The sequence below is a fragment of the Sinohyriopsis cumingii genome, chromosome 7, assembly GCF_028554795.1.
Source record: "Sinohyriopsis cumingii isolate HCF-2022 chromosome 7, ASM2855479v2, whole genome shotgun sequence".
Lineage (NCBI taxonomy): Eukaryota > Metazoa > Mollusca > Bivalvia > Unionida > Unionidae > Sinohyriopsis > Sinohyriopsis cumingii.
Window position 1 is genome coordinate 12,102,979 of NC_142967.1, and position 241,973 is coordinate 12,344,951.

General features: G+C 37.1%; 2 protein-coding genes and 1 long non-coding RNA gene across 7 annotated transcripts; 1 reads left to right on the forward strand and 2 right to left on the reverse strand.

The window, feature by feature from the left end:
• Positions 1 to 28,800: 28,800 nt before the first annotated feature.
• LOC149794743 (uncharacterized) lies at positions 28,801 to 41,090 on the reverse strand. Of its 2 annotated transcripts, XM_089963970.1 has the most exons (6): positions 40,926 to 41,090; positions 37,148 to 37,322; positions 35,687 to 35,895; positions 35,069 to 35,353; positions 32,660 to 32,755; positions 28,801 to 30,783 (listed from the first exon to the last, which is right to left on the reverse strand). In XM_089963970.1, exons 1-6 carry the CDS (start codon positions 40,942 to 40,944, stop codon positions 30,467 to 30,469), a joined length of 1,101 nt encoding a protein of 366 aa, XP_089820096.1. In that variant the 5' UTR covers positions 40,945 to 41,090; the 3' UTR covers positions 28,801 to 30,466. The 2 variants fall into 2 exon arrangements, with proteins under 2 accessions (XP_089820096.1, XP_089820095.1); XM_089963969.1 differs by lacking the exon at positions 40,926 to 41,090 and having other exon boundaries at positions 37,148 to 37,925.
• Positions 41,091 to 49,600: 8,510 nt separating this feature from the next.
• On the reverse strand, positions 49,601 to 188,358 carry LOC149794744 (uncharacterized). Of its 4 annotated transcripts, XM_089964368.1 has the most exons (5): positions 188,224 to 188,343; positions 186,087 to 186,124; positions 124,527 to 128,349; positions 65,705 to 66,749; positions 49,601 to 55,105 (listed from the first exon to the last, which is right to left on the reverse strand). In XM_089964368.1, the coding sequence occupies exons 3-5, from the start codon at positions 128,323 to 128,325 to the stop codon at positions 53,650 to 53,652; spliced, it is 6,300 nt and encodes a 2,099-aa protein (XP_089820494.1). In that variant the 5' UTR covers positions 128,326 to 128,349; positions 186,087 to 186,124; positions 188,224 to 188,343; the 3' UTR covers positions 49,601 to 53,649. The 4 variants fall into 4 exon arrangements, with proteins under 4 accessions (XP_089820494.1, XP_089820492.1, XP_089820495.1 ...); XM_089964366.1 differs by lacking the exon at positions 186,087 to 186,124 and having other exon boundaries at positions 188,224 to 188,358; XM_089964369.1 differs by lacking the exons at positions 186,087 to 186,124; positions 188,224 to 188,343 and adding an exon at positions 187,722 to 187,814.
• Positions 188,359 to 222,157: 33,799 nt separating this feature from the next.
• On the forward strand, positions 222,158 to 227,731 carry LOC149794745 (uncharacterized). The gene is made up of 2 exons (XR_016422059.1): positions 222,158 to 222,445; positions 227,053 to 227,731. It is a non-coding gene; the product is annotated as an uncharacterized LOC149794745 (long non-coding RNA).
• Positions 227,732 to 241,973: the final 14,242 nt, after the last annotated feature.

Below are 241,973 nucleotides of genomic sequence, written 5' to 3' on the forward strand. Positions count from 1 at the left end.
CCCCACTCCCAACACTACAAAACCCATTTAACCCGTTATTTTATGGCATCAGTGTGTGATTTAGGAAACATCAAGACACAAAATAATGGAGGAATAGACTGACTATTGTTTACCGACTTGCATGCCTAAAGAGCGTGCGTGAAGGAAAACATCCTTCCGTTTCAATTCTAACTAAAACATGATCCAGAGGGATAGAGATAGGTGAAAGGGCACAATTTCATAAAGTGTGAGTAGAAAACAAAACACGCCATCCTTATTATACAATGTCAAGACCAAGAGACACGTATGTGTTCTTTCTGGTCTATTCTCTTTTAGAAGGTAGTATGAAATTTCACATCAGGGCCAACGCATCGGCTCACATTGTCAATTTTTCCATTTCCATGTCTTTACTGGCACAAGTTCTTCATCATCTTCAATTTCTTCTTCTTCTGAATCCCTCTTCTCTGTTTCGTCTTGTTTTTGTTTATTCTCTTTTCTCGTAGGGCACTCTGAATTCCAGTGTCCTTTCTCCTGACAACGATATTAGGTATCTTGACTTTTGTCTCTCTTTCTTAGACGAAGCAGGTATTCTGGAGACAAATACCCATTTACCTTTGCAGATATAGCAAACTTCATTAGCACTTACACACTTTCGTATGACTCTCATCAAATCAACGACCAAAAGAGTAAGTTTTGTTGCCACTTTCGCATGTGAATTATGCTTTCGTATGACTTTTAGCAAATATTTGACCAGCAGGTCGATCTGTGCTGACTCTTCCATCTTTGATCGTTTGAGAGCGGAATGAATACTCTGACGCTAAGACACTCTCCTTATATACAGAGACCTGCTGCGTATGAAACCTAGTCAAATGTAATTTTGCAATAAGATGAAACGATTTCATTGAGGAAGTAAAAGGCAATGATGTACCGTATCGCCTCACACAAAACCTGAAGTGTTAGTTCAAATCCGTGTCAGCGATTTCGAAGACGACATAACTGGGCTTTAATCAATGCTCTCCAATTATGCCACAAAACCACGAGTCCTGATTCACGCCAAAAGAAATTTCGTTCGGTCCATAAAAAATAGTATCACATCTGAGAAACGCAAAAACGAACTTCCAGAAAACTGAGAACGACGGCTTACACCTACAACGTAAATGTATGAGTTCAAGTAGTGCGTAAGACTTAGTCAAATTAAATTTTTATAGTCAAGACGAAACGATCTCTTTTCGAAGAAGAAAGCAGACACCAAACGACAATGGCGATCCGTGTCACACAACACTTTTCAAAATGTGTATGATCAGAGGTTTATTTAGCGATCTGCACGGTTAAATTAAATGTTGATGTATTTTGCAATAAGACGGACACAATTTCCATGGGATCGCCCATGGTACGATTGTTCGTGCATTAGTTTAATTTTTAAAAATATTTTTTTATATAAATCGCCTATAGGATAGACCCAGTAAAGCATGGCCATTCTCGTCACTGTCTGAATAGCTACTCAAGTCAATTCGAAGCGAACGCGGTAAGAAAATAAGTATAGCCAATGAAATGGCTTACAACGGGTGATGCATTGTTTTGTTCTAGGACTGTGTGGCATAATAATCCCTATGTTCTTGCGTTGTTACCATTACAGTGCAGACACTGAAATGTGAACTTACAAGCCCTCTTTGTGTGTGTGTGTGTGTGTGTTGTACCATTTCCTCTTACCACATCAAAATACTGAGCGTCACAGTATTGGTTCGCGTTTTCAAGCTGACCATTTTTTTATATCTCACTTAAACATTTCGACATAAACACTCACACTCACATCGGTAGAATCAGAACAGACGTGTTACAGTATTGAGGGGCATGTTATCTTTTTTTTTCAAACCAATAAATTTGGGGTTTGTATGAAGTAAAGAACCGAAAGTACAGTGAAACTCAAGGATGATGACCCAATCTGTCTGTCTATTGATGCATGTATTTACTTAAGAAGAAATATGACCTCTAAAACACAAAGAGATACGGCAAGCATGATTAGATTAAACACAACGATGTTTTTCCTTCACGCCTGTGTAATTTAGAGTTTCAATCGTCTTTGAACACAAACTTGGTCTCCTTTTGTAGGGCTTGAAATAATAAAAAAAGCTGAAAAATCTTAAGCACTTTGCTATAGATAATTTCATCAACAGACTAAACAACATAAATACCGTTACAACAATAGAAAGCCTTAAATCTTCTATCAAAAAGAAATGCATGAAAAAAATTAAAGATTAACGATAACTAACCAATGAAACCGAATTTAACAAAGGCAATGACATGTGAAGAAATGCCTCTCACTTTGGAAAGGTAGGCGAATGTACTCTGTCATGCACCATCAACTTGAAAAAAATTATAAACAGAGAGAAACCTGAATTCAAAATTCAGTTGTTTTTTTCTTCAAAATTATTTCGTTTCTTTTTTCTTTTTTTTGGAACAAATCTAAGCACTAATATAGAGTGGAAAAGGGAAAATGCACATACAAGCTTTGATATTTCTGAAAAAATGAGGGGATATTCCTAACGTTCATAACCACCTATATATGCTTGGACTTGTCTGTGACTTATCCACAAAACAAGATGTACATATTTCTGGTCAAGCTGCAAGTGTGTGCGTGTTTTTGAAAATGGTAAAAACTTGGATATACAATTTTCTCGTGACACTTATAAAGTGAAGAGTCTGTGCAAGTGTCAAAAGCCAAAGTCATATAAGTTTTGTATTTTGTACGGCTTGTAAAGATTTCCACTTTAGGAAATGTGAAGTATCACAAGTTATTATCACAAACAGAAGTGGAACATAGGGGCTTGCAAGAAAGAAAATAACCCAGACAGCTGGTGTCATCAAGAGTGCTAGAGACGGTACCCGAACTTGCTTGCTTGCTTGCTTACTTGAATTAAAGTGATTTTCGCTCTAATGGAGCATGTATCACTGGTTTAATAACGCACCGCGTGATTTTTAATTACTCCTGGGGAAGGAAAGAGAGCCTCATCCCCCAGGCTTTTATGTACTCACAGACTATTTTTAAATTTAGCCACTCAGGTGTAGGACTAACTAGTCCTTAACAACCTGACTGAAAGGCTTTACACATGAGTGGGAATTGTCTCACCACACACTCATTTTTCTGTCCGAGCGTGGTAAAGGAGGAAAAAGGTGCTCAGCAAGACAGCCATGGATGTTAAGTACTCACCAAAACGCTAGCCCGTACTTATTTCAAATCAAGTCGTGTCACCAAAAAAGACGACTTGTACGACATCAAAGGCATTGTCAAACGCAGAATGCCTCAATGCTAACTGGCTAGGTCTGCATTTCTTGCTCCCGCTGCTGTTGCGTATATTTCTTCCCTCCACACCGAGTTCTGGGCCTAATTATTTTAATTTCGTTGTACCCAAACTTACATTAACCATATTATCACCAACAAAAAAAAACAAAAAAAAAAACGCACAGACCTAAAAGAAACATTCACTCACTTTTTTACAGAATATTACTATTTTTAAAATTTTGATAATCGACGGAAACGAACAACTTAGAGTCACACTTTCTAACCAAGATAAAGAAATCATGTGCTGATAGACTCACTTCTGTATTTTTTCTTCTAACTGACTAACATATCATAGGCAATGGAATGTTATTTCTTTTCGAGAGTATGGGGTAGCCCTGAAATTTTTTGGGAACTTGAAGCTATGGCGATCGCTTAGGTTATAAGATGGCGGCCTCCTCTGACGACAGGCTTTCTCACAGGATAAGGTCTGCTTCTTCGGAAAAGAGAAGAAGAACTCTTTGGTGTCGATACGACAATCGACAAAGCCTCTGTCAGGTTCATGCTGCTGCTGTTGCTGCTCTCTCTCTGCCGTTTATGAAGTCTGTACTTCTCCATCCATTCTTCTTTCTCCTTCTTGAATTCCTCCTTGAAGAGCTCTTCTTTCAGGTCTTCAGTGACTTTCAACATTATGATATTGTCTATCTCTTCAGGTCTCGGTATCAGACTTGTCATGACCCTATGCAAATTCACATAGGCTTCGTTCAACTTGGCTAATCTTGAGCACATCTTCGTAGGAAGATAAGTTAACAATGGATGGGCAGACTGGAGACTTCACCGTTTGTATTGTCAAAGCGCGGACGTGAAGGAAAACATTGCTACACGGTTTTCGAGCCGGAACGTTCAAATAGTGTTATGGGAGGGATAGAAAGAAGTCAAAGAGCATCAATTCAACATTCCTATAGCCAAACAAACCACAAAGGCATTTTTTTTCTTCAAAACACAACATTTTTTATTCATGCTAACAAACAACTCTAACATTTTTTTAACAATAATCTAACACTATAACATCAAACATTTTTTTCAAATACCAAACGTTTTTTTAATTCACACTCTACTTTAAACAGGGCTGACAACGTTGTGAATGAAATTGTGATTTCCACTGTTGGAAATCATTAGGCCATTGATGGACACTACGTTTCCTAGCTTGAGACAAAAGATAAGCATAATGGTCACAAAACCATCGATCTACTTTCACATCGTTTCTAGCAGAAGAACGAGGATCGAAATGAGTCACTAAATGTTCTAAGGAATAGCCCAGGCTGCGATGATGCAGAAAATACACACAGTACTGTCCACACACCAAGGAATCTGTGCCTTGTAATTTCACATTATTGAATCGGGTGGTTTGAGCATTTCTTCTCATAAAGTCGATGATATCGTCTTCCAAAGGGGGCAATCCGTACGAATCGAATTATTTCACACATCCTTCTTGAGGAAAGTAGACGGCTACCCAGTGGGTTCCTGGGAGATGACTGTCGTCCGTGTTGATCACGTAAGCTTGATGGTCTTTAGGTTTGCGATGAGGGAGTTCATCTTTAGCACAGACGACAGGATTCCAAGAAGCCGTATACGAACTGTGGTTCAAAAGGTAATAAAGTTCTCAGGTATCCATTTTTTGTTTTTTTTTCTTAAGTCATCAATTCGATCCTGACTTTCTGCTTAAAAATGTCTGACAAGTAATCGTTTTCTTCGCCTTGTCTCCCAACTCTGATCCAACAGAACTTCGATGCGATGGATCTCTTGAGTTGTTAATGGAGGACAATAATGTTCACGCAAGCCTTTATACCACTGTTGTAACACGTCTTCTTCCGAGATGAGACTCCAAGCTTCGTCCAGATATTCGTCCAATTTTTCTTCTTGACTCAGCATTAGCATTTATCGTGTTGAATTTGACTGGGATGATCGTTATGACATCCATAGCAATCTTTCTTGATCAATTCCTTAATTTTTTTTCTGTCAAGACTATAGCATAACAGGAAACTATATGTGATTCTTGTTCTGGCCATCTAGACTTCATCATGATGACTTCTTCGTCTTTGTCTTGGGGTTCTCCTTCCTCAGGATCTTCACATTCCATGTCCAAAGAATCCCTACTATACAAACATTGATAAAAGTCTTCCATGACTTCTAATAGTGTAGAATGACTTCTCTCAAACTGTTGGCTTATATCGTATTGTCCAATTCAGCATACAGGAGGACGTTCACCGTATTATCTGCGCGTAGATTTTCTGCAAACTGAAATTCCACACGGATCTGGCCGGATTTTATAGGGTGAAAATGTCACTCGTCGCTGTCTTGACTTACAATTCGTTAGAGAACCGTTTTCGAAAATGGAGTTTCACTGTAACTTTCCCTTTGGAGAAGGGAATATTTTGTCCCAGATCTCCTTTTATAGCAATGTTGACAGTGTCTAAATACGACTTACTGACGGGTAAATAGTGAGGATGTACAAATTCACGGTGTACGTGATAGGTGTTTGCACCTTCCTGGTCATTGTTTGTGGTACTATCCACTTTGAAAGGAATGACACGCAGTAACGGCACAGAGGTGTGTCCCACCACGTTGTACTCCACCACATCGGAATACACAAAGATCAAATTAAGTCCTTGGTTCAGTTCTACCGGGTTTCCAAAAGCTCTGTAAAAATCCATATTACTTTTGATCTTGGGGCTCATATTGTTTGCGACCATTTCTGCATGTCCACCCAAAATTTCAAACAAACTACCATTGAACCTGAGGGACAATGTGTCCGTATCTTGAAATTTGATCACGAGACGATGAGCCACTTTATGGTACTCAATCTTCACACTTTTTTTGGCTCTGTTCAGTGCTTTGCCAAAGGCTAAGTTGAACCTGTCCGCAATAGTGTCCACCAAATGTTCACCACTAAAATAATAACCTGAAGGAATTTTCAAGGTGTAGATAATGAAGGCTGGATTGCTGGCTGCTCTTGTGTCCCCTAAAAACCCGATTTTGTTGATTTCTTCCTCCAATTGGGCATTCAGGATTTCCACCTCGAAAGTGTTTTGCTTTTCGGTGATGTTTTTGATTTGTGTTGGGTGAATGATTTCCACTAAAGCCACTTCCCAATGGGCTTCGTGATCTAAGGGGATGGCTTGAGGTAATTTGGCCGTGTAACAGCACAACGTGTTGTTGGGAAACACCTCCATGGAACTGTCACTGGGTAAGGTTAAGTAAAATTGGCTGTTATTGCTCATAATTCCAGAGTTTTGTGGCTCTCCGAGGCGATACTGGAAGTCAGAGGAGTGTCTCCGCCCAAAATGGAGTTGTTGTTGGAGTGGTGGCTGGCACTGACACTGGACACAAGGTTCCCGTGGTTCCCGTTCGAGGAGAATTTCAGGGAGGGATTGGGAAGCAGGTAATCGATGTAACTGCTCAATACAATGGTCCACAATTGTTTGTCTCCTTGTTGCAAACTCAAATTGGCGATGGTTGCCCCGATGACACAATACACCACGAAGATTTGGCAGAAAAGACGATCTGCGTTTTAGGCACACGTTCTCCACACTACACCCACAAGGGTTGTTTTTGTAAATCTTGCAGAGAAGAATTGGGTGAAGGAGTGATCGCAGTAGCTGAATCTGTGTGAAAGGGAATGATGGTCACTTCTTTTTATAGTCGATGACGTGCGAAGCGTCGATCCAAGAATGATAACTGGTCGGATATCCTTTCCAACGTACTTTGACTTCTTTGACGTCGTTTGCCTACTTTACGGTTTCTGCCAGTTAGCACTCCACCCACCTCGAGAACACAAATAACATCTAGTCAACAGCCGACTATACCTAACAAACAACCCGTCCCGGAAAGAGTGGTGGCAAAACAAAGGTCCAATTATCTTAGACAAACGGTATGGCAAACTCAAATGTAATTATCGGAGGCACTACGTTCTTTTCTCACTCCGATACTACAGGCAATCTCAGCTGAAATAACAACCACAACAACAATAACAGCGACAGACACCATAGCGGCGGATTTGAAACTATCTGAAGAATTAGTATCAGAACCAGAAAAAGAAATTGAGGCGGTTGAGGAGGAGGAGGGGGACGCTGACCCTCGTTGAAAAGTACACCGAAATGGGGCTAGATCAAGCATTGTATGACGTCAACATAGCAGGGCAGTTTATTAGAGCCATACAATACGTTGCCTACAGATCTCTAGACAACTTTAAACCAAGACCTTCTCAATGGGATTAGGGGTCAGAGTTCTTCCCCAATTCTACAGACAAACCTACACTGGATACCCCCCTCAGTCAACTGGTAGAAGCCGCTGCTTACATTACCGCCCATCATGGCTACGCATTTCCTGATATCAAGAATCATGTGACTAGGAGTGCGGGAAAGAACGTGAAAGCAAAAGAGAGACGTGTTACCTTCTAACAGAAAAAACAGACTTTTTTAGGGCTCCAAAAGATTGCTTTTTATTAAATAGGGAACCATATTTGGCTTGGTATCCCTCCTTGACTAAACTATTCTCGAAACAAACTTGACCCATTGGAACACTGCAACAAACTTAACTTTTTAAACCTAACAGTGACCAAACTGGTATATGTCGCTTAGACATAATAATTTAAATAAGATCAGTATGGCTATTTTTATGTACACTAAGAACTAATATTATACAGATATGTTAGGAAATTTAACAGACTCGTTAGATTTGAACTAATTGCACAGGTGGTTAACACATTATTGGTACTTATTATTGTCGATTAGCAAAAAACAGAACTTGATTTGAAATAAGTACGGGCTAGAGTTTTGGTGAGTACTTAACATCCATGGCTGTCTTGCTGAGCACCTTTTTCCTCCTTTACCACGCTCGGACAGAAAAATGAGTGTGTGGTGAGACAATTCCCATTCATGTGTAAAGCCTTTCAGTCAGGTTGTTAAGGACTAGTTAGTCCTACACCTGAGTGGCTAAATTTAAAAATAGTCTGTGAGTACATAAAAGCCTGGGGGATGAGGCTCTCTTTCCTTCCCCAGGAGTAATTAAAAATCACGCGGTGCGTTATTAAACCAGTGATACATGCTCCATTAGAGCGAAAATCACTTTAATTCAAGTAAGCAAGCAAGCAAGCAAGTTCGGGTACCGTCTCTAGCACTCTTGATGACACCAGCTGTCTGGGTTATTTTCTTTCTTGCAAGCCCCTATGTTCCACTTCTGTTTGTGATAATAGCTTGTGATACTTCACATTTCCTAAAGTGGAAATCTTTACAAGCCGTACAAAATACAAAACTTATATGACTTTGGCTTTTGACACTTGCACAGACTCTTCACTTTATAAGTGTCACGAGAAAATTGTATATCCAAGTTTTTACCATTTTCAAAAACACGCACACACTTGCAGCTTGACCAGAAATATGTACATCTTGTTTTGTGGATAAGTCACAGACAAGTCCAAGCATATATAGGTGGTTATGAACGTTAGGAATATCCCCTCATTTTTTCAGAAATATCAAAGCTTGTATGTGCATTTTCCCTTTTCCACTCTATATTAGTGCTTAGATTTGTTCCAAAAAAAAAGAAAAAAGAAACGAAATAATTTTGAAGAAAAAAACAACTGAATTTTGAATTCAGGTTTCTCTCTGTTTATAATTTTTTTCAAGTTGATGGTGCATGACAGAGTACATTCGCCTACCTTTCCAAAGTGAGAGGCATTTCTTCACATGTCATTGCCTTTGTTAAATTCGGTTTCATTGGTTAGTTATCGTTAATCTTTAATTTTTTTCATGCATTTCTTTTTGATAGAAGATTTAAGGCTTTCTATTGTTGTAACGGTATTTATGTTGTTTAGTCTGTTGATGAAATTATCTATAGCAAAGTGCTTAAGATTTTTCAGCTTTTTTTATTATTTCAAGCCCTACAAAAGGAGACCAAGTTTGTGTTCAAAGACGATTGAAACTCTAAATTACACAGGCGTGAAGGAAAAACATCGTTGTGTTTAATCTAATCATGCTTGCCGTATCTCTTTGTGTTTTAGAGGTCATATTTCTTCTTAAGTAAATACATGCATCAATAGACAGACAGATTGGGTCATCATCCTTGAGTTTCACTGTACTTTCGGTTCTTTACTTCATACAAACCCCAAATTTATTGGTTTGAGAAAAAAAGATAACATGCCCCTCAATACTGTAACACGTCTGTTCTGATTCTACCGATGTGAGTGTGAGTGTTTATGTCGAAATGTTTAAGTGAGATATAAAAAAATGGTCAGCTTGAAAACGCGAACCAATACTGTGACGCTCAGTATTTTGATGTGGTAAGAGGAAATGGTACAACACACACACACACACACACACAAAGAGGGCTTGTAAGTTCACATTTCAGTGTCTGCACTGTAATGGTAACAACGCAAGAACATAGGGATTATTATGCCACACAGTCCTAGAACAAAACAATGCATCACCCGTTGTAAGCCATTTCATTGGCTATACTTATTTTCTTACCGCGTTCGCTTCGAATTGACTTGAGTAGCTATTCAGACAGTGACGAGAATGGCCATGCTTTACTGGGTCTATCCTATAGGCGATTTATATAAAAAAAATATTTTTAAAAATTAAACTAATGCACGAACAATCGTACCATGGGCGATCCCATGGAAATTGTGTCCGTCTTATTGCAAAATACATCAACATTTAATTTAACCGTGCAGATCGCTAAATAAACCTCTGATCATACACATTTTGAAAAGTGTTGTGTGACACGGATCGCCATTGTCGTTTGGTGTCTGCTTTCTTCTTCGAAAAGAGATCGTTTCGTCTTGACTATAAAAATTTAATTTGACTAAGTCTTACGCACTACTTGAACTCATACATTTACGTTGTAGGTGTAAGCCGTCGTTCTCAGTTTTCTGGAAGTTCGTTTTTGCGTTTCTCAGATGTGATACTATTTTTTATGGACCGAACGAAATTTCTTTTGGCGTGAATCAGGACTCGTGGTTTTGTGGCATAATTGGAGAGCATTGATTAAAGCCCAGTTATGTCGTCTTCGAAATCGCTGACACGGATTTGAACTAACACTTCAGGTTTTGTGTGAGGCGATACGGTACATCATTGCCTTTTACTTCCTCAATGAAATCGTTTCATCTTATTGCAAAATTACATTTGACTAGGTTTCATACGCAGCAGGTCTCTGTATATAAGGAGAGTGTCTTAGCGTCAGAGTATTCATTCCGCTCTCAAACAATCAAAGATGGAAGAGTCAGCACAGATCGACCTGCTGGTCAAATATTTGCTAAAAGTCATACGAAAGCATAATTCACATGCGAAAGTGGCAACAAAACTTACTCTTTTGGTCGTTGATTTGATGAGAGTCATACGAAAGTGTGTAAGTGCTAATGAAGTTTGCTATATCTGCAAAGGTAAATGGGTATTTGTCTCCAGAATACCTGCTTCGTCTAAGAAAGAGAGACAAAAGTCAAGATACCTAATATCGTTGTCAGGAGAAAGGACACTGGAATTCAGAGTGCCCTACGAGAAAAGAGAATAAACAAAAACAAGACGAAACAGAGAAGAGGGATTCAGAAGAAGAAGAAATTGAAGATGATGAAGAACTTGTGCCAGTAAAGACATGGAAATGGAAAAATTGACAATGTGAGCCGATGCGTTGGCCCTGATGTGAAATTTCATACTACCTTCTAAAAGAGAATAGACCAGAAAGAACACATACGTGTCTCTTGGTCTTGACATTGTATAATAAGGATGGCGTGTTTTGTTTTCTACTCACACTTTATGAAATTGTGCCCTTTCACCTATCTCTATCCCTCTGGATCATGTTTTAGTTAGAATTGAAACGGAAGGATGTTTTCCTTCACGCACGCTCTTTAGGCATGCAAGTCGGTAAACAATAGTCAGTCTATTCCTCCATTATTTTGTGTCTTGATGTTTCCTAAATCACACACTGATGCCATAAAATAACGGGTTAAATGGGTTTTGTAGTGTTGGGAGTGGGGTGGGGTGGGGTGGGGTGGGGTGTAGGTGTTTGGCAGAGTTGGTCATTGCAGGTGAGGGCTTAGGTGCTTTCAAAAAACTTTTACTTCTTCACTCTGTGTTGATAGTATATTTGGGGTTTGTATTCGTTCGCGTACGTTTGTGTGGATAGTTTATTTGGGGTTTGTATCATCTCCCTTCTGTGTTGATAGTATATTTGGGGTTTGTATGCGTTCGCGTACGTTTGTGTGGATAGTTTATTTGGGGTTTGTATCATCTCCCTTCTGTGTTGATAGTATATTTGGGGTTTGTATGCGTTCGCGTACGTTTGTGTGGATAGTTTATTTGGGGTTTGTATCATCTCCCTTCTGTGTTGATAGTATATTTGGGGTTTGTTTTCTCCTCTTCCCTCTGTATGTGTGTGTGTGTGTGTGTATGTGTGTGTGTGTGTGTGTGTGTGTGTGTCTGCGCGCGTACGTTGTGTGGGTGTGTGTATTGGTCTCTGTTTGTCCGTATAAAACTCACTTTATCCCTATCAGATACACTCTACCTACCTACCTGCAGTAGCGTGCATTCAGGTCAGCCACTTGCAACACTGTTGATATTTATCCCTAGTGTTCAGTACAGTGACGTCACTGACGCTGGAAATTTCGAGACTATAAATATCGACTTGGTGATTTCCACATTTTGTAGCTATACATATATACTAGAATTCATAAACAGGAACGTCACTCAAGCTGAGGCTATAAAAAGATAGTGGGATTTTCCAAAGGAAAAACCCACAAGTTGGAGCTATAAATAGATAGTGGGATTTCATAGGAATTTCAGCTGATTATAGATACATAGGTATTTATCGACGATCGTCACAGAAGTTGATATTGTAAGTAGTTACTAATTTTATCTATTTTATAGTGTGTGTGTTTATGTGTGTGTGTGTGAGTATGTCTGCGCGCGTACGTTGTGTGTTTCTCTGTGTGTGTGTGTGTGTGTGTGAGAGAGAGAGTATGTGTGTGTGTGTGAGTATGTCGGCGCGCGTACGTTGTGTGTGTGTGTGTTTGTGTGTGTGTGTCTGCGCGCGTACGTTGTGTGTGTCTATTGGTCTCTGTTTGTCCGTATAAAACTCACTTTATCCCTATCAGATACACTCTACCTACCTACCTGCAGTAGCGCGTATTCAGGTCAGCCACTTGCAACACTGTTGATATTTTATCCCTAGTGTTCAGTACAGTGACGTCACTGACGCTGGAAATTTCGAGACTATAAATATCGACTTGGGGATTTCCACATTTTGTAGCTATACATATATACTAGAATTCATAAACAGGAACGTCACTCAAGCTGAGGCTATAAAAAGATAGTGGGATTTTCCAAAGGAAAAACCCACAAGTTGGAGCTATAAATAGATAGTGGGATTTCATAGGAATTTCAGCTGATTATAGATACATAAGTATTTATCGACGATCGTCACAGAAGTTGATATTGTAAGTAGTTACTAATTTTATCTATTTTATAGTGTGTGTTTATGTGTGTGTGTGTGAGTATGTCTGCGCGCGTACGTTGTGTGTTTCTGTGTGTGTATGTGTGTGTGTGTGTGTGTGAGAGAGTATGTGTGTGTGTGAGTATGTCGGCGCGCGTACGTTGTGTGTGTGTGTGTGTTTGTGTGTGTGTGTGTGTGTGTGTCTGCGCGCGTACGTTGTATGTGTCTATTGGTCTCTGTCCGTATAAAACTCACTTTATCCCTATCAGATACACTCTACCTACCTACCTACAGTAGCGCGTATTCAGGTCAGCCACTTGCAACACTGTTGATATTTTATCCCTAGTGTTCAGTACAGTGACGTCACTGACGCTGAAAATTTCGAGACTATAAATATCGACTTGGGGATTTCCACATTTTGTAGCTATACATATATACTAGAATTCATAAACAGGAACGTCACTCAAGCTGAGGCTATTAAAAGATAGTGGGATTTTCCAAAGGAAAAACCCACAAGTTGGAGCTATAAATAGATAGTGGGATTTCATAGGAATTTCAGCTGATTATAGATACATAGGTATTTATCGACGATCGTCATAGAAGTTGATATTGTAAGTAGTTACTAATTTTATCTATTTTATAGTGTGTGTGTTTATGTGTGTGTGTGAGTATGTCTGCGCGCGTACGTTGTGTGTTTCTGTGTGTGTGTGTGTGTGTGTGTGTGTGTGAGTATGTCGGCGCGCGTACGTTGTGTGTGTGTGTGTGTTTGTGTGTTTGTGTGTGTGTGTGTGTGTGTGTCTGCGCGCGTACGTTGTGTGTGTCTATTGGTCTCTGTTTGTCCGTATAAAACTCACTTTATCCCTATCAGATACACTCTACCTACCTACCTACAGTAGCGCGTATTCAGGTCAGCCACTTGCAACACTGTTGATATTTTATCCCTAGTGTTCAGTACAGTGACGTCACTGACGCTGAAAATTTCGAGACTATAAATATCGACTTGGGGATTTCCACATTTTGTAGCTATACATATACACTAGAATTCATAAACAGGAACGTCACTCAAGCTGAGGCTATTAAAAGATAGTGGGATTTTCCAAAGGAAAAACCCACAAGTTGGAGCTATAAATAGATAGTGGGATTTCATAGGAATTTCAGCTGATTATAGATACATAGGTATTTATCGACGATCGTCACAAAATGGAACGAAAAAATTGAAAAAGAAGAAAATGAGAAGAGGAAGAAAGAAGAGAAGGAGGAAGAGAAGAAAGAAGAGGAAGAGAAGAAAGAAGAGGAGGAGAAAAAAAGAAGAAAAAGAGTGTAGGAGATAAAATAAGAACTTGGTGGAGAAAAAGAAGAAATTAGAAGCAGAAGAAAACCCAAAGGCCCTTTTCAGGGCCCCCATATTTCTCGAAAAGAGATAGCCTTTCCATTGCCTACCCCTTTTTTAAAAAATTTAAAAAAAAAAAATCCCATGTTAAATTCCCCTTGTCCGTAGATTGTCCCACGATTTATTCCCATGTTAAATTCCCCTTGTCCGTAGAGTGTCCCACGATTTATTCCCATGTTAATTCCCCTTGTCCGTAAAGTGTCCCACGATTTTTCGCCATGTTAAATTTCCATTGTCCGTAAAGTGTCCCAAGGGGTTCTGTAATGCTGATTCCCATTGTCCGTAAAGTATCCCCCTTCACTACTCCTAGGTGTTACTCTGGACAGTACTCTCTCATTGCACCAACATGTCATGAAGATATGCAAGGCTGCATATCTTGAGCTGAGACGCATCAGCTCAATTCGGAAATATCTTTCAGGTGATGCCACTAAAACACTTGTGTGTTCATTAGTACATTCAAGACTGGACTATTGTAACTCAATTATGTCTGGTTCATCTCAATATCTGCTCCAAAAACTTAAAAAAGTTCAAAACACAGCTGCTCGAATCATACTTTGAGTACCACGATCAGAGCACATCTCCCCGCTGCACTGTACCCTACACTGGCTGTCCATTCGATCCAGAATCAAACACAAAATTTGTTCTATGTGCTACGTTTCACTGTCGGACTCTAGTCCAACATACCTATCTGACCTCAGCCATGTGTACACACCAGCAAGATACTTACGCTCCTCTTCTGACAATCATATACTCATTATTCCCACTATGAAAAAAAGTCATATGGACAGCGTTCTTTTACATACCAGGTCCCAGCAACGTGGAATGAATTGCCCACTGAACTTAGACACAGAGACACAGTGCTCTCAGAACTCACTTATTTCGACTGAAATAACAAACTTAAAGACCTAATAATGTCTCCTATCTTAAATATTCTCAGCATGATTTTTAAAAATGTTTTCTAATTTCATGGTGATTGTTTTTGTAATCATATCATTATATGTTTTTTTTATCTTATAGGTGTTGTCTAATGTTGTAAAGCGCTTAGAGCTTCTAACGAGTAGGTGCTAAACAAAGTCTTCATTATTATCATTATATATATAATTATTTTATGGAGTGTGTTTAGAAACTAATAAATCAACGCTGTAATTTTACTCAGTACTGTATAACAATCATCTGTAGCAATCCAGCGTAGGTAACTTTATAATAATTTCTGAAACACACACACAGATATATATATATATATATATATATATATATATATATATATATATATATATATATATATATATATATATATGATATGTACAGTGGTACAATGCTAGAATGGATTCTCATACTCGAGGTCCGGCGATCGTAACCCGTGACTGACAACTGACCCCAAACCTCGAACTTGAACAGAAAAAATCACTCTCCCCACCATGTCACCACGTGGTGTGTACTCTTTTGCACTCCCCCGGGGCTGATTATTGGAGGGTGAAAAATCTGTTGAACGTATATGTATTGTGCAATCCTTAGAATTAAGATTATATGTCATGACACTATGTGATATTCTTGACTGAACCAATGTCATGACTGAACCATTGTTAAGACACTGTGTGGTATTCCTGACTTAACCAATGTCATGACTGAACCATTTTCATAACTGAACCATTATCATGGCACTATGTGTTATTTCTGACTGAACCATTGTTATGACTGAACCATAACTGAACCATTGCCATGGCACTATATGGTATTCCTGACTGAACCATTGTCATGACAGAATCATTATCATAACTGAACCATTATCATAACACTATGTCGTATTCCTGACTGAACCATTGTCATGACAGAATCATTATCATAACTGAACCATTATCATAACACTATGTCGTATTCCTGACTGAACCATTGTCATGACAGAATCATTATCATAACTGAACCATTATCATAACACTATGTCGTATTCCTGACTGAACCATTGTCATGACAGAATCATTATCATAACTGAACCATTATCATAACACTATGTCGTATTCCTGACTGAACCATTGTCATGACAGAATCATTATCATAACTGAACCATTATCATAACACTATGTCGTATTCCTGACTGAACCATTGTCATGACAGAATCATTATCATAACTGAACCATTATCATAACACTATGTCGTATTCCTGACTGAACCATTGTCATGACAGAATCATTATCATAACTGAACCATTATCATAACACTATGTCGTATTCCTGACTGAATCATTGTCATGGCACTATGTGGTATTCCTGACTGAATCATTGTCATGGCACTATGTGGTATTCCTGACTGAATCATTGTCATGGTACTATGTGGTATTCCTGACTGAATCATTGTCATGGCACTATGTGGTATTCCTGACTGAATCATTGTCATGGCACTATGTGGTATTCCTGACTGAATCATTGTCATGGCACTATGTGGTATTCCTGACTGAATCATTGTCATGGCACTATGTGGTATTCCTGACTGAATCATTGTCATGGCACTATGTGGTATTCCTGACTGAATCATTGTCATGGCACTATGTGGTATTCCTGACTGAACCATTGTCATGGCACTATGTGGTATTCCTGACTGAATCATTGTCATGGCACTATGTGGTATTCCTGACTGAATCATTGTCATGGCACTATGTCGTATTCCTGACTGAACCATTATCATGGCACTATGTGGTATTCCTGACTGAATTAGATTGTATATAACTTAATACAATGCTGTAAATATGCTACTATATGTGTTGTGCCGTCCTTAAAATTAAGATTGTATATACGCTGTAAATAGCTTAATACAATATCTTTTTTTTATTTTAAATGTATATATACTATATTAATGAATTACGAAAATATTAATGATATTATTTCTGCCATACAAAAGTTAAAAAAGACGGCATAAAAATCCAACTTGATCCAGAAAAAATTATTTGTGATTTTGAATCATTGCAAACACGTAAATTTGAAGATAAATATACACTACCAGCTGAGTACAGATTCATAAGTTTATACCACAAGCTATGTTCCAATCTTTGGCTACTGTATTAGATACGGAAGTTAAAAAAACTCGTATCTCTCTCTAGCGCGATCGAAAAATTTGCTCAGAATTAGCTCACGAATACGAAACGAAGAAAATTATTAACACCCGTGTGAGGCAGTTAAAAAGTTGATGTCAGATTGTGAAAAAGAAGTTCTGAAAATAGTGACGAAAGTCAAAACAGTAAAGCGGATTTTGAAAATGAAAGTATTAATAACAACGTCACTGACGAAAATGAAAGTTACGGCAATGTCGTGGTTAATTATCCTCTGACTTTTATTCTACCTGAGAAATATATTTGTTTGTTATTTGCTTTGACTTTTTCAAGGATTATTATGTAATTTTGTATTTTTTCTGTTTTTGATGAGATTTGTATTATTTTAGTACCATTTACCCCATTAGAATTATAAAATCTAACTAATTTTCATTATTTTTGTACTATTTACCCCCTTAATTTAATGACATTGTTTGATAATCTGAAACATTATGGGTTATATACCCATCAATTTAATGAAATTGTTTGATAATCTGAAACATTATGGGTAATGTAACCCATCAAGTTAATGAAATCAGATCTTTTATTCAGAATTAGACAATATTTTTAAGCTGATCTAATTCAATACAAGAATGTGCATAATTCATAATCTCATCTCTATCACACGTAATCATAAGAATATGTTCTCGCTGCAGTTCATTTAATTGTTCCTGCGTCAACAAAAAGTTTTCATTGCCGTATTCGTCAATAATTATATTAACACTAAATTGTGCTGTATTGACTGAGGGCTGTGTCATTATTGTTCAGATGGCGTTTTCAAGTACCTCATTGTCGTGCATAAAAACTCTCACATGTTGATACATTATAAATACCTCTTGATTAAATAATTAATTGTAAAACACTCAACATGATCAAAAATCGTTAAGATCTTACATATAAATTTATATTGAAATTTTCATTTCTTAAATCAATTAAGTGTCCGAAATGGTCAGTAAATTTGAAATGTATTCTTGATAATAACGGATTATGACAAAGCAGGTAAACAGAATTAATAGGCCTTGTGCAATCAAATATCCAGGAGGTACTTGCGATGTAAATTTATATATCTATATCCTTGTTGAGCTTGATTTGATTTTTTCAAGATCTATTTGATAACTGCCATCAATTGCATCACATACAAGATTGACTGCGATCGTTGAGGTTATACTTACAATTCCTGGTGAAATTTGTCTGCCGCCACCGTATGGATCATTTTTATGCTTGAGAATATCTGCCGGTGGATTTATTTTTCTCCATGCTTCAAGTATTTTAGTACTCATCAATGTTGGGCAGTTTTTGTTCATTTCCTATGGGGGGGGGTCCATTTTCTCATCGGTTTATTTCCCTCACTTTTTTTCTAACTGTCTCTATCATTTGTTCAATTGCCTGTCCTATTTGTGTTTGTAGGGCTTCTTCCTCCTCCATATTTTGAATTTGAGGGGCGCTTGCAGCCATACTGGCATAGGTAGACGCCGTCGGGGGATTCTTGCCCCACTTTATTGCTTCTTGGGCATTTTCTGTCCCACTCACATCCCTTATAGCATGACCTCAGTAAAATAAACTCCATAACATAGAAAAATGTAGGGATTTTTTTAGCATCTTCTTTAAAGACTGTTATGACTCTTAATCCTGATTTAACTTCACGGAACCCCCAGACTGTGACCATTCTGTTTCCTCACAGTTTAGTTTTTATTTTGGTTTCTATTTTATCCACTATTTCTTTATTGTCAGCTTCGAGAGGGAGGCCGGAGATATAAACGTCGGTGACCTTGGCCTCTACCTCTCTAGCTATTGGCTCATCTTTGTTGACCTTTGCTGTTTGTCCTATGACTTATTTTGTGGCAGTTTTAATTAGTGGAGTGTCATTCTTTTTGGGGTACAACATAACTTTGTTCTTCCCTGCATTTTGAAGTCCATCAAAGGATTCATTTTCAATGTCCTGGGTTCTCAGAGCCATTAGTATTTCAGACTGTCTGGGGCAGTTTCAAATATCCCCGAAATTGATAGTCTGACACCCTGAGGGGCGGAAAGCCAGTAATTTTTGGTATCCTCCATTCCCATCTAATTGGGTGTGAACGTAAGTATTTATTTTTGGTTCCATTTAACTGTGCAGGCCCGTGGCCTACTATTGCTAATTCCTGTTCCATTCAGGGATATTGAGTGAAATTCACTATAGTTAATTTATGAACGTGGTGGTCTCACACCACTAATGAGAATAATGCAAAAACAAAAATGCAAAAAAAAAAAATTAAGAAAACAAGGCGGTAATGTATGTGAAACAAAACGTGCATCTTGCTGAAGGCAAACAGAACAAAGTATGAAAAATGGTTTTACACCAAAAAATGTCAAACGAAATTGCAAAAATATGAAAATGAAAAAAAGATATGAAAAAAGACAAATTATCACTAGAAAATACCTTTATAGGTTGTGTGTGTAGCACTCAATACAGCTCAGGTGGTTAATCCGTTTGCTTTGTACGTGCCATTGAAAAGAATAATGACAAAAGTAAAGTAAGACTTTGCTTTGTACGTGCCATTGCCGACGACAAAAGAACACACTTTACTTCTCAAGAAGGAGTATTAATTTTGTTTGCCATTCACGTATCTAAAACGTTGAACGTTGATCGGAATACTCATTATTTTGCACCGCTGAACACGGACAGCCTACACACACCAGTGACTTTCTCGGTATGTTTATAGTGTTATTTTGCTGTGACCATGTTGAAATTCCTGATGACACTGTGTATACCACGTTGATAATTTGCTTGTGGGGAATTTTAATCAAATTAAACTTTTTAACGATATCAGGATTTCCACTTATAACATCGTCTAGTTTTTTTTCTGATCGTTTCAATATCCTAAATTGCTGTTTTAATATCGCCCAGTTTTACGTCGGCAGTCATCGGACTTCCAAAGAAATCATCTGCGATTTTATTGAGTCTTTGAAAGTTTCTACGAAGATTTTAAAACATATTTATGTGAACGTCATATTCAGCTCGCAGCGTGGTTAATTTAGTATCTACTGTATTATAGTTATTGTCTACATTTTTTGTTGTTGCGGCGTCTTCATCTGATGTTGGATCTCTTAAAACAACTATTTTATTTTCATTCATGCTGAGTTCACCTGTCATTATATCACCGGTAGATTGTAAACGATTCGCATCACTTTTTGCAATTTAATTTCTAATAGTTGCTATTGATATACTTGAGTCCCTGATTTTTCCGTCATTGGTAAATATTGGAATGTTATCCTCAGTAGCACCGAGAACACTACGAACTATGTCATTCCATTTAATATTACTCGTCTTTAAAACACCACATTTATCCTGAGCAATAACAAGTTCATCTCGGTCAACTCCAGAGAGGTTCATAATACCGGCAAGTTCATCTTTATTCGCGTAATTTGACAAATCAATATCATCTTTTTTTTCTTGTCCTTGATAGAAGAAGATCTTCCGTAAATATCAACCATTATACTTTAAGATCTGTTTGAAACGATTAACGGCTACTTGTAGAATCGTGCACGACTTTGAGTACATTAATTACTTCACGGCCACATACTGGAGGATCAGTTAGTGTTTGTGTTGATAATGATGAATACCAAAATGGAATATTCTTGGCGTATTTTAAACATTCTATGGCGGAGGAAGCTCATATGAATCAAAATAAATAGACCGCGTGGATCAAATGTGTATGCAACCCAATGAGTACCAGGACCAGAATTATTATCAAGATTAATAATTCCTGTTTCAATATTATTTAGCCGTTCTGGTAATTGATCACGCATAAAAACTACTCTAAAATTCTTTATTTTCAGTTTAATAGCTAAATCAATTAAATCATAATTTGACATTGGAAAGATTATCGAAGTGTTCCTGGAAGTCTCAGACTTTTTCCATGTCGATAAGGAGTTCCTGGAAGTCTCTGGCTCCTTCCTCTTTTTTTAAAATTATTTTCCTGTTGCTTTTTTTAATGTCATTCCAGCAGCAGTTCCAACAGCATCAAGTGCAGCTGCTTTTTCTACAGCTGGAGGTTGTGGTTGTTGTTCTTGGGGAAGCTGTGATTTTTTTGTGGCCCAAGAATTCGTGATCTGGGAGATTGTTGTTGTCGTTCTATCTGTTGCAGCGGTGAAGGAAGTTGATAGGAAAGTTCTTGTTGGGGAGATTGTGGTTGTTGTTGTTGTAATTTCGAATAAAATTTATTTACGTCTTCAATATATTTAGTATATTTTAAATCATCATCTCTGGCCTGGACTTTGTTATAATACACACGATATATCCATTTAAGAAGAATGGCGATGTTTACGCTTTCATACTCAGGCTTTAAAAGTTCGGACTTTCGAAGAAAACTCATCGCTGCTACACGAGGCAAATCTTCCTCTTTAACGTCTTTAAGTTCTTCAACAATACCTGCTCTAAATTTTTTAATCAATTCAACCTTTTCTTTTCTTATTTTAGGTTTAGGTGCAAGATTTTTTTTTCACATCGGCTATTTCAGTACGAACTTCGCCAATACATTCAAGTATTTCTTCCTCCATGGGGGGGGGGGGGGGCTGAGCAGCAGCTATTTCAGTTGGAAGATCTCTTAAAATCTTTTTATTTGTTTAGTTCTTGTGGCTATCTTTTCAGTTTGCTCAGCAGTTTGTTTTACAGCTGGAATAAGAGCCTCAGTAGCCTGTCCAGTTCTTTCAGTGACCTATGTAATAGGTTTAAATAACGTTTCTGTACCTTCTGTAAATTCAACTTGTGATTTTTGACGTTCTTGAAGTTTTTGTCTAAGAGAATCACGAACAGACAAAAACTTTTTTATTTCTTCTAACCTTTCTCTAGCTAATCTCGCTGTATAAGATTCCATAGCTGGCGCCATTATTGATATAATAATGATTAAATTAGAGCAGCAGAGAGGGTGCAACCTCAATGAATCGTCCGGTGGGTAAACAAAAACGCGCATACATAATTTAGAAAAACACTAACGACAAAAATAAAGTAACAAAATAAACTAACCCAATTAGAGAAACTCTCGGCAAAGTTAGAGGCTTTGGTTTAGCGTTATTGCGCTTATATTTTTTATTTTTGTAGGAAGCTTTATTTTTCAAAATTACGTTTGAGCAAAAGGTCTGTTCACCTCTCTGCTGCTGTATTAAAGACGTATGAGCACAACCCATCCCCATACACATTATTGCATGCGGCGCTATCTGTCAACCGATGTTTATTGAAGATAGAATCCTGTTTTTGTGCATGACATTGACGAGGAATAGCATCTTGGGGTATACACGAATGAGGAGGCAAAGCAAATGGATATCGAGCACTGGGGCTGCACGGAGCATCCTAAACCAACCCGGGGTCAGTCAGGGATAATTGCGCTTTCGATGTCGGAACAACAGCCAAAAGTACTGCCTCGGGGCATCTTGGACGTGTTTGCTACAACAATATTGACGTGGTATTTGGCGCTATATTGTAAATGACTATACTAATTTAATATGTATACCTTTGCAACTACAAAGATAAAAGTATCACAAATATAAATAATATGGAGGGGGTGGGGCGGGAGTCCTGACATTTCAATACTACAAAACCAAGTACATTATGAGAAGTAGACCTCAAAATAAAAATACCCAAAATATTAAGAAGAGCAACATCTGGCAAGGTTACGGTGAGTCGAGCATCAAAGCGGTACCGAATAAGTGGACTTCTCCTCATGTTTATATGCACATGTTGATGAACATTATGGTGATGTGCCCTAATCAAAACAAAACATAACAGTAGACATTCTGTTCCTTTCCAACTGTAATTTAAATAAATTCATCCTTTTTTCAGACCAAGTATGCTGTTCTACCTGTTTCAAGGTGGTATCAGTCCTTATTGATCAAAAATTTAGGAGAACAAATCTCTCTCTCTCTCTCTCTCTCTCTCTCTCTCTCTCTCTCTCTCTCTCTCATAGTCTCACACGTAATATTGATCAGAAATATCTATTTCACCAGCATGAATTGAATGCTGCATGCGGGAATTTGATTTTCATTCGGGTAACTCGTGTTTACTTCTTTCTCTTTATTGTGTAAAGAATGCATCATTTATTTATATTGATCACAAACACTCTCTTGTGTGTCTTTTACAGAGGATTGTTATCGACTATTGAGCATGTTTTTCACTTGTCGCTTTGGTCTAAAAGGTCTTTCATCAATTGTAGTTGATGTTATTCCCCAATTTTGACAATGGTAAATATCGGAATACAAATTCAATCAATTCAATTAATTGGAATTATATAACACTTTAAACCATTTACGTACTAATTCACCATGGATTTAATTATGTTTAAATTGACATAATTATTCGACAGAGGTTGTAGGTCTGATGACTTCACCAATCAGGGGTAAATTTGTTCCAGGTTTCCAGTCTGATGACTTTACCAGTTAGGGGTAAATTTGTTCCAGGTTGCCAGGTTATTAAGAGCCCCTTTTTCTTATCTACTATAAACACTGCGCAAACTAGAGTATGATCCTCCTGACGGATTCGTACAGTTTGCACAGCGTTTGCATTCATACTTTATTGAATTAAAATAAATTAATCCAGATATATCGAACACATTTACCTCAATCACATTTCCTTGTTCTGACTAGTACCATTCATGGGGGGGGGGGGTGTAATGATAATATCAGACTTAAAGAAATATACACCAAAAGAACGAATGAAGGTAACAGGACTTACAAAGAGGAAGGACAGACGAATGAAGGTAACAGGACTTACAGAGAGGAAGGACAGACGAATGAAGGTAACAGGACTTACAAAGAGGAAGGACAGACAAGTGGGAGGTAACAGGACTTACAAAGAGGAAGGACAGACGAATGAAGGTAACAGGACTTACAAAGAGGAAGGACAGACAAGTGGGAGAAGAACAAATGGTATCAAATAAATATCAATCCAACTTGTTACAGATTTTTCAGTTATTTATCTCATCTATGTACACAATCATTCCGGATTTCTATGAAAGCACTCTACGGAGATTCGAACCCAAGTCTGTGCAGATAGATGACAATTAATTACTGGGTCGTCATGCTAGTGTGTCTGCTACACAGGAGTGCATATAACACCGATTAAGTAGCTTTATCTATTGGTGATGTGTGCTTAGTCGTGAGTGAATATGGGCTCGTGTGTGCAGGCAATGCGATGGATGCCGTTTACACGCGGAAATGGGTTCGAATCTCCGTAGAGTACGAATTAAAAATGGTCTAACCTGTATGATTGTATTATTATATATACAACAGTACCTTCCCGTTGGTCGGTGGTATTTATCAAGGTTTTCCTGAGTTCTTCCTCCACCAGTTATAGCCTATCTTCCGCTGAGAAATGACGTTAAAACAACAAACAACATGATGTCTCCATAATCATACGGCACATTGCACACCACCACTCAGCTTGATGGCGTAAATGATGTCTTAAATCATGTATTGTATTGAACACTGTTTGATATTTCCACAGAAATCACCAAAGAGGTTCATCACCGGTGTTTTTATTTAACAAAGACAAGAGAACAAGCCTTTTAGTTGTTTTAAATTTCTTGTACTATGTGTTCTTGTTGCACCCTAATTTTACTTAAGTTTTGCGACTAATTTATATAGGATTGCACTTGTTGCAGTAGCTATTTTAATTATCAATATTAATCAATATATATGGATTTTATTTACATAACACATTTTCCCCCAATATTTTCACCATGTCTTAGATCCCAGCTTGTCTTACAACTCTTTGTTATAACGTGTTCAAAGTTTAGCTTTGTATATACAGTAGTATTTACTCAACACTCTGTTGTTCAGTATTCTACCATAGTTTGATCTTTTATTGATTTATTTGTGCTAATCTACTATTTTTTTTTTATATTTGTAAACTTTATATAGTCGATCAATAGTTGTATTTAACTTATTGATATTAATAGCGGACTTAAAAGTTTATTAAATTTTTAGACCGCGCGGTAATACCACGCTACCTTGACATGTCATCGATAACTGTGAATCTGACGACAGCTGGATGTCATGGACACGAGTTGTGGATATCATGGACGGGAGTTCTGGATATCATAGACAGGAGTTATTGAAAGACCCCGAATACTCAAAGTCGATAAAAACAAACAATAAAAAAAAAAACGTGTATTGATTTCCATAATCCTGGTAAATACTGTCACAAAGTCTTATTGTTATAGATTTGACAACTTTTAGAAACGTGACAGACGTATATAATGACTTTCATGAATTTAGCATAAAAACAACAATCTCAATTTCAAAATATAACATGCATTTGTTTACAAATTTGATTGGAATAATAATGCAGATTTATTCGAAATATATTTCAACCTCATTTTAAGTGTATTAATGCTAGAGCGGTATACAGTGATTGAGATAGTCCGAGTTTCCTCTGACCCTTGCCACTCCATCTTTGATATCTGGACGTTTATGTTGGAGTGTAGGGTCAGAGTCCATTCCCTATCGAAAAGTTGCAGTTCGCCAAAACCATTTGGTGTCTGGATAGGGTAACCGCTTACTATCCGGCCTAGCAAACTATAACGACCGTTCATCGAGATATATCTGCATAAAATCGATAGGAATATGATTTATTTTCTCAGAAATAGCGAATATAGCTTTTGTTATGTCTTTAATCCACTGACAGACGAGATGTAACTGCTGCGTTGATGAAATTTGACCTGAAACTCGCCATTTGCATTCCGAGTCACATGACTACACAAATCTCGCAACCTACATGGCAATGACATAAGAGGTCCAATAATCACGTGATAAAAAATACGATTCTGAAAGTTGTACATAGAATTCGAAAATATTAATTAAAAGTCACGTAAGACTTGCACATAAATATAAACGCACACTTAATTCCCAACATATTTATTCTGAAAACAACGACTAGAAACCTGTCGGTATCGCCGCAAGGTGGATTAAACCAGATTCATCAAGTAGTAAGGTGGCGCTCTACAGTTTCGTATTTTGCTTAGGTTAGGATTTTAAAGAAAAAGAATTTCCCCGGCTTTCCTCACTGGTTATACTGGCTATTTAAAAAGACCTTGTATATCTTAGGTATAATGCAAAGAACCTTTAATTCCCTTTATTTTGGTGTATGATTGATGGGTGTACTATGGGTTATAGAGTATACAGCTTGGCCTTACTTCAGATGTGCACCTTTCAAAAAAGTGCTAGCTCTACTTGGTCATTTTCACTTCCTGAACTTCAGAGGTAAATTGTATAAAAAAGAGCCGATAACATTTTTTACATTTTATATATTTTGTAATTCATTCATTGCATTTTAATGAGCTGGTATTGTCTAGTCTGGATTTTCCCTGTTTTAATAGCTGCTATGTATAGTGTACTTTAGACTAATTCAGGCTGATTTTTTAAAACAAGGGAGCAGTCATTTTAGTTAGCAGTGTGCTTAAATCATGTAAAATTTCCAAAAGTACAATATCCAAAAGAAATATCATCCACATTACATTAATGTAGCATAGAGGTATGCCAACATTCTCTCCATTGTGCATGTTTTAAATGCGAACTACTTCACCTTACATACGTCACTCTCTCAAAAGTACATATTATCCGGTGAGCGCCCCCTAAGCACGTGTCGGCAATGTATTTTGTTGGTATCACGTGACTACCGCATTGACCTGAGCTCTCCGCTTATTAAATGTTTTTTTCTAAGTTGTTGCAACATTTACGGATTTCTCGTCGTTGTTTTCAGAATAAATATTTTTAGAAATTTATGTTCTTTCATTTTTCTGTAAATAGTACGTGACTTTCATGTATGTGTTCGATTTATTTTCCTGCAGCAACATGCTTTATTGTTGATGTCACGTGACTATTTGAACTCTGATGTCATTGACGTGTAGGTCTCGAGATTTGTGTAGTCATGTGACTCGGAATGCAAATGACGAGTTCCAGGTCAAATTTCATCAACGCTATTATTTCGGCTAGTCTGTCAGCGGATTAAAGATATAACAAATGCTCTACTCGCAATATCTGAGAAAATAAATCATATTCCTATCGATTTCATGCAGAAATATCCCGGTAAAAGTTCGTTAAAGTTTGCTAGGCCGGCTAATAAGCGGCTACATTACGCCTACATCAAATGGTGTCGGCGAATTCCAACTTTTCGATAGGGAATGGTCTCTGGCCCTACACCCCAACATAAACGTCCAAATATCAAAAATGGGGTGACAAGGGTCAGAGGAAACTCGGACTATGATTGAGACAGCTGTATAATCTCCCGTGGGAATTTGACAGCGCATAACACTCGACGCTACGCGTCTTGTATTTCAATTGGAGGCACTTTCTAGGTCTTCATGAAGGTAAAGAATTCTGACTTAGGCGAGATGTCTTTATCTGCAGTTCTGACTTTGATACGCTTGATTCGCTGGAAAATACAGTAGAACAGGTATTTCCTCGGCTACTTTAATTTTCTTAAATAAAAGAATTACCATAACATACAGCCTGTATTGTTAAATTTTATTTTAAAACTGCAACACGTTTTACATGCTAGGCGAAGGGTGATGCATTTAGAGAAAGCATTGACAATGGAAACTGTATATACATGAGTAAGATAAAATTGCAAAAATACATTGTTACAGAGTAAATATACACTGCCATCTGCTTATGAATATATAAAATATATATCTTCCTTCTAATGCAGTAAAAGAGATTAAGTATTTACCTTTCACAGAGCAAAGATTGTTTTGTTGTGTACAATGAAGTATTAAAAGAGGATACTTATCTTCAATAAAATATTAATTATAAATGAAGAATTTGTCCACCAATAAAATAAATAAAAAAACCTTTGATTGTAGAAACAAGTAATGAGAGCACTTCGGGCTTCCCTGTTGCATACCCGGCAAATTGATGAATAAGCCAACTCAACATAGATGTCACAAGCTAACAGTGAACGTATTACATATTCTAACAGACCGCTTATCAGTTTCGAGGCAGAATATACATGTATCCAAATCAAAGTCAAGTTGTTCAAATTGGAAGACATTGGAAGCATATACCTGGAATGGACTCATAAATAAGCAATTTTCCACTGCCGGTCCGTGTTAGCATAAATACATATTTTCCCTCAAATACTTCTCTGGAAAGTATTAATACTTTCAGTGTTAAAGTTACAAAATATTATTTTGAGGAAAGTTGCCTAAGCCATTTTTGGCCAGTGTATAAAGCACCGCCGTTACACTCTATTGGTTAGTTCGCATTACACACTAAGGAAAGCAGATCATCAACAGATGTCGCTTAGACAAAGCACTGAAATATCCGATCGATCCGACAAGGTGTAGATAGCTTAGCATATCGGAACCTTAACTTGCGAAGATGGGAGCTCTGCAGTATGGTCCATTCATGGTCGGACACTCAGGTTGGTCTTACCATATAACATAATTAAATTGTTGTAACTTTGCGACGTATCATCCAATTTTTATCCAATTTGCTTATCATTTAATCAATTTAACAAAACACACATAAGTGATACATTGATCCTTTCAGCCTTGTCTTTTGTATAATCGATATCATCAGACTACATATCGAGTAGATTGTCTATCGTAGGAAGTCGCAATTAAAAACATTGAAAACAAGTGAAAATGGAACCTAATCTGTGATATATATATATATATATATATATATATATATATATATATATATATATATATATATATATATATATATAGCAAATGAACGAATTATATAACATTTTAAAAAATGATTAATAAGATGTTATTTTTACGTAATTTCACGTATTCTCAGAGGTATCAGGATTTTTTTTTCTAATTTTGGTTTTGAAACAGCAATGAGTCCCTTATTCATTTTTAAGAATGGATTTTTTCTTTTAGACATCATACTCAGGGTGTCAAAAATGTTATGCATCGGCCATAAGCTGTTAATATATCCTTAGATACTCAAAACTACCAACGGAAAGGACTGTCGAAATCTATAATAACGTAACCTCACCTGTTTGCCTGCCACTGGAAAAGCATTGTTAAATATAAAGTTTTCTTTTCTTACTGCACTACAAAACCAACATTTGTTGGATTAAATAGCAATACAGTGCTACAGAAAATGTTAAGAGACGAGTAGATGTGTTGACGTCTGCTTCTGTGATTTCGCTATAAACAAGAACCAGAACCAAATAAAAGAAACCTTTAAAAATCATGACACTAACCCCATTTAGTATCAATCGGCTGTCACACTCAACAGGGGGGAAAAGGGGATGTGGCGGTTGAATATTATACGCAATTTAGTAAATGTAAAGTGTGCTCTGCAATCCTATAATGGATTTCTTTATCTCTGACTCACCCCTTCCGTAGAAAAGCTTTCCGATCAATAAAAGAGAGTATGAATACCTACTTGACTATATGACCAATAATAAAGCATATATGACTACGTCACTAATTAGATTCCTTTGTTCTAAGCACCTTCTGTTCACTTCAGATGAATTACAACAAGCAGCGCCATTCAACCTTGTTCTTTTTATTTGTTTTATGTATCTTTCTTGTAAATATAATCTATCCATAGCTAATTATCATGTAGATTCTATAAAGTAAAGACTTTTCTGTCTTTTGTTCTTGTCTCGTTTTATGCAATCGTTGTTTATAGTTTTGTGCACCTGAGGGGAAAAAATGTAGATGCCGAAAGCTCTTCGACTGGTTTCACGCATGTTTTTCACTACTATTTGTCTACTTATTGCTTCCATGGTTACGGTTCTTCCTGAGCAACTAGATCTTTATGATCCAGTGCAGCTTGAAAACACTATAGGTATGATTGGAATTGGGTGAATATTATTCGTTCCACTTAAGATTTCTAACTGAATGTCGAAAACCTATTCATATGGTGATTTTAACAACGACAGATCAGGGTCAATACAGTTAGTAGTTGGGTACACGTTATAACGGGAAACAGCAGTATTTCATACAGTTAGTAGTTGGGTACACGCTATAACGGGAAACAGCAGTATTTCATATTCTGTATAACAGAGTATTACGTCGTGATTACAGCGAAAGTGTCTAAGCTAAACAGCATAACTTGTTCTCCTGGCTCCATTGTCTGTAAAACGCTTCATTAAACAGGTGACATTTTTGTACGAAGTTAATGAGATTTCTTCTATCGTTCGTATTTACAATGTCTGGGATTTTTGTTTAAAACGTGTCAAAAATTCTATCTGCGCATTTCCAAAATCTAACCTACGACAAAACGTATACTTTTAAACCTTTAATTGCAACCAGCACCTTCACTCTTTATTTAGCAAAGCCGTTTCCTGGGTCCAGAAACCTTTGATTAAGTTCCTGAGATGTTCGTACAATAAATTCAGATCCAGAAGAAGAAGTCCTCCAAACACGGTAGATAGTAAAGCCACGCCAAGTAATCCCAAGCTTTGCGCACTGGGTCGATCATCCTGAGCGCTCACCAGCAACCGAGTGGCAGCAGATGTGTTCTTAGAGTCGATCGTCAACGCTTCCACGATCTTTACCATCTTTTCCTCCAAGGAAATAGGCTCAGGGATGGGAGGCTGGTCTGATGAACTGCAGTAGCAAAAGGAACTAGAGTCTGCAATTGAAAATAGGAGTAAAAAATCATGCAAACACTAATCATACATTCACTACGATGTGCCAAATTAAATAAATTTGTTAAAATCTGAATGTGGATACGTTTAATAGCGAGTAAATACAGTAAAGTGTTGATATTATTATTGGCGTCAAATAAAGCATTAACGTATTATCTGAGACATCAGAATGCACTTAGTGTTAGTTACAGCACTGGTATGCGGTTTTATTGAATTTAAATTAATTTTCGTCATGTGATAAATTGAATCATACATTCTCATTTCCAAAAACGCAATACATGAAGCCACCAGGGCTCGCACAAAACAGGAATTATTTAATTTGTGATACAAATTAAATTTGAAAACCTTACACATATAAGCTACTCAATATATGAGAGGTGTTTACAGTATGCGCATCATGTGATGACAGAAGAGCATTAGGCGTAGAAACGGTGTTCTTGAATTTCAAGACTAATAATGAAATTATAAGAACGTTTATCATTCTCCATATTGTATTATTTATGGTTGTCAGACAAGGCGCCCAGGCCATGTTTGAAAGTACCCATGAATTTTATGACGGCAACAAAAGTCATCTAACAGTCCATCTCGATACAGTGCGCTAATCTGTATGTTCTGCCACCACGTCGTGCTATTGCACCACAAAATGACGACGATATTGAAGTGTAATAATAAAATGTAATAATTTCTCTGTGTAGCAAAGTCCTAGTATAATGGGTTTGCAATATCTTTGCACGGTGTTTAACGTTTTTATTTCGGTTTGGATCGGGCATATCACACGCCGGTCGATGGAATCAATTCGTGCCTTAGCTCGAAACTCTTGCAAATTGTATGATTGCCACAGAAGGACAATAAGACCATTCAGGACAAGTATTACAACCACACCACTAGAGTCAACAAGAAGCACGCTGATTCTATTGATGCACCGAAAACGCTATAGTGTGTAGATATATGCAAATGATCTTAATCCACAGAGTAGTCATGCACATGACTCTTGTTCCGTATGCCAAAAAAAAAAACAAAAAAAACAAAAAAAAAACAGGGAATTCATTGTATAAATATAACAAATGTAACTCTATTTAAAATTTCAAGACATTTGACCTTCTATAACAAGGCTGGGAAAGATGTTCGATCATGACAAATTCGACATCAAGGCTGGGAAAGATGTTCCATCATGACAAGTTCGACATCAAGGCTGGGAAAGATGTTCGATCATGACAAATTCGACATCAAGGCTGGGAAAGATGTTCCATCATGACAAGTTTGACATCAACGATGGGAAAGATGTTCGAATATGACGAATTCGACATCATCACAATGTTTGAATCTTGATATACTTTTATTGTTTTGGTATTTTTTGCAATAATTTATATATACTCTTTGTGATTTATTGTGGTCCTTAATATCACTCTGGGCTGGAGAGGAGGAGTGGGCGTGTGGATGCTTGAGAACTGACATAAACGGGGTTATATTTTTCAACCGAAACTTTGGATAGGCTTTCATTTTCCTGTGTCTCTTTTGAAAGGTTATTATAACTCATAAACGAAAGATATGAGTTAAAAGAAGATAAGGCAAGTTTCCTTAATTCTTCTATTAACTTTCCAAGGCTCCATGCACGCTTTAATTAAACGGGTTAGTGCAAACATCTTGAAATGCCCCCTACTCCCACTCCATTTTTCCAAAGGTAGTCTGAGAATAAATCTTTGTGTGAGTTCATTTTCGCTTGCGCGTATATTCAATGACTAGGGTGCCTGTATGGACCATTTCAACTAAAGTTTCAATCTCGTCATCGCGTTGATGTCGGATTGTGACTTAATTAACAAGGTTCCTTCTTGCATATGCTAAATATGAAATATTGCCTACACGAGTCGTTTTGCTGGCTGGAGGAGGATGTGCACCCGGATAGCGCCTGGACACTTGTGTTCACCACGTCCGTATAAGAATTCTCGTCCAGAAGACCTGTAAAGCAAGTAATGTCGTGTCTCATAAAGTTCTTCATTCGTAGGACAAATGCAATGACTGTAAGTAATAAATATGTTATATTTAGTATGGTCTTAAATTTCCTCCTCGTGAAATTATTTTATTTTCTAAAGGGGAAATAAGCTGTATTCCCGAAATTTCATGTCATGGTCTATTCCAGGTACTTCATGACAAATGCGCCAATACATCACAGCATCACAGGCATGGTTCAAAAAGCAAAGAAGAACGTTGTTTAAAAAAAATTGTATTATTGTTGTGGGGGGGGGGGAGCGGATGAACTTGCAAAGACTCTAAACCTTGTACTAGCTCAAAAATAAATTAACACCGCGTGTCAAATAATCAGCATCGGAGAAATGAATACAATATCAGAAAAGAAAAACAAAAACTTATGTTAGCGTTAAAATTCAAGATCAAAGCATCTATAGTTTCAAGTACAAAACTATTCCACATTCTGAAGCTGAGATAGATATAGGAAAAATACCCGAGACCTGTAACCAAAACTATATTACCGACGGGCAAAACACAGTTTGAACATAATATGTGACATTACACATATAAATTTGAAGGCCATATAGAAATTAAGCATACGTTTGTTCCCAAATCAATGAATTTAGTCCATATTTATGTCTATGGCATTTTTGCAATTTTATATAGATATGCTATCACTACAATTATATGATTTATGTCTTGAAACCTACTTATTACGTTTACCAGAAAGAGAATAAATGCAAAATTATATAAAAAGTATTTTTGTCGCTTACCATATTTAGGAATTCAAGATATTCAGTTCCAAGATCTATGTCCATCAGATTTGACCATATTTAGGAATTCAAGATATTCAGTTTCAAGATCTATGTCCATCAGATTTTACCTAACAAGAGTTGAGTTAGGTGTGCATTCCAGTCAGTGGAATCCAATTTAAACCATAATTATTAGAATCAGTCACTTTTAATTACCTACCGTCTGCGAATTAACAGCCTGTACCGCGAAGGTATCTTCCATCATCAGATCCCTTTGTGGGGGTCTAAAAATCCCCATAACTCATTTTTGAAACGTTGATGGTTTGCATAGTTCTTGAGGCAATCTACTCTAATATTTAACCACAAGAAACAATTGTTGTTGCGGTCTTTTATCTAGAAATTCCTCCAAGTTCTCTCTTGTTTTGCCTCTTCTAATACATATTTCATACTGACTTTGTAAATACGTTGAATGTTATGCTTCATTTACACGCTGATGATACATGTCACAGAAAATCCTGCTGACTATGCAATATACTCTTGATATGTATAGCAGATATTGTGTTAACTGGAAACAATCAATTTAGAGAAAACAAACATTATCGTATTTGGTTCAAAAAGGAAACATGCATATAAATTTAAGATAAGCAATGCAGACGCTGATGTTGTAGATGAATACAAATACTTATGCTTTATATTTCAAAGGAAGGGGAAATTTTCAAATAGCCTGAATAATCTATTATCCATAGTGTTTTGTATATTTAATTTAATTATTTGTTTGTTAGTTAAATTTTTCTTTTAATTTCGTTGTATGTTATTGCAATGTAACATTGTATACAGGACTTGATCTTGTCCAAAACTGAATTCATTCCTGTTTGATCTGATTGACTTTTTTCTTATTTTTAAAATGTCATTTTATGTAAACAACTAATAATAGCTTCATTATTTTATATGTGTATGAACTTAATTTCATGCTCATTATTCAGGCAAACAAGAAGGAGTAGATATGTTGATCTGGGTCGGGGTTTTGGAGTTTCCTAATTGAATTTTACAGGTTATCTTGTTGTAAATAAACAAGGCTCATTAGATCGTCCCAGAAGGTCAATCTAAGTTAATTTTTTTTCAAATGGTTATGCAAAGCAAAAATGACAAGAGTGTGTTCGAGTCGGGTTTAGTGCGCTACTTACCTAATCGTATCTGTGTCCGTCTTTGCAGCTTTCAAAGAAAACATTCTAATAGTAGTGCGTCTTCTCACTATATGCTAGAACGTTGTTATTTTCCTTGTCACTATTTTTCCTTTTGCAATGTAGTATGCACTTTTCGGGTATGTTAATTTGTGATGGTTATTAGGCTATTACAAAACAAAAGAGACTAAGTTCCCCGTTATTGACTTTACTCAGAACATGTAAATACCTTATACCAACAGATCAATTCAGGGGACACCTATGTTGTTTTTCATCGGCAAGTTATACAAAGACGTAATTCAAAGGCAGTAAGCATAAGACAAAAGAGTCAGATGTTGAATTTGAGTAAGAGTGTGGGCTTATCTCCATACCTTCTACGCAACGTTTTACGTAAAGGACGTAATCGACGTCAGCAACGTGTTTTCCGGTGTCCAGATAGTAGACTGACGGTGATGTCACAGTGCCATTCAGTAGATACAGCTCACACCCTAACGTGACTTCGTTGTGCGCGAAGGCCCAACATTCTAATTCTGTAAGGGTCATCGAGATGTTATGACACTCAAGTGCGCAGTCCGTCGGCTCTACGTTAGAAAGAGACACTGTGGTAGTAGCCCCTGTGCCTTTTTTTTCTTGGATTGGTTCATACCAACACGCACCTGTGAAAAGAATTGATGACTTTAAACTAGGATGTTGCGGCAATAATGATTGGAATGATGACGACAGTTTTGAAAGCTATGACATCAACGATACAGTTAAGGACGAGGAAAGCAAATTTAGAAAAGAGAAGAAGGAAGAAATTATATTGCGATTGCCACATTTAATATAAGAATATAACTGATTAAGGCGACGTCGGTGTTGGTGGGTAATGATAACGGTTAAGACGACAATACCTTTTAAAATAGCGAGTCTAGCACGGCAATCACAGGGACACCACAACTATAAACATAAAGAACTACGACATCTATAACAACTACACATGGAAGACGTACCCTCGTATCTCTGACATACGAAAATATTTTTTATATTACAGGTTCTTTCGTGGAAGTTCAAGTCCCAGGCACTGGTGACGGTACAGTAGGAATTAGTAACATTAGTGGTGTTGATACTGGAAGAGACTGGAGAGCAGTCTTGGTACATGAACCCGTGCATCCCTGGAGGTTGGTGTAGACCCTGCCACAAGACCTGATTATTGGCAAATCTGCAGTGCAAAATGGGGGAGTTCTTTTAGTCTCACCAAGCTAAATATCTTGATACTAAATAACGCTGTTTCTGTTTGGTAGAAAACATAATACTACAGAGCGCTGTTACTGTCCGGTAGAAAACCATTGTGTAATGGCGTACAAACACATATTAGCTCAATATTTAATTAAACGTACGTTATATTATGAACTACTATTGCGTCTTTACAAAAGTGTGTTGCTTTCTAACACAGTGATCTTGCATTATTATGCAGTATTACACTTTTGCAATATTGCATAAACAGTTTCGCGTTGTACGCAATAAATAACGCATTACGTAAAACGACAATGTTATTGCGAAGAAATTAAATGGCTTTGTTTAATAATGACAACGTTAAGCATAATAATACAGTGTTTTTCCCTTTCTACGTAACGAATTGTTTTATTTCGTAAAAATCCCCAATGTTTTTTTGGTCTTGCTCGCGTGCCAACGTCAACTTTTAGTTCGCATTTTTATTCGTTAAAAAAGGGCCCGATCTGTTGTTTTAGAAAGTGGACAAGCAACAGATTTGGCCCACAAATGCATTAGTAGGAAATAGAGACCGAAGGCAATTGTTAAAATTGTCGTCAAGGAAATCAAAGATATTACCATGAAGTTTAAGTATCGACAGAAGTCAAAAGATCAAATGTTACGGTCACAGTGGTCAGTTTCTAAAAAGAATTTGGGGGGGGGGGGGGGCGGGGAGATTTGTATCATGCCTCCACAGGTAAGCATTCGTCTTTGAACCAGTTTCACGAGCATACATAGCGCACCCTTAAAGATGATGGATCAAGACGTCCAAAGTCAAGCTCACGGAGTGGATCGTAGTTTAGTTTATTTTAATTTTTGTAGAATGTTAAAAAGTGTACGAAGAGACTATATGTCCATTCTCCATAATGTATTGTTACCAGATTTATTACATAATAGCATATAAATGGGTCGGTTAAAAGGTCAGAGGTCAAGGACACTATATGTATATAGTGAGCCTTCGAGAGTGTTTACGTTGTAAGAGCCTGTTCTACAATCAACATCACATAAATACAGTTAAACTTAGCAATAATTTCACTGGTATGACAGCCCAATATTACCAAATTTAGTAATTGAGAACACAATTATTGCGAATGCTCACCCAAAGAATCTTTTCTCAGTGACTCAGTTCGCAAGATGGAAGTAAAATAATAAATTACATTTTAAACATTCAGTTTCGTGACTACAACAAAGGTTCAGCTTACGTTGCGTTGTTCCAGACAGCTTTGTCCAAGTATTTCAATCTGTCCACTATCTCTTGCTCTGTTAGCTTCAGCAGCTGGCCATGCTGTGTCTCACAGATCTGTCGGGCTTCGTTCCACGTCTTCGGCGTTGAGAACAGCGTATATATAATACGTTGCGACTCACTATTAATAAACACTGAGAATGGAAGAGAAGGGTGGATGTTAAAGTTGTATATTTTCAATTTCTGTCTCATGACACAGATTTGCAAAATAGGCGTGGTTTTTGTGTTAATTCTGCAACTGAGCAAAATCAAGGGTTTTTGTGTATATGTGTATGTGCCGCATTGTCTGCATAAATGTATTTGTTGTAAATCTTTAAATTTATGTAAGAAGTCAGGATATAGAATGAAAATTAAGATGGAAATTTCCCGTACACGGCAATCATGCGGTACTTGTTTGAAAATGTATGCTAATAACAAATATATGAAGAAAACACACACACCTTTTGCATTAATATAATTTAGCTTGAAATTCGGTCCGCCGTCCTTTCTTCAATCTCTCTTTCTAACTATATAGGACACACGGTACTAATTATATGGAAAAATGGGAAACAGCTTGGAAATGGGTGAACATAAAATAGATTATATATGGGTTTGGCTGACCAGGATTGGTTAATAATGTATGTTATATTTTAGGATAAAGAATCTTTTGAGAGCTTATCCAAGTCGTAACTTTTTTTTTAAAGTAGAGACATTGTTTATTCGATGGAATTTCAGTCCTTTAACAGTCTTGAGTTGGAACAAACATTACTAAAATTAGCACATGACTCTTTGGTGCGGAATGGAAAGCACATGGTTCAAACACATGCAGGTTCAGAAGATCCCGCGACTCATATCATTTCCTCTGCACAGAAGCTGACGTCCAGGTTTCATCTATACTGATAAATATAGGTTTGATCATGACCACTCAGAAATTTTAAGTTATCGAATTTTTAATATCATTGTGTTTCCATAGGTTTACTATGGGAATTGAATTAGTACCGGGAGCCCTTTAAGTATTTGGCTTCGTAAGCGTGTGCGTTTGTATATGTATGTGTTTGCGTGTAATCTAGATGAAACTGAGATTTTCGATAACGGGTACCTACTTATATTCAATAGGTGTGTGTGTGGAGAGAGAGAGAGAGACATACAGACAGACATGGACAGACAGAGACAGAGACAGACAGACAGACAGAAACAGAGACAGAGAAAAGGTCCGCTGATCCTGTTATGATCATGCCCTTACGCTAATTTAACAACTTCAGTCCAAAAAAAAATTCTTAAAAAGATTGTTTGAACCCATAATAAATTCGATATGATGGAAAGCTTGATGGACAAAAATAGTGTTTGTCGTGAGATTCAAAACGAAAAGAAAGAAAGAAAGAAAGAATCAGTTAATACTGATATAAAATTAAATAAATAAAAACACAAATAAAACCTTGACTTGCTTAGTAGTGTAAAAGAAAAAAACTTCTGAATCAATTTTCGCAAATTTGTTTTGAGTTACTCTTGAACTTACTAACAACCCGGATCTACTGTTATAAATTACGTCGTTTGCACTAACACTGAAAGTTAGAATGGAATCAGTAATGCTAATTGCCCCCCGTCCCGGAAACAAATTTGGCCGCTCTTATTATAAAGAAAGAAGATATGTATTCCATCTAAATAATATTGTTATTAAACATGATTTTTAAGCTGATATCTGGGTTTGAAAACAGAATGTAAAACTATGGAAACAAGTATGATTACATAATTCAGCACACAAAATGAAATAATCTGAACAAATTCATTACTGACGATTCATTGTCACCATTACGAACTAAGAAATATGAAGATCAACCATCCAATATATATATATATATATATATATATATATATATATATATATATATATATATATATATATATATATATATATATACACACACACACACACACACACACACAACATACAATGGGACATCAGCACAATCCAAGCTACATAGGACCAAATAAAAATAGTAGTCATCCACCAAAAAGACAAACAAAACAAATATAAAGGCAAAATCCTTACAATACAATGTCACACACACACACACACACACACACACACACACACACACCTTAAAACTTTAGGACTCTCTTAACATGAACATAATCACAGAGCTTATTCCTGGCTTAATGTGATGAATTTTTTTAAAATTTTTTTTAAATAAAAACTATATGAATAGCCATTGATTCGTATATTCCCAATTGGATTATATTTTTTTTGTTAGCCACATGCGTGACTAATCCCAGTCGTCTCCGGCTCCATCACACGTTTGCCAAAGCATCAAATAGCAGCAAAAATTATACTTACCAAAGGCATTTGTGAAGAACAAGACACAATATAACATCCACACATTCTGTAATAAGGGTGTAAACATCCATTAAAAGCTTTTCAGATTAGTTTTTTTCTTCAAAGAGAGACTATCTAAAAGTCTCAGATAAACAGCTGAGACGTGTAACGAAAATTCTGCATTCAAAAGGCAAGAAACTATATCAAACTTAAAATAGTTTATTGGAACCATTCATTGACTGTTAGCCTCAGAACTCAGTTTTAAAAAAACAAAACAACATAAGAGCTCTAATCAATGCGAAAATTGCACACATTTGAGAGAGTGGATTATACTAAAGCTAAATGCATGTATTCATGGATATGATCGATTTTAGATATTTGTTAAACTAGTAATTCAAAATATAAAATCACATTTTGTGACAAAATCCAATTTATTTTTTAAACAGTTGATATTAAAATATTGTAATGTACATGTAATGCTTCGAAGACTGCAGAGAAGTAGTCTTCAATAATAACTAGGTTTTAATTTCATTTAGATTTATTAGGAACAAGAAAAACCATGAAATTATGCCTAACTTAATATTTTCTGATTCTTAATTTCATTTAGATGTATTGGGAAGAAACAAAAACAAAAATGAAATTAACGTTAACTTACCATTTTCGGATTCCCTAACCTCACGTCAACAAGCTTGATAATAAGTTTTGTAAATATCCGAACAAGTATTTAAGTCCAACATTATAATTCAATCAAAGAACAAGGTATTCACCATTCTTATCAATATTTATTTATTACTCTACCTAAACTGGTCCTCTGACAAAATCGATGTTTGATCAATTGCTTACTTGGCCTTTATTTGATTATATGCTGAATTTTACAATGGTTTACCGGGGTTATTCGGGACTGATCAATTATATATGTCAACATTTCTCTGGCTACCATAAAAATAAAAATAAAAACTAATTATTACATATGTTATTTTAGGCCTTGCTCTAAAACAATAATTATAAAAATGAATAATTTTAATTAAATTTGTGCCTCAAGTAGTCGTCCTTGTTGACGGTTTGCATAGTAGCGTAGGACATTAAATGGAACTGAAATGCGACTGCAGTGGTAAAATATACATGCGTACATCAATGGGTTCATATGAGCTGCAAGAGTTACTTTTAAACTATTGAGAGTGTGTGTGCGTCTTGGGATGAAATCACGTACCTACTTCTGAATTTTTATTTTTATTGTACACATTTTGTAATCTTTATAAACTTGGACATTAAAAGAATGCAAATACCTGCAGCGTTGTGTGAAAGCTATACGAGGCAGACACATGAAAGTTGGTATCTGGCGTATCTGTATGTAAAATCTTACAACAATCTACTGATGCAGACAGAGACGGAGACAGGCAGAAAGAAAGGGGCCCCGCATGGCCGAGTAGTCTAAAGCGCTCACCGTTCCGGATCACTGCCATCTCACCTCTGTCTGCGTGGGTTCGAGTCCAAGGCTCGGCTAGCGTAAGTACGTGGGAGAGCCTGCCAGTAGCTTCTTATGGGTCGGTGGTTCTTCCCTGGGTTTTCCAGGGTTCTTCCTCCACCAGTTATACTGGCCGCCATGTATAGCCCATCATGTGCTGAAAAATGGTGTTAAACCCTAGAACAACAACAACAGGCAGAAAGAAAGAAGGGGGGGGGGAGTAACTAAACGTTTTTGCCAGACAACCACCTTGCTGATAAGATTTATGTATTTTGTAACTACTGGTCTGCTTCGTTTCTCCGTTGCATCACGTGATGATAGTGAATGGAAAACAAGGTGGGCTTTGAACACTTAACTGAAGGACACGTGTACCAAGTCTGGTTGAAAGACCATGAAAGGGCTGAGACACGGGTACAGATTCTTTTTGAAAGACCTTAAATGGGTCGAGACACGTGCTTGGTACATTTTCGTTTCTGGATCTTAAATCTCAAATTTACATACTTGGTGTATGTAAATTTGAGATTCAAGATCCAGAAACGAAAATGTTTACACACACACACACACACACACACGTCTCTCCGCTGTTTTCGTGAAAAAAAGTATTTTGTTGGCAATTAAATAGCCAATTAAATAGTTATATTTCGTAATCAAGTGATCTGTACGTCACGTCTTTTGTAGTGCATGAGAAATGTTCAACAAATTCTGGTTCGGTTCCCGATTGTAGTGTATAGCATTCAGGTTTACCTTTCAAGTTTCCTCGTTTTACCGTAGGCCCCAAATTATAATCAACAGAGGCAAAGGTAACTCAAGTAACCGTAGGAACACAAATTGTAATCGATAGAAGCGAATGGAACACAAGTTAGCGAAACACGAAATATAAATCAGTATATACGGCTTTTTTATTTTGATATATCTATCACAAATTTAATGAATTTAAAGTTAATGGTGCCTAAGAAATGAACTTTAAAATATAACCATGGCTTGTTAAACATGAAACAAAGATTCCATAAAATCAGTCTTGTACAGGGTGTAGTACTCAAAGAGATGAATCCGAACACTTACAAGGTTCGTACAGCAAGAGCTTTTGCAAAAATGTTTTCATTGACTTCCAAACGTTTTGAAGTAGCATATTTCTCTCTCATCGGAAAAAAAGATCAGAGTGTTTTGAAAGTCATTTGCAAATGAGAGATGCGTACCACTAAAGAAACAAAAATCATAATCCGATTATTTCTGGTGTTATTATGCGTCTGTTTGATCTGCCTAATATTATCCCCTTTCATTATTTTGGGGAAAATACATAAATAACAAGAATTATGAATTTAAAAAGTGTTATATTTTATTAAGTTTTAATGTATGGTATTCCTTCAGCACCCATCAAAGAGCTTTTTTTTTTGTTTCAAATTCAAGCTTTTCAATGAATTCAAGGATTTTCAAAGATAAAAATCATTTTTTTTTAGTACAGAAATTCAAGCAGTTTGCAAGACAGCGCCTCTAAGTTTTTTTTTCTTCAAGATTGTCTGAACCATGATTAAGCCTCATGGTTCAACCATCAAAGGAGCCAAAGCCTACAAGACAAAATGAACTAGTGTGTAAAGTACACAATACGCGTCAGGGGAATATTTTAGTTCAGTACTCAATGCATTCCAATACTTAATTTTATGACTTTACCGTCAAAAATCTCTAATATACAAAATTAGCTTTTGTCTTTGAAGAGCAAAATATGGCTCAAAATGACCTACTTTTGTAAAAGGAATGTACCCTCTCATTATCGTCTAAAATTGCTCTATAGACTTAATCCGAAGAAAATAAATCTAGAAAATCTAGTAGCGACCGATGCATCGCAAAAGACCCCCACCCTCTACAATTTACTTGGCAGGGCCTAAACAGAAGTTCTGATAGAAAACTAAAGTTTTGAGACAGGCATGCGTGGACCATAAATCTTCTAAGTGATGACGTAGAACGCTGATTATCGATCTCATTCGAGGTCTCATCAATATGAAGGCGCATAATAACCAGGGACGTCATGGGGGGGGGGGGGATGGGGTGAGGGCGGGGCATCACCCCACCCCCCGAATTTGCATGTACTGTCAAATTGCTGTAGCCTATATACGAAAATTAATAAGCCCGTCAAGTTTTACCCCCCCCCATCAAGTTTTGCCCCCACCCCCACCCCGAAAAAAAAAATTGAAATGACGTCCCTGATAATAACTTGGCTGAAATGCAATATTCCTTAGCAATATTTTGCTGCGGAATGCAAAGCTATAAGAAAGGACAGTCAAGGACCATAACACTCCTAAATGACAATCTACAAAACTTTTACTTAACTGATTCCAGATGTAATCAGCATAAATCAGCATGCCAAATTTGGTTAAAATGTTGCAAAGCTTAGTAATGATAGGCTGCAGAAACAAAGTCAGGAGGATGGGCAATCAAGGGACACAACTCCTTTAATTGATGTTTCAGAAGTCAAATTCACTCAAGGTCACACCAGCCCTCATTCACCTGGCAAATCTGTTGAAATATAAACAAATATTTCAGAATTTATCCAGCGTAAACCAATGTTTGAAGCATGATCTATCAAGGGGAATAACTCTTCTGAACAAGACTAAACTAGCGTAAGGCACATATAAGTCCGTGACACTGTTTATAACAAATCTGCATCAGAATATGTTAATGGTTTTTGTGAGCCGTGCCAATTACTAGCAACATCCCATGATAAGACAAGATAATTATCAAGGGATATAACTCTCATCGAAATGGAGTTAACGAAACGAAACCCATAAAAGACATATATAGGATTATGAAACGTTGTATACACAAATTGTATCATGTTAATTTGCACTGTTCTTGATCTATGATGGTTATGAAGATCTGGTGTAACGTCTCGGAATAATTTCTTCCAAAGTCTGACCTGAAAAGGCCAAGTCTTTAAAAGATACATCTACTTGTAAAAGGGAATTCGATACCAAAAACTCAAAAAATTATTGTAATGGTTCAGAGCTATGCTGGTTAAAATCAATATTCCATTTTGAATATATTAATATTAATTGTCGGGGACATTAACTCTCTCCACAATGGGGCTGATGAGACAAAACGCATAAAATGCACATATACTTCTATCAGATAACGTGCGTACCAACTTGAATCATAGTACGTAAATTGGTTCTTGATCTATGCTGATGATAGTGATCTGCCTTAACTGAACATGTCATTCTAATGCAAAATGGGAAATAACTCTGTTAAAATTGGACATGGAAGGATAAAACATTTAAAATGCACATGTACATCTAATAGTCGATTAACATATCAAATGGTAGGCATAACAAAGCCCAAAAGGAGATTACGTATTCAGTCCATAGTTCACTTCTAAAATGATTTTGACATGGATCTTTCTTTGACACTTTTTTGTTTCTTGGGATATTTTTCAGTCCCAAAAAATTGTACTGACGAAGTTTATCGAGAGCAATCGGTCTTTATGAATATCGGCATTCCTAATGCGTTACAGTCTTCGGACATATTAAAACCAAATTACAGCTTACAAATCGACGATTTCAACCCATGTTTCACAATTCCAAGGGATCTATTCCAACAGTCAACAAGGATAATAAACTATTTGTTGAGCTGATTTCAAGATATTGGTGGCTACATATATGTATGAGTAGGGTACATAACATGAAAGAAGATTTAATCTTACATATACACATGGGTCCTAACATTTCCTCTTTAAAGAGTTTTGATATGAACCATTTTTTAAAAATTTGTCTGTAGGGACGTTTTCAATCTCACAAATAAGGGACAACTTGTGGATACCGGTTATGAAAAACGGACATACCACAAAGTTCGGCTATGAGCTATCCAAAGACGGTAACAGTTTAATACCGTCGGCATCCGAAAAGACCTTCCTATTTCTCCGATTGCTCTCGACGACCTTTGTCAATATTTCTTTCGGGAGTGAAATATAGATTTAAAATCATCTTACAGCCCGTGTTGAACCCCTTCCACCGATTATCATATATTTATCCCACCAATATTTAGAAAATCACAAAGAAGTGTCCGTGTGAAAACACATAAGAATGGCCGTAGAGACCATTTGTATACGTAAGGTTTAATCCTCTTACGGCATGTTTAATTTGCCAATATACTTAGCTCCGTTGCAAGAATTGATTATCTTTAGCTAATGTTGAGGGTGTGTTCCCAAAGTATTTCTGTTCTCTATGTCAATGTTCCATGTGTATGCTTTTCATTGGCTCCCCCAGAGGCCATAACAAACTTGTGCTAATGGACGGATGACAGACAACAGAATATCCCAAAAACTCTTCTGGTCTTTGACCAGTAGAGCTGAACATGTGTGGAAGGTAGTTTTAAATTGGACTTTACAGTCCTACTTGTGTTCCTGCTTTAAAATTTTTCAATGGGGATCCATAGATCTTTCAGGATGTGGTGCTTCTCTCGCCCTTTCATCTGGGCCCAGTACTGGTGTTGTTGATTCCACGTCTTTGGAGGCCACTGTAGGGATTTTTCCCCAGATTAGTGACCCGCATCGAGCAGGGTGGCCCTCAAAAAGCTTTAGCTGTGATCTAAAGTGTCATCCTACAGGTGTGAAGGTCTTCATAGCGTGTCTCGACCTCTTGGCAATGGCTTCCAACTATCTCTGTAGAGCAGCTTCTACATTTCTTTAACAGATTGCAGGAAGCAGCCACAAAAAGAAATTTAAATAAGAGGCAGTTGGAATAAGTTAAAGGACCTATATTTCCAATGCTTGAGAGGGTGGAGACATGCAAATCCCTGTCCCTAAATCCCTACCTAGGAAGCACTCGAATCAATGTGAGGCTAATGGCCAGATGGGCAAAAGGACAAAAAACAAAGATCCAAAATGTGGACAGACCACCCCATCTTCTATCTGGCTGCCTCGTGGCCTTGAGACTACTTCCGAGTTAACCTCCTCACCATCAAAGAATGGGGGAGCAAAACAGTGGGTTTGATTTAGGCTGCACCCCGAAGAGCCTCTCAAAACTGGAGGGTCCTAGTGTCCAAACATCCTGATGGTGTAGGAAACAAATCTGGGGTAAGGAGGTAGTAAACCTCATTTATCGCTTTGTCCAAACTCAACACTTCTACTTCCTCCGTCACCTAGCCAGTTGGGTGGGACACAGATGGTGACCAAAAAAAGAGAACAGCCCAGTATAACATATTCTTTTGTGAACCATTCTCTATCAGTTATGACATCTTGCTTTTGCTTACTGGGCGATAGATGATTATTCCAGTTTATGTTACTTTATGATTGAGGGTTAGTTGTCCTATCCCTGCTCATAGGAGGCTGTAGTGGGACCAACGTATTTTTCTTTCTCTGGAGAAAAGAATGATTACCTCTTGACACAGGAGATGGGGGGGGGGGCACCCAGTTCATAGAGCCATGGCCAAGTCATCCAAGGTTTCATAGCCAATTCACCATCAGGTAGTAATAGTTCCCTACCTATTGCTGTGTATATCGTCTTTAGTTTGGGTGCATAACTGGCTAATTAAGTGGGTTCTGTTGTAACGTGATGTACGGTGAAATATGCAACATGGGAGGTACTGTGATATATACTGAGTAGGAAAATTGTGTGAAGTAGAGCCCTAGGAGACATACAAGGACAAAGAAGTGAACAATTCATTCCAAATTCATTTTACTAGTATCAATCTTGTTTGGCATCCGTCTGCGGAAATGTTTAATGTTGTGCTTAGATTTAATCGGAGTTAACATTTATTTAAATTATTTATTGGAATTACAAAGTGCTCACTGAATCTGAACTACATTTACACTTCGGGATTATTGTGAATTCAATAAAACGAGTTTTGGACAACACCACTGTGATACATCAAGACCACTGGCACTTTACCATATTGGTACGTCAGCTCATTCTGGGCCTGGAATTCACTGAGAACACTATTCTTTTGGATTTGTGATGGAACGTTTTAGTACTGATTTAAATTCATAATACTTTCATTTGATAACTTAAGAGTTATATTATTTGTAAAGTTTTATCAAACTTGTCGGCTCTGCTTCTTTCTGATACTTAGTTTAAGACCAAAGATTCATAAAACCGGGTTGAAAGGTAACAGAGAGAAATGTGGGGTATCAGTCTGATTACGTACCCAAAATGGGTCAACAAAACTCTGAGATTCTTTCCTATATGGATATAAAGTTGAGAGGGGGATGGGGGCACTTGATCCCTTTCCCTAGATTGGTAACCAAAACCCAGTGGCCAGTCCAAAGACTGGTGCCAAGCACTTGCTGACCAGATATGGAACCTCAAACATCAGTAGCAATTACCATACATGGTAAGTGATGCCTTTTGACTACTGAGGTACTTTGTGAATGTCACTCGATATATTGCCTGATGCTCAGTGACACATTAGCTGGTGACTGGTCAGATGGTATAAATTCAATTGAGGAGTCTCTGCTATATTAACTAGACTGATACACAAGATCCACACAGTTTAACAAGAGTCCCTTCAAGGAACACTCTAATACTGAAAATAATTTTGGGGAATTGGAGGAAAAAAAACCCAAATTTTTCTTTCTAAATATCTAGGTTTGAAGACAACTGCTATTTTAAAACAACTACAAACTTTTACATTAGCAGCTGTGGCAGCCATAATAGATGCAAGATTGGTACGATTTTCCTTGAGGACCAAGTAGACATCTTTTGGTGAAAGTCCCAGGTGAAAATGACCATACATTTTGATGGAGTACCAGTAATGATTTCCAGATGGATGATATGGTAAACAATGTGAGATCAGCACCATTTTCATTTAGGACCAACTAAACATAAAACCCATTTTAACTCATTCGGCCCCCGAGGTTTTTGTTGTTTTCGCCTGAAATGTGCGTAGGAAAGACATTTGGGGGGCTTTTTCTGAATACATCGTAACACATTGGCTTTCAACAGATTTTCCACGAGACTAATGCCTAGTTGTGTTAGAAATATCATTTTCCATTGGTTATTTTGCTTGCGCATAAGCAGAAGGGTAAAAGTTGATTTTTTTATTATTATTTTTTTTGCTGAATGGACCCATCATTTTAGTATGGAGACCACTCTTTATTCCAAATGCCCACCTTATCCTAGTTTTTGCAAAGGATCACCTGTCTGTGTGCAGTTCAGACCGGTCTGCCTTGGATCTGAGGCCAAAAGTTCTAAAATCCGGACACAAAATCGCATTCCGACCACGAGCGAATTTTGGGTGGAAAAAAAAAAACCGGGTCCAAAAAATGAGGTTTTTCCCTCTGTATTTTGTAGTGCAACTAGAACTTCCAGATGATTTAGTATCATTTTAGAGCTATATCTGTCTGCTTTTTTGTAATACCACCCACGTTGGTGTATCTTAAATGACCTCGATGCTGCATAGCTCGGAAATAGGGTACAGCCTCATCATGCCTACAGACGGGATCAGAGCCAAATCGGTTAATATTACCATCCCTCAGGTCCAGCAATAACAAGATTTCAAAATGGCCACCATTTTGGAGATCAAATCAGTACCATTTTAACCGAGAACCAGCTAGATATCATTAGAAGTCTTCTGGTGAAAACACCATTTCCACTGAGGAGTAGTATCACTTAAATTTCAAGATAGCCATGGTGATCATATTGGAAATCATCATGAATTTAATTTAGGTCCAACTAGATGTCATGTGAAGTCTTCATACCATCCATCTGGATGGAGTAGTGATAATATTGCAAAGACTACTGTTGAGGTGGCCATATTGGATGCCTGAATGGTACCAGTTTCATTTTGGACAAACCGGACATAATAAGAAGTCCTCCCATGAAAACCACATGATGATAAAACTTTCCATACATTACCATCCCTTCAAGTCCAGCCTTACCAAGATTTCAAGATGGCCACCATTTTTTAGATCAAATCTGTACCATTTTAATTCAGAACCAACTAGATACCGTAAAAAGTCTTTGGCGAAAACTCCATGTTGATATGACTTTCTTATGAAGAGTAGTATCACTAAGCTTTCAGGATAGCCATGGTGGTCATTTTGGATATCGTCATGAATTTAATTTAGGTCCAACTAGATGTCATCTGAAGTCTTCATACCATCCATCTGGATGGAGTAGTGATAATATTGCAAAGACTGCTGTTGTGATGGCCATATTGGATGCCTGAATGGCACCAGTTTCATTTTGGACCAACCAGACATCATATCTTGAAAACCACACGATGGTGTAAGTTTCCATTAAGGAGGAGAAGCAAAGCCAAGATTTTCAAAATGGTCATCTTGGATGCCAAAGTGGCACTATTTTGATATAGGTCCATCTAAATATCCTAAGAGGAGACCTAGTCAAAACCCAAAGAGAATATGACTTTCTGTTCATGAGTAGGAGCTTATAAATGTTTGGTATGGCCATATCAGCACCATTTACTACCAACTAGACATCATAGAAAGCAACAAAAAAAAAAAAAAAAAAAAAAAATTAATACAACTGACAGTATAAATGCCATAAGATCACTTAGACAGTGAAAACACTAATCAACCATTACACATGATCATTCACTGCTTTAGTGTGTCCTGATAATCATAATAAAATAAATCAAAGTATCCTCCAGCTCATGTTGTATATTGACTCAAAACAATGTGGGGAATTTATGTCAATAAACAAAGGTCTTACACCATATTTTATTCTTTTTTATATTCCATTTTTCATAAATATATGACAATATCAAATTGTGTAAATGTTCATATATTTTCCCAAAAAAGAAAGTTATGTGTAAATGAAACTTTGTAAACTTCAATAATGAAAGCATGAGCCCTAAGTAACATTTAAAATCAAAACATTATCAACAACTCCAATATGTACGAGCAATGCAAGAATTTTTATACAGTACTGTACAGCATGATCCAACTAATCACAGCTTCAACAAGAAGCTAAAATAAATATATATACAACAATAACTAGTATTATATATGGTGAGGACCCAATGAGGAATACAAGCATACAGATCTTAACAACTGTTCAGTCTACATAACAATCACATATCGCACAGTTAAAAAATTAAGTATGGAGTTTTCATCTTAATGTGACATCTTGATTGGTCTGTCTCAACATCCACCCCAACTGTCTGTGATATTTTGTCAACAAAAAATCTTCCACTCTGAACACAAAGTCAAAACCCTGAAATATTTTAACCCAAATTCCAAGTGTGAAGGCATCTTACAATATTTCTGTAGTCAGGTTTGCTTGGTTCGATAATGAAGAAAAACTGCAATTGACAACCTTTCTGCCACACATGGTCAAAGCTAACTTAAAACAGCAATTTTTCTGTTGAAAACAAAAATAAATGATCTTGAAACACCAGTCAAGACCCTATGTTACTCAATATCTTTAGAGAAAATGCATTATTTTTTTCATCTTTCATTGTATAAATCCTAGAGAAGTTGCCTCCCTTACATTGCACATGAATAAATAGGCTTCTCTGCTGTTGGGTTTGTGACTGATCTATATTTATAGGGTACATATTTATGCCCCATGTCATTTAACAAAAAAGGTTTCCAACTATATAAACATAAGAATCAAACCCCCAAAATGTGGCAGATGGTGAAAGAATTTTCTTATGTAGCAATTAAGTATCTGAAAATGTGCCTTGTATTGACGCTATTTCAGTCAATTCGTAACTATGCAAAGCTTAAAATGTAACCTGGAAAATGTTGATAAGCATGATAATCACATTAAATGTGTAATTTGAAGTTGTAACATGATGTATTACACAAATGCTTGTTCCACAACAATTTTCTTTGTGTTGCTACATTTCAATATAAAAGTAGTTTGCACTACCTAATGCAGACCACTACAAACTTTCCACAGACAATTTATACAAAAAATTGTTATGACAATACCATTAGGCCAATGTACAAAAGCCAAAGATAAAGAATGTAACTGTTTAACATCAAAGATAATTTTTAAGTCAGTGGTTCCCCTCTTATACGGCTACCCCTTCTGCATCAGGAAAGTGGCCTTTAAGACGGGTGGCCATTCCAGACCAGGACTACATTTTTTTGGAGAATTATATGTAATGTATTTAGTAAGAAAGCTACATACTTCAAAGCATTTAATATCGTCCTATAATATCTTTGTTTAAAATCAACTGAATATACATTAATAGTTCTTATTCTTGGCGTGTGATATTTGAGCAGGTATTATTGTCATACACATTGCAAAACCATTCAAAAATGTCATTTAAATATTGGTACATATGTAATTCTCTTTCCATTTGCTCCATTTTCCCACTGCTGCTGAATAACATCCTTATCAGTTACGACGTTGTTTATTCAAGTCTCTTCAACATAAAATTGTTTTATTCGATTCTTTTCTACATAAAATTGTTTGGCAAGTTCCCCCTCCCCACCTCATCCAATGTCGTCGAGTAGAATAACAGACTTTTTTCTCAAATAATACATCTCCGGTTACGAGATGACATGTTAATGTTTGTTATTGATTTATCTGGATGTTGCTAATTGTACGAGATTTAATGATGCAGATGAAATTTTTGTTGAGTGGATGAAATGCCTTCTTTGTAAAGGAAGTGATAAATGTGTTGTCACGTGATTTTTCAGTGTTTGTCTGGTACCCTGATTTGTTGAAGGTTAAGTTCTCTATCTCTCTCTGTAAATACAGTAAATCTATTTTAGTCTATGCTGACCATGTATGATCTTGACAATTACATCTGGCTATAATAATCAAAGAGAAGAACTCGACAGATGTGTGAAGCCCTATCATAACACTGTTCAGCCCATTTCCTGTAAACATCGACTTTTATAGGCAATGATATAATATTAATCTTAGTGTTACGTGTACTTTAGTCAACATTTCTTTCAGTAACGGAAACTTGACATTGAGAGACATATATCAACGATAGAGATAATCTGATTACTTACCTTATGTCACAATATGAATTAATTATTGGTTCTGGATACATTTGAAAAAAGAAGTGGCTGCTCACAAGAGAATACATTTTCAATTTTCGTACTAATATACTGGCCGCTGGTTGCGTCAGAGGAGTGGCCGTTATTGAGGGGTACTTTTGAATACAAACTTGTTGGTGCAAAAGGAATCTGGCTGTAAGAAGCAAGTGGCCGCTGGTCAGGCGGGCCATTCAAGGGGGGACTACTGTACTCTTAAATCTTCATGGTTAGTTTCAAACTCTTGATTTTGTAAACAGTGATCACTGAAAATCTGTCTTTTTGTGAATAAAAATTAGAATGTAAAGCAAAAAGTGATTTTTTTTAAAAAAATGGTGGGAGGAAAAATGAAAGATTTCTTTCTTCAACAGAGTTTCATGATTATTCTAAGTTAACAAGTTGAAAAATAAGAATTTACAAATATCCTTTAAAATATTCTAAAATAATTTAGGCCTTCAAGTTAACATTGTTCTAATATCTGCATTGGTCTATTTACCATTAGGTTAGTAAATGAAATGAAATACTTATATGACTACAACTCGAATTTTTCAAAATTACCACAAGAAAACAAATACATATAATCTATTAAACAATATAGCTTTCCTCCTTATGACTAGCCTACCGTTATTTTAGCTAGCAGACGTAAATAAAACAAACTTCAATATTGTGGTTGACCATGAGGCTGAATAGTCAGTCAAATGGATGGATAAGTAAGCTTGAAATAAATCCTGGAGAATCAATTTATTTTGCAGGCTACAGTATGAACTGAAAAGAAAAAAATTAAATAATCAAAACTCTGGAAAGAATAATGACTGAAATAGTGATGCTTAATTTTGATACTAGGTAAGATTTTTAAGCACGGTACACTTCCAGTCTATTTAGACTCCTAACATTTTCTACATGCAATAACAGAAAGAAAGAAAAAAAGAGAATAAGGATAATTGTGAATAAAGTTTTATGTCCTTTTCAACTGTAAAAGCTTTAAGTATCTTTAAGTTACATATGTATATTAGCAGAAAATAAAAACATTTAAACCAGAATTTTAACATTTTTTTAATATTGTTTTCTTTTTCTCTTTTTTTTGGTAATGATACTAATATATAGTGCTGTAATCCCACCCAAACCCCACCCTTACAAAAGAAAGTGCACAAGAGATACCATGTTGAAAATAAAATGTACATTCTGAATCACCATCATGTGTATTAAGAAAAATATTATACTGACATGATGCAGCATTTTTTGTTTGATTCATTTTATAGCAAGCAAGACACAAACAGTATTTGGCCAAACATGAAGATTTCCAGGTCAAGCTTGACAGTAATGGAAAGTCATTTCCCTTCAACAAAAATTTTCATAATGTGAATTAAATATGCTAATGCTTCAACTGTTGAGAAAATCAAAGCATAATGTGAATGCAAACCATTAGCTAGATAAAACATCTGGAAAAATATCATCCCCAAAGGGCAAGAACACATTTTTCCTTTAGGTTTTAAAGGAATGACATCTGTAGTAATATTCTTTTTCTAAATGCAATGTTCTACTTGTTGCTAACACGTCTATCCTCATGACAGATTCACCGTCTCCATCACTGGAGCAGAGTAGTTTTCCTCTGGATTAATCTTTGTTTTGTGGCCTGTGCAAACTGTGCTCTGACATTTTGTTCCTGAAACCCAAACCTATTCGGTTTAATACAAAATACCCAATCACTGGTCAAGGTTCACCATAATCATCTCGAAGCATTCTACTGATCTATCCTCAAACTACATCCAAGTGATCCTCTTGTAAGGCAGTAAAAGTTGTCAATTCTGGTCCATTTGCAATAGTCACTACACTCTCTCCTGTCCGTTTTGTATCAATCACACTGGTACCCAATGGGGCCTCTGTTTTCATTGGTCTCTCCCACTGTGTATCCACATTAACATCTTGCTCCTCTTCCGTGTCAACAGACAATCGTGGAAGTTTTCTGACAAATGTGTAATTTTCAAATGGATATAGCTGCTTCTCCTTCCTCTTCCTAGAACTTACTCTTACACCAGATGTTCGATCTCTTGATGCTGGATGAATGCCTGGTATGTAAGGTTTTTTTATGGGCACCTTTTTAATATTGTTTCCAAACAATAAAGCCTTTTTCTCAGGTTCCAGTTTAACTTTGTGCAACGTTTCATTTTCCTTCATCCCATATGGAGATGGTAGCTGGTTGTTGTCGTACAATTCCTTTTTCCTTTGAAATGAATCCCACAATTTTTTCTCATTCTCTGAAAGTTCTGAATCACGAGGTTCTAATATCTGTGGCTGAGTGACAGCTAGAAGATGACCATTATTTGACAGGTCATGAAGATGACAAAGAAAATTTTCCACTGACATGAACTTTTGACAGGTGTAACATCGAATGCAAATGGACTTTTTATTTTCATACTTATCTACAAAGGCCTCTCCAAGTTGGGACTTTCTGTGGCCATTTTTTGAGGTAGAATCTTTATGACGAATAAAAAGGATATTTTCATGATCTTTAATATCAACACCTACTCCTTTTGGAGTAAAAGCAGAAAAGAAAGTTTTTCCATTTCTTAGATTTGCTGATGAAGGTGTCTGCAATCTCTTGCTGGATCCCAAAGTCCATCGAATTTTAAGGGAACCAGACTTGGGTGTTGGCCTGGACGGCTTGACAACAGACTTCTTGCCAACCATCTCCTGCTTAGTCCTTGGTAATTTTTTCTTTGCAATGACATTTTGAACACTGTCCGAATAACCTGACTCACTAAATCTGGAGTTATCTGAAGAAAAATCATCATCTGTTTCACTCTCAGAAGACTCATCTGTGTCCTCTCCCTCAGATTTAGGGACTTTTCTATTTTGCTTCACACTACAACCACTGTTTGACAGCAGTCTTTTTGCAGGCTCTGAAGACTCGGTGGAGGTCTGACTCCTTTTTAATGGTCGTGGATGCTTCACAACATCCTCTGTTTTATCAGCTTCACAGTATTCATCTTGATTACTTCCTACAGAGTCACCACGTAAAAGTTCGAGAAAGTTAATTTTCTTGTTCCTGGTGGATCTTACTGGATGCCCCAATCGCGTTTGCGGTGTACTGGATGCCAAAGGTTCTGCTGATTCAACTACTCTTGTTGCTGGTGCATTGGGCATTGTGTTTTGTCCTGTTGACACCACCACCTTTCTTTCTGAAGTCTGAGCCTTTGCTGGTTGTACAGAACTGAAGAAAACAAAAAAAGGAAAACCCTGTCAATACTATGACCACCAAACACGCAGGAAAATTCATAACATCATAATTCTTCATAGCAAAATAAACAATTTCAAACAAAACCATTCTTTCTTTTCCAAGTATTTCCAGTGTCTTGTATTAAAAAACTTGTACTTGAGTTTCAAGTCATTTTTCAAGGTACACCAGTCCTTATTTTAGCAGACCTGAATGTAAATGGTCGGGATGACCCAAATATTCAGATCAAAGACCCTGTACCGATTCACTATGGCAGATCTATGATGAAATCTACAATATACAACCGAACTTTAACCACTTTTGACCATATATAGTATTTTAAAAAATCTGACCACATATAATGCTTAACAAGTCAGAAACAGCATATAGCCAGATCAGGTTCAACTAATCCACTCGCACATAAACTAACCACAGCTAGTTATGGGTGCAAATTAAAGACAGGTAACAACAGTACATTGCATACCTGAGTGCAAGCTGCATCCAAATGCAAACAAAACATAACCGGATCTGCTACAGAATATTACGCCAGTAAATTAAAGTTTACATTGTTCCGCCGTTTGGCCCTAGAAAACTGTAATGGCCAAGATCAACTAGAACATTATGTGACAGCACATCTGGATCTATCTTGTTTGCAAACGGGTCAAACCTGATCAGCATATACAGTACTTCAAGTTACTCTTAACTGGGGGGTGGGGTGGGGGGACTAGCTAAAATATTAAAATATTTACACAAGTCTGATCCTGATGTAAAATATTATGCCCTAAATCAACCTCCTTGCTAATGGCCTTTGTGTTTAACATGTTTGCTATATCAACCTCCTTACTATGGCCTTTGTGTTTAACATCAGTTACAAGACAGATCCACGTAAGATGTTTTCAATGTTCTATGATGAATCATGTCAGTATAGTAATGCACTTAATATGGAAAACCAAGGTAAGGCACCCAAAATCCTCCTTCAATATGTACAAGAGCCAGTAGTGATGGGTGCAACACAAAGGACTCTGCTCTCTACAATCAGCTTGGCAGGGCCTTAAACAGAAGAACTTCTATATAAAAAACAAAGTTTGTAGACAACAGGCATTCAGAGTCACAACATGGAATGCTGGAAATCCAGGTTCTTCGAGGTCTCATCAATATAAAGTACACAATAATTTTGGCTGAAATGCAATATTCATCAGAAAGGTTATGCTGTGAAAAGCAAAGCGAGGAAGAATGGCAATCTGTGGCCTGAACTCTAAATGAGCAATAACGGAAAACTTGAAATTAAAATCCTTCAAGGTCTTATAAATATAGAGCTGCATGCCAAATTTGGTTAAAAAACAATAATGCTTAGTTAAGTCATGTCTGGATGGGCAACCACTTACTGTAACTCCTGTATTTGATCAAGTAAAACAATGGACAAAAAAAAAACTCACTTAAGGTTACATCAATCTTGGTTTAAATCCATCAAATTTATGTTAAGTTCTCATGCAGAAACCAAAATCAAGGTTATGAGCAATCAAGGGTAATAACTCTTTTAAATGATACTAAACCTATAGAGTGTCTGATTTGGATTTTTAACATAGCTTTAACAATTTTTCAGTCAATTTGCTAGGATGTCTTCAGGGTGGCAGTTTATAGTGATGCCAAGCACTGGGGCATCATGTTGCAGGCATGTAGCATGACGTCCCACCCAGTCACATTATCATGATACCAGGCTGACCAGTCCTAACACTAACCTCTTAATGATGAGCGCCAAGTAAGGCAGCTGTTAGTACCATTTTTTTTATAGGTCTTTGGTATGACTTGGCTGGGGATCGAACCCACAACCTCCCGCATCTGAGGCAGATGCTCTAACCACTAGGCCACTGGAGCAGTCAAAACCTATAGAAGGCAGATGCAAGTTTAAGATAGTATTAATACCTAATTGCATCAAATATGCTGAATGGTTCTTGAGGTATTCTGATCAATATCAAGATGCAAATCGTCACAGGTCACAACTCTATCCAATATGATCCTGACAAGACGAAACCCATAAAAGGCAAATATAGGTCATGAGACAATGTACACACAAAACTGCCCCAGAATATGTTAAATGCTCCTGATGGTCACAAAGATCTGCTGTAGTGGAGATTTGACATTGATGGAGAAAGGGCAATAACTCCATTAAAATAAGACATTCATGGATGAAACCTTAACAGGTCTAAGTTAACTCATTCAGCCCCAATCCCTCCTGTAGTCGTGGTGAGGTTGTACCCTAAGTTCAACCTCTGTAGCATCAAGGTCATTTAAGATACACCAAAGTGGGTTGTTGTTGTTGTTTTAGGGTTTAACGCCATTTTTCAGCACAAGATAGGCTATACATGGCAGCCAGTATTAATGGTGGAGGAAGAACCCGGGAAAACCCCATAAAGAACCACTGACCCACGAGAAGCTACGGGCAAGCTTATCCACATTGGCCGTGCCCTAGACTCGAACCCACGCAGACAGAGGTGAGATGGCAGCGATCTGTGACAGAGAGCGCTTTAGACCACTCTGCCACTTGGGCCTCACCAAAGTGGGTGGTATTACAACAAAGCAGACAGATGTATTTCTATGATGACACCAAATAATCTGGACTTTCTACTCACATTACAAAATGCAGAGGGGAAAACATCTTTTGAGACCCGATATTTATTACACCAAAAATTTGCCATTGTTGGACTCTGATTTTGTGTCCAGATTTTAGATTTTTTTTGTCCTGTGATCTAAGGCAGACTGGTCTGAACTGCACACATACAGATGAACCTTTGCAAAGAGTAGGATAAGCTGGGGACTGGGCGTAATAAGTGGCCAGGAGTAAAAAATGATAGGTCCAATAAATAAATAAAAAAACAAAAAAACAAAAGCATGTGCAAGTCGAATAGCCAATGAAGAACGTTTCTAGCACAATTAGGCATCAGTCGAAGCGAAAAACTATTTGAAGCAGATGTATTTGAATGTATTCAGAATTAACCTCCAAAATGCATATCCTACCACCATTTCTGGCAAAAATGCCAAAAGTCTCTAGGGCGGAATGAGTCAAACATTTTACAAGTACTTGTCCCTGGGACAGACAGTTGGAAAAGTAACTTGTCCTGTTCTCCTTATACTCAATACAGCACACTTTTCTACTACACTGCTGAAGAACCACTTGCAAGCTTGATACTAAAATGGGTCAAAACCATGAAAACAGTGTGTTCTAATATATGGCTCCTTTTAATACAAGATAATGTTTTTAACTCAAGAAGTTTTTCTTACACAGATAGCCAAGATTTTTTTAGTGGCATTTGCATTTACAATGAAACCTTTCAATAATTTGTCATTGGGTGATAATTTTCTTTTCAACAAGCTATTATACATCTTTACATGCTAGATACGGTTGACATTAAGAAACTAAGAATGTAAACATTTTAGAATTTTCATCTAGTCAAAGACTAGTACGCTTGTCCCAGATTGCCAGTATTTTCAAGACTTTGCATAATTATTAGGACAATGTCATGCCAAAGTAAAGACACCAGCAGGTATAAAAATATGTAATTACTTTTCACAAGATAAATGGCAGCAACTTGCATATGAAAGAATTCTAACTATCTCAACTTTCATACTAAATTATCCATTCTGGTGAAGCTGCACACTGGACCAAAAAAAGGAAGATTGCTAATTGGCCAAACAAACTGGAACAGTTCAAGGTCATTACTTAAACTAGATTTTTACCAATTAGCTGTTGCTTTGACATTATCTGCTTTGTAAAAAGATTACAACATACATTGTGCCAAAGTTGGGAAGGAATCTAATGAAACATTTAAAATGCTGATTTCTAATGAAGAGTTTGCAACAGTTTCTTGTGAAAAGTATGTGATTTCAGCTCAAGAATTTTGTGTTAATCCCATTTCATATTAATTTCTTTAATTCATTTTTTTTTTAAAGTAGGGCTAAGAAGTAAACAATTTGTCTAAAACCAAAATATTAAGGTTTGTAAACAGTTAAAATAAATGGCAGTGAAAACAAACATTTTGAATTACGCAATTTAGAGTTATGTGACCACTCTTGTGAATGCAACTATAGTCTAATTTAGGGGTTACCTGTACTTAATGGCATCTTCCCTTTGGCACAACAATGTACCAATAAAGCTTCAGTCTTGGAAATCCTGGTTACCTGAGGCAAGAGTAATATTGCCTGACCAGATGAAAACTCACAAACATTTTGGCGTTCTCAGAGGTCTGGCTCATAAAGATGTGATAGCTACTTGAAAAGGAAATTATCTCCACATCAAAATGAAGCCCAAATTACTTTCGAGTGTCACTGAAAAATGTGAACACCATAAGAAATTATTTTAGGTGTGAAAATGCAGTATAATATAATGCTAAAAAAAATCAGATATCCCTATGCCCAGGACACCTATAATTTCAGGTCAGGTCCCTCTTGTAGTCCAAAGTGAAGCATGTGACTTGTAAATGAGGAACAGAATGCATGGGTTACCTGTAATTAGTGCTTAGCTGGCTTTAATATCCTGTGATAATACCAGATGTATGACAAAATACCATTTTGGATATTTATGTGTATTACAGAAACCAGCCAGAATCAGAAGAGTAGATGTTGAACTATTCCAGAAGTCTTCCCAACGGATGCAATGATGCATGGTCAAACAACATGATCAAGGTTAGCATGTATACACAACAAGCCTGTAATTTATTATTTGATGTTGTAATCTGGAGAATTTAGGCCAAATAAATGACATTTTTAAGATATTTTAAGTATGAAATGGATCAAAAGAGGTACATGGTGGAGCTAGAATTTGTTTTAATTGAAAATTGGCTGTCCTTTGGTGAAGATGATACAAAAGAAAGACTGCGTAAAAAACGATTTTGGCAGCAACACTGGAGTAATTTGATTTTTGATGTTTATGGTCTTGATTATAACTACTATTGCACTGTTCAACTTGATGTTTCTAGTTAAAGTTTAATGAATAAGTGAGCAGTCCCTTGCTCACGCTTATGCTAGTGTAAAGCAACTAAGGTTAAAATAATTAAGCAGCACCTATCCCAAGCATCAAAAGTGTAAAGAGAAACTGTATAAAGCAAGGTACACTTCAGATGAGCAGAAACATGCAGTAAGGATGAGTGCGGACAACTTTGATTACATAATGGCTGAACATGGAGGCAGATAGTGCTTTACATGAAATATTTTGAGATCTGAATAAATAAATAAGTCAATTTAATACGACTTTGTTTTGTACCTTTTCATATTTAAAGTACAACAATGCAACATTGTGTGACAAATAATAGTAAAAACAAACAAACAAAAAATAAAGGGGGGGGGGCAATTTTGGGCATATGGAAAATGAGAGTCAGGGCTTGTGGATTTTATTGTCACCAGCCTGTCTCAAACTATTTCTTGAGTACTGTAATAATGGGCCTGTCTCAAACTATTTCTTTTGAGTACTGTAATACTGGGCCTGTCTCAAACTATTTCTTTTGAGTACTGTACTATGTTCATAATATTTATTCATTCTGATATCAAGCATACATTAGGTGAACATGTTTCATTCCCGACACATTCTTGACCGATAACAAGTAGGAAAATTTGGCTAAAGTTGTTCATAATTGACCAACGCCAAATATGAAGTGAGGCTAAACTCTGATGCTTGTTAAGGGTAGAAAATGAATTATTCTCAAGGTGTGACTCTGCATCTGCTTGGCCCAACCATCTTCAACTGGTGAGGACAAGCAGACAATTGGTTTTCCTGTGCAATGCCTTAAAAGAGGCATCTGGAAGCAATAGGCAATTCACCTACCAAATAGCATTTCATTATGTGAGAAGCTTGCTGAGCTATGCTGGTTACAATTAACATCCAATGCAACAAATGTCATTTACTTTCAAGGGCCATAACTCTTACGCAAAACAGAGTTGATGAAACAATGTGTGCATGTCATTTGGATTTTTAACACAGCTTTAAACAAATTTCAGTCATATCACTACAATGTCTGCAGTGTATCAGTTTATAGTAATGTCTAGCACTGGGGCATCATGCTGCAGATATATAGCATCATGTTCCACCCAGTCATGTTATTCTGACACCAGGCCAACCAGTCCCAACACTAACCTCTTAATGTTGAGTGCCATGCAAGGCAGCTGCTAGCATCATTTTTATAAGACTTCGGTATGACTTGGCCCGGGATCAAACCAGCAACCTCCCACATCTAAGGCGGATGCTCTAACCACTAGGCCACTGGCACGGTTGATTGATGAAGCAAACCAAACCCCAGCAAAGGCAAAACTAGGCCAACAAGACAATGTGCACAAAAAATCTTGGGTTATGAGACAAAGTACAAGCTAAACTGCATAAAAGTTAAATTGAATGGATCGTAAAATATGATGATTATAAAAGTAAGCTGTAAACTGGGCATAACATTTGTCAAGACTGGACCTGAAGGTAAAACACATTTAAAAGGTATATCTAGATGTATTGGGCAAATTCATCATCCAAAAAAGTGTGAACAAAGCAACAAATAAACAGATAAGGCGATTACTATGGTGCTCCCACATCTTGATGCAGGGCCCCAATTATTCTCACTGTGTGTACCGATAGAGGAGAGAGAAAAATAACTAAGTAAATAAAGTTTTTGACTGGACAACCCTTCATGTTATCATCATGGGTACAACCGAAACATGTGAATGGCCTCATCTGTCACATGCATACCAAACGTAGGACCTGATCCATGGGCATGAATCCCAAACCAGATCTGACCAGTAATTGGGATAAATAGTAACACTTTTAGGTCTGTATGTTATAGGAAAATTAGTTCATTCCAATGCCAAGATCAATTTTCTTTCAATGGATTTTCTTAGAATCACCTGTGTTTTAAGCGAAAGTGCACGTGTGTAAATTTGATACATTTTCAAACTGTGTTAAACCAATCAAGGGGAGGTAAACATGGCTGCACTTTATTGACACAACATTTGGATAGAGACTTACAAAAGTATTTTGCAATTACATGCAAAACTAATAAAATGAAGACCTGTCTTTAAAAGAAATCCTGCGAAAATCAATCAATGTATTAACCTGTGACTTGAGAACATATTTTCAGAACCATAGCAAGATCAAATTGAGTGCTGACATTTAAACTCAATGGTCACAGAATCTTACACATGCAGTGATTTGTGCTCGACAAATCTCACCTATGTCTACAATGTTATTATGTTGCTATCATATCATATTGCTATTTAGTAATACAAAAATACGCGATCTTAGATAAAACAGTTTTGCATGTAAACTCCAGAGTTGAGGAAGAACTTAGTCACACTGATTAGAAACTTCTTGATGCTAAATACAGTTCATAATACATCTTTTTGTTACCATCACAAGGGTATTGTCTGCAAACACCAAATTATGTATTGTACAAGTATATGCACACACTATCTGTCTATTGTCAGTATAAAAATATTTACATAATTGTTGTAATCCTTTCAACTGAAGCCTCATAAATTCAAGGTCATTCTAATCAGTGTCTTCATAGTTGCAATGTATTCAATAGTTTATGTCAACAGCATTTCGACTTCTCAATTTGATTTGCTGTAACATTTGCATATAAAAGGAGGTAAAGGTTCATTTTTTAACAGAACATCAAAACCTATAGACACATCTTCTGATTTAACTTGGTCAACTCGGATTCTTTAACAGTGCTAATCATAACTGAACCAATTTTCTATTTCTTGTTTTGCTTTGTGCATGTATGGTACATGCAAATTTATGCAGGCCCTATGAATAATAAAATGCACACAGCACTATTTGTGAATTGCAAGGACATGATGTCATACAATTATCTCTTCATCTACATTCCTTAAACTTATATCCCTGTTTCAAACAATTTAAGTGTCGAAAATCCAAATTCTGCTTCCTTGTAGCTTGTGTACATGTTTGGTGATCATACAAAAATGTTTTGTAACACATGGGGTGACACAAAATGATACCTGAATGCAACAACATCACATTATCAGCCAATTCAGTTGTAGAGATTATGAGATTGAGATTCATATTAAAATTAAACTTTTTATATACTTTTTGACCCATGATAAAGTCTTTTTCAGTGTTCTCAACGAAATGTGACATCAATTGGCAGGTTCTAACAGGTGTTTGAGTGTAAACTATGTCCCTTCACTAACAGAAGCACATCTGGAGTAGACAACAATATGGACGCAAAAGCAGATGTCACTAGATCATGACAATCAAAATGACCAGACTGATCGATTTTAGTTACTCCCCTATGATATTTCCACATACCAATTCTCAAGAATATAGGGTCAGATGTAATAAACAAAGTCCTCAAAATGCAAGTCATTCAAGCCTAAAAACAATTCATATACATAACATTACAGGTGAAACAGGATCCAGGATATGGAGGGCTTAATAAATAAATAAATGAAGGAATGACAAACAGACCTGAATTTAAGAACATGTGTGCAAATATGCCAAACATTATATCCCCTTCCAATTTTACTGACCAGGTGATGAGAAGCCCAACTATTGATGGATATTTAATTCACTCATGTGTAATGATTCAGTACGATGTTTGTTAAGCCAAGGCAGAGTACAGATTACTTGAATGGGCACTGTAAACTTGATAATCCCTTCTGAGGACATCTTTATATGTAATGAGAAGGCATTTTTATGCATTCCAATGGTGCACGTAGCATGATGTTTGCAATGCAGGTGAAAAATTGAGGTAAATGATGAAAAGCTGATGCTTAATATACACAATGCTGAAAACAATAATCTGCAATGTATTAAATCTCTGGAGATTAAAGACAGGGCAGCCACAAGGAAGGCCAAGTGCACTCCATGAAAAGGCAAGTTATCACTAAGATAGGCAAGGACAACACTGCACCTGCAGACAACAACCTATAAAACATTTAAACTGGATAGCAGATTGTCTTTCACTGGGTCAAAAGATTTCAGTTCAACTGTACTTATGAATATATTAGTTCTTGCTGAAAGGTGAACATTTAAAACCTACTGTGACAAAATTACTGTATTTATCCAAGTAATATGTATATCCAACAACAGTGATGACCCAGATCTGCTGTTTCAAGAGTAAAGAAACAGTGTTGACCCAGAACTGCTCAATCACATGCAAAATGACCAGAGTGGACCCAGATCTGCTGTCCCATGAGTAGAATGAACAATGTAGGCACAGACCTGTGGTGGCATGATCTGAATGAACAGTTGAACCCAGATTTGCTATCTCATAATTAGAATGAACAGTCAGCAATCTCACAACTATAATAACAATTGGGACCCAAACCTGATGAACAGTGCAAACCCAGACCAGTTGTCTCAAAAATAGGGAAAGTGTGGACCCAGACCTACTATCTCGAAAGTAGAATAACAGTGGGGACCCAAGCCTGCTGTCTCAAAAGAATGAACAGTGTGGAGCCAAACCTAGTTTAAAGCGTAAACCCAGACTGGTTGTTTCAAAAGCAGAATAAGCCATGTTGACCCAGGCTTGAAATCTCATAGGTAGAACTAATGGTTTGGACACAGAACTGATATTGCATTTGTAGTGACCAATGTGGACCCTGATTTACAATCGCATAAGCAGAATTAACTGTGTGGACCCAGACCTTGAATCTTACAAGTACAATGAACTGTCGAAAGATCAGCCAACACATGTAATGACATCATAAGGTATATATCATTCCCACTTGGGTGCAAATTACACATAAGCTTATATGATAAATATTCATTCAAAATAAAAACTCTCGGTTTTTGATGGTTCACTAGGTTTGCAATCTTTAATGAATAACAAAAGACACAGATTGAGCACTAATTTCGCTATCTTTTTGTCTGCTTCTGCAATTCAAATGCACTGCAAATCAGTCATATCTATAGTTGACCAATACTGATGACATCCCCCTTTGTTGATCGTATCAGAGTCTATTCCATAGATTGTTGACGTCATTGGGATCTTTGAAAACAATTTCAATGAATACTCAAGACAAGGATAGATTTTGAGTTATTAAATGCAAGTATTCTGTTTGATATGTCAATCCTCTAGACCATGACCATTAAAGTTGCTGCTGAATCGTTTAATTTCATTTTGGGGGTGTTGGTTAAGAACAGTCTATATATGGTGTTCAGATATAATTTATTTTATGCACTGAAGTTTTGTCATCATATTTGCTTCTGATAAGCCTACTATAGCCTATGAAGTACAAAAAAGTTCTTTTGTGAAACATCTAAATTAATGACAACATGTCTGTGAGGTATCTGAATGCAAGACCTCCCTTGCATTTATTTTCCCCCAAAAGAACTTCAAGGCAAGCCAGGACTTACTACTGTACTCATTTCAATCTTGTATGTGCAAGTTGAGATAGGAATTTCATGATTCACAAATATTATAATGTATTCTTCGATGCAAAAACTGCCTTTGTATCAGTATTTTACATTCTGCATACAGCTGCAAGACAATATGAGAAAGTATGCAACTACTCCAAATTGAGAAAGAGTAGCAGTCAATTTCATGAATGTGAAATGAAGAATTTTTCAACTTGCATTTCAGAAAACAATGTATATACCTGTCTGCTTTTTCAGACTGGTTTGTTGTCTTTTTATCAAAAGGAATGACAGGTACACTAGTTGATGCAGATGAGGAAATGGCTGCTGAAATTATCGGACGCTCTCTATTCAAGGATGTTAATCTTCCAAGAATCTCCTTTCTTTGTTCCATTCCTTCTGTTTTTTGCATTTTAGGGGGAGGATTTACATAATACCCAATTAATACTTTCGCATCATCTTTTGACACAATTAGTGTGCTTTTAGAGTTGAAAGCCTTCCCGTATTGAACTAAAAAGTAGCGCTGCATTTCTGTACAATTTAACACAGGTATCTTCAACAGCTGACATCGTTTTTTGAGAATTCCAGTATCTTTTGCTGGCAATATTTGTTTATGGATGTCAACCAATCGGATATATGGCAGGTTGTTTATCATGATGGCTGGCAGGTCGTTCCAGAACATGCTGACTGTAACAATCCATGGTGAGTCGTAATCGACAGCACCATTAGTTGGCATTGCTATGGAAGTTGCCACAGTTGGAACACCACCTGCAACTGTAGATGTCTCTGGAAAAAGATCTGTCTTATCAAATTTAAAATCATTTCCAAGCATCTCCAGTGATGATCTGTCTAGATGTGGCAGAGTAAGATCGGATGATACACTGCTTGCTGGTAACGTTGGGGTGGAAGTCAAGTGAGACTCGAGCAGTTTTTTAATTGGACTTCCGTTTGTACCACCTTTATTACTGTCAGTTGTCTTGAATGGAGATTCTGACTCTGTTGCTGATGTTTTTGTTGTGGAAGAAACTACTGCAGCCTTACTAACACTAGTTCGAATGTTACTGTTGACATCATCCTTAACACTAACTTGGATGATTCTGTCTGTTGTCTCAATGGCTGGCAGGTTCCTGTCAATTGTCTCATTGGCTGTGATCACTTTGTTGGTTGTCCCACTGACTGAGAGCATTTTGCCAGTTGTCTCACTGGCTGGGAGCATTTTGTCAGTTGTTTTCGTGATCAACTTATTCTGTGATATGACTGCATGGTCAGTATTTGTCACAGGTGCACCTGCAACAACAAAAGAAAAAGGATTTATTTTTGAAAATAGAATTTTAAAAATGCATTTTCTCCCTAAGACTTTGTTGAAAAAAAAGAATGTATTCCAAAACAATTCTCAACAAGAACTTCAACGGCTAGATATCACAACCCACACCTTTTTTTCATGCTGCATCAAATAGTTTGGTCTTAGACTCACATCACCCCTGTAAGATAGGAGTCATACTCCAAAGTCTGTTACATACATGTCTCCCTGTAATGATTGCATACAGTGGTCAATCAATGCTTACAAATGTCACCATCCTCATTTTTTACATCAGATCCATGACCACCCCAGCCATGCCTACCCAAGAATCAATGAAAACTACATTTAGCAAATTTACACATAGCATTTTGAAAGGAGCTTATGGACAGAAGGCTAGTCAGGCTGACAGAAAGACTGAGGTATTACAACATCTCTATTGGTAAAGCATAAGGATAGAACGTAACTTCAAGTAATTGAAACTCTAATAATTATGACCCACCCCCCTTTTCCAGAAAGTAACCATGTGAATACTGTAGTTTGTATTTTCTATTGACAAGAGAAGGTAATGTCTTTATCACATAATTCATGGTGATATTAATTTCTCCTTGAGATGCTCACTTGGCAGATATCTTAACATCAACTACATGAGCCAACAGTATAATGTGGATCAGAAAGGGCTTTAATATCACTGCCAATCACCAGGACTACAGGCACGCACGCACATATGCATGTCTGTGTGCTTAGTAAAGAAAAGTTCAATACATGTAAAGGTGAAAATATTTTGGTAGATAAGCCCTTTTAAATCAAGGCAAATATGTATTTCTAACAGAAAAAAAAATAAATACCCGGTAATGGGCAAAAATGTTCAAATAATTTTAAAAGGTAAATGAAATAAAAGATTAAAAATCCTTCAAAAATAGAGTCCAGTTTTTAAAAGATCTACCACATTCTTTCAACAAGTTCAAAATTTCCTCTGGTGGTACATCAACAAAAAGCTTCTGCACTGAGTTCATAAAAAACCCCAACAAATTCTGTCTAATTAGGTTCAAGTTGATAAACTTGATAAGAATGCGTTATATCTTAAGTGGACATTGGCAAGGTATGGACCTGTCAGATTTGCATGGGTAAAGAGAGCATGTCGAGTACAAGAAAGGCACAATACCACCTCATCTCTAATTTATTCTTTAAGGAAGGTGTCTCTCCAATTATGGGCTTGATGTTCCAAGTTTGTTTATATAGTTTCATTCAATATATTTTGCCAGTATACAGAACATGTCAAATTATAGAAAATCTGAAATCATAAAATTAAATTTTCGATTCTGAAATGCATGACTGTAGGTCAGATTTGGTTGCTTTATCTGTTGTTCAACTACACTTAATACTTGTGTGAGTGGGCCAAAAGTACAGAATACACATTTCACGAGAAAATCATGTTTCTGTTTGATGGCATATTAATGGCTTGTCAAATTTAAGTTTTTGCAAGGTTTTGAGTGTGGAAAGGGAATCTGAATATCGATGACATTTCCTTTCTGAGCACATCTGATGCATTTAAAATATCTGAGGTTGACTGTAAAGTGGTAGGTATTGTAATGGTCAATATCAGTCTTTTATCAGCTCCAGATGGAACCTGTATCAATAAAAGATGCCCCTATCTCTTCCACACACACACTTATTAGTTTTATCCAGAAGAGCTTTCAAGAGAAGAAGCAACCATTAAATAACCAACAGCTTTCTTCGTTGTAGTGGTACTTGTATTCGCAGATTATAGATACATTGGCTAAAACGTTCCTGTCACACATATTGCTGCAAGACGCACATCCTAGATTTTCATTTGTACGCAATGAGTACAAGTCAACGATAAGACTAAAAAAAAATTTTTGTTCTGCAATATTGTTTAAATCATGTCTCTTCACTAGATACGCTTATTATATCTGACACCTATTTTCATTTTCATTAAAAGCATCTTGCTCATATTTATGTTTAGCACAGTTTTGCTGTCAAAAATCTTGCCATAATTGCCACAGAAAAGACAGTTTATGTAATCATATTTGTTACAATATCATACAGGGTTCCTGCACCAAAATGATCTTTATTTTCCAGATTTTAAGGAAAAAATGAATTTCAGGAATCATTTTTTCAAGTCTGATACTTAATTAAAGACACAATACTGCAGCTGAAGGCATAAGTGCAAAAATCTGCCCCTAACAGACTCAACCAATGGCTTTTGATGTAATATGAAGAACATTGCAAAATCACTCACTATGAAGTTACAGTTGGAAAACAATGTATCTTCTCTAACAAAACTTTTATTTAGGCTTTTTAATTTCAAATTCCAGGACACTACATAAAAAAATTTAATTTTCAAGAAGGTTTCCGTATACTTTTTGTTGAATTCAAATTCCAGTAGGATTCCTGGATCTCCTTGAAAATTAGGTGCAGGAACCCTTATCATATGTATGGATTCTACATTAATACACATGTAAAACATTTTTGATAATTTTTGTTCTTGAAATTAAGTTAATTTTCCAGTTTAATTGTTCAATCTTACATTTATAACATCTTTTAAAGGTTTAGTTCTGTGTTTTACATGCTTACGAGAAGACAAATGTTACCTTTTTATCTTGAAATTCAGTGACGTACGACCTTGTTTATTTAAAGTACAAGAGAATAGGAATACAAACTACATGCTATAATGAGAAATTGCTGGACATTTATATTCAGGTGAGAAAACTGTCAAAAATGCTTTATGTGTGCATTAATATGGAGTCCATACATAACAAGAATTTATGCACATTCATGCATGGAGGTACATGCCTGAGCATGATCGTGAATACACAAAGTCCTGGGACATGAGGACTTTTTAAAAGAGGCTGTTTACTCAAGGATCAAGAGAACTCTCTACTAGAAGTGAGGTCAGCAATCAAACTTTGTCTATAACATGACTTTTATAAAAAATTGGAACTGGTGGTGTGGTCAACCATCTTGATCATTTTGGATGATCCTCACATACAAATACAAGACATATATGCACATTTTAAGTTAAAATACAAAAGAAAGTATGTATATCGCATTATTTCACATTTGTGAATTCACAGAAGTATAAAATATAGTCTAAATATGATTTAAAATTAAAACAAATGTTATTTATAATAATCAAGAATACAAATGATGGCTGACATTAAATGTCAGTTGTTTTAAAGGCATAGAGGGGAAAAATGACCTTTTGTGCTATTGTGTAATTTCTCTTAGGCCGTTACAACAATTGACACAGTGGTGAGCAAAGAACACAGTTTGTCTCCATTTTCTTTTCCCTAAGGAGAAGAGTAAATGGGAATATGTATAAAATTTTGTATTTGTATTACATTAAAAAACAATCTTCTGTCTAAAGCTCAAAACTTGTTCTTGATTGCACTGGTATTTTTTGAGGTTTTGACAATACAGAAATATTGCAAAATTTTAGATTTTTGATGAACATACCATGTGTCCATTTAGGAACAACTCCCAATACTGTATATGTTACAATGGACATATATCAACCATTACAAACACTGTTACAAACATTTAAATTTATTGCTAATTTGGAGGCCATGATTGGCCCTTGATATTTTGATGACATAATTGTAAAACAAGTTGTTTACATACATTTCTTAAACATGTCATGGAAATAGCTTTTGTATAACAAGTCCTTCATTTATTAATGCTAGTTATTTCTTAAGATTGCCTGTTTTATGTCATTTTTTTGTGTTATTTTAGCAGAAGTGCCTGTTCAGATGCAACTAATACATGATATCATTACAGAGATGCAAAAGTATCAATGAACGTTGACAAATTAACATTTTCTCATTTTTCACATGCATTTTCTCATTTATCACATGGAAAAAATGTGAAATCATATTGATATTCTAGTAATAGGTTATTACTGCATACCGTTATTTTTACTGAACTTTCCATACTCAAAGGGATCCCATGTGATGACACACAGGTCATGTGACTGGTTAGTATGCAAGTCAAAAGTGATCGTGTTTTTTGTTGTTGCAACTAATGAAGTTTTTATATTCTGAACAAACATCAGTGTTTACTGCACGTGGATCAAATGAATTTTCTATAAATAGCTAAAACTGAAGCATAAAATGACTATTTTGGATCCGACTTTGTGTCTCTGGATTTTAGACTTTTTGGTCCCAGATCTAAGGCAAACCGGTATGAACTGCAAACAGACAGTTGAGCCTTTGCAAAAAGTAGGATAAGATGGGCATTTGGAATAAAGAGTGGTCTCCATACAAAAATAATGGCTCCATTTAGCAAAAAAAAAAAAAATAAAAAATCCAACTTTTACCCTTCTGCTCATGCATTAGTCAAATAGCCAATGAAAATGAAAAATGATGTTTCGAACACAACTAGACTGTATGTTATTGAAAGATCACTGGGGATTTGGTGTTTTTGGATCTATTCAGAAATAGCTTTCAAAATGTGTTTCCTACTCAATTTTCAGGCGAAAATGACAAAACCTCCAGGGGTTAATGTGTTAAAGAAATATGTAGCCTAGACATTTGTTTGTTTGCTCTACAAGCTAATTCCTCAATGTAGCTGCCACCTATCCTACACAGCTACAACACTACCATAAACCACAGAATATGATGTGCTACACTCCGGAAAGCACGATCCCCGAGTTGGCTTGGGGAAAGCAGAATAGCCTCGATGCCTGCCCTCACATGTAAGAGGTGAAGTGAGATGTGTCCCAAGATGATGCTTATGTTGAGGTCTTGGAATTTTATAAAAGCGTTAAGGTTTGTATAAAAAAATCTGACCATGCATTTTAAGGATTTTACCATTTTTGCCTTTATGTTTGTCCTGTATACCTTCTTTTTGGAATGCTTACACATACTTGGCACTATATAGCCAAGATTGTGCTTATGTGACATTATACATACATATACACCAATTTCATGGAAAGGCTCATGTAGTTTAGGTGATTCATTTGCCAGTGGACTAAATCCCTGTATTCAAGCTTTTCTCCCTGATGGATGATCAATATAAACAGGATAGCTCAGTCAATCTGTGTGGCAGTCATCATGCATTTTCCCTCATTTAAAGCCAAGGAAAGGGAAACCAAGAATTAGACCAATAAATAGTGTCACATATTTCTGGTAATATGTATTAAATTTGGTGTATATATATATATATATATATATATATATATATATATATATATATATATATATATATATATATATATATAAAAATATATATATATATATATATATATATATATATATATATATATATATATATATATATATATATATATATATATATGTATGTCTGTGTGTGTCTGTGTGTGTGGAAATTGTTACATATTCAAATAACTGAAAATACTGAATCCAAATTACCTCCTAACTGAATGCCAGCTTTTAAAATCTTTTGAAAATACAATATGAATCATTAAAATGAATTAGTTTAAAAATTTCTTAAGTCATCTTTCATGTAGTTTGAGGGATCCCTTTGTCTTGTCGCTAGTTGTCATCTACCTCCTTGACCATCATTCCAATGGTCATTAGAAATGTACAAGTAATAAAGAAACCAGTCAAATAAGATAAGAAACCTGAAACTTTGGCATTTCATGTTTCTCACATTAGGCTGAAATGGGTCTAATATTACCTTTACAATGATGATTAGGTAAGTTCTGGTAATTCACACATTATAATTAGTGTGGTATTTTATCATACAGCAACACAAACATGTGGGATCAGTGATTAGGATGCCTGTCTTATGACCGAATGGGAGCAGGTTCAAATCCCATAACTGGACCAGCCTAGTCAACTACTGTGGTGTGTTCTTGGGCAAGGCACTTTACTCTAATTGGCAGTAAATAATCCATGTATGGTGCTTGCCATAACCCATCAAAGCAACCAACCAAACAAAAGTAGCTTATTTAGTAGACATGTATCAGCAAACTGATTTACTGCTGTATTTTTTTATAGTGGCATGTCACCACAATTCTTTTTCATTGTACCAGTACTTTGATAGTTTCTGCCAAAAAAGAATGTACATAAATTCCTGAGTAAGCTAGTCAAGAATATAATGACATTTTTCAGTATCTTTTCATTTTTCTGGGAATAATACTGATATTTTTCACAAATTAATTTCTTGTGTCACAAATACAGTTATATCTATCAACCTTGAATCAAATGAATGGCACATGTCATGTATACCATCATGGTATCAAAAAGCGAATCTGTGAAACATATTCAGACCAAATCTAACTTGAAAAAAAAAAAATGATTTTAAAAAGGAGAAAAAAAATGTCATTTTTTAAAAGTTTTTTGTTATTGTATGTTAATAAATTCCTTTGTAAGACCGAGATTCATCCAAAGATTTTCAGGCATGCTGTTGTTTTTTGCAGGACATTTACCTGACTGCTCCAGTGGCCTAGTGGTTAGAGCATCTGCCTCGGATGCAGGAGGTTGTGGGTTTGATCCCTGGACGAGTCATACCTAAGACTTACAAAAATGGTACTAACAGCTGCCTTGCTTGGCGCTCAGCATTAAGAGGTAAGTGTTAGGATTGGTCGGCCTGGTGTCAGGATATCGTGACTGGGTGGGACATCATGCTACATGTCTGCGGCATGATGCCCCAGTGCTAGACATCACTAAAAACTGCCACATTGTAGACATCGTAGCAATATGACTGAAAAATTGTTAAAACTATGCTAAAATTCCAAATCACACACACACAGACTTCTACCTAATTTTTTTATTTAAATTTTTTGTTTGTTGAATCAGGGTGTTACTAGCCCACTCTGATAAATATCTTCACCGGGTCTTGACGTCTTACTCGAAGTACCCCTTTCTATTACATTAATAGCATTATTAGTAAATAAGGTTTCAGCACCAATACTTATTTTTATTTACAAAGCCTCTAATATCAACAAGTTTCACAGGCTATCTGCTATAGTATAAACATACTCATCCCACTTTAGTAACAGTTTTTAGAAGAAACTTTTACAGTAATTAACAAACACATGACAAATTCATCTACTATTAGGTCCTGACCATTTAATGAAAGGGGGGGGGGGAGCAGTTTAAATATTTTATTTTCGTTTATCTCCATTTTTTTGTGTGGTTCAAATAATGAATACATACAACATGGAGTTATTTTACTATAAATTAGAGCAAAATATTTTTTCCAATTATGTGAGAGCTGGAAATTAAACAAAACTCTTAAGCCCTCTGCTCTAGCAAATTAAATTGTTGCCCCTAATGTAATGTGGTACTGTGTGGTACACAATGTAATGTGGTACAGTGTGGCCCCTAATGTAATATGGTACAGTGTGGTACACAATGTAGTGTTCAGAAAAACCAATATGCAAAAAGGTTTTCATGGTAGTTGTACTACTATTTAGTACTTGGGCAAGAGTTACCTAAGTGCTTTGACCAAATACCACCAGGTTGGCCAACCTTGGTCAATTCAATGATAAGATTCAAACCAGCACCTTTTTTGATGTTTACTCTAGCTTGCTAATTATTGATCTGGGAGTACATCATGCCTATTTATATAAGCCTGCTAGGGATCTCACATGTTACAAGAAGAGAAATATAAGGTCTTTAATACCTGTCCATGAAGAATCTGGAAAAGTGGAAACTTTTTTTGCATTTCTATTCTGATACGACTGTAAGTGGGCCTGTATTCTATATAGGTCTATTGGATATGGTATGTGTGTCCATGTGCCACAACACCAGCTATAACGCACCTGGAATTAGACCAACCAAACAATGCCAGCCTGGTGTGAACCTTTAAATGCCAAAATACTTCATTTACAAGCCCAATGTACATAAACTGTAATTCAAGTAATATTAGTCTGAGTTTCCCCTGACCCTTGCCATCCCTTTTTTGATATATGGACATTTATGTTGGAGTGTAGGGTCAGAGTACATTCCCTATCAAAAAGTTGGAATTCACCGACACCATTTGGTGTTGGTATAGGATAGCCGCTTACTAGCCAGCCTAGAAAACTATAACAACCATTCATCGAGATATACCTGCATGAAATTGATAGGAATATGATTTATTTTCTCAGAAATAGCGAATATAGCATTCGTTATATCTTTATTCGGCTGACAGACGAGATGTAAATACCATATTGATGAAATCTGACCTGGAACTTGCCATTTGCATTCCAAGTCACATGACTACACAAATCTCACAACCTACATGTCAGTGACAACAGAGGCCCAATAATCACGTGATTAAAGTAATATCAGCACATGTGAGCAAAAACCCAACAGAACATCCAACAAAATACTAATAATACTATCTTCTGTATACCTGTACACACCAAAGTAACCTGATAACCAGCTATAATTGCTCAACATTTGATTCACATTTTCTCTGTAAAACTGAGATTTCAGTCAGAGTCCATATTTTCTCATTCAAATGCTTTCATACTCACCGAACCAGATATCTGTGTCATTACTTGAATATAAAATTGTTCTGTATTTTATTGTTGAAAGACATTATTAAATGCGAATTTGTGTTCAACACTGACATATAAGCAAAATTACACCAGTAAATAAATGTACATTTAAGCAGCATTTCAGTCAATACCATTTTAATATTAGTAACATAAAATTGATGAAATGCCATTGGAAGCACGTAGCTTGGTAACTGAGAAGGATGATATGTCCCCAATAATTATCGATTATCCAGAATATATGTGCAGACCTTTACTAAATACTATGTTACAGGCCTCATTTTAAAGTATTCCATATAATGTGATCTAACTTTGTACTCTAATTATAAATCAGCATAATTAGAAGGCGACAACAGTGTAAGAAACATCAATTTCTTTAATACTGGTAGTTCTACAATGATCGTATAGTTGAAACGGATGGTTTGAAAAGGTGGATCAAGGTCTTGTGAGACAGGGTGGGGTGGGCAAGCAGTATACCCCATACATAAGCTTGAGCTAGAGATTGGGTATGTTATGCACGTGCAGAAAAAACAGGCCCATATTATCAATGTTAACGAAGTTTGAAAAACAGGTCGAGTCAAGAAGACACAAGCTGTTGGATTTGTATGGTACTGGGTCATGGCAATGTCATGCCTATTCGATGCCAATAAAAGCAATACTGACTGGAACACACTGATTGTAATGCTATTGTCTGGTTTTCTACAGATGCATGAGATTAGGGGCAGATCCAGATATCTTTTTTACATAGAGGTTCGATACTGAGAAATCAGACAGAGTGGGTCATCTGAAGTGGATTTTAGCAAACACAATCCCCACCCTCACTTCCCAAACACCCTCTGGATCTGCCACTGACACTGGTGAGAATTTGTTCAAGTTTCAGGTATCTCTTCCCCTTGTCCCCCTACCCTACCCCCAAAAAGTCTCAAATTCAATGACCATATTCAAATTGTCTAGCAAAATAAGAAAAGCCACTGTCTCGCATCGTGGTATAGGCAAGAAACAATTTTTATCAGGCAAATAAAAATTCATTTCACCTGCCCAGAAACTTTCATTGCGTATTTAGTTTAGTATACATGGTTGCAACATTAAGGGTATCTTTAACCACCCTCTCCCAATTTTACCCGTTTCATGAATCAAAAAAGTGACTTTCCTATTAGGAAATAATGGAATCTGAAAATGGCTATTAAGCAACAGTTTCAAGAAACTGCTATCATTCCCGCCAAGTAACCCCACATCACATTAAAAAACATACTTGAAACTACCAGTCATTAAAAACACAATTTTGACTTGCAGAATCATAAAATTCCCAAATACCCAACCAAGACAAATGGAGGGGTAGGAAAGGGTAGGGTTGGTTATCAAATACTATTAAAATAGTCTCCTTTGAAAGAATACCCGGAATTGGCAACGTATACTGATGCTTTCATCAAGGTACAAGCAAGCAATTGTGTTTTTTTCTTCCAGTCGAATGTACATATATGGTAGTAGCTGTCTTCGCATGCAAAGAGTTACAGTTGTGTTATCATTGTAATTATGTTAGGCCAGTAATTTTTTTTATCTCAACACTGCCATCGGTTATTAATATTTATTATCTTGCACCCCCTACATATGAAATTGCTGCAAATTAAAGAACCCAACAATTTTGCATTTATTGTGGCATGCTATTTACCTTGGTCATGGATATAGACCCTGAACCCCCTTAGTTCTTATTTTATTCATTATAAATTATCTAGGCCTTACATTATGCAACTCCCTCCTCTTTCGCAAAGAGAATGCACAAATAATCTGAGAAAACACCAATATTATCTAGCATAAGTATCATACATTATATGCAACACACAAGCATAGTTAGGATGACTGACCACAATATATTAGCCAGTTTCAATGACCTTGGCCTTTGGTTAAGGTATGTGGCCTTGAAGTAAACCTGATGTGCACAAACCAGTGTATTCTTATCTGACTTTGAATATCTATGACATTTGACCTTTAGATCCCTCAAGACCTACATTTCTTTATCACTCAAAAATTAAGCCATTTACAAAGTTTGGTCAATGAATTTATTCTAGAATAAAATTTATTCTATAAAACCCATTTTTCTTCAAGTCAAAATGACACTGAGCTCTGGTCTTTTGAATCCAAAAATTAAGAAGCTTCCATACCATACATGAAAGTCCACCACTAACATTGGCCAAGGTAGTGGTCCAGAAGAAACGTTTTTATGCAAACCCCAATTTTTCTTTGTTCAATCACAGTGAGTTTGACATTTGACATTTTATTCAAAACTCCAAAGGCTTCCTCCTAACTCTAGTGCAAGCCACCTACACAGTGTGATGTACAAATACTACAAATTGATGTTATTCTTTTTTCTTTATGTTTCTTTTGATTCCTGTATTCTCTTTTTTGAGACCACTTTCATTTGCTGGATATGCATCTCTGAGGTGAAGTGACTCCTACAACCATATAGGACAGTTCAAGCAGCTTGGGATGCAAATTACAACAATAATTTTCTGCATTTTCTGGGCATTATTTTAAATATGCAAAAATTACTAAGGCTGAGAATTTAAACATGCAACATTGAATAAAATCTAAATATCTTCACTGTTTTTAATAAAATGGAAATAATTTGCAAAACTCACATATCTGAGTTGGTAGTTGTTTTTAATAGTTAGAAAACCTGATAATCCTACTCTGTTTATTGTTTTTTTATAGATTATTTTTTTTTCAAATTTCATTGTTTGATAAAGTCACAAAAGTCTGAAAATAATACCCAACTGAGGACCCACTACAGCATGAAAGATAATACCCTATGGAGGACCCCTAAGCATGAAAGGACTGACAACTGAACTAAACAATGTATTCAAGCCCTTGTTCCTTGGCAGAATTTTGTCAATGCCCTGGTGTAAAGTGGATCAGTGCATAAACTATACCAGGCCCTCCTATAAAACAACTATTCCAGTACCATTTTTACCTATGGGAACATATATCATGACCAGGCCTGGCCTTACTACTACCTAGTTTCCTGCGAATATTATACATACACACTAGGCTAGGCCACTTCACTACCACCATAACTACCAGATATGCTGTCACATATTGTTATAATGTATGCACAAGTATGAGCTGACAGATCTGGTTTTCTTTATGTTGACTGAAAATCGTAATTCCAGTGTAGAAACAAATAGTACAAGTCGTCAATTTTGTATATTCCAGTATAGTAAGAACATATCCATATTTAGAGCCAGTTCTTTCTGTGAAATTAACGAAATGTAAACAATGTTTTTTCTCCATAAATTTCAGAAAAATGTCCACCAGTTATAACACTAACGTCTGATTTATGTGGTTGTCCCAGTAGGTGACATAACTAAGAAAAACCCTTGAAATCCAACACAGATGAGATCTGTCATGTTTTTCTTGTAGTGTAGTCCTACCAAACCTTGCTATTTCAAGGTTTTAATTTGCAAACAGACTCCCTAACTGATGTTACATAAGGTACATTATGTTTGTTAGCTTTTCAAGGTCATAAGCTTTTCAAGATATCATAAAAAGGCTTGTATTAGATTTCCTGTCATCTATAGATGATGATAAGGCTCTACAAATCTGCTTGAAAGCATAAATAGTTCAGCAGTAAAAACAATGACTTCATCATCATATTTTCTCAGCATAAAAAGTCTGAAATTTTAATTTTATATACCTCCTCTTGCAATAAAAATGGAAACACAAACATTCTGGCATTACTTATATTATTTTTTTCTCTAATATATATGCCAAATTTCATTGTTATCAAGACTTCAAGTCTCAGGTCATGTCTTACCTGCATGTTTTGTTTTATATACCTGTTATCTTTAGCCTTTTCATCTTTTATATTCAATCTTGTTGTACATTATATTTACATTTATTCTGGATGGGTTTATCTTTCTAGGGTTGTTGTGCAATGATTCATTTTTACCATTTTCTGATTTTACTTTTATAAGGCACCATACAGCCACTATTGTGCTGATATGCAGTTAAAACTCCTATATACATGTACATCAATTTCTGTGCTGGGACAGTTTCATAACAGCAGTTAGATCTACTGACAGAGAATGGAAGAGAAGACTTGATTCTTCAGTGTACACACAACTGGGACAGTTTCATGAGAGCAGAGCTAGATCTACTGACAGAATGGAAGAGAAGACTTGATTCTTCACAGTGTACACACAACTGGGACAGATTCATGAGAGCAGAGCTAGATCTACTGACAGAGAATGGAAGAGAAGACTGGATTCTTCACCGTGTACACACAACTGGGACAGTTTCATGACAGCAGAGCTAGATCTACTGACAGAATGGTTGTTGTTGTTGTTGTTGTAGGGTTTAATGCCATTTTTTAGCACACGATAGGCTATACATGGCGGCCAGTATTAATGGTGGAGGAATAACCCAGGAAAACCCCGGAAAGAACCACCGACCCATGAGAAGTTACTGGCAAGCTTTCTCACATACCCACATTGGCTGAATCCGAGACTCGAACCCACTCATTGACAGAATGGAAGAGACGACTTATTCTTCACAGTGTATACACAACTGGACATGGATAAGGCACATGCAAATATAGTATATCTATGTCTTTAAAGAAATCTCTCTTTTCCTTTTGTGTATGTTTACAATCACTGCAAGAATCTAATGTGCTTGTGTCTCCTCTTTTCAAGTCTGCACAATAATGTATGGGTCATTACAGGTTCTTGTTTTATTCTGGTGTAATTTACAACACTATATAAACAGAGACACAATGTATCCACTAACTGGACCTAAATGTAATTCATGGTTCCCACGCTTTTTTAAAGATAAATTTCCAGGTCATTACCAGGGTTTTTCCAGGATGAAATTACTTTTTCCAAGGTTCACATATGACCATTACTGAATGGAATTAAAGAACATTTTAGATTATAAAACATGCATTTTCTAAATCTAAAGATGTTTCTCTTTCAAGGCTCTCAAAAAACATCGAAGTTAGAAAAGATGATCATGTACAAAAACACAAATTGTATCACACAAAACATGTTTGATTATTATTCCTATCAACTGGCATGTAAAGTCATCTTAATGTACAGATTAAAAATAATAACTTTATTTTGCTGCATTATATTGCTAAGTGGGGACAACATAATGAACATAAATTATGTTTTGTTTCCTTTTAAACCTTTAATTCTAAAGAATTCTATACCAATATATATATATATATATATATATATATATATATATATATATATATATATATATATAACCAGTAAATGCAAATAATTAGAATCTTGTCTTGTAACGAAGAGTTTAACCCTGTGCCAATAAAATCCCAAACAAGATTTTTCAAACAACTTAATCTCCTTAAGATGATCTAGTTAAAAATCCATCATTTAAAAACATTTTCAAAGGGTTGATTTCAATTTTGACAAAAGACCTTCAAACCTATATACTCTATATACTGTTGTATAAACAAGGACTGAATTTTCTGTAAAATCAGCTTGTAATTCGTTAAACCAGTGCCCAAACCTGTATTGATACAGGGGCTCATATCATGTTTTAATATATAATACAAAGGACAACAATTTCTCATTTCAGCTCAGAGATTCAATAATCTGGACTACAAATTTGGCTTAAAACGAATAGCAGTCTGTTTTCTAATCCGAGTTTCCTCTGAATATTCCCACCCCATTTTTCAGATTTGGACATTTATGTTGGGGTGTGTGGTCTATGCAACTGCATATCGACAATTTGGAATTTGCTGCCACCGTGGGGTACCGACATATAGCAGGCCTAAAAAATTTAAACTTACGCTACATCAACTCATACCTGCATGAAATCGATAGGAAAATAATTTATTTTCTCAGAAATGGCAAGTATTATAATCATTATGTCATTAATCCGCTGACAGACAAGACGAAACTACGGCGTAGATGATGTCTGACCCAGTACTCGCCATTTGCATTACTAGTCACATGACTTCACAAATCTTAAATGACATGATCGGAAGTCCAATAGTCCTGTGATATCAACAACAAACTCCTTTATAATGTTGTTGTACAGAAATTCAATTATATTTAATAAAAGATACTTTTTGTAAAAACCAGCAATCTGGCCAGTATGATTTATCAAGCAAAGAGCAGAGTTCAATGTGGTAGTCATGTGATAAAACAAAACTCCAGAAGTTGTTCTCGGAATATATAAATATGGATAATTTTGTGTTCTTTCGTTTTTGCATTTTTATTACAACCAGTATAAGACTTTTATTTAATATTTTTTTTTCTCTACAACATTTAAAAATGTGGGTTGTTATATTTGTGTACTCATGCGACTAGCAATGTAAATCACGAGTACCAGGTCAAATTTCATCAACGATGTAGTTTTATCTTGTCTTTCAGCAGATTAAAGACATAATAATGTTAATACTCACAATATCTGACAAAATAAGTACTTTTCACATCGATTTTATGCATGTATCACTTGATCTAACACCGTTTAAAGTTTGCTAGGCCGTCCGGTAAGTGGCTATGCTTTGCCAGCACTATGTTGGCCTCATGTGATGCTAGACTGGTTTTCATACCTTCCATGTAAGGAAAGACATGGATACTGAGCTGACTTTGAAAATGAAAGTCGACTAGACAAATCTAATCCACTGGGCATTTGAATTGACTATGCATATATGTTTATTGCAAGCAACCAAATGGTCCATACTGCACCCTCCAAATATTCTGGTTTGAACTTGATAAATTAAACCCACAATAAATTTAGTTATTAGTCAATTACATGATTGTTTCGGGCATCAAGTTGTGGTGGAAAATTCCCGGGTTTTTCCCCAACTTTCATCAATATTAGCAGCAGGGAGGGCGAACAGACCAACTTATTTTTTAAAAATAACACTTCCACGAAATAATAAATAAAATAAACCCTTATTGTGATAAAATAACCCTTATTTTTAGTAAATAAAGACCCGCTGACGGGTTCACCGCGAGAAACGCTCTGCGTTTCCAAAAATGCTTCGCATTTCCATCGTCGAACTGTAATTGAAAAAAATTAAATGGTGGAAATGCTTCGCATTTCTCTGGTGAAAAATCCGTGGGCGGAATCTCCGATTCCCGAGAAGAGTTCAGAAACTCGAAGAGTTTTCAAGTTGAGCGCGTTAACGCGCCAGGAAATTAAATCGTGGACAAATAAATAATGGCAAATATTGGCGAATCTCGTACAACTAGACTAGCACGAGAACGACTCGAAGCAATTAAAAAATTTCTTCCCGTTCGTGATTCCGTCAGAGAAAAATTAAAAGCAAGGCAAGAATCGCGAGTTGAGTTTGCAACATCTGCGGAGGAATTATTTAAGCCTATTACAGCAGCTACTGGTGAAGTTAAAACTGCAATTGTAGGAAAAACTGATCCTGCTGACCCTACCAAAACAAAACGAGGGTTACTTCAAGCAATAGAAGAACTTAAACAGCAACAGGCAGATGCAGGTGTTGTAGTTGATCCAGGTGCCGCCGGAGTAGTGACAGTTGCTAAGGAAACATTTATTAATAAATTTACCGAAGATGGTATTACTGAAATAAAAAATATTCCGCTTACTAACGTGGATGAACTTAAGGAGTTTTCTACTTGGATTGTCTTAAATTATCCTAACCGGCAGGATTTTTTAAAACCAGGAGCTGCCTCGGGTATGACCCAGGCTGATTGGAGGGATTATGTTTACAAAGTAAACCGAGGTATTTCTCGAATATCTAGCACTGATGATACCTATAATTTTATAAAAACTGGCGTAATTGGGGTTAATAAGGAAATAAGAGACCAACAAATGAAGGCAAAGGAAAAGGAAAGGCAGGCAAAAATACAGGAAATGGAAATGAAAAAACAGGAAAGGGAGGAAGAAAAGAAGAAAAAAATACAGGAAAAGGAAATGAAAAAACAGTCGAAACTGCAGGAGAAGAAACCACCAGCTCTAAAAATAGACCCCGCAATGACACTGCCTGATCCAGTGCCTGAAATTTTATCGCGTGAACAAATGGGGGCTAGCGCTCCCGATGATGATGATACCACTCCTGTTTCGTCGCCCACCCCTCCCGATATATCAGAAGAGAAAATACTGAAAGAGAAACTAAAAGAATTAAAAAATGAATTAAAAAATTTAATGGAGGAAAAAGAAAAATTACAAAAAGGAACACAGAAAAAGGGTACCTACTTTAAGGTAGAAAAGATAGAAAAGAGGGAAAGATCTGTAACTGATGAAATTGTTAAAACATCAGCAAAACTAAGGAAAAAAATGGGAAAAGGTTACACCGGTCGCGGATATAATAACCACATCTGTCCTGATAATATCATCAATGATGTATCACGGCTAGAAGTTCTCATCGGAGGAAGACGTGCCGGAAACAACTCTCCGGAAATTATAAATGAAGCCGCAGATATCTGTCAGAGACTATTTCAGCGTGGCATTATGGATATTGGCATTTACCGGGGGCTCATTGATGAACTCGCGGATGGTTACTACAGCGACTAGTAAATTTAGAAACAATAATTAAATAAAATGATCGTGCACAATTCTCAACCCGGACACGCTAGCGTGTTACCAGTCCGCGTAGTGAACTCGTGATTACCTATCTACAGAACAACCTACGGAGATGGTCTCGGTGATACAATTACTGGTTTGTTTTCAAGAATAGCCCCTAAAGCGATTCCAATTGCAAAACAATTGTCGATGAAAGCTATTGATGTTGTCAAGGATAAAGCCCTTGGCGGTGTTGGTGATCTCGCCGGGAAGGCATTCGCGTCAATCAAGGATAGACTGTTACGGTTAACTCGTAGATCAAAAAAACCGCCACCGGTGAAACTGGCCAGTACTGAACTTATGCCCGCGGACGTCAGTAAAGTAATAAATCAGGCTGCCAATCAAAAACTTGCAGAGCTTGTAACCCAAATACCCGAACAAATAAATACGAGCCTGATATCAGGAAGCGGATTTCGTTTTAGAAGACGATAATTTTATATAAAATGTTTAAACCTATATCTGATCCAGCGTTCGATATGGATGCACCAACACTAAAAGATGAGTCCGTGCGCGATTATCAGTATTATTCTTATGAGGCAACAGTACCTAATCAACGCGGACGAATTGAATTACGAGTCCAGGATACAAGTAGATATTTCCTGCCCGCTGAAGCATTTCTTGAAGTCACGGGTGAACTTGTAACAGATGTTGTCGCTAATACAGAATACGGAGCTAATGTTCGAGTTGGTTTTGTTAACAACGGTATCATGGCGCTGTTCAAAAGTGCTTCATACAGCATTGACGGAAAAGAAATTGAAATAATTCAGGATAATGTTGACGTTGCTACAACAATCCTGGGATTAGCGAGATACTCAGATGATTACACTAGATCAGCTGGTCCGACTATGATGTTCGCTAAGGATAATTCTGATCATCCGGATCATAGATCTAGCATTTTTAGACAAGCAGTAAATCGTGCTGCTCCTCCTGTTGCTATTGATACAATAGAGAATTTACCATTTCCCAACCCTAATTACAATCTTGGTTTTGCTACGCGTAAATTAATGTTATCAGGTGACCGTAGGAGATTTTCATGCGCAATTCCACTATCTCACATCTTTGGATTTTGCAGAAATGTCAGAAAGGTTATTTTTGGAGCCAATCACACAGTTGTACTTAACCGAAAAAGTGATGACGTTGACGCTATCTGGCGAGAAGACGGTGTTGCTGGCGGTAAAGTAATATTATTCAAGCTTGCGTTGTGGATGCCAGTAATGTCCCCATCAATCACTGAAGAGCAACGGCTACTCTCTTTCATGGACACAGGCGGTAAATCATTGATATCATGGTTGACAACAACAACAGATTCCATTCAAGGTGCCGGTGCTGGGCAGTTCACGTGGCACATAGCATCACAACAGGGAATATCAGCGCCGCGACATATTTTTGTTGCACTCCAGCAAAATGCGAGGTTGACTTCCCAACTACAGAGTAATATGATATTTGACAAACTTGGTGTCTCTGAGGTTTCGCTGCGAATAAACGGGCATCAGGAACCATCCGAGGATATATTAATAAATTATGAGCGAAATGAAGTTGCACGGGCGTATCATCGCTTGATGACATTTATGGGACGTGATCAGAATATTGATACCGGGTTGCAGATATCACAACTGGATTTTACAACGCTGTATCCGATTTATTACTTTTCGCTGGAACATTTGGATCTAAGAAAACAATCTGTCGTTGATATACACTTCAAAGCTAGTGTAGGTGAGTTTCCCCTCGGCCCGCCTGCTGGTTTTAGAGCGATCGCTGTCATACTCTCCGATAAAGCAATGCTGCTTGAAGGTGTTGGCGGACGAATGAGAGTTATTGACGCTCCAATCGAGAATATGTAACGCAATTAAAATCAAACTTAGGATATAATGTCATACAGTCACGTTAATGTCACCTTGACTTCCGGTCAAACAAAGAAATTGCAATCGAAGAAAGCAAGCACGTGTGGGACATCAATAACGTTAAAACGAGATCAACTTGTTGGTGGTCCAAACAAATTGTCATTGACGGCCACTCAGCTTAAACATTTTAATAAGGCACTAACAGCAAAAACCGGTATCCGCCTTAATTTCTCTGCTGCAGCTATCAAAGACATGACTAAAACCGGTGGAATATTTCCGCTCATCCCAATACTCGCCGCTGCAATTCCAGGATTACTCGGCGCAGCGGCAAAAGCTGCAGCGTTAGGTGCAGTTGGAACCGCAGCTGGAATGGCACTAAAGAAAGCAACCGGACACGGGTATAAGAAAAAAAAGGGAAGCGGACTAAGACTACCGGGAACTCCCGCATCATGGTATCCAAAAAAAATCTAACACCGTTGGTACTTCCAGCGTTGACGCTTCCAGCGTCCAATTTTGATTTACTCGATGCTGTTAAAAAATTGCGTATAAAACATTTCCGGGGGGTATTTATGCGAGATCAATTACCGACGCGGCCGCGGAATCCAGAAACTGGCATTATCAATCTCGACAACAAAGATGGTCCTGGAACTCACTGGGTTGCTTACGCGATCGATCCACGAGGAATTATTTATTTCGATTCGTACGGTTTAGCACCGCCAGTTGAATTCCTCGATTACGTTTCCAGATTTTCTAAGAAATCCGAAGGATTTTCAATTCCAGTGTGGCAGTCGACGCTACCAACACAAACATTAATTGATCCACCCATTTGTGGAAACGAGGTTCTGAATGTTCTTGATGCAATCTCAAGAAATCCAGCAACGTCTCCTCATCGAGTGGTGCACGAATACACCGCATCAAGAAATGATTAGCATTTTTAGAAGTCAAGGGACTCGCATTTGAAAAACAGTAATAAGAATAATGGTTGATATTTACGGAAGATCTTTCGCGCGAAGAGGTAAACCAAGCACAGATGTTGATCTCTCAAAATATGCGACCCGAGATGAAATCGATAATCTTTTTGATCCAGCCGGAGTTGAACAAGATGAAGTTGCTGTTTTTCAGGACCGGCAAGGAAAACTAAAAACGAGCAACATTAAATTCAATGACATAATTCGCAGAATTCTTGGAGCTACCAAGGATAACTTCGTTGCATTTAGTGATGGCGGCCATATCAAGGACTCGAATATATCAATCGTAAGCATCAAAGACAATATTGATAGCGGCGTTGATAAATGTGTGAAAAAAACCGGTGACGCAATGACCGGAGAACTCAGCCTCGGCGGCAACAAAATAACTGCGTTGGCGAATCCCGAATCCGACCAAGATGCGTCAAACAAACAGTATGTGGACATCATCAACGGTAAACTAAATACGCTGCGGTCAGAGTATGATGTTCACATAAGCGGGTTTAAAAGACTCCAAAAAAACTTTCAAAAAACTAGTGAATCCGCGGATAAGTTCTTTGGGTCTCCTCCAGTCGTCGATGGGAAACTTGCTGATATCAAGACCGACATTAACACGATTAAACAAAGACAGAACGATATAGTATCGGGAATTCCTGAGATCGTTAACAAAATCAGTTTGATTAAAGTCCCCGCTGAAGTTACTCCCGGGCGTATCACCAACATCGTATTTACGGTATTATCAGGATTCAAAACGTGGTCACAGCGTGACAAGACTATTACGTATACTGCAACAGTCACTGGAATATACAGACTGACAATAATCTCTGCTGTAGAATTTAAGATATCTACCAGGCATGATTTAACTAACAAGTTTTCCCGAGTTGCGTCTGTGATGATAAACAAAACAACCGAAGAAACTTTTACGTTGGAACCTGAAAATCCGGGATTAGACACAGTCAATTACTGGTTTTGTTTGGAATTCGTCGCTGCAATACCTCCCCCTCCGTAATTGAAAATTACCAGCGATTTTAAATAATGTCAACGTGGGAAGGATTTCCAAAATGTGAAGGATTTCCAATGTCAACATTTCCAATGTCAACATTTCCAATGTCAGCGTTGAAATCCGAAGGATTTCCAAATGCTCAACAATATCGATATAATCAAGTCCGTGAGTGGCAATCTGAGTTAAAAACTGTCATTGAAATAACCAGTTCCAAGGTAAAAAAATACAAACGACGCATAACAGTGTTAGACGCTATGGTTTATTCAGTATCTGCCGTTGTTGCATCCGCGGGAGTAATACTATCAGCGGTCGCTCCGGTGGCAGCCGCGGTTACGATTTCTGTTTGTGCGACCACTACCACGGCAGGAGTTTTCAGCATCATAGCAAAAAAAATATCTTCGTGCTCGGTCACAAAATTACACGATTACATGATAAAATTAAATGCAGCCGCGACCGCATATCAGAAATTATCATCGCTGATATCATCATCGTTAAACGCACAATCCAGCGATGCCGCGTCAATATCAGATTCTGAATTTCAACTAATGTCAGATGCGTACAATGATTATTTGAAAACTAAACAAATAAATAATGACAACGCCACAGGAATTGCTTCAACAAATAGTCACAAACACAACACCGACAAGGACCACAATGATCTCAGTGTGTTCGACGAAACCAGAATTCGGTATTAATTTTCGAACTCCAATTGCCGTGAATGAAATCGCGTTGGCGAAGCTCAGTGTGTATCACAGCTGGCCCAATATCAGGTCGACACCATTTTCTGGTCAGCAGCCGAATAATTCACTTGTGTTTTCGTGGAAAAACAAACCTAATGATGTTCCCCAATGAGATAAAATTAAGCTACCCACTGGGAGTTATCAAATCGAAGAAATCAACGCTGAGATACAACACCAAATAAAACGAATCACCGGCAAGGAATCCAAAATATCTATAACCGCTCACGAACCAACACTGTCTACGATCATCGAAATCTCAACACCGGGATACTCCGTTGATATTTATAACAGCTCTCTTCGAACAGTATTAGGGTGGCCACAAAAACCCCCCAAAGTCATACCGATTCTACCACCATCAAAGTCGGATTTCATGACCGATAAACAAGAACTGCGCGACCTCGAGTACAATTATTATTTACTCCTTGCAGATCAATTACTAGCGGGAAAAGGTACCTTAATACCCGATACTTGGAGTATAGAAGCTCCGCGTGCGGGGCAACAGTTCAGTTACCGTCTAGATGATATAGAATCTGAATTATTTATTCCGATCACGCAAGCACATAAACAACAAGTAGAACTGTTGCGAGAACACTTTCGAGATTATATTTATAATTTAACTGGAAACGCTAGCGCGCGCACGGAAATGCAAAGCGCGTCAAAGACTTTCATCGATAAAATTATCGCGACTGTAGAAAAACTAAACAAACTTGCATCCGCGACAGAAACTATAAATCAAAAAATAATTCAGCTTGTGCTGGATTACAAGGATGATGCCGTTGGTGGTGGTCCCAGACAGATAATCACAGCAGATTTTGCAATTAAGTATAACATTGAAGACATTAATAAGATTTCAGATTTTAAGTTTCCCGGATATAACGCACCCGAGTTACGAAAATCAGTCCAGGATCTCATCGAGGAATCTTTCAAAGATATTCTTGCCGCGTACGCGCAAATAAAACCAGAACCTGTTATTTTAAGACACGATAACAGCAGAGCATCCGATGGCCGGCATATCTCACCCGGGATCGTAAATATCACTGATGTCGTCGCGGTAAATCTCGTCTGCGACGTCATCGACGGCAGTTACAGCGCATCAGATAATACTGCGGCGACACAAGGGTTTATCCTGTATACGTTCACACCAAAAGATCCGCCGGGTTTTCTGATTGTGCAAGAACCAATCAATCCGGTCTATCTGCGGTGTAATAATCCGTGGTTGTCAACGATAAATTTCAAACTTGCTGACCAACGGGGAAATTTGTTGGACCTGCGCGGTGAGACAATCTCGGTGCACCTATTAGTGAAATCGTGAACGATTTTCAAGTTGGAAACTCTTCGTAGAAATGTTTTACATTTCCGAGGAAACGCTGGTGTGAGAAGTCCCTGACGCACAAATGTGCGCACTTCCAATTGGGTAAGTAAAAAATATATAATGTATTATCACAAACGAGTATTTATTTACGATAAAGAGATTCTCGAACAAGCAATCAGACAGGCTTTTAAACACCCTGGAACCCAAGGGGGTTCTCACGTTGAAATCCCTCGGATTTCCATCCGAATAGGCCGGGATGGTAATGAAGATTTTTTACTGACAGAAAGTCAATTACAGCAACTGTCGCGGACGCCTATTACCGGTATTGTGTGTGATCGGTGTCAGATTCTTAATTACGCTCACTCGTGTCTGACACGGGCGCGATTACACGATTTACTTCAGGTTGACCCGTGACAGTATCTCGTTGACGGTTTTGCTACTCGCGAGTTTGGACAGTCTTTGGATTTCTTGGTACAATCTTTGATTGTCTTGAGAAAATTTCTGATTATCTTGGTGTAATCTTTGATTTTTCGCGACGAGTTTTTGATTTTTCTCCGTAATCTTTTTTTTTGCTGCTTCCCATTTCGCTAAGGTCTCTTTTGATCGATTTAACAATTTTTGACTGTCCAGAGACATCCTTTGATTATCTTGAGACAGTCTCTGATTGTCTTGAGACAGTCTTTGAATTTCCACGGTAAGTTTCTGATTATCTTGAGACAGTCTTTGACTGTCCAGGGACAATCTTTGATTGTCTTGAGACAGTCTTTGATTGTCTTCAGCGATGTCTTTCGGAATCGCATCAAGTCTCTCTTGTAGATGGCGAATTATGAGATCCTTGGATGAAACTTTGTTTCGAACCGAGGTGGGATCATCCCGTCGCCAAATATCATAAATTCTACCATACCCAATATGATACTGCCGTGCAATATCGCGAATCGGGGTTATTTCTCGCGCGAGTTTTATTTTTTGTATTTGGTCCTCAGTGAGAGTAATTTTTACCATAATAATAATAACCCCGCAGAAAAAATCCGGCAAAAAAAAATAAAATAAAAATCTTTGATTTTTATCTCAGATTTTTTATTTCGGAAATTGTTATCGCGGTTACGGTAACAATTATTCGGTAATTATGATAACGATTACGGTGACAATTACTGACAATTACTGGTAATTATCCCCGACAGTCAGAAACTCCTTGGAAATCGGAGATTTCCCGAGGACAAATTTACAAAGTTAATTCTTCGAGTAGTTTATCAAGTTGCGATGAAAGACATTTTCCGGTCTTCTCCTTTTCGAACACTTTTCCTATTTCCGCGAGAATAAATTTAATTTTTTTTGCTACCGCGATAAACAATTTTAAATCGCGACCAATAATAATATCAGATCGCAACTGAACATCAAGTGTTTTTATTATTCGGTACTCATTTTTATGAGTTTTAAATCCTTGTTGGCGGGAATCTACTACATCATCGTACTGTTCGCGCAACCAAACCGAGTTGAAAATTTCATTTGAGTGAAGTTTAGCAACTGCATCAAGTTCGACGCAAAGTTCATCAACGCGGTTATCGTTCATTATATACTAGTATTTTTTTTTGTTTAAATTAAGTATATCACTGAAGTATAATCCTTAAAATCTTATTCTGAGTCTTCGTCGGACTCCGATTCGGACTCAGACTCAGGTTCACGAAAAGTTACTCGTGTGCGATATTTTGGTGAGTAAACAGTTTTTGTTACTCCGGTAATATTTCTGTGAACCGAGGCGTGATGTATATCAAAATATTTAGCCGCGGAACTCATTGATGAAAATTCTATTTCGTCGTCGTCGGTGACAGCGATTACCGGTCGAGGGATTTTGGGAGTCTGTGGTGGTTTATTATTATTATTTTCTTGCTGAGTAACAATTCGCAAGTTTGTTACACGGTTATCTGTTTTATTTCGGTTAATATGATCTATAACCTTTCCCGCAGGAATTAATCCGTGATGACACTCAACAACAAACCTGTGAGCGTAATAAGTTTTTTGTTTACCGTCTTTGCGGACTGTTAACCTATAATACCCGGTGTTGGACACAGTCCCAAGTGGCTTGCCTCGGACGCAGTGTCTGATTGTTCCATCGGCGGAGGATTCGTAGCTGTCGTACAAGGGATGTTTTCTGAATTCCATGCTATATAAAAGGTAATTTGTTTGTCTAAATGATTGATTTGTCTGTTTGCTATATATTGTTGTACTGTGAGTACGCGATTGTGTTTACGCAAGTAATATCTTGCAAGTTCTCGAAAACTTCTCCCTCCGTGACTCAAACACAATTCCGTTTTTCCTCTGACTGCAACACCGCAAATTGCGCATGATACGCAACCCGGGGATCCTCTTTTGATGCTTTGATTGTGATTCGCACAAAACTCCCCCCGGCACTTTTTTTTACAGATTTGATTTGTTTTTAGTATTCTCCAACTACAATAGTTTTCAGGCATTATACAATTACGATAATTTTTAATTAGATGCTATTTTGGCCTTAAATATATAGAATGAATAACGCACAGCGACTTTTTGATTTTGACTGGTTGCGGACATTAATTCGTATGCGACCAAGACCCAATCGGGTGTTAAATAATCAAATTAGAACAGCTAAGAGAGAGTTTCGTGAAGAAGGGGCATCCCACGTTTGGTCTACGCACCGATTTATCTCTACTCGCGGTGTTGTTAACGGCGTTATGACAGATGCTATCGCAAGAATTATCATTGGGCGTCTCGGTACGGTGCGGTATATCATACAAATAAAATTTATCACCAAGATTATTGATGAATCCGGTGAAACACAGTGGATTATTCGCGACAAGAGGGAGCCTGTACTTGACGCCAGGGGAAGAATTGTTTTGCTAAGCGGGAATTCTAGACCGGGAATATTAACGGGAATCGATACGCCGTATTACGCTCGGTCCTACCCAGCGTCGGCGGTCGTTTACGGAATATATCCCGTCACAGCCGGAGATATAAACAGACTACCCCCGATGAGAACATCAACGGTATTAAATTGTGTGGCCGAGCGGGTAACGGAACATTTTAAAAACGCAGCGCGGGGAAATGGTCTAACAACGATCAGACAAAAAAAAATAACCGAATGGGGTAATCGAGTCAAAGATACAGGCGCGTCAATTAATGACGTTGCCGAGTTGGAAAAATCATTAAAATTTCCTATAACGGTATTATCACTAACCGGTGAACAATTATATAAAAGTAAATACAATTCCCGTGGAGCTTCGATAACAATTATTGACCATAACAGCCACGCTTGGACGGACTCAGTTAAAATATTTCCACGAGATCGCGTCGTAAGGTATTATTCCGGAGATATGTTTGATTGTATTTATCAAATGAGTAAAACCGATCCTGTGTCTGTGTGGTTATTTAAAAGTTCTGAAATTGGTAATTATGACCAGTTCGTGAAACCAAACGGAGAAATATATAGAACCGCGGAGTTACACGCGGAGATGAGCGCGCTCGCGGAAAGATATCCAACCGATGACGCCGACAAAAAATTGCTAACTTGCTGTTTTACTATTCCAAGTGTTGTCGCACACACGGCACGACAAAAAAATAATTGGAAACCAACTCCGACTTCGTTTCGTGAAGATGTCCAACTGAGTTGCGTTGAATACGGGCACGGAGGTTTGTGGAATAAGCCGTTTAACGTCGACGATATGGTATCAGTGGATATGATCGCGTGTTATCCCGGAAGTTTTCTTGGCGGTGGTGAATGCGCTGAATACTTTAAGCGATTTGGACACCCCACAAATTTAATGACGCGGGTAGCTATTAACGGACCATTACCTGACTTCGACTTGACCGGATTTGCTCGCGTGGAATCATTCGAATTTGCAGCACAGCTACATCCTATTAATTACGTTTGGTTTGGCAGACATTTTTCTGAAAAGAAATGGGTGCCGTTCCCGTTGTTACGGTTTATGGTTGACAAAAAAATCTTAATATCCGTTGTTGTCAGTGAAGCCATTATTTGCTACGCGAAACAAACTTCGGTTTGGCTACCAACTCCACAGCGGGGGCCGATTCCCGATGACTTAAAATTAACTTACGAAGATGCGTCCGAAGAAGAATTGCACAAACTAGCGTGGAAACGCGATGAGCGCATCTGTAAAGATCTCGGCCGAAGATTAATAGGTAAATTTACTCAAGGAGGAGCGTTTGATCACAAACGACATCATAGCCGCTTGATTATGAACGAGGAAGAATTAAAATTCATTATCGCTGATACTGTTGCGAAGGATACGTTCTGTTTTCGCGAAGATATAATACTGTCCGGGGAAATGTCGGCGCGATTAGGGACAGTTGTTACTTATCTCGACGGTGATTCAGCCCAATACACCCATTTGAGATCTTCTATGTTAGCTTATGTTTCCATAAATTTATTGTCGATGGTCAACAGAGTTCCTAACGCGGTGAGGGTTGCGACTGATTCGTTTTATATTACCCGGGAAGAATTAACCGCGTTAGATTTACCAATATCGGATGAATGGGCAACCTGGCGAGTAAAAAAGGAAGAATTACACGAGTACTGTGATTCAGCTGATGTTGAAATCAAAGATGAATATCGTAAATCTTTTACCGCACCTTTGTTAACTCCGTCGTTGCCTTCTGTGTATGATCCAATTGCTAGACACAGAACAGTTTATCTAAACGGGCCGGGAGGCTGCGGTAAGACAACTCGTGCAATCGAATTATTTCGCGGCGTTGACATGATTGTGCTAACACCAACACACAGACTTGCCAGAGAAATGACACAACGCGGTGTAAAGGCCTGCACGTATCACGGCTTTTTCAAATACAGTGGCGGTGCGTGGACTCCTACGCGAATGGGAACGAAGTATATCCCCGGGGTGGTCATATGGGATGAAATAGACACTGTGTCATTGGATATATTACAACCATTCTTGGATTGGTTGTTAACGAAAAATACCGCAATTGTGATGTGCGGCGATCACGGTCAACCACCACCATTTGTCGGCGAATCTCCTCACGAATGGTTGAGAACATTTGTTGATTATTACGAAGAAATGTCTGATGACATCAGAGCGACCGACGACACGTTAAAAAAATTTAAAAAGTTGATTAGACTGCAAACCAATGAAGTCCAGTGTGGAATAATGCGCAAAGTAATTCCTAGGACTTCGTTCAATAAATTTTTAACCGAGTGGAAACCAGATGATTTAATTGTCGCAAGTAGAAAATCAGTCAGGGATACACTTCAGCGGCGACTATTTCAGTTACATCGGCAGAAATTTCCAACGCGGGAAGTGCCGTTGTGTTATAGACCAGATGACACACGATTGCAAAATATCGAAGTTAATATTCCAACACGTGGGACTCAGTCATCAGAGAAACAAAATTTAGTATTGAATGATATAGTAACAGTTAACGTTGATGCGGTCGAAGATGCATTAGCGATGAACAAATCACCGTGGACACTAGGATATGCTATGACGATTCATTCTGCACAAGGATTAACTATTTCTGATACAACTGTTTGGATTGTTGATGACCGCATCGAATGGTCAAATTTAGTTTACTTAGCCGTGTCCAGGGTAAGAAAGATGGCTCAGTTGCGAAGAATTGTATTAGATACGTCAACGAAGTCAGCCGTTGTTACGTTGACGCAAAAAGATCAAATAGGAAAAAAATTAAACAGTTACCGACAAAGCGACAAAAAAAATAATAGAGAATTTAACCTGGATACTGAATTTGTGTTGTCGTTACGTGAGCGTCAGAATAATCACTGCGCGAGTTGTAATTGTTTATTATTATGGCAGTATCCGAAAAACGACCCAAGACAATTTACTGTAGATAGAATAGATAGCAGTCGTGGTCACACACGTAAAAATGTAATGTTGACCTGTCTTGAGTGTAACCGACGCAGAGGTGCTGCTGCAGTTATTTAAGTGCGGATCACTTTCGCGGATCACTTTCGCGGATCACTTTAGTGATCGGGGTGGTAATTGTGTATCCGCAGGAATCACCTGAAGTTGCTCGCGTGTAAATCCACGCTGAGGAGCTGTCGAATCTAATCTGTAGATTGCGTTTCTCCCAGTTGATCTGGTCACGCTGGATATCTTATGTGTAGTAACACTCCACGTGGGATCGGTTGCTCTTTTTTTTCCTCCTTCTAGTTCACCGGGTTCATATAAATACCTAACGGTAACATTACCCATCAGTGGTTGAACTGAAACATTCTGCTGCTGTTGTCCGCGTGTACTGACGCGGGGTATATATTTTTTTGTAATTGCATTTACAGGTTTCATATTGATTGCTCTGGTAATTTCATTATTCAGTGCAGCTATCACGTTTGGCAGTCTTGCAACCCATTCACGAGATCTCGTATCGTAAATGAATTCCCTCGCGTACTGGTATCCGAATAATCTCTCAGCGAGTGTTCTATTAAATCGCTCAACAATTGCCTGATCGTGATGAATTTCAGTGTGTCCTCGTCGCACGGTAACGTTATGCTGCCTTGTCAACGATGATACCGCGCCCTGAAATTCCTTGCCAGGATCAACTTGTAATAATCGTGGCCAGCTTAGAGGTCCTCGTTGATAAATTCGTTTAAACGCAGAGGCGACTTCGGACGCTGTTTTAGTCGCTAACGGTTCTGCTTCCTTGTATCTACTAGCAACATCAACTACTGTTAGCGCATATTTGTATGTTTTTCCGCGGACAGTATCATGAGGCAGAAATAGTATGTCAGCCTGATGAACTTCATTGGGAGTACTAACATCAAAATGTGCAAAGTTGATTTGTCGAGGTGGCGGTAGGTAGATTTGCCATACTGCTTGTTTTGACAGCCAATTTTTGGCAACCTCGCGTGTTACTGATGCCGCGTTGGCGAGTTTATTAATTGCTGAGTTACCTCTCCAGTATCCGGCCGGGGAATAATAAATCGCTTGCATTTTTATTTAATTATCCAGCGCCTAATGCTAATTTAGATTTCATCGCTGATCTTATTAACCAATTAGCGAGTGACTCCTTAAATGATTTATTTTTTATGGCGCTTAGTGCGTGAATTAATTTCACATCCGCGATATGCCTGTCTTGCAGATCTTTACTTCGATAAGCAATATCATGCATGTGACACGCTGCGTCAATAGCGTTTATCGGATACTCTCCAGGTTTTGGTTTAGATTGTTCATCAAGTCTAATATCTAGTCGGGTCCCTGGACCACAGTAATTGTATCCTGGGAGATGTTTTTCTCCGGGATATTTACTCCAAGGGGTACCTGGAAGTCGTCCGAGGGTGGCTGCAATGTCACCTCCGCTGACTTTGTCAGGCTTTTTTTTTGAAATCTAAATTTTTTTGTACTACATCGCGTGCAAGTACCAGAAAGTGCTTGCCTGTTATTTTTTGTTGTAATGGTTGTTATATCGTTTGTGGGGGTTCGTGCCTTACACTTCACACAATATAGATCCATAATTATTATTCCTTATATACAAATGGAAATTACAGATTTTTCTGCGACGCGAAGAAAGGAGCCAGTTAAGCATAATTCAGTGCTACCAAATTCTATCCGGATGATTATCATTGGACCATCTGGATCAGGTAAAACACAGCTGTTGTTGAACTTAATAATGAAGTGGATGAAGTGGGATAAGCTGTATTTGGTAGCACCATCTGTAGATGATCAGCGATGCTATGATGTTATAAAAGATTTTAATGAAAGTGCAAAAGCGCTGAGTGAAGACGGCGACGAAATAGTTGAATTTATCACTGATATCGAAGAAGCTCCCAGCGTTGAAGACCTCGACGGGGAAATAAATAACCTAGTAGTGTACGATGATGTGATGCTGGACAAGCAAAAAAATCCTGCAAGAATATTTTCCCGGGGTCGTCATAAAAACACTGATGTGATTTATGTTATGCAGCGTTACACACAAATACCAAAGGTAATCAGGGATAACTGTAATCTTCTTGCTGTGTTTAATGGAGTTGATGTTCACACGCTGAGAAATATTCATCAAACCTGGTGTAGCGGCGATATGGATATTAATAAGTTTAAGAATTTCTTTAGTTGCGCTCAAAGAATCCCGCACGGATTTGTGACAATAAATTTACACGATCCCAGAACAAGATACCGTATCGGCCTTGATACATTGTATGGTTAACATAAAAATGTTTTCTTGGCGGCGAAGCATTTTCGCTGGCGCGTTAACGCGCTCAACTTGAAAACTCTTCGAGTTTCTGAACTCTTCTCGGGAATCGGAGATTCCGCCCACGGATTTTTCACCAGAGAAATGCGAAGCATTTCCACCATTTAATTTTTTTCAATTACAGTTCGACGATGGAAATGCGAAGCATTTTTGGAAACGCAGAGCGTTTCTCGCGGTGAACCCGTCAGCGGGTCTTTATTTACTAAAAATAAGGGTTATTTTATCACAATAAGGGTTTATTTTATTTATTATTTCGTGGAAGTGTTATTTTTAAAAAATAAGTTGGTCTGTTCGCCCCCCCTGCTGCTATATTTGTGAAATTCAAGAACTTTTTTATGGTTGGGAAAACAATTGTCAATTCTCCCGACTTTTTCCAGATTTCTGGTAGCGTGGGAACCCTGTGTAATTTCAACATCAGTTTTTAAAAACTTCTGTGTTTTTCGGAAAAGTACAAAATGTAGAAAAGTGACCTTATCCTGAGTCTAAAGTTGTAATGCGATGTCACTTTTGTACAGCACTGTTGTGATAAAATGAAGTTGTTTGTTTATTGCTACCAATGAGGTATTCTCCACAACGTACATCCAAGACATGTCTGGCCCATTAGAAACTTCTCAGTCAATCCAACAGATCATATCTGAATGTATGGTAATGAGACAAGGTAAGTGACAGAAAGATTAGGGATTAGAGGGGTGAAAGACACCCACCCTAAAATAAGAACCACCATATATATATTATATACATTTCAAATCCCTAGTTGTTTGAAGATTTAAATGCCTCAGCAAACGAACCCCGATGTACCTTTTTCCTGTGGTATGGTCCAATAAAATATGAAAGGAATTAGAGAACCTGTAAAATAAAAAAAACCCAGGTAGTTTAAAAACCAAGGGGGACAATAAAATTGTTCAAAAACATATGCTGGTTTGTGTCACCTGGAAAGATAAGAAAATTGTTAACATCTTAAATAACGTGGATATGGATGATTTATTCTAAGAAAACAAAGGTAGGGGTATATTGCAGACCAAAACTAAATTCAGTACAGCTTTTGGTGTAAAGAAAAGAAATGGCAGAAGTACCTTTTTTTAAGCTTTTTAAATGGTACAGATATATGTAATATCCTAATCTTTAAAAAAAAAATTACCGAAATCACCAGATCAAAACAAAGTCTGAAAAAGAAACAAAAAGAACCCAGTTGAAATTTAGAATGAACTTGGCCAATCAGATGGTTGCTGCCTTTCTGGGGATTAGGAAAAGAAAACCTGTCTAATACAATGGCCAGGATGGTTCAAGAAATGTGGGAGATTAAGATGTGTGCAAGGGAAAGGAGAAGACATGAAGTTTTCACTGGATACAAACAGTAGCAAGTACATTTACATGTGGATATTGACTGTTTTTAGAATTTTCAGGATGATCAATTAAACATCATTGGGATTTCTACTAATAATAGGAGGATTTGTCACTGCCAGCCATAGTGGACAACAGATCAGCACCAACTAGACAGCAAAAAAGTCATCTGGTGAAAACTGCATGTCAATATGACTTTCCATTCTGTAAGATTAACCATAAAAAAAATATTCAAGATGGCCATTCTTGTGGCCATATTGGGCATCAGATTGGCCCCATTATCATTTCGGACCAACTAGGTATCAGAGTAATGCTTTTAGGAGAACCCCATCTTTATATGACCATTGACTGAGGAGGCTGTTTGGGAGAGGAATGCATGGTAGGAGAAGGTTTAAGTCCCTAGGGTCTCACCCTCACCTCCTTACACACAAACATTAGAAAAGGAAGGTAAGTTAGAGAACTTCTTTCTTGAGCTCTTAGGTGACCATACCACGGACCCAAAGGGTGAGAAGGTTTAAATTAATCCAGGTCTCAACATAGAGGGAGGAAACAGACCACCGTTTACATTTCCTGTAGAACACCACAATGAATTTCCTCAATTGAGGAGGAATGAAAAAGCAGGAGATCTGGTTGTGTTTGAGCCCCAGATTTCTTTTTAAAAGTTGAAATAAACTTCTTTGTGATTTTGGACACAAGTCTGAAGTAAGAAATGGTTAACTTTCTTTACTGACTTATCAAAGAACCAGTTCTAATCACCCAACTGTGAGGAACTAATGGATTCGATCGGAGGCACCAATAGAGCTGTTTCCACATCAAACTCAATAAAGTCATGAAGGACAGATAGGGCATTGATATTCATCTAATATGCTCTTTACAAGGGAATGGCTGGGTATCACTATGTCTTGCAGGGGTGGATGTGATATAGGAGCATTCATTGCCATTGCCTGTAAATCATCACAGTGAGAAGGGGCTTTGTGTGTATTAAATTTTTTTCCTAGTTGGTGTAGATGATGTTGCCTCCAGGCTTCCTGGTTGATATCACCTGACAATCTGATTGCAGTACATGAGCTGTATCATTAGCTCTATACTGGGTCTAAGGTCTAGCAGTCCATGGAGGCATAAGGGACTAACACCCTTGAGGTGGAGGGTCCCACATCCCTTAAAGACTCGTAGGGATAACAGGGAAGGGGAAGGGAAATACCAATCCCCTTCCCTAGTCTAAACCTGGTGGGCAGACTCCCGTTCCTACACAAGATGTGACAGTAGACTGGGGAGAGAAGTGAACTCAGTCCAATCACTATCTGAACGGCATGAGAAGACCCATGGAAAGTACAATCAGACCAGTGACTGGTGACCAGTAACCAAACTGGTTATCACACATGGACTGTTCAGGTGAAGGATATGTCAGAACATCGTCTGTCTGATTCATCACTATAAAGGGTGAGGTGCCTTTCCTCTTGCTCAGGAGATTGCAACATGTTACCCGAGATGTGCTACTCTGAATGCGAGATGTGCTCCTCAAATGTTCAGTGCCTCTTTCTGGAGGGGCCTGACCTGCCTCCAAAAAGACTGGTACATTAATCTCTTGGTACTAGAGTTATCTTCTGATCTGAAAAACTAATGATCATGCAGGGAGACCCAATGGGCTCTGCAAGAAACAAAATGAAAATTCTTAAGAGGGGAGGGATGTTCCTCTGCCCTTTATATGCATTTCTGGAATTGGCAATAGTCCAGATTTTAGTTGTTCATATATTACAAAATGCACAATGATTTTTAGTCTGTATTTTGACTAGGTGAGGCAGTCTGGGTGAATGTACCAAAGGCCCTTTCTGTGGCCACACTTCCAAACAGACTGTCCCAACATTGTTCTCTGAAATAAAAATGATCTGTGAAAGCAATGAATAATGACAATATGTTATAATATGTCACATGTCACATTTACTCTCTTACACAAAGTTACCATGACCAGAGAGAAGATCTGGCATCCTGGATCAGAACAGGTGTTAGATTGAGTGACTTCCCACCTATGTGTTACAGCTTTGTCCTAAGATCAGAGAAACCACGAGCGGGAAACAGGCGTGTTCTAAATCCATCCCCATATGGACAAACAGCAAGGACATTGTCTGCTAAGTTTGACTGGATCGGGTCAAAGCAACATCCAATCAGAATTGAGACAGAGGGTGTGGTAACAATTTAGATCCAAATTATAATTTCTAACTAGCAAGCAAAAATTTAGTCTCACCTAGGAAGATTGCTGAGCAATATAGGGTTACTCCAAGAGAGCCATTTGTAATTTGCTAGTAAAAATTAGAGAGAGATTCGAAGGAAAGACAAAGTTTTGTAAAAGGTCAGTTAAGTTATTTGCTCGATTTTTGCAGAATATTATGGCATTGTCGTTGTAGTTACGTGTAGTATGTACACTTAATATGGTCATTTAGTACGAAAAGAATTACCTTTGTAGTGTTTAATTTACATGTGCATTTGAGAAATGAGCTTGAGTAATATGTAGAGAATTATGTAGATCGTCACCTTGTGGTCAGAATTAATTTTGTCATTCACTATTAGGTTACTCTGTAGTAAACTAGTGCATTTATTCATGTCATATGGACATTTGAATATTTGTCTACTTTGTATGAGTTGTAATGTACAGAAATGTAATGTAAAGAAATGCGCTTGATTGCTGTGATATTGTTTAGTAAATGGGATTAGGAATATGTACTGATGTGACACAATTATTGATGTATCCATGAGAACTGATACCTTGCTTTTATTACGTTTTACCATACAAGAATGTACGAGTTTTCGAAGTGAATGAATGCGTGACTAAAGAAATTTAATGGCCATTATCTGATGTTAGGCTGGGTGTAGTGTGAGATGAGAGGGCTAAGAAAAATATGTACCATCCTTGTGTTTTCACAGGAAGCTATTTTGGGGTACAGAACTTCCTGTTCAGTGAAGTCCCGAGTCTCTAAGATGGGAGACGGAAGTGAAACCAGCAGAGCAGTTGGAGTCGACAAGTCTAGTCGGTGGAGAGTGAAGGAGGAGGAAAAAGAGTCAAGGAGGAGAAAGTGGAGAAGGAGGAAGAGTATAGAGAAGTCAAGGAGGAGAAGGAATTTGGAGAAAGTTGGGAGGAAGAGAAGGAACTGGCGGAATAGGAGAAAAGAATACACAGATGAGTAGAATACAAGGACAGGTGTAAAGCTATCTCACACTATTAAACAAATATGCAATAGGCTACCACAGGGTCGAGCGGAAGGAGAGTACTTGGGAAATTTTAATAATTTGATTACTGAATTGTCATTAAATTGTTATTCGTTGAATTTAATTTTTTTTGTATATTTAACCATGTAACCGTCTGCATTGCTGACTGGGGGCTCTGAGTTTTGCATTTATCTTTCACTAATTTAACTTCCAACCTGAATTGAGCCAGGGTGGGAGTTTTGTAATAATTTAAATAGAATATTGGGAGCACCCCACCCCACACCTACCAGTGATGGCATAACAAAACCTGTCATGCCACATCACACATAAACTCATCTGTTGCTTATATAGTGTGTGCTATATACAACCTATGGATGCACAAGGTAAACAATAAGAACTTACCATATTTACTTATATATTGGGACACAATAAAAACAGTTAATTTTTTTCCCTGACCCAGAACTTAAGGTGAAACTTCTTTTCACCTAGGTCATGTGTTCCAAGACTTAACTAAATTCGTGTTGAATTTGCAAACCCCGCCCCCCATGGTGCCTTAAAGTGTTTTATCGCAAGTACACAGTTTATTATTGTTTTTAATCAAATTTAAGTTTGAGTGCATTTTTTGGACAAATAATTCTCGAATGTTTTAAGAGACGTCCACAACTTATGACTTAAAAAACAATGTGTCCCAGAGCATACAGTACACACAAAATATTACTTCACAAAAAATTTATGGTGTTCCAACAAATATGGTGTTATGATACATATGGTAAATACTGTACCAGTCTTTTCTTTAAAGTGAAGTAAAACGTTCAATTATTAAATCTTTATCAAGGATCAATAGCAAACACACCCCAATAACAATGCAACATGAGTCAACAGAACAAACAAACAAACAAAGATGAAAACACACTGAACCTGGTGTTTTGAGAATTAAGAAAGGAATATGCAATTCCTATTATGTTAGGAAAGGATCTCTGCTGCATATTGCTTGACATAAAAGTCTTACCCATAACCAATTGTACTGATTCTGAATGAGTATACCCAAACCCCTGGGCTGGGATACAGCATGGTAACCTAATAGGTCCCTTAAAAATCAATTTTCTACCAGCAAGTAAAATGAAAATAACAGGATAAATGCATTACTGGGATATATTTGCTGAAGAAAGAGTGCAATGCAGTGAAGCGCCTTTTTCTGTCAAATTTGACACTTCCATTCAAACAGTGTCTTTGAAAAAGATGACTGTTTGTGCATAGTCATGCAAGGTGTACAATTTTGCACTCTCGGGGAGGATATCATATTCATATCACAAGAATGAGGTTTTTAAGTATAAAAAATGACTAAGCTATGCAGTAGCAACAGGTGATGTATTACTCCTATTTAATAGTATTAATGCTATGCAGTAGCAACAGGTGATGTATTACTGCTATTTAATAGCAGTAATACTATGCAATAGCAACAGGTGATATATTACTGCTATTTAATAATATTAATGATATGCAGTAGCAACAGGTGATGTATTACTGCTATTTAATAGTACTAATGCTATGCAATAGCAACAGGTGATGTATGACTGCTATTTAATAGTATTAATGCTATGCAGTAGCAACAGATGATGTATTACTGCTATTTAGTAGTACTAATTCTATGCAGTAGTAACAGGTGATGTATTATGGCTATTTAATAGTACTAATTCTATGCAGTAGCAACAGGTGATGTATTACTGCTATTTAATAGTACTAATGCTATGTATTAGCAACAGGTGATGTATTACTGCTATTTAATAGTACTAATGTTATGCAGTAGCAACAGGTGATGTATTACGGCTATTTAATAGTACTAATTATATGCAGTAGCAACAGGTGATGTATTACTGCTATTTAATAGTATTAATGCTATGCAGTAGCAACAGGTAATCAGTGTATCCCCTAGGGGTCTAAAATTGAGGGTTAAAAAAACCTTGGTGTCAGAACTGGGGGTCAAATAAAAAATGTGGGGATCAAAAATGTACTGACAAATTTTCATATGACATACTTTTTCAGCTTGAAATAGGATATTGCAATTTGCGTAACATACTCTCTCTCTCTAAACATACAAATAAACCAACATGCACAATTAACAAACAAATGCATTGTCCATTCACAGAATAATTTTATTAGCTCATTTTTCTTTTAAAGTCGTTCTTTTAACAGTCTCCTTTTAGTCAATATGAAGCAATATTATAGACCAACACATTACATACAAGCCAATACAAAAAGCCAAATAAATCTTTTTAACCAAATGGCAGTTAATTTACTGCCTTTCAAAATGTGTACTATCATCGGTTTCATTGTACTTCGTCCTAAAACACATTTATCCAAATATCAAGGAGGATAATGATTCATCTTCTTTCTAATAAGTTACACTTGAACTTTAAGATCTTTCTTTTATGGCAGCAAAGTTAAAAACCAACAAAATCTTCAATGACCCACTGACTATGTAATCCAAATAACGCATTTGTCTCTGCAAGTTTAATGATTTCTTTGTTGTGAAAGAATGTATTGGGTTATAATGTGTTCTCCAGATATCTTGTGGCGAATGTGGGCAGATTTTTTAAAATTCTAAATCCCTGTCATGAAAGGGTTATTCACTTTTGCAGTCACACTGGTAATCCTAATGGAGGTGTCATATTCCAGTCAAGGGAATTATTTTCTCCATTTTTCATTAAAGTTAGATCCATAGTTACTCTTTTGTGTTCTGCTTCTTTCACTTTCTTCGCTAATGATTTTTAGTGCACGACGTTTTATACTGGAGATCACTTTCTTGTGCAAAAAGCATTGAGGTTAAAAATCTAGATGACAGCTTGCGGAGCTCGATGGAAATCGTGTGAGAGCTTGCAAGATTAGGGGAAGCTACTCCATCATAACATTGCCTATGCTAGTCTGGTTCATTATTTTGTATGTTCCCTGCGGTGTACTCTGCTATAAGAATAGAGGAGCGCACAGCAGGAGCAAACAAAGCGGGGAACCAGTCAATGCCTATGATCGAAGTATATATGATGCCATCCATCGTCCAATGCACTGGGTATTAAATAAATCCTGATCACATTATGAAAATCCTTTGCGTCAAAAAAACGCATGGCAACAAAAAGTGTGCGTCAATTTTCTCCAGCGTGCGTCCCTGACGCACAAATGTGCGTAAAGGGAAACACTGAGGTAACGTATTACTGCTATTTATTAGTACTAATGCTATGCAGTAGCAACATGTGATGTATTACTGCTATTTAATAGTACTAATTCTATGCAGTAGTAACAGGTGATGTATTATGGCTATGTAATAGTACTAATTCTATCCAGTAGCAAAAGGTGATGTATTACTGCTATTTAATAGTACTAATGCTATGCAGTAGCAACAGGTGATGTATTACGGCTATTTAATAGTACTAATTCTATGCAGTAACAACAGGTGATGTACTACTGCTATGTATTACTGCTATTTAATGGTACTAATGCTATGCAGTAGCAACAGGTGATGTATTACTGCTATTTAATAATTCTAATGCTATGCAACAGCAACAGGTCATGTATTACTGCTATTTAATAGTACTAATGCTGGGGACATGGCTCATTATGGTAAACATCCTACTTTGTATTACAGCTTATTGCTGTGAACTGAAAAGGGTTTTTACATTGGCAGATGGGCATCTCAAATCTATACAACATTGCTAATTTCTTTTTTGCCAATATTATACTGCTGAATCTAATGGTAATACATGATAACAACACTAACATACAATGTCTTCTTTTTAAATGTGCATCACCATAACTTCCTAAGCTGCAACTATGGTTATCATAATCAAAATAAAAACCACCAAATCCAAAATTTAACTAAAGCACCTGCCATTAATTTTCAGGGGCATGGGTGTGGTAGGTAGGTCTGAATAAAAAGTTCTGGATCCCCAAATAACTTGAAAAAATATTGTCTTGAGGCAAAAAGAAGAAAAAAAAATTCTGGATCAAAAGACTCTTCCAAAATTAAATGGTTTGTCCCTTAGATAATTTGGAAAGTTCCAGTCTGTCTTGAGTAAAACTACAGACTGCTTTTGTGCAGCATGAAGAGGCTGTACCTAAGCTGTTAGTATATATTAATGTAAACAATTATATGCCTTACTGCTTCCATTAAAACTAATATAATTCAAGCTGGTCAGTAACCTCCACTATGAAGTGCAGTTATATCTCACATTTCCAAAGAACTAAAACTGGCAAATGTTTCTACTTTATTAAAAGCTATAGAGTACCAACTTGGACTGGGGTTCTCATACTGGAGAAAGATGACTATAGTTCAAACAGATGATACTTTAAAGTTGCTACCAGTTGTAATATGTAAATAATGAGCATCTGTAATCAAGAGGTGGCACACATGTACAATTTCAACACAAAGATTTACCAAATCAATAAAGAATGGTTCGTAGTAAGATCTTCCTTGATTTGCTGACAATACAATATCCTCTGTGGCTTCTGATAAGTACACTTTATATTTACTGCAAATATATTTAAGAAAAAAACATTATATGCATGTATATAAATTATCCTATCATTTTTCCTGATACTCAAGTAGGCTATGGACAGCCTAAACACCCATGGAACCTTGCACCTTAAACTGATCTGTAGTTCGAGTCAAAACAAAAAACCATCAAAACAATGGCTGATCCCCTACCCCACTAACCACAGCATTAATAATGTGCTAATTTAACAAGGTGTAACAGCGACCTTGACTTTGGAACCATTGATTTCAGACAATGTGAAGCTGCCCTTCATAAAATGTAATGCACTTGTAAAGCTGAGGAAAACTGAATGTGGAAAACTTGTGGAAAGTGGACTTATATGGTATACAAATTATCAATTTCAGATCCAGTGACCCTGACCTTTGTGCCAGAGAATAAACTGGAAGTTGCTGCTAACCCAGCGTATGCTGCCTACATACAGACACCAGAAACGTGGCTTTCAAATGAAAACTGAAACAAGTGATCCAAGTTACGGCCTGAGATCATGCACCTATCATCTGCCAAACAGTCAAACTGAAGAGCGAGTTGGTGAAACAAAAATGAGCAGGATATTCCTGAAAAATGTCTTCCAACATAGCTGATCAAAACTATAAAGAAAACAGTTGCTTTGAGGATGCTTTTATTGATAAAATTCTGTTAAGCAGCTCTTCTGAATACTGCCTTCACTAACCAATGTAATCAATACTTTGCTCTCATCAGGGGAATTCCCATCATTTTTCAAAACTGCAATTGTTAAGCTTCTGTTGAAGAAACCAACACTTGATACAAACAATTTAAAGAACTACCAACCTATTTCTAATCTCTCATTCATTTGAAGAATCTTGGAAAAAGTTGTTCTATCCTAACTTGTATCTCATCTGAATTCAAATAGTCTTTTTTAGCAATGTACAGTCTGCATACCACCTCGCCAAAGTACACCACTTCCTCGATAAGTCACACCCTGATAACTTGTGCGCTAGCTTGTAATGAAAGGTTGGGCGTGGATCCCATTTTCTTAAACAAAAAATACCCAAAAATGTATCCCTATTTGTTGAACTTGAAGAAATTTGCAATCAAAATTTATAAATGAAATTCTGATATATTGCTTTTTTGTTGTTGAAAATGGTAGATAGGATCTGGAAATTTTAATCAACATTATGAAATTATGAACTTTTAATAAGTAGTAATATATTTTTGTTACATTTTCTTTTCAAACAAAATTTCTAGTATGCCATAAATAATGATATTCAACGACATTTCAATCAATGAAAATGTCACTTATGTTTAGTGAAGGACATACTTTAATAAATTAATACCTGTTAGATAAGCTTTTTGATCATGTAGAATTTGTGATTTAATTCTATCTTTTATTTCAGTTTAAGTGTAATCATCATAAAGAAAATGTGCCCTCTTGTATTTAAACATAAAATGTGTCAATCTACCGGTACTAACACCTATGTCTGCAAATTTACTCTGAGAACCAGATGAAGTGCTGACCATGTTTTGATATCTGACTTGCAGAAATATTTGTGCTATTCTTGCTCTGAATTATTAGCTTTGTACTATCACATTAGTTGCGCCTTTTGTATCAAATAAAGGGGGTAGAATAAAACAAAAGTTAAAAGGCATACGGGTCCAGATGGAATAATGTTAACGACTTTTCAGATGTCGAGCATCTTGAAAATAAATGTATTTTATACAGAATAACGAACTTAGTTAGAAAAAGTGCTTTACTGACAATTATTCTCAATGCAATTATAAAACAAGTATTCAGTCATTAAACTGCCCAGTCCCCCGCCCCCCATGTCCCTTGTTAACTAGCATCCTCGCTTATAGTAAGGTCTATGTTTCTGGCCCCCACTGTGCACATGTTAGCATATTATCGTGGGAGAGGTGTACTGAAACAACTGCCCTTCTCAGAATAGTCAATGAGCTCTGCTTTGGATAGGGAAAGATTACAGACCTCACCATCCCCTTGGTTTGTCTGCAGCAATAGACAACAGAACATAATATATATTACTTCACCATCTCCAGCATATGTTTGGCATTTATGATATAGCCTTACTATGGTTCAAGTTCTGCCTTGTCAACAGGACAGACTGTACTCATAAATGGAAAACTTTCCAGCCCTGTTGAACTTGTTTTGGTTTTACACAAGGCTCTGTTCTCTGCCCAGTGTTCTCTTCATTCTATGGTGTCTCACCAATTGTACACTGACAACACTCAAATATACAAAAATCTAGCTGCCCAGCTGAATCTGAGGTTACCATCCAGGGTGCAGAGAGATGCGTTTCCAATTTGAAGTCATGGATGATATGTAGCAAGCTGCAGATGAATAGTGATAAACCTGAAGCCATCCTGATCACAACACAAAGATTTTCTCATTCACATTCTTTACCTCAAACAATAAGTCTCAGCAATACCAACATTAAATTCAAACAGTACGATACCTAGGTGTCACATCAGTTCCATTTGCAATTTTCTTTCAGCTGATGCCATTGAAACACTTGTGTATTTCTTAGTACTTGTAAGACTGGACTATTAAAATTCACTTCTATCTGGTGTGTCTTAGTATCTACAGGACTCATGGTACTAATTCAACTCCAATAGTAAACATATGGAAACACTATCATATTCAAAATTCAATAACTTAAAATTTATGGGTGCTGATGATGAGACCTATAATTCTCCATGCACATCTAACCTTGGTGCAAGCTTATGTGTGGAGAACACCATATGAGCCACTGCATTTTGTTTATCTACATGTGCATGAAACACGTTATTGATTCTGCACCAAATGAATCAGGTGCTACTTTCATTATTGAGTACTCCTGAGTCAAGCCTGTAAAAATACTTAAATTGCATCAATATAATTTTGTCTATATTTTTTTAAAATTACATATAGGATAAGCTCTCAAAAGATATTTTTACTAAAATTTTAATTTTCATTATTAACCAATTATGGACCTCCAAACCTGTAAATACTCTATTATTTGTTCACCCATTTCTAGACTGGTTCACAGTTCTTCCGTATAATTAGTACCGTGTGTCCTACAACAGAAACTTCAAAGAGATCAGAACAAGCCTGCTCAGATCACCCTTAGAGTTTGAAGAACCAAGCACATGTCACCTTACTCTGTAACCTTTACTGTCATCCTGTTCAAACCAGAATCAAACAAACTTTGTTCACTGTGTTACATTTCATTGAACTGGCTCCTATCCAATATACCTGTGTACACCAAATCTTGGGTGCCTCTTCCAGCACTTGTATTCTCATTGTTCCCACTGTTAAAAGTAAGTCATATGGACAATGTTCATTTACATACCAAGGCTCAGCCCATAGATCTTGGACACAAGAATACTGTGATCTCATTTATGAGTGCTCTTAAAACTCTAATATTTTTAAACTACAAAAACAGGCATAAAGACTTACAATATTTACTTCCTTAATTATTGTCAGTGTGTGTGTGTGTGTGTGATTTAAATTTTTTAACATAGCTTTAGCAATTTTTCAGTCACATCGCTATGATGTCTGCAGTGTGACAGTTTATAGTGATGTTTAGCACTGGGGCATCATGCCGCAGATATGTAGCATGATGTTCCCACCCAGTCACATTATCTAGACACCAGGCTGACCAGTTCTAACACTAACCTCTTAATGCTGAGCGCCAAGCGAGGCAGCTGTTAGTACCATTTTTTAAAGTCTTTGATATGACTTGATCTGGGTTCGAACCCACAACCTTCCGCATCCAAGGTGGAAGCTCTACCACTTGGCCACCAAAATGGTCAATTATTGTCAGCATGTTTTTGTTTTGTAATTTCATGGTGTTTGTTGTTGTGATCAAGTTGTTATGTATATTTTTATGTGTAATCTAATACTGTAAAGCAATTAAAACTTCAAAAGATCAGGTGCTTTATCAAGTTATTATCATTATTATTATTATTTAAATGTCTGTTTTACTAAAGGCATATATATATTTGTTGGTGGACAGGCATCACTTCTACAGATTTTAAGGTCCTTTTTGCCATGGTATTTTCTTCCAAATTTGAGCAAATTCTCTTGACTCATGTTTCTACAAAGAAATGTTGCAAGGTTCTAATATTTAAAAAAAAAGCTGCACCCATATGTCACGGATCAGCATGGCTTGCATACATTTGAAAGCCCTCTATGCCAGGATGCTTTTTATCAAATTCTCTCGGTCACTTACTGAAAAGTCATTTAATGGTTTTTCTAGTTTTAATAACAGCAGAAATAACTGACATTGGATATGCATCTTTTGTATAAATGTTTATTCCAGGATTCTTTCCATTAAGTGGGGTCAAATTATATTCAACAGATTTAAATGTTCTCCAAATTTTAATTACTGCTAACAGCTGATACATTTGGCAGTGCATCATCATTTTTGTACAAATATGAAAGGACTTCATGCAAGGATGCTTTCTATTAAATTTTTCTTCAAAAATTCTATCCAGTGGTTTAATAGAAAAAGGCAAACAAAAGTTTTTTATTTTTTATTTGACAGCCATATTTGAGTGCTGAACTGCATTGTCCATTTAAATGTGAGTTCTTCGTGCCTGTATGCTTTCTACCAAGTTTCAAATTCTACTTGTGAATCTGAACGTTTTAATATTTTGAATAATGGCAGCCATATTTGGTGGCTGACTGGCATCTTTTGCATCAATTTAAAACATCTTCCTATCAGGAAGCTTTAAGTTTGGTCCAATACATTCAACAGTTTTGGAGAATCTGTTTCAAGTTCTCATAGTTGATGGTGGATCAGCACCAGTGTAAAAGTTTTGTCAAATTCTATTTAACAGCTATATTTGACAGAAACAGTAAGTGTGTAAACCACACCCGTCACCAACTGAAGTGGAAAAAAGCACTATAAACACTATGATGTACCCTACAATGTCAAGTCATTTTCTGGAAACCATTTTTCTTCTTTCAGTTTCAGTGACCTTGATCTTTGATCTATTGAACCCAAAATGACGAAGTGCCTTTCTTGTCTCCAATGCAAGCTGTCCACTAAGTCTGGTCATGATTTGTGTCATACATGTTGGATTCAAATTGTGCTGTAATTTTTCATCTTGGAGTCCCTCTGACCCTAACCTTTGACCTATTAACAATAAAATCAATGTTTTTCTCAAATGCAGTACCTAATCAAGGCAAGTGGTACAGGAGGTCAACTATTTTTTTTTTTAAACTGTATTTCCTCCTTTCAATACACATGTTGACCCTAAACTGAATAGATACCTACCTACTCTCAGATACAAGCAATCCACAAAATTATGGTCAATGTTGGTGAAAAGAAACATGCAATATGGTATGGAAATCATTATTTACGTAAAAGATACACTCTGACATTGACCTTTGGCCTTCAGATCCCAAAATCAATCTTTAGATCGCAGATGCAAACAGTTACAGTGTTTGGTTATGGTATCTGGCATACAAGAGTTACTGCATGGAAACTTTTAATTCTTTCAGTTCCTGTGATTTAACATTTGACCTTTGAGCCTGAATCAACAGGTTCCTTCTTTGCCCCATGGCAGATGGTGAAAAACTTGTATCATTGTGTAGAAATGAAACAGGGAATAGATGGATGGACAAACATCACAACATAAAACACTGCAACTTTTAGTGGAAACATAAAAGTAATAGAATGAGCTCTTTGTCAATTACCTTTTTCTGAGAAAAATGCCAGACAGTTACCATACTTTCATACAACAGTGGCAATACAATGTAAAAAGTTTATTTTTGGCAAGCCCTAAACTCCCAAAATAACTGAAAAAGGCATAATACATTCTATGGATTAATTTAGTTTGGCATTTCATGGCATTAGCAGCACAACAGATCAAAGACGCACTACAGTAACCCATCCCAGCTGATCAGATAGCAAGATTCAAACCTGCACATTTCAGTTGCAAATCCAACCAAATCCAATCATTCAGCAACTACCTCTTAATGCCTCCATTAGTTGCCTCTAAGACACACAAGAGCACATCCAGCTCTTTCTACATCTCCAAACATGCAAGGGTTTATACTGCATGGAAACCTTGCTACTCAATTACATGTGACAAGGTTTCTTGTGAGAATATTATCATACAAAGAAAACATAAAGTGAGGATTTACTCACCTGAATGTCACATGCTCTTTGGTCTTTGTTGAAGATTTCTAAAGAGTGGTGCCATATTAATGGAATAAAGATTTAATGAACAACTTTTTTCTTATCACAATGTTTACAAAATGTGATTTGTGCTTCTGATTACTACAACGTACATGAATTCAGTTGTATGTCACAGAGTAAAACAAGTTACTGTTGTTATGTATATTAATTTATATTGTGTGCTTGGTTTTTGTCTGTGACTGAAGGTTTTGGATCGAGTTTTTGCATACCTGAATTTTGTTATGATGATAAATAGTAAACAAGATGTTCACTGGAATTAGAGTTCAAGGATTAGCAGTATTTTCCATGGAAATGATTAGTTGTACAGAACATTCCATTGTGACTTAGGTCAAGTGTGCTTGCATATAAAAGGGGCTTTCATTTTTTTGTATCAGTCCATGGAATCATTTAAAGTTTTGTTCAGATATAATTTAACAGAAAATATTTTTAAAAATTTCGTCAGAATTACAAAGTGCTAATTGACTTTTTGGACTAAAAAAGCTACTTTTGGATTATTAAGAACTCATTCTATGACATCCTGCATTATATCATTGTGATACGCCAGTACATTAAAGAGATTGGTACATCAGGACATTCAAGATAATTGGAATTCATTCCGAACATTCTAAACTTCAGAACTTGTGGTAGGGCATATAGGCCAAAATAAATTTAAAACAATGTTTCCTATTGCACTGGTTTCAAATTTATGGTAGTACATGTAGGTAGTTTTTGTTGTTTGTTTTTTAAATTAAAAAAAACATTCAATATATCATAATGATTACCACATATAATATACCAAGTGCTAAGTACTGGGCAAAACTGGCTCAATCAGATGCAAAATAAATTTTGGCAATTTTTTAAATAATAAAAAGTAAACGTTTTACTTTGGAGAAAAAAGTTCTAGGGTCGGAAATGAAAAACATGAACAAAGAGCTGACTGGAAACACATGGGGGGGGGGCCTTATGATTATTTGGGATTAATTAGTTTCTCTTATATTTTCTCTAACTTAGAGAAATAATTTGCTGATTTTACTAAATGTGTTGGTCTCACTTAAGACCTAGAGTTGTAACACTGCTTTAAAAAAAATAAATAAAGAAAGCACTGCAATCAGGTCTGAAGTCAAATATAGATATATTGTATCAGTGTATTAACAATACAGATACGTGTATTAACAATACAGATACTGGGTACTAGTTACAGACTTGATTTTAAATACCTTAAATGTGCAACATTTTTTAAAATCTAATTTATATTCTAAATCAATTTGAGAAATTGGCAGCAAGACAAAATCCGTGTTGAGAAACTGGCATTAGTCATCCAGAACAAACTTTTACTGGCAATTTTCGATTGGACTACAAGTAAAAACATATATGTCAAAAATCATCTGCATACATATTTCTGGACAAAGTTTAGTAGCTTCAAGAAAGAGCTGAGTAATACAAAGTACTGATTCCAAACTGCTGGAGCATTCCAACTTTGTGCTCCCATTTTGTGATCTCCAGGAAGTTTCTTTTAATGAAATGTTTACAAGTCATTTGCTTTCCCCCTCTCTGTACAATCTTCAATTACCATCAACTTTTAAAATGGGTCAAGACCAAAATAACCATGAGCACATCCATAACAAAATTTATATGTCAACCATTCCTAGAGCTCCAAAAATGTATCTGTAACAGCTTAAAGGACGATAACATTTACATACAAAGGTCAGCTATTCTCAGGTATACCACACCCCCAAAATTCTGACCTACTATGCACACATCTGCAGACTGCATCTAATTACACTACAAAATGTAAAGTCTCCATCTTGCATGGAGTGTTGCAACACTACACACATGCAGACACACTCACAATCAGGAGAGGCCAAATCTTTTCATCTGGAAGTGTAAGGATAAAAAAAGGTTACTCCTGCATGTAGATTAAGACGTTTCTTAGAAAACCATGAGTAAACAATGTTCAACAGGACAAGTCACTGTACCAGTTTGAAAGTAGTAAAGTGAAAGAAGATAATAAACAGTGACATGTATTACACCTCTTGACTTTTTGTCAACTAGCCTCAAGTATCATTTATATGCTCATGTATTTGTATGGCTCAGCTAAATACATTTTGATACTGAACGTAATATCTATAGCAACACTACATCCATGTACAATCCAGCCACTGTAGCTTCTTGTGTGTGGTTAAAAATCTTCATCTAAAACACTGTAATGAAGCATTAGCACATTAACCCCTGTAAGTTTTTGTAATCTGTCACCAGGAGTTAATGTGTTAAAGCCATGAAGTTTTTTTCTCGTTAGGCAATGCCACCTCCACATGACTCCTATTCTACATGTAAACATCCAAGTCTTATTACAACCACATACCCTATTGTTGGTGACTTTGTGATTTGTACAAACTGGGACTTGAAACTCCCTCCCATAAATATCAGGGACTTGTACATACAGCAGTGTTAGAAGTGAAAGTGAATTAAAAAATTTTAGGTTTTTTTTTGTTTTTCTTTTTCTTTTAGGGGAGGTGTTCTTTTTCTTCAAGGTTTTAAAATATTTTGCCAGTTTAAAGACACAACAGTTACAAGATTATCTCCAGTGTGAGCATACCTTTTATTAAAAATCTGATCAAGTATGTTTTGGGTTTGTTCCTAAATATAATGAAAATTATGCAAAAGTGAAAATTAATAAATAATTAAAATAACTGGATGTCTTTAATTTACATAATTCATCCACTTTCAGGACTGTTAGGCTGACAAAAAAAAAACTTTTGGGGGTCAAAGTTGAGCTGTTCACCATTTTTTTAAAAATGGTTTGGTTTTATTTATTTAGGCTTCCTTTGGGTTTTTTAAATCCTTTTTTTAGGTTTCTAAGGTCCACTTCTAAGCCTGTGCACTGTTTAATTACTGCGATAGGCAGGTATTTTTTGGGGGGAGGGGGGTGTATAATGATTAGTGGACATATAGTGATATAAACGTAGTACGCATTTCAAGCACTTAGCTAAACCAGCAAAATTAAATGCACAAATCAATTTTGGGAATATTTATAAATTTTTGTTTTAAAACATTAAATATATTATAGCGATTACCGTATTTATCATATATGTTGGGACACCCTATTTGTTGGGACACCATAAATTAATTTTACAAGTTATTTTTTTGTGCACTGTATGCTCTGGGACACATCTTTTTTTGGTGGGTCAGTTGTGGGACACCTTTTAAATAATTCGAAAATTACGTCCGAAAATGCACTAAAATATAAATTTTATTAAAGAAAACTTTAAAAAAAAAAATGCTGTGAGTGCGGTTTGTTTACACTTTTTTCCTAGATGCAAATTTGCTAAGAACTTTTTCTGTTCTAATTTATGGTTCAACAAAGTTTTTTAAAAATTAAATGTCAAGGTTTTTTTGCCGTTCATGCTCATTACACAACGTATTTTGGCAAAATAAATACTGATGAGCGCAGTATAAACTATTCACTGTAATTACATAAAAATATATTCAGAGAGAGAGAAAGAGAAAGAGAGAGAGAGGTACTGGTAGATAGTGACGGTACAGAGTGATTAATAAATATACTAATTCCGAAACCGAACATCTTCTATTTACACAGCAGTGATATCTGACATAATCCAAGTACTGCTGAACAAACCTGAATGCTGCTAATATATTTAATTTAAATCCTTCAATCTGTCCACATTCTTAATTGCCCACTCAACCTCTTCAGGCTCAAATCCATCAAATTCATCCTCTTCACTGTCACTGCCATCACATTCAGTATCTCTTAAGATATTGTCCTCACATCCATTCAAGTTATTGTTAATACCACAAACTTTAAATGATTTTCGGATCAGATATGGCTTGTCCCAAAGTGATTAGACTGCTTTCACAATGCAGTCCACAACTTTTTGTTTATCTGCACTCTTTATACAAGATTTCTTGTCATTTTCCTTGGAAAGGCCCTCTGCTGCTTTACGAACAAAATTTGTCCAGCGTTTCCTCATGTCAAACTTGAAATGTCTGCTTTTACTTGAATTCTATGTAATTTTGATAAATTTACAACTTCATCTTTTTGCTTTAACGTAAAACGCTTGTAATGCCTCGCCTGGTATCATCATTTTTGTAGGCATCATCTCTCTCCTGACTGGGGTCTCCAATTTCGTGTCTTTTTGCAGCTGATTCATTTTCTTTTACATTACACTCCTCCTCTCTAGCATGCTTTTTTGGTCGACTTACTGGCTTCTTAGGTGAAGCTTTAGGCAACGCATTTTCTTTCCATGCAAGGCATCTTCACTACTTGAGTATCGCACTACAAACTTATCCATAATAGCGGACATCTATAATGTGGTTTATTTTCTTGTGTGTAAATGTGTGAGAAGTTATCTTTTCAAAGTGTTCAATTGTTTCTATTTATTTTCAAAATCAAAGTGAAAACCAGTAGAAAGAAATCAAAGTTGGCTTCCCCATGTCGGCTGACTTTGTATACATATATATAGTTTTTTTTTAAAAATCTACACGCTAAAAGGAATCCAAAGTCTGCTTCCGGGGTCAGCTTGCAATATAATAAATTAACCTTTGAATTTGATATCCTACTGGCAAGTTCAAACAATGAGTTTATGGCTGTTAGAAGGTGTGTTAATTCAACACCTGGGCTTTCATTTATATGCCATCTTTAGTCATAACTGACACCAATGGGTTTCGAGTTCTTCAGTGTAAATAGTATACACAGCATTAACTTGCTTTAATAATACTTTCTGTAAGCCATGGAATAAAAAAGATTGTCACTTGTACTCACAGTGAATGTATTTCTAAAAATGATTTTAGTTTGTGAGATAATGTCATATTGTTACCCTGGATATAATACACTCTGGTTATTTTGTACCTTACACCATGTCACGCATGAATGGCAGGTGCTTTTAAGCAATGGGGTTAATAATTCTCTCTCTCTCTCTCTCTCATTCGTATGTGATTTTTGCAGGATCCAGTTTTCATTCTCATGACATTCAAACCTTTGAGGACAACCAAGCATGAATCGTTTCTCAATATTCACATCAATGACCAATGTGTTGTGTGACAAAAGCAATAACACTATGGATGCATGCCCTACTTATACAGAGTTCATGGATATATTTTTCCTTTAATAAAATGTTAATGTCGACCCAAAAAGTGAAATGATAATTGCAAAAGGTTAGTTTATTTCATTTTAATATCAAATATGCATTTTTTATTAATCTATTTTATTGTAACATGTGGTGTGGCCAGTTGCGGCGAAGGGGGGGGGGGGGCACAAATTGAACACAATTTATTTCATTTACTGTCTTGGGGCACATGATGTAGGTTTTCAAAAATTCACCGTAAGTTCTGGGACACGAAAAAAAAAGAAAATTTTGTGTCCCAACATGCGGTAAATACGATAGTATAGTGCTAAGCACCTCAAGTACTAGGCTAAACCTGCTCACTCGGATACACAAATCAATTTTGGAATTGTTTTTACAAGTGGGGTGGGGTTGGGGGTGGATGGTGCTACAGTTGGCAATGCAAAACTGGGTTGGTTGGCAGACCAGAAACACTTTTTTCCTGCCTAATGACAAACTGTGATTTTCATGTGCTTTCTCATTTTTCAGATGAGATTCATTAAATTTTGAAGATTAGCAAAATAGTGTGCATTGCAGAAAACACTTGTGTTAAGATTAATTATCATAAAATTGACATCTATAAGTGCAGATTGTGAAAACTGAACAATAACTCTGGATAATAGCATCAATTTGCTAGCTTAACCGTGCACAACCTATTTCATCCGTTTTATTAGCACACGTTTTCTTTTTTTTTTAAAGAAAAATACTTATGGCAGGACTTGTCTTGTTTTGATTGATCCATGTCAAAATGATAAAACATGCATTCTCCCAATGCTAGAGAAAAAAGCACTGCCTAAGAAACATTACAAGTTCAGCAATACATATACTTGGAAATCAAGAGTTTAAATGTGTGCTTGTGAGTAGTAAATGTGAAGAGTTTGCATTGTACTTTTTCTGCAAAGCGGATTCTAATATATGGGGGGAAAAAAATTATATCATGAAGCATATGCAGACCCCATCATCACATAATAATAACTGACTTTATTAGGAAATGGTAACTTACTAATCTACCTTGGGGCCATCTCATTTGTACAATATACAGCACAATGTGACAAGAGGAACAATGTTTCTTCTTAACAAACAGCCATTTCAAAGACCTTACTGGATCAAAAGTGGATGCAAGGGTGGAAAGTTTTGTGGAATAGTTCTGTAGATAATTTCATAATACATTCTTTTGTGGTCAGCGTGAAATATACCCATTCAGACTCAAGTACTGGCTAGTGTCGCAATAAATTGTTGACAAATTGGACAGAATCTGGGGCATGAATTGAATTTTAATTAGGGTTCACTTGTTTAGCATTTAAGAACAGACAGGAGTGCAATGTTAACATGAGGTCATAGCGGTAGAGATGTCTAGGGTTGCTACGTAAAATGGGAAAATATTTGGAAATTTTAGTCAATCTGAAATGGTTGTCATAAAATGATAATTTACAGAATTGTTGTTAGTAAAGATGGACCAGATAGTACTTTCTACCTTTGATGGGAGAGAACAAATTTTGGTGGGTAACGTAGTGACTCTGATTGGCTAAGCTAAATGAGGGGGAGTGTTCCAAGACAGAATTCAGGATTTTAAAATAATTCCACTCGTAAAATTAATCAGTTCAAGTCTTTCCGCCAAGAATGAAAGTCTGAGGAACTAAGAGAAATTAATAAGTAATTTTTCTTGTTAAATAACCCTTTGCCTCAAGCAAGCATCTTTTGACGCCTCTACTCCATTTGCATGGAAGCGCCTTTTGACGCCTCTACAAGATTCGCATGGAAGCGCCTTTTGACGCCTGCTGTAAACATCAGCCATTCTGAGCTGGTTTTCGTAGTGCCACCTTCAGGGAAAAAAACTCCTGTTAGATACTACATTCATTTCTGCGAATGACAATTACGTCAGATCAAGTGGTCGCTATTTATGCACTGGTCGATATCTGCTATTTAAAGTAACTGGGTTGTAATCTCCACTCTCCAAAATGGCGGCAGTGGATTTCATTCAGTATGTACGAAGTTTTCACGATTTGAATCACAACCACGAAAGATTCAATAAATTAGGTAAAGTCTCTGATATTGATGTAGGCAGCAATTAGTTTTTATAAATTATCAAATTCTGATGACTTAGTAATGTAGACACACACGAAAACCTTGTAAATTTCGAGTATCGGAAATTGCAGCTACGGTTGGTCATGTGGCCTCATTGACATGACGGTGAATGAGTTCTCTCAAGATTTTAATGCACATGAAAAATTCTTCCGTGAAAAATGATTACACAGCTATAACAATCGGACTTTACTCTTAAATTTTTCCACATATATGTGTACCAAAAATGTAAAATGGGCAAAATTGCTGTTAAACGTAACATACACTACATTGCTTAACAGTTCACAGGCAGGATTTCATTCAGTACTTACGAAGTTTTCACGATTAGAATCACAACTATGAATGATTCAATAACTTAAGTAAAGGCTCTGATATTGATGTTGGCAGCAATTAGTTTTTATTGATTATCAAATTCTGATGACTTAGTGATGTAGACGCAGACAAAAAAACATGTAAATTTCGAGTATGGGAAATGGCAGCTACGGTTGGTCACGCGGCCTCACTGACATGACGGTGAATGAGTTCTCCCTCAATTTTAAAGCACATAAAAAATTCTTCCATGAAAAATAATTACACAGCTATAACAATCGGACTTTACTCTTAAATTTTTCCACATATAATAGATGTGTACCAAAAATGTAAAATGGTTAAAACTGCTGTTAAACGTAACATACACTACATTGCTTAACAGTTCACAGGCAGGCCTATGCGTATGCTGTCAACTAGGTACAACTAGGTAACAGGTGTTCTATTTATAGCGTGCTGCACTTTGTCACTATGCTCTATGAGGTAAAAGGATAAATTGACAAAGGACAAAAGGGGGTCTGAGACTTTAGAGACCCACATCCAAGGGACAAAGGAAATTCTCTGACAATAAGTAAGCGAGGGCTCGAATAAAGCAGAAGGCTAGTCTCAATTGCATGCAGCATATATTCATTGATGCAAGTTTTTAATTGTTCCATTTATATTCATTTTAATTTCATACTGTAATTTTTCCTTGTGTTCCGAAATAATTGTACATGTTATATGATTGATATATTGCAATAATTTCATACAATATTTCGTTATATGAATGAACTTGGATTAAGTTGTTTTGTAGGTAATAAATTATCTGTCTTGAATTTTTTTGTATTATCAAGATTTTATGTTTTGCATGAAGTATGCTGAGAATTGAATTTTTCTATGTCTGGAAACACATGTCAATGAATCATTCTCATGCTATGTTCAATTTCATTTTGTTCATGTAATTGATTAAATTGTTATTAAGTACGGGGGCTCGTGTTGTTCTGTTTTATTTCTCTGCTCAGTTCTGTTATTCCAATCATTAATTTTATATTTTATTTTATTGTTTACTCAATCCAGGCAATAACACCATGGTCGATCTCCAAGATTTCGATAACCAAAAACCCTAAAGAATGGAGGAGAGCTCCAACATCATCAACTACCCTCATAATAATGGTTCAAGTGGCACTTGCTAATACTCTGCAAAATTTGTGGCAGAGCACAAATTACCATTCCCCATTGCTAATTATCTAAGTAAACTGGTTAAAAATATGTCCCAGACTTGTAGAGTTTGCAGAAATTTTCTTGCCCAAATACAAAGACAACATATCAGTTAAAAATATATTTAGGAGTCTGATGTTCAAAATCATGGCCGAGAATACATACACTGTATTATGGCAAAAAATGCACTTGTTTTGTTTTCAATTCAATTTAAACAAGTGTAATTTATGCTGATAAAAAAATCCACTGGCTTAGAAGTCAATCTACCAATTTAAATTTTGAAATCTGATATGATCTTCTAGTTCTGTCACATGTACAATAATATATCATGCAATTGTGAACTATTATGAATACTGTCATGTACAATAGTATATCATGCAATTGTGAACTATTACTGATACTGTCATGCCACTGCTGACTGAGGACAAATTATAACAGCTTATATGGTCTGTAAGCCAGACAAAAAAGTTCCAAGTCATGGGGAAAAAAAAGCATCCAAAGCCAGTTTTGGAAAAAACCCTGACTGTGTCATTTTTTCATGCTTTCTGTACATTATGTACATATTAAAAATATGTTTCTAAAGAAACACTGACTCAAAAAGAGTTCTTGCAATTTAATTAATGAAGTTTTAGGGTATTCAAAATTATCCAAAGTATTGACGAAAGAACAAACTTATCTGCCACGAATTAACAAGTATATGGACTGCAGTCATTTCAAGCCAACACGACAGATTTTCTGCAGTGTACCAGGCATTTGTGACCTGGTTTTATCTGGTTACATTTACATCTTACAGGTAGATTAAAAAATCACTATCTGACCCACTTGATGGAGGTAGTTGCATACACCTGAAGTATATAGTCACAAACCAGAAAAGTGGCTGTTATTTTTCAAAATGATGAGATGCAAAATTTGAATCATTATACAGAGTCAAACTGAGAAGTGTTAAGTACACAAAAAAGATTTTGCTTTAGAAAAAAAGGTAGGAAAAAAAGGCTCTTTTTTTTAAAGTATGCCATATTTATATGGGATGGGGTTGGTAAGCTTTCTGAGTAGGGCTTATTGCTCATACCGATTTTTTTCTAAGCATATTACAAGGGATCAAATCATCACAGATGGCTCTAAACTTTGAGAGAAAAAAAGGGTTAGATACACCATTTAGATAGTCTTCAGGGTAAAATGAAAGATAGGGAGAGAAGAATGTAAGTCATCCGACTTCATACATTACTGAAATCTGAACTGTAAACATGTATCTTCGTTAAACATTTGCTTTATAGATTTACAATAGAAAATCAGTTGCAAATATCAAAAACAGGTTAAACTATTTTGTCAGGAGTTTATTTTCAGACTTAATTGCTAAAATTTAGACTACAAAATTGGGATCTGATGTATTTATTTTCTCAATGTGACCTATAGAATATGAAATTCAGAAAATAGGCCGGAGACAATACTTTTATATTTGAATACACAGCACAAGTATTTTCATAATTCTTTCCAATAAAACTATTTTCTTTCTTTGTTCTCTTGACCTTTGATGGCTGAACCGATGAAAGGAGCCATTTCAGTATTTTATATTTCCACAGGATCAATGCTCTTTTCAAAACCCCTCGCATATTGCCTAAACTATAATCTCTACATTAACGAGTTCTTTGTTCTTGTTATATGCCACCTCTGCATGCACACAGAGGTAGGTAATACTTGCTCCAACTTTGATTAAAAGTTTCCACAGGATCAATGCTCTTTTCAAAACCCCTCGCATATTGCCTAAACTATAATCTCTACATTAACAAGTTCTTTGTTCTTGTTATATGCCACCTCTGCATGCACCAGAGGTAGGTAATACCTGCTCCAACTTTGATCACACTTTTAATTGTTTTTAAATGTAAACAATTAAATAAAACATAAATATGGGGTTTCAGTATGGAAGGTTAAATGGTGTTTTACAAAGACACCCAGCTCCATAACTGACTTTTTCTTTAAATAACATACCAGTTTTCTATGGAATACCCTGTCTTTGTGGTTTGGTAAGCTGAGAAATGCTATGAAACCTTATTTGCAATGCTCTCTCTCTTTCAGAAAAAAAAACGATCTGCACTGATTCTCAAAAGAAAAATTTATCATAGCAGGGCATTACATTCATTAACGGTAGTTTTAAAAGGTAATTTACCTATATCCATAGTGTTTTACAGTGTTAGCACTAAAGAACATGTAAGGCACTTTTGACCTATCAGTGACCGTATGTAAAACAAGCATTCTTATAAGTGACAATTGTTTCTTCATTTTTTCTGCTACAGATCACTGGGAGAAGAAAAAAACCCAAACACTTTTAAATCTTGTTTTTATTTTAAAATCTGCTAACTACTTATTGAAATTCTTCTATTCAGTAAGTTGCCAAAGGCATGTTTATACTCATAACATGCCAAGTCAATCAATGGAATTAATGATTTAAGATGTTTCTGCTTGAGATAATGTTTCTAGCTAAATGACGTACTGAAATCAAGACACTACCAAGGTGGTAGGCATCAGAAAAGCAATTCAGTGTGTACACTATTTGTGCTTTTCTCTCTCTCTGTGAGACATACACAAGCACACATACAAGTAAAAAAAAAAAAACCTTTTTGGACACCATCATGATGTACTTGATTCATTTTTCTCTTTTTCAGAAAATGTAACACATGCACCTTTAGACCTATTCTTTATCAGTCTGAATGACTGATGCAAATTTTACTTACCTGCAGTGCAAGATGACTGTTGGTTCAAAGCTTCTTGAGGCTTCTTCAACTTCTCAGCCACTTCAGATGCCCTTGTTGAAACTGGCTCCAAGCTAGCTTCTAGATTTCTGCCTTTTGGAGTCACCTGAGACACTGAGGAACTGCTTGGAAAATTTGCTGGGTCTGCAGAAGATCCTGGTAGTTCAATCTTCTGAGAAGGTTCCACAAGCCCTGGTGAGGAGTTCTGTACTTCTTCCACAGCACTGTACAATATTTCCATCTGTTCTGGGGTCAGATTCATCTGATTTAACAAGTCATTGCTTTGACCATACAAGCAAAGTCCTTCATTATTGTATCCCTGGTCAAAGTTGGCCATGGCACTTTGTGGCTGCTGTTGTAAGCTTTCCGACTCCAAGCTTAGGATAGTGTTGATAATTTTACTTTCTTCATCCACTGCATTCTCTGACTGAACACCGGATATACTGCCAGCTCCACAACCAGTTGATGAAGAAACTGGACATAAAGATGATAGAATACCATACTTTTGCCTTGATCTTTGCTTAAGAACTTCAATGTCAGCATCTGTAAGATGTGGCACTACTATATCACCAGGTTTTGGTGGCTGAATAACTTTATCTGCTGGAAGAGGCACTGGCGAGTCTCTGCTCTCTCTGCGCCTACTGCGTGTTTTTGTATTCATGAAATAAACAAACTGATCCTTGAAACTACTACTTCCAGTTATTTTAACTTTGGGCTCGACACTTTTCTGTTCTATGTATTTCTCAGCACGACTCTTGGGTCTTGTAAGAGTTGTTGGAGATAAGGATTCATATCCTCTTGTATCTGAATTTAGGAGTTCTGGGAGAAATAAATCCTCCTCTTTTCCTGCTGACAAAGACATACTTCTCCTGTTATAGGATCTTTTGTATCTCTCTCCTCTTTGATTTTCCAGTTCTTGTTTTCTTAATTTTCCAAAATGCCCCCCTCTACTTCGAGCTGGAACCTCCTTTATCATTTTCCCTTCAAGCATACTTGTGACTGTTACAGGCATGAGATTTTTAGTGCAGTAGTCATGATCATGAGTTATATGACTAATAAATGTACCCATTTCATTATGAATTTTAAGATCTGGGGTATCATATTTTTCAGAGAGTAGCCTGCTTGGTCCATCAACCAATAAAGACACAACTTGTGGTGACGTGGAGGCTATCCCTGCTGGAGACAAAACCATCTTAGGTGGTGTTTTCTGTGTTGATATAGTCATATCTTTTTCATCCAGCTGACCAAAACCAGTATTGCTGAATGAAGCATATGTCCCAATTTTGAACTTGCCAAACTTGGATGGTGTCATACTAGTATTCAATAATGGAGACATTCCAACACCATATTCTGTTGGAGTTGTTGGTCTCTCTTTTAAATCACTTCTTGATCCAAATGTTTGGGATTCTAAGCCTACCAGTCCTGGTACTTCTTCGGGTTTCATTAATAAAGCTTCTTGTAAAAAAGTATTGGGATCCCTTAATGTCATCTCTTGTGTCTGACCTTGTTCAGATACAATGGTTGCTGATGGTAACAATTTAGATACATTCATTGCTGGGAAAGAGTCTTTCACAACAATTTTTGTGGAAAGAAACTGAGATAGTGAACCAACCCCAGAATCCAAGTCCATCACACGTTTAGAATCTGGTGATAGTGTTGTGTCCCCATAACCACTATCTTGCGATAATTCCCCTGATGTGCTTGGTGTTGGGACAGATGCATCTTCCAGAGTATCTATATCTCCCTCTCCTTGCAACCTACAGCCCCTTGAATCACCAACAATTTCTTTTTCTTCATCAAAATGACTCTCTTGCAACTTATTTACAGAGTCATATGACTCCTTGTCAACACAAGGTCCATTATACCTATAACTGCTGCCTTTTCCAGGTATCTCTGCATAACAATGGTCTGCTGTAAAAGCGCAGTGCAAACTGGCTGAAAAGATGTTGTTGTCACTAACAACTGACAGCTTGCCATCATCACAACCAGTAACTACAGTAGATGCATCATTATTACTTGACTGGCTCTCCAAAGATAGGTCACTTAACTTAGTATTGATGCAACTACCACTTTCTAGTGGACTTTTGTTCTCAGGGTTTATGAAGTTTTTCCCAGATTCTGGAATATTAGGACTATCCTCTGTTTTATCTAAAGAACACAATTCCTGCTCAGATTTAGTCTCTTTATTTGTTGCACAATTTACACAAATGTCACTTGACACAAATTCATGTTCATCTGAACTGTTTTTGTGAATGATGGTGGCATAACTCTGCTTCTCTGAGTCCACCTTTTCTGACTTTCTCTCTACCGAAACATTTCTTTCATCACTTACATCTGTACTATCAGCTTGTCCCTGATTTGAATTAGGACTCATGGATTCCAATTCTGTTGACTCGTCTATAAAGTTCTGACCTTTCTCTTGCTCCACATCTGTGGACTCTGCACATTCAGTTGTGATGTCTGAGTGTACAGCCTGATCTGATAAATCAGACTTGTTTTCCTTCAAATTTATTGTACCCTCTTTAACCGCTACATTATCACTAGTAAGAAGGGTATGAATAATATTTAGTGCATTTTTGGTCGGTGTTGTCACTGATTTTTCCAAGTTGGAACAACTGAGGTGATTTGAGTCACAAACAATCAGCTCTGATGATGACTGCGAGTTGGACTCTAGTTCATTTGAACAGCAGGGTGATATCTGTGAGAATGCAGATAAAACATTGCTATCTTTCTTGGAGATATTGATTATAAGTGTTTGTGCTTGTTCCAACTCTGCACTCTGCTCAGTCTCAGCAGCCAATGATATAGAAGCAGACACTACACGTACCAGTGTTTTCTCTTTCATATTTAATGAATTCTCAGTACAAATATCATTTTCCTCATGATTTTTTATCAAAGGCACACTGTCCGATCCAGATGAATCACCATCCCTGAGCTCTGAATCTGCTGACAGCCCACACTTTTCATTCCTTAATTCTGTCCTCTGCTTCACATCCACACTATTGCCATTATCGTCCTTTTCTTCCAACTTTGACAAACACATGGCTGTGTGTGAACTAGTCTCCTTTGGACTATTTATCTGTAGTTCATCAGGGCCTGGGTTATTTGTCCTACAGAAACCTGATAAAGAACCATTATCAACTGCCTGCTCAGCTGTGGCACACTCTATCACTCTATCTTCTTTACCTGGCTGAGTTGTTGGCCTCTGGCAATCAGAAGTAGCAATATCAATAGTTGATACATAGTCCCTGGAGTTATAGGTTGATAAACTTGGTTGACTGTCACTAACGATGGGCCCATCGGAACCCTCTGGGCTTATATTATCATCTGAATCTTCACTTGACACAGAATGAGTTAAATCCCTACTTTGAATTGCAGTATCCACTGACACAGACCTGCTCCTCTCTGTGCAAATTATTTCACCTGACACTAGGTCCAAACCCCGTTCATGCTTATTACCTTTTTTTGCATTGCCATAATTGTGCTCGTCAAGCATTTTCTCTAACTCTGAAGGGGCTACTACATGCAATTTTCTAAGTCCATTGCTTTTCACTCCAGGTGCAACAGAATCTTTGTTACTGTTTACTTTCTGGGATGAAATCCCTGCTGTTTTATTGAATGAAAATGAATTGGGTCGCTTTAGCTTTGTTTTTACACTTGAAGGGTCCCCACTATTATCAGAACTATGCTGCTGTTGAAGTTCTGCTGCTTTCGCCAGCAAGTCAAGAGGATTAAACTCCATTATCCGGCTTCTGCCTTGAATGAATGCCTCTTTTGTCATGCCTCAAGTAAAGTGTTCTTAAACCTACAAAAAGAGAAAGATTTGTTTTAACACAGATAGAGTATTCTGACAGTTAAGAATTTTCTGTTAATATCTTAGTCTTTCAGGCAAAGTATGAACACTTGGCACTGAGAAGCATGGAAGTTAAATGCAACTTGCATTACACCCTCTAAACAGCTTGGCTAGAATACAATTAACATAATCAATGTGTGCTTATTCATCCATATACTGTACCAACTATGAAACCTGACCACAATACACAAGATGAGGACCAACATTAATTGTTCAATCCTGAAAACTCGAGCCACTGAAACTAAATCACTTTTTTTTTAAATGCAGAGGATTCCTGGCAGTATTGCTAGAGAATCTGAAATATGTACAACTATGAAACTTTGAACTAAATATTACATTCTAAACCAAGCACTGATCAATTTCATCTGCATATAGCTTGAGCTGCTGTTGAATCAAGTAACTGTTAAACTTGACAGCTGTGGGAGGTTATGTCTTTATTACAGTGGAACCTGTCTTGAAAGACCACCCCTTCTGCCAAAACTTAATGGTCTCTCATGACAGGTGGTCTCTCATAACAGGTCATGACACTTATATAATCAATAAATCTGTACATGGAGAACCTGGTGTCTGAAGACAGCTGGTCTCTCATAGCAGTGGTCTCTCAAGACAGGTTCTGCTGTAACACATTAACCCATGGTGACGAGTTTACATGGCAGGAGGCAGTAGCCTACTGGCCGAGCTCTGTAGCATCAAGGTCATGTACGATACACTAAAGTAGGTGGTATTATAGAAAGGTATACAGATGTAGCTCTACAATGATACCAAATAATCTGGAAGTTCTAGTTGCACTACAAAATACAGAGGGAAAAACCATATTTTTTGGACCCAATTATTTTCCACCCAAAATTCGCCTGTGGTCAGAATCCGATTTTGTGTCCGGATTTTAGACTTTTTGGTCTCAGACCTAAGGCAGACTGGTATGAACTACAGACAGACAGATGAACCTTTCCAAATGTAGGATAAGATGGGCATTTAGAATAAAGAGTTGTCTCGATATAAAAATAATGGGTCTGTTAAGCAAAAAAAACCCACAAAAAACAACAAACTTTCACCCTTCTTCTCATGCGGGAGCCAAATAGCCAATGAAAAATGATGTTTCTAACACTACTAGGCATTATGTTATTGGAAAATCACCTGGAAGTTGATTTATTAGGATTTATTCAGAAATAGCTTTCAAAATGTGTTTCCTACTCAAATTTCTGACAAAAACTACAAAACCCTCCAGGGTTTAATGTGTTAATAAGACGTACACAGTAAGCTACAAGTGAACCTGACAGCTACTTCATTTGCCATCCTTGCCCAGTTTAAAACCATTTTATTCAAATGAATCAAGAATTCTGTTAAGAAAGTTATTACAATGCTATTGTGATCAAGAATCAATAAACTGGGCTTGAAAAATCCCTTGTCCAGCAACCCTGTACATGGTTGAATATTTGTTGTGCAAGTTAAATTTCACTCCGTTTTCCCTTCAATAGAACCTTTCTTATTGATAAACTTCTGGTGATTTCTGAGATTAGAAGAAATTATTAGCACATTTAAATAAAAATAAACACAATTACTTAAGTTGTATTGTAATAGTACTATCCTCACCCTAGTCACTGCACTATCCTAATTCATAGTACTATCCAAATCCCATTTATCCTGCATGTATTGATCCAATCTCTATATCTATACACAGGAATGGAGATTATAAATTGACAAGTTCTGAAAAGTGAAAACAACTCTGATATAAGGTTTTCCAGCATTATAGGGCTAATAATAAAGTTATTTCAGGTGGTAAGGTATTTATATAGGCTTTTGAAGATAAAATACATTTGTATATAAATTTTCTAAATTCTCTTGATAAATTTAATAACTGTATATCAGAAATAATGGCAAATAATGGAACATCTTGTGCCATTGGTTTTCCATAATATGATTAACCATGGTGTATTAATCATAAATCATGAAGTAATTTTCTTTTTCATATCGTAAAGACAGACTGATAGACATATTATGTTGATTTCATAACACAAACAGTGTTTGTGTTTATATATAAACACAAATCCATAAATGTGTAAAGTATTTCCAAATCTTTAACACCATGGTCTGTTCTTTAATATACAACTGTGAAATTCATGCAAACTATTACAAAAATCATACAATAAAATCGACCAAATGTGCAAAGATTACATCATATTTTCTAGCCTTGCCCATGGACCAAATACCTGATATGTTAAAAATTCTGCTCTTTTTCTAGATAAAGAGTGTTTATCCCCACCCCCCCAATATTTACAGTTCAATAACAAACCATGGATGACTATTAAAATGTTAACAGTTTTGGACAGCATTTCTTTTAAGATACCTAGATGCGAACCATGACAACTTAAAATTCATTTCATACATACCCAACCATTCATAATTTTTACCCAGAATACCTGATATCATTACTGTAATACCAGAAAAGAAATCTATACATCTTTCAATTCATACATCCTTATGCTAAAAAGTTTCTTCCTACCATATCACTCCCTTGTCCCCACTGTTGTTACCGTATCATCTGCTTACAAGTCCATCCGACTGCAAACAACATAGACTCATGTGTGCCACTGCATGTTCTTTGTTTTATTCATTAATTTTACCAAACTGCACAGACCATGATATATTGGTGCACTGTGATGACAGATCGTGACTACATGGCTTGAATGTACCTTATGTACCCATATTAAAGACAAAACTGTTCTCACTGTCAATCCTTTAATTTTTACCCATGTCAACCTCATGTGTAATAATATAATGCCAGGGAATGCATTATTTGTTCTACTTTTCAAGTAAACAGTAGGGTTGGGGGGGGGGGGCCACTTCATAATGATACATATTAATGTACATCAGGGGTCTCGAACATGTGGCCCACCAAGCAGTAACATGTGATCCACAAAATGATCAACATCACAAGTTGTCATGAGAAATAACAAAAGTGATGCAGCCCTAAGGCCATCGAAAATGCCCTCATGCGGCCCTCCGAGTGGTTTGAGTTTTGAGTCCTCTAATGTACATGATACATTCTGATGATACACCTCTAATGCAATTCATTCAATTCAAGCATATTTACCTGTAAAATGCTGTGCCTGTCTAACATTAGCCACAGTGCAATAAGATGTTCCAGATTTAAAGGAAAAGAATACAAAATGATGTGCTTAGTTTTACAGCTGCAGCATTAGTTGTGCAGACAGATGTGAAACTAAGACAATCTGCTCAGCATAATTCAGTCATTTACTTCCCTCATGAGTGACTGCCTGATTGAAACAGAATACACAGCTGTTTTCTTTATTGATTTACTTGAGGATGCTAGAGTGTCTTCTTTATTAGACTGGTTTTTGGCATCAGGGTATTTTGGTGATCTTTTTATTTTTTAAGTAGAAGAGATCTTTGTTGGACTGCCCACCTGATACTTGCACAAAAGATGTAGTGATTAAATACTGTACCCAGATGCCCCATAAATTGAACAGAGTAGCCTACAGATATATAATAGTTCATCTCACAAAGTGCGGAACAGGATTACCTTTAACTTTCTTCATGAATTGTGAACTGCTGAGCATGTGCAGCACTGGTGAGCTGACGTATTTGAAGTTTAAAGTAAAACTAGAACCTCAAACAGAAGTGGTGTAGGTAGATAAAAGTTCATTCTTTACTTGTACAACATATACAAAGAATTAAGAGTTTTATTTCCCTCAAACAGTATAACTGATGAAATAATAATTTATCAATCAGGATTATAAATAATCTTATAATCGGAACTTTTCAGATATATCTAACAGTATCCGGATGGTAAATCCAAATATCTCCTTTAACAGATGTTCCATTTCAGAATTAAAATTGAATTGTGCCCCTCTGTACATTTGCTGAATGAATTTTTTAAGAGTAATTTTAAAATAAATATATTAGGTTCTAAAAAGAATTAGTCCAAAAGAAGTGACAATAATTGCATATTTTTAAATTTCATAAGACTTGGAGTTTTCTACAGATAATGTCTAAAAATTTGATTTCTATTATTAGGGTAAGGCAACTTTATATCTACATAACTATATGAAAAGAAAGACACAGGCTGCTGTATGTATAAAGAAAGTTGCTGCTGAGAAATAAAAATGACCAAAAGCCTTGTAGACAAAATTCTTTTTAATAAGCTGGGCCTAACCATAGAAGATTTTGTTCATTTGCTCCTGGCACACCTAAAAAATGCTAGTTTTGTATTTAACCCTTTACCTCATAGAGCATAGTGACAAAGAGCAGCACACTATAAATAGAACACCTGTTACCTAGTCTACAGCATGCGCATAGACCTGCCTGTGTACTGTTAAGCAATGTAGTGTATGTAACGTTTAACAGCAGTTTTAACCATTTTACATTTTTGGTACACATCTATTATATGTGGAAAAATTTAAGAGTAAAGTCCCATTGTTATGGCTGTGTAATTTTTTTTTACGGAAGAATATTTTATGTGCTTTAAAATCTTGAGAGAACTCATTCACCGTCATGTCAGTGAGGCCGCGTGACCAACCGTAGCTGCCATTTCCCATATTCGAAGTTTAGTTTTTTTGTCTGCGTCTACATCACAAAGTGATCTGAATTTGATAATTTATAAAAACTAATTGCCGCCTACATCAATATCAGAGCCTTTACCTAAGTTATTGAATCTTTCATGGTTGTGATTATAATCATGAAAACTTTGTACGTACTGAATGAAATCCGCGACCGCCATTTTGGAGAGTGGAGATTACGACCAAGTTACTTTAAATAGCAGATACTTTAAATAGCAGATATCAACCAGTGCATAAATAGCGACCACGTGATCTGACGTAATTGTCAATCGCAGAAATGAATGTAGTATCTAATAGGGGGGTTTTCCCCGAAGGTGGCACTACGAAAACCAGCTTAAAATGGCTGATGTTTACTGCAGGTGTCAAAGAGCGCTTCCATGCGAATGGAGTAGAGGGGTCAAAAGGCGTTTCCTTGCAAATGGAGTAGAGGTGTCAAAAGACATTTGCATGAGGTAAAGGGTTAATCATATATTATGTGTAAAGTGTCAAATTTTGAATTGTATTGAACCTTAAAGTTGAATATATTGAGCATTACAATTTTTTCATATTTAAGCCAGAAAAGTCTTCGTGAAGAGTCACTTCGACCTTTCTTCTTACCCCACAAAAGTCAGTGTTAAAGGCTAGAATTTATGACTCGGGGAGATTGATCTAGGCATTGCTACACTGTCCTGAGAAAGTAAACATTTGCGCTACCAACCACAACTGCTTGAAAGGAACCCATGTCAAATTATCGTTTTCAAACGGAAATTGATATGCCCAAACTTCACAGATTCTATGCTGTCAGAGATCTGATGGGAGAAATTATTATCTTGGGATAATTTAGGAACCGCTGCTTATGACTGGCCAGAGTAAATTAAGGCATACACTTTGAAAATAACGTGAATTTATAAGTGACAACCTTAGTCAAGCATCTTCAGTCTTAAAATTTCTGTGAGAGGAAGTGGCCCTGAGGATGACTAAAAAGAATAGTGCTTTCCTCGTTAAACAAGAAAAGGGGACCAGGTGGCTGTCTTGTAAGAAACGACAGGGTTTCGTGCTAGGATGCACCGTTTCTGAAAGAGAACAGCATTAAGGAACAGCTTTCTGGAGAGAGGCAGGACAGTCCGAAGACAGTTGTTGTTGTAGGATTTAACACCATTTTTCAGCTCACGATAGGCTATACCTGGCAGCCAGTATTAATGGTGAAGGAAGAACCTGGGAAAACCCCGGAAAAACCACCAACCCACAAGAAGCTAGTGGCAAGCTTTGTCACATACCCACATTAGCCGAATCCGAGACTCGAACCCACGCAGAAAGAGGTGTGATGGCAGTGATCCGTAATGGAGAGCACTTTAGACCACTTGGCCACTCAAGTCCAAAGAAGAAAAAAAGAGTAACAAGTTCAGAATAAAGGACTAGGAAATCCAGGAAGGGGTGAAACATAGAGACTAGGAAGACTCAATGAAACAGTTGTGGACATTGCACTCTTTTCACCACTTATTATGATGACGAAAAAAATCCAAATTAGACACTGCTATTAAATTCTGTTGACATAATTTAGATTGAATTGGAACTGCCGCTATTAATTTGTTTTGATTAAGTTTGTTATTTTTTTCTTGCCTAAGGGGGCTCGTATTGTATTATTTCTTCTCAATATTCTTGCTCAGTTCTCTTTTGAAATTCTATCATCCACTCCCACCGGGCTATAATATCGAGGGAGGTCATCCTCTAGATAACACCAGCCATAATTCAATTAACCAACCCTCTCACTAAGTGGGCAATGTTACATTACTTATACTTTTTTGTGGTAACATTTTAATCATATAAATACGACAATGAAACTATGAAGAAGAAAAAAACACTGAGAAGTAGAAATAACCCAAAACAATGTTGGCAAAGTACTTTAAAAGTGGGTTCTACCCATCCAAATCAGCTAATGAGAAAGTTTCTGACCCAAGCCAACAAGAACAGAAGTAACCAAATCAAATTAATTGTTTACTCAAGATCATATAAACTGTAGAATAAACCCATTTGATAGATAGTATCAAGGTCTTACAATGTTATTCATAATTGGGAATGCTTTATTCAGTGGTAAATACTGTATGCGTACACTACTTCACACACACACACACACACATGTCAGATCCAACTGCAATAACCCAGATCTACTGTCACATAATGCACTGGCAGACCTGGGTCCAGAACACTTGCCTGAACTTATTTGTAGAACAAAGAGTACAGACTGCCTGTTGACACATGATGCATAGGTGGATCCGGGTCTATGTTTCCAGTTGGATGTCACTTGAATAAATGGTATTTACTTTACAAATAACAAATCTACAGTCACAGCCCAATAGTGTGTGTGCATGACTGTTCTCTTAGTGGCACACATTCCTTGATCATCCCAAGTAACTCAATCCAAAATGAATCGACTGGTTGGATAGGATTTTATATTTTTTTGTGGTCTTAAACATACTCTTTATACTATTTAAGCATTGTTTTTTTTCTCAACCATATTAAGTCAATACTGTGGAGTCTTTATCAAGACAACTCAAACAAAACTGGTAAACCAATTCAATCAAATAATTAGCAAATAGGAAACATAAATAAATTGATCAAATGTCAAAATGAGTGTGCAATGTATACAGTTTAACTGCATGTCAATACAATAATGGTAATATAGTGGCAAATAAGATGAAGCAATCAAACCTAAAGTGTAATCAATGATTACATACCTCATCTCTACGAAGCTCACCTTTATGAAGCTTTCAGTAGTTTCCAGTCGAATTTGTAAACATTATTAACACACAGAAAGTAGGTTCTGACTAAAGGATTTGCGGTACTAATGATACTGAAGGATGGGAACTAATATTAAAACTAGAAAAATTAACATAGTGTATATTTGGGTTTGGTTGGCTATAATTACCTGAAAGCAAAGTAAGATTGAAAGTTGTTAAATTTTGAGTATCATGATGTTTCCATTGGCTTGATATAGGAGCTGATTTAGTACTGCAAGTCCTATAGAGAACAATTACCTTACAATGGTTCCAAACATGCACGTACAATCAATTTTACTATAGGTGCAAGATTATGGTTCTATTTGTCGATAACAATGAATGCCTTTTTGTCTACTTCAGGATGATTTTCAGTAAGATATTAAACCCATTCAGATACTGCAACAAATTCCATGAAAAGGAGGTGTGGCACTGCGTAGATTTTTCTATGCTGAATGGGGTGTACTGCACATTGGTTAATATCAATGAAATCCAATATATGAAATAAAGAAAACTGACCAATTAAAGAATAATTATGCTCACCATTCTATTTCCTCCTTGTGTTTTGAAACACTGTGTTTCAGATCACTTCGGTCTCTACCACCATTCTTAATGCCAATTAACCCCTCAAGATTTGTTGTCCTACCAATTTAATGCAGTGAATGTTTTGAACTTCAAATTTTGTAATTTATTTAGCTTATATCTACCTTATGTTAAAAATTATATTTGTTTTAAAGGAATTTTTAAGTTATTCATCATTTAAATCTTCTTTTCTCACCTAATACATGCACATATTGATGTCACAACGACCTCAACAAGGCTGATAATAAATTTCAATCTGGTAGAGAGAAAAATGTGAGAGCAACAAGATAACTCTTGATTAGATGGATTTTTTTTGTTGATTTTTTACAACCAGAAACTCAAAGACTTAAATGTTGTCTGCAATACACCATTGCTATTGGTACACTGTATGTGTACATGAACATAAATCAAGGGTAGATATGTGTGTGTGAGATTTGGATTTTTAATGTGGCTTGCAATTAGTTTATGTGGCAGGAGGTAGTAGCCTACTGCCAAGCTGTAGCATCAAGATCATGTATGATACACTAAAGAGGGTGCTATTATAGAAAGGTATACAGATGAAGCTCTACAGTGATACCAAATAATCTAGAAGTTACAGTTGCACTACAAAATAAAGACAGAAAAACCTCACTTTTTGGACCTGATTTTTTTTCCACCCAAAATTTGCCTGTGGTCAGAATCTGATTTTGTGTCCGGATTTTAGTCTTTTTGGACTCAGATCTAAGGCAGACCCAGGTATGAACTGCAAACTGACAGATGAACCGTTGCAAAAAGTAGGATAAGATGGTCATTTAGAATAAAGAGTGATGTCGATACAAAAACCTCCAGGGGTTATTGTGTTAAAACCACAATTAAAGTTCCAATATTTAAAAACAATAGATATTTAGCTGTCAAGTTAAATGAAGGAGGGGCATCTCCAGAAGAATGTTCAACTTTTTAATTTGTTCACATATTTTCATTTCTCTACGAATAGCCTCATCCTGCTGGTAACCTCGGCATCATGGTAGTTGTCTCTGGCTGAACAAAATCTAGGCCTATTTAAGTACATGTATATGTAGCATATAACCACTATACAGCCACCTGCTACTAGGATAACAAAATATCAAGAGTGAATTGTTTTTCGGAAACATGCTTGTTAACAATGGGATATCGATCAAACGAGGACCTACACTTTTTTAAGGCTATGTTTTAGTTGTACTTTCTAACAGGATTTGATACATGAATTTTCTTACATATGATCAAATGCCTACTGATATCACTATGATGTCTGCAATGTGGCAGTTTATATAGTTATGTCTAGCACTGGCGCATCATACCGCAGACATTAAGCATGATGTCCCACCTAGTCACATTATCCTGACACCAGGCCAGCCAGTCCTAACACTAACCTCATAATGCTGAGCGCCGAGTGAGGCAGCTATTAGTACCTGTTTTATAAGTCTTTGGTATGACTCAGCGGGAGATCGAAACCATGACCTCCCATATCCAAGGCAGTTGCTCTAACCACCAGGCCACCGGAGTGGTGAGTGAGGATGTACTTGTATATATATTTTTATATATGCAGACGTGATGCTAGGCATAGAAAAATAGCTCTCCTCTACTCCACATAGGTGGGTTAAAAAAGGCCATACAAACCAAAGATAAAGGCAAAAAATTGTAAAATCCCAAGTGAATATATATATCATGGCCCCATGTAATGGAGACAAGAAGTGAAGGTTGTTCTCATACAAACAGATCCTCAAGTAAATGATGAAGCTGAAGACAATGCTGTAGTAGTAGGAGCAAGAAGAATACAGTGACACCTGCCATAAGACACCATCTCTTCTGTAAACAAAAGCTGGTCTCTCACTAAAGGTTATCACATTATACTGTATACAGAAACATGTAGAGTTTCAGTGACCAATAGAGCTAAACACAAGTGAGAAAGAACACTGGTGCTGGAAGCTAATCCATATAATGAAATTCTGCTCTACAATTTTCACAAATGACTTAACATTTTTGCAGATATGCCTCTAGTCACTTGCTAGATGTCACCACCTTCTAAAGGTAACCTAATCATGATGGTCAAATCACTCCACCATGTCAAAGTTACATAACTTAAGTTACCATGGCATGTAGTTGTCATGTGACCACTGAACTTTCTGCATGGTCACCATAAACAGTACTCAGTACATATGGACAAGTTTAAATCAGTTTCAAATGAAATGAATTGTACTGCTCTTGGTTAAAAAACATGCACAAAAAAACAAACACAGAAAACATACATATGGTCTATTCTCTTTACTCTGAATTTGAAATACCTTTTAGCTTTCTCTTGTTAATATTTGTTTTCTTCACAATCTTTATTCCCTGGGTTGTCCAGATAGGTGACCCTCTACATAGCCATCTGTCTACGAAAGTCAATTTTGACCATACCTTATAGTGACAACTATGTACAAGCTTGACTGTACATGTCATTATTCACCATTTACTCTTGCACACAAACATGCTAATATTTGCTTTCCTTACACTCTTCATCCCCCAGATAAGTGACCCTCTATATAGCCATTTGCAAATGAAAGTCAATTTTGACCTGACCTTAAGATGACAACTATACATAAGTCTGACTGTACATTAACACATGAACCCCCTGTTGAAGAGTTTACATGGCAGAAGGTAGTAGCCTACTGCCGATCTCTGCAGCATCAAGGTCATGTATGATACACTAAAGTGGGTGGTATTGTAGAAAGGTAGACAGATGTAGCTCTACAATGATACCAAATAATCTTAAAGTTCTATTGGCACTACAAAATACAGAGGGAAAAACCTCATTTTTTGGACCGAATATTTTTCTACCCAAAATTCGTCCATGGTCAAAATCCGACTTTGTGTCCAGATTTTAGACTTTTTGGTCTCAGATCTAAGGCAGACCAGTATGAACTGCAAACTGACAGATGAACCTTTGCAAAAAGTAGGATAAGATGGGCATTTGGAATAAAGAGTGGTCTCAATATGGGTCCATTAAGCACAACAACAAAAAAAGAAAGAACTCCAACTTTTACCCTTCTGCTCATGCGCGAGTCAAATAGCCAATGAAAAACGAAGTTTCTAACACAACTAGGCAGTATGTTATTGGAAGATCACCTGGAAGTTGGTGTTTCAGGATGTATTTAGAAATAGCTTTCAAAACATGTTTCCTACTCAAATTTCAGGCGAAAATGGCAAAAAGATCCTGGATGTCAGATTGGCACCATTTTCATTTACGTCAAAACCCCATGTCAAAATGACTTTCCCTTTAACAGCAATAACTAAAACAAGATTTTCAAAATGCCACAATTTTAATTTAAGACCAACAAAGCATTTTGTGAGAACCCTGTGATGATATGATCGTTCATTTATAAGTAATGACGAGAAGATTTTCAAGCTTGCCAGTGTGATGCTCTATAATACCCCAGATCTGAACCATTTTCATTTAGGACCAATTAGAAATCGTAAGAAATACTTTGGTGAAAACCTCATGTCAATACAACTCTTAGGGAGAGTAGCAGTGTTTCCCTTAACTCATTCGGCCCCAGAGGTTTTTGTCATTTTTGTCTGAAATGTGCGTAGGAACGAGATTTGGGGTGCTATTTCTGAACACATCGTAATACAGCGGTTTTCAACAGATTATCCATGAGAATAATGCCTAGTTGTATTAGAAACATCAATTTCCATTGGTTATTTTGCTTGCGCATGAGCAGAAGGGTAAAAGTTGGAGTTCTTTTTTTTTTTTGCCTAATAGACCCATCATTTTCGTATGGAGACCGCAATTTATTCCAAATGCCCACCTTATCCTAGTTTTTGCAAAGGTTCACCTGTCTGTGTTCAGTTAAGACCGGTATGCCTTAGATCTGAGGCCAAAAGGTCTAAAATCCGGACACAAAATCGCATTCCGATCTCGAGCGAATTTTGGGTGAAAAAAAACTGGGTCCATAATATGAGCTTTTTCTCTCTGTATTTTGTAGTGCAACTAGAACTTCCAGATTATTTGATACCATTTTAGAGCTATATCTGTCTGCTTTTTTTTAATACCACCCACGTTGGTCTATCTTAAATGGCCTCGATGCTGCAGGGCTTTGAAGTAGGGTACAGCCTCATCACGCCTACAGATGGGATTGGGGCTGAATCGGTTAATCCTCATTTGCGCTTCAGAGACTCCAGTTTTGAATACCAAAGTTTGTTTTTTTACTCAGTCTGACCCCCAGTTTTGACACCACAGAAAATTTTGACTCTCAGTCTTGCACCCCTAAGGGATACAGTGGAGCAGTGATAAAATGATTTTATAGATGGCTGCTGTGGTGGCCATATTGGATTTCAGATTGGCACCAATTTCATTTAGGACCAAGCAGAAGTCAAAAGAAGTCTTTTAGCAACACCACATGTTCAGTGGATTACAACCTTTTTGGGCTGCAATCCTAAAACATTTATAAGCCTCACTATCCCCATTTCCACATTTTGTTAAGTTTTTCCACACTTGAAAACAAATCCTGGTGAACCTCAGTATGTCTTTGTGACCCTGATTTGTGTCACAACCCAGATTTTGGAAGTCACTGCTCATGTTAATAATTTTGTTCAGAAGGAGTAACAATACCAAGATTTTCATGATGGCCACTGTGTGGCAGTGATACAGGATGTCAGACTGGCACCATGTCCATATCAGACCACATGTCCATCACAAATCTTAAGGTGAAAACCCAATGTCAATGCAACTTCCTGTTCAGGAGGAGTTTCTTACAAGATTTTCAATATGACTGCCATTATGGTTATATTGAACTCCAGATCAGCACCATTATTATTTAAGACCAACTAAACATCATAATAAGTCTTTTAGTGAAACTCCAATGCTGATATGGCCATCCACTGATGAGAAGTAGCATTAACAAGACAGCCATTGTGGAAGCCTTACTGAATGTACAAGAAGCACCAATTTTTCTGGGACAAAATAGACAATAGGAAGAATGTGTGTATAAAGTTTGATGGCAGTCCTGCAAGTAGTTTAGCAGAAGTACCAAGAACAATCCTGTGCTAAAGGACACATCGAGGTCAGACAATGGAAAAAAAAACTGACAACAGACCATTCCATTAGCTCTTCTGTTGCTAACCAGCAGAGCTAGAAAACAGTAATTAGTTTTAATTTCATCACAATGTTCCTAAGGAATTTCTGGAGGCAAAAAAGAACGCGTAAACAAGCAATATATTTTTGAATTACCAAGACTTCCTTTTTTGAAGTTATCTGGTCTTTTTTTATTTCAACAGAAATTGATCAAATTTTAATCTTTTTGCTTTAAGAATCACAAATTATGCCAGATGTGACTGGCAAATAAGGGTTCCTTTTTTGAAGTAACCTGTGTCTTTTTTTTATTTCAACAGAAATTGATCAAATTTTAATCTTTTTTGCTTTAAGAATCACAAATTAAGCCAGATGTGACTGGTTAATAAAAGGCATGTGCAGCTTCCCCCAGAGATCAGATTGGATAAACTAACTTTAGTCATATCCTACAACGTAAATAAGAGGATAAAACCAGGCCATAGGCTGCATATGATTGTTTTAGCCCAATCAACATAAGGTATCCATCGGATTCAAATATAATTTTCTAATACTCTAAATTCTTTCAGTACAATTAACAGCAAGACAGATAAAATTGGTTCAGGTCCCATCAGCAACTATGCATGTTGTCTTCCATCCTTTCATATTTGGCAGCTCATCTGTCATTTGCTGGTGGCCCAGTTAAGATATTAGAGTAATTTGACAGGAGATTCTGGGCGGAAGCATTATAAGGTATATCAGACCACTTACTCACCAGCCTAGCTGGTCCTGACCCTTTAGCCATTTGGTACAATGAAACAAATGATCTGGGTTTCATTCCTGATGGTGACACCTGCATTGTGTGTTCCTCTCATTATTATACAAGGCCTAAGAAAATTGCTTCAAGAGTATTGCTATAGAATAATGGGTAAATTTTCCAGACTTGGGCTATAATAGAAGGGCCCGGTGGTGGAATAGTGGGGCTCTATGTATGTTTTCTATAGATATAACCTAGGGTATAAGATTGAGAATAAATAAAATCCACTTGGTGTCAGACTGAGTAAAAAAACACAACTTTGGTATAAAAACTTGGGGAATCAAATTAAATATTTAGGGGTCTCTGAAGCACAAATGAAACACAAATGAGGGTAAAGGGAAACACTACCTCCTACCCTCCACTCTACAAACAAAGCACTCCCACTATAATCAAACTTATGAATAGAGCCACCCTCAACCACCATACTGTAACAATGAATTATGACCCAAACTGCTTTGATTCCCCAACTCCAATTTACCAAAGCACAATTACCTCCATCTGTCCATCCATTCACCTGTTTATATAACTCTCTACTAAACCAATGAGTGGAAATTCCAACTTGGTACATAGGTTGTCTATGTAATAACTATCTGCAAGAGGATTATAATCATTTGGTCCATTCTACTAGGGTCCCTGGAATGGATTCAAAGATTAAATATACAATACTGACTACTGCACACACAACTTGATATGGCCAACCCATATGTAATATTAATCTATGCTGATAAAATCATTTTTTTATCTAGAAATACTTTTCCTCTCTCTGCTACAGTGACCTTGACCTTTGACACCCCCACCCCCACCCTGATATCTGATGGGCTTCTTCCTTACCCTAAGTATAAGCTATCCACAAACTTTGATCTAGGACTGTGATGTAGAACTAAGATGGTACTGTGTGGAAACCAGTTTCCATCTTTTAGCCAGTGACCTTGGTCTTTGACCTTTTGACCCCCAAATTCACAGGCTTCATAATACCAAGTGCAAGCAATCAACAAAGTTTGGTCCCTGTATGTGAATTATAACTAATGTTGCTGTGCAAAAATGGTTTTTCTTCCTGCAGTTGGTGACCTTGACCTGACATTTTGACCATTTCTTCTTAAACTGCTTGGAACAAATTTATGAGGACCACTCCGGTAGCCTAGTGGTTAGAGTGTCCACCTTGGATATGGGAGGTTGAGGATTTGAAACCCTCGCAGAGTCATACCAGAGACTTATAAAAATGGTACTAACAAGCTACCTGGCTAGGCACTCAGCATTAAGAGGTTAGTGTTAGGACTGGTTGGCCTGGTGTCAGAATAATGTGACTGGCTGGGGATAGCATGCTAATTGTTAAAGTTACATTAAAAATCCAAAACACACACACACACATTAAAAATCCAAAACACACACACACACACACACAAATTTACGAACTATTTTCTTTAAAATAAGGTTATTTTGTCCTAAGGGTAACCATCTGCGTGACTGTGCGGGGGCTGGGCATCCGCTGCCCAACCCCTCAGACCCCCAGAAGCAGGTCAAGGGTCAAATTAATAAACATTTCAGATATAATCACATTTTCATATATTTTCTGAACAGCTTTTCTATATGCAGTCATAGAAACAAAACATGTATTTTGCATTCTGACCCAAGGGTAACTGTCTGGGGATTTCTACATTTTGTATTTGCATTGGTAAGCAAATGCTGTTGCTCTAGTTTGTTTCAAATTACTTTTGATTTCCTGGAATTTTCTCTTGAAAACCTTTTGTTTACATGGCAAACGTTTCAAGAGAAATTATAGTCTGCCCCTGAGCTTTTCATACTTCATGTTTATTATGCTACTGCATAACCCAAGTTAATTTGTTATGTATGATTACATACAGAAAATTGGAAGAAACATTGTTCTTTGTGTACTTGTTCAATTATTCAAACACTGTTCTATTCCAGCCCATCAATTCATTGAAAGCCCTTTCTTCACACTGGTTTAGGGTGCCACTGCAGAGCAATGGACACCCATAATCCAATGGTTACTGCTTCAATACTAACCCAGGCCAGCTGCCTTGGTGTGCCCTTGGGAAAGTTACTTGGCTCCTGGGGGGGGGGGGGGGGGGCATGATTCTGCCAGTTTGTTAAAAGTGCCATTCAACTCCACTCCACCCCAAATCACTTTATGGTTTCAGTTGTCAAATGAGTGAACAATACCAACATTCTTATTTTGTCATCTGGTTAAGCTGAATAGTTAGCTGTGAATATATCTTCAACAAGTTCAGTGAGCATATAGATCGTTAGTGTTATGACCTGCCATTAACCCTGTAAAGTATAACCTTGGCCAGTCCAATGAACCAATACACAAGCATATTTTGCAACTGCTGTCTTCATAGTCAATAGGTTCTTCTCCCACTGCCTTAAATATGCAAAGTCCTTATATATATATATATACACACACACACACACACACGTATATATGTAACTGCTACTGAATTCTCAAAGAAAATGACAAATGACAGAGTAAGACAGTTTATGAGCTGTTAAAGTCTTTGATGTAACCTTATTCTCTTCTTTTTTCTCACCAGGGCTAAGTCTAAGTAGGATTTGTGGTTTAATTTCAGTAATTTTTCACACTTTTTTTCTTAAATATATTTTGCTCTCATGCTAGCCCTGAATTTAAGCTTGACTGTTGTCTCTCAATCAAGCATAAATAAATTTATGTATTAACTTGATAATCTCTATTGTAAATAAAAGTGCTTTGAGACAGGAAACCTAGAAATTCAATTCATCTCATCTGTGCGTGTGTGTGTAGACAAAGAGTGTTGCAACTTTATTCTTTTCTTTTATCAGAGTTATAGACCAAAAGTGGTGGATGTAATGGACTCGCTGTACTAATTCAGTTCCTATCGTAAACTTATGCAAGCACCATAATAATAAAAACTCAGTAACTTGAAATTTCAGAGCGTTCATGATCAAACCTATATTTATCAGTATAGAGGCATCATAGATGACAGCATCTGTGTAGAGAAAAGGATACAAGCCCCTGCATTTTCTGGCCCTACATGTGTTTGAAACATATGCTTTCAAGTCTGCACCAAAGAGTCAGGAGCTAATTTCAGTAATGAGTGTTCAAAACTCAAGACTGTTAATGGCCTAAAATTCCATCAATAAAACAATGTCTCTATTTTTTTCAGTTACAACTAGGATAAGCTCTTGAAAGATTTGTTCTACTAAAATCCAACCAATCCCAGTCAGCCAAACCCATATATATATATATATATATATATATATATATATATATATATATATATAAAATCTTCACCCATTTCCAGACTGGTTCCCATTTTTCCGTACAATTACAACGATGCGTCCTAATGGTTTATTACACTGTTGCTATAAATTATAAATCTTCACAAAAAGAAGCCTCTAGATTTCCTTTGCAATCATTATTCTTACAACCATCCCAACATAATAAAGCGAATTAAAAAAGATAAATTCTTAGTCAATGTTTTGTACATGCTGGTGTGCAGTTTGTATCCTGCCTAGGAAACATCTGTTGCATTCATCTGCTGTACAACTACTGTATGATGCATAACAGTTATACAGGAAAGTTTTTCAAGGTGTTTGTAGTGCAAGAGTTTAACAGTGGAAGGGCAATGGATCTTGTCAGACCTGAAGGTCCAATGTCCTTCCAGCTATATAACAAAAACTATGATACAAGCACCCTGATTAAGTTAATGAACTGATGATATTTTTGTTATAACACTAGTTTTAAGAGTTCGTGCTTCTTTCATGCAACCATTTTTAGGTGGCTATCCTTCACAGCAAGGAATCTAAATCAGTATCAGATGCAGGTAAAAGTAGCCTTTAAGCACTAGTTGTATAATGATGGGTAAATAATAAATAAAATATACACAACTTCTATAAAATGTTATTTCAAACAGCCCCATCACTCTATATGGTAGGCAATGGTGATGATTTTCTGAGCTTTGAAGAACTTTAATGGATAATCGATATGGCAGGCAATAACAAATCAATATCAAACACTAAGGATCCTACCCAACTGGCATATCTAATCTATCCTTATCATTTTCTTAAAACTAGGTTCAAGTATATCAATACCAGTTGAATACTCTCAAAGTTTCATGCCACACAAGTTACTCAAGTTTGTTATTTTTCTTTGCAGGAGGGACGTATGAGTGAGAGGGGGAGGAATGGTAACAAGTTTCATTACATCACAGCATCTAATTCCAAGGTACAGGAAATACAGGTTGAGCAAGTCTCCCATTTTAATCTCTATTTGAGGTTGACTTGATGCACTTTTCTGCCCAAATACTTTGTAAAGAAAGAACAGAAAATGACAATACACTGAAGAAGATTTAAAAATTGTTTCAGAATTTATCATTAACCATTCTTAAAGAGAAATCATTATTTAAACCATACATGCCAACCCCTGGCAAGGAAGAAGTGTAATCCAAGTGGACAAAAAGAGTAATCCAAGCAGAAAAAAAAAAGAGTAATCCACATATAACATGATAAAATTCGATAAGCATATGTACAAAATCATTTATTTACCCCTCTGATCTTTTAACATCAATTAGTCAAGTTTTCATATGTAGCATTTTCAGCCTTAAAAAGCAAGAGACTCTCAAAACACTTTGTACAAGCTGAGACTACGAATGTTACACAAGTAGAGCACAAAGTGCTGGGTTACTGAGCCTGCATCTGAATTCAGTTTTAATTTTGTCAGCAATACTGAACAACCTCTCACAGCCTGCATCAGAATGGTAAAGAACCACTATTCATTTCATAACCTGACAAAGATGAGGAAATTTATATCTTCCAGTTATTGGGTCTTTTAGCTGGGAAATAAGGTGCCATTGCTCATTAACTGTGTCTGCATGAAGTACATTGTCAGGTAGAATGCCAACTTGATACTTCAGGAGTTCTTCTAATTTATCGGCAGCCTTTCCTGCAGCAAGGTGCATTAAATGACAGGGACAATATGATCTGTACACTGATGGAGACATTTAAAAAAATATAGAATGCAACTCCTTTATGAATTCCAGTCATTACTGACGCATTATCAGCTGAACACCTCGTATAGTTCTGCCAACAGATGTTTATTCAAAGCATTATCAAGCAAACTGAAAATATTTTCTCCAGTGGAATCTACTGTTAATTTTGGTAATGAAAGAAGTGCACTCTGACTTTGCCCTTTTTGTTGTCACAGTCTCTTACACAGACTGAGTACAACTTTTTGTCATCATAATCATTACTCCTGTCCTGTCTGTGGCAATACTAAACGACATAATTTTCACAGCTTCTGCAATTTTAAGTAAAGTATCTTCTGCTAAACACCAAACAATATTAGATGATTTTGTTCTTGCACATGCACATTTTCTGCGATTTTGGAATCAAGAAACGTTCATTTGAACAAAGGACCAATGTAGTCTTCTACATCTATGGTGCTAGTAGTAGTCCCTTCTCTACCAAGAACTGGGTAAATAACACCTCTGCATTTATAAAATTCATGTCCACAATTGAGCTCTGCTGTAAAATAAAAAAAGAAATTACCTCAATATTGGAGTTAGTAAAAAGAACTCATTCAAGGTTTCTTTGTTTTACCACCATGACCAATACTAAAATCCTTTCCACACAGCCTGCAACGGGTGTGAAGCTGCCCTATATCGGAACGCTGTATTATGTAAAAGCTGTATTCATCTTTGAATTGGTTTTTTGCCTTTTTCTAATCTATCTGTGAAATTATTTGAAAAACATTTTTGCTCTAACACATGTATTGACTACAATAAATCTGACTACTTTTAGAGCCAAATACCTCCAGACTGGTTCTATACCAGCTGTGAATTAGAACAAAGAATCTGCAACCATATATTAAAATTTAGAAAATCAGTCTGTTCTCTCCCAACTAAGCCATACAGCTGCTATAAATAGCATCCACAGTCAAAAGCTGGAAAGTAGAAACCAGCATGTTTCTTGGAGATAGGGCAGCTGCTATAAATAATATACTGTTAAAAAAGTGCATGAAAGTCAATGGACAAGTGTACTCTTATGTCGTAGTTACGTAGAAGCAGTGTTTTCTAGAACAGTCTGTGGGATTAATAGGATGTTAAAAATTGAGAACAAATGATTAATTCTTTTGGGAAGGGGATATGCCGAAAACGCATAGTCCAAATATGTTTACGCGTAATGCATAATTTTGTGGAAAAAACATAACGATTATGCCAAAAGCATAATGGTTGGCATATATGTTTAAACATATGCACCCCCTCTACAGTGTCCTTTTGAATGAGGGCAATGAGGTTTCATTTAGTGTGTGTGATTTGGACTTTTAACATAACTTTAACAACTTTTCAGTCATACTGCTATGATGTCTGCAGTGAGACAGTTTATAGTGCTGTCTAGCAATGGGACTTCATGCCACAGACATGTAGAATCATGTCCCACCCAGTCACATTATTCTGACACCAGGCTGACCAGCCCCAACACTAATGCCTTAATGCTCACCGCCAAGCGAGGCAGCTGCTAGTACCATTGTTTTTTACAAGTCTTTGGTATAACTCAGCTGAGGTTCAAACCCGAGACCAACCACATACGTTACATTTTGTTAACTTCAGCTCTGGCTCACAACTATAAATGAGTATAACAATTATAACTTGCAATAGCAGAGTTCAAAATCAGACTGCAACACGTGAGAATGTGAGGTACCGCTTAAAAATTAAGAAAGGGATAGAGGTCAACAGAGACGAGGAGGGGGTAAATGCTTTAATACTTGTGTAATAATCACATTGGAAATAACTGTCAATTAATACGTTTGTAAAATGAAGCTGCTTGCTTTTGTTTATAAATGTCTTCTATTTTCAAGAAAACCAACTTTTGAAAGATCATTAAAAACAGTACTACATAAGGTATCAGAACACATGTGTAACAGTAAACCATTGTGTATTTTGTCACAGCTTTTTGCATGTGAATGTGGATACATTCTAGAGTTACTGTTGATTCAGAACAGAGCTAGATTACTTTTTCTTTTATTAACAAAATACGCCCATTTATTTCCAAATTTTCTTTCTTTTAGTCAGTAAAATACTACGGTAATACTATGATGTCACTACAAACAAATTAAATTTCTGCTCATCCCTAAGTAAACCTGACAGCCAACTTAGGAATTTCAAGTTCACTACAAACTTTGCAGCTCACTTTTCTATAATGAACACTCCTTATGATACCAAGCTTTATTCAGACACAGAGTATGCTTCTGGCTTGGTTTCCTTCCTATCCTTGATGATTCGGATAAACTACTAATTACTGTCATATTTTTAAATGTTACTCACATAACAGTGTTCGACTTGTCACATGAAAAACTCTGACTACAAAAAATCTTGTCTAGTTCTACACAGGTAGGATTTCCATGCATTTTAAAAAAATTTTACTTGATTTTATACAGAAGATGTAATTTATGTGATATTATAAAGCAGGTCTACTTTTAAATGATTGTAACAATGCAAAAAGAACTTTTGCATTTTGCAGATCAAACAGCACAAAATGCTTCTCATGAAAACAACTGCAGGCATCAATATTAAAACTGATTTAACATTTTCATAGAAGGGAATATATCACATTTATGATGATTACACTGAAACAAATCAAAAGATAAACACTGAAATACTGATTTCACTTGATAAGACATTCACAATAAGTATTAATTTCTTGAAATGTTGCCACCAGAATGCATTAGCAGCTAACAGTTTCATTAAACATTATCTGGTTTATGTTGTTACTACTTACTGTCATATATTTAAATGTTACAGTATGTAAGGGTGCAAATTTCTGTCGATCTATAAAACGCACATTAAGCAAGAGAACATTTAATTTTATTTATGGGGACAGGTACATGTTAAATCGCTATACTACAATGACTTTTAATGTCTGTGTCATGAGTTAACTTTGATCTTTGGATTGAAAATGTCAGAGTTGAGATTGTCCAGAATCAGTTATCTGGAAATCTAGAAGTCAGGCTAACGGCAATTTTGGCATCTAGTTATAAAAAGGAGTAGATATATTTAATCCTGATTGGTTATGCTAAATAAGGGACTTGTTCCCCCACACTAAATGTCTTGGTTTTAATATGCCCCATCGCAAAATTTAGTCTGTCTAAGTTTTCCTGCAAAGAGGAAAAAGTATAGGAGACTCTAAGATTGAATTTAGAAGAAATTCTCTCATAAAATATTTATCTGAGGGACCCAATGTCTGGAAAGTCGATGGACACAATTCTCGTGGTACAAGCAAGCAAAGCCTGAAAGCACAAGGTATTTGCATCAATCTCATGTAATTTGTTGATACTAATATAATGATTTGCTTGAAAAAAATTTATCAGTAGATTAATTTTTTTTATATGAGTATAACTGTGTTTGAGTTCCTCTGAATTCATATAATAATCTTCTATATATAACTTGACGAATTGTTTGAATTTGTCGTCTTGTTATTGGAATCAGGTATCCTAAGAATTTCATGCATTACTTTACTTAATATGATTTATGAGAATCCATGAGAATTCTCCGATCTTAGATGATTTCACGTATGTTAAAGACTTGAGTGCGTATTGACTGAACATAACGTTATAAGCCATGAAGTGAGATTTCATATATGCTGAAGACTTGAATGTGTGTATTCACTGATAATAACACAGAAAAGCCATGTAATGAATTTCATTCATTCGTGTAATTGAGACAAGAGCGGAACTGTTATGCCTCATGTGACATTAATGCAAGTCAGTGATGAAATAGCCATTGGGAAGCACGTTAATCTTATGAAACTAGGTTTGTTTATCGTCTGCAGTGTTTGGTTTGACCAGATAGTGGTATCTGTTTGAATTCCAATAGGACGATATCTGACATAACAAAAGGGGAGCAATGATCTATTCCCAGTAGAATATCTGACAGAAGATTTAGGCTGCTTCTCTATTTATTTTGAAAGAGGAAATAGCTCCACTGACGTATCCATTTACCTACTTATCCAAGTATCTATGTACTTATATATCCACCTACCCACACAAAGACTGAGGGATGAAAGAGGCGAGACAATAGAGTTTGAAGAAGAAGAAAAAAATGAAAGGACCAAAAAGAACAGCCACTGTGAAGTTAGAGTGAACCGGAAATAAGCAGGTTATGAAGTTGTACAAGGCAATGACTTGGATTGTTCACTTGATTCTTTGATGAACCAATTCTATCATTTAACTCATTCAGCCCTAGCACTGTTATCAGTATCTCTGCTACTATGCCCCAGAAACACTAAGCTGTGTCTAGCTGCTTGTGCCCCAGAGGTTTTACCTGTTTGAAAATTTTTGAAAACATCATGCACATGCATTCACTTTTACCCTAATTTCTCTTCCAATTAAAATCCCCCAAATTTTCACCAATTATTCCAAATGAATTTGTCTACATAGTGATGTATTTTTTTTCCTATTTGTCCAAGTCTTACAACTTATTTATACACTCTATCATCATATCATCATCGCTGTCGGCATCCTCATCTTCTGATGATTCAATCTCAGAAACTTTTAAGTCAGAATCTAAATCTCGCAAAAAATCTAACTGCCGAACATATCTTTCCTCAGCTTGCTCAATATTTTCAAGATCAAACCTGAGAAACTCCTCAATTTTGCTCTCATCAAAAATCACTCTTACGTCCTCCATCATTTATGATTTTTCATGAAGAGAACACGTGTAGTGAAACTGCTCTCAAACAGTAACCCTTGGCTTTTGAACAATTCAAATGTCCACAAACAAAAGTAAAATCTTTTCTGACTGGTTTCATATTTAGTTCTTGAAGAAAAAAAAAACATTTGTAACCAATCAGAGACATTGCATCTAACACACATTCATCACAACTGGAGACGGGATCGGACACTGAATGCAGTAAACAAACCACGACTACAGGTGGGATCGGCCACTGAACGCAGAAACCGGAACACACCTACAGACAGGATCAGGGCCGAATGAGTTAAAAGAGATTGGTTATTTACATAGGCATATTTGTGTTTGAAATTCGGTGAATGATCTATTTCAAAAGAGAAGTGTATCTTCGTAATGTAATGTATTATCACATTTGTTTATGTAATTGATTAAATTGTGGTATTTCATGTAAGGGGGCTCGTGTCATTCTGTTCTGTGTATCTGCTCTGATCTCTATTTACTCCATCTGTAAGTTTCACACCTTATATTAACCCTTAAAGTGCTAGTCGTGACCACAGTCGTGCTGTTGGTCGAGGTTTTGTAGTGCTTGTCGCGACTTAAGTCGTTTTCCAGGTAGGCAACAATGTACACATCCTGTTACTTCAACTTGCCATGACTGCTTGTAAAACTATATTTGATTGATTTATAGAGGCCCTGAACAAGCATTCTGTTGTACTTTACTAAGCATTTAGCAAAGAAGTTTTACAAATACTTGCTTTTGAACACATGGTACCTGGAAAAAATTTAAATGGCTGATGCTGAATATGATGGTGATTTCTTGCAACAAATACTGCATTCTGATAGTGATAACGACAATGGTTTTGAAGGATTTGAGGAGGATGAAATTAATGACGCTGGTGAAGTGTTGATGGAAATACCCATGAGTGATTTTGAGCCTGGAATCGATGTGGAAATGGAGTTGGATGTACATGCTGGCTGGACAAGAAAAGATGGCATGCCTGTCACTGGTACTTCATAATTAAATGTTGAGATGGCGAATACTGAACCTATCGACTATTCAAGACTTTTCTTTTTATGACAAGTTATTGCATCTGATACTAGATCAAACAAATCTTTATGCAGATCAGAGAGTTCATGGAGCAGACTTGAAGGAGAACAGTCGCATGAAAAAAATGGCAGCCCGTCACACCTGAGCAGAAAAACTCTTTTTCACATTGATTGTAGCAATGGGTTTGGTACATAAATCTGATCCCTACTGGGCTACTGATGATGTGATATCAACCCCATACTTCAGCAAAAAAATGAGTAGGGATAGATTTCTAACTATTTAAAGCAATTTACACCTGGCAGACAAGAACAATCAAGGTGCCACTTTACACAAAATTCATCCAATGATTGAAAAAAATGGAGCATTTGCTGAGGTTTATTAACCAGATATGGACCTCAGTTTTGATGAGGCTACCTGACATTGGAAAGGTTGTCTGAAAGTTTGGCATAAAGTTGTTCCAGGTGTGCGAGGCAAGCAGTAGATATTGTATTGGCTACCACATTTATGCTGGTAAAACAGGTGCAGACCTTACAATTATTGTGAAGGACTAGAACTAAACATTGATGAGCTGAGTAAAAGAACAAAAGTTGTGATTGGTTTGCTTTGCAAGTCTAGTCTTTTGAATAAAAGACACAGCAGAGTATATATGGATAACTATTATTCATCACCTGAACTTTTTAATGAACTTGAGTTGCTAAATACCTCTGCGTGTGGAACCTTGCGAACAAATAGAGTAGGTGTTGCAGAGGCAATAAACGTTTAAAAAAACTAAACCAGGGCGAGTGTATTTTTCGCAGAAAGGACAATGTGCTACTGGTGAAACATCATGACAAATGAGTCATGAAGTTTTCATGAAGCTAAGGTAGCAGTGATTAATAAAACAAATTTTGCAACAAACACACCTGTAATGAAACCCACCAGTATTGTGGATTATGTGAAAAAAATGGGAGGAGTAGATTTAACTGACCAATTTAATCAATACAATCCTGTAAGAAAATCCAAGAAATGGTGGAGAAAATTATTTTATCATCTACTGAATGTATGTATGTATTGTAAATGCCTATCAGTTATACCTAAAATCCTCACCTGTGCATTAGAAACTAAGTCACCACGATTTCCGTGTTTCAGTAGTGAAGTCATTGGTTCAGGAAGCAGGAGATGTGTCTGAACCTGCTAGGAGACGACAAAAATTTGCTGGTGAGCAACCTGAACGCCTCGCTGGGAGTCATTTTCCTGAATTTATTCCAGTTACACCTGGAGCTAAATGAGCCCACCCTGCACATGATTGTGTTGCTTGTAATAAGAGAAGAAAGGACCAAGAGGGATTCAGAAGAAAGCAAACATCTTTCAGATGTGAGACATGCCAAGTGGCACTTTGTGTACCTGATTGTTTCAGATTATTCCACACGTGTAAATTACAGAGTGAATGTAGTAGTTCAGATGAGTTAGAATAACACATGAACATGTAATAAACACAATAGGTGACTCTGTAAGCTCACAAGTTGACATGAGATAATGCAAATATATTAGAATAAATAACAAGTGAAAAATTTTCATCAACATTTACTACTAATCTGGGGGTCTAAACTTACCTCTGACATTCATGGAGTGAATGTTTACAAAACTGTTACCTTTCTTTACCTGTGATGTTTGCAATTAAGATATAACATTGTGACAGACATAACATGTACATGGTTGAACTACTGAAGAATATAATATTTCTTAGATATATTTAAACTTTTCCATTAAAAAACAAACAAAAATAAAGATGAAATACAATCATAACTTGTCATTTTACCTGTATTTGCACATGTACATGAAAATATGTTAATCTTACACATGTGCCTTGATGCCAATCTTAACATTTAGACATCTACCATCATTTTTCATATAGGGTTTATTTATCTATTGTGTATATTTATTGAAATGCATGCAATTTAAAAACTGTACAGTTTTCTTCTTTTTTTTCCTCAAACAATTCAGCAGAGGGATCTTGTACCGCAAAACAATATAGCACTTTAAGGGTTAATATTGAGTCGATCCAGGCAATAACGTCAAGGGCGATCACCCTCTAGATAATGATAACCAAATAAAGCAGACACCTTGTAAGGGGGGTGCTCACCAGATAATATGTGCTTTTGAAAGAGTGACGTATGTAAGGTGAAGTAGTTCAGATTTAAAACATGCACAATGGAGAGAATGTTGGCATACCTCTATGCTACATTAATGTAATGTGGATGATATTTCTTTTGGATACTGTACTTTTGGAAATTTTACATGATTTAAGCACACTGCTAACTAAAATGACTGCTCCCTTGTGTTAAAAAATCAGCCTGAATTAGTCTGAAGTACACTTTACATAGCAGCTATTAAAATAGGGAAAATGAATTTTGCAAGACTAGACAATACCAGCTTCTGAAAGTGCAATGAATGAATTACCAAATATATAAAATGTAAAAAAAGTTATTGGCTCTTTTTTATACAATTCACCTCTGAAGTTCAGGAAGTGAAAATGACCAAGTAGAGCTAGCACTTTTTTGAAAGGTGCACATCTGAAGTAAGGCCAAGCTGTATACTCTATAACCCACAGTACACCCATCAATCATACACCAAAATAAAGGGAATTAAAGGTTCTTTGCAGTATACCTAAGATAAACAAGGTCTTTTTTAAATAGCCAGTATAACCAGTGAGGAAAGCCCGGGAAATTCTTTTTCTTTAAAATCCTAACCCTATGCAAAATACAGAACTGTTGAGCGCCACCAAGAAGATACAATTTGTCAATCAACACCATTAAGACCTCCAGCCCCACACTGTAGTGTCAACATTATATTAAAATTAGAAGAAAAAATTTAAAGTGGTGATTTCTTATTAAAAATTATGAACTTCATGATGATGAATCAAAATTTCCATGCACTAACTGCAATTTTAGGTTATAAGCAGGTTCCCAAGTTATCCAGGCATTCTAAATATGGGATTTGTGTAGGTGGTTACAGCTTGAGCTTAGAAGAAATCTTTCTCAAATCACAGTCAAAACACTAACATGTGCTTGAAAGAGGAAAATTTCAGTCACCAGATATTGGTCATGGGTCAATTCCAACACAGAAGGAAAAATGGAAATGGACCAGTAACATTACTGATGTCATGACAAGAGCTGCTGATAGATAAATGCCCACATCATCATATTTCAATAGTTATCTAATCTTAAACTAGTGTCACTTGTAACAATGAATGCCCCTGTCCCTCCTGCCGAGTGTGCTGATATCCAATATTTTAAATAAATTTACATGTTCTGAAAAGATAAGGAAAAAATATAAAATGTTTTACTCTATATCGTTTTCTTCCTGTTCACTTTTTGTTCATATGCAGGACTTAATTTCCACTGGGATGTTCTGACTAATGAATACAACTCAATACATTGTATCAATTTACCAGGTAATGTTATGGTCCAGATGTCTCACCTATCAACAGTCATGTATAGCTGTCCCTAGAATATATATCACTAGGCAGTGCCAACCACACATGTAAACAACTTCACCTTATCTACTGTAACAACTCCACTACTTCAGGCATGCAACATTGATGTGCTGTAAAGAACCTTCTATACCTGTGAAAGCCTTAGGTTTCAAAAATTGTATCTACATGTATTTTTTAAAATGTTAAAGGTTCTATCAACTTTTAAAAATCCTTATTAAATCGTTTACAATAGCTATGGACATAGAGATAAAAAGGAAATATGTAAATCCCTCAATATTTTTACAGTTCGTCCACTGCATATAAATTTCATCCCATTTGGCATTATAAAATAGGTAGCCTCAACTGATCAGACAAAATGGTTAAAAATATACTACAGTAAAGGCTGTTCATAATGGACTGAAATTTGTTACAACGCCGTAACTGAGAATGTTATATCCAAATTCATCATTTATTTTTCAAAGTGTTTATGTCTATGTCCATGTCCATGCTGACGATATTGGGCATGTATGTTGTAAACAATTCAACCAGGTTATCATAAAAAGTCTATTGGTGATAACCCCAAAACATAAAAGCTACAAAGCATGTTTTTTCATTTAGGATAAAGCAGGCACCATAAGAACTCTTCTGATGAAAATCCCATGTCAAAATTACTTTCAGCAGTAGTAAAAACAAGCTTTTCAAGATTGCCCCATATTGGACATCAGATCAGCGCAATCTTAAGATTAACAATACATTGTAAGAAGCCTTTTAGTGAAAACCCTATGCTGATATGACCCTTCATTCAGGAAAAGAAATGACAATCTTTTTCAATCTGGCCAATATGGCAGCTACGTTATAGCTCAGATCAGAACCAATTTCGTTCAATACCAATTACATACCAAGTGAAGTTTTTGGTGAAAACCCCATTTCAATATGACTTTTCATCCAGAAGAAGTTACAATAAGATTCTCAAGATGGCTGCTTGGGAGGCCATAATGGACTTCAAATCAACACCATTTTCATTTAGAACCAAGTAGACATAAAAAGCCTTTCTGTGAAATCCCCGAGTTGATCTGACCATCAATACTGAAGTGCACTGTAGCTATAACAAGATTATTATGATGGCCACTGTGGCAGCCATATTGGTACCCAATTCAGGACCATTTTCATAAAGGCTAAATAGACATCATACCTCTTTACCTCATCAAGTCTGTTGAGACAAATGATATTGGTCCCCAAGCCTCACAGTGCAGTGTGCTATAAACAGAACATGTTACATGATGCAATATGTGTGGGCTTGCCTGTTAAATTTATAGCAGTCTACTGGTATGTCAAGTTTAACATCAATCTGAACCATTTAACTTTTTTTGTACAAATCTATTATCTATAGGAAGGTTAAGGTTAAAATCTGATCTTTTAAATTTATTATTATTCACAGAATAATTTTTATAATCTTTAAAATCTTGAGAACTCCCTCAGTGTCAAGTCAGTGAATGTGACCAACTGTAGCTGACATTTCTCAACCTCAAAATCTACTGTTTGCTGTCTATGTCTATACTGTTATATCATCCAAATCTGACAAATTATAAAAAATCAGTGTTGCCTACATCATCTGAGCCTACATCTAACTCGTTGAAGCCTTCATAATCATATTTTTATCATCCAAACATAGAAAGTGCTAAATGAAATCCATAATCTCTATTTTAGAAAGCAGATAATCCAAACCAGTTTCTTTATATAGCAGATTACAACATGATCTTAAATAGCAATCACGTTATGTGACATAATGGTCATTTACCGCAATGGTGTAGCATCTTGTTGTTATGGCATTAACATCATTTTTCAGAAATGGATATGCTGTAACAACATAATAAATCACTGACCCACAGGAAGCCACTGGCAAGCTTTCATACGTATCAGCATTGGCCAAAACCAAGAACTGAACCCACGCAGAGAGGTGAAATGGCAGTGATCCATAACAGTGATCACTTAATATCACTCTGCCACTTGGGGCCAGTTTTAGTATTTAACAGGGTGTTTTCTCCGAAGGAGGCACTACATAAACCAGCTGAAAATGACTGATGTTTGCTTTAGGCATCATAACATGCTTACGTGCCCATGGTGCAGGGGCATCTAAACACGCTTGAATGTGAATCAGGTAGAGGCATCCACTAGTACTTCCATGAAAATGGGGTAAAGGCATCCAAGGGATAAGGTTGTTTGTGAACACTCCATGTTGATATCGCCATCTATTCAGCAGGAGTATCAATCATAATTTTCAAAATGACTCGCATGGTAGCTATATTGGACATCAGATCAGCACCATTTTCATTTCAGACTGCATAGACGTAAGTATTTTGGTGAAAACCCCATGCTGATATGATATCCAATCAGAAGTAGCACTTAAAAGATTTCTAAGATGGCTGCCATGGTGGTCATATTAGATGTCTCAATGGCACCAATTTCATTTAGGACCATCTAAACATAATAAAATATATTTTAATAAAAACCCCATGTGGCCATATAGGGTGTGCAAGCAATACCATTTTCACTGAGGACAAACTAGACTGTGGGACGGATGTGCATACATTTTTTCATGGCTATTCCTCCAAGTACTTTAGGAGTAGGAATAACAAATGTACTAATGGATGAACAAATATCAGACATCTGATGACAATGGATGGACAACAGATCATCCCATAAACTCTTCTGATCTATGACCTGCAGAGCTAATAATAAAAACAACAACAAAGCAAATTTATTGGATTTGTTCTCTAGCATTGCAAGGTCACAAAAGGTCACTGTAACCTTGACCAATGTGATATGCAACATCCCTTTTAGTGATGATACACAGATATACTAAGCTTCATCTCTGATCTCAAATGACTTCAAACTTTGAGCACATAAAAAAAGTTTTAAATTTTTTTTTAAAAATACCACAGTACAGACACCTACTAATAATAATATAAACATATACCAAATTACCTTCCTCAATCAACAAATAGGTCTAAAGTGATACTGGAAATGAATATGTGATGGAAAGTTCAACAGAAAATATAAAAGACTGAGTCATGGCTTTTCAAACTGTGATGAAAGACTCCATGATGTAGTAAAACATTTTCCAGTAAAGTCTATAACATCTAACCTTATGACTCTTGAGTTCAATGCCTGTAAACATTTACAAACTGATAACCATACATCCAAGTAGCTTTAAGTGACACAGTAACTACCTGTTCCAGTTAAATGATACACTTTAATATCCATGCAAAAGATGCCTGTTCTCAGTATGGTTTTATTTGTTAATTCTTTCATTAAGGTATGCATGATTTTCACGGTAATCAAGTTTCCCAACACAGAAAGGTAAAGGCAAGCAAACTACAATCTTTTTGCTTATAGCACCATTAAAAGTGGTTTATGCTATAGTGATTTAGGTAACAGGTGTTCTAGTACTGTGTGGGTTGGGCACTGTTTATCTATGGCCTACAAAGCAACAGAAGATGAGGTAAAGGATTAAGGTACACATCAATCCTATGAATAACCTTGACCTTTACAGCATAAAGGAGAGTTAATTCATTGACCAGTGTTGCCCTTGGCTGAGCTGTTAGGAAGGCATTTTATATACCTCTGTCCCCTATAATGATCAATATAAGGGGACTTGTTAAATAAAGGGGGACAATGGCAGTCTGAGGTGGGGAAAATATCCGGTGGGCTCATTCTAGGTGCAACAAAGAGTGATTTATGCAAACATGTCTGTATTATCACCTGTGGCAACTGTGGAAGAAACTGTTCAATTCAAATTAGTCATTGGCAACTGCCAAGCATTACAGGTTTTATAGCAATGATTTAAACTACCTTGGAAAATTTACAAAGCAACTTTTGACTTAAAACTAACTGCTTCCAGGCACTCACTCCAGCATGCTCCCATTATATACTACCAGCTGCAACCACTTACTACTTCAACATCAAACGAAAACACCAGGCATGTACAGACAATACTAAGAAATGTTATCATAATGATTTATCCACAAAAATATGCAGAATGCTAGAAGTATATACTGAACAACATTGCTGATGTTGGTTGGTTGCTTTTTAACAGTATGTGTTCTTTTAGCACTTTATTTGGCTATTATAATGCCCACAAAATAGGTGGCAAATAATACCTTTCTCAAGGACAAAGACTAAACCATCTTAGGCTGACTTGGGTTGGTATCAAAACTGTGACCCTTGGATTATGAGTTCAATCCAAAATGCTATTAACTAAGCTACAACTGTTGAATATATGGAATTACAAGACAACAATAAACTGTAAAATATGTCACTAGGTCTTATAGGGCATTAACACCCATCCAAAAGTTTGGAAATAACAACCAATAACAACTTTCAAAAAGACCAAAAGATAATTAACAGAACTCAAGATCTAATAATAATAATAATAATAATAATAATAATAATGATAATGACTTTATTTAAAGAGGGTAACACAATTAGCCTACCTTGAGGCCCTCATACAAAAAGAAATTTATTTCTTTTAGCTGAATCTCTGAACCCACTGGATATATTGGGTTTGGAAGATGGAAATAGAGCAGGTATTTCTAATCTCGGCTGGAATAGTATTCCAGAGCAAAGTTCCACAGTATTGGAAACTTAAAAAAAAAAAAAATTCCTTATCTGGTTTGGGAATTTTATACTGTTTGGTAGACATGGATCGCAGGTAGGGACTATTGACAGTAGCCTATACTGGAATAGTGATTGTAAATATTCAGGAGCACTATTATGGGATATTAATTTAGCTTTTCTCAAATGGATTCAGTCTTTAAAAGGTAATATTTTTAACTTGCCAGCTAAATTTTCCTTGCCTTCTTTCTGGATTGATTAGCCCAAATGCTCTTTTTCTGAAGATGTGCCAGCCGTGCTATATTTTATCATCCGAATTACCCCATACTGTATTAACGTAGTCTAAATAGGGTTGTAAGTGTTATAAAATGTCTTATCCTACAATGAAGCCATAAACTTGAATTTAGTTTTTTTTTTACTGATATGTTTGAAATGTTCAGTCCATGATAGGTTATTATCTACCAAAACACCAAGTAGTCTAGGTTATTATCCACCAAAACACCAAGTAGTCTATCATGACAGACCATTTGCAAATTTTTATCCTTCCATGTCAGACACAGTTCATCACTATCAAGATTAGTGCTTTTTGCCACAATGAGATAAGTAATATTTTAGTTTTACCAGTATTTACCACTATGCCACTGCAATGTGCACCAGTTGTCCAGTTTGTTTGTCTGACATAGCTTTTATGAGTGTGTGTGTGTGATTTGAATTCTTAATGTAGCTTTAACAATTTTTCAGTCATACTACTACGATGTCTGCATTGTGGCAGTTTATAGTGATGTATAGCACTGGGGCATCATGCCACAGACATGTAGCATGATGTACCACCCAGTCACATTATCCTGACACCAGGCCAACTAGTCCTAACACTAACCTCTAAATACTGAACGCCAAGTGAGGCAGCTGTTAGTACCTTTTTTATAAGTCTTTGGCATGACTACTGGAATTCGAACCTGCGACCTCCCACACTGAGGCAGACACTCTAACCACTAGGCCACTGAAGCAGTGCTATTATGGGGGGCAAACTTTCTTACAAACAATAATGTTTTACAAAAATTTTTCTTATGAAGCGGCCAAGTACTAGCAAAATGTCAAAGATATCATTATCACACTGAATGTCAAACAAAAGCATAAATTAAATACCATTTCATACACTTACTAATTTTTTTTAATGCAAGTTTATGTATTTTTTTCTTCTTCTAATTTTTTAAAATAAGAGACTTCTGAAGGTGCCAAAATAAAAGATCTTATGTGCCAGATATGTAATGGTTGTGCTACTACTTTTCACAATTAAAATGTTTTAGATGATTGCCAATTTACATCAAACAAGAGTATAGCAAACAGCATATGATAAGCTGGTCCTGTGACCTCTTTCTTAAGAGGGAGATATGGCTGTGGTACACAATATGAAAACCTCTCCAACCATTTTAAGGGGCCCTGAGTGGCCGAGTGGTCTAAAGCGCTCTCCGTCAACGATCACTGCCATCTCACCTCTGCCTGCGTGGGTTCAAGTGTCGGGCTCGGCCAATGTGGATATGTGAGAAAGCTTGCCGGTAGCTTCTCATGGGTCAGTGGTTCTTTCTGGGGTTTTCCCGGGTTCTTCCTCCACCATTAATACTGGCCACCATACACAGCCTATCTTGTGCTGAAAAATGGCATTAAACCCTATAACAACAAGAAGCAACCATTTTAAGTCTTTTTACCTGATTCCCATGAGGGAGGTATGGCTGTGGTACACACTATGAAAACCTCTCAAGCATTAAGTTTTATGACCTCTTTCCTATTAGGGAGGTATGGCTATGTTACGCAATATTAAAATCTCTAACCATTGTGACCCAGACAAGCAAATGGTAAAGGATGGACTGACAAACAGACAACACAAAGAAAATACACCTGACTTGAGGTAGGTGTATAACAAGAGTCCCATGATTGACAGTCTTTTTTTTCGTAGGCACTAAACTTGATGTGCAGAAACCATTATTTTCCTACAAGACATGCCATGACCATGATTGTCTGTTTAGATGCCAGAATCAAGAGGGTGCAAAGCCAATTTTTCTTCCAGTCACAATAACCTTTACCTTTGACACTGCAACCCCCAAATAAAAAACCTTGTCCATAGGTCAAGTTTATGCATGCCACTAACTGGTCCATGGTTGATAACTGAAATTGTTATATAGAAACATTTCACTTCGTGCAGTTTCCTTGACCTTAAATCTTTTGATCCCAAAATCGATAGGCTTTGTCCTTAATCCAAGTGCAAGCCATATCCACCAAGTTTGGTCCTGGCTTGTGATGTAAAACTAATGTTTCATAGAAGGCATATGAAGAAAACAAAGAAGGGTTATAAATATAGGTGGGATCTAGTGAAGAAATAAAGGTCAGGCTTGAAAAAGTAATACACAAATTTTATGCATTCAGCTGATTTCTCAGTGCACTTTTTTAAAAGTGGTGTCAATCCTGCAGCTGCATGTCATTTGACAGACCCTGATAACTGAATGCACACCCTAAATTAGTCTTGGCAACCTAAAATTTTATATGTACACTAATATTTTCAAACTGGTTGTCCCATTGATAATAAAGACCCTCTGGCCTTCCCAACTCTTAATCTTTCAACTAGATGAATGAGCTAAAGACTAGTAGGTATTAGAGAGGACAATATTTCAGGAAACTTCAAATGGGGTACCCATCAATCCTGATGATCAGTTATCATTGTACCTGATCAAAGGGAAATTGTATTAAATGTGAACCTGAACTGCTTTCTGCTTTGTTGTAAGTTCACACATGCCAACCCCCAAGAATAAGCACAATTATTACCAATATAAGTGGCAAAAAAGCATAATATTTGCATAAAAAATGCAATCTATATATTACATGCCATAATTACAGAAAACTATGAAAAACGTTCGTTTATAAATCAACTAAATGCATGTGGATTAGTAGTTAGTACAAGAGTAAAGACACAACAAATTTATAAATTATTTATGCATAACACTCACTTTAACTAGTCTACATGTCTAACTTTTAAGTCCACAAATGATAAATATTGTATTACATCAATGTCAAATTCTTCTTTCACAATTTGTAAAGTGCTAAAGAATTGTCCTTTACCAGATGCTAAATGTTTTTAAGTTTAACAAAATCCCTCTTCTTTAATATTTTTCAGTTGTATAACATCCAAAAGTCACATTGATAAAGTTTGTTTCTCTTAATACCTGATGCCTTTTATTTCAATTTAGACTCATCTTAGCAGGTATCCAAATTCAAGATATTTTTATGGCAACACATTATGAAATAAATACCAACTGACAAAGTCTTGCCATGTGAAATTTATGTTTTCATTTTATTTTATTTTTTAATTCGGTTGAAAGGTTTCATGGTAATCATTATAAATTTGTAACAGTGTGAATTTTGATTGTCTCATTGTGATACATGGCAACATTAATATATATGATCTGGCCCAAAATTAAATCGGCATATTTGAGGATGCCCATTCTTTAATACACCTATCTGATAACTGTGTCAGGCAAAACTGGATGAGTAAAGCTCTGGTTATGTTTATCAAAATGCTTGGGTTGAAATGTTGCAGAAACAGTAATTGTACTTGCTTAAGTATTTGCTTTAAGTTTTCCAACTCTGGAGCAGCAAGTGTTAATAATGGTGGTTAGATAAATCTCAATTCCAATTGGTCTAGTCACTCAACTGGGGTGGGTTTTCCTGGCAATGTCTTTTGTGCTATAAATGTCTTACACTGCAATGGCAATCAAAATGTTTGCATTAGGTGAAAGGATCTTGGCTCTGGGGGTATTAAGGAGTACTTGTAACAATTGTTGAAGGAACATGAGTAACCAGGTGTGTAAAGAGACAATTCTGTACAGCGGAAAAGAGATCAAATATCAGAATGAAGGACAGTCCTAATTTCATAGATTATTTTTCATTGATATGAGTCTTAAGATAATTTGTTGAATCCATGTAAGTGCCATATGAATCATGTATGGCCAGAATTGATTATTATTACATCTGTTGGACGCTCATGCTGATGAAATGTTAGTTAGCAAATAATGCAGTTAAGACAAGAAATTAATTTTTTAAAATCTATTTGTATAACTAAGATGCGAATTCTTTTAACCTATGAATCGCTTGTATTAAAGTTATATAGGAAGTTATGTTGAGCAAAATGGATTTATCTTATTTTTAAAAAGGAAACAGCTTCCACTGCTGAACGTAAAAGAGTGTGTTTGTGATTTGGATTTTTAATGTAGCTTTAAACAAATTTCAGTCATCTTCCTACTATGTCTGCAGTGTGGCAGTTTATAGTGATGTCTAGCACTGGAGCTTCATACTGCAGACATGTAGCATGATGTCCCACCCAGTCACATTATCCTGATACCAGGCTGACCAGTCCTAACACTAATGTCTTTATGCTGAGTGCCTAGCGAAGCAGCTGTTAGTACAATTTTACAAGTCTCTGGTATGGCTCAGCCAGAGTTTGAACCCGCAACCTAGGCGGAGGCTCTAACCACTAGGCCACCGGAGTAAAGTATAAGAGAGACATTTGGAATAACAGTGGATGACTAGTAAGAAGGCTGGACACAGAGAGAGGCCATTATAGGCTAGTAGCTGAGTTGAATCTGGAGAGTGACCCGCAATCAGGTTATGCAGACATTCTGGACAATTAAGTACAACATACTCAATTTCATGATGAAATTTACCATATCTATGTAGATGGAACAGTTACTTGCATTCTTAGAACTTGTGTTAATTTAAATTTCTAGTAGAAGTATATCCTACAATAGGTCTTGTACAATTTTATTTTGTTTCTCTAATTGTTATATTTTGCAAATAGGGGCTCCCATTATTCTATTCTATGTATCTGCTAAGATCTTGTTTATTCCATCCATTAATTTCACATTTTAATATTCGCTTGATCAGGGCTGTAATGATGAGGTCTATCATCCCTTATACACTGATAACCACCAATTCAAGGCAATAAACCACTCCACAAATGTGAAATGCCCCATTTTTATTCAAACGTGATAAAAGGCATATGAGTCGATTTATTGTATGAACTACTGAAAACAGTCTTTCAGCTTTATAACACGAGCTAATAACAAATAGTTCATAATTAATTAATGTGTTACAAGCAGATTATATTGTACAGAAAAGATATTTCAGACCTATTTCTACAATGATATGCAGCAATTCTGGTATCAAATAAGAGGACTATTTAATTTCTTTCAGTATGTGGCAGTAGGCGAAAAAGTGCCACCTGTGAATCATATAAGCTACAACACTAAGATAAGCATTAAAAAAAGTACTACTGTGAAATTTCATTGCAAAAGTTAAAGAAATTGTATGATAATACTAATAAAAATTATGATGTAATTAGCAAGTCATAAGATTACTGGCATTAATGAAATAAGAATAAAACTGGCCCCCTGAAAGTGTCAAGTTCCCCATAAACCCAATATAGCTGGAGAAGACACTGTACAATAGATAGTCTACTAAATCAACCCCCCAAAATTGATGAACGATATATGGATTCATTGTCACCTTTTCATTAAAATGTGCAATTTTGCTGTTTGCAAATTTTTCCAGAAGAAACAATGCATACACTTTACACACATTCTGGTAATTGGTAACAGCCATATCAAGCATGAAATTCAAAATGGCCACAGAACAGAAGGTTGTGCTATTCAATGTGGATTTACAAGTCACCAAATAACTCATCAGCCAATGATAGCTCCACAGCTGCGAGAAAGTACCGGTAAGTGTATATAATGTACACTGATGTGTGCAGCCAAAACTTTCTGCAGAATGTTTGATTTTTTAATGAATAGGTGATATCAGTCCCATAACCGCCAATCATTATCATCATGGGTGAGGGGCTGATTTATTGGCCTACACAGCAGATAGGGCTCTCAATATTTTATCACTCTGTCCACCCTCTCAAGACCCCTGAATGTATTGTGCTTGTACATAATGATCATGAAGAAGTTATTGATACCGTTAGCCTTCTAAGTGATGTGGTACCTTGATGTGGACCACTCCGGTGACCTAGTGGTTAGAGCGTCCGCCTCAGATGCGGGAGGTAGTGGGTTCGAACCCCGACCAAGTCATACCAACGACTTTTTAAAAAAATGGTACAAACAGATGCCTCGCTAGGCACTCAGCATTAAGAGGTTAGTGTTAGGACTGGTTGACCTGGTATCAAGATAATGTGACTGGGTGGGACATCATGCTACATGTCTGCGGCATGATGCCCCAGTGCTAGACATCACTATAAACTATAAACAGCGATATGACTGAAAAAATGTTAAAGCTATGTTAAAAATCCTAATCACACACACAAGCACCTTAATGGGTTGGGGCCCCACATACAGAACAGCTCACAACTCAATCATGATGGCCTAGTAATTATCAATATTTAATCAAAGCCAGGGAAATTCTATGTTAAAGAAAACATTAGTGTCAACCATGCAAGATAAGAACTATGATACTGGATACTATCACTATTACACTGAAACCTGTTGCTGAATACTAATGTGCCAGCTCAATACATAAGGCTTAGTCACTAACACAGGGTACACTCACTGTGACTATCCATTGTTTCTCCTTATTTTTATTTTTCTGCACAATAGCTTAATGTAAATTTTCCAAAAAAAAGTCAACTTACTGCTTGACTCTGGCTTTCATGCCAAATGTTTCCCATGTCAGGGTTCATACTGAACTCTGAATATTAAATTCAAAGACTTTTCCAAAACTGTCAAAGACCACAAACAGAGATTTCCAAGTCCTATTTTCACTAACATTTTGTATTCAGGTTATATGAGCAAACAACAAATGCAAAATACTACAGTATTTTATAATAAAATTCAATCTATAATTAATTTCCTAAAATTGCTTTATAATAATCTGGAAGATGGGTCAACATTCATTGTTATTTCAGAACTATGTAACTTATGCATCAGATTTAATACAAAATAAATTGTTCTCTAAACAGACATCAGAACTGCTTTAACACATTATTATAGTTGCTGTTTTTTTCCTCTCTTCAATCATTTTGGAAAGAGAAGCCACCGCTGTAATCTTGTCCTCTGGTCTTCTCTTCTCCTAAGAGCATTTGACTCTGTGACAAGCACAACGAGTCCTTTTAACTCATTAACCCCTGCAGGATTTTATCTGAAATGTGAGTAGGAAACACATTTTGGTTGCTATTTCTGAATACATCCTAATACATCGACTTTCAAGAGATTTTCCATTAGCCTAATGCCTAGCTGTGTTAGAAACATCATTTGTCAGTGGTTATTTTGAACAGAAGGGTAAAAGTTCATTTTTTTGGGTGCTTAACAGACCCATCCTTTTGTGTATTGACCACTCTTTATTCCAAATGCCCACCGTATGCTACTTTTTGCAAAGGTTCACCTTTCTGTGTGCAGTTCAGACCAGTCTGCCTTATATATGAGGCCAAAAAGTCTCAAATTCGGGGGGAAAAATTGGATTCTGGTTATGGACGAATTTTGGGTGGAAAAAAATGGTTCCAAAATACTAGGTTTTTTCCTCTGTATTTTGTAGTGCAACTAGAATATCCAGATTATTTGGTATCATTGTAGAACTACATGTACATCTGTCTACCTTTCTATAATACCACCCTCTTTAGTTTATCATATATGACCTTGATGCTACAGAGCTCAGAAGTAGGCTACTAACCCCTGACATGTAAACATGGTGCCAGGGTTTAATGAGTTAACTCTGCTTCTTCTGCCTTCTGAACAGAGGAAGCATGTAGGCTGGCAATGTCAGCTTCAGGACACAGCCTTATGGCTTTAAGTTCTTCCACTTCATCCATGGCTAACTCCTGTTTTCTTTCCTTTCCTGATTTTCTCCTCATGCTCCTCCTCTGCTTTCTTCATACCCAGATAGGCATGGTACTTATGTCTTGCAGAGGAGGCAGATGTCATCATTTCATTGCTAATGATGAGTTCCAAAGGTCCACCTGCTTTTTTCATTGTGTCAATGATTAGCCTTTGAGCTCTGAGGCTTCTCTGCTGAGGTTCTCAATAGATACCTGTTTGTTAACCGAAAATTCTCTCTCCACATTTGCCTGCCCATGTGACAACATTTTTTGAAGAACATTCCAAAGTTCAATATTTTCCTTTCTTTGGAAAGGACGGAATAAAATACTTCATCAAGGCCATCATCTGTTCTATTGAAGCATTTCAAGGGATGATTGTCTGATTGGATAACTTCATCCATCAATTTTCCATACTGCATCAATATTAAATCACATCAGGACTCTACTTCTCTTCCTGTCTCACAAATAATTCTGAGGACCCTATGGAGTTTTGCTTCTCCATTTTCCTTATCTGACAATGTACAAAACGCCTTTTGTTTAGATGTTTTATCCTTTTTCAGCCATTCCTTGCATTTCTCTTGTTCAAGCCAGATATCATTAAAAGAGCAAAGACCTGCCATTTTTAAACATGTGGTGAAACGAAATAGAAGACGTAAATCAACTGAACAAATTTTGAAACCTCGAGCGTGTTACTTTCGCGCACTTTCTACACAGAGTGAGCACTTATTCAATGTAACCAAAATTCAATTGGCTGAACAGTCTTGTTCAAAAAAAAAATAATCATGAATTAGTGTAATTAACATTCTGACTGGCCAAAGCTGATGGACTTGTCCAATCAAACTGAACAATTGATCAAAAGAAAGAAGCCAGGAAAACCGACTACATCCGAATCTAAAGAACTTTGGCAATTTTATTTGTGATAATAATATTAATAGTAATAATAATAATAATGAGGACTTTGTATAGCACCTAATCTTTAGAAGCTCTAAGTGCTTTACAACATTAGATAACACCTAAAAACATATATAATGATATGATTATGAAAAACAAACACCATGAAATTAGAAGAAAAAAAACTTGCTGAAAATAGTTGTGGTGCTGACTTCCTTTGATGAAGGGTATAGCCAGCTTGCTTTGATGAAGAGTGCATGTGTTATTGAAGTTGCCGCCAAGGCCAACTTTGGATGACCAAACAAATGCTCGTTTGTTATTGCGGCGGCAATGAAACTGAATGGGTCATCAAAAGAAAGAAACCAGGAAAACTCGACTATAGTCTGACTATATATCCCCGTTTGTTTGTATCCCCCTACCGATTTCAATAACGAAAATGTTTAATGTGATAAAATGTGCACAGAACTAAGTCAACTGAATCACTGATTTATAATTTTTAACCTGACTGTGACAGAAAGGCACTAATAATGGCATCCCCAGCACCTTTTATGCTTAACGGACTTTACATACTAACACGGTGCCATATTGCATACACTATGAGCTACTTTATTTCCATCAAACAACATAATGATGTAGTTCATCCTATTTGGTAACTGCCTTATAATTCCGTAAATTACCATAACATTGAGAGTTTGGAACTATATCCCTTTGCACACATAAGCATAGAAATTAAACCGCTTGTTAAATCCACGTGAAAGGCAAATTTGTTGCTGTCATTCATCTTTTTTTTGCTTGATTAAACATTATAAATATCAGCAGCAGACAACATATGTAGGTATATCTGTAATTGTGTACACACCCCTTTGCTGAAAACGGACTTGTCCAGGAACTGAAAATGGATCTTGAGCATGTCCGTCTATTATCTTGAAAACTTTCGTCAAGCATGAAACGTGCAGATGATGACGGACGGTGTTAGGGCCACTACTCACAGTCAGGTCAGAAATTATATATCATTGAATGAATTGACTATGTTCCTTGCACTTTTTATCACATTAAGATTTCCATTATTGAAATCGGTAGGGGGTACAGACTATACATCCGAATCTAACCTCATTTTTCCCAAACTCTCAAAGACCAAACGAACCCTGCATTTTCTAACATTGGCTAACCCACAGCTATGTGGTCGGGTATCTGTAACTGGTATTCTACAAATGTATGCTAAAAAGTAGAATACTGATTAATGACCTCTAATGGTCCTGGGTAAAATAACATCAGAGGTAAAACCACCTCCACTAATAAATACAATTTGTGTGTGTGTGTGTGTGCATGGGAGAGTGGGGGGAAAACACATAACTGTCAGGTGAATAAAAGTAAAAAATTTCTTTCAACAAACTTCATTTTTAAGAAACCTCTAATGTAAATATCAAATTTCAGAAGACCAGGCAATGAGAAAGTGAGGCTGATTGAGAAAAAGCCTTGTTAAGAATCACTCAATAGAACATAATCCTGAAATTACAGTGACATTCTGCAACACCTGCCAATTTTAACATTTCAACACAATTTGTCTGTTTGTTATGTAGATTAATAATGAATTCTTTCAATGTCACATTTTCAAGGCAGTTTTCCTTTAGTAGCAGAGTTTTTTTTATCCAGATGGCTGGTTTTTTTACCTTAAATGAGCTGAGATTTTCCTCACCATGGTTGAAAATGTTGGAATTCTCCAGCAGCATTTTATGTGACTTTTATCCATTTACGAACACCAGCCATTTATTCATGCCCAGTTCTAGCTACATGTCATAGTGTCACTTTGGAGCACATATCCCTCTTAACCGCTCTAGTGGCCTAGTGTTTAGAGCCTCCGTATCATATCGGATACAGGAGGTCACAAGTTCAAATCCAGACAGAGTCATACAAAAGACTTTAAAAAGTGTACTAACAGCTGCCTCGCTTGGCGTTCAGCATTAAGAGGTTGGGACTGGTCGGCCTTGTGTCAGGATAATGTGACTGGGTGGGACATCATGCTACATGTCTGCAGAACCATGCCTCAGTGCTAGACATCACTATAAACTCACACGCTGCAGACATCATAGCAATATGACTGAAAAATTGTTAAAACTGTGTTAAAAATCCAAATCACACACATACACACCCTCTTTAAAGTTGTGGGGTTTAACGCCATTTTTCAGCACATGACAGGCTATGTATGGCGGCCAGTATTAATGGTGGAGGAAGAACCCGGGAATCCTCCGGGAAGAACCACCAACCCACGAGAAACTACTGGCAAGCTTTCTCACATACCCACATTGGCCGAATCCTAGACTCAAAACCACGCAGACAGAGGTGAGATGGCAGTGATCCATAACGGAGAGCGCTTTAGACCACTCAGCCACTCGGGGCCCCCCCTCTTGAAAGAAGTTTGTTAATATCAAACACCTATTAAATCCAACACAAATTTTGTCCCCCCTAAATCACCTTTGCAAAATTGATATATTTCCATAATACCATAATACTGCATCAAATATTTCATAAATCACTCTCTTCAAAAAGATCCATAACAAGTGACAATATCATGTCATTCTTGACCTTTCCTTAAAGAAGTTCCAAAAAGTTTTAAAAAATGAGGCTAATGTCTTACGATAAAATGTCGGCACTGGCCAATTAAAATGTGCAAAAAAATTTGATGGAAGATTTAAAGGCCAGGCAATTCTACATGCTTGAAGCAGAGACCAGTGAGACTAATGCAGAATGGATTGGCCAGATCTCCCCCTATACTGCCTAATGAACTTGGGGACCTTACCAAGGCAAAGTGGGGAGCAAGAGGTCTGTGCAGGAGGCCGCACTAGAAAGTCTCTCAGTGTAAAGAATTATTGTATCATCTGAGCCTGAAGGCTTGGAACACACACCAGGATAAATGATGGCAAATTTCATGACTGCCTTGTTAAGAAAACAAAACAAATCTTCACTGCCAGCAATAATGGGGAAAGAGGGAATGGGACCAGAAGGGAAAGTACCACATAAGCCTGACAGGACATCAGATGTTTTCTCACTCCTTGGAGGCAGTACGTTTGGTCCAGTCTCATCTGTTCTGGTGAAGACATGGAGGTATGGGGAACCTCATACCCTTACCCCTCACACACAAAGGGACTGTTCCTGGTGGCATAATTGGAAGGAAGGCAACACCACCCCTAGAACTTCCTGGGTCATTTGGAAGTGTTTTGGGCCAAAAAAGGACATGTTGTTTTATCAAACAAGCAAACTGAAGAAAGAAAAATCTGAGCTGTATTCTGAATAACAAGTGATTCAAAACTTACACTGCCTGAAAAGTTAATATTGATTGCAGAAGTTAATAAAACCATAACGCAAATGTCTTAGCTTATGTGTATTTCAGGTTCTCAGATAAACAAAAACAAAAAATAAGTTAAGAATATGTAACCCGTTTTTTTTACTGAATGAATGACCGATTTTTTACTGCATGACATCCTTTTTTCTCCAATGTAGTTTACCTATCTGAAGTACTTCTACCTCTTGTTTGGCACATTATTCTCAATCCTAATAACAAAGATATTAGCTTCAATGGTAAAATATTTGGATAAGTTTTTAAATGACATGACCTCTCATGGTAGCAAGCAGTGTTACGGTTAAAATGTGGTGTCTGCCAGATTCAGAGGATGGACGACAATGTCCTTTTCTATGGCTCCTAGGTGTTTTCCTTTGACACATATTAGCATTATAATTGTTTTGTCAGGCGATCAAAAAACCAATAAAAGCATTTACATGCTTGAATATCTGGTTCACCTGGAATAAGCTGCAATACACAATTTTTCCATTTCTGTTATTACTGTCATTTCACTTTAGTCTCCACTTATTATCTGCCCAAGTTTATTAGAAAACTTTTCTGAATTCCCTTAAGTACCAATCATTTGCCTCATAGCACCTTTAACTGTTTAGGCTGTTGATATGAATGTACCAAAGCCAAAAAAGAACACACATTTACTCACTGTATATACTTGCTTACAAGCTGCATCCAACTGCAAACTGCACAGACCCAGATTTTCTGTCATATAATGCTCTGGAAGATCTGGGTCTGTGCAGTTTGATAGCAGATCATGGATCTCTGTGGTCTGCACTTTGACTTGATTTATAAGTTAATATATATGCTAAATGGCTGGACAAGCCTGCCTGTAAAATTTACAGCAGTATACTATGTCAAGTGCAACATATATTTTATATTTACATTTTTTTTAAAAATTTGTCTATTAATAGATTTAAGACTAAAATTTCACCTTTATAGTTCAATAATTATTTTTCACAAATGACTATATATGCTTTAAAATCCTCAACTAATTCACCATCAAGTCATTGAAGCTGTGTGACTAATCATTACTGACCTTTCTCAACTTTGAAATCTGTTTGTTGTTTGCATCTGTATCACTATATCTGTATCCCCCAAATCTGATAAATTGTCAAAATTCTGTGTTGCCTAAATCAACATCAGAGCCTTTATCTGACTTACTAAACTGTAATTTTGATAATTCTAATCATCCAAACTAAAGAAAAATATGAACGAAATCAGCGGCCTCCCTTTGGGCTTGTTGAAATAACAAAATCACAGAACATATTTTCAAAATGTTGACATACCTGCCATAACACAGCTCATCTCTGATTTAAATCAGATTACCAATGTCATATGCAAAGTGGAGACATGATTTTAATCCAATTGTAACACCACGTCATACTAAAACACGATTTTGTATTCTCAAACTCCCTGACATGGCAGTGTTTTGAGAAAACAATTTTCAGTAATTGTCTAAACACGAAAGAAACAGAACAACCACTTAAAGTATATGCCTATTACATGTAGCATGAATAAATAGTAAACAGTTATGATTGGAACTGATGTAAAACTATTCTTTGGGCAATTAAAAGGCAACCAGGTCAGGTATACACCACCATTTCCCATATCAACTGGCTGATAATCGATAGTGAGATGTGTTTGAAGACTGCAGTGAGCAAGTCCATTGAGCTAATTTGCATAGGTACTATCAGAACATGGAACAACCCAATAGAAGTAAATCAAAGAGATGCTGGATGCGTTTAGGAGAACAAAAGTTTTCCATATCACTGCTATGAATAAGAATGGTAAAGCCATATGTATTATAGCCTTTTGACAAGTTAACAGTGGCCACTTTTCTCTAAGTCGGATTATACTGAATATATAAAACGCAAAGCATGAGCATTTAAATTGTCAAAAATAGCATTCAAGTGTGATTCATATTTTAATCCAGTTTAGGAAGCAATTAGCTATCAGCAAAGCCCAACATAATAAGTTTTAGAACTCTTGGTTGATGGAGTTTTACATTGTGAAGCACGCCAACACAAAAAAACTGCTTGGAAACATGGGAATGTTTTCCAGTCTGCGAAAAATGTTGCACACTAATGGAAAATGAATCAGTTGCTACTCATACAGCTTCCATTGAAAATCGAATAATGATCGAGGACAAATTGATACTAATGTATATAAACATATGTAAGCATGGAAGATCTCAACTAAGTATTTTCAGGTTGTTCTCCATTCTTGCAGTTGACAATATCCCAGAGAAATGTATGTTCCTGGCAATTTAACTGCATTTACTGACACAAAAGTACCTTTGCATATATAATCCCAGATGAGAAAATCTAATTCAGCTGTACAAATAACCAGTCTGCAACAATCGCAAGATGCCCATGGTAAATATATAATCTTTCTGCAAATAACTTATTTGTGTGAAATTTTGTCTGCTGTTGAATCCAGAGATGGTTCAGGAAGTCAAATCTGTTCTTTTGGTTTATAAGGTATGATGGATTCCATGATGGTGACAGGATGATTAAAATAATTTGCATACTGTAGGTATTGTTTTGTATCAATTTTCCTCCTCTTGCATCGATATCTGTATCGTTACAGAAAACTGATATATATCGATGAACTGTTTTGCCCAATGATTTATACATCTCATCTTCCCTAAGTAAGTTTAATTCGTGTTCCATCGCAAGATGAGACTAAAAGTTGATACACTGAACAGAGATAATTTTCAGCAGCAAAGAAGTTTCCTGCAGGCTTTACAGCTGTATACACTATTAAAGGCAAAATCAGTTGCAGGATAAATTAGCATATAATAATATAATTTTATTTACAAACAAATATTATTTTGAGATAATAGCATTTTTTTTTTAAATTCCATACATTAACATATTTATTTGAGTACATGTACCATATACAAAAAGTTTGATTTTATACTTCATGAATATAAACCTGACTCTGCAAGAAAGACACCATATACAACTACTAAATGCACTCTAGATACTAAAAACTGACTCGGAAGTTGATATACAACAGAAAAACATTTGAAAACAGAATAATTTCTGCTTTACATTATCTTTATATCTTGTATGTTAGACAGTTACTCTTGGCAGATGAAAATCATCTGTACCTCATATTGGTGTTTGCTTCTAGCTATGAAATGATAAAATTATTCATGGACATGTACAAGCAGCAAACACACATGTTCATCTGTTAAGAGTAATTTTTCCATGTACAAGAATCATAAATGCTACACACATGTATTTTTCCCTATAATGTATTAGAATTAAAAATTTTACACATAAAAATTTGTCTGATTCATCACACCTTGTTTATCAAAATCAGTAAATTTGAATTAAATATTTAAAAGATATACTTGCTAAGATCTGTTGTATATTAATGACTCATGAAACTTGTCACATAAATATCAATATGTACTAGTACAGTATTTTATGGTACTAGAAGCAAAAAGAAACTAATTTTTAACTTCATTATAAATTTTCTGATGAAACCATTTTGAACAACAATATTATCAGAATCTGTAAATTAAGACTGGAGTTTACTTTTTTTACTTTCCACAAGATCTTTGGACAAGTTTTATCCTCAACATTCCACACATGTTCACAAAACTGTATTATTATACTGCTTTCTATGATCTGACTCGGGTCACTGTATCCTCAATTCCACAATAGGCACAGAGGTCATTCCTGCCTAAGCCTGAAACATAATACAGTATTTCTACTGACATCTCACACAGAATAGTGGATATCAACACTATGAGTGTAATGGATGTGGATAGTGGAAATAAGTATATCCACATGATTATTTCAATACACTTAAAGCAATGGCCATCACGACTTTACGTCTGTTACCAAGTTTATGTTGCTAAACTCTGGAAAGCCACTCCATTCCTACCCATGTCCAAGCATTTATTTCAAATTGTTAAGGGTCAAAAGTGCCATGTTCGTATTCAAACACTCTGAACAATGTCAGTTTGGTAGGAAACAATGTAAACTTTCTTAGAAGATGATGGCATGTTTCCAAAGGAATGCACATCATCCTTGCCAGGATGGACATCTTGGTCTTGGATCTTGCTGAGAACATGCAAGACATCATTCATGCCAATGCTAGAAATGCACATGACTAGGTGTGAAAATCTTGTCTATTTACACACATGGGACAATAAGATATATCTTTGCATGTATTGCTTGGACATTAAATAAAAGCAGGTATTATAAAAATAATTATTATCAACGATATAACATGCACACCATCTGTGAAACTAGGAATACATACATACCAGCTAACGACCAGGTGGTTGCTGATATTTATTTTCTTTTCACTCAGGACAGTTTACTTTTTTCAACTAACATAACTGATAAAAAATTAGTTCTTTTTTTCCCCCCAGCTAATCTGAGCATGATTTTTTTTTAAAGCTACATTAAAATAGGATATGTTGGGTTACAAGAATCATACACATTTATTGTCTTGGACCAAGATCAAAGCTGGGAAGAGAACCATGATAGCCAAACGTTACTTCATGCAAATGATGACCAAATTGCTCAAAGAAATGTATACACTCAACCTACCCAAATGTCAACACTAACTACGTCATCATCATTATAATTAGTATTCCAAAGACCTTCATTACCGTACTCTACGCATTGATGGACATCTTTGCGAAAACGTTTTGCAGCAGGTTTCCAGTTCGTGTTCTGCTGTGCAAAGTATGAAGCCATTGACAAAACTTAAAGTCTAGTTGATGATTTCATCAACTTCAGAAAAATATTTCTGTGCTGCCATTTGCAGCTCTTCATGAAGATGTCGAGTATGATAATACTCTCCACACAGCGTTACAAACTTATCAATCAAGTGAATCCGAACGAATATCTCTGCAAAACAAACTGACACAGGTTAACTTTTCGTAGAATCTGCAATAGCATATCACTTTCATAAAATCTGATTGTACAATGTGCAGGAAAGTGCAATTCAGGTGACCCCATGTACAGTATTATCTTAAGTTCAATGATTTTATTGGCATATTTATATTAACCTGATTCAAACAGAATATTTCCAGTCATCAAAACTATTGAACTCTTGAATGCACTTTCCAACATCATGTCTGAGTCTTGCACCATCTGTGACTGATTGCTGAATTTTTTAATGCTGATGTTCACTTAATCCATTTCTTCAAGATGCATTGATAAAATGCTCACATGCTCAGTTACAAAATTTACCACACCATCATGGATTGGTAGAGGACATCATGGACATTTATCTTATTTATTGAATAAACATCATACAACACCATGGTAATGTTCCTGGATAAGACCCAACAAAAAACTGTTTCTGGTTACACTGGTTTTAAAATCAGGATAAACTGGTTGTTTTTTTAAACAAAGATTATAGATATTTAATGTGATTGTTTTTTTTTTTTGGGGGGGGGTACCATGGGGAGAAAAAAATGATTGGGTCAGCAATAAAAAACAGGAAGAGTCATCCAACCAGATACACATATTTTTTTTCTTTCTGCCTAACATGACATGCTGTCCTTGGATTCATTCTAGTTTTGGTTCCTTTTTATCCTGGAGCACCATGTGTCTCTTGCAGTGTCGTATATCATAATTTGATATGGTGATGACAATTTTTGTCAGACAACAAGAAGATTCCATATGTGTCGTACATCATATACATGTCATCTTATCCTATGATAAGGAGTTATATGTCTAACTGCTGCTGTTTGTTCAGTTGTTTAAATTGCCATGTCAAAAAATGTAAAACGTGGCAATCACGAAATTCATCCTTGACATCTTTAATGTATTTAATTACAACAATATTTAAATTTTTGTCTGGTGATTCGTGTTGTTCCAATTATTGATTATGACTGTTTGGTTGGTTGAGCAAACCAATAAGATAATTAATTTTGAAACTCCATGATCAATTGTGGAAAGGGAGACTACTTTTTAGGTGCATGCAAAATACAATGGTTTGTAAAACTGTGTAAATGGTAAGCTATAAAGGACTTTTAAACCATTACAGTCAATCTGAATTATTTGTTCCCTTTGTAACTTACAAATATAAAACCATACCATACTGCATGGGTGCAAACATTGATATTTAGAAACATATAGCCATTATTGCATGATTTTGCTATTAAATTGTAGAGTTAGTAAATTTAAACAAGTTTTGATGATTTGTTTCAGTTTAAATGTAAAATCCATTGTAGTATTTGTAAATAATGACAAACAAGAAAACCATCTTCCTCCATACTTTAAAATCATAGACACATCATGTATGACTTAAAGGGTTTGGGGCATTGCAAGAGTTTTTCAGTTACATAAAACTGATCAGCCATTAAAAAGTTGCATTAATTTAATGAAGTTGAATAACTAAAGCAACACAAATTTTTTTAAAATATTTTTATGAGGTAAAAGGATGCATGTCATTAAAAGTAATAACTTCAGTACATTTATTAACATTTTGAACTCTTGAGCAAAGATATACCACTGTAGCAAACAAAAATTACAATTTGCTCCTAGTAACCGATTATCATTTGGTTAAGTAGAACCAATTATCGATTGTGAAATTCTTAAAGATTCCCATCACTACTGGCGATTCATTATTGTCACATAGTGTTGCACACAGAACGCTGGCTCACAAATTCTTGCAATTTTTGTCACATCCACAAATTTAGAACCTGTGTGTGCCTTTCATCAAGATAAAAATCAAACAACATGCCTACAATTGCTCATAACTGGATGTCAACCTGTGCCTGTTGGTGCTAACAACGTCCCAAGTCACAACAGTTGATAAAACTCAAACATGACAATCAATATCTATTTTAAAACAAGGTATCTAGCAATGAAAACATTCAAAGTCTGTGATAACAGGTGAAGCTGCACTGTACAACGTTTGACGGCCATCAATGTAGAACATTTTGGAGGCTGTAACTAACCATACAGCAAGGAAGGTTTATTTTATTCTGAAGTTTTAAAAAAGTGACCAATTTTATGGAAACATACAATTTGACATGTAATTATTTGTTGGTTTGGAAAGAAAAACTTTTCAGAAAAAACATGTTTTTATTATAATAAATGCTTGTAGATATAAAAACAAAGACTATAGTTAAGAGAACAAGATTTAAATAAATGGAAAATTCCATTTTGAATTTCAAGTTAACCATGTGTTTTCATGAGTTACTAGAGCACATGAAAATACTTTTATTGCTATAATTTAAGTGTTCAAGGAAAACACTGCAAGTACCCACAAAGGTACCAAAACGGTTCAAGCAAAATGTAAGATTAACACATTTTTTATAGCACTAGGAATGCATTATATACTATTATTTTCATTTATCCCTCTAACATGGTGTGTCCCCCTCCACCATATCTGGAAGGATAGTTTCCCTGCCCTTGTGAGCCTAGATGCAACTCAAGTGTCTTAGTCTTGGTGTAGCTGAACTAATGCAGTAAGTTGCATACAAATCTTGAAATAAAAAGGAAATGTACATGTTACTCAACTTTTACAACACCCCCCATCTGAGCCCCATTTAGCCCTAAGCCAAGCACAAAGTCAAGAACAACAAACTGGGATTTCTATGCCGCACCAGACAGTAACACTACTACCACTAGTACTAAGGTATTGATTATGTTGATTAGGCTCAAAGTAGTCAACTAGAAAAGCTGTCTAAGCAAGAGAAGATAAAATGGTCAACACAGCAACCAACAAAGCCTAGACAGAACACAACTGATCCAATAACCAATAATCAATACTTCACCAGCTGCAAATATCCCTGGTGAACCACAGGAAGTGAAATTTTCACCTATAAACCTAGGAGTACTACTAACAATCAAGGACTGTATTTACTCATAAATAAGCTGGTCTAGATGCAATGAACACAGACCCTGATCTGTGGTTGCATGATACACCAATACATACAGGTCTACATAGAACAAACAATATAGACTTTGATCTGCATGTGTGCTGTGTAATAAAATATATCAGGGCCTATGCTACCTTGAGTTCCTTGTTCAGGGGAAGAATACTGTAGAAATAGTAATCCAGAACAAACTTTTGTTATGGAAGTTTCCAAGACATTGAATTAGGATTCTACTTTACCTACTTCCAATTACCTTACAGGAAAGGGCGTTTTCCTTCTTTTAATTGACACTATATTCATTTGTTAATTTTCAAAATAAAGACTGAATACCAGGGTCTACCCTAAAAAGTACTTACTGTGGGATCTGTGCCAATTTCTTTAAAAAAAAACATGCTGAAAAATCAACAATAACTGTGATAACTGCACTTTGTATTCTAAAGATCTACCATTATCTCTTCATTAAATTGCCATATGTTCTGACAATTTCTCCTTTTTGGCAAAAGTTGGTGGGAATTTCCAACCTAAATTTTAGGTTCTAGAAAAGATCCTGAAGATGCCATTTCCATTGAAACAACCTTCCAGTCTCATTTCTTTTGAAATTCTATGAAGCAGACCTATGAGTTCATATGGATGAAAAGAGAGTTATATATTGTCTTTACATGCAAAATTAAGGAATGCATCTGTCACTACTGATCGTTATTTTAGCATGTGTGTGTGTGTGTGTGTGTGTGTGATATTTTTAACGTAGCTTTAAAAAATTTCCAGTCATCACTACAATGTCTGCAGTGTGGGAGTTTAAAGTGATGTCTAGCACTGGGGCATCGTGTAGTCCCGAGTTTCCTCTGACCCTTGCCACCCCATTGTTTGATATTTGGACATTTATGTTGGGGTGTAGGGTCAGAATGCATTCCCTATCGAAAAGTTGGAATTCGCCGACACCATTTGGTGTCGGCATGGGGTAGCCGCTTTCTTGCCGACCCAGCACACTTGAACGACCTTTCATCGAGATACACCTGCATGAAATCTATAGGAATATGATTTATTTTCTCAAAAATCGTGAGCATAGCATTCGTCATGTCTTTAATCCTCTGACAGACGAGACGAAAGTACATCGTTGCTGAAATTTGCCCTGGATCTGGCAATTTGCATTCCGAGTCACATGACTTTACAAATCTTCGAACCTACATGTCAATGACATCAGAGGTCATACAGTCACGTGATATCGACAATAAACAAATTTCCCAAGTTGTTGTACATATAATTTGGACATATTATATAGAAGTCACTTAATGTTTGTAAATAAATATAATGCACACTTAATTCTCAACATATTTATTCTGAGAACAACGAACAGAGACGTGTTGGTGTCGCAGCAGGGTGGAGAAAACCATTTTCAAGCAGTACCCAGCACATGTCAGTGATGTTTTTTGATTGGTGTCACGTGACTACCACAATGACACGTGCTCTTCGTAGTGAATCTGGTTTTCTTCAAATTTCTGCAACATTTACAGATTTCAGTCGTTGTTTTCACAATAAATATTTTGAGAAGTTTGTTTTTTCATTTTTCAATAAAAAATTGCATGACTTTTATTTATATGTTCGATTTGTTTTCCTACAGCAACACTAGAATTGGTCTGTTGTTGATATCATGTGACTGTATGACCTCTGATGTCACTGAGATGTAGCTTACGAGAGTTGTGTAGTCACGTGACTAGGAATACAAATGGCCAGATCCAGGTCAAATGTTAGCAACGATGTACTTTCGTCTCGTGTGTCAGCGGATTAAAGACATAACGAATGCTATTATCGCAATTTCTGAGAAAATGAATCATATTCCTATCGATTTCATGCAGGTATATGTTGATGAAAGGTCGTTCAAGTTTGCTGGGCTGGCTAATAAGTGGCTACCCCATGCCGACACCAAATGGTGTCAACGAATTCCAACTTTTTGATAGGGAATGCGCTCTGAGCCTACACTCCAACATAACTGTCCAAATATCAAAAATGAGGTGGCAAGGGTCAGAGGAAACTCGGACTAGGGCATCGTGCTGCAGACATGTAGCATGATGTCCCACCCAGTCACATTATCCTGACACCAGGCCAACCAGTCCTAACACTAACCTCTTAATGCTGAGCACCTAGCGAGGTAGCTGTTAGTACCATATTTAGAAGTCTTTGGTACGACTCAACTGGGGTTCAAACCCATGACATCCAGCAAATGGGGCAGACACTCTAACCACTAGGTCACCGGACTGGTTTATTTCAACATACTATTAACGTTAACCAACCCAAAATGAAGACTCAAAAATTTCAGTGTCTGATTCATTTAAAAAACAGAAGAAAGAAAACCATTTTAGATTTTGTTTTCATTCTTCATTAAGAAGAACTTGACTTCAAGGCGGCACTAGTATTATGTTAAACATCCAACATGAAGACAGAAAATAACTATCCTTGGTATTCCGGCTAATTATGGTGGAATGGAAAATTAAACTTTAGCTTTTGCTGGTTTATTTCAAACAGGGTTACATAAAGATGCTGACATTACAGCAAAGAAATTTAGAACATGGAAATTATATTTCTCATCAACAATTATTGTCTAAACTCTATCCATGGCCACTTCTGCTATGATCACAAACATCGAGAACCTTCCAGACTGAGCATCCATAGCAATTCTCAAACATGAACATGTACCATAAAAATATATCACAAGGTGAGGCCTTTGGTAGTCCTAACATTCAGACATTACAGTCTTGATGGCAGTTACAAATATATAAATAAAAAAGAAAATTAAAAAAAAACCCACAATAAATGACCTAAAATTAATACCTGATATCTGAGGGCAAAAAAAAAATGAAAACTGCAACATATTTTTGTTTACAGCATTCTTCTTCTATGGTACAGGTCATGTATGTGCATTTACTCATTTTAAATTAAATAGAACTTTTTCTTTTAAAATTTAACACTAATTTTCTTTAACCAAAGTCTATTCAATCCTGATTATTGAATACTTTGCATCTTAACTGTCACCAAGAATCTTCTGGGCGAAAATTATCGATTGCTATAGCTTTTACAATGGTGGCCTTGTATTAAACTTGTGTCAAAATAAAAGCGTGTTGAGTGGAATCGTCACAATCAAGGGTAGTGCAAATTTTTTGGTCAATATATGTGGCTTTCATTGTGATGTCACAGCACATGACATCCAATCCAGATTGTACTGATCACACCTTTCGGTTCATTTCGTCCAAAATGTCTATGTAATTTAACATGCTGTATGCATCTCTAGGGGCATATAAATAATGACCTTCCAAAGGAATATGGATGTATATGAATCCAAATGAAGTGAATACTTGCCACTTAAAGGTATGTAGAATCAAATCCTACAAAATGATACCCATTACTGAAATAGTGCTGAATGAATGCCTACATGACCTGTGTGTCTTGTAATATAATCTGATCTTTCCAGTGTTCTAATTTCTGGTTTGGCTTGGTTTTAGTTTAAACCATCTTTATTTTAGAAACTTTGTCATGTGCAATTACAAACATATGATTTGGGGATTGATAAAAAAAGAATAAGCTCCTAACAGTAACAAGAAAGAAAATATAACATCAAAGATCTCAATGCGCTACCAATGGTTTTGCAGAAAATATGCATACACTTACATACAAAGCATAACAATAAATAAAAACTAATTAATTCAAATGGTCCAGTTCAGTCAATTAATTAAACCTCTAGGTCATCCAAATATGATCATGGACAGTAAAAAATACTGTTTGGTTTCAAGAGATTTAACACTATTTTCAGACAGTATATTTGACTGAGAAGAACCTCATCCCAAGGAGAGCTAATGGCAGGCTTTATCACATACACACACTGGTCAAGCTGAGACTACAAATCACAGAGAGGTGAGATGTGCCAGTGATCTGTAAATGCTTGTACCATAGGCCACTTGTCCTCCTGGCCCCCTCTACATTCTGGTAACACACAGCTATGACATACGCTAAGATCACACTGTATTCCACAAGTGGGCATAACCAAGTACAATATTGATTAATGACACCAGACAGTTTCCAGTTAGATCAATATATATTACTATGAGAAAAAGAGCTTCAGAGAAAGTAAATTTATAAAATATAATAACTTGGCAAATAAGGCCCAAAACAAGAAAAAAGATAAGGGTAGGAAGGGGTCAGTATTAATGTGTGTGTGTGTGATTTTGATTTTTAATGTAACTTAAACAATTTTTCAGTCATATTGCTACGATGTCTGCAGTGTTACAGTTTATAGTGATGTCTAGCACCGGGGCATCATGCCGCAGTCATGTAGCGTGATGTCCCACCCAGTTACATTATCATGACACCAGGCCGACCAGTCCTAACACTAACCTCTTAATGCTGAGCGCCCAGCGAGGCAGCTGTTAGTACCATTTTGGTATGTCTTTGGTATGACTCAACCAGGGATCGAACCCACGACCTCCCGCATCCAAGGTGGACGCTCTAACCACTAGGCCACCGGAGTAGTCAGTATTAATGTTACCCAGCTCATGCTACTTCATGTCACAGTTTCAGATTTAATCTTACCAGTTCCAGAAGAAAATCTGGGTAAGGCTGATACCTATTTAATTTTGTGAAGAACTTAAAAAGTTGAAATAGAGTAGGCTGGGTTACCAGAACTCCACATATGGGGGTGGAGGGGGGGGGGTGAGGAAGGGGGAAGAGGGCAGAATAAAATGAAATGATAGACAATACAAATTCCTAACACACACCCATATGAGTTTCCTACTGCACTGGTTTTAAAATTAAGGTAGACAGGTTTCTTTTAACAATATATTTAATGTGATGGTTTTTTACATTATTTTTTTAATCATGGGGAAAAAGTGCTAGGACCATCAATGAGAAATAAGGATAGCTGGCCGACCAGGAACATATTTTTCTGCCTAATATATATCCTACCCCCACCCCAAACAATGAGATCAAATTAAAAGATGAAAATGAATCAAAATATGAAGAAAAATCAACGCAAGGATCAATCAGGAGAACTCATTTTCAAAACTGATCCAAAACAACATGAAGGTTATTGAACATTTATTGTGACATCCTGCAAAAGAAGAAGTAAGGAAAACATCAAATTGCAAAAAGAACAAATTAAGAGAGAACATACCCATTAACCTTCTAAACCATTGCTCCACATATGAAATCCTGAAAAATAGTACATTACTGACTCCACACTGAGTTTAACATATTTTGGCAATATTCTGCAAAACATTATTTCAACAAAAACGAATTCAACACAATAAGACTATGTACTAGAAAATAAAACAATTTAAAATATTTCCTAGTAAATATATGTTAGACTGTTAGAAATTGTGCACTTGCTAATAAAAAAATTTCAGCAAATGAATGAAGACTATTCCGCTGGGGTTATCAAAAAACAATCAAATGTACATGTCAAAGATTCTTAAATAAAGATAGGTCTTCACATCTGTGTCACAAGATGATGAAGAATAGACATGATCCAATAATGTAAGAGGTTATCTACATGTGAAAATGAAAATGCTGGTGATTTTGGACTTAAGATAACATTCATAGATGATGAAGATTTAACAGGAGAAAAAATGGTTCCATCAATGAGGTGCATATGGCAAATCTTGTCCAGTTTCAGTTGATTTTTCACATCCCATTTTAGATATTTAGATGGGACCAATAGGATGCATGTGTGACTTGGGTGAAACAGAAAACTGATCATAACAAAAAACCATAAGCATTAAAATACCAATGCTATTTTCATCGCCACATACAACAATGGTATCCCACTCAAGAATACTACTAATATACAGAACATATGCCAGCTTTTAGAGCCATACGTACATTTATTAAAAAACATCAGTGAACAGTGAATGGTGAACGGATATTTCACCCCATCACTGAGTCAATCAACATCAAAGTTGCAGCATGTGAGACCTGGTCCATACAAATTTAAAATCATTTCTGTTATGGTCTACCCATACTTTCAAACAATGAAATAAACTTTTCTTTTTCTTAAATTGTTTTTTCTGTGAATCTTATTTATAATCTTGTATGTCTTTGCAATACTAGTTACTGAACAATAAATATTAATTATAAACTTGTCATTTACTGACTAATTGGATATTCATTAATAATTACACAAACTTAATAAAATAAACAATACTATAGAATGTGTTTTGTTTGTTGAATGATTCGACAAAAGACTGCTATAAAATGAAAATATGAGAAAAATAGTGATCTTTTGTAGCAGTATTTGAGAAGAAAAAGAGAAACTAATTTTGATCGTTGCATCAACTGATATATAAGCTGGCCACTGTTTGGAGTGTTCCAGATTCATAACTTCAAAGCAGCAAGCACGCCCTCGTTACTCCTGTAATTTACGTCAACAACGGATTCGCAATTTAGGTTGTTGGTACCTGAATCTCATTCATAATGACAAGTTTCAATATCTTCTGGTCAATGAGGAATTTATTTTTTAAATTAACGTGTAGACAAACTTTTAAATCCAAGTTCAAATTCAGCCTTTGATGAAACAGAATTCAATATTGTTTCAAAACATTAAGTCAACATAAACGCTAAACTAAGAGGTAAACAAAAGATACAGAACACCTAATACTGTACCCACACCAAACAGATATAATAAACTGTCTGATCTTTAAACCCATTTTAGAAATCGCAAAATATCTCAAATTGGGTGGGGAAAGTGCTGAAACTCACACAAATAAACCACACACAAGTTGTAGTATCCCCTGTAAAAGCAGAGCTTTACCCTGTTGAAATCGAAACACGATTATTATTCTCATGTCCACGCCTGGTCTAATTCATATCATCATTTGGTCTGTTGTACACAAAATAAGTCGATGGTCATACCACTCCACGTTTATAGGATATGATTCATTCACACACCCTCATGTATACCATGCATATTTCATGTACACTGCCGTCACTAAAAATAGATTGAAATTCGAACCAAGGTCAATATAAATAAAACTTAAGTATTTTGATGTGTGGCTTTCATTAAGTTTAAAATATAAAATAAATTGAGTTAAAATTATGAAATTCATCTCATAAAACTATAAACATCAATGTAATCAAAACAATGCAAGAGCGTGACGCTGATTCTTATCAAAATCGAAACAATAGCATGTGCGAATCTTTGCCGCCATTTCCTGTTATCGCAACCTCAAAAACTAGCCTGCAGACGATTCAAACGTATTAGCTAATTGATACGTACAACGCTTACTTCTTAGATTTTGGAAAGCAATACTTACATTGATAAAGTTCCAAATCCATCCCCGTGTCCTTTAAGTTATACAAAAATCTTCCATATTAAAGAAAAAGGATTAAAAATCATTATTGGAATTCACGTACTCCCTACAAAGCATTTGACATTGAACGGAATGTGCAGTAACGAGAAGGGATTAACTACGAATAACAAATATATTTAACGGAACGAAATTTTACGTTCCACGCTAGTTTTGCTTTCCATAAGCTTGTGAACACTTTTTAAACAGCTGATATCTGTTGAATGATATATAATTAATTAACGCATTTCAGTAAGAAAGTTTTATTTTTCTAATTATTCATGATAGTCATGTGAACATAACACAAATAATGTGTATACCATTAATGTTAGACAATATATATATATATATATATATATATATATATATATATATATATATATATATATATATATATATATATAGAGAGAGAGAGAGAGAGAGAGAGAGAGAGAGAGAGAAAATTCCAAATATACACTAGTCAGAACGGAACGTGCTAATCTCTAGATTGTATAAGAGAATGTTTGATAATAGTAGGCAGAATTAATATTTAATACAAATAATACTATCATATAGGTTTTATACCGCTATGATAGTATTATTCGTATTATATATATATATATATATATATATATATATATATATATATATATATATATATATGTGTGTGTGTGTGTGTGTGTGTGTGTGTGTGTGTGTGTGTGCTAAGAATTATTCACTGGTTCATCGGAATATACAAAGGTATGCAGAGGGGGAAAGAACAGACGGAATGGGTTAAGGTACGTGTACGTACAAGCGGGTATTAACAAGAATGGTTGTGACCAATATAAAAGCATTCCAATATATATATATATATATATATATATATATATATATATATATATATATATATATATATATATATATATATAATTTGCCATTGAAAAAGACTCAGAGTCGAAAGCGCATAGGTTAGTTAGAACTAATTTTGCACTGGTCGTTGTGTCAGCTTATTGCACTTATCTTAATCCCTGAAACACGTGATCCATTGCTGGATCCGGTGCTTTTTAAAATATTATGCCTTTTAGGGAAATGAAGGAAGAATGAACGGCAATTGTTATTTTGTCTTTATTTTTCTTTACATTTGATTAATTTGAATATATTTTCTCTTATACAGCGTCTGTCCAGCTTCCCATTTTATACGAACACGTGTCATTTGTCCATTCTTTTGTCTTGAGAAGAATATCAAACGTGCGACAGTGCATGCTACTCGTTATCCATGGATATAATAATTATTCAGGAGTAGTTTTCAATTAGAATATTTAATTTGCAAAACTAAAACTTTAGCCATATATTAACTGCAGTATGCGTATACATTACATTCAAAGGCATACACATAAATGTCACTCTATGTTGATGGCTGGCTAGCTGTTTTGATGCCCGTTTGTCTTTGTTTCTGTTCGTTAAAGGGATTTGAGGAAGGTCATTTGATAGAACGCTGGACTCGTAATTCAAGGTATGCCTGGTCGAGTCTTGCCCGAGTCTGGCCCTCTGGAAAGGCGCTTAACCCCCATATCCTCTGCTAGATTTAACCAGTAACTTTTAAAAGTGCTGTTAAAACCATCAAAAACAAAACAAACTGTTCATATAATGTCGATGTTTCAATATCTCGTCATTCAAAGCATTGTTCTGCAAATATGAATTAGAAAACAATATACCCCATTTTTAAAGATTTAACAGCATAAAATAATACATCAGTGCTTTGGGCCCCGCACATCCTATAGCCGGTCATGGCTATTAAGTTTTACGGATGGAGGCCAAAACATATGTAAAGGTGAAATCGGGTGAGGGGGGAATGACCCACCCACCCCTCCAATAGACGGGTACATACGATATAAACATAGTGTCAGTCAATGGTCTCGAAGTAAATGTTGACGACCGTTTGATTAAACGTCACAACTTACTGTATATGGTACTGAATGCGAACTAGATAAATCTATCAGGAGCTAAATAGACTTCGTGTAATGGGGCCAAAATTTCAGTACTAGGGAAGCAAAATTGACAATGACAAAAACAGTATTCTAAAGGTTTGTTAAATTATTGTTGTTTATTTTGTTTCTTTTAAAAAACAAAATAGCAATAGAACCTTTAATATTCTATGGAGGCATTTTACCATTATGTCAAGAGTCTAAGGAAGGTAAATTGCGCTTTATTTACCCTTCGTTTTGTTCGTACACATAACTATGCCAGATAATACTCAGGTGCGGCCTAATATACATGATGCGCATTTTTCGAACAATCCCCCGCAATCACTGGCTAATTCGCAATTTCAAATTAACATGCACACAAAACAAATTTGAAAGGGTCGATGTAATAACACTAAATTTAACCAAAAACATTCTTGCTATACGAAACTAGTCCCTAATAAATTCAGAGGAGAAGAACAGAACAAAATAATTGTCATTTGAACGAAATCTGGAACTGAATTATTGCGTTTGCACACTACGTTCTGTTTGTTTATTCTGGTGTTTAACAACATATCGACACATAGAAGGTTATACAATGTGACAATGGGAGTAAAGTGCCTTACCCAGAGACGCGCCACCGTGGCATATCCTGCCTGACTGATATCGGCAGAATTTTAACCGCGAGCAATGGGTTGCGAGTGCGTCATGCTAATTCTTGAGTTGCCGTGGCTCCGTCTGCCAAAGATGACAAGAACGGATCAATCGTTAATACGTAGACGGTGAAGTACTCATCATCAAGTAATACATTATACATGTAAATTGTTTCAAAGACTAAAATGTACCCAAATAGACATTTATTTTTCTATCCACTCTTTGGTGGATATTGTCAGTCATGTCCGACAGTCAGTCCTAAACCCCTCAGAACAGGGACGTCATTGGGGTGGGGTGGGAGGAGGAAGGCATCCCCACACACACACACACACGAATTCGCATAAGATGTAAAATGTAAAATTGATGTTGCCTATATAGGAAAATTAACAAGCCTGTCAAGTTTTGCCCCCCCCCCATCAAGTCCCCCCCTCAAGAAAAAAGTTGAAATGACGTCCCTGCCTCAGAGACGTATATAAAATGACATATGACGAAGAGATCGAAGAAACAGAATACGAATGAGAAGAGTTTTATTTGTAATCCGTAATCTGAAAGTGTACCCCCCAAAAAAGATTAAAATGGACAAAATAAAAACCACATATCTATACAAACCATGAAAAATACCCAAGAATATTAATTAGTAGAAAGATTACAGAAACACTACTGTAAAGTTATAGCAGTCTATAACACACATAAACCTTCGGGTCACTTAATAACATATAAGCCTTCGGGTAACCATAACGTTAGGAGGTGGGGGTGGGGGTGGTGGACTCGAATGGCTTGCAAAGATCAGACGGGCAATCCCTCTCCCAAAAAAAAAAAAATTAAACCCCTCGGCCGGTTTTCCTTGTAGTCTGGACATGCATACTAATTTAGAGAGATTCGTCATATTTGGTATGTTTCAAAATGAGATCACAGCGAAGGATTCTTACAACGGATGCAGTTAGGATTGGCTGGGAAAGGTGTGATGGTGGGTGTCGGCTGAAATCCTTTGACACTAATTAAAAACGGATGTTCATATATGTGTTGAAGGAATATGGATCCCTGAAAATGAACGTTTTCTAAATCGGGATGCAGTCATGGGAACAGAGGGTTTATGGTTTAGTGAGGGACAAAAGTAACACCTTTTATCAGTAAAATAAAAGTGCGAACATTTGTGATGGAAGCTTCCATTTCGTGTTTTTTTTGTTTTTTTTTTACCCTTCTTTTATTATCATAATCAAAGTTGATAACCAGGCCATAGCGCTTGTTTATCCAATGTGTAGTTGACATCAAACTATGAAGTCGATAAAATCACACGGGCGCTACACTCATTTTTAGTTTGTTTGTTGCACCCGTAGGTTCCTCTATAGATGTTCTACCCCGTGGGATCCCCATTACTTTTATCCGTCGATAGTGCGTATAGTACTGTAAGTATAATCGAACGTTCAAGAATCTAGTTTCGACATGCTGTAAGTAATCATACTATAATCAAGTGTTGAATAAAGTTGCTTTTAGAAAAACGCTTACATATGAGCGTATTAAATATATATCAGTAAAATAATGTCTCTGCACACACACACACACACACACACACACACACACACACGTATTGGGTGTGTGGGTTGTCTTTTTCATGATTATGTTATCTATATTTAATTTGGAATGTGTGATTAGCTTTATCCATAAATGAGGGTGAGGTTGTAAGACTTGGCCCTACATGTCTGATGTCAGGTAAAATTAACGTGTTTATTTAAGTTTGATTTCTGAATACAACGTAGATTTTGAACTTAGTATTTTCTAAAAATAAATTTTTTTTACAAGTTCATGAAAATTCCATTAATGTGACAGAGTAAAGGGGTTCTATATAAGACTTTTTATAACTAAGAATTTTCTCGAAATGAACTTTTGCCCCTCGTCCTGGTTTTCAAACGGTCTTTTGGGCTTTTACATAATATTAAGGTTGATTATATTGGAGAAAAAAACACAACTAATTCCTACCTTAACACCCGGGGTGGAATCAATCGTTAAAGGAATCAATTTTAGTTGTGTTCAGTTGGTAGGGTTTACTTCATTTAAGCTCTTCACAGTAATTTCAAAGTGCGCAATATTTTCGGACTAAATCGCTATTTTAGGATTATTGTGAATTTATTCAATGACATTTTGGATTATATCATCGTGATCTATCAATATTGACGGCTGGGGGGGGATTAGACGCTTTATTCGGAGATTTATTTATATGCACGGGCAACATAATTACACCAATATTAAAAAAAATGTTAAAATAAACTATTACTTGTTGGATATTAATCCAGAATATTGGTCAACCGCCATCATAATACCAAATCCTGAAGAAACGTGACGCAAATGAACCCTTGAATTACAGAGACATTAGTAATCTGCTACCTGTATTAAGCAAAGTGTTTACAGCGACTTTAAATAATATAATTAATTAATGGGTGGTTGAGAACTAATTACAGGGAGAAGAACAAGCAGGATTTATAACGGGTTATTATATACATTAATTTGTAAATATTTAAGAAAACGTTGGGGTAGATTCTATGCAGTATTTATAGACTTTGGAACAAGACTTTAACAGGGTAGAGAGACGCTTACTCTATCCAAAAGCTAGTTAGTGAAAATGTTTGAGGAAAATTTTTAAGAATCATTACGGCAATTTATAATGCTGCAAAAGCATTGGTAAGTCCAACAATTTCGGTATTTTTAATTGTCCTTTGGGCGTATGCCAAAGTTGCGTTGTTACGCTATACTTAGAGTTATGAACTTGCCAAGCAAAGGTAATACAGGAGAACATGAAAATATTTGTTATGAAAAAAGATTGTGCCAAATTTGTAATGTTAACATTGAAAACGAATTCCATGTTATTACTACTTGTCCGCTATATGGAGAATTACGAAGAAAATATTTACTCATCTTTGTATATAAATATCCAACTTAAGAAAATGTTGGGTCTTTTATACAAAATGATACTTGACAAATTGTGATGAAAAATTTAGCACCCTTTACACTAAAAGCCTTAAAGATTAGAGAAGCCGATCTATCATCAACTCATGCTATCGACACTAGACCAATATCACAAAACGTCTGTTTGCTTCATGCAGGCGTTTGGGTTCTCTTTTCTCTATGCCGTTTTATTACTGTGCAGTAGACATTTGTATTTCACCTAAATAGAAGCAATATATATATCCACTGATTACTTGCGTGTGAAACACGTTCAACGGATACGATGTTTTTATTGTCTGATATGTATGGATATGATTATGGGTCAGTGGCCTTTATTGCAGATATATATATATATATATATATATATATATATATATATATATATATATATATATATATATATATATATATATATATATATATATATATATATATATATAGAGAGAGAGAGAGAGAGAGAGAGAGAGAGAGAGAGAGAGAGAGAGACGCAGAACTATATCATTTATTTTCTTAGCTCAAAATAGACAACAACAAATTATTTGTACAACATATTCATTCACATGACATAACTTAATCTGACTAGGTACTCGACAGAAAATTAGTCCCTCTTTCAAAATATATATTGTAGTCAACGTTATAAGCAAGTGCTGTTTAGCTAAATATTAAAGTTTACTTGCGGATTCTAAAATAATATAGTCGCAATTTTGTTCAGAGTAAATTTAGTACACTATGATTGGCTTTGCAAGTACTAAAACAGACTATGTGATTGTTTCAGATAATCTGAATAAAATAAGATCTCCACTGTCCTAAGTGATAGACAGTGGAGATCTGATTTTAATCAGAATGTGTTTCAGTAAAAACTAACAATATAAGGTAAAGTAGATACATATAATATACGATTTAAAGCATGGTCAACGTTCCTTCTGTTATAACACAGATGGAGACAGTTATACCTGAATGGCTTAATTTGGTTCCCGTTTAATGGCACGGCAACACAAGTAGATTATTTAGTGTCCAGACAAATGCCCTGCCCAAGGTATCGATACTCCATAGCAGCCAACCAGGGCTTATCCGATTTTAGGATTCTAACTAGCACTCGTCTGGTTGCAACTCCAGCACACTAACCACTTATCCCACTGAGCCACCGAGGCTCCTGATGTTTGATTATAATACAAGACACAGCTAAAGGTACAAGTCTGGATTTAATGAATATTTGTCTCTAAACAGTGTTTTAACCCACAAAATGAAGTTGGAGAAGACAACATTTATTTAAGAATATGTTGCATAAATTCTTTCTTAATTTTGAAGTGCCATTACACATTAATACACCCCACCCCCATCCATTATTACGCTGATGTGCCTTTAAACGCTAATAGAAACCTGCGTTTCAAACTGTAGGATTTCAGTCTATCAGTCTATCCTCGAATCCATATAATCCCGCATAGTATGTTGTCTTTAGTCCTAAATATCTGTACGTTCATAATCCAAATTTCAATCCACCTTCTGGCATTCAAATTTTTCCTCATCTGAAAGCATCAAAAGTCAGTCATGCAAAAAATAAATAATTCTATATTCTTAAATCACCGCCTCAGTTAGCAAGCCTCCTCATCACAATCTATGCATGAGGAAAACCCATAGAAAAACGACAGCGTAAAAGTTGAGAAGGTATAACAACTGGAAACGACTTTTAAATTAGAGCGAGATAGATATATTGAAAATACAGCTGTTGATTCCGCAAACATAACTAATCATTTCTTAGAATTTTCAGAAGAAAAGAAAAATGTTTTAGAGAACGGATCCATACTGAGAAAATTAAACAAGCACTGTTACTATTTAGTTCATGATTCGTAACATTAAAATAGTGTTGTGATATAAATATATTTGTATACAATATACACCGATCAATGAGCACACTCTCTCTCTCCCCCCCCCCCTCCAACAAATATTAATATTAAACATACAATTCTTACTAATTAATAGTCGTTACTAAATAAAGACAATGAAAGAGTCTTCATCAGTTTATCCCCTCCACTCAAACTTGATATATTCTTATATGTATGAATTTTCTCCATACAGCGATGAGAGCAATGTCAGTAAGCTTCTCTCTGGACCTACGGTTATTAAGTAGGCAGTAAAATGTATCGAAATGACCATTGCATTTTGGATCGGAGAAAGGTTCTGTGTTGCTTTGAAAAAAATTGCAACATCCCAAGCTTGAACAAAAACAACAACACGTAAGCTCATAAATGTAGCAAATAATATATAAATAAATAAATAAATAAATAAATAAATCCATTATATTAACTTGAAAAATTAGCTTCAGATACAACAAATGATCCTGTTTCGATATAATCCCAGTCCCCCCAGCGAGAAATTAAAGAGTCGGTTCCTGACCATTAACAATTAGTCTTGTATTGATAATTACGAGGACGAAAGTACCTTTGTCATTATACTCTCTCTCTCTCTCTCTCTCTCTCTCTTCATGTACGTGTTAACAAGCACATACTTTCTAATATCATGTATCTGTTTACTATACTGGTAGAGAAAAAACAAACATTTAGATTAGCGGAACTGTAAATTAAAATTTGTGTTACGTGGTGATAACATATCTGATTTAGCTGTGGAAACAGGCTGCCCAGTTTGAGTTGACTGAACTACCTTTGTTATGGGACTGGACTCCACCCAGTGAAACATTTTTTTTCTTCGTACTTGGAACTAAGCTAAAATACTGTATGAAGATGTTCCACCAAAAACAGTTACGGACGTTTTAAAAGAATGCGATTTGCATAAAAATTATGTTCCTATATTTGTAGGATTTGTAATAATATTATTAGTATTACTGTTATCCTTTCCTTTGATGTACCTCTTTAAGAATTTTAAAATATTTGCCTTTAATATCCTTTCTTGTAGGACTACAAGTTTACATTTTGAAAGGGTTTTATCACCCAAAAGCTTTTTTTTTACATTGGTAATCTTTGCATTTTTAGAAATAGATGCATTGAATTCAGATAAATCATCCAGAGCTAGACAACACTATACACTGCCACATTGCAGACATCGTAACGAAATGACTGAAAAATTGTTAAAGCTACGTTAAAAATCCAGAATCACATCACACATCACATCACATAAATTTGCATAATTATCATGATGCTATAAATAGCTATAACCAACGAAATGACCAACGCCAAAACCTTAGTATTTATTTATAGCTACAACCTGTGGAAAAACATAAGTCTACATTTATCGTCTCAAAATTTCCAGCTTCAATGATATCTCTGTACTAGACACTAAATGAATAATGGCAACAGTGTTGCTAGTGGCTGACCTGAATACGCGCTACTGTAGGTAGGTAGGTAGGTGCATGTTGTTGATAGGAATAAAGAGAGTTTATAAAGACAAATACGTACACACACAAATAAACGTACGTGCGCACACCTACACAAACAAACAAACACACCCACACACACACCACAGAGGGAAGAAGAGAAAAACAAACACAATATCTACCATCCACATAAACGTACGCGAACGCATACAAACACACACTTTACTATACACACAAACCCACATATACTATTCACACAACGTACTCGCACTCATACAAATCCCAAATATATTATACACACATGGGAAGAAGAATAAAAACAAACCCATATATACTATCCACACAAAAGTACGCGCACGCATACAAACACACACTCTACTATCCTCACAGAAAGGAAGGATACAAAACTCAATATCTACTATAAAAATACCCCAATATTTATTAACAAAACCCGAATATATACTATCCACACACGGGAAGAAGAAAAATCAAACCCCAAATATACCATCCATACTTGGAAGGAGAAAAAACAAAAAAATATCTACTATTAATCCCCCCAATATTTACTATCAAAAACCCAAATATACTATCCACACAAGCGTACGCGCACGCTAACAAATCCCAAAATCTACTATCCACACAAACGGACGCGAACGCTCACACACACACACACACACACACACACACACACACACCAGCACACACCACAGAGGAAGGAAGAAAAAACAAACACAATATCTACTATCCACACAAACGTATGCGAACACATATATACACACTACTATCCACAAAGAAGGGAAGTGTAAAAGGTCCAATATGTACTATCCACACAAACGTATGCGCACGCATACAAACACACACTCTACTACCCATACAAACGTAACCACACGCATACAAACCCCAAAATCTACTATCCACATAAACGTAGGCGAACACATACACACAAACAGAGGGAAGAAGAAAAAACAAACCCAAATATACTATCCACGCAACGTATGCGGCGAACGCAAACAAGCCTCAACTATAATATTCACACACGGGAAGAGGAAAAATAAAATAAAATATACTATCCATACAGAGGGAAGAGAAAAACAACTAGCACAGACTCTATTATCCACACAGAAGGGAAGGGAGAAAAACACACTCTACTATCCACACAAACTTACGCGTACGCATACACACACAAAAACACACAAAGACACACACATATCAGTAAAGGAGTGAGTGTTTATAGTCACACTACTCCACACTCACACCAACTGGCAATTTGAATAGTCTCTTTTCTGGGTAGCTCTGAAAAGGGCTGTCTTTTTGTGGACGGAGACTAAGGCAGTCTTTTATCGTCTAAGATTGCGTCCCCGTATGTCGGCAGGCTTTCCAACAGGATAGGGTCTGCTTCTTCGGAAAGACAAGGAGAACTCTTTCGTGTCCAAACGGCAGGCGACAAAACCTCTGTTTGGATCCTGCTGTTGTTGCTGCTGCTCTCTCTGCTTCTGAAGTCTGTACTTCTCCGTCCATTCTTTCTCCTTCTTGGTTTCCTATCTGAAGACATCTTTTATCAGGTCTTAGGCCACTTTCAGCATCCTGACATTCTCTATCTCTTCAGGTCTGGGTATCAGGCATTGCCTGACACGATGCAAATGCACGTAGGCTTCGTTTAGTGTAGCTAAATTAGAAGGCAGCTTCATAGGTGAACGAGTCAAGAATAGACAGTCAGACTCAATCAAAAAATAATTATCGTCGCTTAGGCAACTAGGTGCTTTTGCTGCTTGTTTATTCCTGATGGTCAGGATATTTAATTGGTCGGGGTTGTAGGAATTGTGCCACTACAACCCCGCATTTATGTGTGAATGTCCAAATTCTTTATTATGCTGTCCTGAAGTCGCAAGGAGGAAAGGCTCCCGGCAGAAGACGCAAACGTAAGAGCACCAAAACACCAGCTCGTACTTTTATAATAAAATCAAGTCCAGTTAGACTAAAAAAAAGTCAAACAATTTTTTTAAAAATCATTCATTCAGATCGGATTTTGTGTGCAAAGTGTATTTTAGTTATCAAGAATAATACCAATCATGTGCCAGTCTAAGTGGCTCATAAATTTTACATCACGCAATTTTAACTCGGAGTTTTGTAAGTTGAATGGCGGTATGTAAATGTTCAAATCAGAGTGTAAAAGAGAAATTATCAAAATAGGTTTTCGAAATCCAAAGTGAAAACCACATACATTCAGGCCATGTAGTACAGGCATCTTCCGGGAGATTGGCTAGCTGCAGCGGTATATGTCGGCTTCTTGTTTCTCTGGTGGCGGCACTGGTCTTACGCATCCCCTTCTTTTAGGTGGCCGCATAGTGACTACTGCCTTCCCTTTAAACTCCTCTGGTGCTAGACAATTCTTCAGTTCAGCTAGAATTCTTTTCCACTGGTGAACATACTTCTGGTTCTAGTACAGCATCGTATGCACTGGCTACCCGACATTTTTGTAGGCTACCTCGTGTTAACAACTTTCTTCCGTCTCTCTCAGCCCGTCCGGTGAATTTGTCCTATCAGCAGAGTGAATAGTGAAGGGTCTATCAGCTCTAGCAGCATATTCTTTGTTCTGTGCTTGATGACCACATTCTTTGTTCTGTGATCCCATATGCACGTTTATTCTGCTTTTCCCGCCCGCGCCCTTTCACTACGCCCCCGGTATCGGTCCCGCCTGCGTAGTGTCCACCGCCTGAATGAAGAATGAGAATGATGGTCAGACTTGTTTTTTGTTGTTGTTTATTTGGATGAACGATGTGTGCGCCCATTCGGGCATGTACGTCGGTTTAATGCCTGTACCGCCGGCTGATAATTATTCCTGGGGGAAGGAATTTGAGACACATCCACCAGGCGTTCATACACTCAAGGAGTGTTGTTAATTTATCCTCAGGTCGCGTGACTATATAGTCCTTAACGACCTGAATTTAGGGCTTTCATGAGTGGGAATGGACTCAACACACACTCATATCTACTAAGCCAGGTGTCAACCAAAGTAGTATGTGACGCTCATCGCAACTATGACGTCACATCGGGACACCTAGGTTTCGACGGGTGGAAATGGTTCCACATCTCCGTCGTGGTACAGAATATTATCAAGAACGGTTTTCAAGTCAAAATGAAAACCGCATAGATTCAGTCAATATGGCAGTAAATCTTGATTCTTCTGTTTCTGCTTTTTGATGGCATCTCCGGAAAATGACAGGCTGCTTCGGTATACAACGGCTATTCATGTCTGTTTCTCTGGCAACAACTCAACACTGGCTCGGGATAGCCTCGTGTTTGGTGCATTTCCATTAAACTCCAAATGTGCAGCGTTATTTCATTAAGCAGCCTGGATCTTTATCACTGGTTTACTGCAACTCGGTTTCTGGTGGGGGATTCACACTGGCTACCCGCCTGTCGGCTACCTCGTGTTCTGGCTCTACTCCATTTATGACCGCTTCTGTGGCCTGGTGGTTAGATCATTTTCCTCGGATGTGGGAGGTCGTGGTTTCGATCCCTGGCCAAGTCATACCAAAAACTTACAAAAATGGTACTAACAGCTTCCTCGCTTGGCGCTCAGCATTAAGAGATTAGTGTTAGGACTGGTCGGCCACGTGTCAGGATAATGTGTCTGGCATGATGCCCCAGTGCTAGAGATCACTATAAACTGCCACACTGCAGACATCGTAGCGATATGACTGAAAAATTGTTAAAGCTACGTTAAAAATCCAAGTCTCTCTCTCTCTCTCTCTCTCTCTCTCACACACACACACACACACACACACACACACACATTTCCATGATGGGGTGCTCGACATAAGCAGGACACTAACACGCTGTGGCCACGTTGTTGTATTTGTCCAGTGTGCAGCACCCTTTGCCTGCTTTTTCCTCCTGCAACCATTCACGAGCCTCTGATAATCCGGTCCTGCCTCCTCCGTGTCCACCGCCTGAATGATGAATGAATGGAATGAATAATTGTCAGACTGAAACTGAAACTTAAAAGTATTAAGGTCGCCTATGCATCTGGTACTTTCGCGACCGGAGATTGCATCGCTTTCTATCGGTCAAACGCGGACGTGATAGAAAACACCCCTACGATTTTTATACTATAGAGTTAATTTTAGGGTGAGGGATAGAGAGAAGTCAAATAGCATGTATATAGATACAAATTTAAAACAAACGACAGACACATTTTTTCAAAACAACTTTTTTATTCAAAGAACTAACAACCAACAAATAACCATAAAAAAGATGGAAGTCATTGGGTCATTGATGTACACTACGTTTCCTAGCTAAAGACAAGAGATATCCAAAATGGTCGCAAAACCATCGATCTACTTTGTCATCGTTTCTAGAAGAGTGACGATCAAAATAAGTCACTAAATGTTCTAAAGAATACCCAAGACTGCGTTGATGAAGAAAATGCATACATTATTGTCCACACACCATGGAATCCGTGCCTTGTAATTTCACATTATTGAATCGTGTCGTCTGGGCATTTCTTCTCATAAAGTCGATGATGTCGTCTTCCAAAGGTGGCAATCCATACGAATCAAAATACTCCATATAACCCTCTTTCGGGAGGTAGACGGCTACACAGTGGGTTCCTGGGAGATGACTGTCGTCCTTGTTGATGACATAAGCTCGATGGTCTTGAGGTTTGTGATGAAGCAGTTCATTTTAGCACACACCAAGAAGCAGTGTACGAACTGTGGTTTAAAAGGTAATAAAGTTCATAGGTATTAATTTTGTGTTGTTGATTTTTGTTTTTTTACTTGTTTGGTTTTCTTTTTCCCACAGGTAATGATAAGTCATTAATTCAATCCTGACTTTTTGCTTGAACATCTCTGACAAGTAACCGTTTCTTCGCTTCGTCACCGCACTATGGGCCAAGAGCAATTTGATGCGATCAATCTCTAGAGCCATCAGTGGATGGGAGGAATGATCAAGCAAGTAGCTGAATTTGACTGGGATGATCGTTTTGACGTTCATAGCATACTTTCTTAATCAGTTCCGTAATTTTATCCGCCAGGTGTTTGGCAAAATAGGAGACTAAATATAGTTCTTGTTCTGGCCATCTGGACTTCATCACCACGTCCTCTTCATCTTTGTCTTGGGATTCTGTTTCCACGGTATACTCCCATTCCATATCCATAGATTCTCCACCATTCAAAGAGGGATAAGTGTCTTTCAATATTTCTAATAATCTAGAATGACTTATCTCAGACTGTTGATTTCTATCGTACTATCGAAGTCGGCATACAAGATGACGTTCACCGTGTTATTTATGGGTATTGGCTTTGCCAACTGAAGTTCCACTCGAATAGGGCCGGATTTTATAGGGTGGAAATGTCCCTCGTCGCTGCATTGGTCTGGAGTAAAATCAAAAGCCCACAAAGTGTAACCTTCTGCATTGTCGTACGTAGAGTCTGGCTTCTTCAATGACTGTTTTGTAACAGACAGACTCAGCTATCAAATGGAAAGCGGCACTGCTACGATTCAGTCTCAGGCGACCATCCATTCGTTCAGAAAATACCTCACTTGCAACCACATGTTGAAATGCAAACGATCCATCAATTCTAAAACGTTGTTGGGTCCTTTGGTTTTGTTTCGTCTACTGTTGAATCCCACATTGTGGTTTGGTTCGTTATCTGTAATCAAATATGTATCGTTTAATTGGCCTGCTGTGTCAGGTGTCCATACCACACAAGCATCCAGATGGTTGTTCTTGGCTTCTTTTCCGTACGTCAAGATATTCTCTAGGTACACTTGGTTAGGGTAAGTGTCCATGCTGCTACTGACCAGTTTGTTATTCAAGTACAATTCCACTCCATTGAACAATTAATGCATGAAAAATTGTTGACTGGGGTTACTTTATCTTCGTTCTTTTTATCGAGACCGCCCGTCGATGTGTCGATCGCTTTTACTTTCAGGCACAAGTAACTGATATTTAGATCGATGTAATCTACGGGCTGTCCTTTGATTTCAAACTCGATGGGATCTGATCGTGAGTCCTTGACAGAGGAGGCGGGATGAAATTCGACCCATTGAAATTCTCGCATCGTCATCATGGTCGTTGGTTTGGCAAACATATCCAATTCCGACTTGGAACAGGTGCAAGACTCTTGGTGCATCATTTTCATTCTTTCTTTTTCTCTTTGTTTGTTAATAATCAACAAGTCTAAGTCTCGGATGGTTCTTTTCTTCTTGATCTTTTTAGCTCTAGGGGTGTGAAGTCCTATGGAAGGGTGTCTTCTTCGTCTCTTTCTGTCCTTGTTGTGGCGTCAGGGAAACAGGAATGCCTGATTCGGCAGCGTCAAGGGCATTTATTGCCCGTCTGAAGCAAGACATTTTTGTCTGCTGTCAAGAAAGCTTATTTGGGGTTTTGATTATTGATGATGACATTTTGAATAAATTCTTTGACGTGCGTCAATGTGGCATCTTTTAAAGCGTGCAATCCTCGTATCACCATCGGTTTCAAAACCGGGGTAACCGAACGAAAGGCCGATTTCGTCATATCTCTTAAACCATGTCCTCGCTGTCGAGCGACGCATCTGCACACTGGATACATGACTTACAACAATTGTGTCCACCAAATGTTCACCGCTAAAATAATAGCCTACCGCAATGTTCAACGTGTAGATGCAGAATGATGGATTGCTTGTTAACTTTATATCACCTGAAAACCCGATTTTATTCATTTCTTCTTGTAATTGGATTATCAGGATTTCGATATGGAAAGTGTTTTCAGTTTCAGTGATGTTTTTGACTTGTGTAGGGTAAATAATGTCCACTAAAGCCACTTCCCAATGTGCTTCGTGATCTAATCGGATGGCTGGAGGTAATTTTGCCTTGTAACAAACAAAGTATTGTTGGGAAACACCTCCATGGAACTGTCACTGCGTAACGTTAAGTAGAACTGGTTGTTGTTGTTCATAATTCCAGAGTTCTGCTGATGTCCGAGGGGTTACTCGAAGTAGAGGAGTGTCTAAAAGAGGATTGCTGTTGTGGTTATTGTTGGAGTTGTGATTGATACTGGACACAAGACTCCCCTTGTTCCCGTTTCAGGAGTGTTTCAGAGAAGGATTGGGGTGAAGGTAACCGATCCAATATATCAGTAAAAAGTCCACAATCGTTTGTCTCCTTGTTGCTAACTCAAATTGGCAAAGGCCGGACCGACGACACAATACACCATCAAGATTTGGCAGAAGAAGACGAGTTTAGTTTTAGGCACACGATCTTCACACCACAAACACAAGGGTTGCTTTTGTAGATCTTGCAGAGAAGAACTCAGCGAAGGAGTGGTCACTGCGGTGGTAGCGATTGAGGCTGTGTTGAAGGGCATGATGGTCACTTCTTTTTATAGTCGATGACTTGCGAAGCGTCGATCCAAGAATCAAAACTGGAAGGATATCCTTTCCAACGCAATTTGAATTATCTGACATGCCGTTTTCCCACTTTACGGGTTCTTTGATCGAGAATACTTTCGATGTCGTACACTTCGTCTTCTTTTTCGGTTTTTTGGTCACGCGTTGTGACTCGGGCAAGTAAAATGTTCCTTTTAACACTTGCCCGTTCATGTTTTCCAATTTATAGACGACAGGAAGACAGTCACGCACTCGTCCAGTGACACGAAACAATTCGGTGGTTCAGTTGGGTAAGTAACCTTGTCGAAAGTGCATTTGCTTTTGCCAGTGCGCACCCAATCTCCTGCTGACAACATTCCACCTTTCTTGGAGACAGCCGCCGTCGGGTACGTACCAAACAAGCACTCATAAACGGTCACTTCGTTGTAGGGAGTCACTTCTTGACAAGCACATCCGATACTCCGACGGTAAGATTGGTTGTACGCTTGGATCAGGTGTGGTAAGACGTCGATGTACTTGAGAGTGTGTTGATGCGTAAGATATTTCCACATTCGTTCTTTCAAGATACGTTGAAAACGTTGCACTATGCTGGCTTTGGTTTCGGGATTATCGGTGGTGAAAAAATGAATATCTCGTTTCATTAACTTGTTTAGAAAGCTTGGTTCAGAAATTCGGTGCCTTGGTCGGTTCGCCATCGAAGAGGGTGACGACCACTTTGTTGCAACAACAGTTTGAGGGCTTTCACTAACTGCTCGATTTGGAAGTCAATGGTACGACCGAGGCAAATTTGGAAAAGACGTCGATGACACAAAACAAATATTTTCAGTCACGACTATAGGTGGCTAAATGAGATACATCGGGCAAATCGGGTTGCCACTGATGATCAATGCCCTCCACTCAGGTGCGACTTCTGGAAAATTTTCGTCGAATGGGTTTGTGTAAAGAATACGTGGCTTGTACTTGTAACCATTGTTGCATTTGGTGTAAATGGAGACTTTTCAGATCGGTTTTGGCAGCACGATACAATTTCTGAACTCCTCTGTAACCTGCAGGATGGGCTGGATGGTAGTAAATGCTGGCTAACACCTTCTCCTTTTTTAATAAGTCACCATCTCTTCGCTGATGATACTTTGAATGGGGCGAAATGGCGGTTTGGAAACAGCTTTGCGTGTTTGATATGCCACGGGATTTGAAGTCGAGGGTAGTTATGGGATTTCTTTGGTCTTGTTTTTCTTTTTTCACTTCTGTTTCCGTTCTTTCTTTTTCAATAGCTGCTATGGATAGTGTACTTTAGACAAATTCAGGCTGATTTCTTTTAGCGCAAGGGAGCATTCATTTTAATTATCAGTGTGTTTAAATCATGTACAATTTCCCAAAGTACAATATCCAAAGAAATATCATCCACATTACATTAATGTAGCATAGAGGTATGCCACCATTCTCTCCAATGTGCATGTTTTAAATGCAAACAGCTTCACCTTACATACGTCACTCTCTCAAAAGTACATAATAACTGGTGAGGAAGTTCATTCCTTTTGTTACCTTTTTTAGCCAGAGAGTGGTGTGCTCTTCTTTTAGGGGACATCTTTGGGTGTTCAGGATAAAAAAAAGCACTGATCTCCATCCTTTATCGCAGGTCTTTGTTCTAATGGAATGCGTCGCCACCGATTGTCTTTACGTCGTATCAACTTGCTGACAGGCACAGGCATTACACGTCGGAAAGGTGTTCGCAACGGACTAAATAGGGACAGTTCTTGATTGGACAAATCTAATAGACCCTGTAGCATGCCCGATCTCTCTTGGACTTTGGTCTTTTTGGGGAGGAGGGTGTCACTGCTAAAGGATAAGTTCTTGGAGACACGGGTATCCATTGTTTCATCAAATGAGGAAGAACGGGTGTCTAGTTGGGCTTGTCTGGCTTCACCGACAACGAGGAAGTGGAAGAACCTGAGGCTACTAGAGACGTGGTAATCATAGCTGTAGGAAGCATCCTCTTGCGGAAAGAAGCTGTTTTCTGGGGTCTTTTCTTGGAGCTTTTCTTTTTCTTTTCCTGTAGGCTTTTCTTTTTCTGTTGCTGTGACCTTGTCTTGACACCACTGCTCTTTTTCTTCTTCTGAGTCTGTTTGGCTTTCTTGGGAGTGGCTTTTTTCTTAAGGAGGACCTTGGTGGCATTGTGATCCCATTTTAAGACGGAACGAATGATGACACCTCCTGGAGAACCGGTACCTCCTGGTTTCAAAATGGTTTGCTTTTGGTTTGAGTGTCGATGCGGGGATCGGCCAGTTGCGTCAAGGCAACTTTGTTTCTCTCAAAAAGCGTTTAGTTTCCTGTGGAATGTGAATGATGCCTTGCAGTAATTGACGTGGCTGCCACCTTAAACCATCGTAAGACTTGTCTGAGACTGGTTTCTAAGACACGAGCACGTATTTGTGGTACTTTTTGCGACTGATGCCGCACAAGGCACGAATCAATATGACGGTAAGATGAGACTGAAGGGATGTCATGTTGACACTGTGTGAGACAGACCCGATGTTTTTATAGATTCATTTATGTTGTTATTGTTGAGTCGATGAAGTGGACATGTACACGACAGGCCCTCCGTCTTGGCACCAGTAGTGAAACAAATGGGTCCGAAATCGCAAATAATCAGGGGAAGTATGTTTTAAATCCACAAGTAAATAGGCGTGTTGGGTTTGAGTGGCATCGTCGTACGCCTGAGTCAGCCAAGGCTTTCCTAACTGTTTGGCTAAGACTTGCATTACGATGATGTCCTTTGCGCATAAACCACAGTTTAATTTCTTCTTCGTCTTTTCTTAACCTGTCGTCGAAGATGACCAGATGGGTTTGACTGGTCAGACACGATCCTGTCGTCTTCGCCAGGAATGCCTTCCACAAACACGATGGAATCCCCTTGACTTTCTTGCAAGAGACTGTACGCCGATTGCCACTATTTGTAACACCATACGATCCGTTGAGGTGGAAGATCGATCAAATGATGTTTATGTTCGATGAAACGTTTGACAAATTCGGTTTTGCCTGAACCGCTAAGTCCGGCAATTAACATGCTAAAGGGATGGCTAAGATACAAGGCCTCCCAACTAGCACGATCTAAGTGTTCGTCGATGACTTTGAAAGTGGAGCCAGAGGGAGCAGAGACAAACGAGGCAGCCATAGTGCAATGAATGTCACTTTTGACACGAAGACAAACAGGACAAAGGTTTTAATAGGTTTTTTCAGTGTGTTTGTGTGTTTGTGTGCGTTCGGGTATGTTTGTGTGGATAGTAAATTTGGAGTTTGCATGCGTTCGTGTACATTTGTGTGGATAGTGGAGTGTGTGTTTGTATGCGAGCGCGTACGTTTATGTGGATAATATATATTGCATTTGTGTGCGTTTGCATACGTTTGTATGGATAGTAGTGTTGTGTGTTTGTATGAGTTCTTGTACGTTTGTATGAATAGAAGAGAGTGTTGATTCCCTTCCCTTCTGTGTGGATAGTTGAGTGTGTGTTTGTGTGGATATTAGAGTGTGCGTTTGCATGCATTCGCGTACGTTTGTGTGGATAGTATATTTGGGGTTTTCTTTCCCTCCCTTCTGTGTTGAAAGCATACTTTTTCTTCTCCTTTCAGTGTGTGGATAGTAGATTTTGGGTTTGTAAGCATGTGCGTTCGTTCGTGTGGATATTAGAGTGTGTGTTTGTGTGGATAGTAGATCTGGGGTTTGAATGCCTGCGCGTACGTTTGTGTGGATAGCAGAGTGTGTGTTTGTATGCATGCGAGTCCGTTTGTGAGGATAGTATATTTGGGTTTGTTTTTTCCCATCCCTTCTGTGTGGATAGTAGAGTGTGTGATTGTGTTTGTATGCGTTCGGGTACGTTTGTGTGGATAGCAGAGTGTGTGTTTGTATGTGTTCGCGTACATGTTTGTGGAAAGTATATTTGTGGTTTGTTTTCCTTCTTTCTGTTTTGATAGTATATTTGGTTTTTTTTCCTCCCCTGTGTGGACAGTAGATTTGGGGTTTGCATGAGTGCTCGTACGTTTGTGTGGATAGATGATATTGGGTTTTTTGATAGTAAATATTGGGGTAGTTTTGACAATATATATTGAGTTTTCTACCTTTCGGTTCTGTGCGGATAGTTGAGTGTTTTTTTCTTCTTCTTCTTTTTCTTCCCTCTGTGATGTGTGTAAGTTTGTTTAGGTGTATGTTCGCGCGTATGTTTGTGTGTGTATGTATTGGTCTTTTTTGTCTCTATAAAACTCCCCTTATCCCTATAAATACATTTCACCTACCTACCAACCTACAGTAGCGCGTATTCAGGTTAGCCACATGCAACACTGTTACCATTATTCCCCTAGTGTCCAGTACAGTGAAGTAATTGAAGCTGGAAATTTTGAGACAATAAATATAGACTTAGGTTTTTCCACAGGTTGTAGCTATAAATAAATACTAAGGTTTTTAAACATGAACGTCACACAAGTTGAGGCTATAAATAGTTTAAAAAAGGTAATTTCTACAAGTTGTAGCTATAAATAGATAGTTGGATTTCATAGGAATATTTACAGGTTATAGCTATAAATAGATACATGGGCGTTTATCCACGACCGTCACACATGTTGAGACTTTAAATAGTTACTTGGTTTATCCATTTTAGTCTAAACCAATGTAATCTAATGTTCGGGGATATGTTTAGTCTCCTTTAAATTCTGGGACATTTTCGTCATTTTAGCGTTACTTTTAGTCACATCAATTTTGGCGTTGGTCTTTTCTTTGATTATAGATATTTATAGCATCATTATAATTATGCAAATTTATCAACACCGCCAACATAATTTCAAGTCTAGGTAATGCTTGATATATTAATCTCGGGCTTGTATTATTATATGCCTGTCTCTGTCTCTGCTGTGTTTGGTCCTCTACCATCCTTGTCCCTAGACAGGCCCTATACAGTTTCCTCATTGTCCCTAGACAGGCTCATCCATGTTCAATGTCCAATTATTACTAGATAATCCCGTGTTCAATTCCTCTAGACAGTCCCAAGCCATTGTCGCTATACTTTCCCTAAGTTCGATTTCCCTTGTCCCTATACAGTCCCAGGGTGTTTTACCTTATGTGTTCTCATTGGCTCTACGGTATCAATATATGTCTATGTGTTATATATGTGTATGCGTATATATCATGTATTTGTCTCTCCCTAGTGTAGCGCGTATTCAGGCAAAACCCTTGGTACATTGTTAAGAATGTTCAGTACCGTGACGTAATCTCACCTGTTCCATTCCTATTATCGGTATATAAAACCCCCCACTTTCCCTTGACGCTATACAGGACCAATATTCCACATGTTCAATTCCCCTTGACGCTAAACGTGCCCAGGGTAATCAGAAAAGTATTGTCGCTATACAGGCCCAAGGGGGTTTGTAATGTATTTTCCATTGACGGTATTTCGCCCCATTAACTACTTTCACAGAAGAAGTTCCACTTAACATTAAAGTCAACAAAAATGTTTAATGAGAGTAACACAACTAAGAAACTGGAAATCTGTCGCCAGTACAAAATATTCATTGGGATAAGACAAATATACTCCTGCAAGGAAACACTCGTTGCTTGCAACAATTAGATAATGACGTTCATTTCAATAAAATGTCTCAGCACATAATAGCCCGTTTCAAAGTTAAATAAATTAAATAATGATGGGACATTATAGATTGACCCAAACAGACGAGAGTTGAAGATCTGCTTTGTATTCGTTTAACGCAGGTTAACAATGTGGTGGGGGATAACTCCACGACAATTTTGAAGATTAATTTACTTAAACATTTTCTACGTAATTTTCAAAAATGCTTGTCTCTGCATACTGTTAAAAACACGGATGTTCAAATCTTCAAAGTATTGCTTATTTTACTAGCTTTTACCTGGTTGTTCTTGGAGATTTCAACTTTCGTTTGAACTAGTCCAAACCACACTCACATTGGAGCTAATGTCAGTCCGTTTTTTCTGCCTATACTGCCCTCCTCCTAATAGAAAAGACAAGCTGGCTGACTCTCTCTTTTTGGAGCAGTTTCCGAATCTCCTGGACTATGGAAATTCGATAGGTGGAAACCTGATTATTCTTGGAGATTTCAACTTTCACTTTGACTGTCACGGAAACCCAAATGCATCAAAGCTCATAGATTCCATTAATGTTTTCAACCTGAAACAGTCAATTAACCAAAACACCCATAAACACGGTCACTTTTAGACTGGATTCTTCATAGACCCGATGATAACATTCAACGGTCCTCCCTGGTATCCCATGACCTTGCATCAGATCACCTCTGCATGATATGCCATCTTGACGTATCAGTCCCTAACCCACCACCTCTATCTACTACTAAGAGAAACCTCCGTATGATAAATAGAACCAAACTAATGCACGACATCCAAGCTAACTTAACAACTTGCTTACCTCCTACCGCAGAACAACTCGATAACAGCCTGGGTTCATTGCTTGACAAACATGCAAGAGCTACCAAGTGCAGTGTATCAATTCAAAAGTGTTCTCCATGGTATAGCAGTGTTAGGGACCAGCTTCGTGCTTCTCAAAGAGACTGCCGTAAAGCTGAGAGGCTTTGGCTTTCCACCAGACTCTCACTATTCATAAGCAAATCTATGAAATCTCTAAGAAGAATGTCACAAATATAGTCCATGCAGCGAAATCAGCCCACTACACTACTAAGATCATGGAAGGTTTCAGCTGCAAAGAGCTCTTCGAGATTACTAACAAGCTAATGTCAAGGAACAAATCTACAACACTTCCAACTATCTTCTCGACCTTCCCGACATGTTTGCAAATTTCTTCCGTGATAAAGTACAAACAATTAGAGATAAGCTTGACACCACAATTTCAATTGACTCGTCTTCACCATACAGTTGGGATACAGAATTTGAGCGGCAACCATTAGCAGCATTTGAACCTGTCTCTATGGATTTTGTACGTACAACCGTGATGAAGAGTGCACCAGTCATGTGAACTTGATCCAATTCCAACATCACTGCTGCTTGAGTGCTAGATCCAGTATTGCCTTCACTAACTGATGCTATTAATACCTCTCTCTCATCCGGGGAATTCCCATCATTTTTCAAAACTGCCATTGTAAAGCCTCTGCTGAAGAAACCAACACTAGACCATAACGATTTAAAGAACAACCACCCAGTTTCTAATCTTCCATTCATATAAAAATCTTAGAAAAGGTTGTTTTATCCCAGCTGGTATCTCATCTAAATTCAAACAGTCTTTTTAGCAATGTACAATCTGCATATCGCCCATTCCACAGTACTGAAACTACACTTCTAAAAGTAGTTAATGACATTCTCTCTGCGTTGGATAGCGGAAAGATTACAGTCCTCGCCCTCCTTGATTTGTCTGCAGCATTTGACACAATATACCATGATATATTACTTCACCGTCTCCAGCATGTATTTGGCATTCATGATACAGCCTTACTGTGGTTCAAGTCCTACTTGGTTAACAGGACACAAATTGTATCTGCAAATGGAATACACTCCAGCCCAGTTGATCTATGTTGTGATGTTCCATAGGGGTCTGTTCTTGGACCTGTTCTCTGCATTCTGTACACTCAGTCGCTCTCAAGTGTTATAGATCATCATCCAGTGTCTCACCAATTGTACGCTGATGACACCCAAATATACTAATCTAGAAACCCAACTGACGTTGATGCTACCATCCAAGGTGTAGAGAGGTGCATTTCTGATGTGAAATCATGGATGACATGTAACAAGCTGCAGATGAATGATGATAAAACTGAGGCCATTCTGATCACAACACAAAGACTTTCTCATTCACATCCTTTACCTCAAACAATAAATATCAACAACACCAACATTAAATTCACACAATCAGTACGAAACCTAGGTGTGACTATGGACAGTATTATCACATTGCACCAACATGTCATGAACATATGCAAGGCTGCATATCTTGAGCTGAGACGCATCAGCTCCATTCGCAAATATCTTTCAGTTGATGCCACTAAAACTCTTGTGTGTTCATTAGTACTTTCAAGACTGGACTATTGTAACTCAATTCTGTCTGGTTCATCTCAATATCTGCTCCAGAAACTTCAAAAAGTTCAAAACACAGCTGCTCGGATCACACTTAGAGTACCACGATCAGAGCACACCTCCCCACTGCTTTGTACCCTACACTGACTATCCATTCGATCCAGAATCAGACACAAAATTTGTTCTCTGCTCTACGTTTCACTGTCGGACTCTAGTACAACATACCTATCCGACCTCATCCATGTGTACACACCAGCAAGATACTTACGCTCCTCTTCTGACAATCGTATACTCATTATTCCCACTATGAAAACAAAGTCATATGGACAGCGTTCTTTTGCATACCAGGGCCCAGCAACGTGGAATGAATTGCCCATTGAATTTAGACACAAAGACACAGTCATCACATTCAAAAGGGCTCTCAAAACTCACTATTTCGACTGCAAGAACAAACTTAAAGACCTAATATTCTCAGCATGTTTTTTTAATGTTTTCTAATTTCATGGTGTTTGTTTTTGTAATCATATCATTATATGTTTTTTTGTATTATCTTATAGGTGTTGTCTAATGTTGTAAGACGCTTAGAGCTAAAGATTAGGTGCTATACAAAGTCCTCATTATTATTATTTTCACCTAAATAATGTCAAATAATGTCAGAGTATTATTATTACTTTGTCAGTCCTATATTATTATTATTATATATTATTATTATTATTTAGCAGTTTATATATGTCATTACATAAAAGGAGTGTTGGACTTCACAGGTGTTACTTCTGATTTTGAATTCGACCGCGCTCGGCAGTTACGTAATAAATACTGTCTTCCACTCATATATATAACCTTCGGGTTTTAACCACGTGATAGTACTGAACCAATCAGTCATAATAAACAGAATCCGCCAACTAATCAGATGTGGCAAACTGGCAAACCTAAGTCAAGCGCAATTTTTGTGATATTAACCACATAATAATAAGGTTCGATATAGTTCAGTATATAAAACATTCTGACCTTTTTTGTTTCTTACTCTGCGCAAAAAACAGACTAAAACTCTATATCCTAAAATAGTCTGTATAGTTTACAGTAGCAGAACAAGTTCTTTAATGGGTAAACTGTGGCAAACCAATTACAGGGTATAATGGTGCTAAAAGAATTGCGGTTGCCAGGGAAGCTGCAACCACAAGGGTCCGTTAGAAAGAAAATTAGGAGTATCAGTCCATGATTCAAGGGATAGGGGGTCTAACCTTTATCAATATAACACAATGGAAGACACCAACCTGCTAGTTTATCCTAACTGAGTCTGCTAATTTCCAACTTAAGCCAGTCGTAATTGAGAAATATCAAATTTTCAAAACAGTTCGACTAGACGTCTGGACACGTAATGGCCCCTGCAGTGCCGTTTGCATTCGGATAGTCTTGGATTTCACCACTGACCGAAATTTAAGATCCGAACAACCTCGAGTCTGAAGTTCAGCGCTAAATGCAAGCAGACGATATCAAGGAAATAAATATATATTTTATTGTGCCATCTTCGTAACCAACAACTGCTGCTCATCCATTTTCTTTTAAGTTAATATACGGACAACAATAAAAACACAAAATGTATAACTGTTTAAGTGATTACAATAAGTATCGACTTCTATTTTCAATCAATAAGTATGTTTCAGGAGTTAACAATGCACTATGCAACAATGAAACCAGCAATCAACACTAAATTTACCAAAATCAATATTTGTTTTTGCCACCAAAAATTAAACCGCATCAGAATGTACATTAACGATATTTACTGCGGGCTCGAGTTTGTTCGTATCTTAACTTTCGGTCAGTGGTGAAATCCAAGATTATCCAAATGCAAACGGCACTGCCGGGACCATTACTTGTCCAGGCGTCAAATCGGCGAACAATTATTGCATTTTCTCCAATATGGCACAAACTGAACGAAGTGTGTCGCGCTGTTTTGAAAATTGAACTGTTCTTGATTACGACTGGCTCAAGTTGGAAATTATCAGACTCAATTAGGATAAACTAGCAGGATTGGAACAACCGAGGGGTGCGGACTGGTGTCTTCCCTTGTGTTAGGTTGTTACAAGTTAGACCCCCCCCCCATCCATTGATTCATGGACGGATGCTCCTAAGTTTGCTCTTTAGCGAACCCCTGTGGCTGGAACTATGCACAGAATAGATTACATTACTCAATAAATCTTACAGTTTTTATATAAAGTCAGAATATGGCAGGTGTTACTTTCAGCAATAAATTAGCTGTACCTTCATCTGAGTGTAAATGTATGTGAATCACATACCTATATTATCGAACCATCGAGGTCATGGGTCACAAACGAAAATAAAATGGCGTCCATACGAACTTGACTCGATGGATGAAAAGTTCGTTTACCGCGAAACACGAATAACCTAAAACTTCATATTTAATACACGTGTTGTGAAGTGAAGTCAAGCAACCACATAGTGGAGAAAACACATCTGGTATTAAATGGGGGTAATACAGGCGTGTAATTTGTGCAAGAAACGGTGCTGAATGTATTAAGTCAAACCTTGGCAAGCCAAGTGTAATATAATGATCAACATGGTAAAACTTACTAACAGAGATTTCCTACTGGCAAAATAAATTATAGGATTAGCCAACTAGTAATTCAGTATAATTTGACTCCATGGACGACGGGAAGTCTGAGAACATGCCCATGAAGTGGCGCGTTATCGAAAATAGGGAGAAGCTATACGTTAAAATTCATTTAACCATACAGCAACTAATTTACCACAACTACATGCTCTTGCGCTGCCCAAGGTCCAATCTAACACTAATATCTTAAACGAAACATCTCTGATAACATATGGAGATTTCACATGCAGTAGTAAATATCCACCCCAACCCCATTATGGCGCACAGCTGGTTAATCATATGACACTACCCCCATCTTAAAAGTTCTAATTGTCCTGAACTTGTTCATTGTGTTTTTCAAGGTTCTAGACGTAACCTCACATTTGCCTTTTCTATTATTGATCGGATAGAGTCCAAATTCGGATTTCTGAATTTGGCAGTTTCTTCTAAAATATCAAGAAACCCGGACCAAACGCTGACAGGTAATGTTCAGGCTGGATAGGGTCAGACTTGGAGATCCGGTGGCTGGCTCTGGTAACTGCATCATGTCTAGTGGAATATTTTCTGGTTCTGTATTCTAGCCTGATGGGCCTCTGAAGGCAATTCTACACATCTGGATAGGCTCTGGTCGTCTGTGCACCCCGATAGGCTGAGTTCAGATATTGACAACAAAACCCGCATTGGCTTCTCTGATGTCAGGGACGTGTCAAGTGGATCTTAAGCGAATAGCTTGATTTAAACATGGCGGGTTGAGAGTTTATGGCTGCGTCCGCTGATGGTACTGAGCAAGGGTGATCTGGTAAGTCTCTGACGCAGATATGGTCTTTCTGTAGAGACTAGAGATTTAACTGGAAGGAAACCCTAATTTCTTGCATAATTTTTCCTTAATGGACTCGTTTTTAACCTCAAACCCTCCAGAGCAGGCCCAGGTGCTATTAGGATCCAAATGCACCATGATCTTACTTGACATACTCTCAAAGTAACGTGTTTCTTTTAATATGTTGTCAGAAAGATTTAACATCGTACCAGGGTGAAAATTCCTAACCTTCAGAACAGAAATATGCCCTAGTATTGCCATTCCCCAGTTGCACAGAGTCAAACTGAGCATCTTCATCCCCAACAGCTGATGTGATAGGTGAATAGGGCTCGGGTTCTTCCAGCCTAGGCCTCTTATGAGAGTTATCGTGCCGACTCGCATCCCTTGTACAAGACACACATCCTTCAATCCATTCGTTGCTTGAATGACTGAGGCGCCAGCACCTATTCAACCAATTTGAAATGGTCCATCGTGCCATTTTAGCAGGCTCACTATGATACTTGCATGGCCGTACAATCCACATATAATACTTTGGATATAGTGCTAGATAAAACCCATTTGGATCACCGAAATAATCATTAGACAGGCTTTAAATGTCCAGCCTATGCTGCCTGAAGACATGTTTTTTCAAATTGTTTATTTTTTAAAAACAATTCCCCTCCAATGTCACCATGGGCATATGACACACATACAATCCTGTGGCGGGCCAGCCAAGTGGGCATTGAGATGTCTCGTTGAAAATTCAGGCAGCACTTCATTCTGGAAGGACAACAGAAGGAATCATTGTAAACAGCCCTGTCTTCTTGTTATACGTGTGCGGGTGTGTGGTATCACTCAGCACACGGAGTTAACTACCATCCTGGAAATGGATTCTTGATGAATTCTTGATGAATTTGTAAAGTATCAAATGCAAGAGTGTTCCCTTTATAGAGTAATCCCAGATGTTTTAGAGTGTTCGCAAGAAGAATCCACCAAATCATGAGAATAGCCTTGTTATTCCCAATCCCGGGAAGCTCAGCTCTGATTGATCAGGTCAGAGCTTTATAGATCCCATTTGACTTTCGGTAGCTACCTATTAAAACAGACACTGTTGTGCCGGTGTCACCTGTCCCATGTGGCCTGCCTCCCCTCTCACAGTATGGAACTCTTTCACCCACTACGTCATCCTCAGAATCCTACAAAACTGAACACAACCTCAGGGCTGGTGATCAAGAAAATAAGAAGGAAAGAAGAGTATGTATAACTGAACAGAAACTTTCTTCAACTCTTTCAGTCTTTTGTCCCAATTGTAAATCCATTGTGGTAGGTGCTGTCCTTGATACAGCATCAGTCTATCAATATGGTATGCTTTAGCCGGTTATTTTTGAACTTTCTTCACCATATAAGTTATATCATCTATTTTCTTCATAATAAGGTAGGGACCCTTCCAGGGTGATGTCATCTTTTGTCATACACCTACTTTACACAAAGGTCATGAAGCTAAACAGGTTGATCCACTTTAAATGATCCATATTTTGCCTTTAAATTATAATATCTTTTCTGGTAACTAGCATTTTGTTGTAAGTATTTCCGTGCTAGTTTATGAGCTTGTTTCGTTTTTTTAAATCCTGCAATCCCTCGGTGTAATCATCGCATGCATTCTCTTTATAATGTTTTCATGGACAGGTTCCCCAATAACAGCTAACATTGGCAGTATCACTTCTCTGCCCAATATCGTCAAATTTGGGCTTTTGCTAGTTCTCGTGTGTCAATGCTTTGTATGTCATCATCACTTGCGGCAGATACCAGTCCCAGTTATTTTGATCCTTTTCTCAATACATTATTATCGCAAGTGTTCGATTAAATATTTCCACAAGGCCATTTGCTTGAGGTCTTAGTGGTGTTGTTCTTGTTTTATTGATGGATAAGAAGTCACACATGCCGCGAAAAATCTTTGATTCTAAGCATTTACCCTGATCTGAGTGAAACTGGAGAGGAGTGCCAAACCTGCAGACAAATTCGTTGACAACGGCTTTGGTTACTGTTAGTGTTTCTTGCTCTGTTATAGGTATGGCCTTTGTCCACTTTGTGAAGCTGTCACAAAGTGTCATTATGTACTTATTACCATTATTTGTACATGGAAGTGGTCCTAAGATATCAAGGGCAACATTGTCCATAGTTTCACCAACTAAATATTGTCCCAAGGGTGCACGATTCTCCTTATTGGAAGAAGTACGTGTGGCACACTTGTCAAACCTTTTACAGTAATCATTAACATATTTTTTTTTCATTGCATGCCAGTATTAGTGCTGTTTAATTATTCCCAATACTTTTGAGCACAAAGATGATGAGCAGTTGGAATGTCGTGATAGTATCTGAGAACATTATATCTGAGTGTTCTGGCACTATTAGCTGAGAAAGCTTGGAACCACCGTTGTATAGCATTCTACCATGCAACTCAAGCCGATCCCATTGTAGGCATAAGGTTTCAGTGAGGACTAATTTTCAGATATACGATGCCATTCCGAACGAGCGCACCCTTCACCTACGGCTACCATAATCGGTGCAATATTTGGGTCTTCGAGCTGACGATTTCTAACTTCGGATGGTTCCCATTTACAGAGCATTTCTTGGCTTGCGAAGAAAGCAAACTCTTTATCAGCAGTTTAATATCCTGTAATATCTCTGGATATAACTCTGTTGTATCTGAACAAATCAATTTCTTATCAGTTTCTACCTCACACTGTGTTGACACTTTTAAGTCCAATCAATCTGTGTTCACTGTCTTCATCTGAATCCACGTTTCTTTGAACTTCCTCTTGCCTCCTACAGGTGACACATGGATGTCTTGACATTGCTTGAGCGTTGGAATGTTTCTGGCCAGGGCGATGGGATACATTGATATTATATGTGCTCGGTTCCTGAAGCCACCTTGCAACGTGTCCAGTAGAGTCACGCAAGTTCTTAATCCTGCTAATAACTGCATTATCCATTCTCAAAAATATTTCTTGTCCATAGAAATATGAATGAAAGTTTCATAGAGCCGTAATAACAGTAAGTAATTGTTCCCTTTTCACACAGTATGACTTCTAATGAACGTTCATAGCCTTACTCATATAAGCTATGACTCTTTCTGTTTGATCACATTCCTGATATTAATGAGAGTATACATTAAAGTATAACCTTTTGAGTCAATCATATTTTGCCATTGACGTACATGTGCCGCGTAGTTTACCTGTTTTGAAAATAGAGTCGATTGTTTACGATGTGTGCAGTGGAGAAGACAATGTTTAATTCATCCATGGAACAGGATTCCTAAAGTTGAATCGAATTAATAATAAAATTCCCCATGCCTATCAGTAAAAAGCATCTAAAGCGATCTTGAGGTATGGCTGGATATTATCGGAAATTCTGCTCAATCTTTCCTATAATACACAAACGATCAATTTGTTGAGTAGGTGAACCAGGTTTTATTGGTCTGATAAATGTCAGGCTTTTTATAAATTAAGGGCCATTCATACATCTGCAGCAGTTCCTTCAGCTTCAAATATCATTCAATCATTAAAAATGTATGTTGATGCAAGTGATATAGAGGTCTGTGGAATATTGATTGAAGAAGATGAAAATGGTATGGATGATATCCCTTATCTGGTACGCTTGAAGAAATCCTCCGATACCATGAAACTATCGATATGCTTAAGAATTTCCCGTGCTTTCATTGGTACGTGGTCTTTGTCCACAGGCTTGCCGAATGTTACGATGATTCGGTCAGTAAACCCTGCTTCGCTGTCATCAGTGCGTTAATACTTTGCCTGTGTGTACTGTTTCAGTGGAATGTGAGCCAGCTATATGGAGTATCTTTAAGGAAAACACTAATGTTGCTTTCGGAACCATCCCACTTTTCGCGCCTGGAACCCTCAGTTCCAAGAAACAACAAATTATTTATTCGTGTCTATGATTATAAATTGTCCAATCTATACTCAAGATTAGCATTTCTTATAGACAAAATCCTTTTCTGTTAAGGCCCGGCCCTAGGATGTGCGGGGCCCAAGGCAGCATGCGATGAGCGCGGAGCCCCCCCCCCCCAAAAAAAAACAAAAAAACAACAACACAGCATTGCCTGAAAGCGCGGGGCCCAAGGTGCTTGTCTCGTTCGCCTTGCCATATGTTTCTATTATCAGAGCTCCTGATTACCAGCTCGCTTTTCTGAGGAACAAACATTCAGAGATTTATGCTCAAATCCTGACTGATATCAGAATCTGAATGCACTTTAAGGAATAAATAGGTCACACGAACTTCTCCGAATTCGCCAATTTAGAAAGTTGATTTCCTACTTGAATTCCCCTTTCCAGTCCCTGGTTGACAACCAAAGCGAAACTGAAGTCATCCTCGTCTGAAGAAGTATATTGGTTAAAGCTGTTTTTTCAGCCACATGTATTGTAGTTTAATTGTTCCACAATGCTAAACCGTAATAACGCTGGTGAGCCTGTGGCTAGAGGTGCGCAGTATCATCGGTATACCGGTTTACCGCGGTATTTTTTCCGGTGGTACGTACCACGTACTTTTTCACTCCACCGGTACGTTGGTAGTTTCTGTCAGTAAGGAATGTACGAAAATTCCCGAGCAATCTTGTTACAGTTTAATTGATATTAACATCGTGTTTTCATTATTATGATAAAATAGTTCAATAAATTAAGTTTCTTCTCACAAAATGGTTTTTATCTGTCAAAAAGTAATGCTGAATATTACAAATATAATTTAACTAAATATCCATTTAATCTTACATGACTGGTCTGGCGTGCGATACACATATTCACTCGGTCATTCAGACCACTCCAGTGGCCAAGTGGTTAGAGCCTCCGCCTCGGATGCGGAAGTTTGCGGGTTCGAGCCCCGGCCGAATCAGACCAAAGACTTATCCAATTGGTACTAACAGCTGCCTCGCTGGGCGATCAGCATTAAGAGGTTAGTGTTAGAAATGGTCGACCTGGCGTCAGGATAATGTGACTATGTGGGATATAATACTACATATCTGCGGAATGATACCCTAGTGTTAGACATCACTATAATCTGCCACACTGCAGATATTTAGCGATATGACTGAATTTTTTTTTTAAAGCTACCTTAAAAATCCAACACACACACTAAGACCTATAACTTATTGTACAATTTTAAATACTAAATATTAATCCACTTACAATATATCCGGAATGATTTACTGCTGTACATTTTAAATATTAAAAAATGCCAGCACACGTTTGTATTTTAAAGAAAGGAAGCCATATTTGATGAAAATGGTGGCTTTTTCCGCTGGGGATAATGGGAGAGTAACATAAGTATCCATGAGCAGTTTATGCGCATCTCATGGTATCTAGGCCGATAAACTAGGGTTAGTTTGAGCTGGACAATAATATCTGAGAGAGAGAGAGAGAGAGAGAGAGAGAGTTTAAGTGTAAGGACTTACCATTTGTCTATTAAAATTACCGAGAAATCTACCTTGTTTCGCAAATCTGAGGATGAATCTGACATTTGCAACCTAAAGGTAGGCGTATCACAGAGAGCAGGATCTGTGTTGATTGTGACGCAAAGTTAGAAGAATTACATCATCTTACAATAATTGCTGTTGAGACAATTCATTACTGGAACACACGCTGGAAATTGTATGATTGGTTACATATTAAATTATTCCTATTGTTCAAGTAGAAAATAATGAGAAGAAATTAGAACAATATTGTTTAGAATTTCTTGTTAAATAATACCCAAACGAGTCAGTCTTAAAAGTCTAGCCAACATGTTAGAAAGAGTCTAGCCAGCATGTTAGAAATAGACCGAATCTTCGTTTTCTTTAACATATATGCTTCACTTATCACCTTTTTTTAAGTAAAATACATCAATAATTTCTTGTAATGAATACATAAAAGTAAAGAGTTTGAACGTACTGTAAAATGATGAGCTTTTGTATAAAATTTAAGAACTATTATTCTGTAAGAAGAGTCTGTTAATTCAGTAAGTATGGTGTATTAAGAAAGGATCCCCTCCTGGTCCAAAACTCATGTTCTGTTAGAGAAGAAAGGACAAATCCGCTTGCCTATGGCTGCAGCATAAATCAATTCGTATATCCTGTATAACAGTTTTAAAACTTGAAAACTTAAAAGTAGATCACCATCTCAGCCATGCATACAGACTGATGACACAACTGCACAGTATATATTTAGGCCTAGCTCGGGTTACTCACGTCACATGGGGATTTTTCAGAGGTTGTACAATATCTTTCATAAAACGCGAAATGCCTTACTTTTTTAAGTATACATTACAAAAATTGAAAACAATGTGTGACTAAAATGGTGACATGCAATGAGTACAAAACCACGTAGGTGTTGTGTTCCTGGTCGGGGAAAGAACGTGTTTGATGCGGCTGAGGAACATACGACTCGGCTTGACTGGCTCTACATATTTCTACGCCGTATCCGACTCAGCATTTCCGACCACTGAGAATAAAGCACATGCAGGTTTGTCTATACTGTATATTTATACTTCTATAGTTACATGTTTGACAGATGATATGTATGCCAACGTGGTGACCAAACTGACTTCAGTGAAACATATTCGAGCTAAATTTCATTTTCGGAAACGTTTCGGATTAAAAAATCCAAACAAATACATGTGATGTTTTAATTATTTACTAGCTTATATGAATGTATCAAGTATATGCATTCATTTGTAAGGCTGCTCACTTTAGTTACAGCCTCTAGAGTGCAAATTAATATTTAACACACATAGCAAATTCATCTACTATAACGTGTTGGCCATTTAATGTTTGGGGTGGGTGGTGCGACTTTATTTTAAGATTAAATATTTTCTTTTCTTTTATCTCAAGATAATTAATATTTTTCCAGATAGTATCATGGATATAATATGTTGCTATTTTGTTAGAAATCAGAGAAAACAAATTTTCTAATTATTGACACACATAAATTGAATATAAAGCTGTCAGGCCCCACCCCAAATCACAGAATTATTAGTCCCTAATAATATTGCGGTATACCGTGGCATGTATCGCAGGTACGTTTAAAAATAATGCGGTATAACGCGGTACTAAATTTTTCGCGGTACCCAGTGTCACGGAATTATGTATGAGTTATATCAATATGTATATGTTGTAAAAAATGTACTCGGGTTTCGTTGCCGCGTACAGCGTCACCCGAGGGTGGTATATTTTTTCGGCTTTGGTTATTTTGAAATCCTGAGCGAAACTCAGACCATGCTGCACGTGCGAATTGCCTGCAGCGGGAAAACCTAAGTACCTAGCTGCGCATATCTGTCGCAGCTAGTGTACATAAAGAGCAAATTCTCTATAACCAAATTACATTACGACGAGTCTTGTCAGAAAGCTTACCCCTTTACGGGAGAGTTGCATTGAAATGCAGAAGGTATAGCATCATAATCAACATCCGGTCGCCCAAAGGAACGAGGTCAGAGACTGAGTTTTTCCGCGTGATCAAAAAGGATAGGTAAAACATCTCTATCTGCTATCACGCGAACAACAGTAGGTCGTACACAACAGTACACCAATATTATTTTAGCCATAACCGTGGTTTAAAATTAAGCTATTTCTTAATAAAGCCCTTTTAAGAGCTATTAACCCCCAAGAAAATGGCCACTAATATAAACACACATATAAGCGGCGAGGCATTCCTCAAGCAATTTTTTAAGACAGAGGAAAAAGAAATTTAACAAGGACGCCTTTTTAAGGCATACGGTGACCCTTGGGCACAAGCAATCGATTTCTCCGAGGTAAACAGCACTGAACGACCTACCACAAAGGAGGTCATAGAAGCCCTAGCTGCTAGAGGGATTAACTCTGAAAACATTGATACACTGTCTAACATTGGGAGGGGAATTTTCATCCCATATCCCAAGAAAAAAGAGCTTCTATTGCCCAAAGGCAATATAATCCTGTGCGAGAGGGTGGTCAAAGTGACCCAGCCCCCCCCCCCCATCACAACATTAATACAAAGCAAGTTTGCCGACATCTATGTGTCAAGATTTCCAAAAGAAATCCCTCTGGAAGTGTTCCGTGAAGGATTTGAAAGTAGAACTGGAATACTTGTCTACAATACAAAATACGATACATATAAGGCAATCCCAGTGCTCTGCACCGGGAACATTATTGTAAGAGTAAACTATCAGGATGCTGCACACATCCCAGAATTTATCAAAATCTATGGACTACCGGTCCAAACCTGGTTCTACAATTACCACATGGTACGCACTTGTGGCAAATGTGGGAAAAAGGGTCATGATAAATGGCGATGCACTTACAAAAAAAACCTAAACAACAGAACCAGGATGAGCTAGAAATTGACTTAGAAAATTAATCTAATAACAAATCAGTAACACAAAAGAACATAACTTATGCACAGGTGGTAAGTGCAAACCCACCAACAACCAAACAGAACACACCAAAAACAACACAACAACAAGAACAAGAATCGGATACAGAACATGACGAAATGTTGGTTGAGGCAGAAAATGACGAACATCCAACTATCACACCACAAAATCAAACACAGTGACATGGAGACTAATACAAGACCAACTACACCATCAGCCTCAAGACGCAGAAGAAACAAACGAAAAGCAAAATCACCTAAACAAGAACTCAAAAAGAAACCCACAAAAGAAACAGAAAAAACGAAACGTCCGACAACACATACACTAACAGAAGCAATAGAGACACCAATGACACAAGGAACAAAGAAAATAATAACATTGTTAAAGGAAATGACACAACCAACAGCACTTATCCTCCCAATCTATGAACAACAAAAACAGCACACGAAACAACACCACAAGCATCAACACAAGCAACAACTACACCACCAAATGATCATAGCTACACAGCACAAAAACTACAAAACTCCACCAACAAGCCCCAGGAAACAAAAAGTGCCTGAGGGACCCCAAAAATGAGCAACCAAAACAAAACACAGCAAAAAATACCAACTACACCAAAAACAACAGAAAGTATTATAAGAAATGACCATTTAATCATACTTTTATAAACCAAAACCGATATAAACAATAGAAAACAAATTCTGTCATATCATGGATAAAAACGGAATAAAACTACTCTCATGCAATGTTAACGGTCTAAATCCAAACAACTAACAAATTAATAAACTTAGCAATGAACTTTGACGTTATATGTCTACAAGAAATTCACAAATTTCAATTCCTTTTGTGAATAGCATCTTACATGCTAGCTAAAAAAAAGCATCAATTTAAGACAAACACCTTGGAAAAGCTATAAAACTAGCTATCCTGAAGGGAACCAAAGGAAATGTCTTATATTTAAAACAAAATATACTCTTTAACTGCCCTCTCGCAAAAAAACCACGCTTATGAACTAATACAGATATTAAAAAATAACAAAAATACAGGAAGGACTGGGTTTTATGCCTATTAGGCGCTCAAAAGAGGAAAACCCAGACCCCCCCTCCGTATCAGATATAACAAATAATATGACAAAACACTACAATACAAAACACATTCTAATAAAATGTACAAGCACCAGGGTACTGTACAATAAAAAACTAACAAGCAATTAAGGTAACATATATTTCTTAGACAATCTGGAACTCATTCTCAATTTGGCACAATATCACATACAAAAAGTATTCACGGTAGCCCCAGACCATCCATCGAACTGTATGTTTATATTATATTATATATATATATATATATATATATATATATATATATATATATATATATATATATATATATATATATATATATATTATTTGGTACACATAATCCCAAGCCGAGCAACTAAACTATGTCCAAATTTAAGCAATTGCATTATTCTCGTGATCCTGTTACAACACAAATAATAATTTTAATCATGTCCGCGTGATTGAACATTTCAATCCCTTTTCAGAAATGAAGCGTCAATATGCTTCAAAATGAAAATCTAAATACAAAAGGGGATGTTTTCCATCACGTCCGTGTGATGGAGACTTTCGATCCCTTTTTGTACATGAGGTGCCCAGGTACCTACTTGTATAACCAACACATAAAACAAATACTAAATACACAAGCAAATGCAAATATAAAATACATACTCATCCCTAATGGAAAATCCAGATTAGACCAAACAAGTGCTATGCCACAAAATATACCAAACCTTTTGATACACAGAATAAACAAGTAACTTATGCTAAGGCATAAAATAGACACAAACAACACGCACTCACAAACAGTAAAACAATGCAGTATAGACACTTTATTATTTTTATCATTTGGATCTAAAGGCAAAGCCTCATTTAAAAAATGTTAAGCCTTAAATAAGGAACAAAAACTGAGATGAATTTGATGTGATAATGCCGTCCATACACAAATATGGGGACAATATAAGGGGAAGAAAACTACCTCGAAGTTTATATAACTTTAGAGGGAGCTAGTACTCTCCTAAGTTCTTGTGAGAAAATGGAAATCAGGCCCACTGCCAGCCTAGGCAAAGGGAAGATAGTACATTGTCTCCAATCCTCAAAGGGATACTCAAGCCAATAACATTTGACGAACAAAACGAAGAGTAACCCTGCTAAATTATTTATACTATTTTATTAATTTTATAACACAAACATTTATAACACATTGGTGGGTGGACAGGGAAACCCATAGCATACAACACTATTTGGAAAAAAAAACAGGGTGCCACTTCTATGTCCTAACCAAGCGTATATGTTGGGATGGGACTAAGAGGTGTTAACACCTTTACGGGAGCAAATCTCCAGCTGTAGAGGTAATGAAATTTAAGTATTCTTTATTACTATTCGTTCTATATGATATAATTGTTTCATACTTTAGAACGTTTTAGAATTTGTTATAAATTCTGCAGAGAGTCAATAACTAGGTTATACAACGCCATGTTAGAAATACTAGTCTGGTTCGAGTTAGCTATTTGTTGTAACTGAACAAACAAATTGAATTTAATTATACGCTGCTGCATGCATTGAACGATTAATGTAATGGGTAATGAATTCATGTGCGCGCATGCGTAACATATATCAATGCAGAAGTACTACACGGTTTAGTTGTAATTTTTTTTTAGCTGCCTTATACATGCTGCCATGCCTTATAATGGTTTGATGTGGAGTCACAGAACTCTGTGGTTTCGTGTGACGTATATGCTGTGTTATGATGACGTTGGATCGGAAGAGAGTATTTGTTTTCTCGATGCGAGGGCTCTCGAGGGATCCTACAACAGACTGAGAGGAGCGGACCGTGCGTGGGCGCTTCTCTGGCCTTTGACTAGAGCGAGTGGAACGGGAGTTACATCTTGGACGTCAAATGGGCGCCACGATAGTTATATATATTGTGTTCGACGTTGTTGTTTTCACTATTGCTATCTGAGTTAATTTACATGCATTTGAATATCGTTATTTGAACGACACATTCAAATTTACATGCAATTCAATGTCGTTATATGAACGATATTTTCAAATTTACATGCATTTCAATATCGTTGTATAAACGATACATTCAAGACTTTGTTTATATTGGGGTGTAGATCATATACTTTTATTTTGTTGATCGGTGATAGGACTTAATTCATGTTTGTTTGAAATTACATTTGTTAAATTCATCTTTGAGTTTTTTTCTCGTTAAGTTAATTGTTGTTGATGGTTCCATGTTAGGAACTTTATAATTCTCCATATCTTTTTGTTTATAATGGTGTCAGATTTGTTAATATTTAAATTGCGTTTATAAATAAACATCTTGTAAACGCAGTTGCTTTTGGTGTCTTCCCTAATCCAGTCCCAACCCGGTTTCATCTTGTGACACCCAGCTCTACCTGTAGATGTGGAAAACGACGTCACTCGTAGGTTCTCTTCTGACTCTCTGATTGAATTTTGCAATACGCGTTTTGCTTGATGGAACATTTCAATCAGTTTTCGATCGGCCATAGGCGATATATACAGCTGCATTCTCCTATGCTGTCACCTGTTATCAAGACGACATGACAAGATGTGGGTAAAACTACTGCCATCCACCATCATGCTGTTCAACCCAGATTACGTAGTGTGTGTGAGGGCATTGTGGGCCATCACCAAGATCACAAGCACGGAGAATGTGAAAGAGAAGAATGCACGCAGAAAGACAAGAGTGTCTGATCAGAGTATTAGACAATTCGCGAGAAAAAGCTTGCGAAGAAGACAAGCGAAGGAATGCCACTTGTGTTAATCCATTTTGGGTAAAAGCCCAAATGTTTTTTTTTAGGGCCACCCATATCACTAGAAAAGAGATACTAATCATTTACCCAAACTTTGCGTTTGCATACGTATGAATTTGTATATGCGTGTCTATGTTGCCTGGAACTAAAACTTAAAACCCTCTACCCCTTCTCTTGTTTGTTTGTATGAGTGGTATAGTGCGGTGTCCATAAGCACTTCCTATCGTTGTGCGTGATAGCATGTGTGTATATATGTGTGTGTATATATGTGTCAGTAAGTGTATAAACACTCTCACTCGTTTAGTTTAATACCCGGGTTTGTGTATGAATAGTATCAAAAAAGCGGAAGCTGGATTGTAGGAGTGTATGGTACGAATAAAATGAAAAAGCGGTTGTTGGATTGAAGGTTGTGTGTTTGGAATGAACTTAAATGGAGGTTGCTGGATTGTAGTTTTTGTTTGGATTGTAATTAAAACAATGTGGTGAATAGTAGGGCGTGTGTCCGGATTGTAGAGAAATGTGCTGGATTTTCCCCTATTGCCTCGGAGTGACCGATCTGGAACTAAATTTCTATGGGGCATATAGAGTGGCCCACCAATATAAACCTATGGACAGTTTCAACTTGGGATTTCTCTACTGTCCCAGAATGGCATGTAATATAAACCTATGGCGTAATGTTATTTCTCTTTAAGCCTTAGATAGACACCTGTGTGTGTGTGAGAGAGATTAGGACTTTTAACGTAGCTTAAAGAACTTTTCAGCCATATCGCTACGATGTCTGCAGTGTGGCAGCTTAGTGATGTCTAGCACTGAGGCATCATGCCGCAGATATGTAGCATTATGTCCCACCTAGGCCGACCAGTCCTAACACTAGCCTCTTAATGCTGAGCGCCTAGAGAGGCAGCTGTTAGTACCATTTTGTAAGTCTTTGGTATGACTCGGCCTTGGTTCGAACCCACGACCTCCCGCTTCCGAGGCGGACGCATTTTCCACTAGGCCACCTGAGTGCTGATAGACACGTATAATTATTTACTTACCCTTGATTTCTTAATGGATGTTTTTATTTATTAATGGTGTTCGCATTTACAGTGACTCCTTTCAGTAACTTACGAGTCATTTTGACACTAAGAAAGTTTCCTTTTCAAAGAGTTACCACACATCTCTGAGAAGTCAAGAAAAGCAGAATGTCAAAATGCTGGTGATTTTTCAGCTGGTCAGGAAACGTTACAGTTACTATTGACAACCGATATTTTCAAGACTGGCATTTTATTGATACATGGTCATGCCAAAGGGAAGATACAAACATATATTTTTATCATCATGTTATCACGTTTCACAACATAAATGTTGCCAAGCTGACAATCGATATGAGTACTGTAATTGTCTCAGCCGATTCCCATCACCTTGCACACAATCCATGCTGTTGTAATCTATTTATAAAGCAGGTAATATCTGGACAACTGCTTAATGGCCGAAGTCTAGTAATAACATAGAAATGATCTGGTTCTCTTTTCCAATCAGTCATCTTCCTTTTAATGGTGGCCACGTGGTCCTATTTACATTGTAAGCTTGCCTAATATGGATAATTTAGAGATGGTGAAAATTGAGATGGTTGAAAGTCTTTTTTCAAATCAAAGTTGCTGACATTTCTCTGTGTGATGGCGCGACCATGTGTTAATAATGCTTCACAGTGTTGAACATTCGATTGATCTGGAGCAAGCATAATGATGTCGGACCAGACAAAAGTCGTATGATTTTGACATCATGTCTCTTAACATTTCCCAAATGTAGCTCATAAATATGTGCGATAGCTTGCTAAAAAGGAAAACTATGATACATAGATTACTTTAATTCCCGTTGTTGAAATCAATAAAAAAATGAGCGTTTTGTCTTTTCATGACGTTAAGGGACCGACCATTGACTATTGGTACCAAACCAAATCAATGATGACGCTTGATCGTCCTCTTTCTTACATTTGATTTATTAGATACGGATATTTTGGGCTTGTTTTATTTCGTGAATTGCTTCATTAAAGAAATATTGACTGGAATACGATACATTTGTTCTGGCAACCACGATTAAAACGCACCAATGTGTCATTAATACTGGACTAAGATTGTGATCTAGTCTGGTTTCCTGATTTGTATGCTACCCGCGTTGCACTCCGCTATATGAATAGCTGGGAGCATACGAAGCAGGGAACCAGACTACTTGTGAGCTTTACAATCATAACGTAGCACGGGCATTTCGATCTAGTCGACAAATGACTTTGAATCTTTTTTTTTCTTCTTCATGAATGTATATAAATTGTATGGATTTTGTGACTCGCATTCGACACAGTGCAGCACATAAGATGCGAAAGAATAAGCCGACAGCATTCTGATTCTTATTTTGTCTTCTTCAGCCACAATAATCGTGTGAACAAATTAGCAGAAAATTACATCTGCGGTGTCCTTCTTGGCATAACGGAAAAGGCCGATGATGTTCCGATTGTAAGCTTCAGTCACCAGAAAGGTTGACAACAATTAAAGAAGAATAAAACTGGTTCTTTAGAAAAGAGGACGAGAGTGAAATATTGCACGAGAACGAAGTCAATTTAAATGAAACCTTGCAAAAATACACAAATAATAGTTTAACACATTTATTTTCATTTAAATAATTCATAATTAGTTTGAAATTAGAAGAAGAAAAATGTAACAAAAGCTGGTAAATAATAAGTGAACACCAACATTAACGAGTGCAAGATTCGGAATAGAAAATTTCATACCGCAAATCTGTTCAGTTCATAGTGGAACACGCAAATGCTTATATGGGTTAAAAGAGTTCACGATAAAACGTCGATAACAATAATATAAACGTCCAAGGAACATATGCAGGTGACTAAAGTTCAGTTGGCAAAACTGTCAAAGCTGAAAAGAATCTTACCACTGCTAGTGAACTGATTACAACCAAGAGTTTTTCTCTGGCATTTTAAAATTGTATGCTTTCCCAAAAATGACCCATATTCCTGGGATCCTAAGTTCCACTCTAAACATAATCGATAAATGTGAATGCAAACATGAAATTGCATGACCATATTTACAACACGCGATAAAGAGTGTCTGGTGTAATATGTCAGAGCAATTAATCGCTGCACATGTCTAAATACAATATGAGAGAGAGAGAGAGAGAGAGAGAGTCACGTTGCCTGCATGCGATTACGTAAGTCAAGTACAAAGGAACTGGTGAGAAGCCACGTATATATGTTATACCCCGCGGCTATAGTGGTCCTGTTCGTAATTGTTACGAGAACCCAGCTTTGTTGGGTGTCAAAAAACACGTGGTCGTTGAAAACTTTGTTCAAGGACAAAGTACCCTTATTGGCGTCGTAAATCTCACCACAGGACAGACGGCCGGAGCATTGTCTGCTAAGTTGAATAGAACAGGGTAGAATCGATATCCAGTCGGAATTGAGAGGGATTGGTCACCATTTCAACCAGAATTTAACTGAGTACTTTAGACTAGAAACCCCAGTCATTGTGTAACATCGTGCTGAGAAGTTGAAGCAATACCTCCGGGAAACCACTCGTGAATTGGCGGGAAAACTTAAGAAATTCCAAGGAAAGACAAAGCCTCGTAAAGGTTAGTTAGTTATTTGCTCGATTTTGCAGAATATTACGGCATTGTAATTGTAATTATGTGCAGTATGTATACTTCATTACTAGAATCGTTAGTACGTAGAATTACCCTTGTAGTCTTTAATTTACATCCGTATTTGAGAAATGAGCCATGATTATGTAAAGAATTATGTAGATTGCTAGCTCATAGTTAGATTTAATATTGTAATTCGCTATTTGGTTAATTCGTAATAACCTTTGCAATTATTTCATGTGATATTCTAGATTTTGCAACTGTTGAATTGAATTGTGACTTTGGAAAATAACTGCAGTGTGCAAAATTAGTTAATATGGATATTTGAATATTTGTGTACACTTGTGGGAGTGTAAAGTACAGAGATGCGTCTGATTGCTGTGCTATTGTTCAGTATAATGAGATTCAGAATATATATATATATATATATATATATATATATATATATATATATATATATATATATATATATATATATATATATGGATGTGACGCAATTTATTTATGTCTGTATGATAAGTAGTTGATACCGTGCTTTTATTACGACGTTGTTTACCATACAAGAGCGTATGGGTATTTCGATGTGCACAAATACGTGACCGAAAAATTTATCTGATGATTAATTGTTGGTTTAGAGTGAGACGAGATGGCTAAGGAAATATGCTAACGTCTTTGTGTTTCCACAGGAAGCTTTTAGGGGACATACTTCCAGTGTGGTTTAGTCCAGAGGCTCTAGGAGAGAGACGGAATAGAGACTATTGGAGATGTCGATTGTGAATCAAAGGATAGTCGGAGAGCAGAGTCAAGGAGGAGGAGGAAAAGGAGTCGAGGAGGAGAAATTGGGGAAGGAGCAGTCAAGGGGGAGTTAGGAGGGAAGTCGGAAGGAATGAAGGAATTGGCAGGATTGGAGAGATACAGACGAGTAGAAAACAAGGACAGGTGGAAAAGCGATCTCACACTATAAATCACAGGATGCAATAGGCTATCACTTGGTCAAGAGGATGAAGAGTGATTGGGAAATTATTATCATTTGAATATTGAATTGTATTAGATTGTTATTCTTTTGAATTTCACCTTTGTGTTCTCAATAATTTAACTGTCGGCATTGCTGACTGGGAGCTCGGAGCTTTACCTCTCTATCACTAATTTCACTTCCTACAACATCGAGCCTGGGTAATTTATTAATAATATATTGGGAGCACCCCACCCCACCCTTACCCTACCAAACACCAAAGAGAGAGAGAGAGAGAGAGAGAGAGAGAGAGAGAGAGAGAGAGAGAGAGAGGACGTTGTAACATATACTTTGATTCGGTAACGTAATGAATGACCCCATTGACCCAGTGATCCCAGTACACGACAAATGATTTGTTTTATCTATTGCTTTAAAAATAGCGTATAAAAATTGCTTATAACGTTTGCATGGGTGCTCGAAAACCATCCCCACTCGAAACCCAAACCCGCTTGAAACCCATCCCCACTCCGATTTCAACTCTGAACGTCATTTGGCCAACATTCCGTACAACTTAATTGCTGACCACGACATGTTTGCACCCCCCCCCCCCAAAAAAAAAAAATTATGCGGGCGCCTTTCATTCTCGGAGAATACGTTAATGTGCATTAAAACAATTTAATCCCTCTGCTACAGCAGTAAACAGTGTTTTGTAACCACAGAAATTACGTGTAAGCATCCCGAGCTATAATGTGACCATATCACTCGTAGGCATGCTAGTAGTGAATGGGGATACCCTGGAGACAATGGGAATTACCATTACAGGACCCCTTGGGACAATCTGGAGACAATGGAAATTTGACATGGGGAAAAATCATGGGACAATCTGGAGACAATGGAAATTTAACATGGGGAAAAATCATGGGACAATCTGGGGACAATGGAAATTTAACATGGGGAAAAATCATGGGACAATCTGGGGAAGGTGGAAATTTAACATGGGAATAGATTGTGGGTCTGTTGAGCGACAAAATGGAACAGGGTCGGGACCCTATTTTAATAAGGTCCCGACCTGAGGGGTCTATGGAAAGGGAACAGGGGAGAGGGATAGAACACACACACACACACACATTAAATAAAAAAAAGGGTAGGCAATTGAAAGTCAGTCTCTTTTCGAGACCTATGAGTGGCCCTGAAAAGGGCCTTTGGGTTTCTTCTTCTTATTCTTCTAACTCCTCCACTTCTTCCACCAAGTCCTCACTTTTTCCATTATTCCTTTCTTCTTCTTTTTCTCCTCTGGCATCCAGTCTGGATGGCCCAAGGCTCTAAACTTTTCCTGGACTTTGATCCAATTCTGATTGAGCCTCTCAAAATCTGCCTGTTTATTTTTGTTTTCCTGATCTTTTCTTTCTTTATTCCATCTCTCTTTAATCTTCTTTACCTCTGCCTCCATCACTTTTCTCATCAACTCCTCTCCTTTCTTCAGTCTGTCTTGACCTCTCTCCACAAAAGAGCACTCTGTCCCATGTGACATATTTTCAAGAAAGCACCTGACTTTGCTTGCATTGTCAAGTGCTTCCTTTAGGTTTCCCACTCTGACATAGGTGGGATTTATCATACCTCTCAATCTCTTTTCGTCCTCTTCTATCATTTCTGCTATCACTTCTTTTGCTACGTTTAGGCATTTAGCGTAGTCCAGATACTCTGCTATCTTCCATTTTTTTTCTAGTCTCTCCACTACATAGATACCATCCATTATCCAATTGTATATATGTACCAAGTTGTTGAACAACTCACTTGCAACCACCATCTTCGTTTTTATCATTCCGTAGAAAAGTTCGAACATCAAACCTTGTGGGTTCTTATAGTTAAAGCGCGTACGTGAAGGAAAACATCCCCTAAAACAAAATTGATATTACCTCGATTATCACTTAAAACGCGCGGACGTGAAGGAAAACATCCCCTACTTTTCTCATTTCATATGATCTACTATCCACATACGTGAAACAGCAATAAACAAACCCCGAATCTACTATCCACACACGAAAAGCATTAAAATGAAACCCTAATCTACTATTCACACGAAACAACTTAAGCTCTTACATAACCCAATAATCTACTATCCACACAAACGTACGTGAGCGCTTACAAACACACACACACACACACACACACACACACACACACACAGAGTAGGAAAAAAAGAGTCAGTGTTTATATTCACACTACTCTACATACATTGGCAAATGTATTACTATTTCTTTTCTAGAGATTTGGGTAGCCCTGAAAAGGGCTGTTTGTTTTTAACTCCAGTGACACCTGGTTAATGATGGCACCTTCCAGGCCTGGCACCACACACACATCTTCTTCCCCAGTCTCTTTTCACTCTTTTATGGGGGAGAGCAGAGGCGGGATAAGTGGCTTCAGAACCCCAATCTTCTGTCTCTGGGATTCTGAAATTTCCTCTCTCCTTTTCTTCCTCTTCTTTGTTTCTTCTCTCCTCCTCTTTTATCCTTCCCTCTTCTACGATGGCCTCTGCAGCCAGCTCATTCACTATACGCCTGGCATATTCCAGGTGTACATCAAGGTCAAGCAGTTTAGCTAGTCTGGTGTTCATTCTGGTGGTGTTGATCAATCAACAAGGGTAGCTAGACTGTCGAACGATTTTTAATTTATACTGAAAGCGCGGACGTGATGGAAAACATCCCCCTAAAACAAAATTGATCTTACCTAGATCATAACCAAACAAACGCGCGGACCTAAAAGAAACACTCACTCACTTTTTATACTACCCATCACTATTCTAAAAAATTTTATTAAACCAATAATATACTATCCACATACGCAAAGCAATCCAATCAAACCCCAAATATACTCTCCCCACACGTCAAACAGCAACAAAAAAACATGATCTTAATCTACTATCCACACCAACGTACGTGAGCACTTACAAACACACAATCATATACACAAACACATACACTCGCACTATAAAAAAGAGTCAGTGTTTATATTCACACTACTCTACATACACACATTGGCAAATGGATTGCTATTTCTTTTCTAGAGGTATGGGTAGCCCTGAAAAGGGCTGTTTTTTTGTTTGCTATGGCAATCTTTTAATTTCTAAGAATGCGATGTCCTCTGACGATAGACGTTCTGGCGATAGGTCTGCTTCTTCGGAAAGAGAAGAAGAACTCTTTGGTGTCGATACGACAATCGACAAAGCCTCTGTCAGGTTCAGGTTGCTGCTGCTGCTGTTGTTGCTGTTGCTGCTCTCTCTGCTGTTTCTGAAGTCTGTACTTCTCTGTCCATTCTTCTTTCTCCCTGTTCACTTCTTCTCTGAAGAGCTCTTCTATCAGGTCTTCAGTGACTTTTAAGATTCTCACATTCTCTATTTCTTCTGGCTTCGGTATCAGACTGTGTCTGACCCTATGCAAATTCACGTAGGCTTCGTTTAGCTTAGCTAGTTTGGAGCACATCTTCGTAGGAGGATGAGTCGACAATGGATGGTTAGACTGGAGGCTACCCCCGGCTTTAAAGTCAAAGCGCGGACGTGAAGGAAAACATCTGTCCACGGTTTTCGAGCCGCAACGTTCAATGAGTGTCATGAGAGGGATAGTAAGAAGTCAAAGAGCATGAATCAAAATTCCTATAGCCAAACAAAAGACAAAGGCATTTTTTTCAAAACAACATTTTTTTTTAATTAAAAATCACTTAACACTAACAAACAACTATTACATTTTTAACAATAATCCAACAATATAACATCAAACATTTTTTTTTCAAATCACAAACATTTTTTTTCAATTAACACTCTACTTTAAACAGGGCTGACAATTGTGATTTCCACTGTTGGAAGTCATTAGGCCATTGATGGACACTACGTTTCTTAGCTTGAGACAAAAGATAAGCATACTGGTCACAAAACCATCGATCTACTTTCACATCGTTTCTAGAAGAAGAACGAGGATCAAAATCAGTTACTAAATGTTCTAACGAATGGCCCAGGCTGCGATGATGCAGAAAATACACACAATATTGTCCACACACCAAGGAATCTGTGCCTTGTAATTTCACATTATTGAATCGGGTGGTCTGAGCATTTCTTCTCATAAAGTCAATGATATCGTCTTCCAAAGGAGGCAATCCGTAGGAATCGAAATATTCCACACATCCTTCCTGAGGAAAGTAGACGGCTACCCAGTGGGTTCCTGGGAGATGACTGTCGTCCGTGTTGATCACATAAACTTGATGGTCTTGAGGTTTGCGATGAGGGAGTTCATCTTTAGCACAGACGACAGGATTCCAAGAAGCCGTGTACGAACTGTGGTTCAAAAGGTAATAAAGTTCCCAGGTATCCATGTTTTGTGTGTTTTTTTTTTTTTTCTTCTTCACAGGTAATAATAAGTCATCAATTCGATCCTGACTTTTTGCTTGAAAATGTCTGATAAATAACCGTTTCTTCGCTTCGTCTCCCCACTCTGATTCAGGAGAGCTTCGATACGATGGATCTCTTGAGTGGTTAATAGTGGACAAGAATGTTCACGCAAGTCTTTATACCACTGATACAACACGACTTCGTCCGAGATGAGACTCCAAGCTTCGTCCAGATACTCGTTCAATTTTTCTTCTTGACTCAGCATTAGGCATTTATCGTGTTGAATTTGACTGGGATGATCGTTTTGACATCCATAGCAATCTTTCTTGATCAATTCCGTCATTTTTTCGACCAAGTGTTTGGCAAAACAGGAGACTAAATGGGCTTCTTGTTCTGGCCATCTTGACTTCATCATGATAACTTCTTCGTCTTTGTCTTGAGATTCTTCTTCCCCGGTCTCCTCACATTCCATCTTCAAAGTTTCTCCACTAGGCAAAGAGGGATAACAGTCTTCTATGGCTTCTAATAGTCTAGAATGACTTCTCTCAAACTGTTGATTTCTATGGTATTGTCAAATTCTGCATACAGGAGGACGTTCACTGTGTGATCTGGAGGTGGATTTGCAAACTGAAGTTCCACACGAATCTGACCCGATTTTATAGGGTGGAAATGTCCCTCGTCGCTGCCTTGGTCTGGAGTGAAATCAAAACCCCACAAAGCACAGCCTCCTGCATAATCGTCGTACGAAATACCGTGACTGGTGTTGGTTCCTAACTGTCCCGTGGCTTCGTACAGGGACAAGTAGATCTCAAATAATTCTTCGCGACACCAAAGTTGGGCTCAAAGGGTCGAGTACACAAGGTCTTGCCGTCTCGACTGACTTCGATCTTGGACACATTGTAATGTTGAAACTCAAAAGGATTTTGATCGTGGGTTCCGTTGAAGGCTGAATTCCTGACGATACCAACAATCAAACGCTTGGGTAACTGTCCTTGGAACAGATGATCTTCGATCATAGATCGCTGTCCAGCGGGAATGGTGAACGTTTTCACTTCTACGCGTCGTATCGGATACTTGGCGGTCGTTCTGCTCAACGTCTGACTGATGTCGTTTCCCACTTTAGGTAACACTTCCACACGACGCACGTAAAGTCGGGCTTCTTGAATGATAGTTTTGTATTCATTGGCACGGGCCATCAAATGGAAAGCGGCACTGCTACGATTCAGTCTCAGACGGATATCCACCCCGTTCAGCAAATACTTTTCTTGTAACCACATGTCCAAATGCAAACGATCCATCAGTTCTAAACTTCGCCCTTGCAGAATTTTCTTACGACGGTCGTTAAACCCCACATTGTGAGGATTGTCATCTTCTGTCAGGACTGTGTCGCTAAACGTGCCTACACCTGCCGTGTCAGGTTTCCATACCACGCAAGCATCCAGATGAGTATTCTTGGCTTCTTTTCCGTACGTCAAGAGATTTTCCAGGTAGGCACGATATGGGTAAGTATCCATGCTGCTGCTGACCAGTTTGTTATTCAAGTACAAGTCCACTTCGCTGAACAAGGAATGCATGAAATTGTTGACAGGAGCTACTCTAGCATTGCCTCCTGGATTGGTGTTGTCCGTTTTGATCACTTTCACTTTCAAATGTAATCTTCTGGTTGTCCTTTGATTTCAAACTCGATGGGAGCGGAATCCGTCAATGAGGAGACGGGATGAAATTCCACCCACTGGGATTCTTGCATGGTCATCATGGTGGGGGGCATGGCAAACAGATCCAGTTCCGACTTGGAACAGGCGCAAGACTCTCGGTGCATCATTTTTTTCTCTTTCTCAATAATCGAAAACGTCTAAGTCTCGAACGGTTCTTCTTTTCTTTGCCTTTCTAGCTTTAGACGTGTGAAGTCTGGTGAAAGGGTGTTTTCTTCGTCGTCTCTTTCTGCCTTGTCCTTGCTGAATGCTTGACTCGGTAGCGTGCAGGGCATTTATAGGTGTGTCTCGTCGGCCCAAAAGGTCTTTGCCCGGTTGCAGCAAGACATTTTTGCCTGCCCTCATGAAGGCTTCTTTAGGATTTTGTTTGTCGATGATGACATTTTGGAGAAATTCTTTGCCTTGTGTCAGTGCCGCATCTGTCAAGGCGTGCAATCCGCGTGTCACCATCGGTTTCAACACCGGGGCCACCGAACGAAAGGCCGATTTTAACATATCTCCTAAACCGTGTCCTCGCTGTTCAGCAACCCCTCGGTACACTGGATACATGACTTACGAATCGTGAGAGAACCGTTTTCGAAAATGGAGTTTCACCGTGACTTTTCCTTCGGTGAATGGACTCTTTTGTCCCAGATCTCCTTTTATAGCAATGTTGACCGTGTCCAAATAAGACTTACTGACAGGCAAATAGTGAGGATGTACAAATTCGCGGTGAACGTGGTAAGTGTTTCCACCTTCCTCGTCAGTGACCGTGGCAGAATCCACTTTGAAAGGAATGACACGCAGTAACGGCACAGAGGTGTGTCCCACCACGTTATACTCCACCACATCTGAGTACACAAACATCAAATTCAGTCCTTGGTTCAGTTCTACCGGGGCACGAAATAACTTGCTAAAAGACTCGTTGTCGTAAATGACTGGCAATTCGTTTTTCTTCATCATGGCCATTCTCATGTCCATGTCTCCGCCCAACATGTCAAACAATTCACGACAAAATAAAATGGACACGATTTTACTCCCGTCAAATTTCATCAAGAAGCGACGAGCTGCTTTGTGGTATTCCATGGTGACACTTTTTTGACACTTTCCAAAGCTTTCAGAAACACGACATTAAATCTGGAGGCTATGGTGCTCACCAAATGTTGACCACTAAAATGATAGCCTGGGGGAACGAACAAGTGATAGGTGGTGTACTTTTGATTTTTTGTGCCAGGGGTTTTCTTGTCATATTTGCCATGGGTATCCAAGTACTGTTGCAATTGTTCGTCATGAACTTCCACATCAAAAAAAGTTTGATTGGGAAGGACATTGAGGACTTGGATCGGGTGAATGATTTCTGTTAAAGTCACTTCCCAATGGGCTTCGTGACCTAATGGGATGGTCTGAGGTAATTTGGCCGTGTAACAGCACAACGTGTTGTTGGGAAACACCTCCATGGAACTGTCACTGGGTAAGGTTAAGTAAAATTGGTTTTGGTGACTCATAATTCCAGAGTTCTGTGGCTGTCCGAGGGGTTACTGGACGTCAGAGGAGTGTCTCCGCTCAAAATGGGGTTCTGGTTGTTGTTGGAGTGGTGACTGGCACTGGCACTGGACACAAGGTTCCCGTGGTTCCCGTTCGAAGAGAATTTCAGGGAGGGATTGGGAAGCAGGTAACCGATGCAACTGCTCAATAAAATGGTCCACAACTGTTTGCCTCCTTGTTGCAAACTCAAATTGGCAATGGCTGCCCCGATGACACAATACACCACGAAGATTTGGCAGAAAAAGACGATTTGCGTTTTAGGCACACGTTCTCCACACCACACCCACAAGGGTTGTTTTTGTACGTCATGCAGAGCAGAACTAGGTGAAGGAGTGGTCGACGTAGCTGCGTCTGTGTGAAAGGGCATGATGGTCACTTCTTTTTATAGTCGATGACTTGCGAAGCGTCGATCCAAGAATCAAAACTGGGTGGATATCCTTTCCAACGTACTTTGACTTCTTTGACACGTCGTTTGCCCACTTTACGGGTTCTGCGTTCGAGAATGCTTTCGATGTCGTACACGTTGTCTTCTTTTTTGGTGACACGTTGTGGTAAGTAAAACGTTCGTTTGAGCACTTCTCCGTTCATGTCTTCCAATTTATAGACGGCAGGATGACGGCCATGCACTCGTCCAGTGACACGAAACAATTCGGTCGTCCAGTTAGGTAAGTAACCTTTGTCGAAAGTGCGTTTGGTTTTGCCAATGCGTACCGAATCTCCTACGGCCAACACTCCACTTTTCTTGGGAACAGCCCTCGTCGTGGACGTACCAAACAGGCGCGTAAACATCAGCACTTCGTTCTCGGGAGTCACTTCTTGCGGGGCACGTCCGATGCTTCGATGGTAAGATTGGTTGTACGCTTGCACCAGGTGCGGTAAGATGTCGATGTACTTCAGAGTGTGGTGATGCGTAAAATATTTCCACATGCGTTCTTTCAAAGTGCGTTGAAAACGTTCCACGATGCTGGCTTTGGTTTCGGGATTCTCGGTGGTAAAAAAATGAATGTCACGTTTCTTTAATTCTTTTTGGAAAGCTTGGTTCAGAAATTCGGTGCCTTTGTCCGTTTGCCACCGAAGAGGGTGACGACCACTTTGTTTCAACACTCGTTGCAGGGCTCGCACTAACTCGCTGCTCGATTTGGAAGTCAAGGGTACGACCCAGGCAAATTTGGAAAAGACGTCGATGACACAAAACAAATATTTGTAGCGCGATTGTAGCTGGCCAAATGAGAGACATCGGCTAAATCGGCTTGCCATTGATGATCGATGCCTTCCACTCGGGTGCGACGTCTGGAAAACTTGCGTCGAATGGGTTTGTGTAAAGTGTAGGTAGCTTGTTCTTGTAACCATCGTTGCACTTGAGGTAAACGGAGACTTTTCAGTCGCATTTTGGCAGCACGATAAAATTTTTGAACTCCTGCGTAACCTGCAGGATGCGAGGGATCGTAGTAAATGCTGGCTAACACTTTTTCCATTTTGTGTTTGTGTGTTAATAAGGCACCCACTCTTGGAAGATGCTACTCTTTTTCTCTTGGGGTACTTTCTTGGATTGCAATACTTTGCGTGTGCGACCAGCAATAGGTGTCGCAGAGGAGGATGTCGG

What these genes read in the sequence shown, in the direction of transcription:
- LOC149794743 (XM_089963969.1), bottom strand. Translation starts at nt 37,380, where the DNA reads ATGAGACAGAAATTGAAAATATACAACTTTAACATCCACCCTTCTCTT. An exon ending in CGTAAAACGTTGCGTAGAAG is followed by an intron (nt 32,756 to 35,068) that starts GTATGGAGATAA and finishes CTTGCTTTACAG; the next exon opens with GTCTTCTGGACGAGAATTCT. An exon ending in CAGCCAGCAAAACGACTCGT is followed by an intron (nt 30,784 to 32,659) that starts GTAGGCAATATT and finishes TTTCAATTGCAG; the next exon opens with ACTCTAGTTCCTTTTGCTAC.
- LOC149794744 (XM_089964366.1), bottom strand. Translation starts at nt 128,325, where the DNA reads ATGACAAAAGAGGCATTCATTCAAGGCAGAAGCCGGATAATGGAGTTT. An exon ending in ACAGTCATCTTGCACTGCAG is followed by an intron (nt 66,750 to 124,526) that starts GTAAGTAAAATT and finishes TTGTTGTTGCAG; the next exon opens with GTGCACCTGTGACAAATACT. An exon ending in CAGTCTGAAAAAGCAGACAG is followed by an intron (nt 55,106 to 65,704) that starts GTATATACATTG and finishes TGTTTTCTTCAG; the next exon opens with TTCTGTACAACCAGCAAAGG.